Raw genomic sequence first — 239,535 nt, 5'->3', positions numbered from 1 at the left:
GTTTTTCACGTCTCATGCTTCCAAAAAATACCTAATGTCTCTACAGTGGCGCCCGAACTAAAAGGGTGGTGGATGGTGAGTCTTTACACCCAGGATTTGGCGAACCAGTTACCCTTTAAAAGGTGGAATATATAAGGTATTTCTTCCGCCCTCTTAGCGTGCCTTCGTGGTGTAGTGGTCTGCATGCTGGGCACGTATTCCAGAGGTCCGTGGTACGATTCCCGGCAAAGGCGTTGTTTATTTTTCATAACTCCTGCTTCCAAAAAAATACCTAATGTTTTTTAAAGGCAATCAGCTAAATACTGTGCCTTTTAGCAGTGCCTATAGGGTAAAAAAAAAACTAATAAAAAATAAATTATTTTTAATAAATTAAAATTAATAATTTAAAAATAAGTTTCAATAAATTTCATTGAAATTAACTATATTCATTTTTCAACTTTCATACTGTCGGTCGCTAGTGGTCGACGCTGGCCAAATCGAAAGTTCATTGTTGACCCTAGGGACTTTGTGTTGGTTACACTTTGTAATTCAAATATGTTGAAAGCTAAATATTAAATATTCAAACCGAAATTTATTTTAAATAATTCTTATATGTTCAGTTGACTTGTATATAACTCATTTTGAATTCGTTTCAAATATATAAATAAATTAGGAGAACTTTCGAAATGTCACGAAACTTGAGAATAAGTAACTACAATCAATTCTGGTTTGTTTATTAATTTTTTCCTGCGACTTATATAGAAACAAAAGTACATGAAACCATCACCATCTTCATCAAGAACTTAGATACTCATCAATCTAATCTCATTTTTTTTTTTTTTTACACCTATTCATTTTCATTTTCAAATGCGGAAAACTGTTCAGATATAAATGTACTCGGAAAAAAATCTGTTATTTTATTGCAGAGATTTGTAATTGAGGATTCGTGATTTAACTTTTAACAAATATGGAAAAATATGTATCTTCAAATCTTTGAATAAAATTTCTAGCACAGTGTAAATTAATTAGCTCGATTTGAAGGTTTTTATGGGGCGTTACCTCACGTTTGTGTTGTTACCTATGCTCATTTGCCTGACAGTAACTTCAGCCCAAGGTCACGAAATACCTCGTGAAAGGAGCGCAAGATACGCCTGCCGTTGGCAACAGCCTTGAGTACCTTACAGCTGACAGTGCGAATTTAGCTCAGTTCCTTCCCCCCAGTTTTGATGGAGAGCACCCCGGGGGTAAATTAGAAAAAGGATGATACCTCTTTCTCCTTCCACCAAACCACACGATAGGACTTTTAGCTCGCCGCATATTTGGAGTGCCGCCATGCCGCACCGACACTATACATATTTGGAGTGCCGCCATGCCGCAACGACACTATACATTTACAAGAATCCATGCCTTCTCCGGGATTCGAACCCGGGGCCTTTGGCACACCAGTCACCGGCGCCAACCACTTTACCTATTGGGAGGCACATTTGTTTTTAATGGTAGCTAAAAATAATATAGAACTGAACTCCAAATCCTTAAAATCTTAAACGTTTTCTTCAAAGACTTGCCATAATAATGAATGTTATAATGACGTTAACTAATCTACAGGAAAAGTATTCGCTACCCTCGGAAAATATTTTCAGTGGCACAGTTTGAGGACGCAGAAGATTGGTTTAGTTTATTTTACTAAAAAGAGAAAGATAAAAGAAATGCCAGTGCATCCAGTAGATAAGTTTATTTATTAGTCCAAAAGGGGCTTTGCCCCTGAAGGACTTTTGTTTTCGATTTGCGAATTTGTATTGAAAACTTTATCACGTTTTTGTATTGAAAACTTTATCACGTTTATCACGGCTGTATCACGTTTCAAATCGTTGCTACTAAATACCGTCATCATGTATTATATCTGAAGAAATTAAATAATGAAGAATCTGCATAAATGTATGCATGTTTCTCGCATTGTGATAAAACAACGGTACCTAGAGCCATTCAATTTTGAATGATGTAATCCTACTGCAAATGTGGTTATCTGAAAAGCCCAAATTTGAAATTTGGAATTTGCTTTATTATCGATTTCATATTTTGTTAAACTTTAACGAATTTTTGATTAACAAAAACAAGGATTTAAAAGCGAGTAATAGCAACACTCTACGGGGCGCGTACCTTTTTATCTCCAGCGCGCGGAATGGGTAATTCTAAAGATAGGCTCATTTTAAAATTATTTTGCGACATTGCTGTTGAACTAAATTTTATGGTTTAAGTGCAAAGAACATGATAATTTATAAATAAAGGTAACACACAAAACGTTAAAAAAACGCCCCTTTGGACGTAATTTAAAATCTGAAACCTTTCAGATTTTTTCTGTATATTTTAAGCTGGGCTTATATCTGAGAGATATATTGTTTATTTATTTATTTTTAAAATTACCAAATTTTTTTTTAAATTTTCCGCTTGCAGCTGTTATAGGCGTTGGCCACTACTAAGGCCGGAAGCAGTGGTCAATTTATTAAAGAGTCACCTAATCGGTGGGTCACCGTTCCTTCCTACAAAGGGGGCAGACAATTTACATTCATGCCTTCTCTAAGATTCGAACCCGGGCCTTTTGGTACTGCAGTCTAAGTCATTAACCACTTTTCCATGTGGGCGGCTCCATTTAATAAATAGTTAACATGTATATTTTTTATGCTACTCGTGTCTGTGTTCATTGAACGGCCACTGTAACTAAAATTATCAGTAACACAAAATTATTCTCCAAATTTTATTAGCATGAGGGAATTTTTTTTTTTAATCTTGAGAAACTGCTAAGTAAATAATGCCAAAATATAGTCTTTTATGCGTGGTCATCATCTGGTACTTCCCAATAATCAGTGTCATCGTACAACTGCAGAGTCTTTGGAGGATCAAACGACGGACTGCGAATGATATAACCTGAAAAAGATAATCATAATAATGAATGAAATATAGCATTATTAAATACGTTAACGTTTATTATATTAACACTCAATCTTCTTTTCATAGAAAAGTCAGCAAAGAAAAGATTATCTGGAAAAGAGAGCAGATTCATTTGTCAGGTTATTGTTTTCCCCTTTATCAATGGAGTCGGATATTTATTATGTCCTAGGATTTTTGTTCTTAATAGAAAGCAAACCTAGTAGGGAAGATAGAAGAAACAAAGATCAAACTACCAATCCTAAAGAATCTTAGTAAATAAAGCTACTATTTTTCCTGATGGTGACAACCGTTTCTAGAATAATGATATCTCTCATGACATTTCGCCAAGAAAATTTTCCAAAACTCAGTTACTAAAATAAGAGTATTTTTTTAAGGGTGCGATAAACTTAATAGTTTTAAAAAGGAAAGCGAAACGAATTGTACATTTAAATGCTTTCCCCCTTTTGTAGTTAGTACAATGGTAAAAATAGCTAATAAACAAAAAAGTGTAAATCATAGTCAAGTTGCGCAATATTTTGTGGAGGTGGAACTAATATTTCGGATTGTCTTTGAATAAACTTCTAAGGTATTTGTCTCCGTCTTTTGAACATGCCTTCCTGGTGTAGTGATCAGCATGCTCGACGCGTATTCGAGAGGTCAGCAGTTCGAGTCTCGGTGAGGGCATTGCTCATTTTTCATCTCTCCTGCTTCGAAATAACCTAAAGTGTCTACAGAGGCGCAAGAAATAAAACGTCGAGAATGATCATTCTTCACCACCAGGATTTGGCGACTGGGTCCCTTAAAACCCAAATCGCCCTTTAAAAGGGGGAGTATATAAGGTATTTCTCCCGCCTTCTTAGCATGACTTCGAGGTGTAGTGGTCAGCACGCTCGACGCGTATTCGAGAGGTCCGTGGTTCGAGTTCCGGCAAGGGCATTGCTCATTTTTCATCTCTCCTGCTTCGAAATAACCTAATGTCTCTACAAACTGAACGACGTTAATAACACTTTAGGCGTGTTATTCATACACTGAAACGTGAGCTCCAAGAACTGCCATGTTATGTTTTTTTAACCCTTTCGCCGTCCTCTCCTGTCCGCGAAAATTTCCCCCCAGCGGCCGTCTGTTTTTCGTAGCATGTAATGTTGTTTTCTCTGTACATCATAACTTCCCATACATGACTTTCGTAGTGGATAAATGTTAATGGCTATTAAGTAAAATTATAGGGAAATAAAGCATAATGGAAAAGATAATAACATCTCTGCTTATTTCTAACAGCAGGATAATTTGGTAACATCTGATCCAGGCGGTCCATTCCTCCCATTTTGTTGTTGTAATCTTTTACAGTTATCGGGTTTTTTTTACAGTTCTTTTCCGTGTTCCGACATCAATCATCGAATTATTATGGACTGTACTCGTCAAATGTATATCCTTCTTGTCTTTCCGATTCACAGCCTCATTTTTTCACTTTTTCTGCCGAGTAGACGTTGAAGCCATCTTTCACTGTCTTGTAACTTATGTAAAATGGCGCGAATATTCATAAAACCGGGGGCAAATTCAATTAGAAATAGAATGCCTGATTACTGCTACCCTTTAGGAGGTATTAAAACAAACAAAAATAAAAACCCAAACAAGTAACCATTTAGAAAGCGTTTTAAACGTTTAAAAGTTTTAAAATGTAGAAGAACGCTTGAGGCGCGTTACGGCTGCCCTGCGGAAGTTTCACTTGAACGCGCTAGACGCGTTACGAAGAGGTTAACCTCTCATCAAAAATTGCCAGAAGAAGAACCATATTAGCAGCCCATTAGCGGTCTTAGTATTAATGTACTTATTAGGATTTTATTAAACAACAATATTGCAGAAATAAATTAGTTTTGTGGGAACAGAATTCGGAAAGTTTCAAAAGATAAAAATAAAATTTTGAAATCGAATGCACGTATCATATGAATGAGAAATATTTTGGAATTCTTCCTTCCAGCTTTTCCTATACAAAGAAAAGCGATGCCAGCTGCAACAGTTTCAGTTGAGTTCATTCATAATTAGTGCAATTTTCTGCTATTTATATCCTTATGCCTTATCTTATTTTCAGTGCCCGTTTTGCCGTAAGAGTTCCCGAGACTCAATTATATGTTTTGCCACAAAAAGAAGAAGAATTTATCACTAATCTGAAGAGGTGAAGCCGGTGTGATTAGCAACTGTCACAAAATGATTGTAGTAAGAGCTTGGCATCAAAGTTTCAGCTCAGATTTTTGCAGTCATCGGACTATTTATGCAAGACATAAAGCAAGAATTCTGGCAGTGCAACATTATGAAAAATATTTTTGTTATAAAAATTGTCTTATTCATAAAGCCTTGTTAAAAACGATTTTAAACTATGAAATTTTTTTTAAAAATCTGTTCATAACCTTTTCAAAGATATTAAAAATATTAACTCATAATGTTTTCAATGCTTTATTTCATTTCTGGTTTGTGTATCACATGACTTTACAGAAATTTTATTATATTATTATTATTAATTTACTTGCTTTTACTTACTTGCTTTATTATTAATTATTTACTTTAATTTAAATTATACCGTTTTCTTTCGTAGAAGAAAGAGGTTGTCCTCTCACCCATGAAATGTAAGTAATTCTTTTTTAAACAGCTGCCAATTTAAAGCTAAATTTTACTTAATTTTAAAACCCCATAATATTGTAAACATTTCAATGAATGTTTATGTCAGTTTTTGAGGTAAATAAGCGTTTCCAAAATTTTCGGAATAAAATAAATGTGTCACTTTGATGGGATTATTTTACTTTCCTAATAGTAATTTTTAATTTTGAAACCCTTTCTTTTATTCTGTTGTTTCCCACCTACAACTCCCTGCCCGAATGATTTTTCAGAATTTCGTTTTATGTAAATGAGGTAGAATCAGTATTTAATGGAAAGTTTCGGTCACTTCCGTAGAAGAGCTCAGAAGTTCTCAATACAGCGTGTTCTGCCTTTTGGCCACATCATTGCTTTAAGCCAAATCTTACTACGTTCGGATGTATTGCTACGTGCCTATTAGTATTCGCCGGTGGGGTTTAACCAAGGGCCAACTCGTAGTTATTTCTGTGCAGCTTCGGCTAAATTTTAGTTAACTATCGTTAGTTTAGTTCTTATTTTCTATCTTAAGTTAAAACCCAAGTGGAGGCTTTCTTGTAAGCCCGAGAGAGGCCAACTGTAAATATTCTTGAGTTTAAATAAAAAGGTATTTTAACCCTTTGTAAGATCCTGATTTTATAACAGTTATTTTAAAGGACCTTTCCTATCTCTTCTAGCTTCAGCTTACAATTCCTTACCAGAATGAGTTTTTAGAATCGCATTAAATGCAAATGAGAAAGACTAGTATTTAAGTCAAAGTGCCACTGACGAGAGAGAGAGAATCAGGATTCCTGAATAGCGGGCGTTTGCCTTTTGGCTACGTCTCTCTAAGGTCCCAATCACATTATGTTTCGGCTATGCGGAACTTGATGGCGAAAGGAACAATTCTCAGAACCCGCACAATTCCAGGAAACACACGTAGCTAGGTTACCATTCTCACTTACTAAAAAGGTTTGAACTCCAAACAGTAAGCGATTATCTCTCAAATCGGGATCACGTGATCCTTCAGAAGCAGAACTTTCGTCTGATTGGTTGTCAGGAATCCTTCCGTGTGAACCAGTGCTAACAGAATCTCGTTTCTCAGAAAAGTCCCGTTTAGCAAGGACTGTAACCATGTGTGATAACCTCTTAATACTACGCTCGGCCGTATTATGTGCCTTTAGATAGCTTCGCCAGCTAATTTAATATTACGGGACAACTAGTGTAGAATTTGTGTTAGCTTCGTCCAAATCTCTTTAGTTAGTCGTTAATTAGTTGTTATTTTTTACATTTTAGTAAGTTACGTTTAGTAAGTTTTACATTTTACATAAGCTAAGCCCAAGTGGAGGCTTTGTTGTACGCTCTGAGAAAGGGGCCATCTGTGAATCTTTATTTTGAGCAATAAAGGGTGGTTAACCCTTCTTGAGTTTAAATTTCTATTCTTGGACTTAAGCGATTATTCGTTTAATAGCTCACTAGGTTCTTCTACATTTAGTTAATAGATAAAAGTGAGGAAGACTACACCTTCTTTAGACTTGTTCTTGCAGTTTTAAGAAGTTAGCGATTAGTCGCTACACACTTCTCAAGTATTCTAGTTTCCAAGGGCAATCAATTTAACTAGAATCTTATAACTTATTCTGGAATTATTTATAAAAATTTCAACACATATTAATGAAAAATATAAGCTAAGTCTGTGGACACTGAGCAATATACATAATTAAACAATGCAAATGTTGGATATTAATGTTTAAGAGCAACTTATTTAAATCACAGTTTAAGGAAAATGTAAAGCAAATACTTCTGTAAAGGATCTCAGATATAACAATTGAAACTGTACAAATGTTCATACTATAGCTTATGCATACAAGTACACATACATAAGCATATAAACGTAAGTACTAAAGCTTGCGTTACCTGTAATGATTCCACCAGAAACTGCGATACTTATCGTTGTGGCCAGCGCTTCAAGCTGAGCATATGCCTGACTTGCTTCCGACCAATTATCACCTGGTTCGATTCCACCGAGGATGAGTTGTAACCGACTTAAATCTGTACTATTTATAAGAGGTGATCGGGCAGGATATAGATGATACAAACTGAAACAGACATCGTAATAAAGATATTAATTTAATTTTGTACGGGGGTTAACCTTCTTATGTTGTTAAAATGTAGCATACACCTAAGGTGCTCGGGTCAAAAATGACCCAAGGTGTAATTTTCGATGTTATTGCACTATCACCACATTTTATCAATATTAATAATGTAATTAATTATTCAGCAGTGATTTTATTTATCAATTTCTATATTTACATGTAGTGTTACATTCCTTAAAGTAAAATTTTTTATAACTAGAAGGGAGTATGAACCTGTCCACACTTCAAATACTTTACAAAACAGTCAGTCATTTAAGAAAAGATCTGGTATAAGCAAAACGTTTTTTCCTGTAATTTATACATTTTTCGATGCTTCAGGTTGTCTTGTGTTTCGAATACCCACATCCAATTCTCAGGCATAAATTGCTCTTGGCAGATGTTTCCTTCCTTCAATGTGGTTGGTAACCAAAGTCAAGCCAAGCTTCTAAATGAAGATCCTCTTCTGATTTCATCTTCTATGCTGGATTGATCTTGATGAACAGTACGGATGCATTATAAGTAGAAATATCTAGGCTGCTGGTGAAAACTATGATCGGTCAACTATGATCGGAAACTATGATCTATCTTCCTCCACAGCGATAGTGTGAGGACAGTTGAGCTAACGTGTCTACTCTTCCTCTGGTGTTGTTATAATCCAGAATTATTTGAATTATTTTTTTGCATGTGTTGTTTTCTATCATGATAAAGAGTGTTCTGGAGGACTTGCTTCTCTTCGAAATGTATAATTCAATTATCGTATCCTTGGTGAATTCAAATGTCGATATGTACTTTGGAGCCTATTTTACAAACAACTGGGAAGGAATTGTTAGCTTATTCTTTCTGATGATTCCAATCATTTTCAGTTTTGTTTTCAGAAGAAGTTATCCAAGGTCATACGACGTGAAAAAGTTATCAAATGTTACATTATGTCCTTTCAAGTTTTGAAAGAGATCATTGACAATCCCGAGACCTTGATTTCTCTCTGATGCAGAACCAGGCTGCTTTCCGGGGTACGGCTGCATATTCCAGACATAAGGTACCGTTGTCAGAAAGTACTCAAAATTTTATGCTGTAGTTGGCTGGTTTGCTGGGCATGTATTGGAGGAAAGGGCACTTTCCTCGGAGAGCTACTGCCTTCACAATAACATACATATTGGGGCTACGCAAAATTGGCAAAATTTCAATCCATCTCTTACAGAGTTTGTTATGTGTGCAAATCTGTCAGTTCTGCATCTTCTTGTCCCAGTTTGTCTGGCATCAAATCAAAGAACCTTCGATATCATTTTAAATTTCTCTAAGGACATAGTTGTCTTGAAGATACTACATATTACGGGATCCCAAAGACACTCTGTGGACTCATTGAGAGATTAATATTCCCCAGAAAGCAGCAAGAAGCCAATAAAGGAATACAAGTCAACGTTAGTCATATTCTTCCAACTGCCATCGAACAACGTTTCCTTCTATGTTACTATTTTTTAGTCTAGTCTGACATTCACTATTGTTGGAGGGGTAAAAAACACAAGAATGCACAGCATTCTTCAGTTCTCGACGCAATGTATCTGCTAGGTCCTGAAACCATGAAATTTTTTGCCTCACACCGACCACATGAGGTTTGTGGTTCTAATTTCCTTTTTTATAATCTTTGCTAAGTGGAGTCGCCGTATGGCTTTTCGACTGGTCAGATTTCCTATTTGTGTCGTCATTGGATGATAGTTCATTTTCAGAAATGTGTTCGTCGATTTTGGAAGCAACTTCGTTCTGACATTACTGTGATGCGGTGTTGGACAGTTGAAGAGAGAAGACTCACATACATGGCGGCCATGTTCAGAAAGACCTATCTTCCTCTTTCTAATCCTTTTTATACAATATTTTTCATGAAAAAACTACTAAAAGATGTTATTTAAATAACGACACTACAGAATAATACACATTGCACATCCTTTTAGAGTAGACTTTATGAATCCTTTTAGAATAGTCTGCCTCTTATAACCTCAAATCTTGCTCGAGTTTGGACTAGCATATCAGAAATTTCCGCATGGTATATCTTCTCGTAAGCATCTTTCAATATAAGTTCAGTGAAATTGTACTTTGCGAGCAATAACATTGGATTTTTTTCATAAAACTTTATCTTTGATTCTTGCAAATCTCCCGTTAATATCAACAGTTTCTTTTTTCCTCTAAATTTGGGTTTAAATATCAAATCTTTAATTCTTTGGATATGCACTTTATTTCTTTCAAATTTTTAATTCTTCCGAAAAATTTCTTTTCAGTATTTTTCTTGATCCGATAGGTTAGGTTTCTGCATCAGAAATTTCACTTGCACTTAATTCAGTTTGAATTCAGTCTTCTTTATTTTTGCTTCTCGTGTTAAATATGAATCTTCTAACATATTTTGTTATTCTGCACAGCTTTGTAACTGAACTATACTTATTCAAATCTAAGGGGTAATTTTTCCTTTTCTTATGTTCGCCAAATGTCGCATTCTGTGATATTTTAAACTTTAATCTTCTTTCTCCACAATCAAAGGATCAGTTTCACCTTTACTGTAAGGCCATTTTTCTTTAGGTTGTCGAAACCAGTTGGATCATTTACACCATTTTTCGTTGTTTATCAAATCTTCTTCTCTACATTCTCTCGATATTATATCTGTTGGATTATCTCGAGTGCTGCTATGTCTCCAGTCCGTTGACTTTGACCAATTCGGTTTCGATGAAAGGCTTTCAGTGTTTTGCTTTTCCACGGATCCAGCACAGAACTATGGTGGAATAGGTCTCCAAGAAGTAATTATCCCTCGTATGAAAAATGGGTTTCAATAAGTTTTGTTCCAATGTTCCAAATAATGTTGCCATCAACTCTAACCGTAGCAATGTTAACTTCTTCATTAGTGCTACTGTTGATTAAGGTATAAGCCGACTCCAAAATTTTCGTCTAATGTTTCGCAGCGGACATATGCTATAGCTCTGTATGCTAATTCACTTGCATTGAAAAAGGAACTCATTAAGGTCTGTTTTGAAATAGCATTTATGTACTGACAAAGTTTCCAGTTTAGACATGTCCTTACACCAGTTCTCCTATTTAGCTTTCAGATCCTCACTCAGCTTTTCCTTCCATCTTACACCTCTCTCCCATTATTCTTGAAATAGAATCTTCACTCTAACAACAAATGGTGTAATTAACCCCGTAGAATCATAAATTTTTACACGCTGATCTTAAAACGCTTCTTTTTCGAGTTCTTTCTGTTCTCTAGGAATGCTAAAATAGAAGAAATATCAAAACTAATTAATCTGATTCGGTATTTCAAACAATACCCAATACCTTTAGTGAAACTATACAAATTTTAGAAATTGAATGATTTTCAAATCCTGTATCATTCCAGATTTTCAAAAGCTCCTCTGAATTAGTTCGCCATTTTTCAGATTCTTAGCGGTCTCTGATATGATGAATTCTGCGCTATCATTATGAAGAATTCTTTTCAGATCTTCTTGTAGTGTATACTAGCTTAAAAGTAATCCGCGGAATGTATGAATAAGGGTGCCATGACTATAATTTATGAACCTTGTCTTGTTTTCTTCCTCAGCGTTTCCGGCGGAAAACCCCTTATGGAATCCATACGCCTCAATGCCCGCTCGAATCGCATCTTGTATTCACGCTAAAGGTGGCCCATCAGGGTTACTATAAATCTTCATAATCAGTGTATTATAGATCCTCCAGTCATGTACAGTTTTTCCTGTAATAAATTATCATTTTGCCTTGAATTTGCAATTTCTTTGTAAGGTTTATGTTAATTAACCGCTTACTATAATTTGAATCTTCACTGCAACTTTTTTCCATTGTCCTCATCAAAATGCAAATTAGTTGTGCGAGTATTTAAGCCGTTCACCTGTATGTTTTAGAGCTTTTTCAACCTCGCTTATAGTCATGGCTTATCGCCAACTCTGGCAAAATTTATTCCGCCTTTAACCATTTTGATACCTTACGTTAAAAGCACGCCTTTAATTCTTTGACCCGTCTTAACTAGAGCATTTTGTGTAGTCTACAACTTTAAACTGGAATTTAACTTAAGTTATTTTAAACACCCGCAAACGGCGAAATTTTGTTTTGGAAGTACTATAAGTACTGCTTTCTGTTAAATTTAAAGTGTTAATAAAAATGTTATATTAATTTTATTTCAGACTGAAGCAATAACTCGCTTATCAGTCTAATAAGGTCTGAAGAACATTTATTTAAACTTTTACACACACACACACACACACAAAAAAAAAAAAAAAAAAAAAAAAAAAAAAAACCCTCTAAAACTTACATATCAATGCCACACTCACATACATAATATTTCTTTCGCTTCTGACAACTCTTTCTTGGTGCGCAAATTTTCATGACAATGAGTGTACATTTCCACCAGTTGATAAAACTGCTAAACGCTGCTAGTTTGTTAATTATAAAGTTTTGCAATCATTTCTATCAATTAAATATTCATCTCCATCGTCAAAAAAGAATAAATGATTCTACCAGAGTTTAATTAAATAAAGTATGCTGTACAGATAAATTTCGATTTTTGTTTCCAGAGATAAGAAAAAAGAATTTCAATCTATGTTTCTTAACATATTTTTGCAAAAATTTATAATAATGATCAGAAGAATGATTTGAAGATGCCTAGATGCATCTCTTTCATGTCCAATCTATTTTTTGAGATGGCAGATATTTGCTGGAATGCAAATGCACCTTCGACGCAGTTTCAGTTTTTCGATCCATTTAGATGCGAGCTGTTATCTTTCTCTTTAGTAACACGTGATAATATTCACAAAGGTGATTATGTTTAGTAGATTTTTGATTTAAGGAAGCAGTTATAATCGTTAGTTACATTTTTACTTCCTTGTACGAAGTAAAAAGGAAGTATTGTAATCGCGAAAAGTTTCAGGCAGCCTATTTTAACGAAAATATCCATTTTGACCGCTATCGAATGCAATTTAATGATGTTTTTGCGTGATATCTGTACGTAAGGACAGAATAAAAGACTCTTTTCCTCCAAAAAAATTATAAAACTGCTTTAAAATGAATTCTGAAGAGAATTTTTCGTGGCGTCTGTACGAACGTTTGTACGTGCGTACTATCTCGCATAACTCAAAAACGAGCAGCCTCAGAACATTGAAATTTTGTAAAAATGACTGAATTATGTTCTTCTTATCTTCCGATTAAGGTTTTTATGCCTTTAGTAAATCTCTATGCAATATTTTTAGAATTAAAACAATTTTAAAGTTGTTTAAGTGCCGCTAAGCCTAATAACTTTTTTTTGATGGCGGCCATTGCTTGTTTCCATTTGAAACAGTGGATTTTTTGCCAATCTAGAGAAACGTAGCTTCGCAGCAACAAAAATAACGCCTTCATTTTATTGCGAATTAAATCATGCTTAACCCTTTCTGAAATTTTTTCGAGGAAATAAGTGTTTAAGATTTACTTCGTAATTTTTAATACAGATATTTTGAGTTTTTATGTATTTTTGCCTTGTCGCGAAGTGAAAACTGGATTAATTGAATGAGAAATACTCAGTCGTCTGTGAAAAACTTTTTTTTTTTTTTTTTTTTGTTTTCTTTGCTTAAATAATTCTTTTATACATCGTTCTAGTTTTATTATAATATTTGAATAGAACATGTGTCAACGATTAGATAATTCTTTAAATGATATAAATTGTTTTGCATTCTGAGTTATAATATGAACGAAATAAGTGAACCTAGCGCCAGAGTGTCGCTATGGTAAACAAATAGAGTGAATTTTAAAGAATGCATTTATTCTATTGTGGTTTATGCGCTATCGGCGAAGTAGATTTGATTCAAACCAATAAGTTTAAACGAAATGAAAGAAAAAATGCGTATAATTCAATATTCCGTACAAGAAAGTCCTGTGGTGTACATATCAGATTTTTTTAAGGCATTCAGAGCGAACAGGAAGCAACGTAATGGATAAAAATCTCTCTTTTTGCCTTGATTTCGAGAGAATGGAATGTTCTACATGCAATGAAACCAACCAGCGTGCATTTTTGCTTTCTGAATAGGGTAATTTCAGATGAATAATAGTTGATAATAATTAAATTGTTGTTATGAGTTATTTTAAATGTAGTTATTTGAATAAATTTAAATTTACCTGACACCGTAGTTTGCTTCACTAGCCATAGATGCTACAACCGCGCTGACTAATCCAGCCAAGACACCAGGCATTCCATGAAGATTATTGACTCCACAAGTGTCATGGATGTAAAGCTTTTTTGATAAATAAGGCTAAGGATGTAAAAGCAGTGTTTAAACAACAAATCTCATAAATTTTGTTTTTAATTATGTATTTTTTGAATTAAATGATATTTTTTCATTTCAATGTCACTTGCACAAGCTGCAATAGATTAGGATGAAATGATTGAAAAATACCTGTCTACAAGTTAAGAAATCTTAAATAAAACAGAATTCGGAACTTGCGTGATTATTAAAAGAAAAATTTATCAATCTAGTAGTGGCAGCGGTTTTCAACCTTTCGGCTAACGCGTATCATCTAAATAAAAACTTAAGTACCACCGCTACAATTTACAATGATTATTTTTCAATTTCTCAATAGAAATATTAAAAAAAATATATTTTGCCATTCGCACAAACTATTGGCTATTTGTATTAAATATGAATACGTAAAAAATATACTAGATTATAAATGGGTTACCATTTTTATTATCAAAACTTAAGTTACAATACTTTGATTATAAAATTTAGTGCGAAATTTGGGCCTGTTTAAGAGAGACAAATTTCTTTGTGTCTTGTCTTATTTCACTTAGTTTTAACCGAAAATTAAGATCCACTTTTAATTTTTTTCTGTATGTAATTTTTAAATATAACATTGAAGAAAATCCTTCTTCACACAAATAGGTTGTGCAAAAAGGGAATAAAAATTGAATAGCTTTATTTGAAATGTCTTTTAAGTTATTTTTTGTTTCAGACAAAAGTTAACAAGATTCGAATCGTTATTTTCGAAATCTTCAGTTCGTGTTCGATCATAGGAAATTTCTATCATTTTTTTTTTCTACACGAGATTTTTACTTCCTTGTACGAAGTAAAAAGGAAGTATTGTAATCGCGAAAAGTTTCAGGCAGCATATTTCAACGAAAATATCCATTTTGACCTCTATCGAATGCAATTTAACGATATTTTTGCGTAATATCTGTACGTAAGGATAGAATAAAAGACTCATTTCCTCCAAAAAAAATTATAAAACTGCTTTAAAATTAATTCTGAAGAGAATTAATACGTACGTACGTACGTACGTATCTCGCATAACTCAAAAACGAGTAGCCTCAGGACGTTGAAATTTTGTATACAGGACTGCTATAACATGTAGATGTGCACCTCGTATTTTGGTTGCAATCGGCCGCACCAAACGTATATAAATATATTTATATATATATCCACTCTGTTACCCGGCTCAGTGATCTCACTTTCTTTACTCTTATATGTTTGTAAATTGTACATTTTTTGCTTTAAAAATGAGTGAATTATGTTGTTCGTGTCTTCCGGTTAAGGTTTTTATGCTTTAGTAAATCTGTAAACAATATTTTTAGAATTATCAACAATTTTAAAGTTGTTTAAGTGCCGCTAAGCCTTTTTTTTATGGCTGCCATTGATTGTTTACATTTGAAACAGCAGACTAGTGGATTTGTAGCCAATCTAGAGAAACTTAGCTTCGCAACAACAAGGATAACGCCTTCATTTATTATTGCCAATTAAATCATGCTTAATCCTTTCTGTAATTTTTTCGAGGAAATAAGTGTAAGATATACTTCGTAATTTTTAATATAGATATTTTGAGTTTTTATGTATTTTTGCCTTCTCGTGAAGTGAGAACTGAATTAATTGAATGAGAAATTCTCAATCGTCTGTGAAAAACTGTTTCTTTTTGTTTTGTTTGCTTAATTTCTTTTATACATAGTTCTAGCTTTATTATAGTATTGGAATAGAACATGTGGGAACGATTAGATAATTCTTTAAATGATATAAATTTTGTGCATTCTGAGTTATAATATGAACGGAATATAATACTGTTAAGTAAACCTAGCGCCAGAGTGTCGCTATGGTAAACAAAGTGAATTTTAAAGAATGCATTTATTCTATTGCGGTTTATGCGCTGTCGGCGAAGTAGGTTTAATTCAATCTAATAAGTTTAAATGAAATGCAAGAAAAAATGCGTATAATTTAATGTTCCGTACAAGGAAGTCATGTGGTGTACACATCAGATTTTTTAATTTAATAGTTAAAAATACTTTTTCTTTGCTTACCACCTATTTTTCTCTTGCGTACCAGCGGTTGAGAACCCCTGGTCTAGTGCATAATTAGAAAAGTTTCTTCATAAATGAGAAATTAAAATCTAAAAACTATCTAAAAGTATTTTTTTTCTGTTTCTGATATTAATAACCACAGTAAAAATTAATGTTCTGTTAAGAGGACTTTCAAGAATATAATAATATATGGAAGTGTAAATGAAGGAAAAAGTACACTTATGTTATCGTGCTTATAATTTCTAGGGGAGCTTCATTATGCTTAGCTAGAGGAAGAAATCTTATTTAAGTATTTAACTTGTTTATCTGATTTTACGTGAAAAATCAGTTTCTCTCATTTACAACTTGGCCTTAAGAAAATCTTAAACGAGTGCATGGTTAATGACTCATAAATCTTTTGACACGCCTACATGTATGGACATACACTTATGAGATAAGCTTTGATCACACAAAGATATTCGAACAACAAATCTTTTCGGTAATCTTTGCACCGAAAAGAAAGACTCATGTCATCTCGCTTTCGTGGTTGGAAAAAAGTCAATAAACAACCTCAATTTCACAAAATACTTTCTGTCTGGATAGTGTCTAGGGAGATAACAGAATACCCTTTTCTTCTAACCTTTGCAATTCCAAATAACTGATTATGTTTACATTTTATAGTCTTTTAAGAGTTTAAGGGGGATGAATTTTTATTCAGCCCTTTTCTGGGTTGTAGAAAACAAACAAACCATTACTTTTATCTCTCTGTTTGAACTACAACCACACAATTCATGGCAGTCCTTGTCTGAGAAAAGATGCACTCAGATTTTACAAGAGGTTCATTTTCTAAGTTGAATTCATTTAAAGATGTTTTGAACACTGAACACAGTTTTTCAAAAAATGAAAAAATATTTTTGTTCCATAGCGAAAGATGGAATACTTAAAATTGTTTACAAGGTCGACAAAAGTATGAAATCAGAGTATGGTGTTTTCCATCTGCATTTTATCACGCAATGCAATAGAGTAAGTTCTTATTCATTTAATGATAGAAATTAATATTTATTTTATAAAACCAATTACTAATAGATAGATGTTTATATACTATGAATAAACAATCACCTGTATGAAAGGAAGAAGAAATTAGTCATTATTTTTGTACATAAAGGAAACACAACATAAACAGTCAATTAGGCTTGCTATTACATTGTAAATATAGAATTTTATAAATAATTGCTTAATTCCTCAAATTAAAAATTAATTGCAAAGCTATCTGAGTTTTCTTTAAGCAAATCAAAGCAAAACTTAAAAGTTATAACTTGTTATTACAACAGTTTTCAAAGCTAAAAATTTGGAGATTTAACCGTGTCATTCTTTTCGAGTCTCACACACAGTCTTACGTTACGTTACTTTATGCTAACAATCAGTACTTTGACAAGTTCAGACGGTGCAACAATATTGCACTGCTTTAGACCATTGAAAAAATTAGACATTAGGCCATTGGAAAATAAAATATAGATCTCTAATTACGAGTGCCATAATGGTGAACCATGAAAGACACGGTCACGGTTCTCCTGTACATCAATGGCGTCCATCGATTTTATTTAATTTTAACAATTTATTTAAATTTACAAAAATGACCTTATGACTATTCCACACAAATGACCTTGTGAGTTGAACGTCATTAATTGTAAGTGACTAGGGACTAGTTTGTAAATCACCAAGAGCCGATTGTCTTGACCGCCAGCAGTGTTCTCAGCCAATTTTTAAAAAGTATACTACCTCATATTAGTGATCTCCAGTGACTTTCAACAGATAGGTCACCAGTGACCAACAATTTTGACGGCTTCACTTTAAAGCAAAATTTTATTCGAATTCTCTTTACTGTCTTACGCCAATAAGTACAGATTTGAACCTGAAAATCTAGAAACTTTCAACCTAAAAATTACAGGTGACCTTGATGGGAACCAATGTTTTACGATTTAATTAAAATTTAAAAGGCTACATATTTTTATATTATTAATTAATATTAATTAAATTAATTAATTATTACTACAATATTTTTAATTTAATTATTAATTAATTATTATTACTATAATACCATTAATTTAATTATTAATTATAATATATATTAATTTAAATATTAATAATTAAATGGCTGTAGCTCAATAATAATAATTAATAATCAATATTAATAATGAATAATATTACATAAATATAAAAGGCTATAGCTCATCTTTGCAATCTGGTGACCTATTTGTTGATCGCAGCTGATTACGGAAATGTAGGTAACCGGTGACCAATACCCATGACGTCACATATGGTTTAACTTTGCTTTAATAGCCGAAGTAAATGGTAGAATTTTAATTTATAACAATTTATAATTTATAATACATCCAGTTAGTAAATATATATAACACATCCAGTACATCTGCAGCGCTGTTTTAACTATTTAAAGATGTTTCTAACGCCAAATATTATGTATTTGGTACAAAATCGTTTTGGTTTCTATCATTTTATTCGATTATTTTTTTTTCTTTTAGTGAATTTAGTTTCATGTATTTATTTCTAAATAAAATTTAAAAAATGAAAATAACTCTTTAAGAAAAGAGACAAAAACATTCACCGTTAAAACTTTGTAGCCAACAGTAGAAATGATAGCTGCCAAGGATCCTATAATCATTGCTCCAAAAGGGTGAATCCTCATATTTGCTGTCGAACCAACTGCTACACCTCCAGCTAGAGTTGCATTCTGAATATGAACCTAGAACAATGATGATCACTTACGTAAGAATGGAAGTTTCTATTATTAAAATGTTACGGAGGAAACTATTGATGTCTTTACACAAAATGTTTACATAAGAGAATTTCTTCAGTTTGCACTTAAATTAAGGAATAACAACGGTAACAAAACGTCTGGTCATTTTGAATAAAATTACGAGATATATTATTTATTAAATATTTTGGGCACCATAGGCAAATATTTCTAAAGACAATAGCGCATATTAAACAATCGAATGCAAATTTCAAAAGATAATCTTAAAGCTGAATAAAAGTTTGAATAGAACTTAATCCTTAGTTATACAAATGATAAAATTCGAAATTATTTATCTAATGAAATTTAATTTTTCTTAATGTCTAAATCGATGTACCCGCCATTCTTTTCATCATGTAAAAGTGGTATAAATTATGATATTGACAATTCTATTCAGGAATAATGCTGCATATTGCAGAACCATTTCCCTTAAAAAAAATTATTAAGATAAGGAAGAACTTACTAATTAGATTTTCTGTTTCCCTTATTAAAATTATAAAAAGTGTCACATGATAAACATTAGCCTAATATGAAATATTAGCTTGTTGAATCCATTTGGCTTATAATTAGCTTGTTTGATTCAACTGTAACCTTGGAAGTTTCAGGTTTTCAAGAAATATTCAACCACGCTATTATATTGAAATTTTTGCATAATGCTATGCAAGGAAGGCTTTCTAGTATAATACAGGTCTACATATATTATATTAAGAGTAAAACAATCTCGTTATGATATTCTAAATGATCCTGAGCAGTAATAATAATAATTTATTAGTCCAAAGGGGCTTTGCCCCTTAAATACTATAGTTTTCGTTTTGCGATTTTGCGTTGAATCACTATAAATGTCCGTTTCACTTTTCAAACTGTTGCCACCAAATGTTAGAGTCCTGCATTATATTTGAAGTAATTAAATAATGAAAAATCTGCATAAATGTATGACTATTTCTCGCATTGCGATAAAACAACGGTACATAGAGCCATCGAAGTTTGAATGATGTAATCCTCCTACGAATATGGGCATGTGGAAGACCAAATTTGAAATTGGGAATATGTTCTATTATCGATTTCATATTTTGTAAAAGTTTAACGAATTTTTGAGTAACAAACTCAAAGATTTAAAAGAGAGCAATAGCAGCGCTCTACAGGGGAAAAAAAAAACTTTTTGTCTCTAGCGCGCGGAACTGTGTATCGGGCTCAATTTAAAATTATTTTTCGATGCTGCTCTTGAACTGAATTTTATGGTTTAAGTGCGAAGAACATGATATTTAATAAATATAGGTAACACACAAAACATTAAAAAAACGCCCCTCTGGGCGTAATGTAAAATATGTAAGCTTTCAGATTTTTTTAAAAATAATATTTTGCTAAAATAATACAACTTTTAAAAATAACACATTATGTAACATTTGTTGACTCGAAACAATAAAAATATTATGGTGAGTACGTAATATCCAAAGAGTGTTCTTGTTCAGATTTCATTAAGAATTCTTGCTAATTAATAACAATGACAAAATTAGTAGCCAAAAGCGGACTTACCAAAGCGTGCGTAAAGCATCTAATCGTGCCAGACGCATTCAAGCAGATTACAAATTAAAAGTGATTAAAATTATTTTTTAGTTAAAATAAATATTACTAAAAGTATCATATATAATGCTGTTACAGAAAAGAATAAATTAAATATAATAGAAGCGCCAATGCCCGACTCCAAGTGAAAAATGACTGGAGCCGGCTGTCTGGGGCCTTGCTCCCAGACAGCTTATTCATAATCTTATAAAGTTTCATTTAAAGTTGAAATGTTTTATATATTGCATAGCTGTGGGATATTAATATGCAAACTTTGAAGTAATTGGTTTAATGGTTAATGTTTTAGGAAGATTTGGGTAGCAAACGTTCAAGTCTAATTTTGGAAAGAGATTTTGTACGTTGTTTCCTAAGAGTTAACGTTACTTCATATAGGCGGTAAAAAAGTTTTTTTTTTCTCTCTCCTCTACTGTCTACGCCGTCGATAGCCACAGATTGTGAAAGCAATTATTGAGTTTTATAATAAACTTTGAACCTATTTCTCCTTGCGAAAACTAACAAACAACAAACAAATTTAACAAAATTCCTTCTATTAACAAACAAGAAACAAAATTCTTCTTTCGTTGTAAACAACAAATAAAACAAACAACTTTTAACAAAATTCTTTTTTCGCTGTAAATAACAAACAAAACAAACCACTTTTAACAAAATTCCTTCTATTAACAAACAAGAAACAAAATTCTTCTTTCGTTGTAAAAAACAAATAAAACATACAACTTTTAACAAAATTCTTTTTTCGCTGTAAATAACAAACAAAACAAACAACTTTTAACAAAATTCTTTTTTCGCTGTAAATAACAAACAAAACAAACCACTTTTAACAAAACTCTTTTTCCTCTGTAAACAACAAATAAAACAAATAACCTTTAACGAAATTCTTTTTTCGCTGTAAACAACAAACAAAACAAGCAACTTTTACCAAAATTCTTCTTTCGTTGTGACGTCTCAAATTAGTAATCAGTATTTTTTAATTTCAATTCCTTTTCATTTTTTCTGAATCCAAAATATATAAACATTGCAGCGTATGCAAAACAGTTGAACCTGGAAGAAAGTTACTACCGGCAGATATAAGCAGTAATCCTTAACGGTAACCTAATATGAGAATAGGTCTGTAACAGCTGAGTGTTATCGAGAACTAAGTGACTTCGAATGCGCTGTCTACCCGAATGAGAGTTTAGATTCGCCAAATAGGTAGCTGAGTGGGTAAGTGCTTGGTAATAATTTCTGGAGCATATTATTGGGAGAATTAATAGATAGCTCTTATCGTCGACTTCTCTATTTCTATAATATACATACAGCAGCCAAATAAGCTCTTTGTTATTGATATGACATTGCTGAGAAAAGTTATGCTTGTGCCGTTTTCATTTTTAAGCTATCATTTAGTATTTTTTAACTCATGAAAACTGATTTTATTTGTTACTACACCGGTTTGTTAGTCCAAAGGGCTATTAATTTCGTTTTGGCATTTTGTGTCGTCCGCTATAAGACGGCGTTCCGCTTTTCAACTTGTTGCCACCAAATATTAGAGCCTTGCATTATATTTAAAGAAAATAAATAATGAGGAATTTGCGTGAATGTATGTATGTTTCTTGCACTGTGAAAAAACGACGGTACCTAGAGACATCAAATTTTGACTAACGTAGTCTTCCACTCGAATATAGGCATCTGGAAGCCCAAATTTAGAATTTGGAATTTGTTTTATTATCGATTTCATATTTTGTAAAACTTTAGCGAATTTTTGATGAACAAATTTAACGATTTCAAAACGAGCAATGGCAACACTGTAAGAAAAAGAAAAGTATTTTTATCTCCAGCGAGAGAGACTGTGTATGGGAAATTCTGAAGATATGTTCTTTTTAAATATTTTGTGACATTGCTGTTGAATTGAATTTTACGTAGTTTAAGTTAATGGTTACGTGATTACGACATGATATTTAATAAATAAAGGCAACACACAAAATGTTTAAGAAACGCCTCTTTGGACGTAATATAAAATATCAAAGTTTTAAGACTTTTTTTTTTCATGTAAATTAATTTTCTAACCGTCATACCCAGCGGTCATTCCGAACTGATTTTATCGCTCCCGTACATTTTCCACGTTTCCCGTACATTTTTCCCGTACATTTTCCACGTTTTGCTCTTCATAAAGGAATCCGAAAATGCTATTCCTCTGCTCCTTTTTTGTGCTTGTAGTGCGAAAAAGTAAAGAAATGTAATATAGCATAGATAAGGTTTTTTTTTTTTTTTTTTTTTTTTTTTTTTTTTTTTTTTCCTACAAATTCACAAGTCATGTGAACCATAATCAGGTGCCTACTATAACCCAATATAACCTACTATAACCCAATTACACTATAACCTACTATAACCCAATTACACTATAACCTACTATAACCCAATTACACTGAAAGATACATCTTCTTTGAGATCTTTGCAGAAAAAATTCTGATGTGTACAACACATGACTTCCTTGTAGGGAATATTAAATTATACGCATTTTTGGCTGTATTTCATTTAAACTTATTTCCTCGAATTTCATTAGAGCTATATTTCTCATTCAATTAATTCAATTCTCACTTCTCACCAAGGCAAAAATACAAAATAGCTTTGCTAAAAATTGAAAAATGTAGAAAAATATAAAACAAGAAATACAGTTAAAACAATTAAAAATTTTTTTTTATAATTAAAATTAGAGTTCTACGCAAAAACAAGCAATTCGGCAAGCAGGCAAGAAGGTATATTTCTCAGTGCACAAAACTGAAAGTTTATTTTTTCAAAAAGACGCTGAAGGTGCTAAAACTGACTTAATTTTCTCCTAAGTTTCCAATGTAAACAAATATGGCTGCTATGGTAAAAAAAATAGGCTTAGATGCACTTAAACAACTTTTAAATTGTTGATAATTCTACAACTACTGCATGCAGATTAACTAAAGGCATAAAAACCTTAACCAGAAAATACGAACAACATTATTCAATTCATTTTTTAAAGCAAAAAATGCACAATTTACCGACATATAGGAATAAAAAAAATGAGCTCGCAGAGCCTAGAAACAGAGTAGGTATCTATAATATATATATATATATATATATATATATATATATATATGTACTTTTCGTGCAGGCGATTGCAACCAAAAAGGGAGGTGCACAACTACATGTTATAGCAGTCCTATGTACAAAATTTCAACATTTCGAGACTACTCTTTTTTGAGTTATGCGAGATACATACATACGTATAGACATCACGAAAAAAATTTCTTCTGAATTCATTTTAACTTATGCAACCCGTTTTGGGGGAACAAATTCCTTTATTCTAGTCTTACGTACAGATGTCACGCAAAACCACCATTAAATTGCATTCGATACAGCAAAAAATGGATATTTTCGTTGATATATGACGCCCAAAAATTTTCGCGATTGCAGTACTTCCTTCACTTCGTACAAGGAAGTAAAAATGGTATTTGTAATGCTCTCAAAATCTCTCCCCCTTCATCTCAAAGTATGTTATTCTTATAAGTAACAAAAACGAACATAGTAAAAAAAAAAAAAAAAAAAAAAAAAAAAAAAAAAAAAAAAAAAAAAAAACACCTGTTATATTTAACTCTAATTATCTTTAATTTTACTACACAATGAAGTTTGGAAAAAATTAATTTTCTGCACCAAAGGGGAAAAAAACTAAAATATTAAAGTATTTAATGTTATAATACAAAAAAAGTTCTGTTCTTGATCCCTGGCTGCCTCCACAATGTGTTCCAAAAACTATAAATTTTAGTTATAATGTAAGCAAAAATAATTAATTTAAAAATACATAATAATTAAATAAGCCAATGTATTCATTCTCGGATATGGACCCAGAGGTTTCTGGTTATTAAGACGATGATGATGATGGTAAGAGCATTTGAATACTCATCTACATTGATGGATTATATCAACTAAAGATTATGCGTTGTATTAATTTTTTAATTAAATAAACTCTCTCAAATGGGAGCATAAAAATTCTTGCAGGTATGCCAAGTGACTATTTGCTTATCATTGTCATAAAAACTGTCATAAAAACAATTTTAGCAATTACAGATGCAAGTTTCCTTTGGGTGACCTAAACTAAAAATGCATTTCAAATAGAAATTTGGAGATATATTTTATTTTAAATGTGTTAAAAAATAACATTATTGTCGGAAACGATACGTGCGAAAGCGACCCCCTTTTAAAGTGAAAATGGGATCCTTCTGTACTGAAGTAAGAGTTGCCATAAATATTTTTGTGATTCAGCAGAACTCCTGATTATTATTCATACAGACAAGTAATACCATTATTTAACTTACCATTAAATAACTGCAGTACCTCTTATTTTTCCTGCAGTCTTTTAAAATAACACAGATGGCTGCATTTAAATTGAATGTTGTAGCGCTATGTATTTTAATTCTCTTATCTTAGATGTGCACTCTGAATTTATGCATAATCCTGTTTCAAAATGATTTATTGGAGCAAAGAGAGAAAAAAAAGGGCGCAAGAGATAGGCAAATTTATGGAAATAAAGTAGGTGCAAAAGAAAAAAATCGCGATAGTGCAATTACTTTATTTGTGATAAGAAAGTTCCGAAGAAGCAGTTTTGGAGAAACTAATTTACAGCAGAAAAGTATGCAATGAAAACTTGTGAATGTTTATCAAGGGAGTCATAAAAATCCATAAGCTTAATCATTTAAATTCTGAAAAACAATACTCGCTTCTCATGTAATGGATGTAATAAAATTCAGCATGAAAAATATTCTTACATTTACATGCAGAAATATTTTTATAATAGCCTTCTGATATAACGTTAAAAAAATCAGTGAAGCTTCTTATGGAGACTATCTTTCTAAGATAACCTATGAAAGTGAACAGTATTTCCGAAAACATAAATAATAACGCTGAACAATTTCTGTAATCATATTCTCTAAGACGACCACCTCCCCATAATGTTCAAATAATCTGAAACCGTAGGACACTCGATATAGTGCAGAAATAAAAGGAGAAATTATCTTCTGAAATTATCAGGGTCTAACACAAACAGGTGGTTAAAATCTATACCTCAACATTAGGTCTGCCATAGCATCTGTTATGAGCAGCTTTCAATACGATAGTACTCCTGAATAAGTAGCATCATTTTTTTAAAATCATAAAGTATCTCAAATACAACCAAGGGGGGAAAAAAAGGATATCTGAAGGGTTTCAGATTTTAAATTACGTCCAAAGGGGCGTTTTTAAACATTTTGTGTGTTACCTTTATTTATTAAATATAAATAATTAATGTCGTTAGAATTTCCGATACACAGTCTCACGTGCTGGAGATAAAAATGTTTTTTTTTTTTTTTTTTTTTTGTTTTTTGCCATTGCCCGCTTTGAAATCCTCGAGTTTGTTAATCAAAAATTCGCTAAAGTTTTATAAAACATGAAATCGATAATAAAACAAACTCCGAATTTCAAATTTGGGCTTCCAGATGCCCATATTCGCAGTAGGATTACGTCATTCAAATTTTAATGGCTTTAGGTACCTTTGTTTTTTCACAGTGTGAGAAACATAGCTATATTTATGCAGATTCTTCATTATTTAATTTCTTCAAATGTAATACAGGGCGATAATATTTGGTAGCAGCAGTCTGAAAAGTGAAACAGAGATTCAAAGTGATTCGACGCAAAATCGTAAAACGAAAACAATAGTCCCTCAGGAACAAAGCTCCTTTAGACTAATTATCTGCCTTTGCAGATCTGCCTTAAACGTTTGTGAGTTTTTAAATCTTAAAGTTGAAGACTATACTCACTTTTATGTATAAAGAAAAGAATTCTTTTTCCACCGAATTTCTTTCAGTTCTTCAGTTTCTTGGTTTCTAGATGTCCTATATTGTAATTTTTAAAAATATTTAATCCCTTACTATTGCTTTTTTTATATGCATATCTTTAAAATGACCACTTCAATCAACCTTTTCATTTAATCGATCAAAATATTATATTTCATTCAATCAAGACTTCAGAATACTTATTATATCACCAACAATCATTAATTTCGGTTAGGTTATTTAATTGTTTAATTGCGGCACAGCCTCGAGGGATATTTGCCTAAGGGGAGGGATGCCTTCGTGGAGGACTTTCTAAGGGGAACTGGCTCGTATACACGTTACACATGGAGAAAACCACAAAAACACCCATGCAGCCAGCCCGTTCGCGGGATTTGAACCTCGGACCGAACTACCAGTGTTAAGGGATTTTACCGTTCGGCCGCTGGTGGGCCATTAATTTCGAATGGAATAAATATTCTCAAATAACAGTATGCAGTGAATTATTTTAAGAGCGAAAAAAAATCGACCGTTCTGTTGGTAATCATAACGTTAAGATCAACAGCTTTACAGTCACAGTTTTAATATTTCAGTCACTTTAATATGTTAAAAGAGAGATAGTCTCAGAGTATTCCTTTTTGTAATATGCGTTGACTATCTATTTAAATTTTATTCATTGAAAAAATATATTCTTGCATCAGATAACAGCTAGCAAATTAAAAAAGTGCAAGCAGTGTGCTCGGCTATCATAGTATAATAATATTTTTAAACTATTAGAAATTTTAATATAAATGAGAATATTTACATTCAAAAAGCTTAGTTGGGCTTATAAAAAGTTATTTGTTTTCAAACTCCCTTTCTCTTCGACAATATCTATTAATGTAATATTATTTACTTTGAAAACGTTCTCTTAAAATGTTCGACTTGCACCTCCTAACTTAGCTAAGAAAACACATCTCATGCTGTCTTATCACTTTTACGCAATTACACGTTTCTAAAAATCAGAAAGCATTTAATTAAAAGTAAATAACATTTGTTTGCATTGTCGTAATTAATTAGCGAGTCGTCTTTCCGAAAGTATAATGTCCCTTCAAAGATTAAACTAAATGAAATATTATTTAATGCTTCATAATTACCATATTTAACCGCCCCTCACCATCGATGAGCGATGATATGGCGAAAGTTGTGACACAGCAAGATAACATAGCAACGTACGTGTTGATAACACTTCGGTGTCGCTCGTCTCCAACAGCCATAACGGAATTGAAACTAGGCCAGAACATCCAAAGGAATATAGTACCTGTGAATTCAAACAGTTCAACGTTTTGTCATTTTTAATAACAAGTAATTAATTATTAACCTAAAACTACTTCATAATAAAATAGGAATATAATATCTAAGGTTTACATAGGAAAATATATATGTAAGGAAAATGAAAAATATGTAAAAGATAAATTATTATTTAAATTAGCAATAGCCCCTTAATGCTTAATTTGGTATATTTTTTCTCTATTCTAAAAATAGTTATTTTTTCTGCACTGCAACATTTCGAGATTAGTCCATCTCGTATGGCTCTCACGGCCCACCAGCGGCCGAGCGGTAAAGTCGCTGAACACTGGTAGTTCGGTCCGAGGTTCGAATCCCGCGAACGGGCTGGCTGCATGGGCGTTTTCGTGCTTTTCCCCATGTGTAACGTGTATACGGGCCAGTTTCCCTCAGAAAGTCCTCCACGAAGGCATCCCTCATCTTAGGCAGATATCCCTCGAGGCTTTGCCATAATCACACACACACACACGTATGGCTCTCACATAGCGCTGGTGATGTAAAGATTTTAAGTTTTACTAACGTTTATTTCATTTTAAGACTTATTTTCCATTTATCCTTTCTTATTTTCCATTTACGGCCAGAATAAGCGCGAGTAAAATTGTTTATGTTAATGAGGTTGCAAACTGTACAGGTATTTAAGACCTGGCTTTTAGCCAAGAGAGAGAGACTCCTCACTGCCTTACCACGCGTGTGCTTTTCAGTCTCATGTCTGCCTTTAAAGCCAGAACTTAGTTTTCGATGATATTTGAAGGCATATTGTAGTCTTTTGCATTTCGCTCACTACCTACGTAGCATCAAAACTTCAAATCTCCGCGTTACTAGTCTCTGTAAAGCATCTAAGTTTAGTTCTTATTTAGTTAAGTTAGTTCATTTCTTATTTTGTACGTTTTAGACCATAAGTGCTGGTCTCTGTATCCCGAAGTGCGGAAACGACTGTACGCTGTGAGAAATAAAGGGCAAATTTAACCCTTCTTTATCATTGTTGTATCTTCTACACACGCACGATAGTTTTGCGTAAGCTCCGTGTTCTTACTTAAGACTCCAGTTATTTTTCCAAAGGCAATTAGAAGGAATCATCCCTCCTCGCAGATAGCTGTTTATTAGCTTTGCCATATTTTTTTAAACTAACATTACAAATTCCAAAAGTCAAGTAATTCTGGATTAAAAACATAATATATCACAATAGAAATGTCCTTTATTAGCTACAAGATTGCTGAAAATGTTCACAAAAATTATTATTTGTTGGACATATTGCAAATTTTTTGGATTTAAAATTACATCACTCAAAAAGATTTAAAATAAAATTAAACTGTAAGTGATCATCAAGACTCTTGATAACGCCCAACCGGTTAGCGTCACTGACTGCCGTGCCGAAAGACCCGATTTCGATCCCCGAAGAAGGCACGGATGTTTGTATAGTGTCGGTGCAGCATGGCAGCACTCTAAATATGTGGCGAGCAGAAAGTCCTCTAGTGTGGTTTGGTGGAAGGGGAGAGGGATGGGAGACCCTCGAATCCGCCCCCCCCCTCGGAGTGCTCTCCATTAAAATTGGGACTGAGCTAAGTCGCACTGTCACCTGAATGGTGCTCAATGCTGTAGCCAACGGCAGGAGTAATCTAGCGCTTCTTGCCACGAAGAATTTCGTGGGCTTGGATTGACTACGTCAGATAAGTGAGCATAACTGTTTGGCGTTCAAGTCTTCGTAGTAAGTGAAAATAGTAAATTAGCTTCGTGAGTTTCCTGGAAATGTGAAGGTTCTGAGAATTGTCCCTTTCGACGTCCAGTCCCGCGTAGCCGAAACATAATGTGATTGGGACATTAGTAACAAGAAGATTCTTGACTGCCAAAGATCTATGGCTGACGGTCACTGGTAGGGAAGGCGCAGCAAATTTAGATAGAATAGCAGAATATAATTTAAATAATTTAGACAGAAATAAAACGTAGCTGATAATTACTGTAAATTAACAATAGAAAATTTGTGCAAAAAACTGGTAAACTTGGCAACTGATTATTTGCAATAAGAATGAACCGTAGTCCAGTTTCTGTTTCGTCTTGGAGATCCTGTTTCTGTTTCCGTTTCGTCTTGAATCCAAGACTTCCCTTGACTGAAATTTCAGGATGGAGAATTCATGCGTAGAAGCTGATTCCTAAGTCTTTGAGCAACAGAAAAACAGAGATTCATTCTTTGTGAAGCTTCTGAATGGCTTCAAGATGATCTAACTCATTCCGTACCGTAGTTCGTTTGACAAATGATGCTTAAGAAGTCTACGGCCAATTCGTATTCTTTTATTTATATTTAAAACAATTATGAAAAGTTCAAAAGGATATGAAATGATAAAATGTTGAAAAAAAATCTGTTTTTCCCCCCAAATTATTATTTACTAACATAATATGATTTTATTTATTGCATGACAAAATTTAGGGAAAATTACATGGATTTTAGACTAACTAGGGAGAGATTTCTGAGGTTTAATAATTAATGAAAGCCGGTGTATTTAGAAGATTAATTTTCCTGTGCTTATTAGACGCTCTTCAGCTAATGATAACGGTTATTTGGAAGGTGAATGTGGATTATTTAGTTTTCTGCAATTTGTGCTAAACAGAAATTTAAATTTATAATGTTATCAGTGTTAAATCATTAGCTTACCAATCATGGCAAATATATCCGAATTGTAGTTAGAGCCCTCCTTAGGCTGTCCAAGAAACTCCTTTCGATATAGCATATATGACACTGCCAGACCGAAATAAGCCCCAAATGTATGCAAAAATATAGAACCGCCTATATCTGCAGCCTAAAAAAGATAAATCGCATTAGACTCCTGGGAACGATATTAAAAACGTCTTCTTGATACAAAAATTTGGTTTTGTTCAAATAATTTATACAGTTGATTAAATATTTTAAATTTTAAGGTTTTACTCTGAGATTTACGTCAAATTTTCTCTGTATACAATTTCTAAAACTATTTTCTTTTGCTTTCGACAGCACGGTATTCGTATGAATCCTTTATGAGCCGAAATGATGTAGAAAGAATAAACATCTGCAACTTCGTGAAGCAAGGCTCAAACTGTGTTGGAGTGGTTCGAGAAGCATAGGGATGTATTCCAGTTAATGTCCTGGCCACCTAACTCGTCAGATCTTAACCCGATAAAGCACATATGGGAGGTTATGCAACGACATCCCAGAGCTCAAACACCAGCATGTCGGACTTTGCGTGACCCTGCTGAGACATTTGGTATAACCTGTCTCCAGTCATCTACCAAGAACTTATTGCATCTGTGCCAAGGCAAGTTGCAGCTGTTTTGCAGGCGAAAGGTCGTGCTCCCATTATTGAGTAGAGGGTCATAATGTTTTGGTTTTTTACTGTATGTCTTGATAAATATTCAGTAAGTTGAATTTAAAACTTTTTTTATTTATTCATTTGCTTTCGTTTTATTAAAAATTTTGATGTCTTGTTAAGGAAAATGTTCTTGTTTGCATGCAGTTTGTGTTTGAGACTAGTGACTCAGACTTTCTCAATTAAATCTTTTTGATAGGATAGGCAATAATGCTACGATTACATTTTATTAAATTAAACATTTTAATAAATATTTCTTTTGCTATTTGCCATGCTATTTCAAGTATAAGAATTAGCTTATTTCTTCTACACAAGTTTCAGATACTATATGAAAGGAAATTAAAGACTTGAACTAAATTCATATCATCTGTTGATAAGATATCATTCTGATAAGATTCTGATCTGTAGATAAGATTCATCTTCTAAATTCATATCATCTGTTGATAATTTTATCAAGGACGGTTGATAAGACCGTCCTTGATAAAATTAATATCATTCCTACTTATTATTTTTGATGATTGTAAAATTTTTCGTCACGATAGAGTCCAAGTCACGGTAGAGTCCACGATATTATCTTCAATTTCTTGTATTAATATCGATCTTTTATTTTACTACATTCTAATTATGAACATATAAGATAATTTTTTTGGTTTCAGTACACAGTTTTATTGAATTTTATTTAATATGCTATTCTTACTTACAATTGAAGCAGATAGTCTATTGAAATAAGTTAACATTACTTCTACTTAATCTTTTAAAAAATCTTTTAAAATCTTACTTTATAGATGCGTATACCCAGCTGTTCATTGCATGCGAAAACTGGAATTTCCAATATGGCCATGGTTACTAACTGTAAAGGACTAGTTTTACCTAACACAGCTCCAAATGATATTAAAACTGTCGCAGTCGCAAAATTTCCATTGATGAAGCTAAAAGAAAAATAATTTATTATTAATATCTGCAAAGTTTAAGAAATGGCACTAAACGTTTATGTATATTAGTAAAAAGAGAACAATATGGTTAACAATTATCACTAATATTTAACTGGGATAGTGGTTAGTAATTCTTACTGCCATACCGAAGGCTCCGGGTTCGGATTTCGGAGAAGGCATGGATATTTGTAAATTCGTAGTGCCTGTGCGGTATGGAGGCGCTTCAAGACTGAGCGAACTTCCTATACAGCCATTAGAGGCTTAACAGCGCTTATTGTGCTATTTAAAAAAAGAAACGGCACTCTAAATTTCCGGCGAGCCGAAAGTCCTCTCGAGAGGTTGATGGTAGGGGAAGAGAGATGGGAGATCCTCGGAACCCTTTGCTCCGGAGGCGTAATGGCAGACCGCACATTGAGTTGAATAGTGTTAAGCGAATTTCGCTTACTGCGCATGCTTGATGGTGTACCTTTGGCGCAGGGAGAAATATTGGCGACTAAGCAACCCTACGTTAGCTTATTCGTGATCTCCATGGCTGTCGTGTGTGTTCGAGTGATGTTTAAAACTGCAATGTTGTGGAACTTTGCTTATTAGTTATTTTAACGTCCATGCCGATTGCACTTGCTTATTTTTCTAATATATGTTTCATTTTAATTTGTCAATAACAGTGCATTTAATATTTGTTAACATATGTTCGTAATAAATCGTTATTTAAATGTAATTTGTTTACATGTTATAATTCAGTAATTGTAAACTGGAGTGTCTCGCTTAATTTGTTAGCGTATATTCGCGCTTTTATTTTCTCATTTCAAAGAATTTAATAACTAGCATTAAAGAATTGTAAAATTTCTTCAGTGTTATTTGCAAGCACTTGTTATATTCCTCAATGTTTCTTTATGTATGTACGAATGGAACGTATAGTAAATCCTGAATTGTTTTTATTGCTTAAAAGTATAATGAATGAATTTTCAACTAATATATCCTAAATTTCAGTCTTTTTCTGAACGAAAATTTGTACAGTTCCAAAGGAATGTGCAGAATTTCATAAGTATTATATTTTACATTTTGAATGTAAACACTGCTTCACATTACTTCGCAATAATTTCAGCTTTCTAGTTGTTTGAGCAGTACAGCAAAAAATAGTATTTTAACACAGTAATTAATTTACATTTACGTTATACTCTACGAAGATTTAAACGCCAGTTTTGTTTACAATTAGATGGCGATACATCTACCATATACCGTATTTATCTTCTTTTCAAATCGCGCCAACATAGTAATTACGCCAAATAGCTTTCTGGGCATGCGCAGTATGCAACATTCGTTTAACACTGTTCAACTCAATGTGCGGGCTGCCATTACGCGCCCCGGAGTGTTCTCTCTTAAAACTGGCGGCGGAAATGAGCTAAAGTCAGACTGTCACCTATATTACACTAAGCTGCTGCCAACGACAGGCGCATTTGACTACTTGGGCAGATGAATGTCATGGGTTAATGCTAACCATTGTCAGACAAATGAGATTGATAACAACACTTAAAGGGAAGTTTTGAAATTTGTTAAATAACATTTGCACACATGCACATGTTAGCTTTTAATTCAAGGAAGGAGTTTTCATGTGTAACAGAAATTTTCTAATACTTTTATTCTTTCCTGAAATTCTGTTAATGTCTTAATACATTTTCTGTATAGGTACTTCATGATTTTACTTCGGGTCTAAAATGACCATGAATATTTCGAGAGCTTAAAAAAAGTACATTTTAGTACATTTATCTAAAATCGCGTAACTTAAAAGATTTTTTTTTTACGGCTTTATCTTGTAGTTTTAGCTTACAATATCTACATATAATAAAAGAAACAGTCTGTGTGTGTGTGTCTTTCGTTCGTGCTGCGCGTAAGCTAATAGACCCAGGGCTACGAAATTTGGTATATAGGTGCATCTAAGACAAGAGTCAATGCATCTCGAAGCGACTTTTTTGAAAATTCGAATAAGATTTTTTTATTTATTTATTTTGATGAAATCGCATCATTTTAAATAGTTTCATTCTCTTAAAAATGTGGTTTTGAGCACAGTTTGTCATTCAATGCTTTGTATACTGGACCTGTTGAAAATATGAGATAAAATATTGTTAATTATACACGCAACACGCACATCGCAATCTTCTTATTCTGACGCGCATGTGTCTCGCGGGGCACAAAAGAGAGAATTTCATTCCCCCCTCTCTCTGTTTTTACTAGCTAGTGGAAAAAAGAGTTTTGTATATTTTGAATTATGTCATCCACAAAGCACAATTTTGACTGGTTATTGCTTTCTGATGATAGTTTCATTATTTTAGAAATGTGGTTTTTGGCAACAGTTTCTCATTCATTGCTTTGGATACTGGACTGCTGACTGTTTTCTCTTGAAAATATGAAATTTATTGCTTATTTCATTGTACGTTTTTTAATTACGTTTTAATGATATATATTTTTAATTATATAAAACGTTTTGCAGGATTTTATTTTAAGAAACAAAGTTCTTAACTTCCTTTATACCACTTGAGTTCTTAAGATTCTGCAACAGAAGTTGGTTAATTTATTTATTTGGGATAATCAATATTTAAGGGATATTGCTTATTTCATTGTGATTTTTATATATAATACATTTTTATTGAAATTTCTGCTTTTTTTTTTTTTTTTTTTTTTTTTTTTTTTTTTTGATAAAGTTGTTCTGCAGAGTAAAATTCTGTTCATTTTTAAAATTTAATGGTTGGTGTTCCCTCTAGGCATTTTTCTGCTAGATTTAAAAGCCAGACGAAGGCTGACAGCTTAGCGCTTAGTATATAATAAAGAAGGAAAATGTCTGTTTCTGAATGTTGTTCCTTCTAATCAGCGTAGCAAAGAAGTACACTTGATGACACATTTTCTTTTTTGTGATGATCTTCCAATCTATCCGATGAATGCTAATAATGACGCATAACGTTCTGCTTAATTTAAGCCTTATTGGCAACTAGAATTAGAGAAGATTATGGTATACTGTTCGCTATTCTTCTTACAACTATAGAAATCAAGTTCAAAGTTGGGTTAAAATACCATTTTGTTTAACTCAAACAGGCACGTAATGGCCGAACTTACTACGGCCGAACTTAGTAAGTTAGGCTTAAAACAACGACGTGGCTAGAAGACAGATCACGCTCTGTTGAGAACTTTCGAGCTCTTCTTCTGGGTGACTGAACTTTCCTTTAAATACTGGTTCTACTTCTACCTCATTTACATAAAACGCGATACTGAAAACTCATTCTGGCAGGGAATTCTAGGTGGGAAAGAAGAAAATACAGAAAAGTTGTTTTAAAATTAAATATAGCTATTAGAAAATTAAAATAAACCCCTATAGATAAATTAAATCTCTGCATTGAGAAAAATCCGTCTATTTTAGCAAAAGCGCAATGACAAAAAATACTAAACAAATTATAAAAAAATATGCCAAAATTCAGAAAATAGTGTTATAAATTCCGAATCGACTTTGTTTGCAAGATTAAATTTGATCTATTTGTCAGTGTCAACGTTATCAGAAACCCCTATACCGACAATGTTAAATTGGCCATTTTCGATGTACCTTTTCTCAAAATCTGCTGTAGATACAAAGTTGAAATTTTTTCTGTAATTAAAGTATACCTATATCATTATACTGAAATGAGCTTTTGAAACATTTTGAAATTTAGAGTAAATTGCAGAATATTTTGTTAGGCATAGTAAAATTTAGCACTTTTTTCACACAAAAAAATTAAAAATTTTTTTTTCTAAGTTAATTACAAAAAGCTCATTTCAGTAAATATTAGGAAACTTAATAAATAAGCCATAAAAAGTTTAGATACCTGTGAGCAGTAGTTCCTGAGAAAAGGTACATCGAGTATAAAAAAATCAAATTTGGAGAAAAACGTGTTTTTATGTAAAAATCCTCATTGATCAAAGCAGTAGATGACAAATTAAAACTAGATTTTTTACAGTTCTAATTTTCATAGAGATTAAAGAATGGTATTTTTAGAAAGATAAAAAAGCGTAGAGAATTTGAAAATGCAAAAATCCGAAATCACAAATTTTTGAAGATTTTGGGGTTCCAACACCCCTTAACATTCTGTGAAGATTAGTTTAACTGCTAAGCAGGATATGTGAGAAAATTTTAACATTAAATTAAAAAAAATCTGTTTATTAAATTTTGAGAATATTCTTCTTTAATATTGTATAGTCATTGAAATAGATATTTGGAAAACGTTTCAGAGATATCGAATTAGTAGAATGCGATTAAAAACTAATTCCAATATTCGACCCTAGCAAGCAAACAGAGAATCCAAGTTAAATGAAACCGCGTGAAAAAGAGGTTTTTTGTAACACACAACTTAAAGGAAAGATTAAAGATTGCTGGCATATTTTCAAGAAGTCCAAAATAACGTAGATAAATTGTTTTGGCTAAGAGCGAAATAAATTTAGACACTTTCGCTAAATATTTCAGTCTTGCTTTCCCTAATTTGATCTTCGGAGGTAATGTACCTTTTACTTTACAAAACTTTGACAGTTAAAACTGTTACATATTACGTTAATTACTAGCAATATTTAAATTAAAAAAAATCTGAAAGGTTTCAGATTTTAAATTACTTCCAAAGGGGCGTTTTTTTAACGTTTTGTGTGTTACCTTTATTTATTAAATATCATGTTCCTTGCCCTTAAACCATAACATTCAGTTCCGCAATGTCGCAAAATAATTTTAAAATGAGCCTATCTTTAGAATTTCCGATATACAGTTCCGCCCGCTGTATATAAAAAGGTTTTTTTTTCCTCCCCGTAGAGTGTTGCCATTGCTCGCTTTTAAATCGTTGAGTTTGATAAACCAAAATTCCCTTAAGTCTTACAAAATAAGAAATAGATAATAAAGTAAGTACCAAATTCTAAATTTGGGCTTCCAGATGCCCATATTCGGGTGGAAACGTACGTTATTCAAAATTGGATGGCTTTAGGTACCGTTGTTTTAGCACAATGCGAGAAATATACATATATTTATGCAGATTCTTCATTATTTAATTTCTTTAAATATAATAGGGCAATAGTATTTGGTGGCAACGATTTAAAAAGTGATACAGCCTTTTAAAGTTTTCAACGCAAAATCGCAAAACGAAAACAATAGTTCTTCAGGGACAAAGCCCCTTTGGACTAATAATTGTAATGTGTTTATTATTTTTTATCAAAATTCAGGGTGTTCATAAAAAAAGACTACAGGTTTTATTCTCTTTAGTTCTATAAATAAGGTAGAGAATTTTATGAGAACAATTTAAGCTATAGGGGTTAAAACGATTAGGATCTAAAATTGCAAAATTTAACTTTATATACTGTTCCTGAACAACAAAAAGCCCCCAGTCAGAAAAGTGTTCTTTTTATACTTTAAAAAATTACATGGGAAAAAATTTCAGATCTTTATGTGTGTAGACTCATTGGATTGTTTTCAAAGCGGGAGGCTTGAAAAATGTGCAATGCCCTCTCAGAGACTCGAACCTGGAGCTCTTGAATGCGCGCCCAGTGTATCGGTATTAGTTTCTTTGAAAAACGCACCAATAATAATTCAATAAAACCTGATTTACGAAAGCAATATAATGAAAGTTACTTTGACTGAAAGTGATAACCAATATTTGCAGTGGTAAAATCGTCTGGTACTTTATAAACGAAAAATCTGATTAACTTAGAAATAAAACAGGAGACAATGTAGCTATTAACCTTTAGGTTTCCGTGAATGCCTTATTGTAAGAGGTAAAAAATAACTAAATTGTAAATTGCATTTCAATCAGAACTTGAGAAAGGTTATAGTACTAAGTAAATACATTTTCAGGTAAAAAATATTCCCGTTTGGAAGTTTTACGAATGCGGTGTACACTGAGGAACCAAAACATTATAATCAGGGTGTCCGCCGATAACATCGCGGTCGAAAACGAGAAAACAACGCAAGGCGGAAACGTCGCGCTACAAAACATCGCGGGAGAAAACATCGCAAAGAGAAAACATCGCAGTTCTAAAACTTCGTGGCACAAAACATCGACGTCGAAAATAAAGCGGTTGAAAAGCTTCGCAGTTTAAAAACATCGTCGTCAAATATATCGTGGTAAAATATAAAGTATCTACAAATCATCGCATGACAGTAACATCGCGGACATGCTTTTTTTCAGGGTTAATAATTGTAAATGGATATTCCCATAATGATTTGTGAGCCCGAGATGTAAAGAAGGATAAATTTTACTTTTACATTTTTTATTTACGAATAGATTTTTGCTGAAAAAGTAAGAATGAAACTTAAGCACAGAAATTTAAATGCAACTTAATATACTTTTCATGAAAAATTACCAGTAAAAACTTTATAAAAATTATTTATTAATGGCCTTTGTTAGTTAACTATGTCGGTTTAAAATCCTATTAAGTGCTATAATTTGCCTTAATTTTCTATGCTTAAGTTTCCTTCTTATTTTTTCAGCAAAAATTTATTAGTTATTAAAAATATGAAAGTAAAAATTATCCTTCCTTTCCATCTTGCGCTCACAAATCATTATGGGAATATCCATTTACAGTTATTGAAGTCTGAAAAAAGCATGTCTGCGATGTTACTGTTATGCGATATTTTATACTTTATTTTTTACCAGGATATTTTTGACGACGATGTTTTTAAACTGCGAAGTTTTTGAACCTCTTTATTTTCGACGACGATGTTTTGTACCACGATGTTTTAGAACTGCGATGTTTTCTCCCACGATGTTTTGTAGCCGACGTTTTCGTCCCTGATGTTTTTACCGCGATGTTTTCGGCTGTATCCATGATCAGCTATTGAATAACGCGTAGCGCGACTTTTGGCCTGCAAAACAGCTGCAGCTCCCCTTGGCATAAATACCACAAGTTCTTGGAAGATGACCGGAGATCAAATGTACCGCTGCTTAGACATTTGGTGGACATTTGGTGGACATGTTGTACCAAATGTCTAAGCAGCGGTCACGAAAAGTCGAGATATTCCGACATGGTGGTGTTTCAGCTCTGAGCTGCCGCTCCGTGACATCCCAAATGTGCTATAAGGTCCAGCGAGTTAGGTGCCCAGGTCATTAATTGGAATTCATCTTTTGCTCCTTGAACCACTCCAACACAATTCGAGTCTTGTGACATGGGGCGTTGTCTTGCCATTTCCAGTTGGGAAGACAGACGCTATATAAGGGTGCAAGTGATCCGCAGTTATATTCAATGAGAAATCTGGGTACATCCGACCAGGCAACTAACTGTCCTCCACTCAGTCACGGTCCAGTCTCGGTGTTCTCGTCCCCACTGTAGGTATAGTGTAGCCTCCACTGTAGACACTGGCAATCTTTTTTGCTGTTGTTATGAGAAGTAACCTCAATAAATTTGTTTGATTTATTCAGTCCTTTTTTGTCTTCTGCTTCGTGTTCACCTTCATCTGAAAGTATTCTCTTTATTTTGAGCAACTTCAGTAAGTCGCATGATTCATTATCATTTAGCAAGCTTTCGTTAGTTTTCTGTTTTTCTAATTCATTAATTTCCTGCTCGATGAATTTCATAAGTCGATCCATAGTGTCAGAAAACTTAACCAAATCCAACCCAGATTTAATTACCTTGTCTCAACGTAGCAGTGGCAATTCTCATTATAACACCATACGTCACGTGGCTGCTTCCGCCGCATTGCAAAAGCGTTGACTCCAGCAAGTATATACTTTTCTCCTCGTTTCAAATAAAAATTAAATCAATGTTGCCATTCAATAAAACAAAACTTTGCTTTTTTAATAGAATTTAAGAGAAGATTAAATATGATGAAGATGATAATTTCTGTATTGCTACAGAATTTTAATTTTATTATTATATTTATTTTTAATGCAAGCAATATCATATAGGTAGCAAAGTTGGACAAAATTTCTGCAGCGAAGGAACATAATTTACGATGTAAAAATATATATTGTTGCTGGCGTACGGGTTCGTAATAAATTATAATAGCACAAGTCCGATGAAAAGTGAATAAAATTTATTCTTATCACAACAAATAAAACAAACTGCTGAAATTTTCTCTGAGATATTCATACAATATCACAATATCTCAATGTAGTTATATTTTAAACTACTATAATATAAATAGACTCAAATTCAAAAACACAGTGAAAGCTAATGCGATCTCACCGCAAATTCGCTACAATCAATAACAGCAATAAGTTAGCAACTGAATTGAGATGTTTTCCTCCCGCTTTTATAAACTTTTTAATCAGCACGAGAAAATTCTGGTATTTTCTCGATTTTTCTGGAAAGCAAAACAGTACAATTACGAGATATCTATTTATTACAATGTTAAATGCGCGTGCTCCTGTATTTTAATTTTTCCGGTGTAGCTTTCTCTTCAGATATGTTTCGTGGTGCATTGCACGGGAATATAAAACTATTTTAATTACAAATTCTACTAAAAATAGCTAAATAAATACAAAAACCGTAATGATATTAATAATTTTACAAATAATTATAATTTACGTTAATGTAATTAAAATTATTAATTTACGTTAATGTAGTTAAAATTTGCCATCAGATAGCATCAAAATATTGTTAAGAAGTATTTATTATTTTAAATGAATTAATTGATTCTATTTATGTGCAATGTTCCTTTATAGATAGGAAGCAGTTTCTTATTTTGTCGGGAAAGAAAGGAACAGAACTTTGTCTACGCATAGAAACAGTACTTTCGGATTTCACAAATCTGCTTTCAAGGACTGGTAAAAAATATCACAGAAAATACAGAAAAAAATGGCAACATAAAACTCAAGCCAATGCATTAATAGAAATTTAGACATTTTTTTGTTTCATACTACTGTAATAAAACTCTTTTTAAGTATCCTTTTCTGTCGCCAAAAATTTTATAAGTTTTGATATTTCTTTAACTTATTACAATAATTTTACACTTACCAAATATTTTTACACGGTTTATCTGAAAACATATAAAGATAAGACAATACAGACAAAGAAAAAAACGAAAACGCTTCGACGCGTTCTTTTTATAATATAAACGTTCATTTTCCTTGCTTAACGTGACGTCTGTTGCATTTCATCTGTTATTTATTAAAAATTTTCACATTGTTCTATGTCTTAAAATTAGAAAATAAAGTTAAAGACCTGAAACTGCAATAGTATATTATAGTACAAGTGAAAAAAATTGACAGTTTCACTCACGCGTGCGTCGGATTTGCGCAATACTTATGGGGTCCCACAAAATTTTTGTAAATATTCGGTCTACCGGAAAGTTCTGTCCGTTTTTGGAATAACACAAAATACAAATTTTTCTGACTGTCAATAAGTTTTATTAAATAATATAATTGCCATTATTATTAATGACTTCTTGATAGCGTGAGGGCAATTTGTATATCCCATTTTTGAAAAATGTTGTATCTTTTGAGCCAATGCTTATTTGATATCTTCTTCTTTTTTGAATGTTTTGCCCTTCAAAAAATTTTGTAAGGACAAAAACAAGTAATTGTCGGAGGGTGCTAAGTCCAGGGAATATGGTGGATGAAACAAAATTTCCCAGCCTAGTTCTGCAATTTTTGACGAGTTCCCTGTGGTCTGCCATTATTATGATGCAGCGTAGTGTCCTTCCTATTGAACGTTGCCGGCCTCTTTTCTTGGACTGCTGTCTTTAAATTATCCAATTGCTGACAATACTTCTCCGAATTGAGCTTTTCGTTCTGTTTTAAAACTCTTAATGTATTGGCCCTCGAATGTCCAACCATATACACAACATTCTCTTATTCAGAGTCAAATTTGGGTTAGAGGCGGAAGACCTAAAAGTTTTCTGGACTCATAATATGCCCTTCTCCTTATTTCACTTTTCATCCCTAGCTATCATTCAGTTCAAGAAGGACTCCTTTTTGTTCCGATCAAGCAGAGATGTGCAAATGACGATTCAGTCATCCAAATTCCTCTGAATTAATTCAGGTGGCACTCATCTTGAATATTTCCACACCAATCCAATCTTCCGAATATGGCTCGAAATGGTTTGCTGAGCTAAATCAAGCCTTTCTGCGATCTCCGATGTTGTCGGAAAAGGATTTCTCTCCAATATGGTCTTAACAACATCGTCGTCGATCAAAGATGGTCGCCCAGATCGTGGCTTATCAGAAAGGTCGAAATCACCTCTTTCAAATTTTTCGAACAGTCCTCTGCATGTTCTATCAGAAACTGCACCTTCACCAAACACTTTCAATAAATTTATATATGCTTCTGTAGCATTTCTTCCTTGTTGAAATTCATATAAAATATAGTGGTGTAAATGAATTTTATCAGTAGCCATGGGTACACTATCGCTTCACACTTAAGACTAACTTGAATGAACTTTTTTTAGTTAATTTGCTACGTCAGTATATATACATTAAGCGATAAAAATAGAGAGCCGAACATGTGTCAAATAAACATGTGCTTACGTGTCGAAATTTGTTGTCATAAAAACGGACATAACTTTTCGTTTATGGAGTCCTGGGGAATCGCGAAAACATCTCAGTGCTAAAAGGGGTCGCGATTGAAAAAAGTTCAAGAAACCCTGGTTTAGAAGATGACAAGATGAAAATCCACATGAAGAAATCATTCAGGAAAAAAAAAAAAAAAAAAAAATACCCTTACAGAAGCCTTATTGTTATAAATGTCCATAGAAATAATACCCTCAAAAAAGCTGGTAGCATTGGGAGAGAGAATTTCACGGAAAGGTTACACAAGAATAAAAGCCATTAGAATCTGTGCTCTTTCAGAATTCAAAGGTTCTGGAGAAGGAATCTAAACAAACACTTCATAAAGATGATGGCTCCGAAAGCTCTGCAAACAATAACTGCGAAACTTTTGCAAACAAGATTTCACAGGATTAACAAACACTTCATAAAGATGATGGCTCCGAAAGCTCTGCAAACAATAACTGCGAAACTTTTGCAAACAAGATTTCACAGGATTAACAAACACTTCATAAAGATGATGGCTCCGAAAGCTCTGCAAACAATAACTGCGAAACTTTTGCAAACAAGATTTCACAGGATTAACAAACACTTCATAAAGATGATGGCTCCGAAAGCTCTGCAAACAATAACTGCGAAACTTTTGCAAACAAGATTTCACAGGATTAACTTAAAACTTCTTTGCTTCTTCCTTTAGTCTTATGAAATCTGCCAAACTCTGACAGGAAAATATCTTCATTTTGCCATTTTTTTCTTTAAAGCATAGAATATTAACCTTCTAATCTTACTCTCAGCTCTCAGCATCGTTGCAGTTTCATCTGAATACTTTTACCTACTGCTTATTCGTATTGCAGCTACTGAAAATTACGGTCTTCGCTCAAGTTAACCAACTTTGTTCAAAAAGCCGATTTTTGTATAAAAATCTCATTTTTTTAGTCCAAAGGTGAATCTGCCCTGAAGGACTATTAATTTCGTTTTGGCATTTTGCGTCCAAAATTAAGGCTGTATCACTTTTCAAATCGTTGCCACCATATATTATCGCTCTGTCTTATATTTAAAAAAAATAAATAATGAAGAATCTACATAAATGTATATATGTTTCTCGCATTGTGATAAAACAACGGTACCTAGAGCCATCAAAATTTGAATAACGTAATCTTCCATAGAATAGGGTATGTGGAAGCCGTAATTTGAATTTGAATTTTGGTTTTATTATCGATTTCACATTTTGTAACACTTCAACAAATTTTTGATTAAAAAACTAAATGATTTCAAAGCGAACAATGGCAACACTATACGAAAAAAAAAAAAAAAAACATTTTTATCTCTAGCGCGTGAGATTGCGTATCAGAAATTCTAAATGATATGATCAATTTAAAGCTATTTTGCGATATTGCGCTTGAACTGAATTTTATGGTTTAAGGGCGAAGCGATGAACGTGATATTTAATAAATAAAGGTAACAAACAAAATGTTAAAAAAAACGCCCCTTTGAACGTAATTTAAAATCTGAAACCTTTCAGTTTTTATAAATTAATTTTTTTAAATTTTACATTTTTAACCCCTTGAGGACCAGCGCGCCGGAAATAAAACTCAGTCACGGGAACGAACGCTCTGAAACGGAGCGTCACTACCGGCCCGCGCATTTTAAGCAGTTAAGCCTAAGTTTACAAAAAAATTCGTATAAAATCAGCATTTTAATAAAAAGACTCCAAATTTATAAATTATATATATACTATACTTCTATTTAATATGTATTAAAATAAAAAATATAACGTTAATACAAATGAATGAAATATGCAAAAAACTAAAATTATTACTATGCACATGAAAACAAATACTATACACAATAAAACAAAGCTGCAAATATTACAAACACAAAATAAAAAAAGAGGAAATTAAGAATAATAATATATTCTGAATAAAATCGAAATTTAAAAATTCTCTTGTGTATGATATACTTCAAAACAAGGATCCACACAGAGTCCAACATTGCATATTTTGCACTCATAATATGCTGTTTGTTTTCGATTTTTTTTAGCACATACGACACATCTTCTACTTTTATTTCCTTTCCCATCAATATAAATTTTTGGAAAATGTCTACCAGTTAGACGAAATGGTTGAATGCCCGGTAATTTTGAACAAGTTTTTGAGCTCCTTGGTTTAGCGAATTTTCCTATTATTTGATGAATAACTCTAGATCTTAATTCCAATACAGATATTTTCTCGCCTTTTACCTTCGAATATATTACATTTGCATTTAGAAGTGCCATATCTAACAAACCAAAAAACAGCTTTTTATACCATTTTACGGTTTTTCTAAATGCTGGATAGTGATGAATAATAGAATCGCCAATGTCAACACCCCCCATATTGTGATTATACTCCACAACGCAGAGTGGCTTCAAAATGTCCTTTCCAGTCTTTCGGTCTTTTTTACCAATTGGCACAATAACGCCGTCATGTATAGTTGATAACATCAGCACTTTTTTCTTTTTGTCATTAAATGCAAATAAATTCACTGAATTTTCCGATCACATATCCCTAAACTTCTACGAAACACGCACATAAAAAAAAAAAAAAAACGGCGCCAAAACCGAACATAAATATTTTACTCTTACCCGTTCCTAATACGCTGAATGTACTCCCCTACATTCTCCTAATGAAAAAAAACAAAGCAATAAACAAGTCACTAGAACTCACACGTGCCCTTTCAAACACCCGTGTTTCCCAGTTTGTTTATATTACCTAAAAGAAATTCTTTCTTCCATTTCACTATTTGATTAATTCATCTATTTCGAAATCTCCCTCTGTCAAACCTCAAAAGACAAACGCAATTCTACTCCAACATTTCAACTAATAAACGTTCCATAAATTTCCACAATCTGTCAAAAATATAAACACAGCGAGCAATAAATGCCAGCCCTTTAAAGAGCCGTGACAAAGAAGATTCTTTGGCCGAAGATTCTTGACGTTCACTAGATATGAAATGAAGTTTCACCGGAAGAGCTTTTGATAATTGGGAATTTAACATTATAACTAAATGCGTATTCATCTCCATTTAAGTGCATTTTTAATATCTTTTCTTGAATTTTATTAATTTTAATGAGGATCGTAATTATTCATTTATTTTTATGAATTAATATCGTTAAGTTTAGAACTACAAGCTTGTCCCATGCTCTCATGACAGAATGAGATGAATAACAGGTTGAAAAGTAAATAGAAAGTAGTTTTCAATTATACATCAGTTTGGGATTTGATATTTAAATATATCTCTTTATTCCAAAGGGGCAATGCCCGTTCATGAAGGTCAAATACCATATGAGTCGACCGTTGTGAAAACTGTTGCCGTTTAACGCCATCTAGTAGCATTTAAAAATTCAAATAAAACGTTCCGATTTCCGATTACGCATACGCGACGCTGGTCTCTCCATATCAATCGGAGCTCTTCAGGTGGAATTGACGCTGGGCTGATAAGAGTGGAATCGCTGCGTCGCGTCCACGCGACCTTGGTCACGAACGGGTTAAGGGCCACACTCTTAACTATTGTAAAAGACTTATCTTGATATGTGTATTAGAAGTGGAGATATACCAGTTTTTCTGAGAAACGATTAGCCGGAAGTTGTTGTTTGCCACAGCGGAAGTGAAAGATTAAACGGCAAGTTAAAAATGCAGTTTTTGTGCTTTTTTATGTTATTTGTTAACTAAATAATTTTAAGCATATCAATTAGTCTGGAGAATCTGGTAAAGTATTTTTATTATGAATTTTCTCATTTTAGTCTAGTAACGTGAGTAGTTGTGTATATATGTCGTGTAATGTTAATCGGAGATCTTTAAATTCGATTTTTAAGAAATCTCTATCTCTCTCTCTCTCTCTCTTTTTTTTTTTTTTTTTTTTTTTTTTTTTTTTTTTTTTTTTTTTACGATTTATGTTCCCAACAACCATGATATTCTAAAAGTTCCTGATAGAATCACTTGAAATTTCGTACACAGAGTTTGTGTATTATTATGCATGATGTAAACTAAGTGTTAAAAAACTAGCGTTACAGAATTTAAATTATGCAACTTTTTTCTTCAATAGTGTATGTATTTTTTAAATATTTTTATGTGTTGACTAACATATTTAGCAGTTCATTACTACTGAATCAATATTATCCAGTTATTCTATTTCATTGTATGCTTATGCTTAATATGCATAAATAAAGTCAAAAACACGTTTTTATCATTATTGTTTTCTTGTAAGTGATGGCTGACGTTTATGTAAATTTCGATTTAAAATTTTCAATTTTTTGCAGAAATTAAAAAATATAATGAGTATTTTATCAATTTTCAAGTGATTATATTTAAGTGTGAGTGCAATCCAATAAAAAACCTCATAAATTCAGAAATATAACAAACATTTTGAAAAAAGCTTTTCGAACGAGGCCGGTTAGTTACCTGAGATAAAAATTCAAAATAAAGTGTACTTTTTATGTCATATCAAAAGCAAAAGCTAGAAAGCATATGCAGACCTTTTAGTGATTTATCACATCACATTTATTTTTCTTACAGTGATTTATCACAATCAGAAGATATTGCGCCTCGAGGCGCACTCCTCTACAGACCAATATGAATATTTAAATTATTAATGCAATTCCATTTTTAGTCTATTAATTTCATTTTGGCATTTTGCGTTGAAACCTATAAACAGCGAATCACTTTTCAAATTGTTGCTACCAAATATTAGAGCCCTGTATTATATTTAAAGAAATGAAATAATGAAGAATGTGTATGAATGTATGTATGTTTCTCGCAATGTGATAAAACAACTGTACCTAGAGCCATCAAAATTTGAATATCGTAATCTTCCATAGAATATGGGCATGTGGAAGCCCTAATTTGAATTTGAAGTTTGTTTTATTATCCATTTCATATTTTGTAAAACTTTAACGAATTTTCGATTAACATACTCGACGCTTTCAAAGCGAGCAATGACAACACTGTACGGGAAAAAAGAAACGTTTTTGTATCTCCAGCGCACGAGACTCTGTATCAGAAATTCTAAAGATATGCTCATCTTGAAATTATTTTGCGATATTGCTGTTGAAGTGAATTTTATGGTTTGAGAACGTAGAATATGATATTTAATAAATAAAGGTAACACACAAAACGTTAAAAAAGGCCCCTTTGGACATCATTTAAAATCTGAAACCTTTTAGATTTTTTTTGTTTTTTTTTGTTTTGTTAACTCAAATAGAATTATCATAATTTTTCAGTGGTAAAAAAGATTAAAGAAAGACCATAGATGATGCCAAAAAACAAAGGCTAAATACCAAACTTACGACTTCGCAGTAAATTTCAAAGCAAGTATATTTGGTACATTTTACGTATTCGCGATACAGAAAAATCTGTTTGTTAAAAAGATGCAAATAACTTATGCCTAATTAATTTAACCTAATTATCATTACGTTCCATTAAAATATTTTATTATTGAAGCGATTATCAATAAAGATTTCGCTTCTGCTTTCTAAAAGAATTCGAAAGCTTTAACTTGCGTATCTCTAAGATCTCGCATTTTTCATTTAATTATTATTGTTGAATAATGGCTGAATAATAAAAAGCTAATATCTCTTTGATTATTTTATTGAAAGCGGGGAACCAGTGCTAGACTAATTAAAATGTCCAAGCGACACTTTAGCTAATCCTTCAAAGAAATTACACGTAAAATGCATTAAAGTAATTTTGTTGACGTTCACTAGATATGAAATGAAGTTTCACCGGAAGAGCTTTTGATAATTGGGAATTTAACATTATAACTAAATGCGTATTCATCTCCATTTAAGTGCATTTTCTTGGATTTTATTAATTTTAATGAGGATCGTAATTATTCATTTATTTTTATGAATTAATATCGTTAAGTTTAGAACTACAAGCTTGTCCCATGCTCTCATGACAGAATGAGATGAATAACAGGTTGAAAAGTAAATAGAAAGTAGTTTTCAATTATACATCAGTTTGGGATTTGATATTTAAATATATCTCTTTATTCCAAAGGGGCAATGCCCGTTCATGAAGGTCAAATACCATATGAGTCGACCGTTGTGAAAACTGTTGCCGTTTAACGCCATCTAGTAGCATTTAAAAATTCAAATAAAACGTTCCGATTTCCGATTACGCATACGCGACGCTGGTCTCTCCATATCAATCGGAGCTCTTCAGGTGGAATTGACGCTGGGCTGATAAGAGTGGAATCGCTGCGTCGCGTCCACGCGACCTTGGTCACGAACGGGTTAAGGGCCACACTCTTAACTATTGTAAAAGACTTATCTTGATATGTGTATTAGAAGTGGAGATATACCAGTTTTTCTGAGAAACGATTAGCCGGAAGTTGTTGTTTGCCACAACGGAAGTGAAAGATTAAACGGCAAGTTAAAAATGCAGTTTTTGTGCTTTTTTATGTTATTTGTTAACTAAATAATTTTAAGCATATCAATTAGTCTGGAGAATCTGGTAAAGTATTTTGATTATGAATTTTCTCATTTTAGTCTAGTAACGTGAGTAGTTGTGTATATATGTCGTGTAATGTTAATCGGAGAACTTTAAATTCGATTTTTAAGAAATCTCTCTCTCTCTTTCTCTCTCTCTCTCTTTTTTTTTTTTTTTTTTTTTTTTTTTTTTTTTTTTTTACGATTTATGTTCCTAACAACCATGATATTAGACTAGAAGAGAAACACGCTAATGTGACAATTAAAATTGTAAAAAACAACCTTATATTTAGCGTAGGTATAATGAAACACTCAATCGATTTCGAGGGCAGCTAAAGGTCCCTCCTCATCAGGAGAAAGAAATACATAGAAAGAAGAAAATAGGAATCACAGAAACACGTGGTGCTTATCAGCACTGCACGTGGTTATAAATTATTTGAAGTTCAGATTTTCAGCGTAATGTGCATTTGCTCCTCGCTCCCTATTTTAACTTCGCTAATATTTCTTTATGCTTGATCAGACAGCCTGGCTCAGTAAAAGTAGGCGGCCAGTGGAACTCTGATTAAAAATCTAGTTATAACCACGTGCAGTGCTGATAAGCACCACGTGTTTCTGTGATTCCTATTTTCTTCTTTCTATGTATTTCTTTCTCCTGATGAGGAGGGACCTTTAGCTGCCCTCGAAATCGATTGAGTGTTTCATTATACCTACGCTAAATATAAGGTTGTTTTTTTACGATTTTGATTGTCACATTAGCGTGTTTCTCTTCTAGTCTAGTTTGTGCTATCAACCGGCATTTTCGAGAATATTTTACTGTTTATTGTTTTACCACGTGCACCATTTTATTTACTTCTTTCCACGTGGCCATCATTTTTTCGGATTTGGTTTATGCTATCAACCGGCATTTTCGAGGTAATTCTATATTTTTTCGGTTTACCACGTGCACGATTTTGACTTTCGTTGCTTCTTTCCACGTGGCTATTGGTTTTCAGTATTGGATGTTTCTCTCCTTTTGGAATGTTTTTGTCATTTGTTGATGAAAATTGTCTTCATTATTTATTGGTGTTTTTTTCATGTTATAAGTAATTACTTGTTTGGACTTTCGGAATTACATTTCTTTTGTTCACTTGTTTCTTGCTTGTGCCCTTTTCACAATATGTCCACTGACAGGAACCGATTTTGTAAGTTACGCCTTAAGCGTACGAAATTCATGAATCATCTACAGTTTCTACTTAAATGCAAACATCAAAATTTCATTCCCAAATTTATACATGTGAAATGTAGCCTTAAAGCTTCCGTTCACGTTTCAAAAATTTTGCATAAATTCAAATTGGCACTTCTTCGTCACATTATAAGGGACACACGCAAACGTTTATCTAAAATTGAATTTGAATTATATTACCTCCATTTAAAAATTGCTAATTCCACGGAAAATTTTCCTCATTTGAACATACATCCTGGTCTAGAACCGATACCGTTTGTCAACGGCATAAAAATGTGCTCATTTCTAAATTCCAAAAACTCACACACCAGTCGGATAGTCCCAATTATTCAGCTGATCTTCCCACTGTAAACGTTAACTCCATCGTTAATATCTCCAATAGGAATCTTTCGGAGGATCAGTTAAAAGTATTAAAATATAATTTCAACTTTTCAAAGACATCTAAACCTTCAATTCCTCAAATCATCGCCCCTATAGAGAAAGCCTTTAAATTCTCCAAAATTTCGGAAACGCAGAAGGATACAATCCGCCACCTAATTACTCATAACGTTAATTTTAACAATAAATCTTTGGGTTCTAATCTTAGCAAAAAGGAAAATGAGATCTTACGTGAAATTCATTCTGATACTAATATCATTATCTCTAAAGCTGATAAGGGCGGACAGATCGTTGTTATGGACAAACACACATATATTACTGGAGTCTCTAAATTGATAAATGAAGGCCCATACTGCTCGATCCCTAAAGATCCTTCAACTTCGGACATCATGAAAGTAAAAAGTGCTATTAAATCTTCCCACATTCTGCCAACTCAGTTGAAGAAATCACTTATTCCGCCTATTACTAATTGCGCTAGACTTTATGCTCTTCCAAAAGTCCACAAAACCGGTATTCCTTTTCGACCAATTGTTTCCAACATAGGTACTGCTTCATATCCTTTGGCCAAATATTTAGTTTCCAGATTCTCTCCTCTACTTGATAACAATATTCACACTGTAAAAAATTCTGTTGAAGTCATTGATAAACTTAAAAATATTTCCCCACTTCGTTCCATTATGGTTTCATTTGATGTCAAATCATTGTTTACTAATGTTCCGGTCGAAGGAGCACTAAATTGTCTTGAAACTAGGCTTCGGGAATTTCACTTCACACATACTGAAATTAATGAGTTGGTTTCGCTTACTAAAGTTTCTCTAAGTCAAACCCACTTTGTTTTCCAAAATGCATATTTTCGTCAAGTTGAAGGATTGGCTATGGGTAATCCTCTCAGTCCGGTACTTGCTGACATTTATATGCACTATTTTGAGATGAAATTATTTGATAAATTATCTTTTCGTCTTTGGATTCGGTATGTTGACGACACTTTCGCACTTTTTGACGGTTATAAAGAGGATTTATCCGAGATTCTATCTATTATGAATTCAATTGATCCAGCCATCCAATTCACTCTTGAAATTGAATCCAACAATTCCCTCCCCTTCCTCGATATTCTTATAATCCGCAATGAAACCGATTTTAGCACCACTGTGTACCGTAAACCCTTTGCAGTTTGTTTACCACCCCATGCCAAGTCATGCCACCCTGTTAAGCAAAAAATGGCTTCTTTTTACTATTATGTTTTCCGCGCGCTAAAAGTTTGTTCCTCTGAATCTTTGCTTACCAATGAACTTAATTATTTGAGAGCAGTTGCGATTGACCGTGGATTTTCTCCCGTGATTATTGATAAAGCCGTCAAAAAATTTTCAGATTCCCATCAAAGAAGACATTCTACTGTTAGAAATAATATCAACGACCTTGTCGTGCTTCCATTTTATCCTTCTGTTAGCTATAAAATTGCACGGATTCTCCAGAAATTCAATTTTCAAGTCGGTTTCTCCCCTATTAATAAAATTCACCCTTCGATTCTAAAAGATTGCGTTTCTGTCTTGAATTCTTGGGGAATTTATAGTATATCATGTCAGTGTGGTTTAAGATATATTGGCCAAACAAAAAGAGCGTTGAAGTTTCGTATCAAGGAACATGAATCTTATGTCAAAAAAGGGGAAATTAACAAGTCTTCAATAGCGTATCATAGCTGGACTTTTAACCATAATTTTGATTTTGGGTCTGCAAAAATCATCCAAAAGGCTTCTTCCATAGGCGAATTGGATTTTCTTGAGGCTTTTCACATTCACAAAGATTTAGAAAGTTTAGTTAATGATTTGAAGTCCAATCCAGTCCTTCCTAATGCCTTTAAAATTCTACTGTCTTAATTCAATTATTTTTGCCGATAGATGGCGTTACCTCCTCGCACTTGGTACTACCAGAGGGTATAAAAATCCGTTCAGTGGTTGCTTTCCATTATTTGAAGTTCAGATTTTGAGCGTAATGTGCATTTGCCCCTCGCTCCCTATTTTAACTTCGCTAATATTTCTTTATGCTTGATCAGACAGCCTGGCTCAGTAAAAGTAGGCGGCCAGTGCAACTCTGATTAAAAATCTAGTTATAACCACGTGCAGTGCTGATAAGCACCACGTGTTTCTGTGATTCCTATTTTCTTCTTTCTATGTATTTCTTTCTCCTGATGAGGAGGGACCTTTAGCTGCCCTCGAAATCGATTGAGTGTTTCATTATACCTACGCTAAATATAAGGTTGTTTTTTACGATTTTGATTAACCATGATATTCTAAAAGTTCCTGATAGAATCACTTGAAATTTCGTACACAGAGTTTGTGTATTATTATGCATGATGTAAACTAAGTGTTAAAAAACTAGCGTTACAGAATTTAAATTTTGCAATTTTTTTCTTCAATAGTGTATGTATTTTTTAAATATTTTTATGTGTTGACTAACATATTTAGCAGTTGATTACTACTGAATCAATATTATCCAGTTATTCTATTTCATTGTATGCTTATGCTTAATATGCATAAATAAAGTCAAAAACACGTTTTTATCATTATTGTTTTCTTGTAAGTGATGGCTGACGTTTATGTAAATTTCGTTTTAAAATTTTCAATTTTTTGCAGAAATTAAAAAATATAATGGGTATTTTCTGAATTTTCAAGTGATTATATTTAAGTGTGAGTGCAATCCAATAAAAAACCTCATAAATTCAGAAATATAACAAACATTTTGAAAAAAGCTTTTCGAACGAGGCCGGTTAGTTACCTGAGATAAAAATTCAAAATAAAGTGTACTTTTTATGTCATATCAAAAGCAAAAGCTAGAAAGCATATGCAGACCTTTTAGTGATTTATCACATCACATTTATTTTTCTTACAGTGATTTATCACAATCAGAAGATATTGTGCCTCGAGGCACACTCCTCTACAGACCAATATGAATATTTAAATTATTAACGCAATTCCATTTTTAGTCTATTAATTTCATTTTGGCATTTTGCGTTGAAACCTATAAACAGCGAATCACTTTTCAAATTGTTGCTACCAAATATTAGAGCCCTGTATTATATTTAAAGAAATGAAATAATGAAGAATCTGTATGAATGTATGTATGTTTCTCGCAATGTGATAAAACAACTGTACCTAGAGCCATCAAAATTTGAATAACGTAATCTTCCATAGAATATGGGCATGTGGAAGCCCTAATTTGAATTTGAAGTTTGTTTTATTATCCATTTCATATTTTGTAAAACTTTAACGAATTTTCGATTAACATACTCGACGCTTTCAAAGCGAGCAATGACAACACTGTACGGGAAAAAAGAAACGTTTTTGTATCTCCAGCGCACGAGACTCTGTATCAGAAATTCTAAAGATATGCTCATCTTGAAATTATTTTGCGATATTGCTGTTGAAGTGAATTTTATGGTTTGAGAACGTAGAATATGATATTTAATAAATAAAGGTAACACACAAAACGTTAAAAAAGGCCCCTTTGGACATCATTTAAAATCTGAAACCTTTTAGATTTTTTTTTTTTTTTTTGTTTTTTTTTTGTTAACTCAAATAGAATTATCATAATTTTTCAGTGGTAAAAAAGATTAAAGAAAGACCATAGATGATGCCAAAAAACAAAGGCTAAATACCAAACTTACGACTTCGCAGTAAATTTCAAAGCAAGTATATTTGGTACATTTTACGTATTCGCGATACAGAAAAATCTGTTTGTTAAAAAGATGCAAATAACTTATGCCTAATTAATTTAACCTAATTATCATTACGTTCCATTAAAATATTTTATTATTGAAGCGATTATCAATAAAGATTTCGCTTAATTAATTTAACCTAATTATCATTACGTTCCATTAAAATATTTTATTATTGAAGCGATTATCAATAAAGATTTCGCTTCTGCTTTCTAAAAGAATTCGAAAGCTTTAACTTGCGTATCTCTAAGATCTCGCATTTTTCATTTAATTATTATTGTTGAATAATGGCTGAATAATAAAAAGCTAATATCTCTTTGAATATTTTATTGAAAGCGGGGAACCAGTGCTAGACTAATTAAAATGTCCAAGCGACACTTTAGCTAACCCTTCAAAGAAATTACACGTAAAATGCATTAAAGTAATTTTGTTGACGTTCACTAGATATGAAATGAAGTTTCACCGGAAGAGCTTTTCATAATTGGGAATTTAACATTATAACTAAATGCGTATTCATCTCCATTTAAGTGCATTTTCTTGGATTTTATTAATTTTAATGAGGATCGTAATTATTCATTTATTTTTATGAATTAATATCGTTAAGTTTAGAACTACAAGCTTGTCCCATGCTCTCATGACAGAATGAGATGAATAACAGGTTGAAAAGTAAATTGAAAGTAGTTTTCAATTATACATCAGTTTGGGATTTGATATTCAAATATATCTCTTTATTCCAAAGGGGCAATGCCCGTTCATGAAGGTCAAATACCATATGAGTCGACCGTTGTGAAAACCGTTGCCGTTTAACGCCATCTAGTAGCATTTAAAAATTCAAATAAAACGTTCCGATTTCCGATTACGCATACGCGACGCTGGTCTCTCCATATCAATCGGAGCTCTTCAGGTGGAATTGACGCTGGGCTGATAAGAGTGGAATCGCTGCGTCGCGTCCACGCGACCTTGGTCACGAACGGGTTAAGGGCCACACTCTTAACTATTGTAAAAGACTTATCTTGATATGTGTATTAGAAGTGGAGATATACCAGTTTTTCTGAGAAACGATTAGCCGGAAGTTGTTGTTTGCCACAGCGGAAGTGAAAGATTAAACGGCAAGTTAAAAATGCAGTTTTTGTGCTTTTTTATGTTATTTGTTAACTAAATAATTTTAAGCATATCAATTAGTCTGGAGAATCTGGTAAAGTATTTTGATTATGAATTTTCTCATTTTAGTCTAGTAACGTGAGTAGTTGTGTATATATGTCGTGTAATGTTAATCGGAGAACTTTAAATTCGATTTTTAAGAAATCTCTCTCTCTCTTTCTCTCTCTCTCTCTCTTTTTTTTTTTTTTTTTTTTTTTTTTTTTTTTTTTACGATTTATGTTCCTAACAACCATGATATTAGACTAGAAGAGAAACACGCTAATGTGACAATTAAAATTGTAAAAAACAACCTTATATTTAGCGTAGGTATAATGAAACACTCAATCGATTTCGAGGGCAGCTAAAGGTCCCTCCTCATCAGGAGAAAGAAATACATAGAAAGAAGAAAATAGGAATCACAGAAACACGTGGTGCTTATCAGCACTGCACGTGGTTATAAATTATTTGAAGTTCAGATTTTCAGCGTAATGTGCATTTGCTCCTCGCTCCCTATTTTAACTTCGCTAATATTTCTTTATGCTTGATCAGACAGCCTGGCTCAGTAAAAGTAGGCGGCCAGTGCAACTCTGATTAAAAATCTAGTTATAACCACGTGCAGTGCTGATAAGCACCACGTGTTTCTGTGATTCCTATTTTCTTCTTTCTATGTATTTCTTTCTCCTGATGAGGAGGGACCTTTAGCTGCCCTCGAAATCGATTGAGTGTTTCATTATACCTACGCTAAATATAAGGTTGTTTTTTTACGATTTTGATTGTCACATTAGCGTGTTTCTCTTCTAGTCTAGTTTGTGCTATCAACCGGCATTTTCGAGAATATTTTACTGTTTATTGTTTTACCACGTGCACCATTTTATTTACTTCTTTCCACGTGGCCATCATTTTTTCGGATTTGGTTTATGCTATCAACCGGCATTTTCGAGGTAATTCTATATTTTTTCGGTTTACCACGTGCACGATTTTGACTTTCGTTGCTTCTTTCCACGTGGCTATTGGTTTTCAGTATTGGATGTTTCTCTCCTTTTGGAATGTTTTTGTCATTTGTTGATGAAAATTGTCTTCATTATTTATTGGTGTTTTTTTCATGTTATAAGTAATTACTTGTTTGGACTTTCGGAATTACATTTCTTTTGTTCACTTGTTTCTTGCTTGTGCCCTTTTCACAATATGTCCACTGACAGGAACCGATTTTGTAAGTTACGCCTTAAGCGTACGAAATTCATGAATCATCTACAGTTTCTACTTAAATGCAAACATCAAAATTTCATTCCCAAATTTATACATGTGAAATGTAGCCTTAAAGCTTCCGTTCACGTTTCAAAAATTTTGCATAAATTCAAATTGGCACTTCTTCGTCACATTATAAGGGACACACGCAAACGTTTATCTAAAATTGAATTTGAATTATATTACCTCCATTTAAAAATTGCTAATTCCACGGAAAATTTTCCTCATTTGAACATACATCCTGGTCTAGAACCGATACCGTTTGTCAACGGCATAAAAATGTGCTCATTTCTAAATTCCAAAAACTCACACACCAGTCGGATAGTCCCAATTATTCAGCTGATCTTCCCACTGTAAACGTTAACTCCATCGTTAATATCTCCAATAGGAATCTTTCGGAGGATCAGTTAAAAGTATTAAAATATAATTTCAACTTTTCAAAGACATCTAAACCTTCAATTCCTCAAATCATCGCCCCTATAGAGAAAGCCTTTAAATTCTCCAAAATTTCGGAAACGCAGAAGGATACAATCCGCCACCTAATTACTCATAACGTTAATTTTAACAATAAATCTTTGGGTTCTAATCTTAGCAAAAAGGAAAATGAGATCTTACGTGAAATTCATTCTGATACTAATATCATTATCTCTAAAGCTGATAAGGGCGGACAGATCGTTGTTATGGACAAACACACATATATTACTGGAGTCTCTAAATTGATAAATGAAGGCCCATACTGCTCGATCCCTAAAGATCCTTCAACTTCGGACATCATGAAAGTAAAAAGTGCTATTAAATCTTCCCACATTCTGCCAACTCAGTTGAAGAAATCACTTATTCCGCCTATTACTAATTGCGCTAGACTTTATGCTCTTCCAAAAGTCCACAAAACCGGTATTCCTTTTCGACCAATTGTTTCCAACATAGGTACTGCTTCATATCCTTTGGCCAAATATTTAGTTTCCAGATTCTCTCCTCTACTTGATAACAATATTCACACTGTAAAAAATTCTGTTGAAGTCATTGATAAACTTAAAAATATTTCCCCACTTCGTTCCATTATGGTTTCATTTGATGTCAAATCATTGTTTACTAATGTTCCGGTCGAAGGAGCACTAAATTGTCTTGAAACTAGGCTTCGGGAATTTCACTTCACACATACTGAAATTAATGAGTTGGTTTCGCTTACTAAAGTTTCTCTAAGTCAAACCCACTTTGTTTTCCAAAATGCATATTTTCGTCAAGTTGAAGGATTGGCTATGGGTAATCCTCTCAGTCCGGTACTTGCTGACATTTATATGCACTATTTTGAGATGAAATTATTTGATAAATTATCTTTTCGTCTTTGGATTCGGTATGTTGACGACACTTTCGCACTTTTTGACGGTTATAAAGAGGATTTATCCGAGATTCTATCTATTATGAATTCAATTGATCCAGCCATCCAATTCACTCTTGAAATTGAATCCAACAATTCCCTCCCCTTCCTCGATATTCTTATAATCCGCAATGAAACCGATTTTAGCACCACTGTGTACCGTAAACCCTTTGCAGTTTGTTTACCACCCCATGCCAAGTCATGCCACCCTGTTAAGCAAAAAATGGCTTCTTTTTACTATTATGTTTTCCGCGCGCTAAAAGTTTGTTCCTCTGAATCTTTGCTTACCAATTATTTGAGAGCAGTTGCGATTGACCGTGGATTTTCTCCCGTGATTATTGATAAAGCCGTCAAAAAATTTTCAGATTCCCATCAAAGAAGACATTCTACTGTTAGAAATAATATCAACGACCTTGTCGTGCTTCCATTTTATCCTTCTGTTAGCTATAAAATTGCACGGATTCTCCAGAAATTCAATTTTCAAGTCGGTTTCTCCCCTATTAATAAAATTCACCCTTCGATTCTAAAAGATTGCGTTTCTGTCTTGAATTCTTGGGGAATTTATAGTATATCATGTCAGTGTGGTTTAAGATATATTGGCCAAACAAAAAGAGCGTTGAAGTTTCGTATCAAGGAACATGAATCTTATGTCAAAAAAGGGGAAATTAACAAGTCTTCAATAGCGTATCATAGCTGGACTTTTAACCATAATTTTGATTTTGGGTCTGCAAAAATCATCCAAAAGGCTTCTTCCATAGGCGAATTGGATTTTCTTGAGGCTTTTCACATTCACAAAGATTTAGAAAGTTTAGTTAATGATTTGAAGTCCAATCCAGTCCTTCCTAATGCCTTTAAAATTCTACTGTCTTAATTCAATTATTTTTGCCGATAGATGGCGTTACCTCCTCGCACTTGGTACTACCAGAGGGTATAAAAATCCGTTCAGTGGTTGCTTTCCATTATTTGAAGTTCAGATTTTGAGCGTAATGTGCATTTGCCCCTCGCTCCCTATTTTAACTTCGCTAATATTTCTTTATGCTTGATCAGACAGCCTGGCTCAGTAAAAGTAGGCGGCCAGTGCAACTCTGATTAAAAATCTAGTTATAACCACGTGCAGTGCTGATAAGCACCACGTGTTTCTGTGATTCCTATTTTCTTCTTTCTATGTATTTCTTTCTCCTGATGAGGAGGGACCTTTAGCTGCCCTCGAAATCGATTGAGTGTTTCATTATACCTACGCTAAATATAAGGTTGTTTTTTACGATTTTGATTAACCATGATATTCTAAAAGTTCCTGATAGAATCACTTGAAATTTCGTACACAGAGTTTGTGTATTATTATGCATGATGTAAACTAAGTGTTAAAAAACTAGCGTTACAGAATTTAAATTTTGCAATTTTTTTCTTCAATAGTGTATGTATTTTTTAAATATTTTTATGTGTTGACTAACATATTTAGCAGTTGATTACTACTGAATCAATATTATCCAGTTATTCTATTTCATTGTATGCTTATGCTTAATATGCATAAATAAAGTCAAAAACACGTTTTTATCATTATTGTTTTCTTGTAAGTGATGGCTGACGTTTATGTAAATTTCGTTTTAAAATTTTCAATTTTTTGCAGAAATTAAAAAATATAATGGGTATTTTCTGAATTTTCAAGTGATTATATTTAAGTGTGAGTGCAATCCAATAAAAAACCTCATAAATTCAGAAATATAACAAACATTTTGAAAAAAGCTTTTCGAACGAGGCCGGTTAGTTACCTGAGATAAAAATTCAAAATAAAGTGTACTTTTTATGTCATATCAAAAGCAAAAGCTAGAAAGCATATGCAGACCTTTTAGTGATTTATCACATCACATTTATTTTTCTTACAGTGATTTATCACAATCAGAAGATATTGTGCCTCGAGGCACACTCCTCTACAGACCAATATGAATATTTAAATTATTAACGCAATTCCATTTTTAGTCTATTAATTTCATTTTGGCATTTTGCGTTGAAACCTATAAACAGCGAATCACTTTTCAAATTGTTGCTACCAAATATTAGAGCCCTGTATTATATTTAAAGAAATGAAATAATGAAGAATCTGTATGAATGTATGTATGTTTCTCGCAATGTGATAAAACAACTGTACCTAGAGCCATCAAAATTTGAATAACGTAATCTTCCATAGAATATGGGCATGTGGAAGCCCTAATTTGAATTTGAAGTTTGTTTTATTATCCATTTCATATTTTGTAAAACTTTAACGAATTTTCGATTAACATACTCGACGCTTTCAAAGCGAGCAATGACAACACTGTACGGGAAAAAAGAAACGTTTTTGTATCTCCAGCGCACGAGACTCTGTATCAGAAATTCTAAAGATATGCTCATCTTGAAATTATTTTGCGATATTGCTGTTGAAGTGAATTTTATGGTTTGAGAACGTAGAATATGATATTTAATAAATAAAGGTAACACACAAAACGTTAAAAAAGGCCCCTTTGGACATCATTTAAAATCTGAAACCTTTTAGATTTTTTTTTTTTTTTTTTTTTTTTTTGTTAACTCAAATAGAATTATCATAATTTTTCAGTGGTAAAAAAGATTAAAGAAAGACCATAGATGATGCCAAAAAACAAAGGCTAAATACCAAACTTACGACTTCGCAGTAAATTTCAAAGCAAGTATATTTGGTACATTTTACGTATTCGCGATACAGAAAAATCTGTTTGTTAAAAAGATGCAAATAACTTATGCCTAATTAATTTAACCTAATTATCATTACGTTCCATTAAAATATTTTATTATTGAAGCGATTATCAATAAAGATTTCGCTTCTGCTTTCTAAAAGAATTCGAAAGCTTTAACTTGCGTATCTCTAAGATCTCGCATTTTTCATTTAATTATTATTGTTGAATAATGGCTGAATAATAAAAAGCTAATATCTCTTTGATTATTTTATTGAAAGCGGGGAACCAGTGCTAGACTAATTAAAATGTCCAAGCGACACTTTAGCTAATCCTTCAAAGAAATTACACGTAAAATGCATTAAAGTAATTTTGTTGACGTTCACTAGATATGAAATGAAGTTTCACCGGAAGAGCTTTTCATAATTGGGAATTTAACATTATAACTAAATGCGTATTCATCTCCATTTAAGTGCATTTTCTTGGATTTTATTAATTTTAATGAGGATCGTAATTATTCATTTATTTTTATGAATTAATATCGTTAAGTTTAGAACTAAAAGCTTGTCCCATGCTCTCATGACAGAATGAGATGAATAACAGGTTGAAAAGTAAATAGAAAGTAGTTTTCAATTATACATCAGTTTGGGATTTGATATTCAAATATATCTCTTTATTCCAAAGGGGCAATGCCCGTTCATGAAGGTCAAATACCATATGAGTCGACCGTTGTGAAAACCGTTGCCGTTTAACGCCATCTAGTAGCATTTAAAAATTCAAATAAAACGTTCCGATTTCCGATTACGCATACGCGACGCTGGTCTCTCCATATCAATCGGAGCTCTTCAGGTGGAATTGACGCTGGGCTGATAAGAGTGGAATCGCTGCGTCGCGTCCACGCGACCTTTGTCACGAACGGGAAAAGGGCCACACTCTTAACTATTGTAAAAGACTTATCTTGATATGTGTATTAGAAGTGGAGATATACCAGTTTTTCTGAGAAACGATTAGCCGGAGTTGTTGTTTGCCACAGCGGAAGTGAAAGATTAAACGGCAAGTTAAAAATGCAATTTTTGTGCTTTTTTATGTTATTTGTTAACTAAATAATTTTAAGCATATCAATTAGTCTGGAGAATCTGGTAAAGTATTTTGATTATGAATTTTCTCATTTTAGTCTAGTAACGTGAGTAGTTGTGTATATATGTCGTGTATTGTTAATCGGAGAACTTTAAATTCGATTTTTAAGAAATCTCTCTCTCTCTTTCTCTCTCTCTCTCTCTTTTTTTTTTTTTTTTTTTTTTTTTTACGATTTATGTTCCCAACAACCATGATATTAGACTAGAAGAGAAACACCCTAATGTGACAATTAAAATCGTAAAAAACAACCTTATATTTAGCGTAGGTATAATGAAACACTCAATCGATTTCGAGGGCAGCTAAAGGTCCCTCCTCATCAGGAGAAAGAAATACATAGAAAGAAGAAAATAGGAATCACAGAAACACGTGGTGCTTATCAGCACTGCACGTGGTTATAAATTATTTGAAGTTCAGATTTTCAGCGTAATGTGCATTTGCTCCTCGCTCCCTATTTTAACTTCGCTAATATTTCTTTATGCTTGATCAGACAGCCTGGCTCAGTAAAAGTAGGCGGCCAGTGCAACTCTGATTAAAAATCTAGTTATAACCACGTGCAGTGCTGATAAGCACCACGTGTTTCTGTGATTCCTATTTTCTTCTTTCTATGTATTTCTTTCTCCTGATGAGGAGGGACCTTTAGCTGCCCTCGAAATCGATTGAGTGTTTCATTATACCTACGCTAAATATAAGGTTGTTTTTTTACGATTTTGATTGTCACATTAGCGTGTTTCTCTTCTAGTCTAGTTTGTGCTATCAACCGGCATTTTCGAGAATATTTTACTGTTTATTGTTTTACCACGTGCACCATTTTATTTACTTCTTTCCACGTGGCCATCATTTTTTCGGATTTGGTTTATGCTATCAACCGGCATTTTCGAGGTAATTCTATATTTTTTCGGTTTACCACGTGCACGATTTTGACTTTCGTTGCTTCTTTCCACGTGGCTATTGGTTTTCAGTATTGGATGTTTCTCTCCTTTTGGAATGTTTTTGTCATTTGTTGATGAAAATTGTCTTCATTATTTATTGGTGTTTTTTTTCATGTTATAAGTAATTACTTGTTTGGACTTTCGGAATTACATTTCTTTTGTTCACTTGTTTCTTGCTTGTGCCCTTTTCACAATATGTCCACTGACAGGAACCGATTTTGTAAGTTACGCCTTAAGCGTACGAAATTCATGAATCATCTACAGTTTCTACTTAAATGCAAACATCAAAATTTCATTCCCAAATTTATACATGTGAAATGTAGCCTTAAAGCTTCCGTTCACGTTTCAAAAATTTTGCATAAATTCAAATTGGCACTTCTTCGTCACATTATAAGGGACACACGCAAACGTTTATCTAAAATTGAATTTGAATTATATTACCTCCATTTAAAAATTGCTAATTCCACGGAAAATTTTCCTCATTTGAACATACATCCTGGTCTAGAACCGATACCGTTTGTCAACGGCATAAAAATGTGCTCATTTCTAAATTCCAAAAACTCAGAGACCAGTCATATAGTCCCAATTATCCAGCTGATCTTCCCACTGTAAACGTTAACTCCATCGTTAATATCTCCAATAGGAATCTTTCGGAGGATCAGTTAAAAGTATTAAAATATAATTTCAACTTTTCAAAGACATCTAAACCTTCAATTCCTCAAATCATCGCCCCTATAGAGAAAGCCTTTAAATTCTCCAAAATTTCGGAAACGCAGAAGGATACAATCCGCCACCTAATTACTCATAACGTTAATTTTAACAATAAATCTTTGGGTTCTAATCTTAGCAAAAAGGAAAATGAGATCTTACGTGAAATTCATTCTGATACTAATATCATTATCTCTAAAGCTGATAAGGGCGGACAGATCGTTGTTATGGACAAACACACATATATTACTGGAGTCTCTAAATTGATAAATGAAGGCCCATACTGCTCGATCCCTAAAGATCCTTCAACTTCGGACATCATGAAAGTAAAAAGTGCTATTAAATCTTCCCACATTCTGCCAACTCAGTTGAAGAAATCTTTTATTCCGCCTATTACTAATTGCGCTAGACTTTATGCTCTTCCAAAAGTCCACAAAACCGGTATTCCTTTTCGACCAATTGTTTCCAACATAGGTACTGCTTCATATCCTTTGGCCAAATATTTAGTTTCCAGATTCTCTCCTCTACTTGATAATATTCACACTGTAAAAAATTCTGTTGAAGTCATTGATAAACTTAAAAATATTTCCCCACTTCGTTCCATTATGGTTTCATTTGATGTCAAATCATTGTTTACTAATGTTCCGGTCGAAGGAGCACTAAATTGTCTTGAAACTAGGCTTCGGGAATTTCACTTCACACATACTGAAATTAATGAGTTGGTTTCGCTTACTAAAGTTTCTCTAAGTCAAACCCACTTTGTTTTCCAAAATGCATATTTTCGTCAAGTTGAAGGATTGGCTATGGGTAATCCTCTCAGTCCGGTACTTGCTGACATTTATATGCACTATTTTGAGATGAAATTATTTGATAAATTATCTTTTCGTCTTTGGATTCGGTATGTTGACGACACTTTCGCACTTTTTGACGGTTATAAAGAGGATTTATCCGAGATTCTATCTATTATGAATTCAATTGATCCAGCCATCCAATTCACTCTTGAAATTGAATCCAACAATTCCCTCCCCTTCCTCGATATTCTTATAATCCGCAATGAAACCGATTTTAGCACCACTGTGTACCGTAAACCCTTTGCAGTTTGTTTACCACCCCATGCCAAGTCATGCCACCCTGTTAAGCAAAAAATGGCTTCTTTTTACTATTATGTTTTCCGCGCGCTAAAAGTTTGTTCCTCTGAATCTTTGCTTACCAATGAACTTAATTATTTGAGAGCAGTTGCGATTGACCGTGGATTTTCTCCCGTGATTATTGATAAAGCCGTCAAAAAATTTTCAGATTCCCACCAAAGAAGACATTCTACTGTTAGAAATAATATCAACGACCTTGTCGTGCTTCCATTTTATCCTTCTGTTAGCTATAAAATTGCACGGATTCTCCAGAAATTCAATTTTCAAGTCGGTTTCTCCCCTATTAATAAAATTCACCCTTCGATTCTAAAAGATTGCGTTTCTGTCTTGAATTCTTGGGGAATTTATAGTATATCATGTCAGTGTGGTTTAAGATATATTGGCCAAACAAAAAGAGCGTTGAAGTTTCGTATCAAGGAACATGAATCTTATGTCAAAAAAGGGGAAATTAACAAGTCTTCAATAGCGTATCATAGCTGGACTTTTAACCATAATTTTGATTTTGGGTCTGCAAAAATCATCCAAAAGGCTTCTTCCATAGGCGAATTGGATTTTCTTGAGGCTTTTCACATTCACAAAGATTTAGAAAGTTTAGTTAATGATTTGAAGTCCAATCCAGTCCTTCCTAATGCCTTTAAAATTCTACTGTCTTAATTCAATTATTTTTGCCGATAGATGGCGTTACCTCCTCGCACTTGGTACTACCAGAGGGTATAAAAATCCGTTCAGTGGTTGCTTTCCATTATTTGAAGTTCAGATTTTGAGCGTAATGTGCATTTGCCCCTCGCTCCCTATTTTAACTTCGCTAATATTTCTTTATGCTTGATCAGACAGCCTGGCTCAGTAAAAGTAGGCGGCCAGTGCAACTCTGATTAAAAATCTAGTTATAACCACGTGCAGTGCTGATAAGCACCACGTGTTTCTGTGATTCCTATTTTCTTCTTTCTATGTATTTCTTTCTCCTGATGAGGAGGGACCTTTAGCTGCCCTCGAAATCGATTGAGTGTTTCATTATACCTACGCTAAATATAAGGTTGTTTTTTACGATTTTGATTAACCATGATATTCTAAAAGTTCCTGATAGAATCACTTGAAATTTCGTACACAGAGTTTGTGTATTATTATGCATGATGTAAACTAAGTGTTAAAAAACTAGCGTTACAGAATTTAAATTATGCAATTTTTTTCTTCAATAGTGTATGTATTTTTTAAATATTTTTATGTGTTGACTAACATATTTAGCAGTTGATTACTACTGAATCAATATTATCCAGTTATTCTATTTCATTGTATGCTTATGCTTAATATGCATAAATAAAGTCAAAAACACGTTTTTATCATTATTGTTTTCTTGTAAGTGATGGCTGACGTTTATGTAAATTTCGTTTTAAAATTTTCAAATTTTTGCAGAAATTAAAAAAAATAATGGGTATTTTATCAATTTTCAAGTGATTATATTTAAGTGTGAGTGCAATCCAATAAAAAACCTCATAAATTCAGAAATATAACAAACATTTTGAAAAAAGCTTTTCGAACGAGGCCGGTTAGTTACCTGAAATAAAAATTAAAAATAAAGTGTACTTTTTATGTCATATCAAAAGCAAAAGCTAGAAAGCATATGCAGACCTTTTAGTGATTTATCACATCACATTTATTTTTCTTACAGTGATTTATCACAATCAGAAGATATTGTGCCTCGAGGCACACTCCTCTACAGACCAATATGAATATTTAAATTATTAACGCAATTCCATTTTTAGTCTATTAATTTCATTTTGGCATTTTGCGTAGAAACCTATAAACAGCGAATCACTTTTCAAATTGTTGCTACCAAATATTAGAGCCCTGTATTATATTTAAAGAAATGAAATAATGAAGAATCTGTATGAATGTATGTATGTTTCTCGCAATGTGATAAAACAACTGTACCTAGAGCCATCAAAATTTGAATAACGTAATCTTCCATAGAATATGGGCATGTGGAAGCCCTAATTTGAATTTGAAGTTTGTTTTATTATCCATTTCATATTTTGTAAAACTTTAACGAATTTTCGATTAACATACTCGACGCTTTCAAAGCGAGCAATGACAACACTGTACGGGAAAAAAGAAACGTTTTTGTATCTCCAGCGCACGAGACTCTGTATCAGAAATTCTAAAGATATGCTCATCTTGAAATTATTTTGCGATATTGCTGTTGAAGTGAATTTTATGGTTTGAGAACGTAGAATATGATATTTAATAAATAAAGGTAACACACAAAACGTTAAAAAAGGCCCCTTTGGACATCATTTAAAATCTGAAACCTTTTAGATTTTTTTTTTTGTTTTTTTTCTTTTGTTAACTCAAATAGAATTATCATAATTTTTCAGTGGTAAAAAAGATTAAAGAAAGACCATAGATGATGCCAAAAAACAAAGGCTAAATACCAAACTTACGACTCCGCAGTAAATTTCAAAGCAAGTATATTTGGTACATTTTACGTATTCGCGATACAGAAAAATCTGTTTGTTAAAAAGATGCAAATAACTTATGCCTAATTAATTTAACCTAATTATCATTACGTTCCATTAAAATATTTTATTATTGAAGCGATTATCAATAAAGATTTCGCTTCTGCTTTCTAAAAGAATTCGAAAGCTTTAACTTGCGTATCTCTAAGATCTCGCATTTTTCATTTAATTATTATTGTTGAATAATGGCTGAATAATAAAAAGCTAATATCTCTTTGATTATTTTATTGAAAGCGGGGAACCAGTGCTAGACTAATTAAAATGTCCAAGCGACACTTTAGCTAATCCTTCAAAGAAATTACGCGTAAAATGCATTAAAGTAATTTTGTTGACGTTCACTAGATATGAAATGAAGTTTCACCGGAAGAGCTTTTCATAATTGGGAATTTAACATTATAACTAAACGCGTATTCATCTCCATTTAAGTGCATTTTCTTGGATTTTATTAATTTTAATGAGGATCGTAATTATTCATTTATTTTTATGAATTAATATCGTTAAGTTTAGAACTACAAGCTTGTCCCATGCTCTCATGACAGAATGAGATGAATAACAGGTTGAAAAGTAAATAGAAAGTAGTTTTCAATTATACATTAGTTTGGGATTTGATATTCAAATATATCTCTTTATTCCAAAGGGGCAATGCCCGTTCATGAAGGTCAAATACCATATGAGTCGACCGTTGTGAAAACCGTTGCCGTTTAACGCCATCTAGTAGCATTTAAAAATTCAAATAAAACGTTCCGATTTCCGATTACGCATACGCGACGCTGGTCTCTCCATATCAATCGGAGCTCTTCAGGTGGAATTGACGCTGGGCTGATAAGAGTGGAATCGCTGCGTCGCGTCCACGCGACCTTGGTCACGAACGGGTTAAGGGCCACACTCTTAACTATTGTAAAAGACTTATCTTGATATGTGTATTAGAAGTGGAGATATACCAGTTTTTCTGAGAAACGATTAGCCGGAAGTTGTTGTTTGCCACAGCGGAAGTGAAAGATTAAACGGCAAGTTAAAAATGCAATTTTTGTGCTTTTTTATGTTATTTGTTAACTAAATAATTTTAAGCATATCAATTAGTCTGGAGAATCTGGTAAAGTATTTTGATTATGAATTTTCTCATTTTAGTCTAGTAACGTGAGTAGTTGTGTATATATGTCGTGTAATGTTAATCGGAGAACTTTAAATTCGATTTTTAAGAAATCTCTCTCTCTCTTTCTCTCTCTCTCTCTTTTTTTTTTTTTTTTTTTTTTTTTTTTTTTTTACGATTTATGTTCCCAACAACCATGATATTAGACTAGAAGAGAAACGCGCTAATGTGACAATCAAAATCGTAAAAAACAACCTTATATTTAGCGTAGGTATAATGAAACACTCAATCGATTTCGAGGGCAGCTAAAGGTCCCTCCTCATCAGGAGAAAGAAATACATAGAAAGAAGAAAATAGGAATCACAGAAACACGTGGTGCTTATCAGCACTGCACGTGGTTATAAATTATTTGAAGTTCAGATTTTCAGCGTAATGTGCATTTGCTCCTCGCTCCCTATTTTAACTTCGCTAATATTTCTTTATGCTTGATCAGACAGCCTGGCTCAGTAAAAGTAGGCGGCCAGTGCAACTCTGATTAAAAATCTAGTTATAACCACGTGCAGTGCTGATAAGCACCACGTGTTTCTGTGATTCCTATTTTCTTCTTTCTATGTATTTCTTTCTCCTGATGAGGAGGGACCTTTAGCTGCCCTCGAAATCGATTGAGTGTTTCATTATACCTACGCTAAATATAAGGTTGTTTTTTTACGATTTTGATTGTCACATTAGCGTGTTTCTCTTCTAGTCTAGTTTGTGCTATCAACCGGCATTTTCGAGAATATTTTACTGTTTATTGTTTTACCACGTGCACCATTTTATTTACTTCTTTCCACGTGGCCATCATTTTTTCGGATTTGGTTTATGCTATCAACCGGCATTTTCGAGGTAATTCTATATTTTTTCGGTTTACCACGTGCACGATTTTGACTTTCGTTGCTTCTTTCCACGTGGCTATTGGTTTTCAGTATTGGATGTTTCTCTCCTTTTGGAATGTTTTTGTCATTTGTTGATGAAAATTGTCTTCATTATTTATTGGTGTTTTTTTTCATGTTATAAGTAATTACTTGTTTGGACTTTCGGAATTACATTTCTTTTGTTCACTTGTTTCTTGCTTGTGCCCTTTTCACAATATGTCCACTGACAGGAACCGATTTTGTAAGTTACGCCTTAAGCGTACGAAATTCATGAATCATCTACAGTTTCTACTTAAATGCAAACATCAAAATTTCATTCCCAAATTTATACATGTGAAATGTAGCCTTAAAGCTTCCGTTCACGTTTCAAAAATTTTGCATAAATTCAAATTGGCACTTCTTCGTCACATTATAAGGGACACACGCAAACGTTTATCTAAAATTGAATTTGAATTATATTACCTCCATTTAAAAATTGCTAATTCCACGGAAAATTTTCCTCATTTGAACATACATCCTGGTCTAGAACCGATACCGTTTGTCAACGGCATAAAAATGTGCTCATTTCTAAATTCCAAAAACTCAGAGACCAGTCGGATAGTCCCAATTATCCAGCTGATCTTCCCACTGTAAACGTTAACTCCATCGTTAATATCTCCAATAGGAATCTTTCGGAGGATCAGTTAAAAGTATTAAAATATAATCTCAACTTTTCAAAGACATCTAAACCTTCAATTCCTCAAATCATCGCCCCTATAGAGAAAACCTTTAAATTCTCCAAAATTTCGGAAACGCAGAAGGATACAATCCGCCACCTAATTACTCATAACGTTAATTTTAATAATAAATCTTTGGGTTCTAATCTTAGCAAAAAGGAAAATGAGATCTTACGTGAAATTCATTCTGATACTAATATCATTATCTCTAAAGCTGATAAGGGCGGACAGATCGTTGTTATGGACAAACACACATATATTACTGGAGTCTCTAAATTGATAAATGAAGGCCCATACTGCTCGATCCCTAAAGATCCTTCAACTTCGGACATCATGAAAGTAAAAAGTGCTATTAAATCTTCCCACATTCTGCCAACTCAGTTGAAGAAATCACTTATTCCGCCTATTACTAATTGCGCTAGACTTTATGCTCTTCCAAAAGTCCACAAAACCGGTATTCCTTTTCGACCAATTGTTTCCAACATAGGTACTGCTTCATATCCTTTGGCCAAATATTTAGTTTCCAGATTCTCTCCTCTACTTGATAACAATATTCACACTGTAAAAAATTCTGTTGAAGTCATTGATAAACTTAAAAATATTTCCCCACTTCGTTCCATTATGGTTTCATTTGATGTCAAATCATTGTTTACTAATGTTCCGGTCGAAGGAGCACTAAATTGTCTTGAAACTAGGCTTCGGGAATTTCACTTCACACATACTGAAATTAATGAGTTGGTTTCGCTTACTAAAGTTTCTCAGTCAAACCTCAGTTTCTCAGTCTAAGTCAAACCCACTTTGTTTTCCAAAATGCATATTTTCGTCAAGTTGAAGGATTGGCTATGGGTAATCCTCTCAGTCCGGTACTTGCTGACATTTATATGCACTATTTTGAGATGAAATTATTTGATAAATTATCTTTTCGTCTTTGGATTCGGTATGTTGACGACACTTTCGCACTTTTTGACGGTTATAAAGAGGATTTATCCGAGATTCTATCTATTATGAATTCAATTGATCCAGCCATCCAATTCACTCTTGAAATTGAATCCAACAATTCCCTCCCCTTCCTCGATATTCTTATAATCCGCAATGAAACCGATTTTAGCACCACTGTGTACCGTAAACCCTTTGCAGTTTGTTTACCACCCCATGCCAAGTCATGCCACCCTGTTAAGCAAAAAATGGCTTCTTTTTACTATTATGTTTTCCGCGCGCTAAAAGTTTGTTCCTCTGAATCTTTGCTTACCAATGAACTTAATTATTTGAGAGCAGTTGCGATTGACCGTGGATTTTCTCCCGTGATTATTGATAAAGCCGTCAAAAAATTTTCAGATTCCCATCAAAGAAGACATTCTACTGTTAGAAATAATATCAACGACCTTGTCGTGCTTCCATTTTATCCTTCTGTTAGCTATAAAATTGCACGGATTCTCCAGAAATTCAATTTTCAAGTCGGTTTCTCCCCTATTAATAAAATTCACCCTTCGATTCTAAAAGATTGCGTTTCTGTCTTGAATTCTTGGGGAATTTATAGTATATCATGTCAGTGTGGTTTAAGATATATTGGCCAAACAAAAAGAGCGTTGAAGTTTCGTATCAAGGAACATGAATCTTATGTCAAAAAAGGGGAAATTAACAAGTCTTCAATAGCGTATCATAGCTGGACTTTTAACCATAATTTTGATTTTGGGTCTGCAAAAATCATCCAAAAGGCTTCTTCCATAGGCGAATTGGATTTTCTTGAGGCTTTTCACATTCACAAAGATTTAGAAAGTTTAGTTAATGATTTGAAGTCCAATCCAGTCCTTCCTAATGCCTTTAAAATTCTACTGTCTTAATTCAATTATTTTTGCCGATAGATGGCGTTACCTCCTCGCACTTGGTACTACCAGAGGGTATAAAAATCCGTTCAGTGGTTGCTTTCCATTATTTGAAGTTCAGATTTTGAGCGTAATGTGCATTTGCCCCTCGCTCCCTATTTTAACTTCGCTAATATTTCTTTATGCTTGATCAGACAGCCTGGCTCAGTAAAAGTAGGCGGCCAGTGCAACTCTGATTAAAAATCTAGTTATAACCACGTGCAGTGCTGATAAGCACCACGTGTTTCTGTGATTCCTATTTTCTTCTTTCTATGTATTTCTTTCTCCTGATGAGGAGGGACCTTTAGCTGCCCTCGAAATCGATTGAGTGTTTCATTATACCTACGCTAAATATAAGGTTGTTTTTTACGATTTTGATTAACCATGATATTCTAAAAGTTCCTGATAGAATCACTTGAAATTTCGTACACAGAGTTTGTGTATTATTATGCATGATGTAAACTAAGTGTTAAAAAACTAGCGTTACAGAATTTAAATTATGCAATTTTTTTCTTCAATAGTGTATGTATTTTTTAAATATTTTTATGTGTTGACTAACATATTTAGCAGTTGATTACTACTGAATCAATATTATCCAGTTATTCTATTTCATTGTATGCTTATGCTTAATATGCATAAATAAAGTCAAAAACACGTTTTTATCATTATTGTTTTCTTGTAAGTGATGGCTGACGTTTATGTAAATTTCGTTTTAAAATTTTCAATTTTTTGCAGAAATTAAAAAAAATAATGGGTATTTTATCAATTTTCAAGTGATTATATTTAAGTGTGAGTGCAATCCAATAAAAAACCTCATAAATTCAGAAATATAACAAACATTTTGAAAAAAGCTTTTCGAACGAGGCCGGTTAGTTACCTGAGATAAAAATTAAAAATAAAGTGTACTTTTTATGTCATATCAAAAGCAAAAGCTAGAAAGCATATGCAGACCTTTTAGTGATTTATCACATCACATTTATTTTTCTTACACTGATTTATCACAATCAGAAGATATTGCGCCTCGAGGCGCACTCCTCTACAGACCAATATGAATATTTAAATTATTAACGCAATTCCATTTTTAGTCTATTAATTTCATTTTGGCATTTTGCGTTGAAACCTATAAACAGCGAATCACTTTTCAAATTGTTGCTACCAAATATTAGAGCCCTGTATTATATTTAAAGAAATGAAATAATGAAGAATCTGTATGAATGTATGTATGTTTCTCGCAATGTGATAAAACAACTGTACCTAGAGCCATCAAAATTTGAATAACGTAATCTTCCATAGAATATGGGCATGTGGAAGCCCTAATTTGAATTTGAAGTTTGTTTTATTATCCATTTCATATTTTGTAAAACTTTAACGAATTTTCGATTAACATACTCGACGCTTTCAAAGCGAGCAATGACAACACTGTACGGGAAAAAAGAAACGTTTTTGTATCTCCAGCGCACGAGACTCTGTATCAGAAATTCTAAAGATATGCTCATCTTGAAATTATTTTGCGATATTGCTGTTGAAGTGAATTTTATGGTTTGAGAACGTAGAATATGATATTTAATAAATAAAGGTAACACACAAAACGTTAAAAAAGGCCCCTTTGGACATCATTTAAAATCTGAAACCTTTTAGATTTTTTTTTTTGTTTTTTTTCTTTTGTTAACTCAAATAGAATTATCATAATTTTTCAGTGGTAAAAAAGATTAAAGAAAGACCATAGATGATGCCAAAAAACAAAGGCTAAATACCAAACTTACGACTTCGCAGTAAATTTCAAAGCAAGTATATTTGGTACATTTTACGTATTCGCGATACAGAAAAATCTGTTTGTTAAAAAGATGCAAATAACTTATGCCTAATTAATTTAACCTAATTATCATTACGTTCCATTAAAATATTTTATTATTGAAGCGATTATCAATAAAGATTTCGCTTCTGCTTTCTAAAAGAATTCGAAAGCTTTAACTTGCGTATCTCTAAGATCTCGCATTTTTCATTTAATTATTATTGTTGAATAATGGCTGAATAATAAAAAGCTAATATCTCTTTGATTATTTTATTGAAAGCGGGGAACCAGTGCTAGACTAATTAAAATGTCCAAGCGACACTTTAGCTAATCCTTCAAAGAAATTACACGTAAAATGCATTAAAGTAATTTTGTTGACGTTCACTAGATATGAAATGAAGTTTCACCGGAAGAGCTTTTCATAATTGGGAATTTAACATTATAACTAAATGCGTATTCATCTCCATTTAAGTGCATTTTCTTGGATTTTATTAATTTTAATGAGGATCGTAATTATTCATTTATTTTTATGAATTAATATCGTTAAGTTTAGAACTACAAGCTTGTCCCATGCTCTCATGACAGAATGAGATGAATAACAGGTTGAAAAGTAAATAGAAAGTAGTTTTCAATTATACATCAGTTTGGGATTTGATATTCAAATATATCTCTTTATTCCAAAGGGGCAATGCCCGTTCATCAAGGTCAAATACCATATGAGTCGACCGTTGTGAAAACCGTTGCCGTTTAACGCCATCTAGTAGCATTTAAAAATTCAAATAAAACGTTCCGATTTCCGATTACGCATACGCGACGCTGGTCTCTCCATATCAATCGGAGCTCTTCAGGTGGAATTGACGCTGGGCTGATAAGAGTGGAATCGCTGCGTCGCGTCCACGCGACCTTGGTCACGAACGGGTTAAGGGCCACACTCTTAACCATTGTAAAAGACTTATCTTGATATGTGTATTAGAAGTGGAGATATACCAGTTTTTCTGAGAAACGATTAGCCGGAAGTTGTTGTTTGCCACAGCGGAAGTGAAAGATTAAACGGCAAGTTAAAAATGCAGTTTTTGTGCTTTTTTATGTTATTTGTTAACTAAATAATTTTAAACATATCAATTAGTCTGGAGAATCTGGTAAAGTATTTTTATTATGAATTTTCTCATTTTAGTCTAGTAACGTGAGTAGTTGTGTATATATGTCGTGTAATGTTAATCGGAGAACTTTAAATTCGATTTTTAAGAAATCTCTATCTCTCTCTCTCTCTCTCTTTTTTTTTTTTACGATTTATGTTCCCAACAACCATGATATTCTAAACGTTCCTGATAGAATCACTTGAAATTTCGTACACAGAGTTTGTGTATTATTATGCATGATGTAAACTAAGTGTTAAAAAACTAGCGTTACAGAATTTAAATTATGCAATTTTTTTCTTCAATAGTGTATGTATTTTTTAAATATTTTTATGTGTTGACTAACATATTTAGCAGTTCATTACTACTGAATCAATATTATCCAGTTATTCTATTTCATTGTATGCTTATGCTTAATATGCATAAATAAAGTCAAAAACACGTTTTTATCATTATTGTTTTCTTGTAAGTGATGGCTGACGTTTATGTAAATTTCGATTTAAAATTTTCAATTTTTTGCAGAAATTAAAAAATATAATGAGTATTTTATCAATTTTCAAGTGATTATATTTAAGTGTGAGTGCAATCCAATAAAAAACCTCATAAATTCAGAAATATAACAAACATTTTGAAAAAAGCTTTTCGAACGAGGCCGGTTAGTTACCTGAGATAAAAATTAAAAATAAAGTGTACTTTTTATGTCATATCGAAAGCAAAAGCTAGAAAGCATATACAGACCTTTTAGTGATTTATCACATCACATTTATTTTTCTTACACCGATTTATCACAATCAGAAGATATTGCGCCTCGAGGCGCACTCCTCTACAGACCAATATGAATATTTAAATTATTAACGCAATTCCATTTTTAGTCTATTAATTTCATTTTGGCATTTTGCGTTGAAACCTATAAACAGCGAATCACTTTTCAAATTGTTGCTACCAAATATTAGAGCCCTGTATTATATTTAAAGAAATGAAATAATGAAGAATCTGTATGAATGTATGTATGTTTCTCGCAATGTGATAAAACAACTGTACCTAGAGCCATCAAAATTTGAATAACGTAATCTTCCATAGAATATGGGCATGTGGAAGCCCTAATTTGAATTTGAAGTTTGTTTTATTATCCATTTCATATTTTGTAAAACTTTAACGAATTTGCGATTAACATACTCGACGCTTTCAAAGCGAGCAATGACAACACTGTACGGGAAAAAAGAAACGTTTTTGTATCTCCAGCGCACGAGACTCTGTATCAGAAATTCTAAAGCTATGCTCATCTTGAAATTATTTTGCGATATTGCTGTTGAAGTGAATTTTATGGTTTGAGAACGTAGAATATGATATTTAATAAATAAAGGTAACACACAAAACGTTAAAAAAGGCCCCTTTGGACATCATTTAAAATCTGAAACCTTTTAGATTTTTTTTTTTGTTTTTTTTCTTTTGTTAACTCAAATAGAATTATCATAATTTTTCAGTGGTAAAAAAGATTAAAGAAAGACCATAGATGATGCCAAAAAACAAAGGCTAAATACCAAACTTACGACTTCGCAGTAAATTTCAAAGCAAGTATATTTGGTACATTTTACGTATTCGCGATACAGAAAAATCTGTTTGTTAAAAAGATGCAAATAACTTATGCCTAATTAATTTAACCTAATTATCATTACGTTCCATTAAAATATTTTATTATTGAAGCGATTATCAATAAAGATTTCGCTTCTGCTTTCTAAAAGAATTCGAAAGCTTTAACTTGCGTATCTCTAAGATCTCGCATTTTTCATTTAATTATTATTGTTGAATAATGGCTGAATAATAAAAAGCTAATATCTCTTTGATTATTTTATTGAAAGCGGGGAACCAGTGCTAGACTAATTAAAATGTCCAAGCGACACTTTAGCTAACCCTTCAAAGAAATTACACGTAAAATGCATTAAAGTAATTTTGTTGACGTTCACTAGATATGAAATGAAGTTTCACCGGAAGAGCTTTTCATAATTGGGAATTTAACATTATAACTAAATGCGTATTCATCTCCATTTAAGTGCATTTTCTTGGATTTTATTAATTTTAATGAGGATCGTAATTATTCATTTATTTTTATGAATTAATATCGTTAAGTTTAGAACTACAAGCTTGTCCCATGCTCTCATGACAGAATGAGATGAATAACAGGTTGAAAAGTAAATAGAAAGTAGTTTTCAATTATACATCAGTTTGGGATTTGATATTCAAATATATCTCTTTATTCCAAAGGGGCAATGCCCGTTCATGAAGGTCAAATACCATATGAGTCGACCGTTGTGAAAACCGTTGCCGTTTAACGCCATCTAGTAGCATTTAAAAATTCAAATAAAACGTTCCGATTTCCGATTACGCATACGCGACGCTGGTCTCTCCATATCAATCGGAGCTCTTCAGGTGGAATTGACGCTGGGCTGATAAGAGTGGAATCGCTGCGTCGCGTCCACGCGACCTTGGTCACGAACGGGTTAAGGGCCACACTCTTAACTATTGTAAAAGACTTATCTTGATATGTGTATTAGAAGTGGAGATATACCAGTTTTTCTGAGAAACGATTAGCCGGAAGTTGTTGTTTGCCACAGCGGAAGTGAAAGATTAAACGGCAAGTTAAAAATGCAGTTTTTGTGCTTTTTTATGTTATTTGTTAACTAAATAATTTTAAACATATCAATTAGTCTGGAGAATCTGGTAAAGTATTTTTATTATGAATTTTCTCATTTTAGTCTAGTAACGTGAGTAGTTGTGTATATATGTCGTGTAATGTTAATCGGAGAACTTTAAATTCGATTTTTAAGAAATCTCTATCTCTCTCTCTCTCTCTCTCTCTCTTTTTTTTTTTTTTACGATTTATGTTCCCAACAACCATGATATTCTAAACGTTCCTGATAGAATCACTTGAAATTTCGTACACAGAGTTTGTGTATTATTATGCATGATGTAAACTAAGTGTTAAAAAACTAGCGTTACAGAATTTAAATTATGCAATTTTTTTCTTCAATAGTGTATGTATTTTTTAAATATTTTTATGTGTTGACTAACATATTTAGCAGTTCATTACTACTGAATCAATATTATCCAGTTATTCTATTTCATTGTATGCTTATGCTTAATATGCATAAATAAAGTCAAAAACACGTTTTTATCATTATTGTTTTCTTGTAAGTGATGGCTGACGTTTATGTAAATTTCGATTTAAAATTTTCAATTTTTTGCAGAAATTAAAAAATATAATGGGTATTTTATCAATTTTCAAGTGATTATATTTAAGTGTGAGTGCAATCCAATAAAAAACCTCATAAATTCGGAAATATAACAAACATTTTGAAAAAAGCTTTTCGAACGAGGCCGGTTAGTTACCTGAGATAAAAATTAAAAATAAAGTGTACTTTTTATGTCATATCAAAAGCAAAAGCTAGAAAGCATACGCAGACCTTTTAGTGATTTATCACATCACATTTATTTTTCTTACACTGATTTATCACAATCAGAAGATATTGCGCCTCGAGGCGCACTCCTCTACAGACCAATATGAATATTTAAATTATTAACGCAATTCCATTTTTAGTCTATTAATTTCATTTTGGCATTTTGCGTTGAAACCTATAAACAGCGAATCACTTTTCAAATTGTTGCTACCAAATATTAGAGCCCTGTATTATATTTAAAGAAATGAAATAATGAAGAATCTGTATGAATGTATGTATGTTTCTCGCAATGTGATAAAACAACTGTACCTAGAGCCATCAAAATTTGAATAACGTAATCTTCCATAGAATATGGGCATGTGGAAGCCCTAATTTGAATTTGAAGTTTGTTTTATTATCCATTTCATATTTTGTAAAACTTTAACGAATTTGCGATTAACATACTCGACGCTTTCAAAGCGAGCAATGACAACACTGTACGGGAAAAAAGAAACGTTTTTGTATCTCCAGCGCACGAGACTCTGTATCAGAAATTCTAAAGATATGCTCATCTTGAAATTATTTTGCGATATTGCTGTTGAAGTGAATTTTATGGTTTGAGAACGTAGAATATGATATTTAATAAATAAAGGTAACACACAAAACGTTAAAAAAGGCCCCTTTGGACATCATTTAAAATCTGAAACCTTTTAGATTTTTTTGTTTTTTTTCTTTTGTTAACTCAAATAGAATTATCATAATTTTTCAGTGGTAAAAAAGATTAAAGAAAGACCATAGATGATGCCAAAAAACAAAGGCTAAATACCAAACTTACGACTTCGCAGTAAATTTCAAAGCAAGTATATTTGGTACATTTTACGTATTCGCGATACAGAAAAATCTGTTTGTTAAAAAGATGCAACTAACTTATGCCTAATTAATTTAACCTAATTATCATTACGTTCCATTAAAATATTTTATTATTGAAGCGATTATCAATAAAGATTTCGCTTCTGCTTTCTAAAAGAATTCGAAAGCTTTAACTTGCGTATCTCTAAGATCTCGCATTTTTCATTTAATTATTATTGTTGAATAATGGCTGAATAATAAAAAGCTAATATCTCTTTGATTATTTTATTGAAAGCGGGGAACCAGTGCTAGACTAATTAAAATGTCCAAGCGACACTTTAGCTAATCCTTCAAAGAAATTACACGTAAAATGCATTAAAGTAATTTTGTTGACGTTCACTAGATATGAAATGAAGTTTCACCGGAAGAGCTTTTCATAATTGGGAATTTAACATTATAACTAAATGCGTATTCATCTCCATTTAAGTGCATTTTCTTGGATTTTATTAATTTTAATGAGGATCGTAATTATTCATTTATTTTTATGAATTAATATCGTTAAGTTTAGAACTACAAGCTTGTCCCATGCTCTCATGACAGAATGAGATGAATAACAGGTTGAAAAGTAAATAGAAAGTAGTTTTCAATTATACATCAGTTTGGGATTTGATATTCAAATATATCTCTTTATTCCAAAGGGGCAATGCCCGTTCATCAAGGTCAAATACCATATGAGTCGACCGTTGTGAAAACCGTTGCCGTTTAACGCCATCTAGTAGCATTTAAAAATTCAAATAAAACGTTCCGATTTCCGATTACGCATACGCGACGCTGGTCTCTCCATATCAATCGGAGCTCTTCAGGTGGAATTGACGCTGGGCTGATAAGAGTGGAATCGCTGCGTCGCGTCCACGCGACCTTGGTCACGAACGGGTTAAGGGCCACACTCTTAACCATTGTAAAAGACTTATCTTGATATGTGTATTAGAAGTGGAGATATACCAGTTTTTCTGAGAAACGATTAGCCGGAAGTTGTTGTTTGCCACAGCGGAAGTGAAAGATTAAACGGCAAGTTAAAAATGCAGTTTTTGTGCTTTTTTATGTTATTTGTTAACTAAATAATTTTAAACATATCAATTAGTCTGGAGAATCTGGTAAAGTATTTTTATTATGAATTTTCTCATTTTAGTCTAGTAACGTGAGTAGTTGTGTATATATGTCGTGTAATGTTAATCGGAGAACTTTAAATTCGATTTTTAAGAAATCTCTATCTCTCTCTCTCTCTCTCTCTTTTTTTTTTTTTTTTACGATTTATGTTCCCAACAACCATGATATTCTAAACGTTCCTGATAGAATCACTTGAAATTTCGTACACAGAGTTTGTGTATTATTATGCATGATGTAAACTAAGTGTTAAAAAACTAGCGTTACAGAATTTAAATTATGCAATTTTTTTCTTCAATAGTGTATGTATTTTTTAAATATTTTTATGTGTTGACTAACATATTTAGCAGTTCATTACTACTGAATCAATATTATCCAGTTATTCTATTTCATTGTATGCTTATGCTTAATATGCATAAATAAAGTCAAAAACACGTTTTTATCATTATTGTTTTCTTGTAAGTGATGGCTGACGTTTATGTAAATTTCGATTTAAAATTTTCAATTTTTTGCAGAAATTAAAAAATATAATGAGTATTTTATCAATTTTCAAGTGATTATATTTAAGTGTGAGTGCAATCCAATAAAAAACCTCATAAATTCAGAAATATAACAAACATTTTGAAAAAAGCTTTTCGAACGAGGCCGGTTAGTTACCTGAGATAAAAATTAAAAATAAAGTGTACTTTTTATGTCATATCGAAAGCAAAAGCTAGAAAGCATATACAGACCTTTTAGTGATTTATCACATCACATTTATTTTTCTTACACCGATTTATCACAATCAGAAGATATTGCGCCTCGAGGCGCACTCCTCTACAGACCAATATGAATATTTAAATTATTAACGCAATTCCATTTTTAGTCTATTAATTTCATTTTGGCATTTTGCGTTGAAACCTATAAACAGCGAATCACTTTTCAAATTGTTGCTACCAAATATTAGAGCCCTGTATTATATTTAAAGAAATGAAATAATGAAGAATCTGTATGAATGTATGTATGTTTCTCGCAATGTGATAAAACAACTGTACCTAGAGCCATCAAAATTTGAATAACGTAATCTTCCATAGAATATGGGCATGTGGAAGCCCTAATTTGAATTTGAAGTTTGTTTTATTATCCATTTCATATTTTGTAAAACTTTAACGAATTTGCGATTAACATACTCGACGCTTTCAAAGCGAGCAATGACAACACTGTACGGGAAAAAAGAAACGTTTTTGTATCTCCAGCGCACGAGACTCTGTATCAGAAATTCTAAAGCTATGCTCATCTTGAAATTATTTTGCGATATTGCTGTTGAAGTGAATTTTATGGTTTGAGAACGTAGAATATGATATTTAATAAATAAAGGTAACACACAAAACGTTAAAAAAGGCCCCTTTGGACATCATTTAAAATCTGAAACCTTTTAGATTTTTTTTTTTGTTTTTTTTCTTTTGTTAACTCAAATAGAATTATCATAATTTTTCAGTGGTAAAAAAGATTAAAGAAAGACCATAGATGATGCCAAAAAACAAAGGCTAAATACCAAACTTACGACTTCGCAGTAAATTTCAAAGCAAGTATATTTGGTACATTTTACGTATTCGCGATACAGAAAAATCTGTTTGTTAAAAAGATGCAAATAACTTATGCCTAATTAATTTAACCTAATTATCATTACGTTCCATTAAAATATTTTATTATTGAAGCGATTATCAATAAAGATTTCGCTTCTGCTTTCTAAAAGAATTCGAAAGCTTTAACTTGCGTATCTCTAAGATCTCGCATTTTTCATTTAATTATTATTGTTGAATAATGGCTGAATAATAAAAAGCTAATATCTCTTTGATTATTTTATTGAAAGCGGGGAACCAGTGCTAGACTAATTAAAATGTCCAAGCGACACTTTAGCTAATCCTTCAAAGAAATTACACGTAAAATGCATTAAAGTAATTTTGTTGACGTTCACTAGATATGAAATGAAGTTTCACCGGAAGAGCTTTTCATAATTGGGAATTTAACATTATAACTAAATGCGTATTCATCTCCATTTAAGTGCATTTTCTTGGATTTTATTAATTTTAATGAGGATCGTAATTATTCATTTATTTTTATGAATTAATATCGTTAAGTTTAGAACTACAAGCTTGTCCCATGCTCTCATGACAGAATGAGATGAATAACAGGTTGAAAAGTAAATAGAAAGTAGTTTTCAATTATACATCAGTTTGGGATTTGATATTCAAATATATCTCTTTATTCCAAAGGGGCAATGCCCGTTCATGAAGGTCAAATACCATATGAGTCGACCGTTGTGAAAACCGTTGCCGTTTAACGCCATCTAGTAGCATTTAAAAATTCAAATAAAACGTTCCGATTTCCGATTACGCATACGCGACGCTGGTCTCTCCATATCAATCGGAGCTCTTCAGGTGGAATTGACGCTGGGCTGATAAGAGTGGAATCGCTGCGTCGCGTCCACGCGACCTTGGTCACGAACGGGTTAAGGGCCACACTCTTAACTATTGTAAAAGACTTATCTTGATATGTGTATTAGAAGTGGAGATATACCAGTTTTTCTGAGAAACGATTAGCCGGAAGTTGTTGTTTGCCACAGCGGAAGTGAAAGATTAAACGGCAAGTTAAAAATGCAGTTTTTGTGCTTTTTTATGTTATTTGTTAACTAAATAATTTTAAACATATCAATTAGTCTGGAGAATCTGGTAAAGTATTTTTATTATGAATTTTCTCATTTTAGTCTAGTAACGTGAGTAGTTGTGTATATATGTCGTGTAATGTTAATCGGAGAACTTTAAATTCGATTTTTAAGAAATCTCTATCTCTCTCTCTCTCTTTTTTTTTTTTTTTACGATTTATGTTCCCAACAACCATGATATTCTAAACGTTCCTGATAGAATCACTTGAAATTTCGTACACAGAGTTTGTGTATTATTATGCATGATGTAAACTAAGTGTTAAAAAACTAGCGTTACAGAATTTAAATTATGCAATTTTTTTCTTCAATAGTGTATGTATTTTTTAAATATTTTTATGTGTTGACTAACATATTTAGCAGTTCATTACTACTGAATCAATATTATCTAGTTATTCTATTTCATTGTATGCTTATGCTTAATATGCATAAATAAAGTCAAAAACACGTTTTTATCATTATTGTTTTCTTGTAAGTGATGGCTGACGTTTATGTAAATTTCGATTTAAAATTTTCAATTTTTTGCAGAAATTAAAAAATATAATGAGTATTTTATCAATTTTCAAGTGATTATATTTAAGTGTGAGTGCAATCCAATAAAAAACCTCATAAATTCGGAAATATAACAAACATTTTGAAAAAAGCTTTTCGAACGAGGCCGGTTAGTTACCTGAGATAAAAATTAAAAATAAAGTGTACTTTTTATGTCATATCAAAAGCAAAAGCTAGAAAGCATATGCAGACCTTTTAGTGATTTATCACATCACATTTATTTTTCTTACACTGATTTATCACAATCAGAAGATATTGCGCCTCGAGGCGCACTCCTCTACAGACCAATATGAATATTTAAATTATTAACGCAATTCCATTTTTAGTCTATTAATTTCATTTTGGCATTTTGCGTTGAAACCTATAAACAGCGAATCACTTTTCAAATTGTTGCTACCAAATATTAGAGCCCTGTATTATATTTAAAGAAATGAAATAATGAAGAATCTGTATGAATGTATGTATGTTTCTCGCAATGTGATAAAACAACTGTACCTAGAGCCATCAAAATTTGAATAACGTAATCTTCCATAGAATATGGGCATGTGGAAGCCCTAATTTGAATTTGAAGTTTGTTTTATTATCCATTTCATATTTTGTAAAACTTTAACGAATCTTCGATTAACATACTCGACGCTTTCAAAGCGAGCAATGACAACACTGTACGGGAAAAAAGAAACGTTTTTGTATCTCCAGCGCACGAGACTCTGTATCAGAAATTCTAAAGATATGCTCATCTTGAAATTATTTTGCGATATTGCTGTTGAAGTGAATTTTATGGTTTGAGAACGTAGAATATGATATTTAATAAATAAAGGTAACACACAAAACGTTAAAAAAGGCCCCTTTGGACATCATTTAAAATCTGAAACCTTTTAGATTTTTTTTTTTTTTTTTTTTTTGTTAACTCAAATAGAATTATCATAATTTTTCAGTGGTAAAAAAGATTAAAGAAAGACCATAGATGATGCCAAAAAACAAAGGCTAAATACCAAACTTACGACTTCGCAGTAAATTTCAAAGCAAGTATATTTGGTACATTTTACGTATTCGCGATACAGAAAAATCTGTTTGTTAAAAAGATGCAAATAACTTATGCCTAATTAATTTAACCTAATTATCATTACGTTCCATTAAAATATTTTATTATTGAAGCGATTATCAATAAAGATTTCGCTTCTGCTTTCTAAAAGAATTCGAAAGCTTTAACTTGCGTATCTCTAAGATCTCGCATTTTTCATTTAATTATTATTGTTGAATAATGGCTGAATAATAAAAAGCTAATATCTCTTTGATTATTTTATTGAAAGCGGGGAACCAGTGCTAGACTAATTAAAATGTCCAAGCGACACTTTAGCTAATCCTTCAAAGAAATTACACGTAAAATGCATTAAAGTAATTTTGTTGACGTTCACTAGATATGAAATGAAGTTTCACCGGAAGAGCTTTTCATAATTGGGAATTTAACATTATAACTAAATGCGTATTCATCTCCATTTAAGTGCATTTTCTTGGATTTTATTAATTTTAATGAGGATCGTAATTATTCATTTATTTTTATGAATTAATATCGTTAAGTTTAGAACTACAAGCTTGTCCCATGCTCTCATGACAGAATGAGATGAATAACAGGTTGAAAAGTAAATAGAAAGTAGTTTTCAATTATACATCAGTTTGGGATTTGATATTCAAATATATCTCTTTATTCCAAAGGGGCAATGCCCGTTCATGAAGGTCAAATACCATATGAGTCGACCGTTGTGAAAACCGTTGCCGTTTAACGCCATCTAGTAGCATTTAAAAATTCAAATAAAACGTTCCGATTTCCGATTACGCATACGCGACGCTGGTCTCTCCATATCAATCGGAGCTCTTCAGGTGGAATTGACGCTGGGCTGATAAGAGTGGAATCGCTGCGTCGCGTCCACGCGACCTTGGTCACGAACGGGTTAAGGGCCACACTCTTAACTATTGTAAAAGACTTATCTTGATATGTGTATTAGAAGTGGAGATATACCAGTTTTTCTGAGAAACGATTAGCCGGAAGTTGTTGTTTGCCACAGCGGAAGTGAAAGATTAAACGGCAAGTTAAAAATGCAGTTTTTGTGCTTTTTTATGTTATTTGTTAACTAAATAATTTTAAACATATCAATTAGTCTGGAGAATCTGGTAAAGTATTTTTATTATGAATTTTCTCATTTTAGTCTAGTAACGTGAGTAGTTGTGTATATATGTCGTGTAATGTTAATCGGAGAACTTTAAATTCGATTTTTAAGAAATCTCTATCTCTCTCTCTCTCTTTTTTTTTTTTTTTACGATTTATGTTCCCAACAACCATGATATTCTAAACGTTCCTGATAGAATCACTTGAAATTTCGTACACAGAGTTTGTGTATTATTATGCATGATGTAAACTAAGTGTTAAAAAACTAGCGTTACAGAATTTAAATTATGCAATTTTTTTCTTCAATAGTGTATGTATTTTTTAAATATTTTTATGTGTTGACTAACATATTTAGCAGTTCATTACTACTGAATCAATATTATCCAGTTATTCTATTTCATTGTATGCTTATGCTTAATATGCATAAATAAAGTCAAAAACACGTTTTTATCATTATTGTTTTCTTGTAAGTGATGGCTGACGTTTATGTAAATTTCGATTTAAAATTTTCAATTTTTTGCAGAAATTAAAAAATATAATGAGTATTTTATCAATTTTCAAGTGATTATATTTAAGTGTGAGTGCAATCCAATAAAAAACCTCATAAATTCGGAAATATAACAAACATTTTGAAAAAAGCTTTTCGAACGAGGCCGGTTAGTTACCTGAGATAAAAATTAAAAATAAAGTGTACTTTTTATGTCATATCAAAAGCAAAAGCTAGAAAGCATATGCAGACCTTTTAGTGATTTATCACATCACATTTATTTTTCTTACACTGATTTATCACAATCAGAAGATATTGCGCCTCGAGGCGCACTCCTCTACAGACCAATATGAATATTTAAATTATTAACGCAATTCCATTTTTAGTCTATTAATTTCATTTTGGCATTTTGCGTTGAAACCTATAAACAGCGAATCACTTTTCAAATTGTTGCTACCAAATATTAGAGCCCTGTATTATATTTAAAGAAATGAAATAATGAAGAATCTGTATGAATGTATGTATGTTTCTCGCAATGTGATAAAACAACTGTACCTAGAGCCATCAAAATTTGAATAACGTAATCTTCCATAGAATATGGGCATGTGGAAGCCCTAATTTGAATTTGAAGTTTGTTTTATTATCCATTTCATATTTTGTAAAACTTTAACGAATTTTCGATTAACATACTCGACGCTTTCAAAGCGAGCAATGACAACACTGTACGGGAAAAAAGAAACGTTTTTGTATCTCCAGCGCACGAGACTCTGTATCAGAAATTCTAAAGATATGCTCATCTTGAAATTATTTTGCGATATTGCTGTTGAAGTGAATTTTATGGTTTGAGAACGTAGAATATGATATTTAATAAATAAAGGTAACACACAAAACGTTAAAAAAGGCCCCTTTGGACATCATTTAAAATCTGAAACCTTTTAGATTTTTTTTTTTTTTTTTGTTAACTCAAATAGAATTATCATAATTTTTCAGTGGTAAAAAAGATTAAAGAAAGACCATAGATGATGCCAAAAAACAAAGGCTAAATACCAAACTTACGACTTCGCAGTAAATTTCAAAGCAAGTATATTTGGTACATTTTACGTATTCGCGATACAGAAAAATCTGTTTGTTAAAAAGATGCAAATAACTTATGCCTAATTAATTTAACCTAATTATCATTACGTTCCATTAAAATATTTTATTATTGAAGCGATTATCAATAAAGATTTCGCTTCTGCTTTCTAAAAGAATTCGAAAGCTTTAACTTGCGTATCTCTAAGATCTCGCATTTTTCATTTAATTATTATTGTTGAATAATGGCTGAATAATAAAAAGCTAATATCTCTTTGATTATTTTATTGAAAGCGGGGAACCAGTGCTAGACTAATTAAAATGTCCAAGCGACACTTTAGCTAATCCTTCAAAGAAATTACACGTAAAATGCATTAAAGTAATTTTGTTGACGTTCACTAGATATGAAATGAAGTTTCACCGGAAGAGCTTTTCATAATTGGGAATTTAACATTATAACTAAATGCGTATTCATCTCCATTTAAGTGCATTTTCTTGGATTTTATTAATTTTAATGAGGATCGTAATTATTCATTTATTTTTATGAATTAATATCGTTAAGTTTAGAACTACAAGCTTGTCCCATGCTCTCATGACAGAATGAGATGAATAACAGGTTGAAAAGTAAATAGAAAGTAGTTTTCAATTATACATCAGTTTGGGATTTGATATTCAAATATATCTCTTTATTCCAAAGGGGCAATGCCCGTTCATGAAGGTCAAATACCATATGAGTCGACCGTTGTGAAAACCGTTGCCGTTTAACGCCATCTAGTAGCATTTAAAAATTCAAATAAAACGTTCCGATTTCCGATTACGCATACGCGACGCTGGTCTCTCCATATCAATCGGAGCTCTTCAGGTGGAATTGACGCTGGGCTGATAAGAGTGGAATCGCTGCGTCGCGTCCACGCGACCTTGGTCACGAACGGGTTAAGGGCCACACTCTTAACTATTGTAAAAGACTTATCTTGATATGTGTATTAGAAGTGGAGATATACCAGTTTTTCTGAGAAACGATTAGCCGGAAGTTGTTGTTTGCCACAGCGGAAGTGAAAGATTAAACGGCAAGTTAAAAATGCAGTTTTTGTGCTTTTTTATGTTATTTGTTAACTAAATAATTTTAAGCATATCAATTAGTCTGGAGAATCTGGTAAAGTATTTTGATTATGAATTTTCTCATTTTAGTCTAGTAACGTGAGTAGTTGTGTATATATGTCGTGTAATGTTAATCGGAGAACTTTAAATTCGATTTTTAAGAAATCTCTATCTCTCTCTCTCTCTTTTTTTTTTTTTTTACGATTTATGTTCCCAACAACCATGATATTCTAAACGTTCCTGATAGAATCACTTGAAATTTCGTACACAGAGTTTGTGTATTATTATGCATGATGTAAACTAAGTGTTAAAAAACTAGCGTTACAGAATTTAAATTATGCAATTTTTTTCTTCAATAGTGTATGTATTTTTTAAATATTTTTATGTGTTGACTATCATATTTAGCAGTTCATTACTACTGAATCAATATTATCCAGTTATTCTATTTCATTGTATGCTTATGCTTAATATGCATAAATAAAGTCAAAAACACGTTTTTATCATTATTGTTTTCTTGTAAGTGATGGCTGACGTTTATGTAAATTTCGATTTAAAATTTTCAATTTTTTGCAGAAATTAAAAAATATAATGAGTATTTTATCAATTTTCAAGTGATTATATTTAAGTGTGAGTGCAATCCAATAAAAAACCTCATAAATTCGGAAATATAACAAACATTTTGAAAAAAGCTTTTCGAACGAGGCCGGTTAGTTACCTGAGATAAAAATTCAAAATAAAGTGTACTTTTTATGTCATATCAAAAGCAAAAGCTAGAAAGCATATGCAGACCTTTTAGTGATTTATCACATCACATTTATTTTTCTTACACTGATTTATCACAATCAGAAGATATTGCGCCTCGAGGCGCACTCCTCTACAGACCAATATGAATATTTAAATTATTAACGCAATTCCATTTTTAGTCTATTAATTTCATTTTGGCATTTTGCGTTGAAACCTATAAACAGCGAATCACTTTTCAAATTGTTGCTACCAAATATTAGAGCCCTGTATTATATTTAAAGAAATGAAATAATGAAGAATCTGTATGAATGTATGTATGTTTCTCGCAATGTGATAAAACAACTGTACCTAGAGCCATCAAAATTTGAATAACGTAATCTTCCATAGAATATGGGCATGTGGAAGCCCTAATTTGAATTTGAAGTTTGTTTTATTATCCATTTCATATTTTGTAAAACTTTAACGAATTTTCGATTAACATACTCGACGCTTTCAAAGCGAGCAATGACAACACTGTACGGGAAAAAAGAAACGTTTTTGTATCTCCAGCGCACGAGACTCTGTATCAGAAATTCTAAAGATATGCTCATCTTGAAATTATTTTGCGATATTGCTGTTGAAGTGAATTTTATGGTTTGAGAACGTAGAATATGATATTTAATAAATAAAGGTAACACACAAAACGTTAAAAAAGGCCCCTTTGGACATCATTTAAAATCTGAAACCTTTTAGATTTTTTTTTTTTTTTTTTTTTTTTTGTTAACTCAAATAGAATTATCATAATTTTTCAGTGGTAAAAAAGATTAAAGAAAGACCATAGATGATGCCAAAAAACAAAGGCTAAATACCAAACTTACGACTTCGCAGTAAATTTCAAAGCAAGTATATTTGGTACATTTTATGTATTCGCGATACAGAAAAATCTGTTTGTTAAAAAGATGCAAATAACTTATGCCTAATTAATTTAACCTAATTATCATTACGTTCCATTAAAATATTTTATTATTGAAGCGATTATCAATAAAGATTTCGCTTCTGCTTTCTAAAAGAATTCGAAAGCTTTAACTTGCGTATCTCTAAGATCTCGCATTTTTCATTTAATTATTATTGTTGAATAATGGCTGAATAATAAAAAGCTAATATCTCTTTGATTATTTTATTGAAAGCGGGGAACCAGTGCTAGACTAATTAAAATGTCCAAGCGACACTTTAGCTAATCCTTCAAAGAAATTACACGTAAAATGCATTAAAGTAATTTTGTTGACGTTCACTAGATATGAAATGAAGTTTCACCGGAAGAGCTTTTCATAATTGGGAATTTAACATTATAACTAAATGCGTATTCATCTCCATTTAAGTGCATTTTCTTGGATTTTATTAATTTTAATGAGGATCGTAATTATTCATTTATTTTTATGAATTAATATCGTTAAGTTTAGAACTACAAGCTTGTCCCATGCTCTCATGACAGAATGAGATGAATAACAGGTTGAAAAGTAAATAGAAAGTAGTTTTCAATTATACATCAGTTTGGGATTTGATATTCAAATATATCTCTTTATTCCAAAGGGGCAATGCCCGTTCATGAAGGTCAAATACCATATGAGTCGACCGTTGTGAAAACCGTTGCCGTTTAACGCCATCTAGTAGCATTTAAAAATTCAAATAAAACGTTCCGATTTCCGATTACGCATACGCGACGCTGGTCTCTCCATATCAATCGGAGCTCTTCAGGTGGAATTGACGCTGGGCTGATAAGAGTGGAATCGCTGCGTCGCGTCCACGCGACCTTGGTCACGAACGGGTTAAGGGCCACACTCTTAACTATTGTAAAAGACTTATCTTGATATGTGTATTAGAAGTGGAGATATACCAGTTTTTCTGAGAAACGATTAGCCGGAAGTTGTTGTTTGCCACAGCGGAAGTGAAAGATTAAACGGCAAGTTAAAAATGCAGTTTTTGTGCTTTTTTATGTTATTTGTTAACTAAATAATTTTAAACATATCAATTAGTCTGGAGAATCTGGTAAAGTATTTTTATTATGAATTTTCTCATTTTAGTCTAGTAACGTGAGTAGTTGTGTATATATGTCGTGTAATGTTAATCGGAGAACTTTAAATTCGATTTTTAAGGAATCTCTCTCTCTCTCTCTCTCTCTCTTTTTTTTTTTTACGATTTATGTTCCCAACAACCATGATATTCTAAACGTTCCTGATAGAATCACTTGAAATTTCGTACACAGAGTTTGTGTATTATTATGCATGATGTAAACTAAGTGTTAAAAAACTAGCGTTACAGAATTTAAATTATGCAATTTTTTTCTTCAATAGTGTATGTATTTTTTAAATATTTTTATGTGTTGACTAACATATTTAGCAGTTCATTACTACTGAATCAATATTATCCAGTTATTCTATTTCATTGTATGCTTATGCTTAATATGCATAAATAAAGTCAAAAACACGTTTTTATCATTATTGTTTTCTTGTAAGTGATGGCTGACGTTTATGTAAATTTCGATTTAAAATTTTCAATTTTTTGCAGAAATTAAAAAATATAATGAGTATTTTATCAATTTTCAAGTGATTATATTTAAGTGTGAGTGCAATCCAATAAAAAACCTCATAAATTCGGAAATATAACAAACATTTTGAAAAAAGCTTTTCGAACGAGGCCGGTTAGTTACCTGAGATAAAAATTAAAAATAAAGTGTACTTTTTATGTCATATCAAAAGCAAAAGCTAGAAAGCATATGCAGACCTTTTAGTGATTTATCACATCACATTTATTTTTCTTACACTGATTTATCACAATCAGAAGATATTGCGCCTCGAGGCGCACTCCTCTACAGACCAATATGAATATTTAAATTATTAACGCAATTCCATTTTTAGTCTATTAATTTCATTTTGGCATTTTGCGTTGAAACCTATAAACAGCGAATCACTTTTCAAATTGTTGCTACCAAATATTAGAGCCCTGTATTATATTTAAAGAAATGAAATAATGAAGAATCTGTATGAATGTATGTATGTTTCTCGCAATGTGATAAAACAACTGTACCTAGAGCCATCAAAATTTGAATAACGTAATCTTCCATAGAATATGGGCATGTGGAAGCCCTAATTTGAATTTGAAGTTTGTTTTATTATCCATTTCATATTTTGTAAAACTTTAACGAATCTTCGATTAACATACTCGACGCTTTCAAAGCGAGCAATGACAACACTGTACGGGAAAAAAGAAACGTTTTTGTATCTCCAGCGCACGAGACTCTGTATCAGAAATTCTAAAGATATGCTCATCTTGAAATTATTTTGCGATATTGCTGTTGAAGTGAATTTTATGGTTTGAGAACGTAGAATATGATATTTAATAAATAAAGGTAACACACAAAACGTTAAAAAAGGCCCCTTTGGACATCATTTAAAATCTGAAACCTTTTAGATTTTTTTTTGTTTTTTTTCTTTTGTTAACTCTAATAGAATTATCATAATTTTTCAGTGGTAAAAAAGATTAAAGAAAGACCATAGATGATGCCAAAAAACAAAGGCTAAATACCAAACTTACGACTTCGCAGTAAATTTCAAAGCAAGTATATTTGGTACATTTTACGTATTCGCGATACAGAAAAATCTGTTTGTTAAAAAGATGCAAATAACTTATGCCTAATTAATTTAACCTAATTATCATTACGTTCCATTAAAATATTTTATTATTGAAGCGATTATCAATAAAGATTTCGCTTCTGCTTTCTAAAAGAATTCGAAAGCTTTAACTTGCGTATCTCTAAGATCTCGCATTTTTCATTTAATTATTATTGTTGAATAATGGCTGAATAATAAAAAGCTAATATCTCTTTGATTATTTTATTGAAAGCGGGGAACCAGTGCTAGACTAATTAAAATGTCCAAGCGACACTTTAGCTAATCCTTCAAAGAAATTACACGTAAAATGCATTAAAGTAATTTTGTTGACGTTCACTAGATATGAAATGAAGTTTCACCGGAAGAGCTTTTCATAATTGGGAATTTAACATTATAACTAAATGCGTATTCATCTCCATTTAAGTGCATTTTCTTGGATTTTATTAATTTTAATGAGGATCGTAATTATTCATTTATTTTTATGAATTAATATCGTTAAGTTTAGAACTACAAGCTTGTCCCATGCTCTCATGACAGAATGAGATGAATAACAGGTTGAAAAGTAAATAGAAAGTAGTTTTCAATTATACATCAGTTTGGGATTTGATATTCAAATATATCTCTTTATTCCAAAGGGGCAATGCCCGTTCATGAAGGTCAAATACCATATGAGTCGACCGTTGTGAAAACCGTTGCCGTTTAACGCCATCTAGTAGCATTTAAAAATTCAAATAAAACGTTCCGATTTCCGATTACGCATACGCGACGCTGGTCTCTCCATATCAATCGGAGCTCTTCAGGTGGAATTGACGCTGGGCTGATAAGAGTGGAATCGCTGCGTCGCGTCCACGCGACCTTGGTCACGAACGGGTTAAGGGCCACACTCTTAACTATTGTAAAAGACTTATCTTGATATGTGTATTAGAAGTGGAGATATACCAGTTTTTCTGAGAAACGATTAGCCGGAAGTTGTTGTTTGCCACAGCGGAAGTGAAAGATTAAACGGCAAGTTAAAAATGCAGTTTTTGTGCTTTTTTATGTTATTTGTTAACTAAATAATTTTAAACATATCAATTAGTCTGGAGAATCTGGTAAAGTATTTTTATTATGAATTTTCTCATTTTAGTCTAGTAACGTGAGTAGTTGTGTATATATGTCGTGTAATGTTAATCGGAGAACTTTAAATTCGATTTTTAAGAAATCTCTATCTCTCTCTCTCTCTTTTTTTTTTTTTTTTACGATTTATGTTCCCAACAACCATGATATTCTAAACGTTCCTGATAGAATCACTTGAAATTTCGTACACAGAGTTTGTGTATTATTATGCATGATGTAAACTAAGTGTTAAAAAACTAGCGTTACAGAATTTAAATTATGCAATTTTTTTCTTCAATAGTGTATGTATTTTTTAAATATTTTTATGTGTTGACTAACATATTTAGCAGTTCATTACTACTGAATCAATATTATCCAGTTATTCTATTTCATTGTATGCTTATGCTTAATATGCATAAATAAAGTCAAAAACACGTTTTTATCATTATTGTTTTCTTGTAAGTGATGGCTGACGTTTATGTAAATTTCGATTTAAAATTTTCAATTTTTTGCAGAAATTAAAAAATATAATGAGTATTTTATCAATTTTCAAGTGATTATATTTAAGTGTGAGTGCAATCCAATAAAAAACCTCATAAATTCGGAAATATAACAAACATTTTGAAAAAAGCTTTTCGAACGAGGCCGGTTAGTTACCTGAGATAAAAATTAAAAATAAAGTGTACTTTTTATGTCATATCAAAAGCAAAAGCTAGAAAGCATATGCAGACCTTTTAGTGATTTATCACATCACATTTATTTTTCTTACACTGATTTATCACAATCAGAAGATATTGCGCCTCGAGGCGCACTCCTCTACAGACCAATATGAATATTTAAATTATTAACGCAATTCCATTTTTAGTCTATTAATTTCATTTTGGCATTTTGCGTTGAAACCTATAAACAGCGAATCACTTTTCAAATTGTTGCTACCAAATATTAGAGCCCTGTATTATATTTAAAGAAATGAAATAATGAAGAATCTGTATGAATGTATGTATGTTTCTCGCAATGTGATAAAACAACTGTACCTAGAGCCATCAAAATTTGAATAACGTAATCTTCCATAGAATATGGGCATGTGGAAGCCCTAATTTGAATTTGAAGTTTGTTTTATTATCCATTTCATATTTTGTAAAACTTTAACGAATCTTCGATTAACATACTCGACGCTTTCAAAGCGAGCAATGACAACACTGTACGGGAAAAAAGAAACGTTTTTGTATCTCCAGCGCACGAGACTCTGTATCAGAAATTCTAAAGATATGCTCATCTTGAAATTATTTTGCGATATTGCTGTTGAAGTGAATTTTATGGTTTGAGAACGTAGAATATGATATTTAATAAATAAAGGTAACACACAAAACGTTAAAAAAGGCCCCTTTGGACATCATTTAAAATCTGAAACCTTTTAGATTTTTTTTTGTTTTTTTTCTTTTGTTAACTCTAATAGAATTATCATAATTTTTCAGTGGTAAAAAAGATTAAAGAAAGACCATAGATGATGCCAAAAAACAAAGGCTAAATACCAAACTTACGACTTCGCAGTAAATTTCAAAGCAAGTATATTTGGTACATTTTACGTATTCGCGATACAGAAAAATCTGTTTGTTAAAAAGATGCAAATAACTTATGCCTAATTAATTTAACCTAATTATCATTACGTTCCATTAAAATATTTTATTATTGAAGCGATTATCAATAAAGATTTCGCTTCTGCTTTCTAAAAGAATTCGAAAGCTTTAACTTGCGTATCTCTAAGATCTCGCATTTTTCATTTAATTATTATTGTTGAATAATGGCTGAATAATAAAAAGCTAATATCTCTTTGATTATTTTATTGAAAGCGGGGAACCAGTGCTAGACTAATTAAAATGTCCAAGCGACACTTTAGCTAATCCTTCAAAGAAATTACACGTAAAATGCATTAAAGTAATTTTGTTGACGTTCACTAGATATGAAATGAAGTTTCACCGGAAGAGCTTTTCATAATTGGGAATTTAACATTATAACTAAATGCGTATTCATCTCCATTTAAGTGCATTTTCTTGGATTTTATTAATTTTAATGAGGATCGTAATTATTCATTTATTTTTATGAATTAATATCGTTAAGTTTAGAACTACAAGCTTGTCCCATGCTCTCATGACAGAATGAGATGAATAACAGGTTGAAAAGTAAATAGAAAGTAGTTTTCAATTATACATCAGTTTGGGATTTGATATTCAAATATATCTCTTTATTCCAAAGGGGCAATGCCCGTTCATGAAGGTCAAATACCATATGAGTCGACCGTTGTGAAAACCGTTGCCGTTTAACGCCATCTAGTAGCATTTAAAAATTCAAATAAAACGTTCCGATTTCCGATTACGCATACGCGACGCTGGTCTCTCCATATCAATCGGAGCTCTTCAGGTGGAATTGACGCTGGGCTGATAAGAGTGGAATCGCTGCGTCGCGTCCACGCGACCTTGGTCACGAACGGGTTAAGGGCCACACTCTTAACTATTGTAAAAGACTTATCTTGATATGTGTATTAGAAGTGGAGATATACCAGTTTTTCTGAGAAACGATTAGCCGGAAGTTGTTGTTTGCCACAGCGGAAGTGAAAGATTAAACGGCAAGTTAAAAATGCAGTTTTTGTGCTTTTTTATGTTATTTGTTAACTAAATAATTTTAAACATATCAATTAGTCTGGAGAATCTGGTAAAGTATTTTTATTATGAATTTTCTCATTTTAGTCTAGTAACGTGAGTAGTTGTGTATATATGTCGTGTAATGTTAATCGGAGAACTTTAAATTCGATTTTTAAGAAATCTCTATCTCTCTCTCTCTCTCTTTTTTTTTTTTTTACGATTTATGTTCCCAACAACCATGATATTCTAAACGTTCCTGATAGAATCACTTGAAATTTCGTACACAGAGTTTGTGTATTATTATGCATGATGTAAACTAAGTGTTAAAAAACTAGCGTTACAGAATTTAAATTATGCAATTTTTTTCTTCAATAGTGTATGTATTTTTTAAATATTTTTATGTGTTGACTAACATATTTAGCAGTTCATTACTACTGAATCAATATTATCCAGTTATTCTATTTCATTGTATGCTTATGCTTAATATGCATAAATAAAGTCAAAAACACGTTTTTATCATTAATGTTTTCTTGTAAGTGATGGCTGACGTTTATGTAAATTTCGATTTAAAATTTTCAATTTTTTGCAGAAATTAAAAAATATAATGAGTATTTTATCAATTTTCAAGTGATTATATTTAAGTGTGAGTGCAATCCAATAAAAAACCTCATAAATTCGGAAATATAACAAACATTTTGAAAAAAGCTTTTCGAACGAGGCCGGTTAGTTACCTGAGATAAAAATTAAAAATAAAGTGTACTTTTTATGTCATATCAAAAGCAAAAGCTAGAAAGCATATGCAGACCTTTTAGTGATTTATCACATCACATTTATTTTTCTTACACTGATTTATCACAATCAGAAGATATTGCGCCTCGAGGCGCACTCCTCTACAGACCAATATGAATATTTAAATTATTAACGCAATTCCATTTTTAGTCTATTAATTTCATTTTGGCATTTTGCGTTGAAACCTATAAACAGCGAATCACTTTTCAAATTGTTGCTACCAAATATTAGAGCCCTGTATTATATTTAAAGAAATGAAATAATGAAGAATCTGTATGAATGTATGTATGTTTCTCGCAATGTGATAAAACAACTGTACCTAGAGCCATCAAAATTTGAATAACGTAATCTTCCATAGAATATGGGCATGTGGAAGCCCTAATTTGAATTTGAAGTTTGTTTTATTATCCATTTCATATTTTGTAAAACTTTAACGAATCTTCGATTAACATACTCGACGCTTTCAAAGCGAGCAATGACAACACTGTACGGGAAAAAAGAAACGTTTTTGTATCTCCAGCGCACGAGACTCTGTATCAGAAATTCTAAAGATATGCTCATCTTGAAATTATTTTGCGATATTGCTGTTGAAGTGAATTTTATGGTTTGAGAACGTAGAATATGATATTTAATAAATAAAGGTAACACACAAAACGTTAAAAAAGGCCCCTTTGGACATCATTTAAAATCTGAAACCTTTTAGATTTTTTTTTTTTTTTTTTTTGTTAACTCAAATAGAATTATCATAATTTTTCAGTGGTAAAAAAGATTAAAGAAAGACCATAGATGATGCCAAAAAACAAAGGCTAAATACCAAACTTACGACTTCGCAGTAAATTTCAAAGCAAGTATATTTGGTACATTTTACGTATTCGCGATACAGAAAAATCTGTTTGTTAAAAAGATGCAAATAACTTACGCCTAATTAATTTAACCTAATTATTATTACGTTCCATTAAAATATTTTATTATTGAAGCGATTATCAATAAAGATTTCGCTTAATTAATTTAACCTAATTATCATTACGTTCCATTAAAATATTTTATTATTGAAGCGATTATCAATAAAGATTTCGCTTCTGCTTTCTAAAAGAATTCGAAAGCTTTAACTTGCGTATCTCTAAGATCTCGCATTTTTCATTTAATTATTATTGTTGAATAATGGCTGAATAATAAAAAGCTAATATCTCTTTGATTATTTTATTGAAAGCGGGGAACCAGTGCTAGACTAATTAAAATGTCCAAGCGACACTTTAGCTAATCCTTCAAAGAAATTACACGTAAAATGCATTAAAGTAATTTTGTTGACGTTCACTAGATATGAAATGAAGTTTCACCGGAAGAGCTTTTCATAATTGGGAATTTAACATTATAACTAAATGCGTATTCATCTCCATTTAAGTGCATTTTCTTGGATTTTATTAATTTTAATGAGGATCGTAATTATTCATTTATTTTTATGAATTAATATCGTTAAGTTTAGAACTACAAGCTTGTCCCATGCTCTCATGACAGAATGAGATGAATAACAGGTTGAAAAGTAAATAGAAAGTAGTTTTCAATTATACATCAGTTTGGGATTTGATATTCAAATATATCTCTTTATTCCAAAGGGGCAATGCCCGTTCATGAAGGTCAAATACCATATGAGTCGACCGTTGTGAAAACCGTTGCCGTTTAACGCCATCTAGTAGCATTTAAAAATTCAAATAAAACGTTCCGATTTCCGATTACGCATACGCGACGCTGGTCTCTCCATATCAATCGGAGCTCTTCAGGTGGAATTGACGCTGGGCTGATAAGAGTGGAATCGCTGCGTCGCGTCCACGCGACCTTGGTCACGAACGGGTTAAGGGCCACACTCTTAACTATTGTAAAAGACTTATCTTGATATGTGTATTAGAAGTGGAGATATACCAGTTTTTCTGAGAAACGATTAGCCGGAAGTTGTTGTTTGCCACAGCGGAAGTGAAAGATTAAACGGCAAGTTAAAAATGCAGTTTTTGTGCTTTTTTATGTTATTTGTTAACTAAATAATTTTAAACATATGAATTAGTCTGGAGAATCTGGTAAAGTATTTTTATTATGAATTTTCTCATTTTAGTCTAGTAACGTGAGTAGTTGTGTATATATGTCGTGTAATGTTAATCGGAGAACTTTAAATTCGATTTTTAAGAAATCTCTATCTCTCTCTCTCTCTTTTTTTTTTTTTTTACGATTTATGTTCCCAACAACCATGATATTCTAAACGTTCCTGATAGAATCACTTGAAATTTCGTACACAGAGTTTGTGTATTATTATGCATGATGTAAACTAAGTGTTAAAAAACTAGCGTTACAGAATTTAAATTATGCAATTTTTTTCTTCAATAGTGTATGTATTTTTTAAATATTTTTATGTGTTGACTAACATATTTAGCAGTTCATTACTACTGAATCAATATTATCCAGTTATTCTATTTCATTGTATGCTTATGCTTAATATGCATAAATAAAGTCAAAAACACGTTTTTATCATTATTGTTTTCTTGTAAGTGATGGCTGACGTTTATGTAAATTTCGATTTAAAATTTTCAATTTTTTGCAGAAATTAAAAAATATAATGAGTATTTTATCAATTTTCAAGTGATTATATTTAAGTGTGAGTGCAATCCAATAAAAAACCTCATAAATTCGGAAATATAACAAACATTTTGAAAAAAGCTTTTCGAACGAGGCCGGTTAGTTACCTGAGATAAAAATTAAAAATAAAGTGTACTTTTTATGTCATATCAAAAGCAAAAGCTAGAAAGCATATGCAGACCTTTTAGTGATTTATCACATCACATTTATTTTTCTTACACTGATTTATCACAATCAGAAGATATTGCGCCTCGAGGCGCACTCCTCTACAGACCAATATGAATATTTAAATTATTAACGCAATTCCATTTTTAGTCTATTAATTTCATTTTGGCATTTTGCGTTGAAACCTATAAACAGCGAATCACTTTTCAAATTGTTGCTACCAAATATTAGAGCCCTGTATTATATTTAAAGAAATGAAATAATGAAGAATCTGTATGAATGTATGTATGTTTCTCGCAATGTGATAAAACAACTGTACCTAGAGCCATCAAAATTTGAATAACGTAATCTTCCATAGAATATGGGCATGTGGAAGCCCTAATTTGAATTTGAAGTTTGTTTTATTATCCATTTCATATTTTGTAAAACTTTAACGAATCTTCGATTAACATACTCGACGCTTTCAAAGCGAGCAATGACAACACTGTACGGGAAAAAAGAAACGTTTTTGTATCTCCAGCGCACGAGACTCTGTATCAGAAATTCTAAAGATATGCTCATCTTGAAATTATTTTGCGATATTGCTGTTGAAGTGAATTTTATGGTTTGAGAACGTAGAATATGATATTTAATAAATAAAGGTAACACACAAAACGTTAAAAAAGGCCCCTTTGGACATCATTTAAAATCTGAAACCTTTTAGATTTTTTTTTGTTTTTTTTCTTTTGTTAACTCTAATAGAATTATCATAATTTTTCAGTGGTAAAAAAGATTAAAGAAAGACCATAGATGATGCCAAAAAACAAAGGCTAAATACCAAACTTACGACTTCGCAGTAAATTTCAAAGCAAGTATATTTGGTACATTTTACGTATTCGCGATACAGAAAAATCTGTTTGTTAAAAAGATGCAAATAACTTATGCCTAATTAATTTAACCTAATTATCATTACGTTCCATTAAAATATTTTATTATTGAAGCGATTATCAATAAAGATTTCGCTTCTGCTTTCTAAAAGAATTCGAAAGCTTTAACTTGCGTATCTCTAAGATCTCGCATTTTTCATTTAATTATTATTGTTGAATAATGGCTGAATAATAAAAAGCTAATATCTCTTTGATTATTTTATTGAAAGCGGGGAACCAGTGCTAGACTAATTAAAATGTCCAAGCGACACTTTAGCTAATCCTTCAAAGAAATTACACGTAAAATGCATTAAAGTAATTTTGTTGACGTTCACTAGATATGAAATGAAGTTTCACCGGAAGAGCTTTTCATAATTGGGAATTTAACATTATAACTAAATGCGTATTCATCTCCATTTAAGTGCATTTTCTTGGATTTTATTAATTTTAATGAGGATCGTAATTATTCATTTATTTTTATGAATTAATATCGTTAAGTTTAGAACTACAAGCTTGTCCCATGCTCTCATGACAGAATGAGATGAATAACAGGTTGAAAAGTAAATAGAAAGTAGTTTTCAATTATACATCAGTTTGGGATTTGATATTCAAATATATCTCTTTATTCCAAAGGGGCAATGCCCGTTCATGAAGGTCAAATACCATATGAGTCGACCGTTGTGAAAACCGTTGCCGTTTAACGCCATCTAGTAGCATTTAAAAATTCAAATAAAACGTTCCGATTTCCGATTACGCATACGCGACGCTGGTCTCTCCATATCAATCGGAGCTCTTCAGGTGGAATTGACGCTGGGCTGATAAGAGTGGAATCGCTGCGTCGCGTCCACGCGACCTTGGTCACGAACGGGTTAAGGGCCACACTCTTAACTATTGTAAAAGACTTATCTTGATATGTGTATTAGAAGTGGAGATATACCAGTTTTTCTGAGAAACGATTAGCCGGAAGTTGTTGTTTGCCACAGCGGAAGTGAAAGATTAAACGGCAAGTTAAAAATGCAGTTTTTGTGCTTTTTTATGTTATTTGTTAACTAAATAATTTTAAACATATCAATTAGTCTGGAGAATCTGGTAAAGTATTTTTATTATGAATTTTCTCATTTTAGTCTAGTAACGTGAGTAGTTGTGTATATATGTCGTGTAATGTTAATCGGAGAACTTTAAATTCGATTTTTAAGAAATCTCTATCTCTCTCTCTCTCTTTTTTTTTTTTTTTTACGATTTATGTTCCCAACAACCATGATATTCTAAACGTTCCTGATAGAATCACTTGAAATTTCGTACACAGAGTTTGTGTATTATTATGCATGATGTAAACTAAGTGTTAAAAAACTAGCGTTACAGAATTTAAATTATGCAATTTTTTTCTTCAATAGTGTATGTATTTTTTAAATATTTTTATGTGTTGACTAACATATTTAGCAGTTCATTACTACTGAATCAATATTATCCAGTTATTCTATTTCATTGTATGCTTATGCTTAATATGCATAAATAAAGTCAAAAACACGTTTTTATCATTAATGTTTTCTTGTAAGTGATGGCTGACGTTTATGTAAATTTCGATTTAAAATTTTCAATTTTTTGCAGAAATTAAAAAATATAATGAGTATTTTATCAATTTTCAAGTGATTATATTTAAGTGTGAGTGCAATCCAATAAAAAACCTCATAAATTCGGAAATATAACAAACATTTTGAAAAAAGCTTTTCGAACGAGGCCGGTTAGTTACCTGAGATAAAAATTAAAAATAAAGTGTACTTTTTATGTCATATCAAAAGCAAAAGCTAGAAAGCATATGCAGACCTTTTAGTGATTTATCACATCACATTTATTTTTCTTACACTGATTTATCACAATCAGAAGATATTGCGCCTCGAGGCGCACTCCTCTACAGACCAATATGAATATTTAAATTATTAACGCAATTCCATTTTTAGTCTATTAATTTCATTTTGGCATTTTGCGTTGAAACCTATAAACAGCGAATCACTTTTCAAATTGTTGCTACCAAATATTAGAGCCCTGTATTATATTTAAAGAAATGAAATAATGAAGAATCTGTATGAATGTATGTATGTTTCTCGCAATGTGATAAAACAACTGTACCTAGAGCCATCAAAATTTGAATAACGTAATCTTCCATAGAATATGGGCATGTGGAAGCCCTAATTTGAATTTGAAGTTTGTTTTATTATCCATTTCATATTTTGTAAAACTTTAACGAATCTTCGATTAACATACTCGACGCTTTCAAAGCGAGCAATGACAACACTGTACGGGAAAAAAGAAACGTTTTTGTATCTCCAGCGCACGAGACTCTGTATCAGAAATTCTAAAGATATGCTCATCTTGAAATTATTTTGCGATATTGCTGTTGAAGTGAATTTTATGGTTTGAGAACGTAGAATATGATATTTAATAAATAAAGGTAACACACAAAACGTTAAAAAAGGCCCCTTTGGACATCATTTAAAATCTGAAACCTTTTAGATTTTTTTTTTTTTTTTTTTTGTTAACTCAAATAGAATTATCATAATTTTTCAGTGGTAAAAAAGATTAAAGAAAGACCATAGATGATGCCAAAAAACAAAGGCTAAATACCAAACTTACGACTTCGCAGTAAATTTCAAAGCAAGTATATTTGGTACATTTTACGTATTCGCGATACAGAAAAATCTGTTTGTTAAAAAGATGCAAATAACTTACGCCTAATTAATTTAACCTAATTATTATTACGTTCCATTAAAATATTTTATTATTGAAGCGATTATCAATAAAGATTTCGCTTAATTAATTTAACCTAATTATCATTACGTTCCATTAAAATATTTTATTATTGAAGCGATTATCAATAAAGATTTCGCTTCTGCTTTCTAAAAGAATTCGAAAGCTTTAACTTGCGTATCTCTAAGATCTCGCATTTTTCATTTAATTATTATTGTTGAATAATGGCTGAATAATAAAAAGCTAATATCTCTTTGATTATTTTATTGAAAGCGGGGAACCAGTGCTAGACTAATTAAAATGTCCAAGCGACACTTTAGCTAATCCTTCAAAGAAATTACACGTAAAATGCATTAAAGTAATTTTGTTGACGTTCACTAGATATGAAATGAAGTTTCACCGGAAGAGCTTTTCATAATTGGGAATTTAACATTATAACTAAATGCGTATTCATCTCCATTTAAGTGCATTTTCTTGGATTTTATTAATTTTAATGAGGATCGTAATTATTCATTTATTTTTATGAATTAATATCGTTAAGTTTAGAACTACAAGCTTGTCCCATGCTCTCATGACAGAATGAGATGAATAACAGGTTGAAAAGTAAATAGAAAGTAGTTTTCAATTATACATCAGTTTGGGATTTGATATTCAAATATATCTCTTTATTCCAAAGGGGCAATGCCCGTTCATGAAGGTCAAATACCATATGAGTCGACCGTTGTGAAAACCGTTGCCGTTTAACGCCATCTAGTAGCATTTAAAAATTCAAATAAAACGTTCCGATTTCCGATTACGCATACGCGACGCTGGTCTCTCCATATCAATCGGAGCTCTTCAGGTGGAATTGACGCTGGGCTGATAAGAGTGGAATCGCTGCGTCGCGTCCACGCGACCTTGGTCACGAACGGGTTAAGGGCCACACTCTTAACTATTGTAAAAGACTTATCTTGATATGTGTATTAGAAGTGGAGATATACCAGTTTTTCTGAGAAACGATTAGCCGGAAGTTGTTGTTTGCCACAGCGGAAGTGAAAGATTAAACGGCAAGTTAAAAATGCAGTTTTTGTGCTTTTTTATGTTATTTGTTAACTAAATAATTTTAAACATATCAATTAGTCTGGAGAATCTGGTAAAGTATTTTTATTATGAATTTTCTCATTTTAGTCTAGTAACGTGAGTAGTTGTGTATATATGTCGTGTAATGTTAATCGGAGAACTTTAAATTCGATTTTTAAGAAATCTCTATCTCTCTCTCTCTCTTTTTTTTTTTTTTTTTACGATTTATGTTCCCAACAACCATGATATTCTAAACGTTCCTGATAGAATCACTTGAAATTTCGTACACAGAGTTTGTGTATTATTATGCATGATGTAAACTAAGTGTTAAAAAACTAGCGTTACAGAATTTAAATTATGCAATTTTTTTCTTCAATAGTGTATGTATTTTTTAAATATTTTTATGTGTTGACTAACATATTTAGCAGTTCATTACTACTGAATGAATATTATCCAGTTATTCTATTTCATTGTATGCTTATGCTTAATATGCATAAATAAAGTCAAAAACACGTTTTTATCATTATTGTTTTCTTGTAAGTGATGGCTGACGTTTATGTAAATTTCGATTTAAAATTTTCAATTTTTTGCAGAAATTAAAAAATATAATGAGTATTTTATCAATTTTCAAGTGATTATATTTAAGTGTGAGTGCAATCCAATAAAAAACCTCATAAATTCGGAAATATAACAAACATTTTGAAAAAAGCTTTTCGAACGAGGCCGGTTAGTTACCTGAGATAAAAATTAAAAATAAAGTGTACTTTTTATGTCATATCAAAAGCAAAAGCTAGAAAGCATATGCAGACCTTTTAGTGATTTATCACATCACATTTATTTTTCTTACACTGATTTATCACAATCAGAAGATATTGCGCCTCGAGGCGCACTCCTCTACAGACCAATATGAATATTTAAATTATTAACGCAATTCCATTTTTAGTCTATTAATTTCATTTTGGCATTTTGCGTTGAAACCTATAAACAGCGAATCACTTTTCAAATTGTTGCTACCAAATATTAGAGCCCTGTATTATATTTAAAGAAATGAAATAATGAAGAATCTGTATGAATGTATGTATGTTTCTCGCAATGTGATAAAACAACTGTACCTAGAGCCATCAAAATTTGAATAACGTAATCTTCCATAGAATATGGGCATGTGGAAGCCCTAATTTGAATTTGAAGTTTGTTTTATTATCCATTTCATATTTTGTAAAACTTTAACGAATTTTCGATTAACATACTCGACGCTTTCAAAGCGAGCAATGACAACACTGTACGGGAAAAAAGAAACGTTTTTGTATCTCCAGCGCACGAGACTCTGTATCAGAAATTCTAAAGATATGCTCATCTTGAAATTATTTTGCGATATTGCTGTTGAAGTGAATTTTATGGTTTGAGAACGTAGAATATGATATTTAATAAATAAAGGTAACACACAAAACGTTAAAAAAGGCCCCTTTGGACATCATTTAAAATCTGAAACCTTTTAGATTTTTTTTTGTTTTTTTTCTTTTGTTAACTCTAATAGAATTATCATAATTTTTCAGTGGTAAAAAAGATTAAAGAAAGACCATAGATGATGCCAAAAAACAAAGGCTAAATACCAAACTTACGACTTCGCAGTAAATTTCAAAGCAAGTATATTTGGTACATTTTACGTATTCGCGATACAGAAAAATCTGTTTGTTAAAAAGATGCAAATAACTTATGCCTAATTAATTTAACCTAATTATCATTACGTTCCATTAAAATATTTTATTATTGAAGCGATTATCAATAAAGATTTCGCTTCTGCTTTCTAAAAGAATTCGAAAGCTTTAACTTGCGTATCTCTAAGATCTCGCATTTTTCATTTAATTATTATTGTTGAATAATGGCTGAATAATAAAAAGCTAATATCTCTTTGATTATTTTATTGAAAGCGGGGAACCAGTGCTAGACTAATTAAAATGTCCAAGCGACACTTTAGCTAATCCTTCAAAGAAATTACACGTAAAATGCATTAAAGTAATTTTGTTGACGTTCACTAGATATGAAATGAAGTTTCACCGGAAGAGCTTTTCATAATTGGGAATTTAACATTATAACTAAATGCGTATTCATCTCCATTTAAGTGCATTTTCTTGGATTTTATTAATTTTAATGAGGATCGTAATTATTCATTTATTTTTATGAATTAATATCGTTAAGTTTAGAACTACAAGCTTGTCCCATGCTCTCATGACAGAATGAGATGAATAACAGGTTGAAAAGTAAATAGAAAGTAGTTTTCAATTATACATCAGTTTGGGATTTGATATTCAAATATATCTCTTTATTCCAAAGGGGCAATGCCCGTTCATGAAGGTCAAATACCATATGAGTCGACCGTTGTGAAAACCGTTGCCGTTTAACGCCATCTAGTAGCATTTAAAAATTCAAATAAAACGTTCCGATTTCCGATTACGCATACGCGACGCTGGTCTCTCCATATCAATCGGAGCTCTTCAGGTGGAATTGACGCTGGGCTGATAAGAGTGGAATCGCTGCGTCGCGTCCACGCGACCTTGGTCACGAACGGGTTAAGGGCCACACTCTTAACTATTGTAAAAGACTTATCTTGATATGTGTATTAGAAGTGGAGATATACCAGTTTTTCTGAGAAACGATTAGCCGGAAGTTGTTGTTTGCCACAGCGGAAGTGAAAGATTAAACGGCAAGTTAAAAATGCAGTTTTTGTGCTTTTTTATGTTATTTGTTAACTAAATAATTTTAAACATATCAATTAGTCTGGAGAATCTGGTAAAGTATTTTTATTATGAATTTTCTCATTTTAGTCTAGTAACGTGAGTAGTTGTGTATATATGTCGTGTAATGTTAATCGGAGAACTTTAAATTCGATTTTTAAGAAATCTCTATCTCTCTCTCTCTCTTTTTTTTTTTTTTTTACGATTTATGTTCCCAACAACCATGATATTCTAAACGTTCCTGATAGAATCACTTGAAATTTCGTACACAGAGTTTGTGTATTATTATGCATGATGTAAACTAAGTGTTAAAAAACTAGCGTTACAGAATTTAAATTATGCAATTTTTTTCTTCAATAGTGTATGTATTTTTTAAATATTTTTATGTGTTGACTAACATATTTAGCAGTTCATTACTACTGAATCAATATTATCCAGTTATTCTATTTCATTGTATGCTTATGCTTAATATGCATAAATAAAGTCAAAAACACGTTTTTATCATTAATGTTTTCTTGTAAGTGATGGCTGACGTTTATGTAAATTTCGATTTAAAATTTTCAATTTTTTGCAGAAATTAAAAAATATAATGAGTATTTTATCAATTTTCAAGTGATTATATTTAAGTGTGAGTGCAATCCAATAAAAAACCTCATAAATTCGGAAATATAACAAACATTTTGAAAAAAGCTTTTCGAACGAGGCCGGTTAGTTACCTGAGATAAAAATTAAAAATAAAGTGTACTTTTTATGTCATATCAAAAGCAAAAGCTAGAAAGCATATGCAGACCTTTTAGTGATTTATCACATCACATTTATTTTTCTTACACTGATTTATCACAATCAGAAGATATTGCGCCTCGAGGCGCACTCCTCTACAGACCAATATGAATATTTAAATTATTAACGCAATTCCATTTTTAGTCTATTAATTTCATTTTGGCATTTTGCGTTGAAACCTATAAACAGCGAATCACTTTTCAAATTGTTGCTACCAAATATTAGAGCCCTGTATTATATTTAAAGAAATGAAATAATGAAGAATCTGTATGAATGTATGTATGTTTCTCGCAATGTGATAAAACAACTGTACCTAGAGCCATCAAAATTTGAATAACGTAATCTTCCATAGAATATGGGCATGTGGAAGCCCTAATTTGAATTTGAAGTTTGTTTTATTATCCATTTCATATTTTGTAAAACTTTAACGAATCTTCGATTAACATACTCGACGCTTTCAAAGCGAGCAATGACAACACTGTACGGGAAAAAAGAAACGTTTTTGTATCTCCAGCGCACGAGACTCTGTATCAGAAATTCTAAAGATATGCTCATCTTGAAATTATTTTGCGATATTGCTGTTGAAGTGAATTTTATGGTTTGAGAACGTAGAATATGATATTTAATAAATAAAGGTAACACACAAAACGTTAAAAAAGGCCCCTTTGGACATCATTTAAAATCTGAAACCTTTTAGATTTTTTTTTTTTTTTTTTTTGTTAACTCAAATAGAATTATCATAATTTTTCAGTGGTAAAAAAGATTAAAGAAAGACCATAGATGATGCCAAAAAACAAAGGCTAAATACCAAACTTACGACTTCGCAGTAAATTTCAAAGCAAGTATATTTGGTACATTTTACGTATTCGCGATACAGAAAAATCTGTTTGTTAAAAAGATGCAAATAACTTACGCCTAATTAATTTAACCTAATTATTATTACGTTCCATTAAAATATTTTATTATTGAAGCGATTATCAATAAAGATTTCGCTTAATTAATTTAACCTAATTATCATTACGTTCCATTAAAATATTTTATTATTGAAGCGATTATCAATAAAGATTTCGCTTCTGCTTTCTAAAAGAATTCGAAAGCTTTAACTTGCGTATCTCTAAGATCTCGCATTTTTCATTTAATTATTATTGTTGAATAATGGCTGAATAATAAAAAGCTAATATCTCTTTGATTATTTTATTGAAAGCGGGGAACCAGTGCTAGACTAATTAAAATGTCCAAGCGACACTTTAGCTAATCCTTCAAAGAAATTACACGTAAAATGCATTAAAGTAATTTTGTTGACGTTCACTAGATATGAAATGAAGTTTCACCGGAAGAGCTTTTCATAATTGGGAATTTAACATTATAACTAAATGCGTATTCATCTCCATTTAAGTGCATTTTCTTGGATTTTATTAATTTTAATGAGGATCGTAATTATTCATTTATTTTTATGAATTAATATCGTTAAGTTTAGAACTACAAGCTTGTCCCATGCTCTCATGACAGAATGAGATGAATAACAGGTTGAAAAGTAAATAGAAAGTAGTTTTCAATTATACATCAGTTTGGGATTTGATATTCAAATATATCTCTTTATTCCAAAGGGGCAATGCCCGTTCATGAAGGTCAAATACCATATGAGTCGACCGTTGTGAAAACCGTTGCCGTTTAACGCCATCTAGTAGCATTTAAAAATTCAAATAAAACGTTCCGATTTCCGATTACGCATACGCGACGCTGGTCTCTCCATATCAATCGGAGCTCTTCAGGTGGAATTGACGCTGGGCTGATAAGAGTGGAATCGCTGCGTCGCGTCCACGCGACCTTGGTCACGAACGGGTTAAGGGCCACACTCTTAACTATTGTAAAAGACTTATCTTGATATGTGTATTAGAAGTGGAGATATACCAGTTTTTCTGAGAAACGATTAGCCGGAAGTTGTTGTTTGCCACAGCGGAAGTGAAAGATTAAACGGCAAGTTAAAAATGCAGTTTTTGTGCTTTTTTATGTTATTTGTTAACTAAATAATTTTAAACATATCAATTAGTCTGGAGAATCTGGTAAAGTATTTTTATTATGAATTTTCTCATTTTAGTCTAGTAACGTGAGTAGTTGTGTATATATGTCGTGTAATGTTAATCGGAGAACTTTAAATTCGATTTTTAAGAAATCTCTATCTCTCTCTCTCTCTTTTTTTTTTTTTTTTTACGATTTATGTTCCCAACAACCATGATATTCTAAACGTTCCTGATAGAATCACTTGAAATTTCGTACACAGAGTTTGTGTATTATTATGCATGATGTAAACTAAGTGTTAAAAAACTAGCGTTACAGAATTTAAATTATGCAATTTTTTTCTTCAATAGTGTATGTATTTTTTAAATATTTTTATGTGTTGACTAACATATTTAGCAGTTCATTACTACTGAATGAATATTATCCAGTTATTCTATTTCATTGTATGCTTATGCTTAATATGCATAAATAAAGTCAAAAACACGTTTTTATCATTATTGTTTTCTTGTAAGTGATGGCTGACGTTTATGTAAATTTCGATTTAAAATTTTCAATTTTTTGCAGAAATTAAAAAATATAATGAGTATTTTATCAATTTTCAAGTGATTATATTTAAGTGTGAGTGCAATCCAATAAAAAACCTCATAAATTCGGAAATATAACAAACATTTTGAAAAAAGCTTTTCGAACGAGGCCGGTTAGTTACCTGAGATAAAAATTAAAAATAAAGTGTACTTTTTATGTCATATCAAAAGCAAAAGCTAGAAAGCATATGCAGACCTTTTAGTGATTTATCACATCACATTTATTTTTCTTACACTGATTTATCACAATCAGAAGATATTGCGCCTCGAGGCGCACTCCTCTACAGACCAATATGAATATTTAAATTATTAACGCAATTCCATTTTTAGTCTATTAATTTCATTTTGGCATTTTGCGTTGAAACCTATAAACAGCGAATCACTTTTCAAATTGTTGCTACCAAATATTAGAGCCCTGTATTATATTTAAAGAAATGAAATAATGAAGAATCTGTATGAATGTATGTATGTTTCTCGCAATGTGATAAAACAACTGTACCTAGAGCCATCAAAATTTGAATAACGTAATCTTCCATAGAATATGGGCATGTGGAAGCCCTAATTTGAATTTGAAGTTTGTTTTATTATCCATTTCATATTTTGTAAAACTTTAACGAATTTTCGATTAACATACTCGACGCTTTCAAAGCGAGCAATGACAACACTGTACGGGAAAAAAGAAACGTTTTTGTATCTCCAGCGCACGAGACTCTGTATCAGAAATTCTAAAGATATGCTCATCTTGAAATTATTTTGCGATATTGCTGTTGAAGTGAATTTTATGGTTTGAGAACGTAGAATATGATATTTAATAAATAAAGGTAACACACAAAACGTTAAAAAAGGCCCCTTTGGACATCATTTAAAATCTGAAACCTTTTAGATTTTTTTTTTTTTTTTTTTTTTTTTTTTTTTTTTTTTTTTGTTAACTCAAATAGAATTATCATAATTTTTCAGTGGTAAAAAAGATTAAAGAAAGACCATAGATGATGCCAAAAAACAAAGGCTAAATACCAAACTTACGACTTCGCAGTAAATTTCAAAGCAAGTATATTTGGTACATTTTACGTATTCGCGATACAGAAAAATCTGTTTGTTAAAAAGATGCAAATAACTTATGCCTAATTAATTTAACCTAATTATCATTACGTTCCATTAAAATATTTTATTATTGAAGCGATTATCAATAAAGATTTCGCTTCTGCTTTCTAAAAGAATTCGAAAGCTTTAACTTGCGTATCTCTAAGATCTCGCATTTTTCATTTAATTATTATTGTTGAATAATGGCTGAATAATAAAAAGCTAATATCTCTTTGATTATTTTATTGAAAGCGGGGAACCAGTGCTAGACTAATTAAAATGTCCAAGCGACACTTTAGCTAATCCTTCAAAGAAATTACACGTAAAATGCATTAAAGTAATTTTGTTGACGTTCACTAGATATGAAATGAAGTTTCACCGGAAGAGCTTTTCATAATTGGGAATTTAACATTATAACTAAATGCGTATTCATCTCCATTTAAGTGCATTTTCTTGGATTTTATTAATTTTAATGAGGATCGTAATTATTCATTTATTTTTATGAATTAATATCGTTAAGTTTAGAACTACAAGCTTGTCCCATGCTCTCATGACAGAATGAGATGAATAACAGGTTGAAAAGTAAATAGAAAGTAGTTTTCAATTATACATCAGTTTGGGATTTGATATTCAAATATATCTCTTTATTCCAAAGGGGCAATGCCCGTTCATGAAGGTCAAATACCATATGAGTCGACCGTTGTGAAAACCGTTGCCGTTTAACGCCATCTAGTAGCATTTAAAAATTCAAATAAAACGTTCCGATTTCCGATTACGCATACGCGACGCTGGTCTCTCCATATCAATCGGAGCTCTTCAGGTGGAATTGACGCTGGGCTGATAAGAGTGGAATCGCTGCGTCGCGTCCACGCGACCTTGGTCACGAACGGGTTAAGGGCCACACTCTTAACTATTGTAAAAGACTTATCTTGATATGTGTATTAGAAGTGGAGATATACCAGTTTTTCTGAGAAACGATTAGCCGGAAGTTGTTGTTTGCCACAGCGGAAGTGAAAGATTAAACGGCAAGTTAAAAATGCAGTTTTTGTGCTTTTTTATGTTATTTGTTAACTAAATAATTTTAAACATATCAATTAGTCTGGAGAATCTGGTAAAGTATTTTTATTATGAATTTTCTCATTTTAGTCTAGTAACGTGAGTAGTTGTGTATATATGTCGTGTAATGTTAATCGGAGAACTTTAAATTCGATTTTTAAGAAATCTCTATCTCTCTCTCTCTCTCTCTCTCTTTTTTTTTTTTTTTTTACGATTTATGTTCCCAACAACCATGATATTCTAAACGTTCCTGATAGAATCACTTGAAATTTCGTACACAGAGTTTGTGTATTATTATGCATGATGTAAACTAAGTGTTAAAAAACTAGCGTTACAGAATTTAAATTATGCAATTTTTTTCTTCAATAGTGTATGTATTTTTTAAATATTTTTATGTGTTGACTAACATATTTAGCAGTTCATTACTACTGAATCAATATTATCCAGTTATTCTATTTCATTGTATGCTTATGCTTAATATGCATAAATAAAGTCAAAAACACGTTTTTATCATTATTGTTTTCTTGTAAGTGATGGCTGACGTTTATATAAATTTCGATTTAAAATTTTCAATTTTTTGCAGAAATTAAAAAATATAATGAGTATTTTATCAATTTTCAAGTGATTATATTTAAGTGTGAGTGCAATCCAATAAAAAACCTCATAAATTCAGAAATATAACAAACATTTTGAAAAAAGCTTTTCGAACCAGGCCGGTTAGTTACCTGAGATAAAAATTCAAAATAAAGTGTACTTTTTATGTCATATCGAAAGCAAAAGCTAGAAAGCATATGCAGACCTTTTAGTGATTTATCACATCACATTTATTTTTCTTACACTGATTTATCACAATCAGAAGATATTGCGCCTCGAGGCGCACTCCTCTACAGACCAATATGAATATTTAAATTATTAACGCAATTCCATTTTTAGTCTATTAATTTCATTTTGGCATTTTGCGTTGAAACCTATAAACAGCGAATCACTTTTCAAATTGTTGCTACCAAATATTAGAGCCCTGTATTATATTTAAAGAAATGAAATAATGAAGAATCTGTATGAATGTATGTATGTTTCTCGCAATGTGATAAAACAACTGTACCTAGAGCCATCAAAATTTGAATAACGTAATCTTCCATAGAATATGGGCATGTGGAAGCCCTAATTTGAATTTGAAGTTTGTTTTATTATCCATTTCATATTTTGTAAAACTTTAACGAATCTTCGATTAACATACTCGACGCTTTCAAAGCGAGCAATGACAACACTGTACGGGAAAAAAGAAACGTTTTTGTATCTCCAGCGCACGAGACTCTGTATCAGAAATTCTAAAGATATGCTCATCTTGAAATTATTTTGCGATATTGCTGTTGAAGTGAATTTTATGGTTTGAGAACGTAGAATATGATATTTAATAAATAAAGGTAACACACAAAACGTTAAAAAAGGCCCCTTTGGACATCATTTAAAATCTGAAACCTTTTAGATTTTTTTTTTTTTTTTTTTGTTAACTCAAATAGAATTATCATAATTTTTCAGTGGTAAAAAAGATTAAAGAAAGACCATAGATGATGCCAAAAAACAAAGGCTAAATACCAAACTTACGACTTCGCAGTAAATTTCAAAGCAAGTATATTTGGTACATTTTACGTATTCGCGATACAGAAAAATCTGTTTGTTAAAAAGATGCAAATAACTTATGCCTAATTAATTTAACCTAATTATCATTACGTTCCATTAAAATATTTTATTATTGAAGCGATTATCAATAAAGATTTCGCTTCTGCTTTCTAAAAGAATTCGAAAGCTTTAACTTGCGTATCTCTAAGATCTCGCATTTTTCATTTAATTATTATTGTTGAATAATGGCTGAATAATAAAAAGCTAATATCTCTTTGATTATTTTATTGAAAGCGGGGAACCAGTGCTAGACTAATTAAAATGTCCAAGCGACACTTTAGCTAATCCTTCAAAGAAATTACACGTAAAATGCATTAAAGTAATTTTGTTGACGTTCACTAGATATGAAATGAAGTTTCACCGGAAGAGCTTTTCATAATTGGGAATTTAACATTATAACTAAATGCGTATTCATCTCCATTTAAGTGCATTTTCTTGGATTTTATTAATTTTAATGAGGATCGTAATTATTCATTTATTTTTATGAATTAATATCGTTAAGTTTAGAACTACAAGCTTGTCCCATGCTCTCATGACAGAATGAGATGAATAACAGGTTGAAAAGTAAATAGAAAGTAGTTTTCAATTATACATCAGTTTGGGATTTGATATTCAAATATATCTCTTTATTCCAAAGGGGCAATGCCCGTTCATGAAGGTCAAATACCATATGAGTCGACCGTTGTGAAAACCGTTGCCGTTTAACGCCATCTAGTAGCATTTAAAAATTCAAATAAAACGTTCCGATTTCCGATTACGCATACGCGACGCTGGTCTCTCCATATCAATCGGAGCTCTTCAGGTGGAATTGACGCTGGGCTGATAAGAGTGGAATCGCTGCGTCGCGTCCACGCGACCTTGGTCACGAACGGGTTAAGGGCCACACTCTTAACTATTGTAAAAGACTTATCTTGATATGTGTATTAGAAGTGGAGATATACCAGTTTTTCTGAGAAACGATTAGCCGGAAGTTGTTGTTTGCCACAGCGGAAGTGAAAGATTAAACGGCAAGTTAAAAATGCAGTTTTTGTGCTTTTTTATGTTATTTGTTAACTAAATAATTTTAAACATATCAATTAGTCTGGAGAATCTGGTAAAGTATTTTTATTATGAATTTTCTCATTTTAGTCTAGTAACGTGAGTAGTTGTGTATATATGTCGTGTAATGTTAATCGGAGAACTTTAAATTCGATTTTTAAGAAATCTCTATCTCTCTCTCTCTCTCTCTCTCTTTTTTTTTTTTTTTTACGATTTATGTTCCCAACAACCATGATATTCTAAACGTTCCTGATAGAATCACTTGAAATTTCGTACACAGAGTTTGTGTATTATTATGCATGATGTAAACTAAGTGTTAAAAAACTAGCGTTACAGAATTTAAATTATGCAATTTTTTTCTTCAATAGTGTATGTATTTTTTAAATATTTTTATGTGTTGACTAACATATTTAGCAGTTCATTACTACTGAATGAATATTATCCAGTTATTCTATTTCATTGTATGCTTATGCTTAATATGCATAAATAAAGTCAAAAACACGTTTTTATCATTATTGTTTTCTTGTAAGTGATGGCTGACGTTTATGTAAATTTCGATTTAAAATTTTCAATTTTTTGCAGAAATTAAAAAATATAATGAGTATTTTATCAATTTTCAAGTGATTATATTTAAGTGTGAGTGCAATCCAATAAAAAACCTCATAAATTCAGAAATATAACAAACATTTTGAAAAAAGCTTTTCGAACCAGGCCGGTTAGTTACCTGAGATAAAAATTCAAAATAAAGTGTACTTTTTATGTCATATCGAAAGCAAAAGCTAGAAAGCATATGCAGACCTTTTAGTGATTTATCACATCACATTTATTTTTCTTACACTGATTTATCACAATCAGAAGATATTGCGCCTCGAGGCGCACTCCTCTACAGACCAATATGAATATTTAAATTATTAACGCAATTCCATTTTTAGTCTATTAATTTCATTTTGGCATTTTGCGTTGAAACCTATAAACAGCGAATCACTTTTCAAATTGTTGCTACCAAATATTAGAGCCCTGTATTATATTTAAAGAAATGAAATAATGAAGAATCTGTATGAATGTATGTATGTTTCTCGCAATGTGATAAAACAACTGTACCTAGAGCCATCAAAATTTGAATAACGTAATCTTCCATAGAATATGGGCATGTGGAAGCCCTAATTTGAATTTGAAGTTTGTTTTATTATCCATTTCATATTTTGTAAAACTTTAACGAATTTTCGATTAACATACTCGACGCTTTCAAAGCGAGCAATGACAACACTGTACGGGAAAAAAGAAACGTTTTTGTATCTCCAGCGCACGAGACTCTGTATCAGAAATTCTAAAGATATGCTCATCTTGAAATTATTTTGCGATATTGCTGTTGAAGTGAATTTTATGGTTTGAGAACGTAGAATATGATATTTAATAAATAAAGGTAACACACAAAACGTTAAAAAAGGCCCCTTTGGACATCATTTAAAATCTGAAACCTTTTAGATTTTTTTTTTTTTTTTTTTGTTTTTTTTTTGTTAACTCAAATAGAATTATCATAATTTTTCAGTGGTAAAAAAGATTAAAGAAAGACCATAGATGATGCCAAAAAACAAAGGCTAAATACCAAACTTACGACTTCCCAGTAAATTTCAAAGCAAGTATATTTGGTACATTTTACGTATTCGCGATACAGAAAAATCTGTTTGTTAAAAAGATGCAAATAACTTATGCCTAATTAATTTAACCTAATTATCATTACGTTCCATTAAAATATTTTATTATTGAAGCGATTATCAATAAAGATTTCGCTTCTGCTTTCTAAAAGAATTCGAAAGCTTTAACTTGCGTATCTCTAAGATCTCGCATTTTTCATTTAATTATTATTGTTGAATAATGGCTGAATAATAAAAAGCTAATATCTCTTTGATTATTTTATTGAAAGCGGGGAACCAGTGCTAGACTAATTAAAATGTCCAAGCGACACTTTAGCTAATCCTTCAAAGAAATTACACGTAAAATGCATTAAAGTAATTTTGTTGACGTTCACTAGATATGAAATGAAGTTTCACCGGAAGAGCTTTTCATAATTGGGAATTTAACATTATAACTAAATGCGTATTCATCTCCATTTAAGTGCATTTTCTTGGATTTTATTAATTTTAATGAGGATCGTAATTATTCATTTATTTTTATGAATTAATATCGTTAAGTTTAGAACTAAAAGCTTGTCCCATGCTCTCATGACAGAATGAGATGAATAACAGGTTGAAAAGTAAATAGAAAGTAGTTTTCAATTATACATCAGTTTGGGATTTGATATTCAAATATATCTCTTTATTCCAAAGGGGCAATGCCCGTTCATGAAGGTCAAATACCATATGAGTGGACCGTTGTGAAAACCGTTGCCGTTTAACGCCATCTAGTAGCATTTAAAAATTCAAATAAAACGTTCCGATTTCCGATTACGCATACGCGACGCTGGTCTCTCCATATCAATCGGAGCTCTTCAGGTGGAATTGACGCTGGGCTGATAAGAGTGGAATCGCTGCGTCGCGTCCACGCGACCTTGGTCACGAACGGGTTAAGGGCCACACTCTTAACTATTGTAAAAGACTTATCTTGATATGTGTATTAGAAGTGGAGATATACCAGTTTTTCTGAGAAACGATTAGCCGGAAGTTGTTGTTTGCCACAGCGGAAGTGAAAGATTAAACGGCAAGTTAAAAATGCAGTTTTTGTGCTTTTTTATGTTATTTGTTAACTAAATAATTTTAAACATATCAATTAGTCTGGAGAATCTGGTAAAGTATTTTTATTATGAATTTTCTCATTTTAGTCTAGTAACGTGAGTAGTTGTGTATATATGTCGTGTAATGTTAATCGGAGAACTTTAAATTCGATTTTTAAGAAATCTCTATCTCTCTCTCTCTCTTTTTTTTTTTTTTTTACGATTTATGTTCCCAACAACCATGATATTCTAAACGTTCCTGATAGAATCACTTGAAATTTCGTACACAGAGTTTGTGTATTATTATGCATGATGTAAACTAAGTGTTAAAAAACTAGCGTTACAGAATTTAAATTATGCAATTTTTTTCTTCAATAGTGTATGTATTTTTTAAATATTTTTATGTGTTGACTAACATATTTAGCAGTTCATTACTACTGAATCAATATTATCCAGTTATTCTATTTCATTGTATGCTTATGCTTAATATGCATAAATAAAGTCAAAAGCACGTTTTTATCATTATTGTTTTCTTGTAAGTGATGGCTGACGTTTATGTAAATTTCGATTTAAAATTTTCAATTTTTTGCAGAAATTAAAAAATATAATGAGTATTTTATCAATTTTCAAGTGATTATATTTAAGTGTGAGTGCAATCCAATAAAAAACCTCATAAATTCAGAAATATAACAAACATTTTGAAAAAAGCTTTTCGAACGAGGCCGGTTAGTTACCTGAGATAAAAATTAAAAATAAAGTGTACTTTTTATGTCATATCGAAAGCAAAAGCTAGAAAGCATATACAGACCTTTTAGTGATTTATCACATCACATTTATTTTTCTTACACTGATTTATCACAATCAGAAGATATTGCGCCTCGAGGCGCACTCCTCTACAGACCAATATGAATATTTAAATTATTAACGCAATTCCATTTTTAGTCTATTAATTTCATTTTGGCATTTTGCGTTGAAACCTATAAACAGCGAATCACTTTTCAAATTGTTGCTACCAAATATTAGAGCCCTGTATTATATTTAAAGAAATGAAATAATGAAGAATCTGTATGAATGTATGTATGTTTCTCGCAATGTGATAAAACAACTGTACCTAGAGCCATCAAAATTTGAATAACGTAATCTTCCATAGAATATGGGCATGTGGAAGCCCTAATTTGAATTTGAAGTTTGTTTTATTATCCATTTCATATTTTGTAAAACTTTAACGAATCTTCGATTAACATACTCGACGCTTTCAAAGCGAGCAATGACAACACTGTACGGGAAAAAAGAAACGTTTTTGTATCTCCAGCGCACGAGACTCTGTATCAGAAATTCTAAAGATATGCTCATCTTGAAATTATTTTGCGATATTGCTGTTGAAGTGAATTTTATGGTTTGAGAACGTAGAATATGATATTTAATAAATAAAGGTAACAAGCAAAACGTTAAAAAAGGCCCCTTTGGACATCATTTAAAATCTGAAACCTTTTAGATTTTTTTTTTTTTTTTTTTTGTTAACTCAAATAGAATTATCATAATTTTTCAGTGGTAAAAAAGATTAAAGAAAGACCATAGATGATGCCAAAAAACAAAGGCTAAATACCAAATTTACGACTTCGCAGTAAATTTCAAAGCAAGTATATTTGGTACATTTTACGTATTCGCGATACAGAAAAATCTGTTTGTTAAAAAGATGCAAATAACTTATGCCTAATTAATTTAACCTAATTATCATTACGTTCCATTAAAATATTTTATTATTGAAGCGATTATCAATAAAGATTTCGCTTCTGCTTTCTAAAAGAATTCGAAAGCTTTAACTTGCGTATCTCTAAGATCTCGCATTTTTCATTTAATTATTATTGTTGAATAATGGCTGAATAATAAAAAGCTAATATCTCTTTGATTATTTTATTGAAAGCGGGGAACCAGTGCTAGACTAATTAAAATGTCCAAGCGACACTTTAGCTAATCCTTCAAAGAAATTACACGTAAAATGCATTAAAGTAATTTTGTTGACGTTCACTAGATATGAAATGAAGTTTCACCGGAAGAGCTTTTCATAATTGGGAATTTAACATTATAACTAAATGCGTATTCATCTCCATTTAAGTGCATTTTCTTGGATTTTATTAATTTTAATGAGGATCGTAATTATTCATTTATTTTTATGAATTAATATCGTTAAGTTTAGAACTACAAGCTTGTCCCATGCTCTCATGACAGAATGAGATGAATAACAGGTTGAAAAGTAAATAGAAAGTAGTTTTCAATTATACATCAGTTTGGGATTTGATATTCAAATATATCTCTTTATTCCAAAGGGGCAATGCCCGTTCATGAAGGTCAAATACCATATGAGTCGACCGTTGTGAAAACCGTTGCCGTTTAACGCCATCTAGTAGCATTTAAAAATTCAAATAAAACGTTCCGATTTCCGATTACGCATACGCGACGCTGGTCTCTCCATATCAATCGGAGCTCTTCAGGTGGAATTGACGCTGGGCTGATAAGAGTGGAATCGCTGCGTCGCGTCCACGCGACCTTGGTCACGAACGGGTTAAGGGCCACACTCTTAACTATTGTAAAAGACTTATCTTGATATGTGTATTAGAAGTGGAGATATACCAGTTTTTCTGAGAAACGATTAGCCGGAAGTTGTTGTTTGCCACAGCGGAAGTGAAAGATTAAACGGCAAGTTAAAAATGCAGTTTTTGTGCTTTTTTATGTTATTTGTTAACTAAATAATTTTAAACATATCAATTAGTCTGGAGAATCTGGTAAAGTATTTTTATTATGAATTTTCTCATTTTAGTCTAGTAACGTGAGTAGTTGTGTATATATGTCGTGTAATGTTAATCGGAGAACTTTAAATTCGATTTTTAAGAAATCTCTATCTCTCTCTCTCTCTCTCTCTCTCTTTTTTTTTTTTTTTTTTACGATTTATGTTCCCAACAACCATGATATTCTAAACGTTCCTGATAGAATCACTTGAAATTTCGTACACAGAGTTTGTGTATTATTATGCATGATGTAAACTAAGTGTTAAAAAACTAGCGTTACAGAATTTAAATTATGCAATTTTTTTCTTCAATAGTGTATGTATTTTTTAAATATTTTTATGTGTTGACTAACATATTTAGCAGTTCATTACTACTGAATCAATATTATCCAGTTATTCTATTTCATTGTATGCTTATGCTTAATATGCATAAATAAAGTCAAAAACACGTTTTTATCATTATTGTTTTCTTGTAAGTGATGGCTGACGTTTATGTAAATTTCGATTTAAAATTTTCAATTTTTTGCAGAAATTAAAAAATATAATGAGTATTTTATTAATTTTCAAGTGATTATATTTAAGTGTGAGTGCAATCCAATAAAAAACCTCATAAATTCAGAAATATAACAAACATTTAAAAAAAAACTTTTCGAACGAGGCCGGTTAGTTACCTGAGATAGAAATTAAAAATAAAGTGTACTTTTTATGTCATATCGAAAGCAAAAGCTAGAAAGCATATACAGACCTTTTAGTGATTTATCACATCACATTTATTTTTCTTACACTGATTTATCACAATCAGAAGATATTGCGCCTCGAGGCGCACTCCTCTACAGACCAATATGAATATTTAAATTATTAACGCAATTCCATTTTTAGTCTATTAATTTCATTTTGGCATTTTGCGTTGAAACCTATAAACAGCGAATCACTTTTCAAATTGTTGCTACCAAATATTAGAGCCCTGTATTATATTTAAAGAAATGAAATAATGAAGAATCTGTATGAATGTATGTATGTTTCTCGCAATGTGATAAAACAACTGTACCTAGAGCCATCAAAATTTGAATAACGTAATCTTCCATAGAATATGGGCATGTGGAAGCCCTAATTTGAATTTGAAGTTTGTTTTATTATCCATTTCATATTTTGTAAAACTTTAACGAATTTTCGATTAACATACTCGACGCTTTCAAAGCGAGCAATGACAACACTGTACGGGAAAAAAGAAACGTTTTTGTATCTCCAGCGCACGAGACTCTGTATCAGAAATTCTAAAGATATGCTCATCTTGAAATTATTTTGCGATATTGCTGTTGAAGTGAATTTTATGGTTTGAGAACGTAGAATATGATATTTAATAAATAAAGGTAACAAGCAAAACGTTAAAAAAGGCCCCTTTGGACATCATTTAAAATCTGAAACCTTTTAGATTTTTTTTTTTTTTTTTTTTTGTTAACTCAAATAGAATTATCATAATTTTTCAGTGGTAAAAAAGATTAAAGAAAGACCATAGATGATGCCAAAAAACAAAGGCTAAATACCAAATTTACGACTTCGCAGTAAATTTCAAAGCAAGTATATTTGGTACATTTTACGTATTCGCGATACAGAAAAATCTGTTTGTTAAAAAGATGCAAATAACTTATGCCTAATTAATTTAACCTAATTATCATTACGTTCCATTAAAATATTTTATTATTGAAGCGATTATCAATAAAGATTTCGCTTCTGCTTTCTAAAAGAATTCGAAAGCTTTAACTTGCGTATCTCTAAGATCTCGCATTTTTCATTTAATTATTATTGTTGAATAATGGCTGAATAATAAAAAGCTAATATCTCTTTGATTATTTTATTGAAAGCGGGGAACCAGTGCTAGACTAATTAAAATGTCCAAGCGACACTTTAGCTAATCCTTCAAAGAAATTACACGTAAAATGCATTAAAGTAATTTTGTTGACGTTCACTAGATATGAAATGAAGTTTCACCGGAAGAGCTTTTCATAATTGGGAATTTAACATTATAACTAAATGCGTATTCATCTCCATTTAAGTGCATTTTCTTGGATTTTATTAATTTTAATGAGGATCGTAATTATTCATTTATTTTTATGAATTAATATCGTTAAGTTTAGAACTACAAGCTTGTCCCATGCTCTCATGACAGAATGAGATGAATAACAGGTTGAAAAGTAAATAGAAAGTAGTTTTCAATTATACATCAGTTTGGGATTTGATATTCAAATATATCTCTTTATTCCAAAGGGGCAATGCCCGTTCATGAAGGTCAAATACCATATGAGTCGACCGTTGTGAAAACCGTTGCCGTTTAACGCCATCTAGTAGCATTTAAAAATTCAAATAAAACGTTCCGATTTCCGATTACGCATACGCGACGCTGGTCTCTCCATATCAATCGGAGCTCTTCAGGTGGAATTGACGCTGGGCTGATAAGAGTGGAATCGCTGCGTCGCGTCCACGCGACCTTGGTCACGAACGGGTTAAGGGCCACACTCTTAACTATTGTAAAAGACTTATCTTGATATGTGTATTAGAAGTGGAGATATACCAGTTTTTCTGAGAAACGATTAGCCGGAAGTTGTTGTTTGCCACAGCGGAAGTGAAAGATTAAACGGCAAGTTAAAAATGCAGTTTTTGTGCTTTTTTATGTTATTTGTTAACTAAATAATTTTAAACATATGAATTAGTCTGGAGAATCTGGTAAAGTATTTTTATTATGAATTTTCTCATTTTAGTCTAGTAACGTGAGTAGTTGTGTATATATGTCGTGTAATGTTAATCGGAGAACTTTAAATTCGATTTTTAAGAAATCTCTATCTCTCTCTCTCTCTCTCTCTTTTTTTTTTTTTTTTTTTACGATTTATGTTCCCAACAACCATGATATTCTAAACGTTCCTGATAGAATCACTTGAAATTTCGTACACAGAGTTTGTGTATTATTATGCATGATGTAAACTAAGTGTTAAAAAACTAGCGTTACAGAATTTAAATTATGCAATTTTTTTCTTCAATAGTGTATGTATTTTTTAAATATTTTTATGTGTTGACTAACATATTTAGCAGTTCATTACTACTGAATCAATATTATCCAGTTATTCTATTTCATTGTATGCTTATGCTTAATATGCATAAATAAAGTCAAAAACACGTTTTTATCATTATTGTTTTCTTGTAAGTGATGGCTGACGTTTATGTAAATTTCGATTTAAAATTTTCAATTTTTTGCAGAAATTAAAAAATATAATGAGTATTTTATTAATTTTCAAGTGATTATATTTAAGTGTGAGTGCAATCCAATAAAAAACCTCATAAATTCAGAAATATAACAAACATTTAAAAAAAAACTTTTCGAACGAGGCCGGTTAGTTACCTGAGATAGAAATTAAAAATAAAGTGTACTTTTTATGTCATATCGAAAGCAAAAGCTAGAAAGCATATACAGACCTTTTAGTGATTTATCACATCACATTTATTTTTCTTACACTGATTTATCACAATCAGAAGATATTGCGCCTCGAGGCGCACTCCTCTACAGACCAATATGAATATTTAAATTATTAACGCAATTCCATTTTTAGTCTATTAATTTCATTTTGGCATTTTGCGTTGAAACCTATAAACAGCGAATCACTTTTCAAATTGTTGCTACCAAATATTAGAGCCCTGTATTATATTTAAAGAAATGAAATAATGAAGAATCTGTATGAATGTATGTATGTTTCTCGCAATGTGATAAAACAACTGTACCTAGAGCCATCAAAATTTGAATAACGTAATCTTCCATAGAATATGGGCATGTGGAAGCCCTAATTTGAATTTGAAGTTTGTTTTATTATCCATTTCATATTTTGTAAAACTTTAACGAATTTTCGATTAACATACTCGACGCTTTCAAAGCGAGCAATGACAACACTGTACGGGAAAAAAGAAACGTTTTTGTATCTCCAGCGCACGAGACTCTGTATCAGAAATTCTAAATATATGCTCATCTTGAAATTATTTTGCGATATTGCTGTTGAAGTGAATTTTATGGTTTGAGAACGTAGAATATGATATTTAATAAATAAAGGTAACACACAAAACGTTAAAAAAGGCCCCTTTGGACATCATTTAAAATCTGAAACCTTTTAGATTTTTTTTTTTTTTTTTTTTGTTAACTCAAATAGAATTATCATAATTTTTCAGTGGTAAAAAAGATTAAAGAAAGACCATAGATGATGCCAAAAAACAAAGGCTAAATACCAAACTTACGACTTCACAGTAAATTTCAAAGCAAGTATATTTGGTACATTTTACGTATTCGCGATACAGAAAAATCTGTTTGTTAAAAAGATGCAAATAACTTATGCCTAATTAATTTAACCTAATTATCATTACGTTCCATTAAAATATTTTATTATTGAAGCGATTATCAATAAAGATTTCGCTTCTGCTTTCTAAAAGAATTCGAAAGCTTTAACTTGCGTATCTCTAAGATCTCGCATTTTTCATTTAATTATTATTGTTGAATAATGGCTGAATAATAAAAAGCTAATATCTCTTTGATTATTTTATTGAAAGCGGGGAACCAGTGCTAGACTAATTAAAATGTCCAAGCGACACTTTAGCTAATCCTTCAAAGAAATTACACGTAAAATGCATTAAAGTAATTTTGTTGACGTTCACTAGATATGAAATGAAGTTTCACCGGAAGAGCTTTTCATAACTGGGAATTTAACATTATAACTAAATGCGTATTCATCTCCATTTAAGTGCATTTTCTTGGATTTTATTAATTTTAATGAGGATCGTAATTATTCATTTATTTTTATGAATTAATATCGTTAAGTTTAGAACTACAAGCTTGTCCCATGCTCTCATGACAGAATGAGATGAATAACAGGTTGAAAAGTAAATAGAAAGTAGTTTTCAATTATACATCAGTTTGGGATTTGATATTCAAATATATCTATTTATTCCAAAGGGGCAATGCCCGTTCATGAAGGTCAAATACCATATGAGTCGACCGTTGTAAAAACTGTTGCCGTTTATCGCCATCTAGTAGCATTTAAAAATTCAAATAAAACGTTCCGATTTCCGATTACACATACGCGACGCTGGTCTCTCCATATCAATCGGAGCTCTTCAGGTGGAATTGACGCTGGGCTGATAAGAGTGGAATCGCTGCGTCGCGTCCACGCGACCTTGTCACGAACGGGTTAAGGGCCACACTCTTAACTATTGTAAAAGACTTATCTTGATATGTGTATTAGAAGTGGAGATATACCAGTTTTTCTGAGAAACGATTAGCGGGAAGTTGTTGTTTGCCACAGCGGAAGTGAGAGATTAAACGGCAAGTTAAAAATGCAGTTTTTGTGCTTTTTTATGTTATTTGTTAACTAAATAATTTTAAGCATATCAATTAGTCTGGAGAATCTGGTAAAGTATTTTTATTATGAATTTTCTCATTTTAGTCTAGTAACGTGAGTAGTTGTGTATATATGTCGTGTAATGTTAATCGGAGAACTTTAAATTCGATTTTTAAGAAATCTCTATCTCTCTCTCTCTCTCTCTCTTTTTTTTTTTTTTTTACGATTTATGTTCCCAACAACCATGATATTCTAAACGTTCCTGATAGAATCACTTGAAATTTCGTACACAGAGTTTGTGTATTATTATGCATGATGTAAACTAAGAGTTAAAAAACTAGCGTTACAGAATTTAAATTATGCAATTTTTTTCTTCAATAGTGTATGTATTTTTTAAATATTTTTATGTGTTGACTAACATATTTAGCAGTTCATTACTACTGAATCAATATTATCCAGTTATTCTATTTCATTGTATGCTTATGCTTAATATGCATAAATAAAGTCAAAAACACGTTTTTATCATTATTGTTTTCTTGTAAGTGATGGCTGACGTTTATGTAAATTTCGATTTAAAATTTTCAATTTTTTGCAGAAATTAAAAAATATAATGAGTATTTTATCAATTTTCAAGTGATTATATTTAAGTGTGAGTGCAATCCAATAAAAAACCTCATAAATTCAGAAATATAACAAACATTTTGAAAAAAGCTTTTCGAACGAGGCCGGTTAGTTACCTGAGATAAAAATTAAAAATAAAGTGTACTTTTTATGTCATATCGAAAGCAAAAGCTAGAAAGCATATGCAGACCTTTTAGTGATTTATCACATCACATTTATTTTTCTTACACTGATTTATCACAATCAGAAGATATTGCGCCTCGAGGCGCACTCCTCTACAGACCAATATGAATATTTAAATTATTAACGCAATTCCATTTTTAGTCTATTAATTTCATTTTGGCATTTTGCGTTGAAACCTATAAACAGCGAATCACTTTTCAAATTGTTGCTACCAAATATTAGAGCATTGTATTATATTTAAAGAAATGAAATAATGAAGAATCTGTATGAATGTATGTATGTTTCTCGCAATGTGATAAAACAACTGTACCTAGAGCCATCAAAATTTGAATAACGTAATCTTCCATAGAATATGGGCATGTGGAAGCCCTAATTTGAATTTGAAGTTTGTTTTATTATCCATTTCATATTTTGTAAAACTTTAACGAATTTTCGATTAACATACTCGACGCTTTCAAAGCGAGCAATGACAACACTGTACGGGAAAAAAGAAACGTTTTTGTATCTCCAGCGCACGAGACTCTGTATCAGAAATTCTAAAGATATGCTCATCTTGAAATTATTTTGCGATATTGCTGTTGAAGTGAATTTTATGGTTTGAGAACGTAGAATATGATATTTAATAAATAAAGGTAACACACAGAACGTTAAAAAAGGCCCCTTTGGACATCATTTAAAATCTGAAACCTTTTAGATTTTTTTTTTTTTTTTTTTTGTTAACTCAAATAGAATTATCATAATTTTTCAGTGGTAAAAAAGATTAAAGAAAGACCATAGATGATGCCAAAAAACAAAGGCTAAATACCAAACTTACGACTTCGCAGTAAATTTCAAAGCAAGTATATTTGGTACATTTTACGTATTCGCGATACAGAAAAATCTGTTTGTTAAAAAGATGCAAATAACTTATGCCTAATTAATTTAACCTAATTATCATTACGTTCCATTAAAATATTTTATTATTGAAGCGATTATCAATAAAGATTTCGCTTCTGCTTTCTAAAAGAATTCGAAAGCTTTAACTTGCGTATCTCTAAGATCTCGCATTTTTCATTTAATTATTATTGTTGAATAATGGCTGAATAATAAAAAGCTAATATCTCTTTGATTATTTTATTGAAAGCGGGGAACCAGTGCTAGACTAATTAAAATGTCCAAGCGACACTTTAGCTAATCCTTCAAAGAAATTACACGTAAAATGCATTAAAGTAATTTTGTTGACGTTCACTAGATATGAAATGAAGTTTCACCGGAAGAGCTTTTCATAATTGGGAATTTAACATTATAACTAAATGCGTATTCATCTCCATTTAAGTGCATTTTCTTGGATTTTATTAATTTTAATGAGGATCGTAATTATTCATTTATTTTTATGAATTAATATCGTTAAGTTTAGAACTACAAGCTTGTCCCATGCTCTCATGACAGAATGAGATGAATAACAGGTTGAAAAGTAAATAGAAAGTAGTTTTCAATTATACATCAGTTTGGGATTTGATATTCAAATATATCTCTTTATTCCAAAGGGGCAATGCCCGTTCATGAAGGTCAAATACCATATGAGTCGATCGTTGTGAAAACTGTTGCCGTTTAACGCCATCTAGTAGCATTTAAAAATTCAAATAAAACGTTCCGATTTCCGATTACACATACGCGACGCTGGTCTCTCCATATCAATCGGAGCTCTTCAGGTGGAATTGACGCTGGGCTGATAAGAGTGGAATCGCTGCGTCGCGTCCACGCGACCTTGTCACGAACGGGTTAAGGGCCACACTCTTAACTATTGTAAAAGACTTATCTTGATATGTGTATTAGAAGTGGAGATATACCAGTTTTTCTGAGAAACGATTAGCGGGAAGTTGTTGTTTGCCACAGCGGAAGTGAAAGATTAAACGGCAAGTTAAAAATGCAGTTTTTGTGCTTTTTTATGTTATTTGTTAACTAAATAATTTTAAGCATATCAATTAGTCTGGAGAATCTGGTAAAGTATTTTTATTATGAATTTTCTCATTTTAGTCTAGTAACGTGAGTAGTTGTGTATATATGTCGTGTAATGTTAATCGGAGAACTTTAAATTCGATTTTTAAGAAATCTCTATCTCTCTCTCTCTCTCTTTTTTTTTTTTTTACGATTTATGTTCCCAACAACCATGATATTCTAAACGTTCCTGATAGAATCACTTGAAATTTCGTACACAGAGTTTGTGTATTATTATGCATGATGTAAACTAAGTGTTAAAAAACTAGCGTTACAGAATTTAAATTATGCAATTTTTTTCTTCAATAGTGTATGTATTTTTTAAATATTTTTATGTGTTGACTAACATATTTAGCAGTTCATTACTACTGAATCAATATTATCCAGTTATTCTATTTCATTGTATGCTTATGCTTAATATGCATAAATAAAGTCAAAAACACGTTTTTATCATTATTGTTTTCTTGTAAGTGATGGCTGACGTTTATGTAAATTTCGATTTAAAATTTTCAATTTTTTGCAGAAATTAAAAAATATAATGAGTATTTTATCAATTTTCAAGTGATTATATTTAAGTGTGAGTGCAATCCAATAAAAAACCTCATAAATTCAGAAATATAACAAACATTTTGAAAAAAGCTTTTCGAACCAGGCCGGTTAGTTACCTGAGATAAAAATTAAAAATAAAGTTTACTTTTTATGTCATATCAAAAGCAAAAGCTAGAAAGCATATGCAGACCTTTTAGTGATTTATCACATCACATTTATTTTTCTTACACTGATTTATCACAATCAGAAGATATTGCGCCTCGAGGCGCACTCCTCTACAGACCAATATGAATATTTAAATTATTAACGCAATTCGATTTTTAGTCTATTAATTTCATTTTGGCATTTTGCGTTGAAACCTATAAACAGCGAATCACTTTTCAAATTGTTGCTACCAAATATTAGAGCCCTGTATTATATTTAAAGAAATGAAATAATGAAGAATCTGTATGAATGTATGTATGTTTCTCGCAATGTGATAAAACAACTGTACCTAGAGCCATCAAAATTTGAATAACGTAATCTTCCATAGAATATGGGCATGTGGAAGCCCTAATTTGAATTTGAAGTTTGTTTTATTATCCATTTCATATTTTGTAAAACTTTAACGAATTTGCGATTAACATACTCGACGCTTTCAAAGCGAGCAATGACAACACTGTACGGGAAAAAAGAAACGTTTTTGTATCTCCAGCGCACGAGACTCTGTATCAGAAATTCTAAAGATATGCTCATCTTGAAATTATTTTGCGATATTGCTGTTGAAGTGAATTTTATGGTTTGAGAACGTAGAATATGATATTTAATAAATAAAGGTAACACACAAAACGTTAAAAAAGGCCCCTTTGGACATCATTTAAAATCTGAAACCTTTTAGATTTTTTTTTGTTTTTTTTCTTTTGTTAACTCAAATAGAATTATCATAATTTTTCAGTGGTAAAAAAGATTAAAGAAAGACCATAGATGATGCCAAAAAACAAAGGCTAAATACCAAACTTACGACTTCGCAGTAAATTTCAAAGCAAGTATATTTGGTACATTTTACGTATTCGCGATACAGAAAAATCTGTTTGTTAAAAAGATGCAAATAACTTATGCCTAATTAATTTAACCTAATTATCATTACGTTCCATTAAAATATTTTATTATTGAAGCGATTATCAATAAAGATTTCGCTTCTGCTTTCTAAAAGAATTCGAAAGCTTTAACTTGCGTATCTCTAAGATCTCGCATTTTTCATTTAATTATTATTGTTGAATAATGGCTGAATAATAAAAAGCTAATATCTCTTTGATTATTTTATTGAAAGCGGGGAACCAGTGCTAGACTAATTAAAATGTCCAAGCGACACTTTAGCTAATCCTTCAAAGAAATTACACGTAAAATGCATTAAAATAATTTTGTTGACGTTCACTAGATATTAAATGAAGTTTCACTGGAAGAGCTTTTCATAATTGGTAATTTAACATTATAACCAAATGCGTATTCATCTCCATTTAAGTGCATTTTCTTGGATTTTATTAATTTTAATGAGGATCGTAATTATTCATTTATTTTTATGAATTAATATCGTTAAGTTTAGAACTACAAGCTTGTCCCATGCTCTCATGACAGAATGAGATGAATAACAGGTTGAAAAGTAAATAGAAAGTTGTTTTCAATTATACATCAGTTTGGGATTTAATATTCAAATATATCTCTTTATTCCAATGGGGCAATGCCCGTTCATGAAGGTCAAATACCATATGAGTCGACCGTTGTGAAAACCGTTGCCGTTTAACGCCATCTAGTAGCATTTAAAAATTCAAATAAAACGTTCCGATTTCCGATTACGCATACGCGACGCTGGTCTCTCCATATCAATCGGAGCTCTTCAGGTGGAATTGACGCTGGGCTGATAAGAGTGGAATCGCTGCGTCGCGTCCACGCGACCTTGGTCACGAACGGGTTAAGGGCCACACTCTTAACTATTGTAAAAGACTTATCTTGATATGTGTATTAGAAGTGGAGATATACCAGTTTTTCTGAGAAACGATTAGCCGGAAGTTGTTGTTTGCCACAGCGGAAGTGAAAGATTAAACGGCAAGTTAAAAATGCAGTTTTTGTGCTTTTTTATGTTATTTGTTAACTAAATAATTTTAAACATATCAATTAGTCTGGAGAATCTGGTAAAGTATTTTTATTATGAATTTTCTCATTTTAGTCTAGTATCGTGAGTAGTTGTGTATATATGTCGTGTAATGTTAATCGGAGAACTTTAAATTCGATTTTTAAGAAATCTCTATCTCTCTCTCTCTCTCTCTCTTTTTTTTTTTTTTTTTTTTTACGATTTATGTTCCTAACAACCATGATATTAGACTAGAAGAGAAACACGCTAATGTGACAATTAAAATTGTAAAAAACAACCTTATATTTAGCGTAGGTATAATGAAACACTCAATCGATTTCGAGGGCAGCTAAAGGTCCCTCCTCATCAGGAGAAAGAAATACATAGAAAGAAGAAAATAGGAATCACAGAAACACGTGGTGCTTATCAGCACTGCACGTGGTTATAAATTATTTGAAGTTCAGATTTTCAGCGTAATGTGCATTTGCTCCTCGCTCCCTATTTTAACTTCGCTAATATTTCTTTATGCTTGATCAGACAGCCTGGCTCAGTAAAAGTAGGCGGCCAGTGCAACTCTGATTAAAAATCTAGTTATAACCACGTGCAGTGCTGATAAGCACCACGTGTTTCTGTGATTCCTATTTTCTTCTTTCTATGTATTTCTTTCTCCTGATGAGGAGGGACCTTTAGCTGCCCTCGAAATCGATTGAGTGTTTCATTATACCTACGCTAAATATAAGGTTGTTTTTTTACGATTTTGATTGTCACATTAGCGTGTTTCTCTTCTAGTCTAGTTTGTGCTATCAACCGGCATTTTCGAGAATATTTTACTGTTTATTGTTTTACCACGTGCACCATTTTATTTACTTCTTTCCACGTGGCCATCATTTTTTCGGATTTGGTTTATGCTATCAACCGGCATTTTCGAGGTAATTCTATATTTTTTCGGTTTACCACGTGCACGATTTTGACTTTCGTTGCTTCTTTCCACGTGGCTATTGGTTTTCAGTATTGGATGTTTCTCTCCTTTTGGAATGTTTTTGTCATTTGTTGATGAAAATTGTCTTCATTATTTATTGGTGTTTTTTTCATGTTATAAGTAATTACTTGTTTGGACTTTCGGAATTACATTTCTTTTGTTCACTTGTTTCTTGCTTGTGCCCTTTTCACAATATGTCCACTGACAGGAACCGATTTTGTAAGTTACGCCTTAAGCGTACGAAATTCATGAATCATCTACAGTTTCTACTTAAATGCAAACATCAAAATTTCATTCCCAAATTTATACATGTGAAATGTAGCCTTAAAGCTTCCGTTCACGTTTCAAAAATTTTGCATAAATTCAAATTGGCACTTCTTCGTCACATTATAAGGGACACACGCAAACGTTTATCTAAAATTGAATTTGAATTATATTACCTCCATTTAAAAATTGCTAATTCCACGGAAAATTTTCCTCATTTGAACATACATCCTGGTCTAGAACCGATACCGTTTGTCAACGGCATAAAAATGTGCTCATTTCTAAATTCCAAAAACTCACACACCAGTCGGATAGTCCCAATTATTCAGCTGATCTTCCCACTGTAAACGTTAACTCCATCGTTAATATCTCCAATAGGAATCTTTCGGAGGATCAGTTAAAAGTATTAAAATATAATTTCAACTTTTCAAAGACATCTAAACCTTCAATTCCTCAAATCATCGCCCCTATAGAGAAAGCCTTTAAATTCTCCAAAATTTCGGAAACGCAGAAGGATACAATCCGCCACCTAATTACTCATAACGTTAATTTTAACAATAAATCTTTGGGTTCTAATCTTAGCAAAAAGGAAAATGAGATCTTACGTGAAATTCATTCTGATACTAATATCATTATCTCTAAAGCTGATAAGGGCGGACAGATCGTTGTTATGGACAAACACACATATATTACTGGAGTCTCTAAATTGATAAATGAAGGCCCATACTGCTCGATCCCTAAAGATCCTTCAACTTCGGACATCATGAAAGTAAAAAGTGCTATTAAATCTTCCCACATTCTGCCAACTCAGTTGAAGAAATCACTTATTCCGCCTATTACTAATTGCGCTAGACTTTATGCTCTTCCAAAAGTCCACAAAACCGGTATTCCTTTTCGACCAATTGTTTCCAACATAGGTACTGCTTCATATCCTTTGGCCAAATATTTAGTTTCCAGATTCTCTCCTCTACTTGATAACAATATTCACACTGTAAAAAATTCTGTTGAAGTCATTGATAAACTTAAAAATATTTCCCCACTTCGTTCCATTATGGTTTCATTTGATGTCAAATCATTGTTTACTAATGTTCCGGTCGAAGGAGCACTAAATTGTCTTGAAACTAGGCTTCGGGAATTTCACTTCACACATACTGAAATTAATGAGTTGGTTTCGCTTACTAAAGTTTCTCTAAGTCAAACCCACTTTGTTTTCCAAAATGCATATTTTCGTCAAGTTGAAGGATTGGCTATGGGTAATCCTCTCAGTCCGGTACTTGCTGACATTTATATGCACTATTTTGAGATGAAATTATTTGATAAATTATCTTTTCGTCTTTGGATTCGGTATGTTGACGACACTTTCGCACTTTTTGACGGTTATAAAGAGGATTTATCCGAGATTCTATCTATTATGAATTCAATTGATCCAGCCATCCAATTCACTCTTGAAATTGAATCCAACAATTCCCTCCCCTTCCTCGATATTCTTATAATCCGCAATGAAACCGATTTTAGCACCACTGTGTACCGTAAACCCTTTGCAGTTTGTTTACCACCCCATGCCAAGTCATGCCACCCTGTTAAGCAAAAAATGGCTTCTTTTTACTATTATGTTTTCCGCGCGCTAAAAGTTTGTTCCTCTGAATCTTTGCTTACCAATGAACTTAATTATTTGAGAGCAGTTGCGATTGACCGTGGATTTTCTCCCGTGATTATTGATAAAGCCGTCAAAAAATTTTCAGATTCCCATCAAAGAAGACATTCTACTGTTAGAAATAATATCAACGACCTTGTCGTGCTTCCATTTTATCCTTCTGTTAGCTATAAAATTGCACGGATTCTCCAGAAATTCAATTTTCAAGTCGGTTTCTCCCCTATTAATAAAATTCACCCTTCGATTCTAAAAGATTGCGTTTCTGTCTTGAATTCTTGGGGAATTTATAGTATATCATGTCAGTGTGGTTTAAGATATATTGGCCAAACAAAAAGAGCGTTGAAGTTTCGTATCAAGGAACATGAATCTTATGTCAAAAAAGGGGAAATTAACAAGTCTTCAATAGCGTATCATAGCTGGACTTTTAACCATAATTTTGATTTTGGGTCTGCAAAAATCATCCAAAAGGCTTCTTCCATAGGCGAATTGGATTTTCTTGAGGCTTTTCACATTCACAAAGATTTAGAAAGTTTAGTTAATGATTTGAAGTCCAATCCAGTCCTTCCTAATGCCTTTAAAATTCTACTGTCTTAATTCAATTATTTTTGCCGATAGATGGCGTTACCTCCTCGCACTTGGTACTACCAGAGGGTATAAAAATCCGTTCAGTGGTTGCTTTCCATTATTTGAAGTTCAGATTTTGAGCGTAATGTGCATTTGCCCCTCGCTCCCTATTTTAACTTCGCTAATATTTCTTTATGCTTGATCAGACAGCCTGGCTCAGTAAAAGTAGGCGGCCAGTGCAACTCTGATTAAAAATCTAGTTATAACCACGTGCAGTGCTGATAAGCACCACGTGTTTCTGTGATTCCTATTTTCTTCTTTCTATGTATTTCTTTCTCCTGATGAGGAGGGACCTTTAGCTGCCCTCGAAATCGATTGAGTGTTTCATTATACCTACGCTAAATATAAGGTTGTTTTTTACGATTTTGATTAACCATGATATTCTAAAAGTTCCTGATAGAATCACTTGAAATTTCGTACACAGAGTTTGTGTATTATTATGCATGATGTAAACTAAGTGTTAAAAAACTAGCGTTACAGAATTTAAATTATGCAATTTTTTTCTTCAATAGTGTATGTATTTTTTAAATATTTTTATGTGTTGACTAACATATTTAGCAGTTGATTACTACTGAATCAATATTATCCAGTTATTCTATTTCATTGTATGCTTATGCTTAATATGCATAAATAAAGTCAAAAACACGTTTTTATCATTATTGTTTTCTTGTAAGTGATGGCTGACGTTTATGTAAATTTCGTTTTAAAATTTTCAATTTTTTGCAGAAATTAAAAAATATAATGGGTATTTTATCAATTTTCAAGTGATTATATTTAAGTGTGAGTGCAATCCAATAAAAAACCTCATAAATTCAGAAATATAACAAACATTTTGAAAAAAGCTTTTCGAACGAGGCCGGTTAGTTACCTGAGATAAAAATTCAAAATAAAGTGTACTTTTTATGTCATATCAAAAGCAAAAGCTAGAAAGCATATGCAGACCTTTTAGTGATTTATCACATCACATTTATTTTTCTTACAGTGATTTATCACAATCAGAAGATATTGTGCCTCGAGGCACACTCCTCTACAGACCAATATGAATATTTAAATTATTAACGCAATTCCATTTTTAGTCTATTAATTTCATTTTGGCATTTTGCGTTGAAACCTATAAACAGCGAATCACTTTTCAAGTTGTTGCTACCAAATATTAGAGCCCTGTATTATATTTAAAGAAATGAAATAATGAAGAATCTGTATGAATGTATGTATGTTTCTCGCAATGTGATAAAACAACTGTACCTAGAGCCATCAAAATTTGAATAACGTAATCTTCCATAGAATATGGGCATGTGGAAGCCCTAATTTGAATTTGAAGTTTGTTTTATTATCCATTTCATATTTTGTAAAACTTTAACGAATTTGCGATTAACATACTCGACGCTTTCAAAGCGAGCAATGACAACACTGTACGGGAAAAAAGAAACGTTTTTGTATCTCCAGCGCACGAGACTCTGTATCAGAAATTCTAAAGATATGCTCATCTTGAAATTATTTTGCGATATTGCTGTTGAAGTGAATTTTATGGTTTGAGAACGTAGAATATGATATTTAATAAATAAAGGTAACACACAAAACGTTAAAAAAGGCCCCTTTGGACATCATTTAAAATCTGAAACCTTTTAGATTTTTTTTTTTTTTTTTTTGTTTTTTTTTTTGTTAACTCAAATAGAATTATCATAATTTTTCAGTGGTAAAAAAGATTAAAGAAAGACCATAGATGATGCCAAAAAAACAAAGGCTAAATACCAAACTTACGACTTCGCAGTAAATTTCAAAGCAAGTATATTTGGTACATTTTACGTATTCGCGATACAGAAAAATCTGTTTGTTAAAAAGATGCAAATAACTTACGCCTAATTAATTTAACCTAATTATTATTACGTTCCATTAAAATATTTTATTATTGAAGCGATTATCAATAAAGATTTCGCTTAATTAATTTAACCTAATTATCATTACGTTCCATTAAAATATTTTATTATTGAAGCGATTATCAATAAAGATTTCGCTTCTGCTTTCTAAAAGAATTCGAAAGCTTTAACTTGCGTATCTCTAAGATCTCGCATTTTTCATTTAATTATTATTGTTGAATAATGGCTGAATAATAAAAAGCTAATATGTCTTTGATTATTTTATTGAAAGCGGGGAACCAGTGCTAGACTAATTAAAATGTCCAAGCGACACTTTAGCTAACCCTTCAAAGAAATTACACGTAAAATGCATTAAAGTAATTTTGTTGACGTTCACTAGATATGAAATGAAGTTTCACCGGAAGAGCTTTTCATAATTGGGAATTTAACATTATAACTAAATGCGTATTCATCTCCATTTAAGTGCATTTTCTTGGATTTTATTAATTTTAATGAGGATCGTAATTATTCATTTATTTTTATGAATTAATATCGTTAAGTTTAGAACTACAAGCTTGTCCCATGCTCTCATGACAGAATGAGATGAATAACAGGTTGAAAAGTAAATTGAAAGTAGTTTTCAATTATACATCAGTTTGGGATTTGATATTCAAATATATCTCTTTATTCCAAAGGGGCAATGCCCGTTCATGAAGGTCAAATACCATATGAGTCGACCGTTGTGAAAACCGTTGCCGTTTAACGCCATCTAGTAGCATTTAAAAATTCAAATAAAACGTTCCGATTTCCGATTACGCATACGCGACGCTGGTCTCTCCATATCAATCGGAGCTCTTCAGGTGGAATTGACGCTGGGCTGATAAGAGTGGAATCGCTGCGTCGCGTCCACGCGACCTTGGTCACGAACGGGTTAAGGGCCACACTCTTAACTATTGTAAAAGACTTATCTTGATATGTGTATTAGAAGTGGAGATATACCAGTTTTTCTGAGAAACGATTAGCCGGAAGTTGTTGTTTGCCACAGCGGAAGTGAAAGATTAAACGGCAAGTTAAAAATGCAGTTTTTGTGCTTTTTTATGTTATTTGTTAACTAAATAATTTTAAGCATATCAATTAGTCTGGAGAATCTGGTAAAGTATTTTGATTATGAATTTTCTCATTTTAGTCTAGTAACGTGAGTAGTTGTGTATATATGTCGTGTAATGTTAATCGGAGAACTTTAAATTCGATTTTTAAGAAATCTCTCTCTCTCTCTCTTTTTTTTTTTTTTACGATTTATGTTCCCAACAACCATGATATTCTAAACGTTCCTGATAGAATCACTTGAAATTTCGTACACAGAGTTTGTGTATTATTATGCATGATGTAAACTAAGTGTTAAAAAACTAGCGTTACAGAATTTAAATTATGCAATTTTTTTCTTCAATAGTGTATGTATTTTTTAAATATTTTTATGTGTTGACTAACATATTTAGCAGTTCATTACTACTGAATGAATATTATCCAGTTATTCTATTTCATTGTATGCTTATGCTTAATATGCATAAATAAAGTCAAAAACACGTTTTTATCATTATTGTTTTCTTGTAAGTGATGGCTGACGTTTATGTAAATTTCGATTTAAAATTTTCAATTTTTTGCAGAAATTAAAAAATATAATGAGTATTTTATCAATTTTCAAGTGATTATATTTAAGTGTGAGTGCAATCCAATAAAAACCCTCATAAATTCAGAAATATAACAAACATTTTGAAAAAAGCTTTTCGAACGAGGCCGGTTAGTTACCTGAGATAAAAATTAAAAATAAAGTGTACTTTTTATGTCATATCAAAAGCAAAAGCTAGAAAGCATATGCAGACCTTTTAGTGATTTATCACATCACATTTATTTTTCTTACACTGATTTATCACAATCAGAAGATATTGCGCCTCGAGGCGCACTCCTCTACAGACCAATATGAATATTTAAATTATTAACGCAATTCCATTTTTAGTCTATTAATTTCATTTTGGCATTTTGCGTTGAAACCTATAAACAGCGAATCACTTTTCAAATTGTTGCTACCAAATATTAGAGCCCTGTATTATATTTAAAGAAATGAAATAATGAAGAATCTGTATGAATGTATGTATGTTTCTCGCAATGTGATAAAACAACTGTACCTAGAGCCATCAAAATTTGAATAACGTAATCTTCCATAGAATATGGGCATGTGGAAGCCCTAATTTGAATTTGAAGTTTGTTTTATTATCCATTTCATATTTTGTAAAACTTTAACGAATTTTCGATTAACATACTCGACGCTTTCAAAGCGAGCAATGACAACACTGTACGGGAAAAAAGAAACGTTTTTGTATCTCCAGCGCACGAGACTCTGTATCAGAAATTCTAAAGATATGCTCATCTTGAAATTATTTTGCGATATTGCTGTTGAAGTGAATTTTATGGTTTGAGAACGTAGAATATGATATTTAATAAATAAAGGTAACACACAAAACGTTAAAAAAGGCCCCTTTGGACATCATTTAAAATCTGAAACCTTTTAGATTTTTTTTTTTTTTTTTTTTTGTTTTTTTTTTGTTAACTCAAATAGAATTATCATAATTTTTCAGTGGTAAAAAAGATTAAAGAAAGACCATAGATGATGCCAAAAAAACAAAGGCTAAATACCAAACTTACGACTTCGCAGTAAATTTCAAAGCAAGTATATTTGGTACATTTTACGTATTCGCGATACAGAAAAATCTGTTTGTTAAAAAGATGCAAATAACTTACGCCTAATTAATTTAACCTAATTATTATTACGTTCCATTAAAATATTTTATTATTGAAGCGATTATCAATAAAGATTTCGCTTAATTAATTTAACCTAATTATCATTACGTTCCATTAAAATATTTTATTATTGAAGCGATTATCAATAAAGATTTCGCTTCTGCTTTCTAAAAGAATTCGAAAGCTTTAACTTGCGTATCTCTAAGATCTCGCATTTTTCATTTAATTATTATTGTTGAATAATGGCTGAATAATAAAAAGCTAATATGTCTTTGATTATTTTATTGAAAGCGGGGAACCAGTGCTAGACTAATTAAAATGTCCAAGCGACACTTTAGCTAACCCTTCAAAGAAATTACACGTAAAATGCATTAAAGTAATTTTGTTGACGTTCACTAGATATGAAATGAAGTTTCACCGGAAGAGCTTTTCATAATTGGGAATTTAACATTATAACTAAATGCGTATTCATCTCCATTTAAGTGCATTTTCTTGGATTTTATTAATTTTAATGAGGATCGTAATTATTCATTTATTTTTATGAATTAATATCGTTAAGTTTAGAACTACAAGCTTGTCCCATGCTCTCATGACAGAATGAGATGAATAACAGGTTGAAAAGTAAATTGAAAGTAGTTTTCAATTATACATCAGTTTGGGATTTGATATTCAAATATATCTCTTTATTCCAAAGGGGCAATGCCCGTTCATGAAGGTCAAATACCATATGAGTCGACCGTTGTGAAAACCGTTGCCGTTTAACGCCATCTAGTAGCATTTAAAAATTCAAATAAAACGTTCCGATTTCCGATTACGCATACGCGACGCTGGTCTCTCCATATCAATCGGAGCTCTTCAGGTGGAATTGACGCTGGGCTGATAAGAGTGGAATCGCTGCGTCGCGTCCACGCGACCTTGGTCACGAACGGGTTAAGGGCCACACTCTTAACTATTGTAAAAGACTTATCTTGATATGTGTATTAGAAGTGGAGATATACCAGTTTTTCTGAGAAACGATTAGCCGGAAGTTGTTGTTTGCCACAGCGGAAGTGAAAGATTAAACGGCAAGTTAAAAATGCAGTTTTTGTGCTTTTTTATGTTATTTGTTAACTAAATAATTTTAAGCATATCAATTAGTCTGGAGAATCTGGTAAAGTATTTTGATTATGAATTTTCTCATTTTAGTCTAGTAACGTGAGTAGTTGTGTATATATGTCGTGTAATGTTAATCGGAGAACTTTAAATTCGATTTTTAAGAAATCTCTCTCTCTCTCTCTCTCTTTTTTTTTTTTTTTTTTTTTTTTTTTACGATTTATGTTCCCAACAACCATGATATTCTAAAAGTTCCTGATAGAATCACTTGAAATTTCGTACACAGAGTTTGTGTATTATTATGCATGATGTAAACTAAGTGTTAAAAAACTAGCGTTACAGAATTTAAATTATGCAATTTTTTTCTTCAATAGTGTATGTATTTTTTAAATATTTTTATGTGTTGACTAACATATTTAGCAGTTCATTACTACTGAATGAATATTATCCAGTTATTCTATTTCATTGTATGCTTATGCTTAATATGCATAAATAAAGTCAAAAACACGTTTTTATCATTATTGTTTTCTTGTAAGTGATGGCTGACGTTTATGTAAATTTCGATTTTAAATTTTCAATTTTTTGCAGAAATTAAAAAATATAATGAGTATTTTATCAATTTTCAAGTGATTATATTTAAGTGTGAGTGCAATCCAATAAAAAACCTCATAAATTCAGAAATATAACAAACATTTTGAAAAAAGCTTTTCGAACGAGGCCGGTTAGTTACCTGAGATAAAAATTAAAAATAAAGTGTACTTTTTATGTCATATCAAAAGCAAAAGCTAGAAAGCATATGCAGACCTTTTAGTGATTTATCACATCACATTTATTTTTCTTACACTGATTTATCACAATCAGAAGATATTGCGCCTCGAGGCGCACTCCTCTACAGACCAATATGAATATTTAAATTATTAACGCAATTCCATTTTTAGTCTATTAATTTCATTTTGGCATTTTGCGTTGAAACCTATAAACAGCGAATCACTTTTCAAATTGTTGCTACCAAATATTAGAGCCCTGTATTATATTTAAAGAAATGAAATAATGAAGAATCTGTATGAATGTATGTATGTTTCTCGCAATGTGATAAAACAACTGTACCTAGAGCCATCAAAATTTGAATAACGTAATCTTCCATAGAATATGGGCATGTGGAAGCCCTAATTTGAATTTGAAGTTTGTTTTATTATCCATTTCATATTCTGTAAAACTTTAAGGAATTTTCGATTAACATACTCGACGCTTTCAAAGCGAGCAATGACAACACTGTACGGGAAAAAAAGAAACGTTTTTGTATCTCCAGCGCACGAGACTCTGTATCAGAAATTCTAAAGATATGCTCATCTTGAAATTATTTTGCGATATTGCTGTTGAAGTGAATTTTATGGTTTGAGAACGTAGAATATGATATTTAATAAATAAAGGTAACACACAAAACGTTAAAAAAGGCCCCTTTGGACATCATTTAAAATCTGAAACCTTTTAGATTTTTTTTTGTTTTTTTTCTTTTGTTAACTCAAATAGAATTATCATAATTTTTCAGTGGTAAAAAAGATTAAAGAAAGACCATAGATGATGCCAAAAAACAAAGGCTAAATACCAAACTTACGACTTCGCAGTAAATTTCAAAGCAAGTATATTTGGTACATTTTACGTATTCGCGATACAGACAAATCTGTTTGTTAAAAAGATAGATGCAAATAACTTATGCCTAATTAATTTAACCTAATTATCATTACGTTCCATTAAAATATTTTATTATTGAAGCGATTATCAATAAAGATTTCGCTTCTGCTTTCTAAAAGAATTCGAAAGCTTTAACTTGGGTATCTCTAAGATCTCGCATTTTTCATTTAATTATTATTGTTGAATAATGGCTGAATAATTAAAAGCTAATATCTCTTTGATTATTTTATTGAAAGCGGGGAACCAGTGCTAGACTAATTAAAATGTCCAAGCGACACTTTAGCTAATCCTTCAAAGAAATTACACGTAAAATGCATTAAAATAATTTTGTTGACGTTCACTAGTTATTAAATGAAGTTTCACTGGAAGAGCTTTTGATAATTGGGAATTTAACATTATAACTAAATGCGTATTCATCTCCATTTAAGTGCATTTTCTTGGATTTTATTAATTTTAATGAGGATCGTAATTATTCATTTATTTTTATGAATTAATATCGTTAAGTTTAGAACTACAAGCTTGTCCCATGCTCTCATGACAGAATGAGATGAATAACAGGTTGAAAAGTAAATAGAAAGTTGTTTTCAATTATACATCAGTTTGGGATTTAATATTCAAATATATCTCTTTATTCCAATGGGGCAATGCCCGTTCATGAAGGTCAAATACCATATGAGTCGACCGTTGTGAAAACCGTTGCCGTTTAACGCCATCTAGTAGCATTTAAAAATTCAAATAAAACGTTCCGATTTCCGATTACGCATACGCGACGCTGGTCTCTCCATATCAATCGGAGCTCTTCAGGTGGAATTGACGCTGGGCTGATAAGAGTGGAATCGCTGCGTCGCGTCCACGCGACCTTGGTCACGAACGGGTTAAGGGCCACACTCTTAACTATTGTAAAAGACTTATCTTGATATGTGTATTAGAAGTGGAGATATACCAGTTTTTCTGAGAAACGATTAGCCGGAAGTTGTTGTTTGCCACAGCGGAAGTGAAAGATTAAACGGCAAGTTAAAAATGCAGTTTTTGTGCTTTTTTATGTTATTTGTTAACTAAATAATTTTAAACATATCAATTAGTCTGGAGAATCTGGTAAAGTATTTTTATTATGAATTTTCTCATTTTAGTCTAGTAACGTGAGTAGTTGTGTATATATGTCGTGTAATGTTAATCGGAGAACTTTAAATTCGATTTTTAAGAAATCTCTATCTCTCTCTCTCTCTCTCTCTCTCTTTTTTTTTTTTTTTTTACGATTTATGTTCCCAACAACCATGATATTCTAAACGTTCCTGATAGAATCACTTGAAATTTCGTACACAGAGTTTGTGTATTATTATGCATGATGTAAACTAAGTGTTAAAAAACTAGCGTTACAGAATTTAAATTATGCAATTTTTTTCTTCAATAGTGTATGTATTTTTTAAATATTTTTATGTGTTGACTAACATATTTAGCAGTTCATTACTACTGAATGAATATTATCCAGTTATTCTATTTCATTGTATGCTTATGCTTAATATGCATAAATAAAGTCAAAAACACGTTTTTATCATTATTGTTTTCTTGTAAGTGATGGCTGACGTTTATGTAAATTTCGATTTTAAATTTTCAATTTTTTGCAGAAATTAAAAAATATAATGAGTATTTTATCAATTTTCAAGTGATTATATTTAAGTGTGAGTGCAATCCAATAAAAAACCTCATAAATTCAGAAATATAACAAACATTTTGAAAAAAGCTTTTCGAACGAGGCCGGTTAGTTACCTGAGATAAAAATTAAAAATAAAGTGTACTTTTTATGTCATATCAAAAGCAAAAGCTAGAAAGCATATGCAGACCTTTTAGTGATTTATCACATCACATTTATTTTTCTTACACTGATTTATCACAATCAGAAGATATTGCGCCTCGAGGCGCACTCCTCTACAGACCAATATGAATATTTAAATTATTAACGCAATTCCATTTTTAGTCTATTAATTTCATTTTGGCATTTTGCGTTGAAACCTATAAACAGCGAATCACTTTTCAAATTGTTGCTACCAAATATTAGAGCCCTGTATTATATTTAAAGAAATGAAATAATGAAGAATCTGTATGAATGTATGTATGTTTCTCGCAATGTGATAAAACAACTGTACCTAGAGCCATCAAAATTTGAATAACGTAATCTTCCATAGAATATGGGCATGTGGAAGCCCTAATTTGAATTTGAAGTTTGTTTTATTATCCATTTCATATTCTGTAAAACTTTAAGGAATTTTCGATTAACATACTCGACGCTTTCAAAGCGAGCAATGACAACACTGTACGGGAAAAAAAGAAACGTTTTTGTATCTCCAGCGCACGAGACTCTGTATCAGAAATTCTAAAGATATGCTCATCTTGAAATTATTTTGCGATATTGCTGTTGAAGTGAATTTTATGGTTTGAGAACGTAGAATATGATATTTAATAAATAAAGGTAACACACAAAACGTTAAAAAAGGCCCCTTTGGACATCATTTAAAATCTGAAACCTTTTAGATTTTTTTTTGTTTTTTTTCTTTTGTTAACTCAAATAGAATTATCATAATTTTTCAGTGGTAAAAAAGATTAAAGAAAGACCATAGATGATGCCAAAAAAACAAAGGCTAAATACCAAACTTACGACTTCGCAGTAAATTTCAAAGCAAGTATGTTTGGTACATTTTACGTATTCGCGATACAGAAAAATCTGTTTGTTAAAAAGATGCAAATAACTTACGCCTAATTAATTTAACCTAATTATTATTACGTTCCATTAAAATATTTTATTATTGAAGCGATTATCAATAAAGATTTCGCTTAATTAATTTAACCTAATTATCATTACGTTCCATTAAAATATTTTATTATTGAAGCGATTATCAATAAAGATTTCGCTTCTGCTTTCTAAAAGAATTCGAAAGCTTTAACTTGCGTATCTCTAAGATCTCGCATTTTTCATTTAATTATTATTGTTGAATAATGGCTGAATAATAAAAAGCTAATATGTCTTTGATTATTTTATTGAAAGCGGGGAACCAGTGCTAGACTAATTAAAATGTCCAAGCGACACTTTAGCTAACCCTTCAAAGAAATTACACGTAAAATGCATTAAAGTAATTTTGTTGACGTTCACTAGATATGAAATGAAGTTTCACCGGAAGAGCTTTTCATAATTGGGAATTTAACATTATAACTAAATGCGTATTCATCTCCATTTAAGTGCATTTTCTTGGATTTTATTAATTTTAATGAGGATCGTAATTATTCATTTATTTTTATGAATTAATATCGTTAAGTTTAGAACTACAAGCTTGTCCCATGCTCTCATGACAGAATGAGATGAATAACAGGTTGAAAAGTAAATTGAAAGTAGTTTTCAATTATACATCAGTTTGGGATTTGATATTCAAATATATCTCTTTATTCCAAAGGGGCAATGCCCGTTCATGAAGGTCAAATACCATATGAGTCGACCGTTGTGAAAACCGTTGCCGTTTAACGCCATCTAGTAGCATTTAAAAATTCAAATAAAACGTTCCGATTTCCGATTACGCATACGCGACGCTGGTCTCTCCATATCAATCGGAGCTCTTCAGGTGGAATTGACGCTGGGCTGATAAGAGTGGAATCGCTGCGTCGCGTCCACGCGACCTTGGTCACGAACGGGTTAAGGGCCACACTCTTAACTATTGTAAAAGACTTATCTTGATATGTGTATTAGAAGTGGAGATATACCAGTTTTTCTGAGAAACGATTAGCCGGAAGTTGTTGTTTGCCACAGCGGAAGTGAAAGATTAAACGGCAAGTTAAAAATGCAGTTTTTGTGCTTTTTTATGTTATTTGTTAACTAAATAATTTTAAGCATATCAATTAGTCTGGAGAATCTGGTAAAGTATTTTGATTATGAATTTTCTCATTTTAGTCTAGTAACGTGAGTAGTTGTGTATATATGTCGTGTAATGTTAATCGGAGAACTTTAAATTCGATTTTTAAGAAATCTCTCTCTCTCTCTCTCTCTTTTTTTTTTTTTTTTTTTTTTTTTTTTTTACGATTTATGTTCCCAACAACCATGATATTCTAAAAGTTCCTGATAGAATCACTTGAAATTTCGTACACAGAGTTTGTGTATTATTATGCATGATGTAAACTAAGTGTTAAAAAACTAGCGTTACAGAATTTAAATTATGCAATTTTTTTCTTCAATAGTGTATGTATTTTTTAAATATTTTTATGTGTTGACTAACATATTTAGCAGTTCATTACTACTGAATCAATATTATCCAGTTATTCTATTTCATTGTATGCTTATGCTTAATATGCATAAATAAAGTCAAAAACACGTTTTTATCATTATTGTTTTCTTGTAAGTGATGGCTGACGTTTATGTAAATTTCGATTTTAAATTTTCAATTTTTTGCAGAAATTAAAAAATATAATGAGTATTTTATCAATTTTCAAGTGATTATATTTAAGTGTGAGTGCAATCCAATAAAAAACCTCATAAATTCAGAAATATAACAAACATTTTGAAAAAAGCTTTTCGAACGAGGCCGGTTAGTTACCTGAGATAAAAATTAAAAATAAAGTGTACTTTTTATGTCATATCAAAAGCAAAAGCTAGAAAGCATATGCAGACCTTTTAGTGATTTATCACATCACATTTATTTTTCTTACACTGATTTATCACAATCAGAAGATATTGCGCCTCGAGGCGCACTCCTCTACAGACCAATATGAATATTTAAATTATTAACGCAATTCCATTTTTAGTCTATTAATTTCATTTTGGCATTTTGCGTTGAAACCTATAAACAGCGAATCACTTTTCAAATTGTTGCTACCAAATATTAGAGCCCTGTATTATATTTAAAGAAATGAAATAATGAAGAATCTGTATGAATGTATGTATGTTTCTCGCAATGTGATAAAACAACTGTACCTAGAGCCATCAAAATTTGAATAACGTAATCTTCCATAGAATATGGGCATGTGGAAGCCCTAATTTGAATTTGAAGTTTGTTTTATTATCCATTTCATATTCTGTAAAACTTTAAGGAATTTTCGATTAACATACTCGACGCTTTCAAAGCGAGCAATGACAACACTGTACGGGAAAAAAAGAAACGTTTTTGTATCTCCAGCGCACGAGACTCTGTATCAGAAATTCTAAAGATATGCTCATCTTGAAATTATTTTGCGATATTGCTGTTGAAGTGAATTTTATGGTTTGAGAACGTAGAATATGATATTTAATAAATAAAGGTAACACACAAAACGTTAAAAAAGGCCCCTTTGGACATCATTTAAAATCTGAAACCTTTTAGATTTTTTTTTGTTTTTTTTCTTTTGTTAACTCAAATAGAATTATCATAATTTTTCAGTGGTAAAAAAGATTAAAGAAAGACCATAGATGATGCCAAAAAACAAAGGCTAAATACCAAACTTACGACTTCGCAGTAAATTTCAAAGCAAGTATATTTGGTACATTTTACGTATTCGCGATACAGACAAATCTGTTTGTTAAAAAGATGCAAATAACTTATGCCTAATTAATTTAACCTAATTATCATTACGTTCCATTAAAATATTTTATTATTGAAGCGATTATCAATAAAGATTTCGCTTCTGCTTTCTAAAAGAATTCGAAAGCTTTAACTTGGGTATCTCTAAGATCTCGCATTTTTCATTTAATTATTATTGTTGAATAATGGCTGAATAATTAAAAGCTAATATCTCTTTGATTATTTTATTGAAAGCGGGGAACCAGTGCTAGACTAATTAAAATGTCCAAGCGACACTTTAGCAATTCCTTCAAAGAAATTACACGTAAAATGCATTAAAATAATTTTGTTGACGTTCACTAGATATTAAATGAAGTTTCACTGGAAGAGCTTTTGATAATTGGGAATTTAACATTATAACTAAATGCGTATTCATCTCCATTTAAGTGCATTTTCTTGGATTTTATTAATTTTAATGAGGATCGTAATTATTCATTTATTTTTATGAATTAATATCGTTAAGTTTAGAACTACAAGCTTTTCCCATGCTCTCATGACAGAATGAGATGAATAACAGGTTGAAAAGTAAATAGAAAGTTGTTTTCAATTATACATCAGTTTGGGATTTAATATTCAAATATATCTCTTTATTCCAATGGGGCAATGCCCGTTCATGAAGGTCAAATACCATATGAGTCGACCGTTGTGAAAACCGTTGCCGTTTAACGCCATCTAGTAGCATTTAAAAATTCAAATAAAACGTTCCGATTTCCGATTACGCATACGCGACGCTGGTCTCTCCATATCAATCGGAGCTCTTCAGGTGGAATTGACGCTGGGCTGATAAGAGTGGAATCGCTGCGTCGCGTCCACGCGACCTTGGTCACGAACGGGTTAAGGGCCACACTCTTAACTATTGTAAAAGACTTCTCTTGATATGTGTATTAGAAGTGGAGATATACCAGTTTTTCTGAGAAACGATTAGCCGGAAGTTGTTGTTTGCCACAGCGGAAGTGAAAGATTAAACGGCAAGTTAAAAATGCAGTTTTTGTGCTTTTTTATGTTATTTGTTAACTAAATAATTTTAAACATATCAATTAGTCTGGAGAATCTGGTAAAGTATTTTTATTATGAATTTTCTCATTTTAGTCTAGTAACGTGAGTAGTTGTGTATATATGTCGTGTAATGTTAATCGGAGAACTTTAAATTCGATTTTTAAGAAATCTCTATCTCTCTCTCTCTCTCTCTCTCTCTTTTTTTTTTTTTTTTACGATTTATGTTCCCAACAACCATGATATTCTAAACGTTCCTGATAGAATCACTTGAAATTTCGTACACAGAGTTTGTGTATTATTATGCATGATGTAAACTAAGTGTTAAAAAACTAGCGTTACAGAATTTAAATTATGCAATTTTTTTCTTCAATAGTGTATGTATTTTTTAAATATTTTTATGTGTTGACTAACATATTTAGCAGTTCATTACTACTGAATGAATATTATCCAGTTATTCTATTTCATTGTATGCTTATGCTTAATATGCATAAATAAAGTCAAAAACACGTTTTTATCATTATTGTTTTCTTGTAAGTGATGGCTGACGTTTATGTAAATTTCGATTTAAAATTTTCAATTTTTTGCAGAAATTAAAAAATATAATGAGTATTTTATCAATTTTCAAGTGATTATATTTAAGTGTGAGTGCAATCCAATAAAAAACCTCATAAATTCAGAAATATAACAAACATTTTGAAAAAAGCTTTTCGAACGAGGCCGGTTAGTTACCTGAGATAAAAATTAAAAATAAAGTGTACTTTTTATGTCATATCAAAAGCAAAAGCTAGAAAGCATATGCAGACCTTTTAGTGATTTATCACATCACATTTATTTTTCTTACACTGATTTATCACAATCAGAAGATATTGCGCCTCGAGGCGCACTCCTCTACAGACCAATATGAATATTTAAATTATTAACGCAATTCCATTTTTAGTCTATTAATTTCATTTTGGCATTTTGCGTTGAAACCTATAAACAGCGAATCACTTTTCAAATTGTTGATACCAAATATTAGAGCCCTGTATTATATTTAAAGAAATGAAATAATGAAGAATCTGTATGAATGTATGTATGTTTCTCGCAATGTGATAAAACAACTGTACCTAGAGCCATCAAAATTTGAATAACGTAATCTTCCATAGAATATGGGCATGTGGAAGCCCTAATTTGAATTTGAAGTTTGTTTTATTATCCATTTCATATTCTGTAAAACTTTAAGGAATTTTCGATTAACATACTCGACGCTTTCAAAGCGAGCAATGACAACACTGTACGGGAAAAAAGAAACGTTTTTGTATCTCCAGCGCACGAGACTCTGTATCAGAAATTCTAAAGATATGCTCATCTTGAAATTATTTTGCGATATTGCTGTTGAAGTGAATTTTATGGTTTGAGAACGTAGAATATGATATTTAATAAATAAAGGTAACACACAAAACGTTAAAAAAGGCCCCTTTGGACATCATTTAAAATCTGAAACCTTTTAGATTTTTTTTTGTTTTTTTTCTTTTGTTAACTCTAATAGAATTATCATAATTTTTCAGTGGTAAAAAAGATTAAAGAAAGACCATAGATGATGCCAAAAAAGAAAGGCTAAATACCAAACTTACGACTTCGCAGTAAATTTCAAAGCAAGTATATTTGGTACATTTTACGTATTCGCGATACAGAAAAATCTGTTTGTTAAAAAGATGCAAATAACTTATGCCTAATTAATTTAACCTAATTATCATTACGTTCCATTAAAATATTTTATTATTGAAGCGATTATCAATAAAGATTTCGCTTCTGCTTTCTAAAAGAATTCGAAAGCTTTAACTTGCGTATCTCTAAGATCTCGCATTTTTCATTTAATTATTATTGTTGAATAATGGCTGAATAATAAAAAGCTAATATCTCTTTGATTATTTTATTGAAAGCGGGGAACCAGTGCTAGACTAATTAAAATGTCCAAGCGACACTTTAGCTAATCCTTCAAAGAAATTACACGTAAAATGCATTAAAATAATTTTGTTGACGTTCACTAGATATGAAATGAAGTTTCACCGGAAGAGCTTTTCATAATTGGGAATTTAACATTATAACTAAATGCGTATTCATCTCCATTTAAGTGCATTTTCTTGTATTTTATTAATTTTAATGAGGATCGTAATTATTCATTTATTTTTATGAATTAATATCGTTAAGTTTAGAACTACAAGCTTGTCCCATGCTCTCATGGCAGAATGAGATGAATAACAGGTTGAAAAGTAAATAGAAAGTAGTTTTGAATTATACATCAGTTTGGGATTTGATATTCAAATATATCTCTTTATTCCAAAGGGGCCATTTGCCCAGAAGGGCTATTAATTTCGTTTTGGCATTTTGCATTGGTTCACTATAAACGTCGTTTCACTTTTCAAATTGTTGCTACCAAATATTAGAGCCTTGCATTATATTAAAAAAAATAAATAATGAAGAATCTTCATGAATGCGCGTATATTTCCGCTTTGCGAAAAACAAGGGTACCTAGAGACATCAAATTTTGAATAACGTAATCCTCCATACGGATATGGGCTTCTGGAAGCCAAATTTGGAATTTGTTTTATTATCTATTCCATATTTTGTAAACCTTTATTTTACTTTAATGATATGGAATGTCTTGTTAAGTAATTTCTTCCATTTTTGAACCCAGTACGCTGTTTTACTTTAATCACATGGAATTTCCAAGTATGCACCTTTTCTTTGAAAACGTCATCAACATTGCTTCATATTTTCTAAAAACAACTTTAATAATCTTTGTCTGCAATTTGTACACATGAAATTAAACAAAACAAAACGTCAGCCGTCTTAGAACCGAAACAAATTCTTTGCAGTCATTTGTAATTCCAAGATAAATTGTCTAAATCACTTTTAATAAAGCTTTTTGGTTCTTTTTTCTCCTTGATTGTGAATAACTCTGCCTTTAATACTGCACAACATACTTAAATATATTAGTAGCAGGCAGATTTTTTTAAAATTTCTTTTACTGTTTAAAAGTGAAGGGATGTAACTGGCATGAATTTCGTCCACTTTAGAAAAAGGATGGCTAGTAAAGAATGCTATAACGATATAACTTTTTCAAACACTAAAAACTATTAAGGTCATTCCAAAAGTTTATTACTTTAGAGGTAAGTTTTGAAGTAACATCAAAAGCAAGGTCATTCCAAAAATTTGTTTTATCGGTGAGCTTTCAAGTAGAGTTAAGCATATTACTGTCATTATTTATAACAACTTTATAAACTTCAGTACTTTTAATGCAGATATTGCTCAATAATACATTCTATATCATCAAATATCTTCATAGAAATGTCACAATGACTCAAACAAATGGTAATCAGACAGTTATGTATGGGCTATAAGGTACTCAAACACAATTTCCATGAATTTTTATTGTCAGCATAAAATGAGGTTATATGTTATCAAAACAAATTTTTGATTATTAAACTCAACGATTTCAAAGCGAGCAATGATAACACTGTATGGAAACAGAAAAAGCATTTTTATCGCCAGCGGAGGAGACTGTGTATCAAAAATTCTAAAGATATGCTCTTTTTAAATATTTTGCGATATTGCTGTTTAATTGAATTTTGAGGTACGGAATTTTATGAAGTGCGAAGAAAACGATATTTTATAAGAAAAGGTAACACACAAAAGCTTAAAAAAAAGCTCTTTTGGGCGTAATATAAAATCTGAAAGCTTTCATTTTTTCTTTTCTTTTTTCCTTTTTGTTATTTTCGTTGTTACTTATCTATTAAATCTTCATTAAAGTTTTCTGTCTTTCTTGAAACTCTCAATGCTTAAAATATTCCTGCAATTAGAAAAAAATCCTGTTAAAATCTTAAACGGATTTGAAATGAAACAAGTATTATGAAAGCTTAGATTATCAAAGAGAAAAAATTTTTTTTTATTTGTTAACAATGATATCAAATAGATCATAATTTCTAACTATTGTTTTAAAGAAAAGATTCATGGTTGAGAAATATTACTCACTGATAGCATTCTTTTAGGTGCATATAAGAAGAGTAGCAGCCTAAAAATTCGATATATATATGCAGTTCTCATGCTTTTGGAATAGAAATAATTTTTATAATTTTATAGCATTATAATAGTAACACTGAGCTTTCGAAAGATGAAACTATAATGAGATTCAATTAAATTTATTCTGTACTGTTCATTTTGAATAGATACTATTGAGGAAAACGCTTTGAAATTTCTTTTACGTACGTTTTAGGCCACAAGAAAAATATTTAATAAAGTTTAAATATTCCAAAAATTACCACTATAGGGTTTTAATCACTCAAAATCGATGTTAAATAGTTTTAGTATTCCTTTGATCAATTTTAATTATTCATAAGCCTACACAGTCTCAACTCGCTTTATTGAACATTTGTAATCAGCTTGAACATAGCTATACCAATCATAAAAAAGTATATGATAAACTGCTTTTAATTCATTATTTAGTACAAAATATTCATGGGTAGTCTATATGAAACAAAGGCTTTCATGGAAACTCGTACCTCTCAAACAGACACTCGCCTTTTAGATATGAAATTAAGCCTCTTCAATAAAGTTGTCATATGCATGGGTCATCCTTCGATGAAATAGTTATTAAATAATAGTTAAATAAGGTTGAACAAACATGACCATATCATGAGCTAATGCACAACAGCCCACATGAGTGTTACGCTGTCGCGGTATTGGCTCCACATTTGTCCAATTGTAAGATAGCTAGCCGCTCCATTGCACTTCATAGCTCTTAGCCATTTTGCAGCCCAGTATTTTTTGTAATTGTAGTAAAGTAGTACTATCATACCCATTCTGTACAGCAATTTTAAATATATACCTGTACGGATTAACGATTGTAATATATGCCTAAAAATGTAAATATACACATTGGAGTGATACGTAGTCTTTAAATTATTCCAACATATGCCTTGTAAATGAATGTTAACATCATTATTTTCTCACTAAATTGCATTACTGCCCTGCCTGATTTACATTGTCTACATTAGTGTGCCTTCACGTTTTGCAAAACTATACTCTGATTTATTGTAAACAGTACAATAATGATATCTCGATATTGAAAACATGTACCCTCTTCAAGAGCCTTGTATGCTCATGTTATTTTCCTATTGGTAAGATTACATTTTTAACATTATTATGTTTTTTGTGTGACCCAGAGGTATATTCGGAATTGAATTGTGCTTTTATATTGCTTACAATAGTGTGCATTATTACATTTATCCGTACATTAAGATAGCTAACTATTGTATTGCACATCATAGCTCTTATCCTTTTTGCAGCCCAGCATTTTGTAGCAATTCTTGATGGATACTTATAGGATAAAATGAATGTAATATATGTCTCAAAATGAATAGAACACTTTGAAGCGAAATGTAGGCTTTAAATGTTTTGAACATATGCTTTATAAATAAGTGTTACCATTATTATATTAATATTTAACTGCATTTTTTATCTAGATGCATATCATTGTTTACTATAGTAAACAATATTTATTACTATAGTAAACTATAGTTTATTACTATAGTAAACAATAGGGTAAATGACACTAGAGTCTTAACTGAGCTACTAGAATGCCTGGCAACTTCTAGAGTATTTTAGCTTACACAACGAAAGGCAATACTGGGTAGTACTTCTTATCCAGTACTTTCTTTTCTAGTTTATATATAGCGGAAAATAACACTATAACTAGAAACTCTGCTTTCGCAGGCAAAACCTCTGAGGTAGATCTTTTTTCTCAGAGGAAATTAATTGAAGTAGCAGAAATGAATCCTTTGTAGAGTGTGGTAGACATGACCTCTACTCAAGTTACTCAGTCAACGTCTGGAAGTTATTAAAATCCTGACTGCCTCTCTAGGTAAAATCAAAATCAAAAAGAGAATGTCCAGAGCACCAAAAAAAAAAAAGTGTCCGAGAAAAAGGTACTTGGATTGAAAAACTCAAGGGAAAGGTGGAAAAAAAGCAGTCTCCAAGGATGGAGCAGAATACAGCCCCGAAGACTGCCAAAAGAGATAGATCTGAAGATTATACTTTCAGTGAGGCTCTTTACGGTGGTCAAGATGGCTGTACTCAGGGACAGCCTGAAAAACGTTTATCGGAGGAACAGGCTACTGATCTTGAACTTCTGATAACGTTGACTACTGTAGATTGTAAGGCTTATCCTAAATTTTTAACAGTTATCATTAGTTAAAGCTACTTTCCTCTCTCTTCTAATTTCAGCTTACAAATTTCCTACCAGAGTGTGTTTTTAGAATCGCGGTTAATGTAAATGAAGGAAGAGCGGTACTTAAGTCGAAGTTCTACTGACTTCGTTAGGCCCATATCACACGGCGTTTGTTTCACACGAACAACTGTTTCGGACAATTTTCTCCCTGGTTTGCTATTGAAAGAAAAACGTGCGACTTTTTCCTTCCTTTCCAAAAAAATTGAAACTCGTTCGTTTTAAACTAATCAGCTATCAGCTTCGAATGCTATCAGCTTGTTTGTAATGGGGAACCAGTTTTCCCTGTGTTAACCCCAAAGCGATCTATGGTAACTGGTTGTTGTGACAAAGCAGAACAATTGTTCCAAACAGTTGTTCTTCCGAAACAAACCGACGTGTGATAGCAGCCTTAGAGAGCCAGAGATTCTGACTAGCGCACGTTTGCCTTTTGGCTACACTGTCTGTAAGCTATTAATTACTACGCTCGGCCGTATTTCAGGCCCTTGATAGCTTCGTCGTTTAGTTAGCATTTAGGGGCCAACTAGAATTTTTGATAGCTTCGAATATATCTTTTTAGTTAAGCATTAGTTAAGTTTGATTTTCTTAGTACTATTGAGTTCAAGCCTAAGTGGAGTTCAAGCCAAGTTTCTGTACGTCCTCTTTAGAGAAGGGCCATCTGTTAATCATTAGTTTGAGCAATAAAGGATAATTAACCCTTCTTGAGTTTACGTTTCTGTTTCCTAAGTTAAAGCGATTATTCGTTTACCAGTTCTCAAGGTTCCACACACATAGCTGTAACTTCAAAGGGGAATCCTGTAAGGTATTCTCACCTAAAGAGTTACACCTCAACTTTATTAAGGGGCTGTTGGACTTTATAAACAAAGTGGCTGAGGCAAACAAATGGAGCTAGGAAGCCAGGCTTTGGTGCGTTTGGCACAAAATGCTATTTAGCAGAAGTGCCTGATACCTGACAAACTCAACCTCAAGAAGAAGAGCTGATTTAGCTATGAAATCACGCTACATGCCCACAATGAAATATTTATTATAAATTTGTTTAATTACATTTCCTGAAATAGTTCAGATTAGCAGTTCAAGTAAGTCAAGTTGAATTTAATGTATTTAACCCGCGAGCACACGCGGCGGGTATGACATACCCATGTACATTTTTCTTTTTGTATATTTCTCGCCCATTCTTTCATAAAAGGACGAAACTTAGTGTAGCTGAGTTCAAGCTGAGTGTAGCTGAGTGTAGCTGAGTTCACATACTTAAATGGGGGAAATTCCTGAGGTGGCAAGTGCAACGGTTTTTTAGGACCAGCATTGTTCGGGCATGTCATACCCGCGCGTGTACTGGCGTTTCTCAGTGAGTCACTTCGCCCTTCTCGTTTTCAAGCTTTTAGTATAAGTTTTTCTTGAGTTGTAAGCATGACGCCGTATATTCCTTACGATGAAGAGATGAAAAGATTGAGAAATCTCCTTGAAACAGTTTCTTCTGATGAGGATTCATTTAGTGAAGAAGAGGAAGATGTTGATGACGAAGAATATAATTAGTAATCATGATTCATCCATATAGAGTAGTGATTCAGATACAGAAACAGAAAATGAAACTCTGGAATGTAGCAATGAGTTCTATGTTGGGAAAAAAATGGAGTAAAATGGAACAAAAATAAATTCCAGACTAATGTTAGAATTGGCGCCAAAATATTATAACTAAACTCTCTGGAAATACAAAGTATTCTAAAGACGTCTCAACACCTTTAGAGTCCTCGTCATTGCTTATCGATGAAGATATGTTAAAACATGTAGTTGACAATACAAATATTTATATTTATTCAATACGAGAAAATTTCACACGTGAACGGGAAGAGTACTTTTCTCAAAGCCTTAGGGATGCATGCAGCTAATAGAAAATGTTCGAAATGAACGACGACGAGCATCTGTGGTTCCTGATTCTGGACGAACACTGACCACCGATGAACATGTTAACAATGGACCGCCCTCCAAAAAACCTCAAATGACTTACAAGAGGTGTACAGAGTGCTCCAAGAAAAAAGATAGACAGACTAGATTCATTTGTGAAAATTGTAGCAAAAGTATATGTATGGAACATATAACCTCATTTTGTAAACAATGTTCAAAAAATTGTAAGTAAATAATTTTTCCTCACCTTATTGTTTCCTATTTTGTCTAAAATGAAGTATTAACTTGGTTTTACATTTTAATTTCTTTTAAAAAACCGATTAATTTTTTTCGGCAAATTTTTATTTACAATTTTTTTATTCGGGTATGACATACTCGGCGCGTGTTCTCGTGTTCGTCGGATCGGTGCGTGTGCTCGCGGGTTAATAAACAATGTATTTTATGTAGGAAGCATATTGTTGCGAAATGTCCAGGCGCGGTAAGATGGCTTCCCCGCAAAGCAGTTTTAGGGTTGCCATAAAATGGCAAAGGAAGACAGAGTTGCCACATTTGGCGAGAAAGCGCCCATTTTGTGACGTTTCGCGATAAAATTGGCGATATTCTATGGACGGATGGAGAACTTTCTGGAATGAATTCTTACCGGTTTAGCCCAGAATGTTCTCAAACACAAGCCGAAAGCTATATAAACCCTGCTGGTTCGTAGTCAGTTAGTGTGTGTGCCTCGTCTAGCGAGCTGATAGTCAGTCATTGAGCGAGTGTCTCGAGTGCATCGAGAGAGTCTTTTAGTGGATCGCCGAGTTTTGTCTTAGAATGTGCTGAGTGGAGAGCTATATACTCTTGTGTATCGTCGAGTGCATCGCCAGTTGTAGCGTGGAGAGTCTCGAGAGTACGTGGAGTTCCGAGAACGACCAAGCAGAGTCGAGAGCTGTATTCTAGTGCTTTGCCGTGAAGCTGTCTCCACCGTGATAGCCTGATAACCTGAAGGCTGTTTCGCTGATCGTGTCAGCGTGTTTATAGTAGTCCATCGACGACTGTAAAACGTGTTTTGGAGCTGTCCTGACAAATACTGGTAAATAAAGTGTGTTTCGATTCTTCATCAAGTGTCGTCGTTATTCCCTCCAAATCTACAAACCCCGTACGAACGTGAAGGAAGAAAATAACGTAACAACTTGTGTCAGAAGAAAGAAAAACGTAACAATATAATTTTTCTGTACTAAGATAGTTTAATATTTATATTCTTTTTCCCAAGTCCCAATAATCAAAGAACAATAGAAAAGACTCTGAAATTAATTTTACAGTTATAAGCTCTTTCTTGTTTTAAGGGAATTCCACTGTAGGATATTACAGGGCACGATCCTTATTCCAAGCATTTTCATTTATTTTCTAGATAACAAGAGACCAGGTTAGCTTTTCCAGATATGATATTAAATATACCTGCATTATATTTGTTTATGCTGTAAGCATTGCTTCTTTCGTGTTTGTACAATTCAAAATAAACCCACATTCGCCGTTGCCCGAGTTATCTGAAGACGTGAGAGAGAATTTGTTATGAGATAAGAGTTCCGTCATCGCTAATCCTATCTCAGTTTTAATTGGCGGTGCATTCTGTTGAGGGAGAAAAATAACAGCAAATAAATAAATCCTCTTATCTCAAGGAAAGGAGATTTGTCTGAAAGGCAAAGGGCACATGAGTTTGTTTCAACTGTTTCGCATTCCATTTGCAGTTCTAGAGATTAATATGCATATTTGAGACAATATGTTTCATTAAAAAATAATAATAAATAAATAAACGAAAAATATTAAATATTGATTTTAATTATGTGGTTATAAATAACGCTGCAAATTGTTAAGCCCTGTCTGGTGAATAATTTGTTGTTGCTTGCACTGCAGCGCTAGGAGCAAATTTATAAAGCATATTGTTTAGTTTGTTTACTTATGTAGTGGAATATACCTTAACAAATACAAATACTGAAAATTTATGGTGTCTGATTTACAAGTAAAGCTCAAAATATAATTCATGGTCATGTAATTTCGTGTAATTTATCTATGTACTTCTAAATTTATTTTCCATCATTGAATGTAACCTGTCCATGCAAATTTTAAAAGGGTCACCACTGCCCTTATAAGCGGATTACTTATTCATATTACATATCTAGAATGTTAATGTTAACAAGTTAACTCACCCAATTCATGGATCCATATTTTATCTTCATGAAAATAAATAAAAGTAAAATAAAATCTAAATGGTTTCAGATTTTAAAGGTGGCCCAAAAGGGTTTGTTAATTTTTTTTTTACGCTCTCACTGGGCTCGCAGTCTACCAGTCTGCTGTTACGCCTTATAGAATTTAACAGCAAAGTTAAAAAAATTTAAAAATAGCATAGTCTTAAGTGTTGGAGCGCTATGCTACTTTTAAAAGGAATCGTTAAGTGTTGGCATACTTTTTTCTGTTACCCCCCCCGACATTCTTTTCTCAGTTCAACATATCAATATTCAGTTTTCTTACTAAGAAAGCTTTATAATTTTTTTGTCCCTTTATTATTAACACTTTGTGTTTTTACTTTTTATTAAATATCACGCTACGCCACATAAAATTTGATTCAACAGCAAAATCACAAAATGTTTAAAAACAGCGTATCTGTAGAATTTCAGACAGTCTCGCGCGCTGGAGATAAAAATCTTTTATTCCGTACCGTGTTGCCACTGTTCACTTTGGAATCGTTGAGTTTATTAATAAAAAAATTGGTTACATTTTTACAAAATACGAAATAGATAATAAAACATATTCAAAATTCGGGCATACCATGCTTGGGTGGAGGGTTACGTTATTCGAAATCTGATGGCTCTAGGTACTGTTGTTTTTTTCACAATGCGAAAACATACATTTATACACGAAGATTCTTCATTATTTAATTTCCTTATAGTATTCAACACAGGACAATAATATTGGACAATAATAACGCCCTCTGGCTTTAAAAATAATTCGAAAGTCAGGTAGTTTTCAGAGCAACTTATCCCTAGAACAGGATAGTCCAGGATTCAGACTGGAGCACTGCATGTTTGGTTAACTTATTACGGCAAAGCAAATGATCTGCATAATGGGAAGGATGCTTTCGTAGAGAACTGTTTGAGGAGGACTAGCTGATATTCATCTTAGATATGAAAAAATCACAAAAACATTCATGAATCCAGTCCAGCTACTGGCATTTAACCGCGGAGTGAGCTAGTGTTCAGCGATCTATCGGCCAGTGATTGGCCTCTAATTCCAGCAAATGCCCAAGATTGAATATTATTTAACTAGACCACGTGCGTAACTAAATACTAATTCTTTCATATAATGGAATCATATTTATTATATGACATGAATTTGCGTGAGTGGTTGAGTTTACACTGACTTACAAAGACATGCTTATAAAGTAGACCTAACGAAGAAAAACTAAATGTTTTATAACAAACTTTACACCAATAAAAAACAAACATAATTATCGCGACGCTAAAATCAGCACTTAGATTTACGTTTATGCTTATAATGATAAAATTATTTTTATGGAAAATAAAGATGGCTCCATTACTATGCATTAAAACTGTGAACTGTGTACAAATTGTACCACAGAAAAGGAAGATATGGGATGGGCAGCGATGAAAATTTATGTATTCCATGCTTTTCCCTAAGCTATTTTATATAAATATTAATTTATGTAGTTCATTTCTTACTGCTACATATATTTACTAACAGCAAAACTTTCACCAGTGTCAACAGAATAAGATCGCTGTCTTGTTGAACTTCAATTCCACATAAATTAAATTAAGATACATTAATATGTTAATATACATTAATAACATTAAGTTAACAAATTTATTATTACTCTAAAGTGAAAAATTACCACAGTAATAATATTAATTTAAAGTATGATTCATTCTTTCATGGCGTGTTGAAAGAATGGATAATCGTGATTATGCTTTAATTAATTACTTTCTATGAAATCAGGGAAAATTCGATATTCTATAGAGTTTGATTTTCTTTGGGAGCATTAATTAGTGTCAAAACCCCTAACAGACTTGTAACGAATTATCGCTGAAGAAAAGTCTTGAGAAGATTAAAAATTGACCTTTTTATTAAATCAGAAATTTAAGAGAAGACTACATCTCGTGCTTGACAGACTAACCCAGCACATGTGGGGAGATAAAGTAACAATCAGTTTAAAATTTAAATTAGCTAGAAATCAAAGACTACATAATTGAATTGAACGCGAAGTTGGCTCGCAAATCTAACCAGCGTAAGTGTTTAAATATTCGGCAGCAATGATGCAAAGCCGAATAACTCAGGCTCAGGAGCTGAGAGACGTAACGCGCACATCCACTGACAGAAACACAGTCTGGCTTACAATCTAACAATTTCAGCTTAAATACTCAATCTAATTTGCAGTCTGGTGAGGAAAACGGAAAGAAAAGTGACAGTAAAGATCTATATCATAAAATAACTGATTATACAAAATAATTATAGCCTTGCAATTTGATTTTTTAATAAATCCCATTTAGAGCTTTTACGAAATCTGAAAAATATAACTCTGTTATGACGTATTTTATATCTTAATATATATAATAATAATTTTTATACCTTAATACTCTTAAAGTATCTGTATGTTAATCATTTTACAGCAATCATCATAAACGTAATATCCGGCAGAAATTTATTCTGGTTCGAAGCTATACAAGCGAGCAAGTTCAAAATTACCTTTTAAGAACAGCGAAATTTTATATCCACCTACATATGGAATTCGATTACACTTTTGACTACATAATTGTCAATCAAAGACTATTCATGCATACATTCAGTCTATTCATGCATACATTTGCAATTTACAGAAGCGTCTATGGTCGTCTGATATATTTTTATATCTAATGACTATGGACACTTTTTCGATTATGTAATTTATTCACAAAATGTTATTAACTCTTAAATTAGCTCTATTATTAACACAAAATTAACCTTATCTAGAAACAGTTCCGTTCTCTGTATCATTCAATTTTGTAATTTTTATTATATGAATTGAGTTCATTGATATTTTTACATTGCACTGCGTCTGAAATTTTCAGTAATTTTTAAGATTACAATTTAAGTATAATATTTCATACATTCTGTTACTTTATTACCTAAGTAATTACTATATTTACTAATTCTTAATATTGACACAGCACAAATAACCACTTTAAAATTCATAGTTCCTATGTATCAAGATTATTTTTTTAAATATTATTTTAACGTGCTGTGTTATGTGAGCTATGTTCTGTATTTTGTCCCTAAATTAATAAATGAATAGTAAGTAGAAACAACATTAAATGACTGCTGCTGGGATAAGCATACAAAAACAGAGACGTATTCAGGGTTTTGAGCCGACGTTTCTGCTTTCTTATCCCTATTTATTTTCTTATATTATTTACGTACAATTATTTCTTTGACGTCATAATCGGTTAAAAACTCTCGCTTTACTCTTTAAAATTATTGGTTTTTTTAGAAGATGTATGAAAACTGTCATCTCGTCAATAAGTTATCTGGGATTTCATGTCTCACTTTATAAAATAATCGTTAATATTTTTATTAATCATATTGAGAAATCCATTATCTATTTATTTCCAGGGGCAGATTGTGAACAGTTACAGTGTAACATAGTCCCTTAATCTATACAAGGCAAGATGTGGTGGTTTCTTTAGGGAACTAATAGGTGGGCCACCATCGCTTCCTATCAAGGGACGGAATGTGACAACCATGCCTTTTCCGGGATTCGAACCCTTCGGTATTGCAGTCAGGCTTCCCTAATCACTACACCGTCTGGGCGGCAGGAAATCCCTTATACTGAGAATGTATAAAATGCTGGTGAGACAGTGCTGATAAGACTCATCGAGCAGGTATGCCTACTTCAGACCAACACTATTAACATAAACAGCGCTCGCTCATGCTAATACTGTGGCTCTGAAGCATGCTTTGCCCCAAAAGACCAGATTCAAAAAGGAATAAAATATACATAATGTTTTCTAATCAAGAGTAAAATTGGTTTTGTAATGTTCATTGCCTATTAATTACCCAGAAGGATTATTAATCTCGAATTACTATAAATGGCTATATCACTTTTCCAATTTTTGCTACCGAATTTTATCGCCCTGTATTATATTTAAAGAAATTAAACAATGAAGAATCTGCATGAATGTATGTATGTTTCACGCAACGTGTAAAAATAAAGATACCTAGTGGCATCAAATTTTGAATAACATAGCCTTCCAATCGTTTATGGGCACCTAGAAGCCCGAATCTTGAATTTCGAATTTGTTTTATTATCCATTCTATATTTTTTAAACTTTAATGAATTTTTGATTAACAAACTCAATGATTTTAAAGCGATCAGTGGCAACACACTGTACGGAATAAAATATTTTTATCTCCAGCGCGGGAGACTGTCTGTAAGAAATTCTAAAGATATGCTGTTTTTATATATTATTAGCCGAAAGGGATGTTAGCGCAAATGCTCGAAACGTGTATGTGTGCATAAATTTAGGCCTTGGGCTTTATTTCCTAATATATTTATTTCATTATTTTACAATGATTTTAAATTTATTATATTGGCAAGAGTACATAAGGTTCAAATTATGTCTTTCTCGAATATATACTGCAGAAAAATGCTTAAAAATCCACGGTGCATGTGAATAAATTAGCAGCATTATCTTCACTGCCATAAACTGCTTATCGATTAAATATACATGACTGCAGGAAAATAATACAGAGTGAAAGAAAGAATAAAAATCAACTTTTATACGTATTAAGAAGAATTTTCTTTCGCATTCAAGAGGAAAAAAAAGCGTGGTTTGTCTTTCCGCTATAAAAACAACTCACATTTTGAGGCGTGTATGTTATTGCGCAATGTCTTTCTTTTCATACAGAAACAGAAAAACTGCATCCTTGAGTTTCTGTCATTTTTATCTTAAAGAGATTATAATTATACGAGCCAAAAGATAAAGCAATGCGTTTTAGGTTTCAGCGTAAATAACACAAAATGTTACCAAATTTGCATTCAGTATCAGTATAGGGTGATGCTAGATATTACTTACTTGGTAATGCTTATGGGAATTTTGCCGTTATCCATATTCCAAACTCCTTGCATAATGATTGCCCATTGGATTGAGATGGTTGCTAACAACATGTTGAGACCAACTGCACTATATCCATACTTCTTTAAGAATGTCATTAAAAATCCAAATCCAGCAAATATCATAACGCTCACATCCTGAAACACTATAAGGAAGATACGCTATGAAAACTGTACAAAACCATTAAAATATCTGTAAAGTCTATAATGCAAATATCCATCTAATACATAGTTTGGTTACTTTTATGATGGCAAAGCATGCTAGGGCTATTTGCTTAAGAGAAAGGATGCCTTTGTAAAGGACGTTCTAAGAGAAATTCCTTCGTTTACACTTTGCACATAGGAAAAACGGTGAAAACGTCTTTGCTGCCTACCCGTTCGATTGAAATTGTGTGTATGTGTGTGTGTGATTATGGCAAAGCCTCGAGGGCTATCTAAGGGGAGGATGCCTTTGTGGACGACTTTCTAAAGGAAACTGGCTCGTATACACGTTAAACATGGGAAAAACCACGAAAACGCCCATGCAGCCAGCCCGTTCGAGGGATTCGAAACTCGGACCGAACTACCAGTGTTCAGCGATTTTACCGCTCGGCGGCTAGTGGACCCGATTGAAATTGAACCCAGGTCGAACTAATCGTGTTCAGCGGTTTCACCGCTTGGCATTCTAACGCATAATACAGAGCGTTTATAAATAAATGGTGCGATTTTAAAAATTATAATAAAAATTAAATGTATGGAGGCAAACTTTACAGCATAGGCAGCGGCAACTGTGCAAGTTTTTTATGAATTAATCACAATCCTTCAGTATGTTCACTCTTGGTCACTCGACACACATCTGCACGGAAATCAAATTCTTCACACTGTCGATGTAGCTTGTACATCGTGACAGTTTGCAGTGCACTCTTTATCTGACCATAAATTTCCTAAAGGGACACGGGCATTGGCGGTACATAAACTCGGTCTTTAACAAACTCCTAAAGAAAGAAATCTCATGGGGTTAAATCCGGAGAACTGGGCGGTCAGGGGAGAAGGTTGTTGTTGTTTGCTGTTGCAGCACGTCCAAACCAGCACTGGTGAAAAATGCGATTAAGAAGCTCTCATGCATTCCTGTAAAAATGGGACGGAACACCGTCCAATTGCAAAATGTAATCATCATAACTTGTGTTCAGCTAGGGTAACAAGAAGATTTCCTACATGTCTAATAATGAGTCACAATCACAGTTTCTTGTTCGAAAAAAAAGTGGGCTATGTACTTTCTCGTGGGACACCGCACAGAAAATGTGCGAGAACCTCACGTTACACTGAAACTACAAATCCGGACAACTCAAAACGGAGCACACAGAAAACTTTTCTTGTCAACTGGGAAACTGTAGCTGCGGCTGCGCATGACAAGCAAACAGCAAGCAGCACATGAGAACCTTGGACAGTTGCCAATGCTTACGGTGTAGGTTTTACACGGGTAAGGTGTAGGTATACATCGATTTATTATTAATTTATAAAACCGCACCATTCATTTATAAACACCCTATATGATAAATATGCTACTCTGTTCGAAACGTTCGAGCCAAAATCCTGTTATATGCATACAATTTGTAACAATTCAGGTTTGTTCTTTAAAGACTTTAGCCATACTCTGCGTGGAACGTAATTCAACGTAATTCAAATGAAATTAAAATATCATTCGATCATTTGGCGCGACATCGCATTTTGAGCAAAACGTATTTTGGAAGAAGAATAGCTATGTTGGAAAGAAAAGAAAATTCTTACCTTGCGTCGACCATATTATTTCAGATTTCTATTCTTTCTTATCAAGACTGTATGGAGTCAACGGTCGCAGTCAATATCATATCCCAAATGATAATCTGACGGGCATTTTATGACAGATACCAGAAAAGGTGTTTTAGCAGTTCTTCCAGGAATGTCAAGAACTACTGGATATGTGTTTAAATGGATATTACATCAAAGATGACTAAGTAAAAATTTTTTAAGTTTCATTAGAACAGCTGTACAAGCATTTTCTGTAAACCTTTTTGAAACAGGCCTTTTACGCCGTGTCCTTTCATCCAACTTTTCTGTAAAAGTAACGCAATCATTCTTGAACAATACAACCCTGTTGTACATCAAGACACATTTTTCCTTTCATTTTTTTTTTTTTTTTTTTTTTTTTTTTTTTTTTAAAGTTACATGCAAGCAATACATTTTAGGGGTTTATTTAAATTTTCTAATAGTTATTTTTATTTTTTGAATAAGCTTTCTTTTAAATTCTTATTTTCCCTCTGCAAATCCCTGCTAGAATGGGTTTTCAGAATCGCGTTTTATGTAAATGAGGTAGAACCAGTATTTAAGTTGAAGTGTCCATCAGTTCAATAAAGCTCCATTTCACATCCTGTCCTTTGGAGCGACTTAGCCATTTCTGTACTTGCATCGCTCTTTACGACAGCTTGCAAAATTGAAAACTGTAGACACGGCATCTGGAATCTGGAGTTTCAGTAGAAGAGCTTACAAGTTCTCAGTTCAGAGTGTGCTATGCCTTCTGGCTACCTCGCTGCTTTCAGCCAAATCTTACTACGTTCGGCCATATTCTTTCGTGCCTGCTAGTATTCGCCGGCAAGCTTTGAATAAGGGTCAATTCTGTTAGTTAATTCTATGCAGCTTCGGCTAGTTTTAGTTAGCATTAGATTATTTTCTGTAAGTTAAAGCACAAGTGGAGGCTTCCTGTAAGCCCGAGAGGAATGAACTGTAAATATTCTTGAGTCGAATAAAAGGGTTAATTTAACCCTTCTTTGGACTTGTCATTAAAGCTTTAGAAGTAAATGATTAGTCTTTAGACACTTCTCAAGTATTCTAGCTGTCAAGGACAACCAATTTAGCTAGAATCTTATAACATCTTTTAGAAAGGTATGCATATATACTGTTACAAAATGTCCAGTTCCGGTAAGATAGATTTCCCGTAAAGCGGGTTTAGGGTTGCCAGAAAAGGACAAGGAAGGCAGGGTCGCCATATTTGGAGCGAAATCACTTTTTAGTGACATTTTGCAAGAAAACTGGCGATATGCCATAGACGGATGGAGGACTTTCTAGAACGAATTCTTACCGGTTTAGACCAGAATGTTATCGAAGATAGCCCAAAAGCTACATAAACCCTGCCTGCACGCGGAGTCAGTCAGTCAGTCAGTGTCTCGTCTAGCGAGTCTGTCGAGTATCGTTAGTCTAATGTCGAGTTGGTCATCGAGCCTGTCGCGAGTTAGTGCATCGAGAGTGTGTCTCGTCAGAGTTGATAGTCAGTCGCGAGTCTATCGAGTGTCTCGTAGTCTATCGAGTTTTATCATCAGTCTACTGTCCAGCTGGTGCATCGAGAGTGTACATCGCGAGTTGTAGCGTGGAAAGTCTCGAGAGTACTTTGAGTTCCGAGAAGGACCCAACCGAGTCGGGAGCTGTACTCTAGTGCTTTCCCGTGAAGCTGTCCTCACCGTTATAAATAGCCTGAAGACTGTGTTGCTAATTGTTTCAGTGTGTTTGTCGTAGCTTTTCGACAACTGTAAACGTGTTTTTGGAGCTGTCCTAAGTATTACTGGCTAATAAATTGTGTTTTCAACCTTCATCAAGATGTATTTCTGTTCTACAATACATATTGTGTAAAAGTTACTATGTATAAGTTACTGGTAAATTATAATAATTATTATAATTAGCGTTTTCATTTAACGAAGTACAACTGTATCTTTGCTATGTATAAACATAACACATAATTTAATACTTATTTAAATGTTCCTGTATTTAGAATACAGTAGGTATAACTTTACAACAGAAGTTATGAGAGGTATTAGATGAAATTCTGATTTTAAGTAAATAAATGAAGAAATTCAGCGTAATAATTAGCACAAATAATCACGAAATTGATTACTGACTGCAGTTTTGTAGTAGAATTCTGCCATGCGTCATTGAAATGTTGTCGTCACTCTAAGCATGTCTATTAAAAAATGAAATGCTACATGTAGAAGTGTTTCAGCTTTTAACGGGGGGGGGGGGAGTGGTATAGTTTTGAATACGTTTTTCCTTTCCTCTATCCGAAAAGCAGAATACATTACATGAATCACGAGGCTGCTGGGCGAGAATAATTCAGAGGTTTTTCAAGAAATACAAAATGAAGGCAGAATTTATGCGATAGTGGAAAGTTATGATGGAATTCTTCACTTTCATCTGTTTTCATTGTTGGGATATAAACTATGATTTTCACTTTTCTAAGGAGAAAACTAACAGCGCTTTGAAAACATTAGATTGATTTTTATGAAACTGTAATCAGTTATACATTTTATATTTGTTTCAGATAATCTTTACGTAAAGTTTCTTCATTTGTTTACTATTAAACTTCACAAGTTCTTTTCCTTAAGGAAATGAATGCTACTGACAGCAAGGTTACTGGAACAGAATTGATCGCAAATGAAGTAATTTATGGGAAATATTTGTATTAATGGAAGAAGAAATATCGTCAGAATGAAAGAAAATTGCAGTAAGTTATAGGTAAAAAAATTATAAATAAGCACTTATTTTAATGCTTTATTAAACCAATATACAGAAAATTTGTACTGTAAATAATGCAAAAAATTATACACACATGATAAATTTTTCAGTTTTAAGCTTTAATCCTGCAAAAATCATCTTACATATTTTGCTTCCTTTGTTTCTGAAATTTTGAAGTCTTACTGCATCAGCACGTATAGTGAGTGTCAGAGTCATTCATTGTCTTTCTGCATTAAATAGCAATGTAAGCCAATTACAATTTTTTGGCCTACGATTTATAGCAAACACGGGTGGACCATCGCCCTCATCATTGCTTTCGTCGTCATATTGGGAGCTTGTAGTATGCCTGCACATTTCTCACTGCCTAAAATTTCAAGAATCTCCAAAGCTTACAGAATTACAGTTTCATATTGCATTGTATTTTATAGCTCGCTAATTGTCAGTAACAAATTGTATGGCTGACAAAATGGAAATTTTTGAACTGATCTCTCTCTCTGGGTGTGGATGAGCTTATTAATAGGTCTTCATTAATCGACTCCTATATATAATTAATCAATTACCTTCCAAGCAGCGTCTTTAAATTTTTTATTACACTATGCCCATTGGTTGCACTGGGGTTGTTAAATTAAATAAAAGAAATAAATCCCACTCAAGTATCCACGTACAGAAAGAACCACAGATTGTTGTAGAAACTGGAGATTCAGTGCAAGACTGGAAATGAGGTGGTGGGATGGCATCGAGACTCGGCAAGAGGTGACGAGAACAGTGTTGGATCTTAGGTCATATGAACAGATGCGATGTTCCAAGCTGGCATCTGCATGTCCAATCAAAATTCGTCATGAAGAAACTAACACACGGTACAGTAGTTGCAAAATAACACAGTTGAGAAATAATTACTAATATTGCTACTTTTTTCTTTACGTACGGGTTCATGCATTTCGAGTGAATAACGACGACACTTAATGAAGTATCGAAACACAATTTATTAGCCAGAATTATTCAAGACAGCTCCCAAAACAAGTTTACAAACGAAGAACTGCAATAAACACGCTGAAACAATCAGCCGCACAGCCTTCAAGCCATCAAGCTATAGCGGTGAAGACAGATTCACGGCAAAGCACCAGAGTACAGCTCCTGACTCTGCTCGGTCGTTCTCGGAACTCTACGTACTCTCCAGACTCTCCACGCTACAACTCGCGATGAACTCAACGATACACTAGAGTATAGCTCCCGACTTGGTTCGGTCGTTCTTGAACTCGACGATGCACTAACTCCCGATACACTAAGAGACTCTCTCTCGATGCGCTCGACGACCAACTTTGTACTAGACTACGAGACACTTGCTCACTGACTCTTATCTGACTCGATTAGGCACTGACTGATTATCACTCTAAGATAAAACTCGACGATGCACTAACTCGCGATACACTAAGAGACTCTCTCTCGATGCACTCGACGACCAACTTTGTACTAGACTACGAGACACTTGCTCACTGACTATTAACTGACTCTTAACTGACTCGATTAGGCACTGACTGATTATCAACTGACTCTCCGCGAACCAAAAGGGTTTATATAGCTTTTGGGCTGCGTTCGTGAGCATTCTGGGCCAAACCCGTAAAATTTCGTCCAGAAGGTTCTCCATCTATCTATGGCATATCTCCAATTTTGTCGTGAAATGTCGCCAAATGAGCGATTTCTCGCCAAGTATGGCAACCCTAGACCTTCTTTGCGGGGAAGCTATCTTACCGCGGCTGGGCATTTCATAGCAGTATAATAGCATTGATGAAATATCTACATTGCGATGAAATGCATAGTTTACAGACAATTTACATGAAGTTGCGAAGGGTTCTTCTCATTTAAATAAATAAATCCAATTTTCTCAGGAGATGCGAGGCATATGGACAGATTTCTGGGAAACTTTTCCTGAATAGAGTAAACTTTGTATGAATTTGCTGTACTTTGCCTTGGTATATAAATTTTCTTTACGTATGTTAAGATAATCTTTATCAGTTTCAGTATTCAGATAAACATGAAGTTTTTATTCTGGATAAGATACGGAGCATCAGTGATTATCCTGAGAAACTTCTTTTGAAGATCTTGCACTTACTTCAGGTCATTTTCCGTTTCCAGACAGCCGAGGCTTAGATAAAAATCGGCTTAATAATAGTTGTGTAGATTCTTCTCTTACGGGCAAGATTTAGTTCTGAGGTACCAGAGAGGAGTGGAAAAGCTTCCGAATAACTACTTAGACTTTATCTTTGACACTGCTGACATGTGCGGACCCTGTGATGGATCAATTTAACGTGATTTCTAAATATTTGACTGAGTCAACTGTATGAACCTGTTCTCGAAAAAGAATTACTTTACAATCTAAAGTATCCCCGATATTGCTTTTCTCTTTTATGAGGGTTTAGGCTTTTTATGAATTAATTCTCATTTCTTACATGAATGCTCCCATTTCTTACATGAATGCCTAGTCTCTGAAATCTTTATCTGGAGTCTTTTAGCGCATAATTAAGTCGTCTGGAACGAATGATAACCACCATGTCATATACGTAACTTGATAACGTGGCGTTGTGGTCATCTCAGAGTTCTGGAAAATCATTTACATATATCCAATACAAGAACGGCCCCAAGATGGAACTTTGCGGAACACTGACGCAGATGGGGATTTCAGTGAGGAAGTCTCCCTGCCTCACTGAGAAAGCCCTACTGTGAAGGAATGATTTTATGATTTGTCTCGAAGAATATCCAACTGAATAAGCTTGTAGTGAAGTCCCTTATGCCAGACACCGTCAAAAGCTTTGGCCATGTCTCGCATATGGACAGCTGCATTTAATTTATTGTGGAAATGCCGTAACAATGAGCGGAGATACGAAAAAGGTGGTGGAGTGATGAAGAATTCCATCGAAACAATCATCTATCGGCTGCTTTAAAATCGTTATGGCCAAGCTTTTTAGCATTCTCTTCTGAAATTCACATTCAGCACTGGATCATTGATATTCATGCCTCGCCCGTTAACTCTGGAAAATCATTGATCTAATGCTTCTTCGATTCCTGGAATATCCCTGAAATTTCTTTTTGTAATGTCCACTTCTTGCGCACATGATTTCGTTGTTGTAGGAGGCGAGCTATGGTAGATTTTGATACCCGAGTTATAACAGCAAGTCTGCGATGGCTTGTATTATATGGCTGGCTTTTCATCTAGCAAAACAAATTTACTTGAAAGAATAAAATCATTTTTTGGCATCTTGACAAATATTTAAAAAAAACCTGATACTGTAAATGAACATCGCTAGATACAATATGTAGTAACGGTAGATTCTTAACCAGATGCAGTCTTGTCAGACGCATGACGAGAGATAACTAAATCACATCACGCAAGTATTGCCAAATATTGCTGCATGTAGTGTTGATGTAATTTAAAAACTCCTAAAATATATCAAAACTTCTAAATTATTTATCTGTTGTTGTGCTAATTATGTAAAAAAGTATCCAATTAAGCATTAGTTTATTGGCTTGGTTTCCCTGCTTTGAGATTTGGCCCCCTCCCAAAGAAAAGTTGCAGTTGCCCGGTGGCCCAGTTAAAGAGAGACGATTGCACATATATAAGCTTCATAAAAAGATTTTTAGTTAAAATCTAATTTTACGGACCAGTATCCTTGAATATTTTTTAATATTTAGGTAAATTTACAAACGCCTGAAAACAATTATTGCTCTCATTTGAAAAAAAAAAAAAAAAAGGTAGCAAAGCTTTAATATTTTTTGTGAATTTCAAATTCACTGAAGCTCCAGGTTTCAAAATTTCAATTGTTCAATTTGAAATTTTGTGAATTAATATTATAAAATCACAATAGTGGGAAAAATTATAAACTTCAATAAAACTATAAACATTCTTAATTGAAATTTCCAGAAATTCAGTATGTTCACTAAAAATGAGGAAATATGCTTTCATCTCATTCTGTTACAGCTCTTATAACAATATTAATAAAAATTAAATTAAAACTGTGTTGACATCTTGCGATGTTACTAATAAATATTTATGTTAACTTATTAAAAACTGCAAATTACAAAACGAGCGTCAATAAAATATAATGTCAAAAGTTTGAAAATATATTAATGAAATCGAAAACTATTTTATTTACAACGCAAAAAACTTTGCTCAGTTTTCAAGAAATTCGATTATCTGATAAAATACCGAAAGGTTATTTACCTTTCTAGAAAATATCTTTCAGTCTAATTTTGCAACAGATGTTGAAAGTAGCAAATAAATACTATTGACAATAGCCACTGAGTGCCATTCTTCTTGATTATTAACACATAATGATTATAGTTACAGCTCTCCTGGTAGAAATTGTTGATAGGCGAAACTAGCTTATCGCTCGGAAATGTAATAGACAGAAAGGCAGACGTTCTTCGTGCTTTCGATAATAATAGATAAGGAGAAAAATGTCTGTTAGTTTTTCTAAAAAATTAACCTAATTTATTGGTATTAGAGAAAATAGCAGACAGCCATGAAAATGTAAAAAAGAAAAATGCGAATATAACTTACTAATTTGAACTGAGACTTCGGTGAAATTAATTATCCCGTTTAATTATTGCCTGATTCCAATGAACTGAAAGGATTTCATCTGCGAGTGAGATTAAGCATATTCAAAAATTTGTCACCTTCAGGTAAGTTTATTTGAGTTCTTTTAGCACCAGAGAGGCCCACCAGCGGCCGAGTGGTAAAGTCGCTGAACACTGGTAGTTCGGTCCGAGGTTCGAATCCCGCGAACGGGCTGGCTGCATGGGCGTTTTCGTGGTTTTTCCCATGTGTAACGTGTATACGAGCCAGTTCCCTTAGAAAGTCCTCCACGAAGGCATCCCTCCTCTTAGGCAGATAGCCCTCGAGGCTTTGCCATAATTACACACACACACATTAGCACCAGAGAGGTTAAGAAAAATGCGCCTATAAGGTCCTTATATTTTGTCCATGCATTTCTAATTAATATAATGTAATGAATTCAGCTAGCTATTTGTCCAAGAGATTTCTTTGTTTCGCAAGTTCTTTGTGACATTATTTGCAGTATTTCAAGTTTCACAGAGTCGAGCACCTTCGTACTGCATGTTCAGTTTGCTCTAGGTTGCATAGTGAAGTTTAGAAGCTTTCCAGTAAATAGCATCTTACAAAAAATATTTATATGCAAGATGCCATGGAAGTACTGCTGAGGAGCCACGCTAATCCAGCTACTAGGAGATTTGCCATTAACCGACCTCGTTCAAAAGAACAATTTTGACTAAAAAATCTCAATTTTTTAGTCAAAAGGGGCAATTTGCCCTGAAGGATTATTAATTTCGTTCTGGCATTTTGCGTCGAAACCTTTAAAAGGCTGTATCGCTTTTCAAATCGTTGCCACCATATATTATCGCCCTGTCTTATATTTAAATAAACTAAATAATGAAGAATCTGCATAAATGTATGTATGTTTCTCGCATTGTGATAAAACAACGGTACCTAGAGCCATCAAAATTTGAATAACGTAATCTTCCATAGAATATGGGCATGTAGAAGCCCTAATTTGAATTTGAAATTTCTTTCATTATCGATTTCAGATTCTGTAACACTTCAACGAATTTTTGATTAAAAACTAAACGATTTCAAAGCGAGCAATGGCAACACCGTACGAAAAAAAATATCTCCAGGGCGCGAGACTGTGTAACGGAAATTCTAAAGACATGCTCATTTTAAAATTAACTTGAGATATTGCTGTTGAACTGGATTTTATAGTTTGAGTACTTAGAACATGATATTTAATAAGGTGACACACAAAACGTTAGAAAAAGGTCCTTAAGACTAATTTAAAATCTAAAACCTTTCAGGTTTTTTTTATCTAATACGTTTAAAGGCCACAATCTTAGCTATAAAAACAACTTTTATTTTCTTGATATGTTTATTAGAAGTGGAGATATACCAGTTTTTTTGAGAAACGAAAAACGGAAGTTATTGCTTACCACAGCGGAAGTGAATGTTAAAAAGGCAAATTAAAAATGCAGTTTTTGTCCTTTTTTATGTTATTTGCTAACTAAAAAATTTTAAGCATTTCAATTAGTCTGAAGAATATGGCTAAGTACTTTTATTGTTAATTTTCTGATTTTCGTTTCGCAACATGAGTAGTTGTGTATTTATGTCCTATAATGTTAATCTGAGAACTTTAAATGCGATATTTAATAAATATTTTTTTATGATTTATGTTCACAGCAACCATGATACTCTAAAAGTTCCTTATAAAATCACTTGAAATTTTGCATACAGAGTTTGTATATTATTATGCATGATGTAGATCTATCATATTATGCATGATGTGATTAAGAACTAAAAATTAGCCTTGCAGAATTTAAATCATAAATTCTTCCTTCAAGGGTATATGTATTTATTTTTAAATTTTTGTGTGTTGACTAACATGCATTACTAGTACAATGCTTTACTAGTGAATCAATATTTCCAATTATTCTACTTCAGTGTATACTTATGGTTAATGTAAGTAAAAATAAAATAAAAAATATGTTTTTATCATCATTATTTTCTTGTCAGTGATAGTTGACGTTTTGTTAATTTAGATGTAAAAATTTCATTTTTTTTCATAAATTTCACAAAATAATGAATGTTTTTTCACTTTTCTGGTGATTATATTTAAATGTGAGAGCAATCCAATTAAAAAAACCTCATAAATTCAGAAATATAAAAACAATTTTGGAAAAAGCACTTCGAACGTTTTCAGTTACCTTAACCTTCCCGTTATTCAGGGTATTATTTTCTTTTTGTGCAATTATGCCAAATGTTACAATGCACACAAAATACTTCAGTTTAGTTTCTTTACTTATTATTTGTATCATTATTTGTAGTGATACTTAGCATTATTTGTAGTGATAATTTTACAAATTAAATAGTAATTAAATATTTATTTATTAAATAGATTGTTAAACAAATGCTGAAATGATAATAATTCTAAAGAACGGTCATCAGGAACCTAAAAGTATTATGTAAAAAAGTATGCGTGTTGGGAATTTTTATTATTCTGGTAGTATGTTTCATAATATTCAAATCTCAAGTTTTATTCATAAAACACTGTGCTCTGTTTGATATCACCGTAAAATTGAAATTATTTTGTGGTACAAAACTGCTTATTTTGCTTAAGTAATTACACAATTTTAAATGGCAAGTTTTATATGCAAGCAAATCTAAGAATCAATAATTGCACAATCTTAGAAATTTCTGATACGTTATAAAATATCAAAGGAAACAAGCTCCGATAAAAGCCTTGGTTTGCAGAACAGAGATTTTGAGTTTCAACTTTTAGAGCACTTTCAAATCACCCCGTAAGGTTATAAGGTATTTCTCCCACTTTCTTGGCGTGCCTTCGTGGTGTGGTGGTCTGCACACTGGGCCGATATTCCAGAGGTCCGCGGTTCGATTCCCAGCGAAGGCGTTGCTAATTTTTCATCATGCCTCTACAGTGGCCCCCCGACCTAAAACGGTGGTGAATGATAATTCTCCACACCCAAGATTTGCAGGATTTGGCGACTGGGTCCCCTAAAAACCCTAGTCGCCCTTTAAAAAGGGGAGTATATAAGATATTTCTCCCGCCTTTCTAGTGTTCCTTCGTGGTGTAATGGTTCTGCACGCTGGGCCGGTATACCAGAGGTCCGTGATTCAATTCCCGGCGAAGACGATTGCTCATTTTTCATCATGCCTGCTTCAAAAAAATAACTAATGTCTTTACAGTGGTGCCCGAACTAAAAGGGTGTTGGATGATGACATTTGGCAATTGGATCCCCTAAAAACCCCAGTCGCCATTTAAAAGAGTATATTAGGTATTTTCCCCACCTTCCTGGCGTCCCTTCGTGGTGTGGTGGTCTGCACACTGGGCCAGTATTCCAGAGGTCCCCGTTTCGATTCCCGGTGAAGGCTTTGTTAATTTTTTATCTTTTCTGCTTCCAAAAAATACCTAATGTCTCTACAAGATACATGAAAAGGATACATTCAAGAGTCAAATGCAGAATCGGGGAGAATTCGTAACGTAATAAAGTCTTTCTATGAATACTTTTTATTTATTATTCTCTGCGCAAAATACTAATTACGAGAATGGTATTTATCAGTCGGGTAGTTGAATATGATCGTATTCAAATGACATTCCCTCCTATGTTTCGTGTTCCACTGTGTGCCGCGATTATCATGCAGTTATGTACTACGTGTCGGCTTTTGCAAGCAATGTCACTGGGGGCGCATAGCAGGAGAATTTTCTGAAGTGGTAAATTCAGTAAAGGAAACAAACAAAGTCTGTTCACTCTAAATATTATATATCGAGCCGAAAGTCCGTTCGAGAGGTTGCTGGTAGGGAAAGAAAGGTGTGAGTCCCTCAGACCCGTCCCCCCCGGTGTACTCTCGATCAAAGTTGGGGGGCGGACCACAGCGAAGTCGTACTGTCATATGTCAAGGCTTTTGCTAATGACAGGCGTAATCTTGCTGTCCTTGCCACTATGAATTTCGTGGGCTTGTTCTGGTGTTACAGTCAGACGAGTGAGATCAGTCAGAAAGTGTGTGATGATTTAGAACAAAGCTCTGAAAAAATAAAGTCCAGATCTCTATCGAAATTCATATACACAAGTATTTAAGTCTTACACTCACTTGAATTCAGCACACGTGTGTTTGAAGAAGAAGTCATGACGTAATGTTTCTGAGCCAGTCCGAAGCATTCAAAGTCTGCGAGAGAGCAGGCGTTTTGCCTTTGGTTGAGTCCTATCCTTCGTCTAGTAATAGGCCAAACGGTTTCATCTGTTGCGTGAGAGGGAGTGTTTAGCACAAATACTGCTAATAACTAAGTTTTCAAGTAGGTCTGTGATTAAAAGTCCTAATAAGAGTTCCTCCTCCTTTATCTTCTGACTTTTCTCAGCAAGCAGCTTAATTTCCATAAGAAATTTTATGGTCTTGAGGTATTTTTCCCTCCTTTCTGCATGCCTTAGTTGTGTAACGGTTGCGTAACGGTTTCTGCATGCCTTCGTTGTGTAACGGTTATGTAACGGTAGCACACTCTGTGCGTATTTAAGAGGTCCAGATTCGAGTCCGGGCGGGGGCATTGTTCACTTTGTAAAGATCTTAAGTTTTACTAACGTTTATTTTATTTTAAATCTTTACTATCACTTCTTATTTTCTACTTCCGGCCAGAATTAAAAGCTTTAACTTATTTATGCAAATTTGTCTTGCGAACGCCAAGTACTTAAGTTGTGGCTTTTTGCCAAGCAAGAGAGAGGAAGGAGCTATTAGAAGCAGGCCGCTTGCCATAGTAGTTTTACTCGGTTGCTGGTTGCCTTCCAGGCCAGAGGTTTAATCCTCTTGATAATTTTAAACGTATCGTAGTGTTAACAGTTCTCTGTACTACATACGGCTTTTTGCTAATATACGGCCAATCTTGGAGTAGGCACTTGTTTGATTAATCCAAAGTTAAGTTTAGTTAGAGTTTAGTTAATATTTTTATATTCTTACGTTCAGACCACAAGTGGTTGGTTTCTGTATTCCGAAGTCCGGAAATCATTGTAAAGAGAGAAAAATAAAGGGTTTCGTATACCCTTCCTGTGTGTATTGTCTATTTCCCAAATTTATTGAACATAGTAAGCTCCCTGTTCCGAGTCAGGACATTTAATGTTCCCAAAGCAAGTAAGGAGGAACAGAGAACCTGATAAATTTTCATCAAAAACCTTAATGAATCTACAATCTATGTTTATAGGATTTTAATGTTGCCTAATAGTAATGATGATGTACTTCAAGAATTTGAAAAAAAATGAAATTTTACAGCATTTAGAGCACTAGAAAGCGAATTTAAGAGAAGTATTTTCCTTCTGATGAGGAGTGGTAAAATGTAATTGTAAAATTCATTCAAATTATCATTATTTATTCAGTTCATAATGTAAAATTCATTCAAGTTGTCGGACGAAAAATTCCTGATGCTTTCAAGATGAATTTCTCGAATTAAAGACTGATTCTCGATCAAAAGACTTATATGAAGAGAAATCAGCCTTTTTTGTGGAAGCACCTAATAAGCCGTCACCGTTACCTCCTATGAAGGGACAGATAATTTTACATCCATGACTTCTCTGGGACTCGAACCCGGGACCATCGATATCGCAGTCAGACTCCCTAAACTCTATACCGTCTGGGCAGCTCATTTAACAAAAACTGAATTACAACACCCAGGCATGCTACTGAACGGTTTATTTACTGAAGTATATTTTATTTTATTTAATTACTAAGTAAGTATATAGCTTTAGTTTATGAATATAAAAACTACTGTTAATGAAGTTCGGCATTTATCAACATTTTATGAACCTTTTGTTGTTTTTAAAAATCATTTAAATGTATATAAATGCATGTGTATTTTTCGAGTTTTAGAAAATGGGAGGGGGGAATAATCTTCTAGCACTGATGAAAGTGATGCATTGGGAAATCAGGTTGAAGAACTACTGCTATAGATTCTACCACCTAATATATAAAATCAGTCAAAAATCAATCTTAATTTATAGTTTTATAGAAAACTAGAACTCTTAATAGAAACTCGTAGTCTTTAATAAAACCAAAGCCAAATTAAAGCTGACATTTGTTTTATTTTTAACATTCCATAAATCTCCAGGATATTGATGTTCTCCCATAAAAACAAGGAAAACTAATACTGAGGGGCAGAAAGTAAGTTATGTGCAGGATTTCAGACTTTCTTAGTGAAACATGATAAAGACCGTGGAATAAGAAAAAAACTTCTCCTAAAAGGATATTTATTGATAGCCCCTTGCCTCTGCGAAAACTGAATTTTATTGACTATAATCTAGTGAAAAGTGACCAAAAGATCAAATTTCCTTTACTTTGACTTCCTGGATAAAAACTGCATTTTTATCTATTAATGCTTGCACAACCCAAAAAGTGAAAAAGAAGAAAGTGGAATAAAAAAAAATATACTCAAGTAAAAGTTCCTAGCAAAATAAACTATGAGAAATAAAAAAAAATACGTATAAAAAAAAGCATAAAATATGAGTAGTTATTTTAGCCGCCTCGAAGGAATTTTTTTATTAGCAATTTTTTTCTTAATTTTTTCCAAGTCGCAATCGTATTTTTTTAAGAAATAATTGCAAAATTATGAGCCATATTTGACGTAAAACTGCAAGCATGTCTTGAGATTTCTAATTTGCTTAGTTAACAAAGTAAGTAATTTTCGCAATAAAATTTGTTTAGTTTTTCTTTTCATTAAATTCTAATTTAATGAAAATTTTTTCTAATTTCATTAAATAAACGAAAACCTGGATACAGTAAACAGCTGTAGCCATGTAAATAAAAAAATATGCATAAAAATAAATTCGGTTAATTTTATTGTATGTTATAACTTTCAAGGCTTCAGCTTCCAAGCGCTCCGCGTTGGTGGATTTAGTACTGTATGGAATCCTCGAGTACTTTGCCATAATTAGAAAATTTCATGTGTACACCACATGACTTCCTTGTACGGAATATTAAATTTTACGCATTTTTTCTTCCATTTCATTTAAACTCATTGGATTGAATTAAATCTACTTCGCCGACAGCGCATAAACCACAATAGAATAAATGCATTCTTTAAAATTCTCCAGCGACATTCTGGCGCTAGATTCACTTAACAATATTATATTTCGTTCATATTATAACTCATAATGAACAAAATTTATATCATTTAAAGAATAGAATTATCTAATCGTTGCCACATGTTCTATTCAAATACTATAATAAATAATAAAGCTAGAATGATGTATAAAAGAAATTAAGCAAATAAAACAAAAAAGAAACAGTTTTTCACAGACGATTGAGTATTTATCATTCAATTAATTCAGTTCTCACTTCGCGAAAAGGCAAAAATACATAAAAACTCAAAATATCTATATTAAAAATTACGAAGTAAATCTGAAACACTTATTTCCTCGAAAAAATTCCAGAAAGCATTAAGCATGATTTAATTGGCAATAATAAATGAAGGCGTTATCTTTGTTGTTGTGAAGATACGTTTCTCTAGATTGGCAACAAATCCACTAGTCTGCTGTTTCAAATGTAAGCAATCAATGCCCGCCATAAAAAAAGGCTTAGCAGCACTTAAACAACTTTAAAATTGTTGATAATTCTAAAAATATTGCACTAAAGGCATAAAAACCTTAACCGGAAGATAAAAACAACATAATACAATAATTTTTAAAGTTTTTAAAGCCAAAAATGTACAATTTACAAACTTATTAGAGTAAAGAAACTGAGATCACTGAGCCGGGTAACAGAGTGGATATATATATATATAAATATATTTATATAAGTTTGGTGCTGCCGATTGCAACCAAAATACGAGGCGCACATCTACATGTTATAGCAATCCTATATACAAAATTTCAAGGTTCTGTGGGAGATACGTACGCACGTACGTGCATACGTTCGTACAGACACCACGAAAAATTCTCTTCAGAATTAATTTTAAGGCAGTTTTATAATATTTTTCGAGGAAACGAATCTTTTATTCTGTCCTTACGTACAGATATCAAGCAAAAACATTGTTAAATTGCATTCGATAGCGGTCAAAATGGATATTTGCGTTGAAATATGCTGCCTGAAACTTTTCGCGATTACAATACTTCCTTTTTACTTCGTACAAGGAAGTAATAAACCAAACCAAACTAATGTCTGTCTTTTTAAAACGTAAGTAATTGTATCTTTAAGGAAACTGTATTATACAATTACAAGAATGATTTTAATCAGAATATTATTTTTTAACACTTGAAAGAAGTACTAGGATACTTTTTTTTTAGATTTCGGAACGAAAACTGCATTGAGGTTTCTAAAAATAGCATTCACGATCATTACTTTCCAACAACTTTATTCATAATAAATCTCATTCAATAAAAATGATGTATTTTATCATTTTTTTTCATAATAATTGAAAATAATTCAACACTAAGCGAACATTACATAAATTTTGCTTTTAATTTTTTAAGCCCTCCAGGATAGATTATTCATTTTTGTTTTACCGAACACTAATAAGAGACAGCTATTAATATTCGAACGTGGAGGTTCAGATATATAATATCTTTTCATTTTTTTGGTCGAAATTTTTAATTTGATGTCAACGAGTGTTTTTTAGACTTTATGAAATTAAAAACTGATCTTTCAAGATGTAAACGGTGTCTGCGTTGAGAAAAAATAACAAGAGGAACACGTAATTAATCAAAGTTAATTACATATCCTTCCTTTCTTGTCATACTCCAAAGCATTTTCGAAGGCTAAATTTTATTTTAAAGAGTATTTTCAATCATTTTTAAAATGGCGGCACACTAACTTAAGTACTAATATAGGCTAGAAGCGTATCAATTATTGAAAAAATAATTTATTAAAACTGGTATTAAGTTAAGTAATTGAAGCTTGAATTATGTTGCGTACAAAAATAAACTGGTGGTCACACGTATTTCAAAAGTTTTGATTTCTTAATTATGTTAATTTTGATATTATAGCATTATTGAATTACTAGATATTTTATAGTTCATGAATATTTAGTCCAGGATCTTGGTTAAAACCACTTGCAAAATAAATCATACGGCAATTATCTAAACAAACTTGACAGCTTCTTGTGCTGTGTATTTTTTTTAATATCGAATGAAATAATTAAAATAAACTACTGCCTTTATTCAGTTAAGGTATTTTCTCCTTCCTTCCAGCATGCCTTCGTGGTGTAAAGATTAGCACACTCGGCGCGTTCGAGTCCCGGCGAGAGCATTGCTCATTTCTCATGCCTCCTGCTTCAGAAAAAAATTCTAATGACTCTACTGTGGCGCCCGAATTAAAAGGTGGTGGATGATGATTCTTCACCACCAGGATTTGGCGAATGGGTCTCCTAATCCCCAGTCGCTCTTTAAAAGGGGGAGAATATAAGGTATTTTCTCCCTCTTTTCTGCATGCCTTTGTGTGTAACGGTAGCCCACTCGGCGCATATTCGAGAGGTGCAGGCTCGCGTCTCGACGAGGGCAATGCTTATTTTTCGTGCTTTAAAAAATCTAATAACTCTACAAAATATTGAAAAATCGAATTTTGAATGAATTGATTGTAAAAAATCGCTCTCATATGAAAAGTTACAAAGCCACTTGATTGTTTCTTCTCATATAATTAACTGGAATATACATTCTTCCAGAGTAATATCTCTTCAAAGAAGCAGCTATTGTTATTAGTAAAAATTATATTTGAGTATTATCGCTATTTTCATTTTACTCCCATAATGCTTAGGTGGGGCCTATCGTTGGCAAAGTGGATGGATGACACTTCCACAGCTCAACGCGGGTTCAAATCTCTGTGAATGGACTGGCTGGTTTTTCATGAATTTTCCGACGTGTAACCTAAATAACCTCTTTTCCTTAGAAATTCAACCTAGAAAAGAATACTTCCACCACTTAAGCAGATAGCTCTTGTTTTTGTTTACTGTATTTAATTAAACAAATAAATACTTAGGTCTCTTGGCGAAGAAATCTAGTCCAAGACAGAAATCACAATCATTATCAATTTGCACGGCATTACATTCATTTACCTTTTAAAATTACAAACACTTGATAGGACAGAAGAAAGTGGACCGTTTAAAAGCACGTGTTCATAATATGCTACAACAACGTTTGTAACAGTATTAACGTTTGTACCAGACCGACAGACGTTTGTACCAGACTTACTTCCAACGGACAGCCTTTGATTTGAAGCGATTTAAAAACCTTAATACCTTTTTTAGAGTCATTAGTTTACATCGATGCAGGAATGTGAAAAATGTGCAATGCCTTCGTCGGTGTTTAAACTACGCAACTCTCGAATACACGTAGAGTGTACTTCCAGTTGCACCCCGCAGGTATACGGAAAGGAGGAAGAAAATAACTTATATACTCCCCCTTTTAAAGGACGACTGGAGATTAGGGAACCCAGTCGGCAAATCCTGATAGCACTCACTACCTTTTCGTTCGAGCACCATTGTAGAGTCATTTCGAATTTTTTTCGGAACTAAAGAACCTAAAGAAAGTAAGGAAACTAAATAAATCCGCAGTGCCCTTGCCGGGATTCGAACTCCGGACCTTCTGATGACGCATTGAGTGTTCTTCCAGTTACACCACGAAGGCATGCGGAAAGGAGGGAGAAAATACCTTATAACAGACAGCGGGTTATAGATAGCTTTGTCCTAAATACTCACAAACTTCTGAAAAGGGTTTAAAACAACTTTTTGATTTTAGTCTTAACTTGAACATAAAAGCACAACTTGTGCTCTTTAGCGCTGCCATTATGGTTATTTAACAATAATAGGCAATTATATTCAAACCTTGATAACGTTAAGATTACACATGCAATAGAAAAAGCTGGCTCAAGAAATATTTTACCGGCGAACGGTTTAATTAATTGGCTAATGAAAATGCTAAAGCCAGAATATTCATTTTAAGCAGAGTGGCGAAAATATACCAAACGCAACTGCCAGAAGCTCTCCCATTAACATTTAAAACCCTCAGATGAAATGCTCCTGTAACGTCCCGAGCTTTCCACACAAAACTAATATGCATTCTGGTAAAGAATACGGAAAGGAGAAGTTATAGTAAAGCCTGAAATCATAATAACTTGTTAATTAACATAAGATACTCTATAAGCTGAATATCTTTGTTTGATAGAAAACAAAGCACTTACTCTCTGATTTTAATTAATTGCAAATTGGTACCTACTCTACCCTATAAATTTAGACTAGAATACAGTAAATTTTAACTAACCTTTTTCGATTTTCTTCTTCTAAGGAATGTTGTTTAATAGTGTAAAAGCAGTAAGTATGCTTAAAAAAATGAACTTTCATCTTCAAAATTTCAAACTATATTCTAATGTCCCGAAACAATGTTCACCTTAAGCACTTTAAAAACTTAAAATGGTTACCGGCGAAACATCGCGGATAAAAATGCTAAAGAGAAAACATCGCTGCTTCAAAATATCGCAGTATAGAACACCCGGGTGGAAAATAAATCGACAATATAATTTAACAGTTCTAAAATTCCATAGTCAATACTCTGGCTTTCTAAAGTTAAGCAAAACCAGTGCAAAATGGAAAAAGTAACCTTTCGATTAACACAAAATTGCACATGTAGGTAGCAAATATGTTATCCGGGGGGGGGCGGAGGGGAGCGAGGAACAAGCATTATGACCAAATATGAAAACAATATTCAATTTTCGTAAATTATATGACGACATCTCATAGGGATCTTTAACAAATTGATGTTTAAAGCTAAAACTAGGCAAACAAAACTTACGTTAATAAAGTACCTGACAGCCTAGGACCTTCACACAAACTTTGCAGCTATTGCCCATTCTTTTATTGAGGTAATCAGTAATCGTAGATGCTAGCAATAGGCGTACTTCCATTAAGGGAAGTTTCTCATGGAGGTAGTTTCTAGCCCTGTGAAACTGGCTAGAGGAGATAAACGTGCTGAGATAACACGCTTGAAGGCATCGTAAAAATTTTCAATGGGTTTAAAGTCTAGAGAATACGTCGAGCACTCCACATGAGAAATATCCTCACTCTCCAAGTGCTCGTTAATGATAATAGCTCGATGAGGCAGGGTATTATCATTCATTAGGAGAAAATCAGAGCCAAATCTTGGAGCGTAGAGTCTCACAGTGGGATGTAGGATTTTATCCCGATAGCGCGCAACCGCCACAGAGTCCCCTATAAAGATGTATGGCTAGTTGCAATATTCCACTGAAATTCCAACCAACATCATGATGCTGCGAGCTCTGAACGCGTGATGTTCTATAACATCCTGTGTCTGATTCCATGCGTCTCGTTCTCTCCAGACCTTTAGACACTTATTATCTGACTCCAGGCCAAATCTGGACTTGTCCAAGAATAGAACCTTGCGCCAATTTGAAACAGTCCAATAGAGATATTGACAACTTAATCTTGCCCTTCTGGAATGGGCGATTAGTGGGATACAAACACTTGGTACTCGGGAGTACAAGTTTCTTCATGTGAAGTTTCGCACAGTTACTGGTAGTATTTTTTATCTTGTCATGTAAGCTGCAACCATGGATGTATCTGTTGTTAAGGTTGCTTGTTGATTCCGCTTGCCTACTGTAGCAATATACTGATCTTCCGAAGGGTGGTAATCCTTGGTCGACCGCGCAGAGGTCTACGGACAACTGTTTGAATTGTTTGGAATTGTTTATATGTTCAAGAAGTTACCGAAAGATCAAACCTTAAGAAAAGAGTGACATCTTTGACGGTCCTGCTTTCACGAATCTCCGGCACACCAACGCTCACTATCTGCCATTTGTCTCTTCTCAGCCACAGATACACGAATATCGTCAAAAATTGTTCTCCGAAAGTTATTAACATTTAAATGAACCTCCTGAAACCCTTCTTCTAATGACAGCGTCTTGATCAACCGCCCAGTTAGTATATGCTATGGCAGTCAACAGCGATTGTTTGTAACATACAATACTGCTATCGGTATCCGTATTGATTTTCATCCATTCAAAATTAAACTACGCTTTCTAAAATTGCTAGAAAGAAAGAAACTGAAACATTTTAAAAATCTGAATATGAGTAGGAATTACATTTAGGTAGTACAGTAGCAGTTAATAATTTTTAATTATAATTTAAAATTATAATATCAGTTGTTTAATTTAATATAATTTTAAACTTAGTTTGTTATCTAATAAAATTCACTATTTAATAAACCTTTTTCTAATAAAAAACGTACTTTCATTTTAATCAAAATTACAGTATAAAAAAAAAAAAAAAAAATCTGAAAGGTTTCAGATTTTAAATTACGTCCAAAGGGGCGTTTTTTTAACATTTTGTCTGTTACCTTTATTTATTAAATATAACGTTTTTTGCACTTAAACCATAAAATTCAGTTCAAGAGCAATGTCGCAAAATAGTTTTAAATTGAGCCTATCTTTAGAATTTCCGATACAGAGTCTCGCGCGCTGGAGATAAAAATGTTTTTTCTCTACAATATTGCCATTACTCGCTTTGAGATTTTTGTGTTTGTTAATCAAATTTTGTTAAAGTTTTACAAAATATGAAATAGATAATAAAACAAATTCCAAATTTCAAATTTGGGCTTCCACATGCCCCTATTCGCAATATGATTACGTCATTCAAAATTCGATGACTCTATGTACCGTTCTTTTATCTCAATGCTTATGCAGATTTTCCGTTATTTAATTTCTGCAAATATAATGCAGGACTCTAAAATTTGGTGGCAACAGTTTGAAAAGGGAAACGGACATTTATAGTGAACCGACGCAAAATCGCAAAACGAAAACAATAGTCCTTCAGGAACCAAGCCCCTTTGTAGTAACGAGATAAAAAAAAAAAAGACTAATATTTAATTCATATGTGGGAAAAACAAATGCAGCCAACCCTTTCAGTCGCGGGTATGAATTACTTACGTTTCGCGGATTTTAGTAATTATATAATCCCTTTATTGCACGCACGCACACATAAAGTAATAAAATAATTGCATGTGTTTAAGAAATATTAAAAAAAATTAAGTAAAATGTTTCCCATGAAATGAAATACGTAATATTCTGTGAAATACTTGGAAAACACTAAAAGTGCAACAATTTTTATTTTTGATAAAATTCATGCTTAAACTTCTAACAATTTTAAATTTCAGTTTTTTTCAATGTGTAATGTGAACACGAAGCCATTTTTCTTAGCGTATTCCAGCTGAAATACTATATAGCCGACTTGACCTGCTTTCCCATAACAACCAATCAGCAACCAAATGAATTAGTTTTAAAAAAATGATAATGAAATTATGCCTTAAGAAGATGAATTAATCAAAGCAAAATAAAGAGCAGTATTTAATGAAAGATTATTAGACTAAAAATGAAAAAAAAAAAAAGAGTTTATAGTTTGGTAATTAAGCGAATAATTTTGATATTAGTAACATAACGCAATTCATCTTCTCTTTCTAATTATTTTTATATTAGGGATTTTCCTAAAATGTCTAGTATTTCTTTTTTACGAAAACGATTAATCACATAATGACTCTTCATAGCTAGCAATGTATGCTTTATTTTATAAGTTTTATACTGTATCTACAATTTCCATTCATTTCTCGTTTTGAATGACTAAGTTTTCTTCTTCATTCTTCAGTTAAAAATTATAAGTTATTTAAAAAAATTGCAATAGTTTAACATCTTAGATACACCGCTGCAATGCTACAGTCCTGCTATATTTTGTAAGATGTTTTATTTTTATCACAATGTTTTAAAATTGCTATGTTTTATCTCTAGTTCATTTTCTACCGTGATACTTCACACTACGGAGAATTCTGGATTGAAATGTTTTCTCTTAGTTTCTTTTCTATTCCGATATTTTGTGCGGCAATATTTTTGCTTCGTGTTGTTTTCTATACGGCGTATCTGTCCGCGATGTTTTCAGCGGTTTTCTTCAAAATATCTAAAAATAAAGAAATTATTACAAGTATTTCACTTTTCTTCTTAAATAAAAATAACGACTACTATTTTTTAGATCTAAATCGTTATTGTCGAATAAAATTAAAACTCAATCGAAAAGGATTTGAATTTAGAAGTTCAGGCGCTTCTTTTCTGTATTTCGCCTTCGAAAGTAAACTGATATAAATAGAAAAATATCAAACAGAAAAAGGGATATTAATGTTTCAATAAAATTCAGAAAGTAATAGAGAGGATAACAGTCTATACATTGCTACAAAATTTCATATCACTGAAGCAATTAAATCAATATAACTTGTTTCTGAGAACTTACTTGGATAATAATCTTGAATGCTGTTATGTTCTTTTGTCGCAGTTTGATTAACTGTGATTCCTTCTGCCTCCTCATCGTAAGTGACGAAGAATGCATACACAATAATAAATGCTGTTTCTACGCATAGCACTAATCCAGCGAATTTTCCACTCTGCCAGATCATTCTTCTATAAAAATTTTCAAAAATATTATTTTTTATAAATCTGATGCATTAGAAAATTTGTTATACTACTAATTATTACTGTAGATTATCTGCACAAAGAATACATGATTATTTCAGAAGATAAGATCGATTTTTATGTTTAAAATAGTGACAGTTTAAACAATTTCTTCTAGAATGTTACGTTATTTAACTTTTATTTTCTTGTAGAAAGTATTGTAATCGCGAATTTTTATTTTATTTTTTTACCTTTCTTTTTTTTTATCTTTTTTAAAAATACTTTGTTTGTAAGCATATTTTACATATATAAAGAGAGAGAGATCGATAGTTGAAAATATTTAATTAGAAACTAAAAAACTTTTGGCGCAAAATGCTGTGAAATTAATCAGAATGAAATAGAATAAAATAAAACAGAAAAAGCTCAATCTTGAATCAAAATATAAATTTAAACAAACACAAGACAAATAAATAACAAAAGTTAAAAATTCGTTGATCTTTGCCAAATAATAAATGTAGAGAATTATGTATTTTCTTACCTCTCCACACATGTATAAATATAAAATCCACACATGTATAAATATGAAAAAGAATAGCTTCCCTATGGATGTAATTAATAACTTTAAAAAGCTTATTTTAAAAATATGCTATTTAGAGCAGTTACAGGATTTCAGTATCAGTGTTTGAAAATATTAAAGTAATAATTTTAATTAACAAGCCAGGTTAATGAACTTAAACGACTCTTATGACAATCATTGAACTTCTTTAATGATAAACCAGCCTCAAACTACGAGTATATACATATATTTTTCTTTGGACTTAAGGCTAATGAGGTTTAACATAGTGACAGACATTCACACTAGCGATACTCTCATGAAGTAGCTGACGTGAGTTCCATACAAACCAAACATTTTTTTAAAAATGTTGTCAGTAATGTAATAAACTTAAATTTATTTGTTACGTAGGAACTCCAAGTATCAGGACTATATGGCCATAAGTTCTATATATTTCGGAATACCCGAACAACTGAATTTATAGCTTGTAAATTAGACAATGATACTTATTCATAAAGTAAGTGAGGGAGTTTTAGTTTTTATTTTATTTTATTTTAATTTAAAAAAATTATACATTATAATAGCCCTTCTGGGGTAACGCCCATTTGGGCTAAAAAAGTTATTTTTTTAAACCAAAAATCAAAAGCGCACTATTTCTTGACAGAATTAAACAATGGAATTGTTTTTATACATCTTAATGCAAAACCTAATCCTATGTCAATTAAAAATAAAATAATGAAATTATTTTTTTATTAAACTGCTGTTAAAACTGAATAAAAATAATAAGGAGCGCATAATTGATTTTCCACTGATATTTACAATATAGTTATTTATCGAATTTTTAAACCAGTTTAGAAGCCTCTCGGAAATTTATCTAAATAAATTCAGTAGCTTTTAAAAAAATGCGCTACTATATATTTTTAAAAGTCGCGGATTGGAACGAGCTCCTATGAATTTCTGCAGGTTGCATTAGTATCAACTTAAGTAATATTTCAGATGAATGGAGGAAATGCCATGATGATGATAATAATAATAATAATAATAATAATGAAAAGAAAATTTTGAAAGAGTTCAGATTTTAGTTTGTTGCCCAAAAGAGTTCTTTAAGGTTTTTTATGCTCTCGTTTTGCACGCAATCCACCAATCGGCAGTTGTAGTCATTCCTGCTAACCCACTTTCCCCCTTTTCAGCTTTATTATTAAATACCGTTTTCTTCACGCTTATGCCATATATAATTCAACAGCAAAATTACAAAAATTTTAAAAACAGCATGTGTTTAGAATTCCCGATGAAGTTTTAAGTGTTGGCATATATTTTCTATTTTTTTCAGTCTTTTCTTAGTTTATCATATCAATGTAGAATATGGCCTGCAAAACTCTTTTTTTATTTTTTTTTTTGGTCTTTTTATATTAACGTTTTGCGTGTTAAATATATTAATTAAATATCATGTTCTTCGCCCTTACGCTACAAAAAATACAGCAAAATCGAAAAATATTTAAAAACAGCATACCTTTATAATTTCCAATCTACATTTCAAGTTCTCACACGCTGGAAGTAACAATGTTTTAATCCGTACCTGTTGCCACTGCTCTCTTTCAAACTCTTGAGTTTGTTAAAAATTCATTTAAATTTTACAAAATATGAAACATAAAATTCGAAATTGAGAATTCGGGCTTCCAGGTACACATGTTCGGCTGGAGGACGACGTTATTCAAAATTTGATGGCACTAGGTACCGTCGTTTTTTCACAATGCGAGACACATACATAAATTCGTGCAAATTCTTCTTTATTTAATTTCTTTAAATGTAATACAGGACGAATTTTGTAGCAACAATTTGAAAAGTGATTCAGACATTTAAACCCCCCTTTCGAGATCAATAGTCCATTCGAGCTAACGCCCTCTTGGGCTAATAATGTTGGTGATGATGGCAACACTGATAAAACAATGCCTCACCTTTGATACCATAGTAATAATAATAATAATAACGATGATAAAATAATAATAATAATACCTTAGAATAGCAACAAAATATTGCAAAAACTATTGTATTTCTTTTAATTGAAATTGCACAAAATATTTAGATAGAAAATACAAAAATTAAAAAAAAAAAAAAAAAAATCAAAAATTAATACTAACGTAAAGTTGCATGAATATTTCAGCTTTTGATAAGGTTATTTTTTGAGTTTAATATGAATCAAAGTATGATAATAGAGACGTCACTAACCTCGACGTAATCCAACGTTCATTCTGGAAGCATCGAGATATATTTAAATACTGATTTACAAAAACCGATTAAAATATTTAGGACGAAAATAATGCTGTGTATAAATGAAAATAAGGCTAGTCAACAAATATACCACTCAGACGATTTGGCTATATGCGCGGAAGAAGATTCAAAAAGTTTATAGAATGAATTATTATTTTAATTAATTAATTATTAATGACCATTTGGGCAGTTTTTGGAGCCCGCTTGGAATATTTTTAGTGTGTCACAAGTGGATCGGGTTTCGCCTGCATTTAAATCACTAGAAACATTAAAAACAAGTTATTTTTCTTGGCTTAGAAACAAAAACCGGCAATTCTAAAATTATTGCAAATAAAGCGAAGTTTTATTGTATTTTAAGCAGAAAGGAAGTTTAGTGGTTTGTAAGGCTTCATATCGACGGTTAGTTTTTTATTACCCTCTAAATTCCGGATGGAAACATAAACTAATTTTAAAATTCAGTATTTAAGATTATCTAAATTCATAAGTACATGTATATATATATATATATATTGAAATATTCACTTTTATTTTTCTTCAGATATTTTTAGTAGTATTAAGGCTTTACTGTAATTAGATATCAATCCCCCTCAGTCACTTACCTTAGAAAATATCACTAGAACTTTCTTTTAGAAAATATCACTTTTTGAAAATATCACTATATAATGTTTTAGAAGCTTCACATTTTCTTGAATCTAAAGTTTGGGAAGATATGTCCTTCAACTACTGTCAATCAAAAAAGAAAACTTTCTTATTTCTCTCTTGTTTTTTTGCCGTAGGAGCAAGGAGTTTTCTTTTTCAGTATGTGCGACACAGCACAAAGTGAAGCCAATTGAGTGATAAAAGAATAGTAGGTGGAGCTGGTATCTGATTCGTCGCTTCGGTTCTATCATCACGTTCATCGTTCCATTTTCAGTACTTGATTCAGTTATCTAAGCTGATAAAAGTGCTTGCTGAAATACTAGTTGGTGCAATTTAGTTTTGCTTTTATTTTAAAGCTCCTGAAAAGCATAATATTGCAGCAAATTTTTTTGTTATTTAAATGGCGGCTTATCTTTGGACGGCCTATAGAAAAACGATTTCTACAGCTTATTTTTAAAAAGATTATTTAGCAGTTTAACCTCAAACAAAAATTCTCTCTGTTGCTGAATAGAGTAATTAGGATTTAAAAAAATCTGATGTGTACACCACATGACTTCCTTGTACGGAATACTAAATTATACGCATTTTTTCTTGCATTTCATTTAAACTTATTGGATTGAACTAAATCTACTTCGCCGACAGCGCATAACCCACAATAGAATAAATGCATTCTTTAAAATTCACTCTAGTATTTGTTTACCATAGCGACACTCTGGCGCTAGTTTCACTTAACAGTATTAATAATTATATAACAGTTAACTTATATAATAATTATATAACGGAAACTAAGTTAACTGTTCTATAATCCAATAATTATAGAACAGTTAACGTATGTGTTTCGTTCATATTATAACTCATAATGCACAAAATTTATATTATTTAAAGAATAGAATTATCTAATCGTTGCCACATGTTCTATTCAAATACTATAATAAGAATGTATAAAAGAAATTAAGCAAACAGAAAAAAAAAAAAAGAAAAGAAAAGAAACAGTTTTTCACAGACGATTGAGTATTTCTCATTGAATTAATTCAGTTCTCACTTCGCGAAAAGGAAAAAATACATAAAAACTCAAAATATCTATATTAAAAATTGCGAAGTAAATCTCAAACACTTATTTCCTCGAAAACATTCCAGAAAGAATTAAGCATGATTTAATTGGCAATAATAAATGAATGCGTTATCTTTGTTGTTGCGAAGCTAAGTTTCTCTAGATTGGCAACAAATCCACTAGTCTCCTGTTTCAAATGTAAACATCAATGGCCGCCATTAAAAAAAGGCTTAGCGGCACTTAGACAGCTTTAAAATTGTTGATAATTCTAAAAGTATTGCATACAGATTTACTAAAGGCATAAAATCTTTAACCGGAAGATAAAAACAACATAATACAATCATTTTTAAAGCAAAAAAAAATGTACAATTTACAAACATATAAGAGTAAAGAAACTGAGATTACTGAGCCGGGTAACAGAGTGGATATATATATAAATATATTTATATATGTTTGGCGCAGCCGATTGCAACCAAAATACGACGTGCACATCTACATGTTATAGCAGTCCTATATACAAAATTTCAACGTCCTGAGGCTACTCGTTTTTGAGTTATGCGAGATACGTACGTACGTACATACGTTCGCACGCAGACGCCACGAAAATTCTTCAGAATTAATTTTAAAGCAGTTTTATAATTTTTTTGAAGGAAGAGAGTATTTTGTTCTGTCCTTATGTGCAGATATCACGCAAAACCATCGTTAAATTGCATTCGATAGCGGTCAAAATGGATAATTTCGTTGAAATATGCTGCCTGAAACTTTTCGCGATTACAATACTTCCTTTATACTTCGTACAAGGAAGTAAATATTACAGCACCTACTTAATTCATTTCTGTTTATTTTTTATTTTACATTATAAAATATTTTTTCCTTCCTTTTTGCACGTCTTCATGGTGCAATTGGAAGCATACTTGATGCGTATTCGAGAGGTCAAGGTTCGAGGCCCAGCTTGACGTTGCACATTTTTCACGTGTCGTGCTCCCCCCCTGGAAAAAAAGCCCTAATTATTCTACAGTGCCACTCGAACTAAAAGGTAGTGCACAATAATTAGTCACCATCAGGATTTGGCGACTGGGTCCCCTTATCTGCAGAGCGCCCTTTAAAAGGGGGAGTATATAAGGTATTTTCTTCCTTCATTCCGCATACCTTCGTGATGTAATTAGAAGCATACTCGACGCATATTCGAGAGGTCCAGGATTCTACTCCCAGCGAGGACACTGCACATTTTTCATATCTCATGCTTTAAAATAACTTAATGACTATACAACTTTCTAGAATTTTTGGTTTCGTATAATTGAACAATTACATTCCAAAGCTACTGCAATTACATGAAACTGTAGATTATATCGAACGCTTTATAAAAAGCAGTGTTCATAAAGCATATATGTACGCATATTAGGAAGTGTTTAACTGATAAGTCATGCTCAGTAAAACATTCTCGGAAGTAAATAAAATAAGAATAAAGAGGACTGTGGGCTTCAGTGCATGTACAGTGCGCCTTTCTACGAACTTTGTAAAATTTGTTTTGACATTTTAGCTTAATATTTAGTTAACGACACAGCAAAGAAAAAATGCTGTCCCTGTATTTCACAGTATCATTAACAAATTCAAGAAACACCGAAAACAAATCACACTTTTCCGTGAAAGGTTTGCATAAGTTAGAAAATATCGATCTAAATTAAGTATAATCATTTCGGTTGACGATAGGGATTGATGTGAGGTGATAGCACTGACTACTTTAGGCTGCTGTGTTTCACTAAGCCCATTCTCACACAGCACGCTTTATTTCTTTAATTTGCTCATTGGATTTTCGTCTGTTTTCCGCTGTGGTTAGGAAAAATAGATAAGAGAACCAGTTTGCATGATTTCTTTTAAAGTAAAATAATTCCTAGTGACTGATTATAAAATTTCTAAACTAAAGAAATATTATAGCTGTGGAGACATTAGTTATTTTTTGAAAGCAGGAGAGATGAAAAATTAGCAATGCCCTTGCCGGCACTCGAACCACGGAACTCTCGAATACTCGCCGCGCGTGCTGACCACTGCACCACGAAGGCATGCTAAGAAGGCGGGAGAAATACCTTATATACTCTCCCCTTTTAATGGACGAGTGGGGATTAGGGGACCCAATCGCCAAATTCTGGTGGTGGAGAATCATCATCCACCACCATTTTAGTTCGGGCGCTAGATAATACTTTAGGTATTTTTTTAATGCAGGAGACATGAAAAATGAGCATTGCCTTCGCCAGGACCTGAACCATGGACTTCTCGAATATGCACCGAGCGTGCTGACCACTATAAGACGAAGGCATGCTAAAAAGCGGGAGAAATATCTTATACAGCGACATATTTTTTTTATTATTATTTTATTATTATTTTTTAGAATTTGAATGTGTTAGAAAAGAATAGAGTAAAACCTAGTGTTCGACTAATTTAACTAATTTTTAGTCCAAAGGGATTTGAATCCCGAAGGACTATTAGTTTTGTTTTGGCATTTTGCGTCGGACTCATAAATGTCGGTTCACTTTTCAAACTGTTGCCACAAAATGTTAGAGTCCTGCATTATATTTGAAGAAATTAAATAATGAAAAATCTGCATAAATGTATGTATATTTCTCGTATTGTGATAAAACAACGGTACATAGAGTCATCGAATTTTGAATAACGTAATCCTCCAACGAATATGAGCATGTGGAAGACCAAATTTGAAATTTGAAATTTGTTTTATGATCGATTTCCTATTTTTTAAAACTTTGACGATTTTTGATTAACAAACTCAAGGATTTCAAAGCGAGCAATGGCAACGTTGTGCAGAAAAAACACTTTTATCTCCAGCGCGTGAGTCTCTGTATCGGAAATTCTAAAGATATGCTCGTTTTAAAACTATTTTGCGATATTGCTGTTGCACTGGATCTTATGGTTTAAGTGCGAGGAACATGATATTTGATAAAGAAAGGTAACACACAAAATGTTAAAAAACGCCCCTTTGGACGTAACATTTCAGATTTTTTTTTTTTTTTTTTTTCTTTTTTAAGTCCAAAACTGCTTTGTCCCTGAGGGACTATTGTTTTCGTTTTGCGATTTTGCGTTGAAACACTATAAATGGCTGTATCACTTTTCAAACTGTTGCCACCAATTATTAGCGCCCTGTATTATATTTGAAGAAATTAAAGAATGAAGAATCTGCATAAATATACGTATGTTTCTCGCACTGTGATAAAATAACGGTACCTAGAGCCATCAAAGTTTGAATGACGTAATCCTACTGCGAATACGGGTATCTGAAAGCCCAAATTTGAAATTTGGAATTTGTTTTATTATCGATTTCATATTTTGTAAAACTTTAACGAATTTTTTATTAATAAACTCAAGGATTTCAAAGCGAGAAATGGCAACGTTGTACGGAAGAAACATTTTTATCTCTAGGGCGTGAGATTGCCTACCGGAAATTCTAAAGATATGTTCAATTTAAATTTATTTTGCGATATTGCTCTTGAACTAAATTTTATGATTTAAGTGCGAAGAACATGATATTTAATAAATAAAAGTAACACACAAAATATTTAAAAAATAACCCTTTGGACGCAATTTAAAACCCGAAACCTTTCATATTTTTCCCCCCCCCCATGCTGATGCTTTACAAAAATTGGATGGGAACTGAAAGAAAGTAATTCTAACAATCATGAGCTTCAACAGATTACCAAATCTATTAAGGTGTGCAAAATACCAATAAAAATTTTCCATATTTACTTTTTATGAGTTTAGTGAATTAATAGATAATGAGAAGGATTTTAAAATAGGTCAATTTTAAAATAGGCCAATAGATTTGTGAACATACCTTATGCCAATTTCTTGACTGTATCAACATTGAGACACTCCATAAGAGGCCGCACCTGACAGTCAAGGTATAGTGTGTTAGTGTCTGTTCATTTATGTCTAAACTTGCAGTTATTCCTGGATGTACAATTTGTTTTTCTATTTGTTGCACACTATAGTAATCTTATTTTTCCTAAACAGTTTTATTTAACTCTATACAACACGTTTGAGAATATTTACTTAAGTTCTTGGTTAAGCACAACGCAATTATCATTTCAACTTACGATACTCTAAAAATTGAAGTACTTAAAATATTGACACATATATAATATTTAAGATAAAAAATAGCAAACAAAATCGTAATTTAAATTAGCAATAGCCCTTAATTCCCCATTTTAACTTGGACATTTCCTCTTTCTATTCTAAAAATAGCAATTGGTTATAATAACTTTTCTGAACAGCGTCCTATCTAGATTAATCCATATCATATGACTTTTACATAATGTTGGTGACGTAATGGAACTAAAACAGCCAGTAATAACTTTGCATAATATTTAATTATCCAATAAAATGTACTGAATCCGAAACTAATCCATTCTAAAACTAATCCATAAGTTAATATTTCATTTTTGAACACAAGGCACTTTACTTCTACTTTTCCTGCTGCTAAGACGCTGTCGTGGTGCTTTCTTCTTACCAAAACAGTATAAAAAATGTAAATATTAAATGCTACGTTCTGGAGCGGGCATGATTATTGTAATTAGTGTGCACGATTAGTATTGTTTTTGGCCGTAAATTGTTTAATAAATAATAATATCAATAAAAGAAATATCAATTTAAATTTGACTGCTTCTTTGCATTTACACAACTTTCAAGTTTATTCTTGATTACGGGCCATTTATGTGTGCTTCAAAATATATCAGCGTAATTCCCAAATCAACAATGGGCTCGCCCAGGAACGAAACCACTGCGCTTGTGCGGCTGATGTTGGAGTATATACAACGGCTATGCATTGCCTTTCCAAACTTTCAAGATTATTCGCTGTTAGGCCGTACATGGGATTATATAAGGAGCTGGCAAGGAAAGGATAATATTTACTGCTGAAAGTTAGTATAGCCACAAAGTTCCAAAATTCCAAGGTTCTTTCTAAATTCTATGAGGAGATTTTCTTACTTTAAAACCACTGCCAGTTAATTTTACAACACTTATTGACATGCTTTTTCATATACTCCAGCCCTTCCTAATTTGAGATGTGGGGTCATTTTATGATGGATTTTTGCTCCCCCCCCTCTTTGCCTCCAGTCACTGTTACTCCCTTCCAGGTCCCACTTGTCATGACTGAATTTATGTTATGTGCCTTTATGGCAATATGTGTCATTGATTAGGACTCGTCGCGCACAGTGCGATATTCGCGAAATATCAAAGTTCGATTCGATTCTTTCCAAACATAGCGCGATTAGCGACATAATGGGAAATGCAGCTGATTTATCAGACTTTGATAAAGGTCAAATCTTTATGGCTCGCGACTGGTAACATCAATATCAGAAACGACGCGTTTAGTGGGATGTTCACGTACAGTTGTTGCGAGCACATATCCAAAGTGGTGTATGGATGGTGAAACGACAAGTCGCCGGCCAGCAGTGTGTCGTCGACGGCGCATTGATTTCAGAGGAGAGCGGAGATTGCTACGCATTGTTCGCCGTAGCTACAACAGCCGAAATCCCAATTAACTACAACAGTGGCGATCCAGACAGTGTTTCTCAACACACTGTTCAGCATAAATTGCTGCGCATGAGCCTACGCAGCCGGAGGCTGAAGCATATCTCTGCACTGACGGCACGTCTTCGCCAGCTGCGTCAGCAATGGACTAAGAAATATCGGAACTGGACATTAGAAGAGTTGAAGAAAGTTGCATGGTCCGACAAATCACGTTTTCTGGTCCATCACATCGACGGACGTGTGTTAATACGCAGATTTCCAAACGAAATTCTGCCTTCTGATGCACAGGTGAATGGAGACAAGCCGGTGGCGAAGGTATTATGGTGTGGGCAATGTTTTCATGGATCACATGAGGACCCATAATCACATAGAACCATCTCTGACGTCTGTGCGCTACGTGAACATCGTTGCAGACCAGGTTCACCCATTCATGACAACAGTATTTCCGGCGGGGAATGATGTTTACCAACAGGATAATGCATCATGTCATAAGGGTCGAATCGTCAGAGAGTGGTTCGAGGAACATTCCAGTAACTGTCAAGTCATATGTTGGCCTCCAAATTCCCATGACATTAATCCAAAACAACCTTTGTGGTCCGACCTGGAAAACCAAATTCGTGCAGCCACGCTACCCCCTCGCAATGTGCGGGAATTGTAGGGCCAATTGGTGAGCGCTTGGTACCAGATACTTCAGAGTACCTATCAGCGCCGGGTGCTAGCAGTTTTGAGTGCTAAAGGTGCTCCTACTTGTTATTAACAGGGTGGTCATAATGTAATGGCCATTCGTTTGTATGTGTGTATGCTTGTGTGTGTTACAGAAAGAGAGAAAAGAGATAAAAAAATGTGAGTGTGCTTGTTTGTGTGTGACAGAAAGAGACCAAAAAAAAAAAAAAATGTGTGAATCAAAACTCTAACTTTAATTTGCATCAGCCCCTTAACTCTCCATTTTAATTTGGCTGTTTACTCTTTCTGTCCTTACAAACAATAACTGCTTATAATAAATGTCTCGAAATTGCGTCCTTTCAAAATTAATCCATGCCGTATGATCCCGCATAACGCTAATGACGCATACTTCCATAAGGCATTACAAGGCATTTTTTAATAATGCTTTGCCAATAAAAATATGCGTAGGGCATCTGGAAATTACTTTACAATATTAGAAAGTTAAAATTAGTCAATTAAAAAAAAAGCTCAATCAAAATTAAAACACACTGAACGGGGATTTCGACATAACACGTCGCATTCGTTCTCTCATTTTTCTGTTGAAAACTTAATAATTCTTGCTGCTCTTCCTGTACGTGTATTTCCAAAATGTAAAATGTACCGAAATAGTTCTGCAGTGACAGAAAGCGTATTGCGTCAGTTTGCCTGTATTGGCTTAAAAGAAATCTGTCAAGGAAAATAAAGCAACATTAAATCGAACCATGATAGCAACTATTTCTTTCGGCATCGGAATTCATCGTTAACAACTATGTCATAAATATCTGTGTTTAACATAAATGAAACATGCAGCTTCGATGTTGAAGATATAATTCTTCATGAAACAGCAGATGCATTAATAAGCATTTGCAGATATGGCCCAATTCTACGAGTAGTATTTACTTATTTTCACTGACAAGCATTTTTAAGGCCTGGTGGCGCAGTGGAAAGCCTGGTGGCGCAGTGGTTGCGCAGCAGCACCACAGGTCTGGGGTTCGATGCTCGGTCTGGGCAAGGTTGACTCGGTTTTTCTTCCTTTTAGTGACTCGATAACAAGTTCGCTTGGGGTCTAAACACCGGAATCTTCGCCTGGGATCTAAAACCAAAGACCAAGCTGACCACTTGTCCATGGCATATGCTCATGCCATGGAGGTAGGAAAGGGAGGAGGGGCCATTCCGCGCTAGAAGTGAAGCACTGCTTTGAAGCTTGGGTCACCAGACGGGGTGTTCTTTGTTTACATTCAGAAGCTCGCTTGACAAGATTCTAATAGTATTTCGACACACGACAGTTCCATAGAAATCGAAAAAGGGACACTCTCGCATGAAAGAAACATTCATAGTATGATGGATAATAGCAATTTGTATAGTTTACTGACATTTACGCAAAAATCACATCTTGGTTATTTTTCGATAACTAACAACAGCGATTTTGATTATGAATTTGTTTTATAAAATTCTAAGCAGTTGCACTACAAAAATATAGATTTTATGAAAATTGCTAAAAGAGATCTGCCAAAATTTACTTTCTAGAAGATTTGAAAGTTTGAAACTTGATGGCTAAATGTAAATATAAAATTATGTATGTTAAAATATTTGTAATTAGGCACATAGGTCAGATTAAGTTTTTATTAAATAGAGTAACGCATGCAAGGGCTATCTGCCTAAAGAGAGAGATTCCATCGTGGAGGAATTTTGAAGAAAAATTGACCTTTGAGTGGGTATTAAAAATAATACTTATAATTTTCATTCAAATTATATTCATATATATTTTATATGTAATAACCTTAATATTGAATTGTAAACGTAAATTGAAATCCTGTTGACAAATACGTTATAAAACTATTTAAGCAAGAATTGTTCGTATTGGAAAGCAATCTGTTAAAAGGTATTGTAAAGCAAATGCTATGAGATGCGCACTTAAGAACATAATAAAGAGTTTTGGAATATGTATTGTTGAAATGAAGGGTAAAAAAAAATCTGATAAGTATAATTAAAAGAATTATTCCCTTTACATTTTATAATAACTCAGTTACAAGTTTTAAATAATACTTTAAAAAAAAAAACTTATTTTATTCCCTTTCAGAAATGTTCAGAGAAAGTCAAATACTATTTAATACCTATTTAATTATTAGGAATTAGCGAAATACTTATTTAAAGTATTTCGCTAATTCCTAATAATTCTCTAATTTAAAATGAACCGAATAGAGCATTAATTGTAAATTGACTTACATTTTTCGATTTAAAAAAAGCCAAAAAAAATCATGTCATATTTAAGAAAGTATTTTAGGAAGAAGCTCTATAAATAGAAAAGAAATAATGCATAATTTTAATATTAATAATACAATAAACTTTGATATTAATTTTTGTACCTTAACCGAATAAAATCGAATTACCTTAATTTTTTTTAATGTAATTAACGAAAACTTGTGAAAATATTTCATTCAAATTAAACCATTCTGAGAAAACTGTCCTGTGAAAAGTATAGCATTTAATTCCGTTCAGAATGAAATGTTGTTTAAAAATATGTTGTTTTCACATACTTAGGACTCTGAAGTGTTGTAGAAAAAGAAAATATATACATTTATATGTATATTTGCGACGTAATTACAAAATGTTTACACCCGAACGCGTCAACTCCCATAGAACTCAATGGTAAATGACCCAATGTTTTGGTCACCACGTAGGGATCGCCGGTGCTTCAGAGCAGGGTACGGAGAAACTTGTTTAGGGCGACTCCATCTTACTTCCTACCTCCATGGTTCATGCATCCCGGGGCCTCCGGTCAGGAAAGCAGATATATGGGCACTGTAGGCCACGGCCCACTAGGCCTGTTGCGCCAGTGAGTTTAGTTTAGACAAGCACTTTTGACGAATCTCTCATAAATTGGCGCGGTAAGTGCGCCTGTTCTTGAAGAACTATTACATTTTTCAAGACGTTGAAGTAAGAGAACGACAGCAGTCTGACTGGTCAGAGAAGTAGAAAATGACAAGTCTAAGATGAAATTACGATTCATAATGATTGGATTTAATCCACATTTAATCCTTATTGGCTCAAAACAGTTTTGAACCTAAAATCGAAATCATAATTGACTGAATTCTTCGTGTGAGTACTTGTGGCATTACTTGAACTGACGGCAATTTAAAATAATCAACTACTATTTTTAGGACAGAAAGGGGAGGAAATCGAATTAAGATGGAAATTCGAGAGATTGTTGCAAATTAGAATTTTTATCTTAACACATACATGTATATGAAGAAATAAAGATGCGTTATAAATTATTAATAGAAATATAAGTAGAAAAAGAGAAGGACTAATATAATGGGATTTCTGTATGTTCAAGGGAATATTTAAAATAATGTTGAACAAAGGAATTTGGTCGATAAACAAACGCGTGATACGACTTAGACAGTCCCTTTGATATACTTCTTTATATACTTCTTTGTTATCAAGAAAACTTATATCCTCAATTTGAAAGGGTAATTTTTTCTTTTAAAGCTACCGTCACTAATGCATCAATAAGCGCTTCCGCTGCATATGCCTGGGTTTCCTCCATCAATCTTAGTCTCTGCTTGTGCTTTTCATAAAGATTTTCGCCGGTACTTATAAAAATGTTTAAAGTGGCTGAAAAAATAGATGTATCTTTTCTCTGCTTAATAGGCAATTTTTTCAAAACCTTCAGGGGTGGTCTTTCAGAAAGCTAACCATTAAAAGAAATAATTTTAATAAACTCATTACTATAAAAGTTTCTCATGGGTATATGCATAATCCTTCATGATGAAGATTGACAACGGTGAAATTGAACATTGAAACACTTTCTTTTTCATTTTTATATTGCGGTTTCTTAACTTTTCTGGGATGAATTACAATTTCATGAGATAATTTAGCCATAACTTTAGAGCTTAAAAAAATAAACTGTTGTTTGAGTTTCTAATGAACAATATTTCAGAAAATCGTTTTTTAGAGAATATTTTAGGGAGCAGATGCCAACAGATAGCAACGAATAGGTTTGATTTAGTTTAAAATAGTCATATGCAATTCGCATTTATTTTTTTAATTCAACTGTTTTTCCTTCCTTGTACGAAGTGAAGGAAGTTCGAGTATCGTATTTGAAGGAAAATATCCATTTTGACCGCTCTCGATTCTATTTGAACGATTTTTTTTTTTTTTTTTTTTTTTTTCATGACATCTGTACGTAGGGACAGAAAAAGAACCCTTTTTTCCCCCAATCGGTTTGTGAAATGGATTCAGAAGAAGTTTTTTTTGTGACGTCTGGCATAACTCCAAAACGGGTAGTCTCAGAAGGTTGAAATTTCGTATATGAGACTGCTGTAACATGTAGATGTGCACCTTCCTTTTTGGTTGCAATCGGCCGCACCAAAACTTAGCTCACCGAGCCAGGTAACAGAGTGGATATATATATATATATATAAAATTGTACAAAATAATATTTTTTTTTAAATCCGAAGCCCTAAGACTGGCAAAGCCGTATATATGCGGCCTAGGATATTTTTTGTGATGCCTCTAAGAACGTATATATACGTGCATCTTAAAATATGCCCAAGAAATTAAGGCAATATAATTAAAAGTACATAAATCCAGGTCTAAAATATCAGGGGCATTTTTGACATTAAAATCAAGAAAATAATTCTTTCTCGTGGTATTTTTGGGAAATTTATGCTTTCCTAGTGAAAACCCTGGCCGTTCCTTCGCAACAAACGCGAAAAATGAAATTTCTTAATTGCTTATATGACTCGAAGAATAATATAACAAAGATTAAATCACTGCAAAAAATATAAAAAAAAAGTAAATTAAAATTTATCGATTATGTATAACAGTCGAATAAAATATTATTGAGAAAAACACAAGAAAATAAATGAATCGAAGAAATTAACATCTTTCATTTCCAATCTTAAGTTTCGCGGTGTCGCCTAGATAGTTTCGCGGTATTGCATGTTTGGTACAATGGTAAAATTAAAAAATGGTTATGCATACTTTTGTATTCATCCTCATAGTATTTAAATATGAAAAACACAAAACCGTTGTTAAAATTCCTTGAAAATAATTTAATAATACATTTAGAAGCAATTAGGTAGAAAATTTTTAGATAGTATATTAATGTTTAACTATATAAAATCGATTTTTAGAAGATCAAACAAATTTTTGCAAATGCAGATCCATAATTTATAGGGCTCGTCCGTCGGTCAGTAAGTACATTTAGTTTCTAACATAAAATAAGTAAAATTTATAACAATTATAAGGTATTTTCTCCTTCCGTTCCACATACCTTTGTGATGCAATTGGAAGCACACTCGATGCACATTCGGGAGGTCCTGAGTTCGAGTCCTGGCAAGCGCATTGCACATTTTTTAACAATCCTGCATCGGTATAACCTAATGACTCTTCAACGGCGCCCGAACTGAAGGGTGGTGGATGACCAGGATTTGGCAATTGTGTTCTCTCATCCCCAGTCGTCCTTAGAAAGTGGGAGTATGTAAGGAATTTTCTCCTTCCTTTCCGCATGCCTTCGCAGTGCATCTGGAACACGTGCGACGCGTATTCAGGAGGTCCGGACTTTGAATTCGGGCATTGCATATTTTTGAAGTTCCTGCATGCATTTAACCTAACGACTGTACATAATAATAATAATAATAAAATTTACAATGTGATGTTTATAATTTACCCTGTGATGTTAAAATTTACAACGTAAAATTTACAATGTTACCCCACATGATTAAATATACGAGATGGGCAAAAATAGGGAAACACCTGGTAAAAGAAATGCATAATATAGCCAAAGTTTTCTTATTGAAAACACAGATTTTTGGGATTGCAGTTTATATTCTGTGTGCTGTAAAAAACCCAATCAAATCAACAGGATGCCATAGTTATTTTTTAGGTGTCATGCTGTGCAGTTTTAATTGAAATATGTACAAGCTTCCAAATTTCAGAGAGGAAGACATTTATTGCCCGTACTATACGCACTTCTGTAAGCATAGTAATAAATTTACGTGGTGCATTGTGAGGTTATTGTTATAATTAAATATTGTGATTCTCGAAACACTTCATCTGCAAAAGTGGGCGGGATACCAAAAATTCCATTGGTCATACAGATATCATCCCACTGCACTCACTAACTATGCAGTTCCACCTAGTTTTGAGATAGAAACCTCCGGCGGAGAAGCGTTCGAGGACCTTTCACCTCGCTTCTCTTCACTTCTATGAGCATTTTTTTTAAAGAAATATGCTGCAGTCTAAAGCAGACGGGAGAAAAAATAGTTTTGGGTTTGCCATCTTGGCGCACTTAATGATAAATTGGCGATATTCTTTTTTTTTTTTTTTTTAATTTTAATTTCAAGTATAAAATGCTCATTCCAGCGTTGTTATTACAACCCAATTGCCGAAGCTCAATATTCAAAGCGATGTCTTCATTCTCTGTACGTTCGTTATTTTTCTTGATTTCATAATTTTCTTATAATTTTTTGCTTACATTTTAATAATAACTAAAAATTTCATTATTGATAACGTGTAACTGAAACTAAAAATAGAAAACAAAAATAGAAACAATTTTAAAACTAAAAATAAAGGCAATTTTAAAAGAATCTGAAAGGTTTCAGATTTTAACGGTAGACCAAAAGGGTTTGTTAAAGTTTTTTTTAAGCTCTCACTGAGTTAGCAGTCTACTTGTCTGCTGTTACACTCATTCTTACTAACCCATTTTGCTTATCTTTTTTAACTTTATTATTAAGCATAATTTTCTTCACGCTTACGAATAGAATTCACCTACCACATAGAATTCAACAGCAAAATCACCAAATTTTAAAAGCGGCATAGCGGTATATGTTTAGAATTCCCCAATGCAGCGTTAGAGTGCTGGCATACAGCTTTCGGTTTTTTTCAGTCTTTTCTCAGTTAATGATATTAGTGCTTAGTTTTCTTACTAAGATGACATTTTTACTAAAACGTTTTTCTCTTTTTATTGTTAAAGTTTTTCATGTTAATTTATTTATTAAATATCACGTTCTTGGTGCTTATGATTCAAAAAATTCGATTCAACGGCAAAATCACAAAATACTTAAAAACAGCATATCGTTAGAACGAGTGACAGTCTCGCTCGTTGGAATTTTTTTTTACAGTGTTGCCACTGCCAACTTTGAAATCGTCGAGTTTGGTAATAAAAAATTCAAAAATTTCAAAATTCAGTTTTCCAGGTGTCCATGTTCGGGAGGAGGACTACATTATTGAAAATTCAATTGCTTTAAAAACAGTTTTTTTTTTCACAATGCGAGGAACATGCATGTATAAACTGACTACCAATAAGTATTTGGACACTTATGCAAATGACAATATCTGCGGTCCTAAGGTACGTCACGGACTCCGCCGGTATGTATCGTGTAGGAAACAGCATCGGCTTTAGGCGCATGCAAGATGCCTCGCAGTTCGGAGCTCTCTGATTTCGAGAAAGGTATAATTATCGGGTATCACAAATGTGGCCGATCCTTAAGGGACATATTTAGCGATCTGAAGTACCCAAAATCGACAGTGGCTTATGTGATTAAGAAGTAGAAGGTGAGTGGTGATTTTCGCAATGTGCCCCGAGTCGGCAGACCAAGGAAACTATGTGATAGAGACCAACGAGTGCTGTTCAGAGAAATTCGGAAGAACCGCACCCAACCAATGGCCCTCATCCGCGAGGAGTTTCAACAGGCATCCGGGAGTATTGTTTCTATGAATACCATCCGTAAGGAAGCACATCTGCTTGGTTTTCATGGTCGTTCTGCTGCCCATAAGCCTTTGATCACAAAGTCCAACCGCGCTGCTCGGATAATGTGGTGCAAAGCACATCGAAATTGGACCGTAGATCAGTGGAAATGGGTTCTTTGGAGTGACGAATCAAAGTTCCCCCTTTACCGTTCGGATGGCAGGGTTTGGGTCTGGCGTCTACTGGAGAACGTCTCCTGTCAGAATGCATTGTGCCAACAGTCAAGTTCGGCGGAGGTGGAATTATGGTCTGGGGGTGTTTTTCCTGGTATGGGCTGGGACCCTTGGTCCCCATTCATGGTAAGCTCAACTCCGATGCCTACTGCACTATTTTGGATGACAATGTGCTTCCTACGTTGTGGCAGTTTCACGGGTTGGACCCCTGTTACTTTCAGGACGACAATGCCATTGTCATGTTTCGACGTTAACCAAGGCTTGGTATGGTGCCAATGGAGTTCGTCGAATGGACTGGCCTGCCCAGAGTCTAGACCTGAACCCTATCAAAAACCTCTGGGACGAGTTGCATCGCCGAATTCAGGGGTGCACTACCCGTGCAAAATCGGTGAAGGAACTTCTATGTCTTCTCCAAGCCGAGTGGAAGAAAATACCACTAGCTATCCTACAAAGACTTGTGGAAAGTTATGCCCGGAGGGTCCACGCTGTAATTACCTCACGTGGAGGCTCTACCAACTATTGATTTTGAATAAAGTTAGTTTTTCTTTTTTATCACAGGTGTCCAAATACTTATTGGTAGTCAGTGTATTCTTCATTGTTTGTTGTTGTCTTGTCTATATTACATGGAACAATGATTGCCAGGGCCTAACTCCGAAGAGAGGTTGGACTTCTATTTTCCACCCCAATTTTGAGGGAGAGCAGTCCCGGGGAGATCCGGGGTGCTCTCTCCCCTTCCACCAATCCACACGAGAGGACTTTCGGCTAGCCGCATATTTAGAATGCCGCCATGCCGCAACGACACTACATGGTTACAAACATCCATGCCTTCTCGGGAATTCGAACTCGGGCCCTTCGGTACCGTAGTAGACTTCCCTAACCACTGTTCTCCTTCCCAGCACTTAACAGCCTCAAGCAACCAGGATGCAGATTCTGGCTAAATTAGTTCCAGAATCTACAAAGTAACAGAGTTGCCCAGCGGAAACTGAAAACAATAATTGACTACTGTACTATCAATACTATCAACTACTCTTCTGATGCTGGAAGATAGTAGTCATAAAAGTCTATATAAGCTAGTTCAATATGTCAGCAACAGAGTATGTGATATGTATGTACAATATGTAATTTTGTATTTGTGCTGTGCCAAGTTCTCATACATAATGTTCGTACTGTATCTGAATGCTGTAATGTATCTATACATGTTTATATCTTTTATTTATGGTACCTAATTTATACTAAGGGTCACGCGTACATCAATGGCATGCTTCTTGTAACCTTTAACTATCATGATAACGTATATGTATGGGTGTATATGTCAATATGAGTGAGAGTGTGTATACTTTTATTTGTTTCGGAATATCTATGTATGTAAGTGTGTACTATATATCTGTATATGAGTTTATATTTATATGTATATACATATATTTTGATTGTACTCTTCTTCAAGTGCCTTGTATGCACATGTATATATTTCTTTGTACATTGTTTTACTCATCTTCAAATGCCTTGCATGCATATGTATATCTCTTTTTTGCATTTTATAAATGTCGTATGCTTACCCGGGGCTGCGGCCTGGCAGCAAGTGGTTGACTCCCGCCGAGTTGATAACCAGTTCTGCATGGATATATCTATACCTGGGTCGGAAGCCAACTGAGCGGTTTACATTCCCTAACCACTAATACAGTCTGGGGGTCTTCATTATTTAACTTCTTTAAATATAATATAGAGAGATAACATTTGGTAGCAACAATATGAAAATTGATGGGGCATTTATAGTTGGTTCAACTCAAAATACCGTTTCGAAACTAATATCCCATTCGGAACTAACGTCCTTTTTGGACTAAAAAGGGTTTTGTACAATAAGCGTTTTTCAAAAGGAATATTATAATTAAGGAATTAAAAGGAGAAAAATAGTTAATCATATAGTTTAACGGAAATAATATTTTAAATAATTTTATTAACAGAATTCATGTACTACAAATTTATGGCGAACAATAAAAACGTGAAGCGCTTAAATAATGGAATCTACTAATTTAATTGCATTTTCAAATGTATCCGTCATTATCTTTTTAAAATTTTCTATTAATTTAATTGTATTTTCAAATGTATAAGCAATTATCTTTATTAATTTTCATGGGCGCTACACACTTTTATAATTCTCGAAATAAAATTGCCGATGAATTTTGTAAACAGAATTACTTAATCTGTCATAAATAAACAGATAAATTATTTTCTTTTCTTAGTGCAGTGTTTCGTAAACTTGTAAGGATCTTAAGTTTTACTAACGTTTATTTTTATTTTAAATCTTTACTATCACTTCTTATTTTCTACTTCCGGCCAGAATTAAAAGCTATAATTATCGGGTATCACAAATGTGGCCGATCCTTAAGGGACATATTTAGCGATCTGAAGTACCCAAATTAAAAACTTATTTATGCAAATTTGTCTGGCGAACGCCAAGTACTTAAGTTGTGGCTTTTTGCCAAGCGAGAGAGAGGAAGGAGTTAGTCGAAGCAGGCCGCTTGCCTTAGAAGTTTTACTCGGTTGCTGGTTGCCTTCCAGGCCAGAGGTTTAATCCTCGTGATAATTTTAAACGTATTGTAGTGTTAACAGTTCTCTGTACTACATACGGCTTCCTGTTAATATACGGCCAATCTTCCACGTAGGCCCTTGTTTATTATTCCAAAGTTAAGTTAGAGTTTAGTTAAATATTTTTATATTCTTACGTTCAGACCACAAGTAGTTGGTCTCTGTATTCCGAAGTACGGAAATTATTGTAAAGAGTGAAAAATAAAGGGTTTCGTATACCTTTCCTGTGTATCTTGTCTACTTCCCACATTTATTGAACATAGCTTTAGTAAGCTCCCTGTTCCGAGTCAGGTTCTTGAATGTTCCCGAAGCAAGTAAGGAGAAACACTGAACCTGATAAACTGTAGGTCGCGACTCCATTTGGGGGTCGGGGACCTGCAGTAGGGGGTCGCCACAAATGTTAGCAATTTTATATTTCTTTAATTTCTTATAATAATTTTACAATTATAAAATATTTTTACATAATATATCTGAAAATAGATAAAGATAAGGCAATACAGACGCAAAGAAAAAAAGGAAACGTTTTGACGCGTTTTCTTATAATAGAAACGTTCATTTTACTTAAAAATTAAATTTAATGACCTAAAACTGCAATTCTATATTACAGTACAAGTGAGGAAATTGATAGTTTCACTCATGCGTGTAGGATTTGCGCAATTCTTATGAGAGTCCCACAAAATTTTCGTAAATATTATGGGGTTCCCACACCAAAAAGTTTAAGAAACCCTGTCTTAGTGCGTTAATTATCATACCCATTTTAAATAAAATGTTTATCGTGTAAAAACCTTTTTTTAAGTGTACTTTATTTTTGTTTACAGGAGTTTTTTTTTTTATTTTGTGCGAATTTTACAATAATTATTCCAAGTGAATTATTGTCGTATTAATATGTATAAATCGTGTCAGGTTTAGAACTGACTTACAACAAAAGAGTTATGCATCTAGAAAGAAAACACAATTTAACCGAGTCATCATATTGGTAATCTGTAAAAAGAGCAAAAAGAAACCGAACAGTACCTCATTTCAAAAAATACCCATTAGCGTCTTTGAAAATGTTAAATTTATGTTTCCTCTTTAGTGTTAACAGAAATGCTGAGACAATTTTTAGCAGAAAGTTTAAATAAGTGTAGAGTAGATGTGCTTTTCGATGCGTCAGCAATTTTAGAAGTCAGCAGTTTTATAAGTTTGCACTGGGGATGAACTTGGTTAATTCAGTCATCGGAATACAGAAGGACAACAAGAGTATTTATTATACAGTTTAGCTTTTATTAACGAGAAAATACTCTGTTATTAGCTCCTGATTTTAGAAACAGACATATAACAAAAATATTGGTCACATTGTAATAGAATTATTACGTGACGTCTCTACGTAAGGACAGATTAGAGGACTTGTCTTTTCAAAACGGATTGTAAAATGGGTTTAAAATGGATTCACATGAGATTTTTTTTCGTGACATCTGTACTAACGTATGCATGTATCTCGCATACCTCTAAAACGAGTAACCTCAGAACGTTGAAATTTTGTATATGGGACTGCTATAACATGTAGTTGTTCACCTCGCTTTTTGATTGCAATCGGCCCCACCAAAATCATATAAATATATATATATATATATATCCATTCTGTTACTCGGCTCGGTGAGCTTAATTTTTTTTATTCTTATATGTTGGTATTTTTTTGCTTTTCGAAACAGAAACTGACTTATTTTTATATGCTTTATATGTAGTGCATATTTTGCTTTAAAAGTGATTGGATTATGTTGTTCGTATGTTCTGTTTAAGGTTTTTATGCCTTTAGTCAATCTGCATGCAATAGTTGTAGAATTATCAAAAAATTAGAAGTTGTTTAAGTGGAACACAAGCCTAACGGGACAGCCATTTTTTTATTTGAAAGTTATCAGAATAGTAAATTAAATCGGTTTCTGCATCTTCAACGACTTTCTGCCAAGTGGGACCAAAAGTAAACTTTCAGTTTTCTGCACCAAAAATCTAAATTCTTGTACAGCCGAATTGCTTGTTTTTGCGTATCAATTCTAAATTTAATTGTTAAAATTGTTTTTTAAACGTAAACGTATTTGGTGTTTTATGTTTTTCAATTTTTAACGAAGATGATTTGAGTTTTTATATATCTTTGCCTCGCCGCGAAGTGAGAACCGAATTAACTGAATGAGAAATATATCTCTAATGAAATTCGAAGAAATAAGTTTAATTGAAATGCAGCAAAAAAACGTAGATAATTTAATAGGCCGTATCAGGAAGTCATGTTGTGGTCACATCAGATTTTTTTTATTTCCTGAGTCTTGTCTGTTAATTTATTACTGCAATTTTTTCAGTTTTTAACGAAGATAATTTGAGTTTTTATATATCTTTGCCTCGCCACGAAGTGAGAACTGAATTAACTGAATGAGAAATATATCTCTAATGAAATTCGAAGAAATAAGTTTAAATGAAATGCAGCAAAAAAAAAACGTAGATAATTTAATAGGCCGTATCAGGAAGTCATGTTGTGGTCACATCAGATTTTTTTTATTTCCTGAGTCTTGTCTGTTAATTTATTACTGCAATTTTTTCAGTTTTTAACGAAGATAATTTGAGTTTTTATATATCTTTGCCTCGCCACGAAGTGAGAACTGAATTAACTGAATGAGAAATATATCTCTAATGAAATTCGAAGAAATAAGTTTAAATGAAATGCAGCAAAAAAAACGTAGATAATTTAATAGGCCGTATCAGGAAGTCATGTTGTGGTCACATCAGATTTTTTTTATTTCCTGAGTCTTGTCTGTTAATTTATTACTGCAATTTTTTCAGTTTTTAACGAAGATAATTTGAGTTTTTATATATCTTTGCCTCGCCACGAAGTGAGAACTGAATTAACTGAATGAGAAATATATCTCTAATGAAATTCGAAGAAATAAGTTTAAATGAAATGCAGCAAAAAAACGTAGATAATTTAATAGGCCGTATCAGGAAGTCATGTTGTGGTCACATCAGATTTTTTTTATTTCCTGAGTCTTGTCTGTTAATTTATTACTGCAATTTTTTCAGTTTTTAACGAAGATAATTTGAGATTTTATATATCTTTGCCTCCCCACGAAGTGAGAACTGAATTAACTGAATGAGAAATATATCTCTAATGAAATTCGAAGAAATAAGTTTAAATGAAATGCAGCAAAAAAAACGTAGATAATTTAATAGGCCGTATCAGGAAGTCATGTTGTGGTCACATCAGATTTTTTTTATTTCCTGAGTCTTGTCTGTTAATTTATTACTGCAATTTTTTCAGTTTTTAACGAAGATAATTTGAGTTTTTATATATCTTTGCCTCGCCACGAAGTGAGAACTGAATTAACTGAATGAGAAATATATCTCTAATGAAATTCGAAGATATAAGTTTAAATGAAATGCAGCATAAAAAAGTACATAATTTAATAGGCCTTACCAGGAAGTCATGTCGTGTTCACATCAGATTTTCTTGTTTCCTGAATCTTGCCTTTTAATTAATTACTGCAATTTTTTAAAACATTATGATCTGATTTTTGAACAGCATAATTTACATTCTCCAATGGCATATATTATTTTCATTTTTATACTATTCTGAGCAGAGAAACATAAATTTTTGAATTGCTTTTTAAATATTTTACATATTTATTTCTTCAAGTTCGATCTTATTTACTTATTATTTTTCGGATAATGCCAAAATCTGACTATTAAAAGCATTTTCCTCTTTTTTCGTCTTGAGCAAAATAAGATTAATCAAGGATTAAGTCAATATTAAACAACCAGACACTACTCAAAGATGCAGTTTAAACAAGTATAAAGAACTTAACGAGTAAAGTAATATTTAATAGAAGTACCCAACTTCAGATGTATTTATTTGATTAGATAAACATAGATTCCATGCAAAAGCAGACTCATGGGCTATTTATTCTAAGAACGTTAAATAATATTCTAGGCATTACATAATTTTAGGAACTAAATATTCTAGAAACTGTTTATTTTAGGAGTTTAATAATTATTCGCTATTTGTTTTAAGAACTGATGAGTTTGTAATGCTAAAAGAAGGAAGATACAGACTATAGTTAAATTTTGTAGAAAATACTAGAGAAAATGTTTTAACTGTTTAACTGTTATATTCTCTAAATGGTATTTCATCGAATTTCTCTGGTGACGTATTGTTAACGGCTTCTATATGAATTATCCAACTGCTTGATTCATTCCTACATAGAAGGCTTCCTGTGTTTGAGAAAACATCAAAATTCTATCTATCATATCAATGTTCTTTCAAAGAAAACTCAGCAGTCACTGTCATAGCATAGTAATTGTTTTGTATGAAATTTTAAAGTTTAAAAATTTCTGATAGTAGTTATGTAGTGTGGTTTAGTTATTTTATTATAATTTGATATCCTCTAGGATTCTAAGAATTTCTACACTTTTATCTTCACCTATTACAAAAGTACAGAGAATATACCCCCTACGAAAACTTACTTGCTTAATTTTAGAAATTCAACGTATGGATTTCGATCAAAGTTCCTCTGAACGCAGTGATACTAAGTGAATTGTTAAAAAATGCAACAAATACACGCATTAGAAAACCGAAATTTCAAAATAAAAACCTTGAAAAAAAAAAAACTGGAAAATCTTAGTTTTTAAAAGATGATTTTGTATGTTCTTTGTATACTGTATAAAAATAACTTCATCATTCATTTTCAATGATAAAGCTTTTACATCATACAGCATAAACTTTGAAAAGACGACGATCACCTGCCTTTTCAGACAGTTTTGATTTCCTTTATATAAGGTTTTTTTGGCTTCCTTGTTCGAAGTAGAAAGGAAGTATTGTAATCGCGAAAACTTTCAGGCAGCATATTTCAACGAAAATACCCCATTTTGACCTCTTTCAAATGCAATTTAACGATGTATTTCCGTGATATCTGTATGTAAGGACAGAATAAAACACTCTTTTCCTCCAAAAAAATTATAAAACTGCTTTAAAATGAATTCCGAAGAGACGTTTTCGTGGCGTCCGTACGAACGTATGTACGTACATACATACGTATCTCGCATAACTCAAAAACGAGTAGCCTCAGAACGGTGAAATTTTGTATATAGGACTGCTATAACATGTAGATGTGCACCTCGTATTTTGGTTGCAATCGGCCGCACCAAACGTATATAAATATATTTATATATATATATATATATCCTCTGTTACCCGGCTCAGTAATCTCAATTTCTTTATTCTTATATGTTTGTAAATTGTACATTTTTTGCTTTAAAAATGATTGAATTATGTTGTTCTTATCTTCCGGTCAAGGTTTTTATGCCTTTAGTAAATCTGTATGCAATATTTTTAGAATTATCAACAATTTTAAAATTGTTTAAGAGCCGCTGAGCCTAATAATGTTTTTGATGGCGGCCATTGCTCTTGTTTACATTTGAAACAGCAGGATAGCGGATTTGTTGCCAATCTAGAGAAACTTAGCTTCGCAACAACAAAGATAACGCCTTTATTTATTATTTAAGTCATGCTTAATCCTTTCTGGAATTTTTTCGAGGAAATAAGCATTTAAGATTTACTTCGTAATTTTTAATACAGATATTATGAGTTTTTATGTATTTTTGCCTTGTCGCGAAGTGAAAACTGAATTAATTGAATGAGAAATACTCAATCGTCTGAGAAAAACTGTTTCTTTTTTGTTTTGTTTGCTTAATTTCTTTTATACATTGTTCTAGCTTTATTGTAGTATTTGAATAGAACATGTGGCAACGATTGGATAATTCTTTAAACGATATAAATTTTGTGCATTCTGAGTTATAATATGAACGAAATATAATACTGTTAAGTAAACCTAGCGCTAGAGTGTCACTATGGTAAACAAAGTGAATTTTAAAGAATGCATTTATTCTATTGTGGTTTATGCGCTGTCGGCGAAGTAGGTTTAATTCAATCTAATGAGTTTAAATGAAATGCAAGAAAAATGCGTATAATTTAATATTCCGTACAAGGAAGTCATGTGGTGTACACATCAGATTTTTTAAAGCATTTTACCACCGATGATATTCCAAGTTATTTAATTATATTCTTAGGTATATCAATCATTTTTAAACATGGTCACATCTTAAAGACTTGGCTGTCGAAGATGTTTGGCTATATTTGGATATTTTATAGGGAAACAAAAGATATTGTTGCCGATAATCTATATCCTCTCTTCTGTTGCGACATGCTAGTGATAAGGTATTTACTCCCTCCTTTCTGCATGCCTTCGTAATGTTACGGTGGCACACTCGGCGCATATTTGAGAAGTCCAGGTTCGAGTCCCGGCTAGGGCATTGCTCATTTTTCTTTTCTCCAGCATAAATACCTAATGACTCTACAGTAGTGCCCGAATTAAAAGGTGGTAGATGATGATTTTTCACCACCAGGATTTAGCAACTGGGTCCCTTAATCCCCAGTCGCCCTTAAAACGGGAGTGTATATGAAGTATTTTCTCCCTCCTTTCCTGCATGCCTTTGTGATATAAGGGTAGCACACTTGGCGCGTATTCGAGAGATCTAGGTTCGAGTCCTGGTAAACCTAATGACTCTGTATAGTGACTACATAATTTATTCCTTGCGTGAAAAAGAAAAGGAAATCTTATAGAGATGACAATAGAGTACTGTAGTAGCTCATCTCGGATAATAACGATTCTTTATAAATTCTTGTATTTAAAGCATATTATAGTAGAATGGTATACGAATGTTAAATTTTCATGAAGATTCCCTAAATTGACAAAAGACTCCTCATTATTTACTTCTTTTCTTATAACTTTATCCACATGTTAACTTTGATTCATCTCTATGTCTACAGCTTTGAGACATAAAATATACTTCCCCCCCCCTAAAATGCCGGATTTTATATACTGTCAAAAAGGATGATAGGAAACCAGTTTGTAACATTTTTTAAAAATAAATTTCTTTTCGGAAATACTCCCTACATCAAGATATTTGTATTTTTATTTTCGAATGATATTAATGTGATATTATATAGTTCTTTCTGTATGATATGTAACTCTTGTTAGAAGAGTATTTACTTGAAGTGAATCCATGGAAAGAACTATTGTATCTACGCAATGATTTTTCTTGCAAATCTATGCTGACGTGTACTATTACAGTAATTAATGGACAATGACTGATACATTTTTTATTAGTTTGTATCTTTTAAATAATAGATTTTATTTAAAAAAACTACGGAGATAAAACTGTCAATAAAAATATGATACTGGGTTCACTTTCAAAAAATCACTTTCCATCAGTGATAGAAATGAGCATTAAGGTGAACAAAAATATATTCAAAAGACATTTTCCATTTCTTTCATATAAATTCCCTGGACTAAACTCACAAGATTTCTAAAAAATAATATAGACTTATTTCTAGAGATTTAGTTCGAGCGATATACTGTCGCATTTCTTTACCAGTTCGTGGATTTGGAGCGATTGACGACAACACTTAATGAAGAATGAAGATACAATTTATTAACCAGTATTACTGAGGAAAGCTCCCAAAACATGTTTACAGTCGTCGAAAAAATACGACACGCAAGCTGAAACAACCAGCAAAACAGTCTATCAGGCTATAACGGTGAAAACAGCTTCGCGGCAGAGCACTAGAGTACAACTCCCGACTCGTTTCGGCTGTTCTCGGAGCTCCAAAGTGCTCTCGATAACTCGCGATTCACTCGACGATACACTCGATAGCCTCTACGATGGACACTACTACTCCGCGTACCCGACTACTACTCCGCTTATCAGCAGGGTTTATATAGCTTTTGGCTTGCGTTCGAGAACATTCTAGGCCAAACCGGTAAGGATTCGATCTAGAAGATTCTCCATCCGTCTATGGCATACCGCCAATTTTGTCACCAAACGGGGGATTTCGCGCCAAATCTGGCAATCCTGCCTCTTCTTGCCATTTTCTGGCAACCCTAAACCTGCTCTGCGGGGAAGCTATCTTACCGCGGCTGGGCATTTCATAACAATATGTTACCTACAAGAGAATGCTCATTCTACAATTAAAGTTTTTACAATATTTGATATTTATGAATACATTTACAATGCTCAATATGCTTAGGCTGCAAGCTTTCACCCCACTGTAGTACTCTAAAAAAAAAACCTTTTTCTCAATCTAGGTAGAGTTAAGCTCACTTCTCGAAAATTTTTCTATGTAGTCATTCTAGTGCTGAGAACTGTCATCGTTTTATGGATCTTTAAAAAGTGAAAATATGTGCAAGAAGAATCTAGAGTTCTAAGGGATGTGCCTAAATAAAATGTATTTAAGTTTCTGTTAAATTTTCAAAGATATGAGCAATTGACTTCAATGTGAGGAGATACCTTTGTAGTAAGATAGTTATTGCCCGACATATTTTTTATCAACATTTTACAAAACAAAAATATGATGACGAAATATTTAATGCAAGCCTGATAGCTTGCAGGTTTTAATTTTGCTGGCTGGTCGTTTGCTTATAGATACTCTTCGCTAATGAAGAGTATCGCTATATATCAGGTATGTCCAAACTGCGGCTTTCAGGTCCTTTTATTTCTGCTCGCCTGCAGCAAGTAATAGTTTTTCTTTTGAAATACAGCTGTATTTTGGAATGTAAATCATGCAATGAGACCCTTCTCTCCCAATTAGTAACTTAATTTTTTGAATTATTTTGTGTATGTTAAAGACTTTCACTTTCTTTTGGTAGCATAAACTCATGAGCTCTAGAAAGATCATAGCGGAATAATCCTCTTGTCTTAAACTGAAGATAGGCAAAGTAAGAAGAAGGGTGTAAATAGCCCTTTTATTTGGACACAAAGAAGTAACAATATCCCATCTCGGGTTTACACAAGTCAATACTTCTGTCTTGACTTAAACAAGTACTGCTGAACTAAATCAAATATAGTTAGATGGGCCTAACAACTCACAGATCAAGTAACGAGTAGGAAGGCTAAGGTTTGTATAAAAGGGTATAGGGGAAAGTTTGTATAAAACTGGCGAGACATGCTTAATGGCTAGAAGCATTCAACGCCACAGAATCAAATCGCTATTTAGTCACGGTAACAAAATCAACTGCAGACTCCAAAATCAACTTGTGAAACCTTCGATTCTTTCTCCCCCAATCTGAATAAACGGGCGCTATCGTATTTACATTCTGGCATGAAAAGCATGGGGGAAAAGGAGAGCGATAGGAAAGTTACCTTAACTCAAAATTAACTATTAGTCAAAAATAAATAGATAAATTCTCACAATGTAATAATTTACCGTATACCCGCGTATAAGTCGACCCCCCCACTTCGACATAAAAAATTCGTAGAAAATAAGAAACCCGCGTATAAGTCGACCCCCCACTTCCGAAATCGACCGAGAAACTTCGAAAAATTTTTTTTAAGTACTACATTTATTCAAAATCATCTGAGAAAAAATGTAAATATACGATAAAAAATACCTTGGTAAATAAACAAAATCAAAATCCTTCAACGTCCGATTCATGGTCAGATTCGCCAAACATTTCATAGAACTCTTCTGTAGTCTTTGGCTCGTCTTCATACATATTTTCAGTCTCGAACTCTGTATTGTTACAATCACTACTAGAGCCTTCGTCGTCATTTTCACTTTCAAAAACAATATCATCTTCCGTGCCGTCTAGTTCGTTGCTAATAAAACATTTTTTAAATGATTTTATAATCATTTCAGAGGAACTCTGTGATTAGTTCGTTACATAATTTAAGTCATGAAATTACTTCAAGTAAATGACTTATCTGATAAGTCGTCCAATTTGAGTGCGAGAAGGAAACAACTGCATTATATAAAAAAATTTTTGAACTTCCGATTATTTTAATTTTTTATGGCCCCGCGTATAAGTAGGCCCCCCACTTTGAAGTCTCTTTTTTGTCCAAAATATCTCGACTTATGCGCGGGTATATACGGTAATCGGTTTCAAATTGCCCATCGTACACTAATCGTCGGCGTAGCGAACAAAAGAGTAAATAATTCGGTAATATCCGTTGGCACAGCACAAAACAGAAATACGAAGATTATTTTTAAAATAATTCCCTCTGCTTTTTTAATGCAATTCATTTACTTAACAACAATGATAATAATAATAATAACAAAATAATAATAACAACAAAATGTTAATAATAATAATAAGTAATAATTACAAAATTATAATAATAATAGTAAGTAATAATTGCAAAATGATAATAATAACAATAATAAAATGATAATAATAATTTTGTTGTTGTTACTAATCCAACTTATCGATATCAGACAATTACACGAATTGTTATCGTGGCAAGGAATACAAGATTGCGTCTGTCGTTGGTCAAAGCCTTGAGCACCATTCAGGTGACAATTACACGAATTGTTATCGTGGCAAGGAATACAAGATTGCGTCTGTCGTTGGTCAAAGCCTTGAGCACCATTCAGGTGACAATTACACGAATTGTTATCGTGGCAAGGAATACAAGATTGCGTCTGTCGTTGGTCAAAGCCTTGAGCACCATTCAGGTAACAATTACACGAATTGTTATCGTGGCAAGGAATACAAGATTGCGTCTGTCGTTGGTCAAAGCCTTGAGCACCATTCAGGTGACAATTACACGAATTGTTATCGTGGCAAGGAATACAAGATTGCGTCTGTCGTTGGTCAAAGCCTTGAGCACCATTCAGGTGACAATTACACGAATTGTTATCGTGGCAAGGAATACAAGATTGCGTCTGTCGTTGGTCAAAGCCTTGAGCACCATTCAGGTGACAGATCGACTTTGCTCATTTCTGTCCCAATTTGGAAGGACAGCACGCCGGAGAACAGCTCCTAGGGTGTTCCACCTCGCTTTCCCTACCACCAAACTCTCGAGAGGACTTTCGGTTCGCCGCATATTTTAAGTGCTCCCATGCCGCACAGACAATATATATTTACAAACATCCATTCCTTCTCTGCAAGTCAAACCTGGGCACTTCGGTATCGCAGTAGGCTCTCCTAACCACTATACCGTCTGAGTAGTTCTTTGATAATAAATTTCTTCCTCATTATCATCGAATTGAGAACTTGAAGCAGGTAAACATGCGTGCCTTCTCCGGGATTTGAACACGGGCCTTCAGTATGGCAGTCAGCGTCGGTAACCCGTCTGGGAGACAACAATAATAATAAGAAGAAGAATAAAAGAAATAATTATAACAGTGACAACGACAATAATAATAATAATAACAACAATCGCTAAGAGTTTTGGAAATTCGAATCATTTTAAAGATTCACTGGATCTAAATACTTGAATGTCTCACTATCTATCACAAGAATTAAATCAATTATTTAGAGCTAGGTTTTGATCTCAGTATATAGTTCTCGTGTTAATTTATGCGAAAAATTAAATGATTGTTCTTGTGTAGGGTCTTGAAAATGTTGCAGCTTATTTTAAAACAATAGGTCTCTCTTCGAAGATTGTATATAAGAGCCAGTTTCTTTTAGAAAAATCTTTTGCGTAGCCAACTCTTCGTTCCACAAATACCCTCGTGTATTTTGTCTACTTCAAACAAACTTTCCTCGAATAGCAATTTCTTCGTAGTGTTCGCTGTTTTGTTTCACTTTACTTTATTCTTTTCTTAGAGGTGTGCGTTCGAATATTAATAATAATAACAAAAGCAATAATTATAACAGCAACCAAAACAAAAACAGAAGCAACAATAATAATAATAACAAACTACCACCAAACTCTCGAGAGGACTTTCGGTTCGCCGCATATTTTAAGTGCTGAAAATTCAAATCTTTTTGTAGATTCAGGAGATCTGTCTCAAGCCTAGAAAAAAAAAATAATATATAACTGATAATCCAATTCGCATCAAAATATTTAAATCAATTATTTAGGGCTTGGTTTTTTATTTCAGTATGTTTTTGTCCTCGTGTTAATTTATCCGAAAAATTAAATGATTACTTTTATATAGGACCCTGAAGCTATTAACGCCCTGTTTTAAAACAATAGTCCTTTCTCAAAGAGCGTATACACCAGCGAGTTTCCTTTAGAAAGAATTTAGCAAAGGCAACTCTTCCTTCGACAAATAGTCTCATGTGTTTTGTCAAATTTAAACAAATCTTTTCCGAATAGCACTTTCTCCATAGCTCACGTTACTCTGTTTCATTTTATTTCATTCTTTCCATAGGAGTGAGTATGAATTAAGAATAAAGAAACATAACTGGATCTATTTTTCAAATTGTGTTTTATTCTTCTCTCAAAGAAAAAGCTTTTTACATAGTTGTACTCTCAAAGACTCAAAGACGACTCCGTTAGATTCCTTCTTTCGGTTTTTATATACTTCTGCTAAAAACCATTGAACAATTTTAAGTGGGAGGGAGAGAGAAAGAAGAAGAAAATGCTCAGTTTTCTTTCTCGAAAAAAAAAAAAAAAAAAAAAAAAGAAGAAGAAGAATATTTACTTGCATCGTACAATATTTTCAAATTTATATATTGTAGAAACATATTTTCCTGAATACAGAAGGAGAAATAAAAGTTCTTGTTTTTATTTACATGCAAGTGTATTAATTGAACACAAAATGCGAAATTCTCATTAAATTCCTTTAAGGGTCTCTTTTAATGAACTTCTTTTTCATAACTTTTAAAATGATGTAAATTGTGATCCAGAAAATCTAGATGCGCCTCTCAAAATTTTCTAAATCCTATGTGACTCCTGCTGTCTTGATGTTTGTCCACCACTGTTATACTATATATGAAACTTGTTACCACCACGAACTATCTTAGGGAACTTTCCTCTGCTTGAGAGGACTACTCTTGAAAATGTTTATCGCCTTTTTTTCTACCACAATTAAACCTATAAATCCAGGCTTTGCACTACTTAAGAATATTTCCCCATTTTTACCAACCAAAAGTATTTCGTAAAGACATCCGCAGTTGGTCATGTCCTCAACTCGACATTTTATGACTAGTGATAGATGAGGCGCTTGAAGGTTGTCTCAAGGTTAAGATCTTGGCGAATTATTATGAAAATAATTCGCAGAGATGTTTTTAATACATTTATCGTGTGTCTGCAGACTAGAATATTCTCCGTAAAGCGTCGTTCGAAGAACTTTATGGATGTCCACTTGATTATGTGTAATGTTTCGTACCGATTAAGCCTCAAAATTTTATTAAAAACAGCGCATCCAACTTCTTTTTTATATCCGTTTATAGCACATACAATTACATTACATTTAGATATGTAGACATTTTAATTTTAACTTTATATTATTAAGATTATCAGCGTTTGAAAAGACATACAACATCCTTTGAGACATGTCGCGAATTTTTGTAGCATCATTACTTTACCTACTAAAACTGTATATTAAGCCAAACTCTGATATTTACTTCAAAAACAGAAAATGTAAATGGGAAATACCTAGATTTTTAAGCAGAAAAAATTTCCAATAAATTGTTGTTATGAAGTCTTATAAATATTCTGCAGTATTGTACAAACGCCACTTACAAATCATGAGTCTATAAAATCGTTATTTCGAGAGAAAAGGAGGCTTAAAATTATAAATATGTTTGAAACTTATGAATTTAGATTTTTAAATAATAATTCTGACTGGGTATTTGTATGGTTATCAGTGGAGGCTGCTCCGTGTCGAAGAGTTCGCATTTCAAACCTAGGTAAGGTACATATCTCTAAATGTACTGTGTCTTAGTTCAATGGAAATATCTAAAACACTTTGGTTCAACGGTTTTCAAGAACGTTTGGTAAAGGAAGATGTGAGCAGTTCTTTTAAGCTATATTCCCCACAGTATTCTAGATTAAAACTGGAATGTAGCTGAGCAAAATGGTACTCAACCAATGGTGCTGAAGTCGCTGCAGATGGAAGCCAGGAGTTGACAGGAGCAAATGACCAGTTACTTTCCTATGCTCAGCTGAGCAGTGATGCTTAAGATAGAGATGAGCAAAAACGCTGTTTTATGGGATCAAATCAGAACAGTTCGCTCATTGAACTGAAGGGATTCTTTTTTATGATTCACCGGTCGTTACTAACAGCCTTGATGAATAAGATCGGAAGCGGGAATAAATCAGGATTGGTATGCGAGAACGGAGCAGAGAGTTAAATGAATTTAACGAGAAAAAGGTGTGATCGGAAGAACCGATTCAATGGCACTGCTGTGTTGATTCCCTGCATTGATTTCTTTCAACTTCAGTTTTGAGATTCCCAAAACTTCTGACTAAGAGACTAACAATAAAATTCTAGAATAAAAGAATATGAAAGATGTTGAGAAATGATAAAAATTAAGCTCACTTTTAATGAAGGGAAAATACTTTACCCCCTAAAGTGGGAAATGAATTTTCCTGGAAAGCTTCCAACAAGAGCTTCCGAAGGATGAATTTTCGGATGATGAAAGAGCAACCGCTCTTTTTTGACGAAACAGGTATTCGCTCTCTGGAAAAAGTCAATCGGTTCTTTGAATGAATTAGCAAACGAGGAGCCCATTTGTAGTTACAGATGCACTTATCCATGATTTTTCATGATTTATATTCATTTAGCTAATGTCAAGATTCGAGATGAGCAACAAGAACATATTAATATTCATTTTATCTAGATTTTATCTACAGGGTGTCCCTTAAATGTTGTGTCAAACTTCTGGGGGAGGTAGAGCACATCATAAGAAAAAAAAGATCATAAGAGCTCATCATAAGAGCACATCAAAAGGATTAAGAATTGCTTAGGATCCCATGCTCGGGCTCATCATACGGATTAAGAATTGCTTAGGAGCCCATGCTCCGGCTCATCATAAGAGCACATCAAAAGGATTAAGAATTGCTTAGGATCCCATGCTCGGGCTCATCATAAGGATTAAGAATTGCTTAGGAGCCCATGCTCGGAAATATCAGGGGTAAGTGGTAGCAGAGGTAGAAGATGGGAAAGAGAACAAGAGAGTGATAAATTTGAAACATTTATTGGACATGAATACAAATGGTGGACGACAGCTTGAATGATACAACAGATGCTCGAAGTTTGCACCATCAGACGCCAAGCATGCCTGACACCGACGGAGTATTGATTGCCGGACATGTTCAAACAGACAGGGAGTTTCTTTAATTGTAGCTGCTGCGCAGACGAGTCTTGCCACGATATCCATTTCAGGCACAACAGGATCGTGACACTTTTGATGACGCCCCACAAAAAGAAATCAAGGCTCAATAAATCCGCTCAGCATGAGGACCAGGGAACCGGTCCACCAAGCCCAATCCATCGATGCGGGAATGAGCTGTTCAAATGGATACGAGCATCCAGTCCAAAAAGAGAAAATTGGCGCAACATCACGTTAAAACCATATGTTCACAAACTCTTCGTTCGTATAGCGTTCCATGCTCTTCGTATGGTGCTTATCGCTCGAATGAGGCAATCCTCACTTTGCACTAGCACTCTCCTGTGCAACACCCCCTGGCGACGTACAATGATCTGGGCAGGGGTTTCTATGCAATTCTTAATCCTTATAATGTGCCCTACCTTCCCCAGAAGTTTTCCACAACATTTACGGGACACCCTGTATAGGCCTAATGTAAAATAATGAAAATAAATTCAAAAACTGTATGTAGATGAAAACAGCAAATTATATGGCTTTGACGTGGGGCGGTAAAAAGTCAGCAAACATTTAGAAAACTTCTTCTGTGAACACAATTTATGGAAATGGAATTAAGAGAGATTTGAATAAAATTACTGTTTTATTTTAATTCAAAGGTTTAATGTAATTAAGCAGATATGCAAATTCACTTATCTCCAGCAGATGACACTGTACCGAAATAGAAGAAGTTATACCACAGAGGTTTTTAACAGTGAACTGATAGTCAAGAATTAATATAGTAGTAGTCTAGATGATCTCATTTCTTTAGAGTTCTGGTGTATTTTGACACAAAATCGGATTTTTTTCTGAAATAACATGCCATTTGTTTTTCCATATTTCCATTCTACGACTCAAATTACGTCAAACTACCAAGTTTTGTAAAAATAACACGAGTAATTTTTAAAAAATTAGCTCTAAAAATTTTAGCTCTTTAATGTTAATTGAATTTGGTATATATTTATTAATCTCTCTTGTTTTATTAAGTTTATTTGATCCTTCCTTTCACATTTCGAAATTTAGGTTTATTCAAAATAAAATTCACCTATTTTTTATGATTTATTTTTAAAATTTGTATTTTAAAATTTTTCAAAAACATTTTTGAATAATAATTTATAATTTTTTTTACCATCATCTTAAAGTAGACGTATTTCTAAGCATATCTGCAAAAAAATACAGTTTTTTATTCAAAATTTCCGAAGATATACGTGGATTTATATATCGGCGCGTTTTGAAATTTGGCATATTTTTTGAAAGCGATAAAACATAAAATGTGGTTTAGACACTTTGCTAAAATTATTTGGAAGTAGAAACAATGTGTCTTTTTTTTCCGCTCATGAACAATGTAAAAAGGTAGGAACGAGGTGCCTTTTTTTCCGATCCGGCATGAAAGAAAAAATTGGTTGCACATATCAAGAAGTTCTCCAAGTGAATTATTCTTGGCGCAAACTAAAGAAATTGCGCCAAGATAAATTTTTGAATTTCTCCGTAAATTTCTCACCAAATTTTACAAAATATAATGGCTAGACATAATTTGAGTCGTAGAATCGAAATATGGAAAAAAAATTGGTATGTTATTTCATAAAAAGTCCGATTTTGTGTCAAAATACCAATGTTAGAACAATGCTATATATAAATCTAATATATATCCTAAGTCGCGCTTTCGAGACATGAAAAACTCAATTTGAATTTTGTCAATCGGCCCAGTAGAACGGGAGGTATAGAACTGTCCCATTTTTTTTTTCACGCAGTGTACATGAAAAAACAAATCCTTCGGAATCACACACAGAAATATTATTCCGTATGATAATTTCTGGAGAGCACTAAAGTTTATTATTTATAGGTATCCCTACAAATTTCAACATCTTAATCAATGTGCTTCTGATTTTGAGCTTACTGCTTCTCTGTATTTTGTTTGAGATTCAAGGCTGTATGATGGACATAATTATAGCTAAATGAATACCTAATATTAAACACACATATACGCAACACATATTGAGCAATATAAAAATACATATGCGCAGTAACATATGTATGTATGTTTATATAATGTTGTTACGAATTTTGTACATAGATTTTAGTGCAAATATACGTGAAATTGTTGTATTTTCCTGTGTAATGTAATGCGAAAAATCTAAAGAGAGAAGCTATGCAAGAAACGTAAGATATTGTCCACTTAACATTGAGTAAGTTGTCCACTTAACAAAGAGATGTCTACTTACCATTGAGTAAATTTTAATTTGGTGAGATCTTGTCAAGTTCGGTAATTTGGTGAGCTCTTTCCAAGTTGATAACGGGTTTGGAAACTTATATTGTCACCAGATTTGGCTAAATTGGCCAAAAGTCGCCAAACATGGCGACTATTTCGCGACATTTTGTTCCGGTCCCTGTTTCACCGTAATAGGTATTGTAATTGAATAAATGTAATGGATCACTTTATTAACTTCAGCCGTAATTCAACCTTCCTATTGTTTTCCAGCAATATGAAGAAGCAGAAAATACTAGAAATATCTTGGCGGTACTAGAAATATCTAAAGTAAAATATCTAGGAAAGTACTATAAATATCTTATATAGTTGAAAACTATATAAGTTTTCAACCGACCGCCGACCGTAGAGAGCATCTGCTCTCAGTTATTGTTGTTGCGAATTGTTAGTTCAGCGTGAATTGAGATACCTCTTGGTTAGCTTCTCTTTTGATGCCCTTTGCATTACGTTGTGTTTAACATTTTTAGTAGTTTGAAGCGTAACTACTGATTATACTTTGTGATACTGTGAACACCCATACGAGTATTTCTGTGGAAAATACCAGAATTCTGAAGTGTTGCATTTAATAAAAATGAATTTTATTAACCTATCATCGAACCTGTGCGCATTCAATCTATTACGAACCCGTACGCATGCAACAATATGTATGGTAATACATGCAATATGCATATATAAATATACATAATAAAATATTTTATTCGTTTTTTTCGTAAATAGTAATGCATTTTGGTATTAATTATGCATATTAATCTTACATTGCAAATTCTCTGAAATACAAATTTAATAAGGATTTGGATAATCCCGCGTATTTATCAATCCAGATGCAATAAAAGTAATATTAAAAATATTTAACTACTTGATCCTTAAAAAATATGCATGTTTATTTATTATAAAATAACAATTTTTCTGTCAAATAAATGTAATCTACATTTAAAGTCGTCTACATGAGTTCATTATTTATTAAAAGGGCCTTAAATTTATTATAATTTCCACCGTGGATTACTCGATGAAATACTTTCTTATATTTATGAATTAAGATCATAAAATTAAAAAAAAAGGAGGGATGGGACAAGAAAAAGCAATTAAGTAACTTCTGTTTGCACAAACAGTCCCCCTACAAAAAAAAAAAAAAAAGATCTTTTTTGAATCAAATTCGATTGACCTATTTGAATGCCATTCTTCTTAATAAAGAACTCTCCTCGCAGTACATAAAAAAGTTTGGAATCAATTTAATCCATTTTCTGAGACAGTTCCGTGATGCAACAGTGATTGTTATACGGAACATCTGCCACGAAACGTCTTTCGATCCAGCAAATAAATCGATTTTCTGGAGAAAAGCGTTTAGGCTGCTATCTAGAAACTAAAGTAAGACGTTTATTCACTCGCGTTTTCTTTCTTCAAAGACTAATGAACAGTTTGAATTTGAAATAAAGTTCCATATAATACTTTTTGTAAGCTTTCTATCGTTTGAAAACATTTCTATCGTCATATCATCAAACATTTTTTTTTTTTTTTGAAGTATTTGGCAAAGAGAAAGCACGAATATACGTATTCTAATACAAAATTAAATAAATTTGTAAAATTTAGAGAAAAAGCGAAAATTTAATATTAATTCAGTTAAAAATGATCAGTTAGAGGAAACTAATCTAGAATTTCAAGATAGTGTTTCGCTTCAGGATATGCCTCAGAAAACACCGCGTATATTCTGTGAATATTCGCAGATTTTAAAAATACAATTAATAGGAATTTTGTCAAAAACGCACATTGCGGTCATAAAGACATCTCTGAGGCACTAGAAACATATTCCATAATTAAATAATCGCGCGTCGCCCTGCCGCTATTGTGGTTAGCGTTGCTGGCTGCTCTACCGAAAGGCCCGGATTCGAATCCCGGAGACGGCATGGATGTTTGTAAATGTATTCTGTCGGTTGTCGGTGCGGCATGGCGGCAATCTAAATATGAGGCGACCCGAAGGTTCTCTCGTGTAGTTTGGTGGACGAGGAGAGGGATAGGAGACCCTCGGCCCGTCCCCCCCGGAGTGCTCTTCATCAAAATGGGAGGGGGGGGCAGAACTGAACTAAATCGCACTGTCACATGTAAGGTGCTCAAGGCTGTTGCCAACGACAGCCGTAATATTACGCTCCTTGGCACGAGGGTTTTCGTGGGATTGGGCTGGTGTTACTGTCAGACAAATAAGCATAAATAACAACAACAAAAAAACAAAAAAAAAAAAAATTGCGCTTTCATGTTTTAGGGAACTCGTGAAATGCACAAACCGATTTGGTTTATGAGAAAATTCCTTGATATTATACTTCACCAGTGTTTCGTACTTGCAAAATGGCAGAGAAATTAAATAATCTGAAAAACACCTTTTGAAAATATTGTAGAACATAAACACATGGAGGAAAGTTTAATTTCCGAAAGAAAATATTCGAAGAAGAAGAGTTATCCGATAACAAATATTTCAATGAAATCTTGCATTTAAAAAAAAAAAAAAAAAAAAATGAATGGAGTATGCGAAAATTTAAACGACTGTCGCAGCAAAAACTGAAACTGAGTGAGATTTTACCTGTTATAAGAATAATCGCGTTTCTTTCGAATTTATAATAATAGTTGCTGAGTCAATAGGTTTTTCGAAGCAGAAGACGTGAAAAATGAGCTGTGCCCTCGCCGGGAAATCCAACTTCGGACCTTCCGATTGCCTGTCGGACATTCTTCCAATTGCACTACGAAAGCATACGTAAGGGAGGGAGAGAATAGTACCTTACATAGCCAAAAGAGCATCACTTAAATAAACCTTCAAATCAGTACTGAAAAGAATGGACCCAACATTTATTAAAACATTCTGCATTATATAATACATTTTCAAAAACAATAGAATACTGTATAAATCTTAACAAATAATCTCAACAGTTATTTTCATCAACTAATTTCTTTTTTTGGATTCTAATATTAAACAAAATCCGCCATGTCAAAGGACAGATGCAAAATCATTAAAATGTTCAAGAGTTACCTGTCAACATGAGAATTAATGCTCATTTGAATCTTGAAAAGGCGAAAAAACATTCATACGAAAGTTTCTTACAAAAGACGCAGACGAATTAAAATGCCATTTATCTTGTACTTGTTTTTGAACTAGCATGCCAGCTATAACTTTCTTGTACCTCTGTCGGTCATTTCACACGACCAAACGAAACAACGAACATCTACATTGCTTTAGCAATATCTTTTTTTCAGTGATTATTCAACTGTTTTCCGGCAGGTAATCTCAGTGATATAGTGGCATTAACAAAAATTTAAAAACTTAATTGATTAGGAAGTATTTGCCAAACCTTATTGGTCAACTGATTTTTTTGTTTGTTTGTTTGTTTTTGTAGTTAAAAAATTGCGGGATATGCTATGGATCTTTCTTACAAGCAGTTATTATTCCATACATTATGCGGCGGATTTTATTCAAACATTTTCTAAATTTTGTACCTTCTCATTGATCTAATACTAAAATCATATCGGTTTATGCAGAAAGGTATCTGTCCTGTATGCCGTCTGCTAAAAGAATGAAATACAGCAGCATTGTAGAGGTGCATAATGAAAAAGACAGACGTGATAGGTTTCTCGACTACCACATTTTTAAGCGATTTTGTTTTAACATTATGACATGAATGTTATTATTACTTCCTTGTACGAAGTAAAAAGGAAGTATTGTAATCGCAAAAAGTTTCAGGCATCATATTTCAACGAAAATATCCATTTTCACGGCTATCGAATGCAATTTAATGATGTTTTTGCATGACATCTGTACGTAAGGACAGAATAAATAACTCTTTCCCTCCCCCCAAAAAAAAATATAAAACTGATTTAAAATGAATTCTGTAAAGAATATTTCGTGGCGTCTGTGCGTACGTACGTATGTATCTCGCATAACTCAAAAACGTGTAGCCTCAGAAAGCTGAAATTTTATAGGACTGCTATAATATGTAGATGTGCACCTCGTATTTTGGTTACAATCGGCGGCACCAAAAGCATATAAATATATGTATATATACATCCACTCTGTTATTCGGTTCAGTGATCTCAGTTTCTTTATTCTTATATGTTTGTAAGTTGTGCATTTTTTTTTTTTTTTTTTTTGCTTTAAAAATGATTGAATTATGTTGTTCTTATCTTCCGACTAAGGTTTTTATGCCTTTAGTAAATCTGCATGCAATATTTGTAGAATTATCAACAATTTAAAAGTTGTTTAAGTGCGGCTAAGCCTAATTATTTTTGCCATAGCGGCCATATTTGTTTACGTTTGAAATTTGGCAGAATAGTGGATCTGTTGCCAATCTAGAGAAACTAAGCTCCGCAACAACAAAGATAACGCCTCCTTTTATTAATGCGAATGAAATCATGCTTAATCCATTCTGGAATTTATTCGCGGAAATAAGTGTTTATGATTTTCTTCGTAATTTTTACTATAGATATTTTGAGTTTTTATGGGAACTTAGCGTCAGAGTGTCACTGTTGTAAAGAATTATAAGAATTTTAAAGAGCGAATTTATTCTATTGTGGTTTATGCGCTATCGACGAAGTAGATTTAATTCAATCCAATAAATTTAAATGAAATACAAGAAAAATGCGTATAATTTAATATTTCGTACAAGGAAGTCATGTGGTGTACACATCAAATCTTTTTTTAAACGTTCTACTGTTGGCAGTTTCTAAAAATGCTTTATTTAAAATATTTAAGAAATAGATGTCATCAAATGAAATCATTTTAACAAGTCTCAGCGTAATAATCAGTTACTTTTTCTAGTATTTTATCTATAGACATTTTCGTTGCATTGGCGAAACATTCTACCCAGATATCCTTTGTTTTAAACTTTATGAGTAAAATATGTTTGTATATAGCAATTGCTGATTCGTTAATCATACAATATTCTAAAACCCAGTTAACGTTTTCCGTTGCTGCGCATTGTGGATAGTCTTGCAGGGTATAATGACTCTTCACCCTTCTGTTTTGATTAACTAATTAATTATCACGTAAAGATATTATTTTATTCTAACCAATTATTTTTAATGGTAGAAACTTTCCTTTCTCTTCCTGATTTCCGTTTCCTGCCAGAATGTAAATTTTAATGACGTAGTATGCAAATCTAACTGAGTTCGGATTAAGCAGCGGTTTTAAGAGTTCGAAGGAGAGTTATCGGGTCAGTCCATAAGTTCGTGCGCATTAAGAGTATGCGTAGAATTCACTATGACGCATTTACTAAAACAATACAATTTTGAACCTGTTGAAACTTGCATCGTTTGACTAACATATTATTCAGTTCATCACAGTAAAGATCGTGACTTGTAAAGATCATGACTTGTGAAGATCGTAACTTAAAGAGAACGTGAAATATAAATAATAGGACAAGAACTTGCATTTTACGGTGTGGCAACAAGAAGAGGATTCGAAAGATTTTTATATATTTTGTTTTAGAGAGTTTAAGATTTTTTAGTTTTTTTTAATAGTTGTAAGAGTTTTAACTGCAGTAGTTAAGAGTTTAAAATTTTGATAGTTTAGAGCTGCAGTATTTATTTTTTTTTTGGTTCTGTTTTAAAATTTAAATAAAAGTATTTTGTTTATTCTGAAAAATTAGCTTTATTCTTCCTACAAGATTCAATATTCATTATATTGATATAAGGAAAGGATCTTTACTGGCGCAGCCGGCAGGATCGGAGTTTCCCCGCATATAATTACGAACCAAAATAACTCAGGTGAGAGCTCAATTTACCTTGTAAACGTAAAATAATTAATTAAGATTATGAAAAGTTAATTATTGTTTCCGTCATGGAATCTTAGTTTATTTACTTGTCAAAGTAATGAATACGCCAGTGTTCAAATGTAATTTCGTTTGACTCGCCAGAGTAAGTGATCAACACATTAAGTATTGATTCCACTGATTGATTTTCGTGCCGAATAAAATTAAATTCATTGTGAATTATATTTAAATAGAAAAAGAAAAGGGAAATTTTTTTTTTTTTTTTTTTTTTTTTTTTTTTTTTTTTTTTTTTTTTAAAAACTAAGAGTCTATTGGCTGAATAAAATCGAGACATGGCTTTTATGGGACGTGGGAAAAAAGAGGATTTACTGGCTTTAGCTGCTGAATTAGAAATTCAAGTAGATCCAAGTATGAAAATCGTGGCGATAAAAAATGAAATAATTCAAAGTGATACATATGATGAAGCATTTGCTAAAGAAGTGTTTTTAACGATTATTGAAGAGAGGAAAAGAAAAGAAGAGGAACAGCGAAGAAAGGAGAAAGAAGAGCTTGAAGAAAGGCGAAGGAAAGAAGAGATTGAGGAACAGCGAAGAAAGGAGAAAGAAGAGCTTGAGGAAAGGCGAAGGAAAGAAGAGATTGAGGAATAACGAAGGAAAGAAGAGATTGAGGAACAACGAAGGAAAGAAGAATTAGAAGCACAGCAGAAAAGAGAGCAAATGGAGTTTGAATTGAGGAAACTCGAAATTGAATCTCGTGTTCGACTAACACAAACTCCACCAACAAATGAAAATGGACATCATAATTTTGATTTAATTAAGCTTATTCCCAAATTCAATTTAAGACACGATGATATTGTGATTTATTTATCCTTATTTGAAAGACAAGCTAAAAGGACAAAGATTGATCCTAAAGATTGGGTTTCATGTTTATTGACTTTAATGCCATCTGAAATCATTCAATTAATTGGTAGGGAATCTGAAGAAAATTTTGAAGATTATGAGTACATTAAGGCCATTTTATTGAAGAGATTTAAATTAAATCCTGAAAGCTTTAGAAACAAATTTGTGATGCACCAAAAGAGCGCTGAAAAATCATGGAGAGATTTTTGCTACGAAATTACAAGTTATTTTGAAGAATGGATCAATGGTCTTGAAATCACAAATTTTGCCGCGTTAAAAGACTTGATTATTACTGACCAAATTAAGAAAAGAGTACCCTATCAAGTAAGAGACCATCTTCTTGACGACTGGGCGAAATTCGTTTCTCCAACCAAATTAGCTGATAAACTTGACGAATATGACAGTGTTCGTAATATCTCAAAACAGACTGGTGGTAATCCATCAGCAGACAGAACTAATAAAAAATGGCAACCTCATTCTCCACTTCCAGAAAGAGCTTTCAGAAATAAATCGCTGTACGCTGAAAACACGCCAAGAGTGTACCCATCCCGTAAGAGTGACGAACCACAAAAGCCTAGTTTCAAACTAACTTGCTATAATTGTGGAAAAGAAGGTCATACATCTAAGTTATGTACCAAAAATCGGATACCAAGAAGTGCTTCTGCAACAGCACAAAACAACTTAATACAAACACAAGCACCCCTTACAGAAAAAGAAAAACCAGAAGTGCTAACTGCCAAGATCTCTATTCTTGTCTCAAAATCAGTGGACGTGTCTAGAAACATAGATGAATTAAAACTTGTCAAAGTTAAATGTGGAGATATTACTTTAAATGGAATCGTAGACACGGGAGCACAAATCTCAGTAGTCCGTGAGAAATTGGTTGACAACATACCTTGCGAAGGAGAAAGTAAAATAGAGATATCTTCTGCTTTTGGTGAAAACGAAATTACTCCACTAAAGATTTTCCAGATGAAAATTGACGATGATTTTCACGGTAGAGTGTCCATTACGTGTGCTGTTTCAAAAAAGCTAGTTACCGATTTGCTATTGAGTTCTTCAGCTTATGAAACACTCTGTGGGAATATCGAACTGTTTAACTGTGATCGTTATTGGGATGCACCCCCCTTAGAGTACAAAGAGACAGATGATAAACCGTTATCAGTTGAAGAAAATACTACAAATTTGGCTGTTGTTAATCAGCTTTCCCAAGAAAACATAGAGTCTGGGAAAACAACGAATAGAGTAAGACTAGAATTCAAGACACATCAAGAACAAGACGAAACTCTGAAAAAATGCTTTGAATGGGCAAATAAAAATCAAAATTCATATACTTTCGATGATGGCATATTACTTCATTCCGAATATATCTGTGGTGAAAACATTAAGCAAGTTGTGTTACCTTTAGAAAAAAGAAGGGAAGTCCTAAGAATGGCACATGAAATCCCTCTTGCCGGCCACCTCGGTGAGAAAAAGACAATTCAACGAATCAAGTACTCATTCTTTTGGCCTACTATTAAGCAAGATGTTAAAAAATTCTGTGGAAGTTGTAAAGAACTGCCCTTTACAGAAATGGAGAAAACAGAAATGATAGAAGATAAAATTGTTGAACAGGAAGCACAGAAGGAAGAAATTATAACAGGAGAAACTAAGAGGGTAGAAACAGAAGATGAACTCAAAGGGGAAAAGTTAATTGACAGCAAAATAACAGATGTAGAAATTATTCCACCTGAAAGTAAAAACGAATTTATGGGTGAGACTGAAATCCCAGTTGAAAAAGAAACTGTCAATGAAAGTGAAACTCAAGTGAAGCCAATAGCCAAAACAGAAAATACAGATGATGCTGAAACTTCAGCTGAAAAAGAAATAATTGCAAATGACAATAAAACTCAAGTAAATCTTGATTATGAGAACATAGAAGAGAAAGAATATATTGCTGAAATTGGAAACGAGAAGGAAAAAAGTAGATGATAAAAAGAATGACTTAATAATCCATAAGGAAAGTATGAAAGCTTACTTAGTAACTGAAAATGAAAATGTAAATCACACAGAAGCTGCAGATCTTGAAACTGAAAATAAACTTGCAGATAACAGTGAACTATTACAATTTACTGAAAAAGAAATTCTGGATGATAACAGAAACAAAAAGTACAATAAGGACAGCATAGATACTGTTGAACTGGGAGATGAAAAAGAAAGTGTGGATTATACAACAAAAGTTGAAACTGAAAAGGAAAATGTCATCCACAATGATACTGAAAACCACAGAAACCTTTCAAGTTCAAGGGGGAAAACATGGAAGATTGAACAGAAAGTTATTCGGATGAAAGCGAAGAACTGGAAGACGAGAAAGAAACGGAAGGAATTGCTGAATTAATAGAAGAGCCCGAGTCCGAGGTAGACGATCTACATCATGTTGATGAAGAATTATTAGAAAAAGCAGAAGAAAAAAATTGATGAGATTTTTTTTAGTTTATAGGACTTTCACCAAGCACAGAAATCCCATATTTGAAGAAATTGATAAAGTTGAAACAATTGATAAATGGTATGAGCTACTTGACAAAGCCATTGGAAAGATAGAAGAGAGGAGAGATGATAAGGAATAACAGCTACTAGGATTGCCCACCATAGGTGAGAATGATAATGAACATAAGCCATTTACAAAAGAAATGCCCATAACATTTTTCAGCAAGAAATTAACGCCCTGTCAACAACGATGGTCAACCATCGAACGCGAAGCATTTTGTGTCATCGAAGCCTTGAAAAAATTTGACACATGGATTTTCGGTGCCAAAGTGCAGATTGTGTCTGATCACAATCCCCTCACCTACTTGACCCAAAGCGCCCCTCATGGTGCTAAACTGTCTCGTTGGGCCTTAGCGTTACAACGGTATAACATGACTGTGACATACCGCAAAGGAAGTTCACATGGGAATGCTGATGCTTTTTCAAGGTTAGCTATTAACTCTTTCTCTCTCAATGAACTTTGAGCAACATTGTCTCTACGGTGACGAATGTGCTTCTTGTGGGGGGACTAGTAAAGATCGTGACTTGTAAAGATCATGACTTGTGAAGATCGTAACTTAAAGAGAACGTGAAATATAAATAATAGGACAAGAACTTGCATTTTACGGTGTGGCAACAAGAAGAGGATTCGAAAGATTTTTATATATTTTGTTTTAGAGAGTTTAAGATTTTTTAGTTTTTTTTTAATAGTTGTAAGAGTTTTAACTGCAGTAGTTAAGAGTTTAAAATTTTGATAGTTTAGAGCTGCAGTATTTATTTTTTTTGGTTCTGTTTTAAAATTTAAATAAAAGTATTTTGTTTATTCTGAAAAATTAGCTTTATTCTTCCTACAAGATTCAATATTCATTATATTGATATAAGGAAAGGATTTTTACTATCACCAACTTTCATAAATATCGAACACATTTTAATCACAACACATAAATATCGAACCCAATATAAATATCGAACCCATAGAAGATGAATATAGATAATCAGTACAAACGTGCTGTGCTACATTTTTTATTTTCGTGTGGTGAATCTGCCAAGTTTGCAGCGATAAAAATTAATAGTGTACATGGTGAACACACTACTAGTGTAAGGACTGCATAAACGGTTTAAAAAATTTTAAATTGGAAAAAGCAACATTGATGGTGAACCCCGTTCAGGACGTTTTGAACTGTTAGAACCAAATCAAACGATTAATTCAGAAGTTTATAGTGAACAACTTTGCCGTCTAAACTCAAAATTGATATATATATATATATAAAAAAAAAAAAAAACGCTCACGATTGGTAAATATCAAGAAAGTGTTGTTTCATCATGATAACGCTAGACCGCATACGGCTCGAACAAAGGAAGCTGCCATGGGGGATGGGATCTCTGATGGTGATCTACAACATTCTAAAAAAGTTACAATTAGCAAAATGAAAGAACACATGTATAAAATCTGGTCTGATCAAATGAATGTGTCTCCTAGAAGATCAAAGGCCTTGTCAAATATAATAATTAAGAAGAATATGCCTATATTTTGCGATAAAGACTATATTCAATTAGTAACAGGGCATGGACGCTTTCCTATGTACTTACAGAGATTCCACCTCCAGGGGTAAATTTATGTCTTAAATGTGATACTACCGGTGACTGCATTCATTTTATTGAAAGTTGTACACTCACCGGGGGAGGGGGTAAGAGAAATGATTCAAAATTATAAAAAAGGAGTAAAATTTGCACAAGACATTATGAAAGTCATCAATTCTCATAAGCATGCGATCGGTATCTCTGATTGATCGAGCTAACATACTGAAAGCGTTCAATCTATTTTTTTTTTTTTTTTTTTTTTTTTTTTTTTTTTTTTTTTTTTTGTTGTTTGTTTGTTAAGCTGCTAAATTGATTTTGTTTTTATTTGGACACGGCCGGCTCGCCGGCTCGTGTCGTTTGTTGTTGGAAGGGTTGCGCCTGCTTTTCTTCATAAGGTTCAACAAACCAGGCGAAAGGGCTGCATAAAACAAAACAAAACAAAACCGCTCGAACAATGCTGCAAAAAATTAGTGAATTTAATTAGGAGCTTTTGCCACATCCTGCTTACTCCTCAGATGTTGCCCCAAGTGATTTTCACTTATTTCGTGCCTTACAAATTTTTTTACTGGGAAAAAAATTAAATTCTAAACTGGATGTACACAATGAACTTTCAAGTTTTTTTTCGCATCAAAACCAGAAAATTTCTACAGCAATGGCATAAAAAAGCTGCCTGTAAGATGGCGAGACATTGTAGATAATGGAGGAAAATATATAATTGATTAAAATGTTAAATTGTGTTTTTTATATTAAAAATTTACCAAAAAATGCGCATGAATTTATGGACTGACCCAATAGTTCTGAATTGATAAAAGCCAATCAGCTGACTGCATCTGCCTACATGCACCCAATTTCGATTAACTCTACAACGGATGGACTCTTAGTCGCACAAAACTTATTGTATCCAATGCCACTGAATTGGATTAATTTTCCCCGTCATTTTGATATATAATTTATCTATCTAATATAGTGATTTACGCGTTTAAACACTGATGATTGGACAGTGCTAGTCTTTTGTCATCGCATCTCAATGTTTTCTTACTTTTATTTTTATTGCATTTTATCTTACTTTGTATGTTTCCTTTATGGTGGAATTTGATGAGCCCTTATGTGTCAGGTCCCTCGTGGAATTCCGTGATTAAGCTCTGGCCAGAGAGGAATTAATTCCCGCTGTAAACCAGAATATGCAACCAAAGATTCAGAGTTAGTTCCGAATTTATGCCGCGTGTTTGAAATAGCTTTGTGTGTGAATAGTTGATGCTTAGC

General features: G+C 32.5%; 1 protein-coding gene across 2 annotated transcripts; it reads right to left on the bottom strand.

Moving 5' to 3' along the window:
• Positions 1-2,717: 2,717 nt before the first annotated feature.
• Positions 2,718-192,532, bottom strand: Rh50 (Rhesus blood group-associated glycoprotein Rh50). 2 transcript variants are annotated; one of them, XM_085810514.1, is made up of 10 exons: positions 192,313-192,532; positions 188,735-188,901; positions 164,350-164,533; positions 31,555-31,705; positions 30,089-30,233; positions 27,252-27,415; positions 18,542-18,679; positions 13,773-13,906; positions 7,420-7,601; positions 2,718-2,901 (listed from the first exon to the last, which is right to left on the bottom strand). In XM_085810514.1, the coding sequence occupies exons 2-10, from the start codon at positions 188,895-188,897 to the stop codon at positions 2,804-2,806; spliced, it is 1,359 nt and encodes a 452-aa protein (XP_085666640.1). In that variant the 5' UTR covers positions 188,898-188,901; positions 192,313-192,532; the 3' UTR covers positions 2,718-2,803. The 2 variants fall into 2 exon arrangements, with proteins under 2 accessions (XP_085666640.1, XP_085666649.1); XM_085810523.1 differs by lacking the exons at positions 188,735-188,901; positions 192,313-192,532 and adding an exon at positions 185,241-185,383.
• Positions 192,533-239,535: the final 47,003 nt, after the last annotated feature.

The sequence above is a fragment of the Stegodyphus dumicola genome, chromosome 1 (genome assembly GCF_044657685.1).
Source record: "Stegodyphus dumicola isolate Sdum_Otavi_A_Nest chromosome 1, ASM4465768v1".
NCBI lineage: Eukaryota > Metazoa > Arthropoda > Arachnida > Araneae > Eresidae > Stegodyphus > Stegodyphus dumicola.
This window is presented reverse-complemented; position numbering and strand designations above follow the sequence as displayed.

Bases quoted from the DNA above. Each gene is read 5' to 3' on its own strand.
- Rh50 (XM_085810514.1), bottom strand. From the start codon at position 188,897: ATGATCTGGCAGAGTGGAAAATTCGCTGGATTAGTGCTATGCGTAGAA. The intron at 27,416-30,088 runs GTAAGCTAATGA...TTGAATTCACAG, and splicing joins GGATATATTTGCCATGATTG to GTACTATATTCCTTTGGATG. The intron at 13,907-18,541 runs GTGAATGTTTTT...TTACATCCTTAG, and splicing joins TTGGCTACAAAGTTTTAACG to CCTTATTTATCAAAAAAGCT.